We start from the raw sequence: 271,142 nt of genomic DNA on the forward strand, positions 1-271,142 counted from the left end.
CCCCCCCCTCATTTCCTCCCAATTAACACATTGGAGCTGTAATCTCTTTCTGAAAGAAACCCTTAGGCGTCAACCCCTGCTTACTGCACGGTAGAAAAAAGAAAATCCATCTGAATATCACGGCAGTGCAACGGGGTGCCAAATCATCACAATCATCATGACGGTCATCCTCCCCCTTATCATCAACACCACCATCATCATCATCACCATCTTCATCCTTTTCACCATCATCACCAACAAAATCATACTCATCCTCATCATCATAATCATCTCCATCATCATCATCATCCTTATCATCACCTTCATCACAATCATCATTACCACCATCAAAATCATTCCCATCTTTCCATTGGTCAATACTCATAAAAACAAGGAAACATCTGGAAATCTTGTATAAACACAAAACGTCAAAAAGACTATTCTTCATCAGTGATTGGTGGGTTTTTATTCATTTGCTGAATACGGATCACGACACAACTAAAAGAATTTAAAAGCGAAACTTATCAATATAACAATATCACCAAAAAAATCTGATAATTTTACCATAAATAACATTAACAGTGCTTTGACTGACTTTTTATCATCTGTTATGTAAAATTGAATTCAAACCCATCAAAATATTAAATCAGGTTAAGCTTAATTAAAATACCACAAAAATATGCAGAATTCAAATAAAAAATGCCTGAAATGTAACATTGACATTTAAATATTCACATTGAAAATTTGGTGAAAAGTTAATGCCTAACCCATACCTTTATCAATAATTTGAGTATAATATTTTGGTGTTCCTGTGTTATTTAGTATGCCCCCTCCCCCTTCACTTGTGCACCTTGAGCATCTCTAATGCCTTATTATGGTGCCTTATAAATTGTGTATATTATTATTAAATTTGCGGACATCTTGTTGAGACGAGTTAAACAATTTTGGAATGTTTACACTATTTAACACAACTACAGAGAATAAAATAAGTAATATCGAAATATGACAGTAGAGAATATAATAGGAAAAGAGTAGATGAATATGATTAATGTAAATAATAAGATAGCCATTAGCATACACTACAAAGAGATCAGAGTTTCATTTTGTGTGTTTGTTGGGCAAACTTTTTTAATTAATTCATTGGTAAGTTTATGCTCACTAATTGAGAAAATTCCATTTGACCAACTTTCTTTAGAAATGTTGACGAGTTTGTCACAATATTTGGCCAACTGGTTTGTAATGTCAATATAGAGCATCAAAAAAAATCATTCTTTTAAGCTGTATAGATATTTGGTACATTTTCTCACCATATTAGGAAAAACAGCAATGTTTTCTTTTTTTGTTCAAGAACTTACAACATAAATCATTCCTTATTCAATATAACAACTTGCAGAATGTTGCACACACTACATTACATAAATTTCCATGGAATATCATAACTGGAAAACTGGAAACTTTGATTTCATTGGAAGAGGGTGGTGCCACATGCACACATTAAATGACTCCGTTTATATCATCCTATACGTTCAGTTCCAGGAGCAGAAATTCAATAGGCTTATTTCAGCTTTATAATCAAATGGCAGAAGTCTTGCAAATTACAATATGATATCAGAGCAGTGTGGAACACATTTCAACCTTACAAATGCTAATTTCACACACACAATTCATTCATGATAGTACAATTCCTAAATAGTATAATATTTGGTCATATCAACTTTCTATTTTTTATATTCATTTTGCAAAAACTCTATTCTCCACATGACCCAGTACTGATAATTCACCACAAACCATATTCACTCTTTTTTTTATTATTCCTAGAAGCAAATTTTTTGTACTTTCTTTTACATGGCGATATATATAATTTTTTTAATCTTGAAGTGAAAAAACACATCATTGTTGCTTTAACAAGTCAAATCATGAATCCATATTTGAAATGAGAAGACAATTTATTTTGCCTTAGTAATATAACTGATATGCCACATAACTGATTTTACTTCAAGTTCAGAGTCCAGTGATATCTTAGCGATTGACCTTAAGGCTGATTTTCATGTTCAATTAGATTACATTCATCATTTTGTGCAATCAACCGTATAAATCCACTATTAGATTGTTAACTAAGATTTGTAATACAAGACCCAGATTAAACAATTCTTGCATAAAGATGATGGATACATCACAATTATTGAAGTAAATATTCAGGTTTGGAGGGGTAATTATTAGCCAACAATACATTGCCTCTATATAGAAAAGTTGTGGCACATATGCAGATTTGGCTCTCTGTGATTTACCCGGTTACACTTCGTAATTCCGAACGTTCTTAATTCTGAAACACGCAAATTGCCTATACCTCGATGTTCGTTAATCCAAAAACGTAAAAGGGTTTGTTAATCCAAACATTTGTGGCTTTATTCCAAAGGTTCGTTTTTCCGAAGGTTCGATAATCCGAAAACGAAATAAGGTTTGATGTTCCAAAGGTTCCTTAGTCCGAAAACGAAATTAGGTTCGTTAATAATTTCGTTTTCGGACTAACCAAACCTTCGGAATTATAAACCTCATTTCGTTTTCGGATTTACGAACCTTCGGAATTACGAACCTCATTTTTTTGGGGGGGACTAATTAATCTTTGGATATACGAACCTTCGGAATAACGAAGCTTAGGAATTACGAATGTATGCGGATTTACCCATCTTTTTAAAAATAAACTGTATCAATTGTGTATCCCATACATTTAAAACTTGTTAATAGCACATAAACAGAATTGTTTATAAATCTACATTTTTAAACCTGTCTATATTTCCTGTAGAACTCTAAAAACTATGACTTCCATCACAGAGTTATTCATAAATTGTAACTAAATACACAGTATATGTTCTTTCATTCAAAATAAATGAAATGATGGTATTCAAATGATGGTTAACACAAGTAAAAAGCAAATTAATAAAACAAAACATGCATGTGATTGTACTTACTAATCAAAATTGTAATTTTAGAGAAAAAAATTATGCATATTACTGCTGGTATAAAGATGCAATCACATTTTCTTACTTTCTTTCTAAAAATTTTATTTCTTCATTTTTTAACAATATATTTCATATCTCCAATAGCTCAAAATGGATAAAAAAATTATAGTTTGATTGTACTACATTTCAGAAAGCTGAAAAAATCCTTTCCAATCATGTACATGAATATGATTTTTAAATCTTCATTTCGTATTTTTAATGCAACGTTTGCTTTGGACATACACATGAATATTACACATGAAAGCAAATACATACTGTTCATCTAATATAACTATACACATAGTAAAACTTTGGCAATCTTACGCACATAGTACCATATTTATTCATGATCATAAAGGCAATGAATACATATGACACAATAATTTTTGCAGATGATTCTATTCAAAGCTAAAGGGGGATATCATTTCTAATCATGTTTTAATCCCAATTCTAAATATTGTTTTTCTCTACTTTGTATCACAAATTTTATATCACTGGGATGATTATGGTCATTCTACTCTCTCCTCCAAATTAATTTGAGATTTTCTGTGTATTTACTTTTTTTCTTTCAACCAATACTTATTTAATTAGTTCAATGTTTGAGGGTTGTGTGTACAGATGAATGAATTACAATGAGAAGAGGTAGATTAACTATATTCATTCAAACAATACAAACTTGGGTTACTATCAAGTAGTAGTACATGCACTGCAAAAACTCTGGTGTTGATTTAACACCAGCCTGGAATCTTTATAAGTCCACACCAGAGAAGTATTAAACAACATCGGTTTTGTTTTGGTCTAACACCAGATAGGTGTTTATACAACACCAATTAGTATTAAAACAGCATCAGTTTGATTCCAAGCTGGTGTTGTTTCAATACTTCTCTGGTGTGGACATATATAGATTCCGGGCTGGTGTTAAATCAACACTGGAGTTTTTGCAGTGTGTAAGTTTGGATAGAATATAGGGAGCAGAACAGGATGAGGGAAGACTTGTCTTGCCCCCTTTTTAAGGTAAAGGCTGCAGAAAAAGGGGAAAATAACGCCATTTCAAACTGGCCATACTTTCAGACCATCAAAAGGCCGCATTTGTAGGACTCTAGGGTTATGCCTGCACATGTTGATAGTGCTGTATCACCTCCATCTAGTATGGCTTGTTGTGTTGTGGGTTATACTCATACATGTTGATAGCTCCTCCACCGCTGCTCCTGGGTGGAGGAGAGCTCAGGTCCACCCTAAGGGGCACGTCTTCATAGAACCCAGAGGACGGGCGTGGCTGACTCTGACCCCCGTAGTAGTACCCTCTGGCATTTCCAGATGTCTCGATGGGTGGAAGATTGGGCGGAGCTCCCTTGGGATAACCTGCAAAAAAAAACAAAGAAAAAAAAGGTTGAGGAGACAGTAAGTCAAGAGGGAAAAGAGAAGATGATTCTTGTTTGGACGACAAGACTTTGTGGAGAAATGCTTTTTAAACATTTTAATGCTTCAAGATATTCCAAAAACTAGCTCTGGGACTTGGGACTATATCTGAGCAGTGACATATAGTTTTTTTTTATTTCAATTTCATACAGACTATTTTGTTTGTCATTATACAAGCAACTCTTATTTTAACAATGTATAGTTCCCATTGTGTTATAAAAAAAATCAATAAATTTCGTATTTGGTGAGAACTTTTAAAGGTTTTCCAACAAAAAATATTGATACATCATATAAACCATAGTTTAGCCTTATCATGGATAAGCTACAATAACTAAACTGTAGATAAATAAGAATTGAAATCAATTCAATTCACTTTATCATATTCAAAGTGATTTCAATCATCCCATTGTTTCATAATTTCAAGTTTTCATGTTGGTAATCATTCCTTCATAATTCTATACAATGAAATAAAATAATTGAAAGGAAAAAAGAAAAGGTTAGGTCTTCTTTCTACAAGCATACCTGGTTGTCACTTTCTAATGAGAAGCTCAAGCAATTGATATACAGGCATCGACAGGATGATGTGCGGATGAAGCAAGGAATGGATTGCATGGTATCGTCCGATGGATGGATGAAAGGAAGAGGAGGGGAGGGGGGCGGGCATTGCTAAAGCGGTTCTGAGCAGCCGAGGGATCATGCACCTACAGTGTACCTACAGCAGCACATAGTTGTTATTGCATTTAGTGAGGGAAGGGAAAGGGGCAGTCAGTAAAAACAAGGGGCTAAAAAGAATGAGTAGAAAGGTAAGAATGTATCATATGAAGAGATATAAAGGGAAAGGACAACTTGGTTTGTGTTTTTAGAATGTTACTTGGTATTGAAACGGTTTACTTACTTCTTGCCACTGAAAATTCAACTGATTACCTCAAAATTTAAAATTACCATATCCAGTCAAAATGAGAAACTGAATTTGAATTACATTTCAAGTAAGAACAGAAATTAGATGATTGACAGGGTTTTTATCATTTCAATATGAAAATCCTTTTTATCATGCCAGGGTATTTGTTTTACCGAGAATGAACTATCTGTTAATTTCTTGTAAATCATTTTGATATTATGATTATCATGATAATTGCAATGGTAAGATTGATTCAGCTGTGATTTCACAAAAAGGAAACGGTTAATAATGAAAATTTCCAAAAAAATCCCATGTAAACAGTAGGAAAATATCAATATATTTTGCTAAAAATTCATTTTTTTTTTTTACTCTTTTGAAAAACCAACAAGGGAGAAAAAAATGATAGTCATAAATCAACATTAACAGAGAGTCTGGGAGGGTGTTTAGGCCATAAACAGGAAAGTCTCAATAATGAAAATTTCGTTGTTTTTCCAATATAAACTCATAACATTAGCTAAAGATCAATATATTTTGCTAAAAATTGATTTTTTAAATACTTTTTTGAAAAACCAACAAGGGAGATAAAAATTAGTGACAATCATTAATCAACATTAACAGAGAGTCTGGGAGGGGGTATAGGTCTCGGTCTTGGGAGGGGAGAACTTGCAATGAGAGGGGGTGATGGGGGAGGGGAAGGGGGTGGGGGAGGCAGGGGTGGGGATCGACTGGACGACGGGGAAGATGTATCGCTCATGGGAGGCTCTGGAGGGTAATCGGGAGGGGGAGGGATGATGCGTATTGGCAAAGTCGGGGAAGCCGAAGTCCTGTATTGCCTGACCAAGCGACGGCCGGACGGCCTGAATTGCTGGGGAGGGGATAGGAGGTTGTTGGGGACTGAGTAGATGGGGATGATTGGGGGTGGGGGAGGAGGGGGTGGGGATGGCTCCTGGGGGTAGTACCCTGAGGAGTGCTGGTGTATGGCTGCACAGAGGAGGGAGGGCGGGGGAGGGGGGAGGTTAGAAAAAGGGTCGGAGGGCATGCGATACATCATGGGACTTAATCTCCCACTAGCTGAGAATACTTGATAAAGCAAAAAGCAAAGAAAAAAAAGGCATGTTAAGTATAACTGTCAGCATGATATAAAAGTAATGTAGAAAGAATGCCTTGCTTAAGGTTTATGTTATGTCAGGAAATGAAATAAAATGGGTTTCACTATTCTAATGATCTGATTGCATGAACTGAAATCATATTAGCAAGGAGGACATATGGAAAAAAGATATCATGAAGAGGAAACTTTATACCACAAAAAAGTTTTTTTAAAATTAGTTATGTGCCACTCGCAGTAGGCCAAGCTGGTTGGGTTATAAACAATACCATTTCGGGGGCCCATGTTGTGATGGGCTCCTCCAAAGTATCGTGCCACTCCTGAGAGTGATCAAGCATACACATTATTTCTTTGTAAAAAAAATCTACAAGTATAGACTTCATTATTAAATTGAAAATACAGTTATTTGTTTGCAAGATTACAAATAAATGAAATACAGAAAGTTACTGACAAGCAGGGAGGCAACTGGGCTAGCTCAGAATGTCTCCCCCCAAAAAAATCACATTAAATATATGAAATGCTTTTTATTTATAATAAAATGTAACTGTAAGTCTATGGACATCCTTGTACAAAGTTGCATGAAGTTTAAACATCAATCATACACTATTATGTTAAAAGGCCTGTATCTTAACGAGTTTGATACCCTACATAAAATCGTCTTTAAAATGAAATAGACCAGTCTACTTGTGTACTTGGGGGTTTCTTACCATCTTCGAATGAGGAGTCTCTACTACGGTGTGACAGGCCTGTATCTGGGCTCAAATGGTCTTCATCTTTTTTTTTTAAAGTTTTCAGATGTTATTCCATGTGAAGCATGAGGTGTAAGGCAGGCATGGTATGTTAAATGAAATGTTATGACATGTGAAATAGGCTACAAATATGAATAAGAAGACATTAAGACTAATTGCTCCAACTACTGCCAGTGACTATTTCATGCCATAAGCCAAAGTTCACTTTCCACATACATGTATACAAAAAAGAATGATCATAATAAAATAAATCAGTTCAGTTAAGGACACCAAAAAGATTCGCTTTTTCAATGTGAACAGGCCAGAAGCATTAAAAACAATTAAAATATCAACGGTTTATCATCTGGTCCAGTTCGGGTAGATCCAAAGGCATATCAATGCACACCGGTAATGTATCATGTGAGGTGGTGCTAAAAATTGAATGAATCCCACCAGAAAATGAACATATTTAAAGTGTTACAAGTTCTGCCATGGGTGAGATATTTAATTGTGAAGTCTGGTGACAACATGTTACATTCAAATAAAGTTTGTTTCTCTGGGCTTGCCGAGCATTGTAGTATTGTTGTCTACATTCAACACACAGCATAAGGGAATGCATTTTGTGAAGGGGTTCACTAAACTTTTGAGCACAACTGTATTGCACTTGGACGTATATCAACGCGGTTCTCCTTGCCCCATGTTGGTGCAGGTACATACATGTAGGTAATATTCACAGTGAAACTATTATCTAGCCAGCTTGGCTTTGATTGGTCTCGATCTCCAAACATGGCATAAGCTTCTAATTACCCATGCCTTACATAGCAGTGATCCAAGGTTACAAGATGACTTAAAAAAGAAATAAAACCAAGAAATAGAAGAGGGCTCTGTTACCAGAGTATTAAAGGTCTAATCCCGAGTTGAAATGAATTGAATGATATGGATATATCATCTTGTAACAACATGCAGAAGAAACAACCATGAACAAAAAAAATAACCAAAATATACACAGAATAAAACATACATATCAGCACAAATGTTACTATGCAAGTATACATATTACTTATAAATGAAAGATCAATCTTCCCAAAATAAGAAAGAAATGTACATGTTGCACATACCAGTTACAACTAGAACCATCTTCACACAAAACTGGGTCAATTTCATTTCTTAATTAAAAACATGTATATTAAAACCATACAAATTTGGCCAGACTTTTTATTTGTCAGTGGCTCTGTTTAAATCACACCCAATGTGATGTAAAAGTTTGTGGGATTGAAACCTTAAAGTTAATTGTAATGTGCTCCTGTTGCTTTTAAGGAGACTCCACATTAACTCCTGCGATAATAACTTATGCCATGATTTTTCTGAAGATATTGGGTAATAGTGTTATGGCTGTAATTTGACTTTTGCATTGGAATGCTACAATTAGTTGAATAAGAGTTAGGGTAAGGATAAAGGTTATATTAGATGTTTGAATTTAAGGGCAAATTTTCTATTGGTGCAACTGCTGCCTGATCATAATGTCATGGATTTTTTTAAACCAAGGATAAACCTGTTGATATGAAAACATTACAATTATTTTTTAAGAATTAAGTAGCGATGTGAAAGGAAGAGGGAAACATACTATGGAAAACCACACAACATTAATAAAAAGGAGAACACTTAATACCAGCAAGCCACTAAGTCCCCGTATTTCACTCCTGCAACAGTTGCTCTTGCTTTTTATAAAACAGCAGCAACACCAAAAAAGTTATAGTCTGTCTTTATACAGTATCTTTCTTCATTTTGATACAATGATCTTTCCCTTATTTATTTGTGTTTTCCCCCTTCTTTTAATCCAAGCCAAGGAGTAATTTCCTTCAGCAAGAAATTGATCCACAATGTGCTGCACTCAACTCAGGTCAGGTAAATGTGTTTTGGTTCTGAGCAAGTAATTCCTCAAAAGGCTGAGACAACCAAAATCTGTAGACTAGCCTGGCCAGGGTGATATAGGAGCACCTTGAGTACCTAACAAGTTGGATATGTGCTGTACAAATACCCTATATTATTATTAACATCATTCATGTTAGTAACTTACAAAACAGCTATATAGCTATTTGACTCCGCCTTCATTTAGTGTCTCTGTGCCGAGTGTGTTAAATGAATATCATTCACATTTTGGGCTTTATTTACAATGAATAAAGATAATTGCCCTTAACATAGGGATTCATCCTATCTTTGTTTGTACTTGTTTTTTATTCATTTTTTTCAGAGCAATTGTTGCAGGAGACCAAATCAGTGGGTCAACACTGAACATTTTCTTTCTAGTTTCTACCTATAGCTTGCTGCCTTCCCCATAGCCAACCTCTGTCTATACTGGATTGCTGACGGGCTAGAAAGGGGGACCAAGACGAGGAACAAAGTTTTCAACCAAGAATTAGTCCGTAATAAATCAACAGGTGGTCATTTCAAAAAGAGTTACAACTAAGGTAACTTTGACATTATAACTACTATGGTAACAAGGATCAGCAGCCAATCAAAATCCAAGTTTCATGTTATTTACTGTAATGGCAAAGTAACAAAAGTTGCATGTTTTTTAAAAAGGGTCCATGATGTTCATGAGACAATAACTGACAAGGTACATTATTAGGTTGATCTATTGTCCGTAAAAATACTAAATTGTTTTGTTTTCAAAGCTTTGAAATCATTGGAATTGTATATAAGAGAAGTGATGACTGATTAGTAAGACCAATCATTGATGTTTAAAAAGAAATGTGAAAAGGTATTTAAATGACATTTCCTGGTCTATCAATCTAAATTAATTTTATATGCAAAAATCTCGATTTTTCTGAAGGATATTGAACAGTAAAAAGGGAAGATCTTCCTCTACTTTTGATTAAACATATCTGTTTTCTGTTCCTTTGTTCTCTTTTTCATAAAATACAAGTATTTGACAAAATAAATACTATACAAAATGTGCAGCCAATCGCATCATTTGAATTGAGCATTCTTATGTACCATGCATGCAAGTGCAATTATTTTAAGTTTTGAAAATAAAAAGTGCATCCAACATGTCCACGTGCAAGCATTTCAGGCCATTAGCATTAGTTAATGGAATAAAATCTACAACTTATGTCCAGCTCTTATTATACGACTATACACTTACACCAGGATTTGCGGTCGTCGAAAGACGGTTGCCTACTGCTTATGGACCGCTGCAGTGCACTAGCCATATTAGAAGTGTTCTGGAATTGATACCATTCTCCTGGTATGAAGAGGAGGGGGTAATAAAGAGGTGGATGGGTGTGGTGGTGGTGGTTGGCGGTTGGGGGAGAGTGGAATGTTGATATCGGTGGTAGTAATGAAGATGGTGGGGATGTTGTTGTTTTTTGTTGGTGGTGGTGGTCATGGTGGATGTGATAATGATGATTATGATAATATGAGGGTGATGACAATGATGATAATGATGGTGGTGGGAGTGGTGATGGTGGTTGTGATGATGATGGTGGTGGTGGTGATGATGATGGTGATGATGATGATAATGATGATGGTGATGACATTAATGATAATGATGATGGTGGTGGGAGTGGTGATGGTGGTTGTGATGACGATGATGATGATGATGGTGGTGGTGATGGTGATGGTGATGATGATGATGATGGTGATGACATTGATGATAATGATGATGGTGTGGGAGTGGTGATGGTGGTTGAGGTGATGATGGTGATGATGATGATGATGATGATGATGGTGATGATGATGATGATGATGATGGTGATGGTGATGGTGATGATGATGATGATGATGATGGCATGATGATTGTGGTGGTTTGTAGTGGTGGTGTTGGGTGTCATTTGTGGTATTGATGTTGGTTTCAATGATAGCATTGGTCATATTGGTAAGGAAGGTAATAGTGGTAATAATGATCACAATAATATTGATGATTATGATAACAAATATAATGATAATCAGTGTTCAGAGTTATTTCAATAATGGCGATTGTGCTCAATGGTAGCAATAATTTGATTTTTTTTTTGAGAGAGAGAGATCGATTTAGGAGTGAAAAGAACCAGGTGGATCATTGAAAGAAAATCAAAATAGTATATTACAAATGAGGGACATCCATGAATATCTCAAATTAATACAAGATTTTGAGTGATTTTGACGATGTTTACAAATTAAATGTAGGTCAAATGCAAGGTGAGGCAGTAGCTTAGAAGGGTAATTATCAAAGATGGGGTCAATAGAAGGGTCAACGTTGGTGAAGGGAAGAGGAAAGGGGGTTCAAGTGGAACAATGAATTCATCAGAGAGCATGAAAGGGGGAAAAGGCCACACAAAACATAAAATGAGTAAATGTTTACTTTCAGAGAAAGATGGAAACTGTTAAACTCTACTATTAACCAAAACTACAAATTCTTAGTGCAAAAATGTGAAGGCAAATCCTTACAACATACTCAGGAACCAAGCTGTTTTATAATTACATCTCAATAAAGTCAAACACAAGTTCTAAGTGTGTGCATCTAATATGTTGATAATCAAGTTGCATTTGATATTCAGAGTTGCAATTTATAGCAACTTTTTCTGCAACAGTGTGCTGGTCTACTGCTTTCAGAAAAAGATGAGACTTTTTCTTCATTATGATATAAGATTTACTTTGCAAAATATCAAATGTGTACTTAATTCACATATTTTCTGCTCTAATACATTTCTAACAGGCAAACATAAAAAATGATACTTTTGAATGAAATTTGTCTCGTGGATATTAACCCTCAATACCTAATTGCCAGAGGAACAAAAATGCATATGACCAAAAATAATAAATAAACAAATAAACATCAAACAATATTATTCCAATCTCATCAAAAGGTTTGTTCTTAATCTCATCCATACCCTCTTCAAATGACATCTGTCTGTCTCCAAACGTTCCAAACAGGACTCCGTTGCGACTGGCCCCACCTGCCGTCGATGTGCTTGGGCCTGCGAAAGCTTGTCAGGTGAAAAATATATACAGTGTGTCCCACAAAAAAAGGAAAGTGTGGTACTCAGTACTCTCAATTGGGTCAAGATGTATTTAGGATCTGGCAGTTTTGTGCGAGAAAGAGATTGCTCACTCACATTTTATATCAAAATATATTGACGGTGATATATCTATTAATCAGAAAATTAGTTTCTTTTTATGGGACACACTATATATCTTTGCAGAATCGTGCTTCAGCATGGCTTGTATCATGCATGAACCGAAGCTGTCTTACAAGTTTAAGTTATCATTCTGAGCAGGATCTGAGCAGGATCTGAGCTGGGCAATGAATTTCAAACATATTATATAAAGAACAAATGGCAATCCAAAAAGTGTTGCCTATGTGTGGTCTATTATGCAAGACTGTTCCATCTGTGCAGATGGGATTTTTTTGCTATGTCTTAAGAAGCAAATAAGCCCCACAGTTTTGCCAAAATTTTGAGCATCACACAGACAAAAAAACCGCCTTAAGTCAGGTTATGTACAATTTGGTTACCTCACATTAGTATGAATTTATTTCGGATACCATTACACTTTTACCAATTTCACTTTTACTAAATTAAATTTTACTACCTTTTCTACATGTTTTTATGGTTTGCATTTGAATTTTTTTAGAAAAAAGGAAAATGGTTATGAAAACTATACCCAGGCCATGATAGCCAAAGTAAGAGGTGGCCAATGGGCCAAAATTCTCATTTCTTAAAATATATTCTTTTCCTATAATTTCCATCTTAAGCATATCATCTCAAACTTCTTTCACTCTCACTAAAAAGGGACTTTCACAGTTGGCTATCTGACTACATGTACCTGCAACTCTTGCAATCACAAGCAAAATATTTGAAACCAAACAGTCGTACGACCAAGCGTGAAAGCCCCTTTTTTCAGCTATGCAATATCATCATGTCATTCACATCAACTTTGGAATCTGAATTTCAAAAAGTATATCACATTATTACAAAACATCCATAAAACCATTTGAAATGAAATTTTGATAGCTTGCCTACCATTTTCCTCCTGGTCTTTCAACATTTCCTTGAAAACAGCCAACTTATTCCTTGCTATTTTTGATCGACCTGCACTTTATAATTAGTGTCAACGTCCATTTATATATTTATTGGCATGCACACGGTTCAACAGGTAGTGACAGAGGATTCAGGAACCAATTACATGTAAATATGACATTGTGTAAATTAATTAAAACATAAAAAGGATGCACCGTAACAAGAAAAGGACATAGGACAGAAAGAGGGGGAGGGAGAGGAAAGAACAGAGACAGACAAGTCAACAGACAAGTAAAAAGGCAATGTGTATGTGAGAAGTGAGAAAAAAATACAGACATATAGAGAAACAGAAATTTTTTTAAGCACAATAATGAAAAGGAAGGATACATTTTTAAAGAATTACAAAGAAAGTTAGAAGAAATATAGGGGGAAATCACACATTGTAAAAATAGAGCATTAAAACAAAGAACAGAAATCAAATAGACACATTGGCACAAGAAATTAAATAGAATCAATGGGGGACAAATATCAAAGGAAAATAGGCAATAAAAGGAAACAAGTATTCCCTAAAAATAGATTCAAAATTTGAAGGCCAGAAACAAAGAGGAATATTAATCAAACAAGAGAAAAGGTTGGGTAACAACATGACAATCAGGAACAGAAAACAATAAACAAATTAAAATAAGAAAATACAATACCCAGATCAGAACAAGTATGTAGGAAGATTGGTTAGTAAGAATTTTCATACTTATACACCGTAAAATACAATGTATAAATACAAGCAAGGAAATATAAGAATATTTTTCACAAATTCAAAAAATGACCAATATAAACAAAGCAATTAGAATTTAATTTAGTTCACGAATATAACAATTTGGAAAAATGAATATGAAAGGAGAAAAAAGAAAATATGACACATTAGTTATGAAAAAAATTATAACATATTATAAAGATAAACATGTGGAAATATGCCTTCATACTTAAGATCATAATTTCCAATTCACTTATTATATTTCAATAACTTAAGGTGAATTTCCATAATCATCTAGGATTTCCTTTTTTATCATGTAAGATTTTGTAAATATATTTTTAAAATCTTATATTTCCTTGCTGATACAGTTCCTATGTATTGAGTACACAACAGACAAACAAGAATCCAATTTCAAGATTTTTTTTAGAAAAAGATGTAGCACTTTTAATCTGTGTAACAAAATAAGCCCCATTTCACATTCAAATACTAACCTCAGTGCACAATATATAAAAACAAGTTCGTTGCGCCATCAAAAATTCCATTGTATAAGTGAATGCGTACATGTATAAATCATCAATCAATCACGACTGGGCCCTGGCACATAGAACATACAATTGATTGTAATTAATATAACAATCAATTATAAATAATAATTAATGTAAAAGGGCCCAGTGTAATTAAGTAGTCAACAATATATCAGTTATAACAGTGTTCCTCATTTAAAAAAAAATACAAAAAATCATTTGTAAAGAATACTTAACACAATAAATATATAGTTTAATTGTTTCCTAGAAATTAGAGGATTTCATATTTAGGAAAGGTATCATTAAACAACTGAACTGCTGCATTGATTGAATAAACAAACAAATGAAAAAAGGGAAAAAAAATAAGTGTCCTGTTTTGCAAAATGCAAAACAAGTCTGGATATGTTTTGATCTTATATATGTATATCTACAATATGAAAACAACTTGAGCCTTAAGTCCAAGTTCGATTTGAATTAAATCACTCGTTGTGACCAAATGAAACGAATTATTGTGAGCACAATACAAGCACTGCCTTGCCAACACTCTAAAAAAATCTGGTTTCATATTTCATCTAACTTGCAAAAGCTGGATTATACATCCTACAAGATTAACAATTAGCAAATAACAGTTAATTAAGTCCTGTGATATTTTCTAGCAATCATTAGTTTGTTCCAAACTATCCTCCTTGAGAATATATAGCTTATTATAGTCCTTAATGTTTGCTACATGTTATTCTTCCAAATGTTGATTGATGTAATTCTTCCAGATTTTAATAATTCAAAACTCCTCCTTTCCTATCCTTTTCCATAAAATTCCCATCAATAATGTCATTAAGATACCTTTACATAAATGTTCAAAGTTGTGCAATGTAAGAACATTCTGGCGGCTTTCCTTTTCAGTTTTCCCAAAACATTTTGTACATTTACAATGTATAGAGATGTATGTGTTGGAGGTTTGAACTAGTACTAGTTTGAACAAAGGAAAGCTTAATGGAAATCACCAAAAAAAAAACAGTTTATCACAGCTCAGACTTATGTTAAGGTACCCTGATGTAAAATAGTAATAATTCCAATGCAGATATTGGTCTTTTATCGAATATTTCTAATAACACTTTATAGTAGGCTGATGACTGATATTTATCAAAATGTCAAATAAATCACTTAAATTAATTCACAGGGGCTTTATTTAACCTACGGTTAAAAACTGGAAATAAAAGATACACAAAAGTGTCTGCAGTCAATTCCCAAAATCTCAATTTGAATAAAAATCACAACCTTATGGAATTAATATATTGTCTACTGAAAACTGTAAATTCCCGTTAGGAGATATTCCATTCGAGTGGGTATCAAATTATATCGAATGTACCATAAATGAGGCGTATATACACACAAAAAAAATCATCAACAATGATTTCTTGTTTGGAATGATCATAAATGACATCTCAAGAAAGTCCAATTCATAGAATCTTGAAATTGCTACTTGTCAATCTAAAAGCCATAGGTCTATCTTGATGGAATGCCTACTGATAAGTGTCTAGATAATCTGGAAATGTGTGATTAGCCTACATATTCCTGCCATGAGGTTAGACTAATTCCTGCATACATAAAAGTCTGAATTCCATATTTTACAAGCTCTCAAAAGTAATGTTTGCTTGGCTTCAACATTTTTCTTCGTTGCAGCTCTACCTTTACGAATAATAAAAATAAAAGAGCAGTGATTCATTCTTTTCTCCAATTAAAAGACTTGACCACATGATCAGCACTTGACTCACAAATTATAACAATCAGAGTTTGCCTGGGATGTCAAACATTCAAAATATTGGATATGTTTTTATGAAGGCTCTTTGCATCATGCCCCGCATACATCATAGAAAGAATGGAATAGTGTATTACGTGAAGGAAGTTTTTAATTGTATATTCAGGAAAAAATCTTTCGCTTGATTTATCTTCTTTGATGAGAATGAGATCAAAACTTCATGAAATTGTTCATCAAAGTTCACCCAATCCGTACATGACTAATTGATTTACAATACTAGAAGGTTAAAGTTAGTTTCATGATGTTGGCTATCCTGGAATCTATGTGAAATGTATGATCTTCACTCCTCTAAATTAATAAAAGGGAATTAATAATCCGGGGAGCGTTTCACGAAAGGACTTGTCAGACGCTTTATCCAACAAGTCCCAATTTATCTGACAGTTACCATAGTAACAGTGCCTCTCAGCCAATCAGAATCAATGAAAATTGTCAGATCTGACAACTTGTCAGGCAAAATTGTTGATGAAACGCTCGCCAGATTAACTGTTGTTAGTAAAAGTCAAACCCTGGATTTAATTTGATTAATCAAGACTCATCTTTAAATATCAAATCATGCTGCATTCAAAACTAACATTTTTCAAATTTTGATTTTCTCTTTAAAAATGAAAATTTATGGTTTAATTTCCAGTCAAATGTTTGGCTGGATTAAATTGAAATCCATGAAATTTAGAGTTTACTGTGCTTAAGTTTTACAGCATCAATACTTGTAAGGAGATGATTTTGCAGTACTATGAAATACTGCATTTATAATGAAAGATCATACTGCAGTTAAAGTTAAAACTGTTAAAATGTTAATCTGAGTGCGTCACACTGCAATCATTTTCCTGACGAGGCAAGTTACTCACACACCAAAATAAGAAATATTTAGCATATTGAAGTATGTTCATGGAGATTAGCCCACTTTAGGGCAATTCCATTAAATATGTACGTCCGAACCAACGTAAGTGAGACCTTCGTGAAATTTTTTGTCTCTGATTTCTGGTTCCTATGACGGTATGTAATGCTGTCAGATGGCCATGACTTGGGGCATTTATGAACTGAAGCAAGAATTGAGAAAGACGGGGTCGGACGTATAAAATGGTTGAAAATCTTTATGGAATTGCCCTTTAAGTACTTGTGTTTAATAGAATGCTGTAAATAATCAAGACTTTAAGGTAGCTGAAGTGATCATGAAAGTGAGTTGTTATTCTGAGACAAATGGGTAGAGAATAAAGCTGATTAATCTGTGCTGCATATGTAATTATGTATTGTAGAGCACTTAAAAACTTCTGAATAGTATTTGTTAAGCGCTATAGAATATAATAACTTATTACTTTTACAAGAACAATGAAACATTAAAATCAGAGTCTTTGATGTTATCAGTACTATGACTATTCTCATCTATTGTGTAATCGATGTAAAAGAGATATTAATGCCTTGATGTTGACAGATTGCAGAATTTAGTAACATATTGAGAATTGGCAATTTTTGCAAAAATGAATAATCTGACATCAAATTGTGAAAGTGACTTGACTTGATTATTAATTTAATTGACTTCAATAATCAGGGAAGCACACTTAACAAGGAATGGATCCTCTCACTTCAAGACACACAGGGCAAACAAAACAGTGTAGTGGTGAAACCAATGGCACAATAAAGGAATTAATAAGTGCACATTAAGACTTGGTCGTAAAATTAGGAAGAAATTGGCACTTATTTTTAATCATCCTTTCAGAATAAAGGACCCCTATTAAATAAATGTTAGAAGTTAAAGATATTGACAAACATCTAAATGGCTCTAAATCAGACTGAGTTTAAAAAATTATTTTTTATAAAACAAATCAGCATTATAAATCGCATGGTAATCCATTTTAGAAAATTGAAAAAAAAATACACACACATCCATTCTTACTCTTATTTTATCAATGTTCATGTATTAATTTTATAGGGTCTATATGTACTTTTCTAATAGTAATCGTTTTCAACTGAAAAAAGGCCAGTTATTTATGAAATCTGAAAGGATCTAGAACCACCCTAAGGAGAAAAATAATAATTGTTAGCTTAAATCATAAACCAATGTCAACGCATCAATTCACTGCACTTCAAAAAGAATACAGAATGAAGGATCTTTTTTATGAAGGGAGATACTCGAAACAAATTCAGAGAAAATCCCATTGAAAAATATAAATACTTTTACTTAAAATATTATGGTGTGACGAGTTTCAAATTGAAACAGGAAAAATGGGAAAAAATGGATAAAGGCAAGATGAAATTCATGGTAAAGTTAAAGACTAAATGACAGTCTAAACATGTTAAGGGTCATTTTGGATTTGAAATTGTGATATTAGTTGTTGGAGAAAGAGCTAAACCTCAAGTATATTTTTAGGTATTCCTGTATCTAGGCAAACCTCGGAATGCATGTAATTCTTTAGAGGACAAAGGGTGAAAGAAAGAGAACAAAATAAAACATTTAATTTCTGAGCAAAAGTCAAAACAACAATAAAACAAAAACAAAAATTGCTTGCAAAGTATCTGGTGCAGGATATTTGGACTAAGAACTTTTCATTGCAAATTGGCAAGAAATGTATCCATGGACTTGGATTTATTCGATAACAACAACAAAACAATATACTGTACTGTGCCTCATACATATCCAATACCCAGTTTCCTTCATTTTGAAGGAAAAAACATCAATCAGATGCAAGATTTTCAAAAACATCTACATAAAGAGAAGATATATGTTGAGTGAAAAAGAAGTCAACTCTGTACAAAAAGATGGCAAATATGGAAAAATATTACAACTATGAACAATACAGGTGCAAACATTTACAACATGATATACAAAGGGTATATTTACACACACACACAAATACATACAGGAGTATAAAACACTATGACATAGATTGTTATCTATGAACATTTTTTTAAGACACTGTCAAGACTTTTCTTGTACTAGTAAGCTGCTTTAAATACTGTTTGCAGAAAAAAAAATCCAGTCCTATGAAATCGAGTTTTGTCTGTGCTTTTTATAAGTGTGTTGAAATAATCTACCGGGTGTGACACAAACATGAAAGAGAGAAATTTCATTTGCCATGATTCTGAAACTGATTTCCTATCCAATTCTTTCAATTTCTTTGAATATTCTAGATCTAAAGTACAGATCATAGCACTGTCATTCTATTCTTTGAGAGCTAACTCTGGTTATTTCCATGCCACATCAAAAAGGCATAGAACTTCATGTCCATGAAAAAGGTGAATTTATATCAATCAAATAACGTTCAAATAATTTCAACCACAATACATCACATTTGTAATCGTTAAGGCAAAATAGTACTCATTATTTTTCTCGCTTTGTGTTATCATTGCAGAGTTGAATTTTAAAATGCAGTATGTTTAACAACATAAACACCTAGAAGACAGAAATTATTTATCTTGGGGGTATTTCATGAAAGTTGTCAGCTCAGACAGTTACCACAGTAACAGTCAGATCTCAGTGATTCTCAGCCAATGAAAACCATGGATTTCACAAAGATTGTCGGTGTTGACAACTGCCACGAAACACTCACATGAGAAAAACTTATTTACATCTCATAATGTGCAATGACATTAACAATTCTAGAGTTGTTAGCATAAGTACAGGGACCAAATAGATTTAAATGATTAAATGCAAAAGATATTTGAGACATTGCAAGCTGCAATTTATAATAATAATTTCATCAGCATGTGGATTTTATGTTCTATATTTTATTCGGCTAAATGTATATTTCATGCAAATTATGCATTAATGAATAAAAGTGAATGTGAATATCTCCTCAAACAATATTACCTTTTTCACATCTACATGTAATACAATGTTGATTTGAATGCAAAGTCTATGTCATCAAATTACCAGAGGGCAATATTTTCTGGATCAAAACATTCTAATTGTTATAAAACTTCTGACTAGAAAAAAATTACCTAAAGCTTTAAATATGTTTGATATATTTTAACATTTAATTTTTTCCTAATAAAAAGAACCATTAAATACATAAATTCCACATACATCTATCCAACAAAAAGTCTGTTTTCTACGGGACAATTGGCAAACTGGTGAAGTTAGTGGCAATTAATTGCTTTCATTCCATAAATGCTGCAAAGTATTATTAGTTTGCATAATTTAAAGTTTTCAAACCGTTAACCCTCCAGCACGAGCAAGTTACGATTCATATTCTGGAGAAGAAAACAATTGTAGGCGGAGGTTGGCATGAGCACACTATGATTTCATAGTACAAAAAAATAATAATAATTCATCACTAAAAACATAATTCTTGAACCAGCAAGAATATTACATCCTTGTAAAAAAATGTCTTGAAATTGGAATATACTTCAGTTTTGAAGAGAAGAGGTTATAGGAAAATATATGTGACATAAGCCTTTATTTTCTATATTAGATTGAATGGCTACATTTGAATTGTACCACTGAGTATGCACCATGTACAATATGTGTATGTAATTCCCACTTACATTGTACTTGTTAACGTATGTATGCCTTTCAACCCACGGGGGAACTGGCAATGTACTGCTATGAGGGTTTAGTCATAAGGTCAACAGTCCAACATATTCTCTTCAATTGCCATAGAAGCAAAGGTTACACTTCGTAATTCCGCAGGTTCGTAATTCCGCAGGTTCTTTATTCCGAAGGTTCGTAATTCCGAAAAACGTAAATCGCCTATACTTTGATGTTCGTTACTCCGAAAATGGAAAATGGTTCTTTAATCCGAACATTTGTGGCGTTATTCCGAAGGTTTGATAATCCGAAAACGACAAGAGGTTTGATGTTCCGAAGGTTCGTTAATTCGAAAACGAAATAAGGTTCGTTGTTCCGAAAGTTCGTTAGTCCGAAAACGAAAAAAGATTTGTTAATCATTACATTTTCCGACTAACGAATTACAACCCTTATTTTGTTTTCGGATTGACAAACCTTCGGAGTTACGAACATTCGGAAATACGAACCTTCAAAATAACGAACCTCCGGAATAAAGAAGCTTCGGAATTACAAATGTATGCGGAAGCAAAGTCAAATAAAATAAAATCTGCGTAAAGTAGCTTTTAGAATTATTTAAAGAGGAACCAACACATCAAGGGCCTGTTGCAGAAAGAGTTGCATGTAAACGCAAGTAAATATATCAAGCGCTAAGTCCCGATTACAGGTGCTTCATTGGCTGAAAATCAAGTATCGCAAGATTTTTTTAGTTTCGTTTGATCGCAACTCTTTAAGCAACGGGCCCCAGGAGTGAAAAAAAACAGTGATCTCTTTTGATCAAATATTCCGGATTTTTAACAACTTAAAAATGAACTTTCAAGCAAAAATTATCCCTCATGATGGGAATTTTCTTAAGGTCTGTATCCTAACAAGGTAATAAACCTGTGTAAAAAGAACACATGATTTCCAGTTTATTTGGTTCCTTCTTTCACATTATGGAATTGTCTTTTTACACAATTTTATTTTCAGAAGCCACCCCAATCACCTCGTGTGGAATCCCCAAGTGCTGTAAGTACATGCGTAAATCCAAGTATTTGGCAAAGAAGCATTCCATTACTTCCATCCCTCCTCGTTGCTTGAAAGGTGGGACCATTTATATACAATAGGAAATGAATAGGCCTTAAAATCGCAGAAGCATATAACTCAAACTATTGTGAAAGAAAGATGACTTCATATGCTGCTAGTGCATCAACTTTTAAAGGAGACAAGTACATGTACAGATATTACAAAGATGGGTTCTTAAGTTAGCAACGGACAAAATGAATTGACTCGTTCCAATCTGATTTGCACCAAATAGCTTGTTTTATGAACATTACCATATTGCATAATAAATAAATAATGATTTTGATCATAAAATGCAAGCTGTCTGGAGTTGATGATAAAAATGATTAAAACCACAAGCTATACACAGAGGGCAAATGGTACAAGTGAGTATAAACAGGGCAGAGAATACAGAGAAGTAAACTACAGCTCATTGTGATGATAATGTAATAATAATATTAGGAATATTAAAGAAAAGGCTGATTGGATGTACAGGTAGATCAGAAGTAGTAATCGTGAGGAGGTATATTAAAAGGCTCACCGGGGTTGTAGGCTGGTGGAGGAGCCATGGGGCGACCTAGGTCATTATATGCCATGATGGGCTCATCTGTAGAGAGAGAGAGATGGAAATATTATATAATGGATGAATGAATAATGGAAGAAATGTGAAGGATGGAGGGAAGAGATAAGGAAAGGAATGGGGAAATGGGGATGACAGCAAAGCGGAGAGAGAGAAGAATTGAATGGATAATTGTAGACATACAGACAAAGAATGTAAACGAGTGAAAAAATGTTAATGGGGAAATCAGAAATGAGAGAGAATAAAAAAGCAGAGAGAGATATGATAGAGGCGGAGTGATAAGAAGTGAGTGAAGAGGGGTGGGAGGAGAATACAAGTGAAACCTCAGATAGGATGGAATGGAAGAGGGGGGTGAGAGAAGGATAAAGGGGAGAAGAAAGGATACAAGTGTAAAAGAAGAGTGGATGGAAGAGGGGGATGAAAGAAGGATAAAGGGGAGAAGAAAGGTTATAAGTGTAGAAGATTCAGGAAGGGTGGATGGAAGAGAGGGATGAGAAAGGATAAAGGGGAGAAGAAAGGATACAAGTGTAGAAGAAGAGTGGATGGAAGAGGGGGATGAAAGAAGGATAAAGGGGAGAAGAAAGGATACAAGTGTAGAAGACTCAGACAGGGTAGATGGAAAAGGGGGATGAGGAAAGAATAAAGGGGAGAAGAGAGGATACAAGAGAAGAAGACTCAGATAGGGTGGATGGAAGAGGAGGATGAGAGAAGGATTAAGGGGAGAAGAGAGGATACAAGAAAAGAATATAAACAGATGGATAAGGAGATGAGAGAAGGATAAAGGGGAGAAGAGAGGATACAAGAAAAGAAGATACATGCATGGATAGGAGGGAGATAAGGGAAATACAAGAAAGATGAAAAGAAGGACAGACGGGGTGAAACAGAAACAGACCAAAAGAGAAAATAAGTTGGAAGACAGAGAGAAACATAAGGAACAAGAGACAAATGGGACATGGAAAGAAAAAAAGATGATGGAATTGGCCAAGGCCCTGTAACATAAAGTTAATAAATTGATTGTAGGGGTAATATTTGTGATTGATAATACACAATAATCAATGCAAGCAGTTACGGAAATTAGAACAGGATCAATTGCGAAGCTTAATGTTACTAGGCCTTGGAAGCAGTAAGCATACTCGTAAAGCTTACAAAATGATTTTTTATAAGTATTTCAAAAAAGAATGAGATATCATATCATTCTTCAAGCAATAAATTGTGGCAATGGTTCAAAAGATTCACTCATTTCATTTATTATGTGCTTATAATAAGAATATATAACAGAATGATCTTGGTGGTAAAAATTGTTTCAAAATAACAAGTTTCCGTTACCTTGCACATAATGCGGGTTTTGCTGAGGCATCATACTCGTCGGCCGCCCATTGTCTACCAAACGTATGTTGTCTGGTCCTGTAAGACAATCAAAGAAGAATAAAAACATCACATATACAGGAACCAACTGTGGGGAACTGAGCATGAAATAGTACAAGGAATTTAAAGAATTATGAAAATATTACTTAATCATCTTTCCTTTTGTAAAAATAATTATTTCCTGATTTATATCACTACTTCTCCATTGGCATCAAACTGCAGCATAAGAACTTACTACATTAAATTGCAATTATGGTAACTACCATGGACACCTTGATTTTGATTGGCTGCAGAGCCCTCTGCATTGTTACCAAATACCAGGATATAATTACCATTACTATAAAAAGTTAATATAACAGTTAATTTTTAAGTAACAGCATGCATTACACAGTGTCACACCTCTCATCACAGGAGTAACACAAATTCTGCTTTTAGCAAAATTAATTGAATGTCGCATCTTCAGCATGAATTCAAGAATACTCCATCATCATCATGAGACAGTTACTAAAGTTACTTAAGAAAAGCGGACAGAGTTTATTTCATTTTTTTCAGTTAATTCCAAACTTATGCACCGGATGATAAATACAATGCTATTGTTTAAGAAACCAATAAACATTGACATTTCAGCATTTATATCTTATCTACATAGTGCTTCTTAGAGATGTAAAGCACTATAAAGAAAGAGGAACATTTCACAATATCATCATCATCATATAAAACAATTAATTGACAATATCCCCATATATACACAATGTTAGAGATTTCTACACCACCGTACTTCAAAGAGAGCAATTGATTGCTTGATTTTGCCCCCCTCTGAGCTGGGCATGCACATAGAGGAAATGTCAGGCAAGGCTTTCCCAGCAAACAGAAACAAATAGGAAATAATGCTAAAACTTTTTAATATACTTAAATCAAAATGTTAAATACTTTTAAAAATATCATGAATTAGGAAAGAGACACCACAAAGAATGTATACTATTTACCACACAATATATGTTATTACAAGGAATCAAGGCAGACGGCGGTAAACATACAAATGTGAATATCAATATTTGTCAAAAAGAAAAGAGAGAGCATAAAATAAAACTGTACAATTTATATATTTTAACACATATTCATATAGATATAAAGGATAGGGTTATTCAATAATACAAAATGTTTTCGACATAGATACAAATATGTGAATAATTATTCTTTTTTAAAAGACAGATACATTCTTTTTTTAGTTTGGGATGAAGAGATCCAGATGTTGACAATGTGAAATCAGCCTTATTTTCTTCCCTTACTTCAACTGTTGTTGCTGCAACTTCCCCCTCCCCCCCAAAAAAAAATGAATTGGACAATGATACAAGAACAACAAACACATGATTTATTTTTACATTAGACCTTTTAGGACATTTTAGTTAGATATCAAATACGCCTGTACTGTTATCCAACACATATGTTTGAAGGTTGTTAGCTCTGTTACAAGTAAAGAAGAGTTCCAGAAACGAACAGAAATACAAGAGAAGATGTTGCCAGACTATAACCCATGAGTTGTAAATACAATATAAAGGGAATATCATGATATTCTCTATTAATCAAAGGAGCAGGCAAAATGAAGGATGCTACAAAAAAATATAGGAGAAAGCAAGAATTGTATACTATTTTTATTAAAAATATATAATAGTAAGAGTACTAGAGGCAATTACACAATCAAATCTTTGCCAACTGTATGTTTTATGATAGATGGCACCACAAACTGCACCATTATTGAGAATATAAGGATTCTGGTGGATATGGTTTGCTTAGTTGCATCATTTTATGTTGACATAATTCAACCAGATGGATTCTTTCATACTGTGTTCAGTCAAAATTTATGCCTCCACCATTTTCAAATTTTCAAATGAAGCCCTTGAGTATTGACCTTGCAACCCCAAAAACTCATCAGGGATCAATTTCATAAAGATTTATGCTTATGATAGTTACATGTACCTCCCAAGTGTTTAACACATTGCTTATATAAGTGAAGCACAAGATATCATATATTTCCACCAATTTTGTTAAAAGCTGAAATATTCAATTACTGGGATATCATGCATAAAGCATAAAGTATGATGCATATAGGAGTATGTGAAAAGGAAAATTGAAGAGCAGCAGTGGGGACATTATTAATTATTAACCGTATCAGACATCTGAGCAGGGCAACTTTGAAACATTGTTGCCTGCTTAAGACTGGGATCGAATAGCCAGTCAATAAAATTCCGATCGTTTATCCACGGGCCCAATTTATTGCCCCCTCAGGTAAGTCAATAAGAAAAAGCGTGGAAATGTAGTGGGCAATAATGGCAGCACTAATATCCGGGTATTCTACGTGTTTTTGTACACGTCCTTGAACCGCACAGTGCTATATGTCATAATGGTAATCAAGTTGAGACAACGCTGGATACTGCGTCCTAGGCAGGGACGCGTCATTTCAGTTACGTCACAATGGTAAAGCTCAGAGGCCCAGTCGATCTGCTCAACATGAGAAACTATATTCTCATTCTAAAAATTCAAAATCTCTAAATTTTAACGATTTTTGCTCTAGATGTCTGATTTGGTTAATAATTGCAATATTGACTGGCCTGGGGGCGAAAGGACATCACCCTCATCGTCTAGTTTGGGCGATATATGTTGTATCGCCCCGAGGCCAGTCTTGATTGCTTTATTATTAAACTATAGGATAAGACACAGAATGTTAGTAACAATTGTTCAGACTTTATGCATGTTAACAGAATGACATGGGCATGCGTACATTTGCCAAAACAGTGTAGAATTAACTTTTTTGCATGAAAAGCATAAAACATGCAATTCATGCCATGTCTGCCATGCACCAAAAAGAGGAAATAACTAGGCAATTCAAGTCTGTTGGCTTTTAACTTCGTGAATTGCCTGGGTTTTGTTATATTTTTTTTATACTTGCTTTTGTATTTTCTAAAACACACAAGCAAAAATAAAGGGTTAGGAAAAAAGGGTGTACGGACCTACCACTTGTTGGTGTCTATTATTGCCATGCATGGGAGCAACATATCCTGCAATGGGGGAGGTAAGGGAACATGCGTGGTATGGAGGAACGGTTAAAGGGGGACATCAGGAAAAGGATGTATGGTAACAAATGGGGCTGCATGATATTTGCTTAATTATTTTGGGTATTCTCGCCAGATTTATTCAACAATATGGCAATAAATGTACATCTTCCCCAATGTATAAATAGGAAAAAAAATGTCAAGTAATATTCATGTACCACTTTTTTTGGCTTGGGCTATTACATGAGATGGGGGAGGGATATAATGGCATAAATGGGATGATATTCAAAGGCCTGGTCACACCGCCCGAGCGTTGTTGGAGCGGCCGTGGAGCGGAAGGGAGGGTCGAATTTCGGCCACAAAATTGGGGGGGAAAAATCAAGAAAAAAAAAACAATCGAAATCAAAAATGGTGAAAGGTAGCGAGCGGTGATGATTTTTTTCTCTCCGCTCCAATAACGCTTGGGCGGTGTGAACATGCCTTTACAAACTTCCTGGCAAGTTTGATTTGAGTATTTATGGGAATAATGTTTGTGTTTCATATCATTTACAGGCGTTTTTCTTCATGGACTTGATACTGTCTATTCATGTACTTTCAATGTTACAATATTTCAATTATATTGACATTTCATGCAGCCCTGGTTAAACAAAAGTTATATCTCGATTTTTTTGTCTACAACAAAGTAACTGGAGGCTGTAACAAAGAGGTCTGCTACTGATTGCAATTCTGTAAGTTCAATGTAATTGGTTAAATATCAGTTTTCTTGACAATATTTGTATACAACAGCGATTTTGATTGGACAGGGGATCGCAAAACCTGGTGTTATGGGACTGAGTCCAATCAACAAGCACAAATAAACACTAAACAACTGCAACAAAAACAGCAACAGAAATCAACTTTCACTGTATTAACATGATAACAACACATTCAGCAAATTTACAAATCACTTGTTTGTGCATGCATCAAGATGTATAGTGAGTGCCATACGATTGCATTAATTCTGAGGTACGTGTATCCAGATGCTTTTTATTTACTGAGCATATATTCAATGTTTCGGGCATCATTCAAAACACTAATTTTTTACGTCTTCAACACCAATGACTCCTTGTTGCACTAAGTCTGACCGAGACTTAATAAGGTTTGCATAGAACTTTAAAATGTAAACGGAATGCATGCGTCAAAGATCAACAAAAAGGAATAAATTTTTGATACGTACCAGTTCCATGATCCATATCATCCATAGGCATTTCTTCATCAGAATCTCGTCGCTGTTGCTTCTTCTTCTTCTTGGATTTCTTTGGGGCGCGGTAGGGTGCGTCTTCATCCATGATGCGGTAGTACTTGGCCAATTTGACCGCAGCGATGATGGATGGGACGTAGAAGAAGACACACCAGCCAACCGTGAACCAAAATGTGTTCTGGGAAAGAATTTTTCAACTCTTGTTTTAAACTTCAAACAGCGTGAAAAGTTGACATAAGTAGCAGATGGTACAAGTTTAGTTGCAAATTTCAATGATTAAATACTGTTAACTTTACATTATTTTTTTTTACAGTGGTCAACAACAATAATACTGATTGCACTTATACGTAATTTAAAGTTTTGATGCTGTAACTGAAAAATATACATACTATAATGAACTTTTTTTTTGGAAGTGACAGAATAAAAAATAAGAGTTGGTACATGTGATCATGCATACTTAAAGATGAATAAAGTTTTCACTTTATCTGCCATCGCATATTGTCACTCCAAGTACAAAGATAAATTTATTTGGATATTCTTAAAGAGTGTATGGTAAACAGTATGTGGTATGCAGGAAGTTGATAGAAATAAGTAACTGAAAAGTTTCAATCTCTCTCAAGAGTTAAAAACTATATTGACTTAGAACTTAGACTCAAGCATAGACCAAATTTAAATTAAACCCGACTACAGAATACAAGAGTCTGAGAGTAATGAACATAATAAGTCTCACCAATGAAGCTATAGGGTAGTCACATGTAAACTCAATAGAGCTGTCATAAAGAGATGAAATAAGCTTGCACTTGGCAAATTCATTTTCAACCTGCAGGAAATAAAAAAATCACCAATTTATATTAACTTTTTTTTAAATGTAAAAAGATTTCATTAGAATAATGATTCAAAGCAAATATCTATTCTCTTTTCTTCTCTTGTTACTCATTTGTGAGCATATTATATCAACTTGTAATTTGTAATCAGTCAAAATAAATCTACTTTCTTGGCTTCTACCACTAATACAATTTTCACTAAAAAAAAATTCTAGAGCACTGCCAATGTTCTCTTTTGGTAGACATGTAAATGAGAAGTACTACATATCTGCTATAAGCAGTGCAGATATAAATATGAACATTCCTTTCTTTTTTTTACCATATTGGGTTGGCAGAATATTCCATATTTCTAAAATTCTCAAAAGCAAACAAAAAGTAATGAATACAAAGCATTGAAATATCTCGACTTATTATTTTAATGTGGAAAGATCTATTTATGCCCTTAATGTAGTGGCAATCATTCCTCAATTCAATGAAATAATGGGCGACAATTTTCAATTAAAAAAAAATATATATATTATTCTCATACTATATTGATTTGTTTTTGTTTTTTGCATAATCTACTTTTATATTGACTTATCATGCACAATATTTTAATGTTTTGCTGTTAAAAAAAAAAAAAAAAACATGGCATGGCATGGTATACCTATCATAGTGCTTTAGTGCTTTTCATTGATTTTGTCTTCCCCTTCACATCATATATAGAAAGAAAGGAGCTCTTGTATAATTGATGTTGTATTATAACTCGTAACACTTGCATACTGATTTCAATTCTATTGATTTCAGAGTTGATATATATTGTATGTTCATTAGAGAATATAAGGATGAAATCCTAAAATAAGCCTTCCCAATAAAAAATACAAGTCATTCAGTGAATAAAAATAACATTAGTAAATCAAAGTACATATAATAAAATACATAAGAAATAGTGTGTGACATCAATGCTCCATCACTTACATCGCCCAGGAAATTTCATGAATGTAAGCAATACTTGAAAATGCCAAATGTTCTTAATTTACATGCTACGGTTGTTTGATTTTCTCTATTCATTCAAAGCAAGTAGTTACTGGGGTGGACTCGGCCTTTAAAAATAACAAATATTACATTTCAGCCGGTATGCACACCTGATTCTCAATCTGTTCAGAGTACTGGGTCCCATAGCCAAGCAGTCTGTTGGCATACTCCTCACTGATGTCAATGATCGCTTCCGAGGTAGCGTTGCTATCTATCGCAGCCTCCGCATCTGTGATGGCAATGTTGGTCTGGATGATCTGTTCGTCCAACTGGTTCTCTAAATCTTGTATGGTCATCAGTTGGCTCGATATCGCGGCCTGGCGATGAGGAAAACAAAGTGGTAATATCATATATAGTGTACGTACAGAAAAATATCACGAACGATTGCATAAAATCGTCAAACTTTTGCAGACCCAACCCCCATTTTTGGTCCAATTTTTCTTTCAATTCATGCATCACCCAGGTCAAGAACATTTGAGAGCATGGTGAATTTTCATGATAAGTAGAAAGCAGAGACTAATCATTTCAGAACGGTCCCCAATACAGGAGGTTGGATGTTAAGGACGTACATATTTAATGTTACTGCCCAGATGAAGTCTAAGCACTGGAGCTCGTCATATTTTGATGTGCATACAGGATGAGTGGAATGGTGAGTGGAGATCGTGTCTCGTCTTTAATTCAAAATCTCACATAACCTTGGGTATTTTTTTTATAAATTATCAGAGCATTAGAGTTAGATCCTGTATGATGTTCCAGATGTCATGCTAGTCCAGGCCTGGGGAGCGATTCACAAAAGGACTTGCCAGACGGTTTATCCAACAAGTCCTGTTTTATCCGGCAGTTACCGTAGTAACAGTTTCTCTCAGCCAATCAAAATCAAGGAAAATTGTCAGATCTGACATATTGTCAGATGAAAAAGGTGATGAAATGCTTCCCTGATGTTACATGTTGATTTAAGAGGTGAGTAAGATCTAAGAATTTTAAATTCTTTTTCAAATGTCGAGACTTCAATCTAACATTCAAAATCAGGGATTAGGGGTATATTGCCAATCCATCTTATAATAATGCATTATTTTGCTGTGGATTAGGGCAGTTCCCATTCATCAAGTTTTTAGTCAGTGTGAAAGAGATAATGCACTAAACCTGCTGGCATAGGCACTTCTACTATCTCTGGCAAAATATCATAAACTGGCCATACGCTGTGACACTCGTTCCAGTGCATAATTTGCAACATTATTGCACTCTTCTATGATTCATGCAATTTCAGTTCTGACTCGTGGAATATTTCTTGTACCCATTCTGAGCCATCCAATAAAATATCATCCTATTCTGTTGGATAACTTACTGCATTTGCCTCCATGGGTTCAACAATGGTCACTTGGATATTCATGATGGCATCTGCTGCTGCTGTAATATTGGGACCCTGTCAGGGAAAAATTCAATTCAATTTCATTTATTCACCACATAAAATATTCAAATACAATGAAAAATAACATAAAAATATAAATGCATACATGAAGCAAAATATAAATACAACAAATAAATACAATTTATAAATTCACATGTACCGGTTATACATCACCATATGGTAAGAGTCAACCAAAAAGATTAAAATCTTGCACTTGTAGGCGAGTATTATTTCCACATTGCTACCATTTCAAACAGATAAAAAAAGTAACACATGTACATAGAAATAAGAAACATATTAGTGGTCTATTATTTCTTTGTATCTCTAAGTGTAGACATTTCTAGGAGAGCTCAGAAGGAAATGCATTTTAGATGTCTGAAAACAATCTCTCCCAATTCATGTGACGATAACTGTCTAGACAAAAGATTAATTAGAAATGTAAAAAAAATGCTTAAGAATCAAAATCAAAATCAGAATACAGGGTTGAAATTAAATTCAGAATATCTATATCAGTATTCCCAGCATTTTAACCTTTGAACCCTGAATTATTAGGGGTGGCGGTGACCCATACTTTGAATTATTTGCACGTATCACCCACATTCACAAACTCCCATGATTCAAGCCCTAACAGCACCTTCCCCCCGCTTGTACCCAGACTGGGCCAGCTGAAGTTGTTTACCTTCTCGTAGACCTAGTCTACAAACAGAAAATATCAACTTAAGTGTCTGTTTTGGGCTCAAAATCACTGTTATGACTTAAAGTCAGATTTATTAATAGCTTCCACATAGTCAGTACGTGACTCGCCGCGTATTACACCGTGTACCGCACATGCCACACAAGCAACCGCAGAAGAGTGGCATATTTTGGCCATTTTTTATGCTTGAACGCCAACGCAATCCAATGGATGTTATTTTGATATGCCAAAAAATATTACAGAGTCTGACTTCCTACTTTGGATTTTGGGAACAATCAAAATTCCTTGACTTTTCCCGATTTAAGGCATTTTTATAAAATTAGTTTTTACCCGACTGTAAAAATAATTCAATAAATTTCCCTTACGGACCAGAGATAAATAAAGTACACAATTATGTAGATAAAATGAAATAAACAATAAGCACATAGGATGATTAGATAAATTTACTACTGAATTTTCTCAAGGAAAAAAAAAATTACACTTACCAGAGTTGGATGATTTGCAGCTAAGTCTGTTAGATTATTTGCATATACAGTTAGATTGATACCAGTGATATCTTCATTCAGCTTTAGTGAGAGAATGAGAGAGAAGGAGAGAACATGATAGAAATTGATGTTATGAACAATTTCATGGCACAGCCTTACAGGTAGTCTCCTGCATTCCATTATGCATATATTTTGAATTCAGAAAACCAATCGTAACCCTTAAAAAGAAAAGGTGAAAAACAAATTAAATACATATGCTTTCGGCCATCTCTCGGCAAAGTCACTTTGTGGAACACCCACCTTGCTATTAACTCAAAATCCAACAATATATCAAATCCAGGGGCCACAAAGTTAGAAATTCCTGTTAAAAGGAAACACCTGGGGACCAATTCATAAAGACTCACCACATCTATGGCAAATCTGGGGTCCAATTCATCAAGACTTATGACAACTTTGCCAATATTGTTACTACCATGTTAACCTTGATTGTGATTGGCTGCTGAGGCTTATTACGCTAGAAGTTGCCATAATGACAAAGTTCTGTTCTAACTCTTTGATGAAAAGGGCCTACATAGTGGGGAAAGATGAAAAAATAAACTTTCTAGTTAAATTTTCATATTTTAGAGAAGGTAAAAGGAAAAAGGTCCACTTCATTATGATTCTCAGTCGCACTCACATTCAACCTATATGACCCCAAATAGCTCAAATATCTAGGCCGAACATCTGGGTATAGTCCTACCTATTCCTTTCTGTGTGCTGTGCATGTGATTCTTATTAGACCGGTGTCAGTTGCTTAAACATGTACTTTTAATGATACTCATATTCTAACAAAAAAAACTCATTCTTTTGTAGGTAATAAGCAATAAATTTTCAATCAGTTGAAGGCAGTTTCTTCCATAATTCTGTCTTTGGACCACCAGAGTCCTATTGCATAAATTTTACTATCCTGGTAACTTTGCAATTCAACGGCAACTACCATGTCACAATACTCTACAGCCAATCAAAATCAAGGATTCAATTAGAGTTACCACTGAATGGCAAAGCTACCAAACAGTAACTTTCCTGAAATAGGCCCCAGAATGATTTTTTATTGGCCAACAAGTGGCCAAATTTGCCTGATCTGTACACATGTGTATCTCACCAGTGCATCGTACTGAGTGTAGTTGATTGAACCCAAGTCTGTAGTATTTTTCAGTTTATCGAGATCATCTGTGAAGTCTGCAAACTGGAAGTCATAGTTGAGATCATTGGGGTTGACACTATTGATGATCTTGTCGAATTCATCCTCAAGAGAATCCAGTTGCTAAAGTAACCAAACAGAAACATGGATAATTATTAGTATATACCCGAATGATTAAATTCTCTGTAAGATGGAAAGACTAAACTTAATGACTGTACCTCTTACACGTATGTTACAAGGCACGGGAGTCAAAGGTGAAAGGTTACATTAATGCTGTCAAAACCATTAAGGTCATTCATTAAGCTTTGGAATTGTATCTGCATACAGCAATACAACGGGTCCATTACACAATTATGAAAGAGCTCTGGATGGACCATCTACAGATTCCCCAGATCAAATCTCAATAGGTACCTGTTTGATATTGTCAAAACCATAAAGGTCAATAAGCTTTGGTATTCAGTAATGGAAAAGTCCTTAATTTAGAAATGGCCACATGAAAGAACTCTGCAATGTCCAATCTACAGATTCCTGAGGTCAAAGGTAAAAGGGTACCTGTGTAAGGTTGCCAAAGTCATACAGAGTATCAAGCTTGAAGGCAGTGTATGCTGTAGAACCGTTGCCACATTCTGTCAAGATCCCTGAAGCAGTCAGTGGGATGGATGAATCCTGGTATACCAGGTCTCCCAGATAGTAACCTTCAGATATCGTGTTGGGCTCATCAATAGTCTGGAATATGACAAATAATACACAGCATTGAGGGCACTGGTAAGAATTATACGCACCAGGTGGGTGTTTCATAAAGCTGTTCGAGCGAATTTAAGAACAAATTTTTACAAAATGTGCCAGGACCCTTATGACTCTGTGTGCGATTTCCAATAGCTAGGCAACAAAATATGAGAGACTTTAAAGAAATAAGGGAAAAAAACACTAAGCAGTGCTGTTGAAGAGCAATCGCACACTTGCTTTCCCTGAAAGCCAAGAAATACTATTCCTGATTACTAAGAAATTCCCAGAAATAGGAATATTCTAAAAAATTTCCTCTCCAGCAGTACAGAAATAAAAATTCAGACATAGAAACATACAGGTTAAAATGGCAGTATCTCTTCCCCCAAATAGGGGGAATTTCTATAGAATAGGAACAGTTGGCAGGTATTTCCTTCAAGAGGTTTCACATTGCCCACCCCATGATTGGTTGAGGTTTAATATCAACTTGCACTCACCTTTCTAAGAAGATCATAGGACAACAGAGGATCACAGCTTAGAGTTGTCACAGACATGACACCGAAGGCAACACATGTTATCAACATCAGGATTGGGGCAAAGAAGAAAGTGAAGAACACACCACTGAAGTAGAAAAGAAAGAAAATTTTATAAATGTCATACTTACTGTGTCTGCAAAAAAGATAGACCATGTTAATATCCCTTAGGTGGTGTACAAGATAAAGAATTTAAAGGCCTTTGGACCGTTTCCTCAACATTTTTGTATGACAAGTTGTCAGATCTGACATCTTTCCTTGATTCTGATTGGCTGAGAGGCACTGTTACTATAGTAACTGTCGGATAAAATGGGACTTGTCGGATAAAACGTCTGACAAGTCCTTTCATAAAATGCTCCCCAGAAATAAGATGTCAGGACCTGGAATTAGAATGCCGAAAACTGGCATCTCTGCTACTAAAGAAAATTTGTTTTTTTTTTAATAATGGAAGAAATGACAATCAGCGAAGAGTTAGAGGTTTCCACTGACAGTTGTGTCATGGAGGGTTTTGTTGGTCAGAATCTGTCTTTGATTTCACCCAAATCTGCTTCCTGCGGTGACAGATTGACAATAGGAAGTCTTAGAAAGAGACACAGGCTGGCGGATATTAGATGCACATCCCCACATACCCTCTGGAAAACATATCTGCCACGTGATACTATGTGACCGCTGTCAGTGATCATGGACCAAAACAGGAATTGAAACAAAAGGAAAGATTGCTGATGTATTTCTATAGTATCTTCCGGGGGGAATAAACGAAAAGCAGCGTTGATGCCGGGATTTGGATAATACAATTTATTTCCAAAACACGATATTCATTTGTTTTTAACCAAATCACTTATGATATTATGAGTCACTATCCGAAAAGATTTACTGTCTACCAAAGAAAAATGAATCATTTGTCATTTGTTATTCTTCACCCCCCCCCCTTCCCCTTCCAAATTGAATACAAGATACATGTACGGTACATGTTTACACCATGCTTGCCTTTTAACACAAGACTGCATATGAATGGTGACAGCTACTGGAACATTACATTTCTTGCACAGGTTGATAAACAAATAATAATGTCAATTACAAACAGCTACAACAATACAGAAAATTCACAGACCCACTTGAATTGAATTGAAATGAATTGAAAATGTTCTTTCAAACATTGCATGTGGAAAACAAATGATGGAATTAAAGTGATTGGTTAACATTGGTATGACTTTTAAAAATCTGAGCTAGAAGGTCACACTTGACACCTGTGTCTGTGATATGTTACAAAAATGAAGCCCAGAAAACATTGTGTTCAAAAGTAATTATTTAGTGCTTCAAAAATTGAAATATAAAGTGACCGGAAACACCATCTTAATTTCATCCCATACACTTATGTGTACTATTTAGGCGTCTATAAGACGCCTATTTACAAAATCGGGGTTTGCCTTGTAGTTTTAGCATTTCGTTCTCAATAATGGTTGTTTTCAGGGTTCATTAGTTCTAATACATGCACTTGTACATATGTTTCATCTTGGTTTGAGAATTTTTTAAATCGGCTGCTCACAAAGTAAACAATACCTTATCAATACAATTCACAAACTTTATTGCATATTACATGTATGGTTCAAATAGGTACAGAATATGATGCACAACACAACACCAAAAAATCCTCTTTTTATTCATTTTATTTGAGTGAAATATACCTTTTAACAAATGACGGCAGGGCATTAGTGTGATAATTTTCTTACTTATGCAGCAAATAGAAAGTATATCCTGCTTGGAGAGTGTATGAGCATTTTGGGATTAACATTCTTATTGCAAGAATGTTTAGAAGGATGTTTTTATTATTTAATGTCAGAACATTCCAGTGACACCAGCTTTTCAAAATAGATGCACAATAAATTCAGCATGGAAGTACAGTGAGCATGTATAGGAAATATGGATAATTGCAAAGCCAGAATTAAGAAGAGTTTCCAAAGTAAATTGCTGCAACTAATTAAATCAAAATTCCTAAAATGGTTTGTAGGAGACCGAACAAAGAGTAGACGAAGTGGCAATTTACTACAATGGCCGGACATTTGTGAAAAAAAATTTAAAAAATAAAATATTGTGAAGAAAAAAATCTTACATGTAACCTAATTTCAAAAATTGCAATCTATTTCATGACTCCGGTTTTTCTATTTCAAAGTTCAATAACCTCAAAAATCAAAACAATGTACTATGCATACAAAATTGATCCAATCAAGCAAAAGCAATATAAACAAAAATTGCCAGCCCAGATATGCCCTAGAAAACCATAAATCCCACTGAGTCATCAATACGGCAAGAGGTCGTAATAGGAGACCAACAGGCTGAGTGAGTGGCTTATCCTATCAGATCGTACTGACAGACATCTTTTGTGGTGATTCTATGCTTCATGTCTTGTGAGCTCCTGCACCTGTACTTGTTGTTCAGAGCAGCATTCCATGAGAGTTTTGTCAGTTTTTTCTCCTGACTAATTTATTCTCAGCAAATCAGATGCAATGATTTCAGTAGCTTGTAACAGCTGTTGGTAAAAAACACTGGATGTTTGTTTCATGAAATGTCCTCCAGGTGTGAACACATCTGATTAGAGGTGCAGGTTGTTTTGTAATGTGATTAGGCAGAGATCATTAGAGAGGAATACAGGTGTATGATCGAGTAGAGGCAGGATTCATCACTGCAGTGGAATATTGCCAACTGGTCTACAACCGCTACTTCCCGTTCTGTCTCAACCAACATGGTCTAATCTTAGTTTGCCTACAACCAGTTTGTCAACTAACCATTTGGTCTTACTGCCATTTAGCCCATATGCCATCTGTACTAATTTCCAGATAGGCTATATCTATTTCATCAATTATCAACTTGGTTTTACACCAGTTGATCTACAATGGTGCTCAAAAGTTAAAGAACTCCACCAAACAATGAACATATTTAGAGTGTTAAAAGTTTTGCTATGTTTTAGATCTATAATTGTGAAGTCAGGTGATAAAATATTACATTCAATTAGGTTTGTTTCTCTGGGCTTGCCAAGTATTGAAGTGTTGTTGTCTACATTCAACACTCAGAATGAAGGAGTGCATTATGTGATGGGGTTCACTAATTTTAGAGCACAACTGTACATGGATAGGTGAACTGTTTATGAACCACAATTTTTATTTGACAAAGTAAAATTTAATAAGCAGATAAAATGAAAAAAGACCAATCAATAAAAGGGGTGATAATTGCTAGTGCATGGATTCAGCTAGTCTTCATAGCAGTACTGTATCGGGAACACTTGCTATGAAACGTAATGGATGGCACCCTCTGCAGTTCCAAGAAATAATTTCCCCCTGAATGACAGACCACAGCAACTGCATGAGATGGTCACAGGAAACATTAGCCAATGGTCAATTGTCCAAGGACACATTACAGACACTTACTTCTCTTGCATCTCTTCTGTATGATACTGATAAGGAAATGCTCATGGACAAAATCAGGAAGCTCTTTCACAAAACTTAAAATTCAATGGTAATGAACAGGCTACAGAAATGATGCCTGGTGATTGGATAAGAGTTGATATACCATTGAATACAGCATTTGTAATTATCGGGTTAAGTTTTGTGAAACCAGGCCGAGGATGCTCTGCATTCTGGTAAATCAGAACATGACAGTGAAGGTGTCGCATTTGAGAGAAGGGAATAATTATCTTTGGCAATGAAGAGACATTTCTACAGAGCAGGATCCCTAGGGGTGCTAAGGAAACTGCCAATTAATCTCCTGACAGCAGGAGTTCAGCATTCCATACACCTCATATATATTAAGGCACTGGTTCACGAAACTGAATATTTAATGGTAAGTTGCAGGCTATTGTCACAAGCGACCGAAATGGTGCCAAATGATTAGTTGGGAGTTGATTTGTCAATGAATTTTAACATTTGTGATTGAAAGTTCTGTGAAACCGGGCCTTGGATGCTTCACATAATAGTACCCTAACGGGGTGTCCATTTGAATATACGTCAACAGGATCTTAGGTCATTTCACACTTTGTCTACAACTGAGAAATGGAGATGTTGGACAGTATTGTTGAGGGTACAATGATTTATCTCAAATAAAATCTGTTCCGTAAGTTATTCTTCACATCTTGGGACAGGCATGATAAATCAGACCCGACTGTCTATTATCCTCACCCAAGGCATTATTTTAAGAATCCATGTCATTGTTACAAACAGTTGATATGTCAAGCACCAATAGCTGAGTTTAGGTATGCTCAATGTTTTGCGTTGCTTACTGTACATACTTATTATACCATAAACACATAGGAGGCTTTTATAACATAATATACACATTAGTCCAATTGTGATGTGTAAAAGTTGAAAAGGCCAAACTGAAATGAAATGTCCCACGTTCAGGATATCAACTTGCAAAGTGGCCATAATACAAGTCAGTGATTCATAAGTAATTGTTACAGATGATTCACATATTAAACAGGAGTGTTTGATGAAACAATCGATCAGTGATTTTCACTAATTTAATATGAGCCAATCGGATGCAAGGATTTTGGCAGCTTGTAACTGTTATCAGTGAAATTCACCGACTATTCATTTCATGAAATGCTTGCTCTCCAGGCCAGGGTCAATTAGCAGGTATAGAAGCAACAATGTTGTAATACTTACGCCATGAGGACATTGCCACCAGCATTGGACATCCTGGACCTTTCCATAGGATGGACATTCTTGTAGGAGAAGGTGCCCATGGTAAGACCGATTAGGTTGAACATAATGATCAACAGGACTGTACAAGTCACACCTATCAGGGCATAGTATCTGTAAAGCAAAAGAATAAATGAAATCTTTATAACACATCATCTGGGAAAGGTCACAACTACCATGGGCCTCTTCATAGAATGGACATTCTTGTAACAGAAGGTACCCATGGTAAGACTGATCAAGTTCAACTTGATTGATGATCAGCATGACTGTTAGGGTCACACCTATCAAGGCACAATATCTTTAAGGCAAAACATTGTGTAAAATATTAAATCTTCTGAGAAAGGTCACAACTACAATGAACCTCTCCATACAATTGATATTCTTGTAGAAGATGCCCATGTGAAGACTGACCAGGTTAAATACGATGGTCTGCAAGATCACATAGGGAAGCATTTCATAAATCAAATACTGGTAATCAATCATTTTTCACTAACAATAATCACTCTGAGCCAATCAGATCCAAGGATTTCAGTAGTCTATTACAAACAGTAAAAAATCAATGTCTACTTGTTTCATGACATGTTTCCCAAGGCTCATCTATCAAGGAATATTGCCTTTAAACCAAAACATTCAATCAAACCTTCAGGTCACATCATCCGACTGAGGTCAAATCTAAAGTGGACCTCTCCAAAGGATGATTATGATCGTTACCACAGCAAATATAACTTAATTTAAATGCTATACTTACACATATTGCTGGTAAACCTCGACATCTCCCCAAGAGTCATCCAACGTTCCTTTTGCATCTGAAAGTGTTCCAACAACCTAATTTATATGTTAAGAGAAAAAAAGAGAAAGCTAATTAAATTAATGAACAAATCAATGCACAGTTAAAGCGACCTCTCATTGACAAATCGTGGGGAAATCGAGGCTTATCTCGAACAGAGAAGGGATTCAAGTATTTCACTCGGCTGCATGCCTGGGGTGTTATGTAATAGACGCCGGCATGTCTGGGAGGTCTTGAGAGCAATTATAGACTAACCAACCAGATGTAAACTGTGTGTTTTCACTTTGAATCATGTAACTTCACAGTAGTTATCTTTTTTGGTTTAGCAATCAAGAGACCTGCCATGAGTCTAGAATTGGGATTGTTGGAAACTGGAACTGCGATGATCCGAAGTAAATAACCATCACGAGTTCGGTCAAATTCGTGCTTTCCGAACTTTTATTGCATTAGTCCGACGGGCGCTCATGACGGACGGATTATATCATGCAAGTCAATTGGCCTTTTGCAAATTTCGTATTTCCCCATGATTTGTCAGTTGCTGGGCCCTTTAAGGGTATAAACAAAGATATGGCACTTGAGAGACCTCTTGAAGCCAATTCACACATCGAAACCCATACATGTAGATTCTCCATTCCCTTTTGGAATTGTTAATATTGTTTTCATTTTGATGACCATAAACATGAGTGCTTTAACCTGATGGAGATTGAGCCCACATTTATAAGCAGGGCTCTATAACACAATAGTTTGCAATCAATAGCTAAACACCAATTACCAATCAAGATCATTGTTGCACGCGCACTCTGTTTAAAATACTCACTGGGAACCAATCAGAGCGGTTCTTTCATATTTGCAATTCATTGCTAACATTTGTGTTATGGAGCCCATGTCTCTGTCTAAGAAAATTATGTGTTATAGCATAATCAGTCAGTTTCCAACAGGTTTACATAGGCAATGGGAGGACTGAGAGTTTCACATTCAAAATGGGGTTTCTAACCTTCTGTGGGGCACTTACTTCTCTACCTTATTCCAAATTCAGGAGAGATTGATCAACATATGCATTTGACAAGTTCTCATATCAGACATCCTGCCTTGATTTTAACTGCTGAGAAGCATAAGTGTCTCTCTGTTACTACACTAAACACTCCCCTATCAACTAGATTATGAGACCATTCCCTAAAGCTGTTCGTAAGTTACAAGTGACTTCATGAATGACTGGTGATCCTTTCTTGTGGTTAATTATACACACCAGATTTTCAATGGTTTGATGAAGTTCCCAAGAAAGGATCATCAGTTCTTGACTTACAAACAGTATTATGAAACATCCTCCATGGTGGCATTTCATAAAGTAGTGTGTAAAGTTAAGCATAACTTTAGGTACGACTTTATGCGTGACTGGAAGGTGGTCTTGGGGCTAAGTCAGCAACATGGGGATAATGTATATCATGTAGCACATGTACGGATCACCAGCCGTGCGTACAGTCATTTGTGATTTACAAACATCTTTATGAGACACGAACCAAATGTTTTATTCACAACTTCTTTGTGAAACAGTCTCTTATTTGTGTAATCAAACTGAAAAAGCTGGCTATTCCTGTGAGTCAAAGCAACAGAAATAACACTTAAGAGCAAAAGTAGTGTGTTACTTACATCTGAAATTGTAACGTTGATGTCATCGAAGCTGCCTCTGACTTCTTTCTCTGCATCCTCAAGTTGGTCCAGTGCTGCCTGGACCTCATCCTGTGTCATGGTGTCGATTTGGTTTGGTATGTCACCAAGGACAGCATTGATCTATTTATCAAAACAATAAGAAATGAAAACAAAGACATGTTGAATGTGAATAAGAATGAACATGCACATGTCTACATATATAGAGAGTATGGTTGATAGCTTAAAGATGGAATGAACGATATACTGCGGTATTGACATCGCAAAAAAAAATAACAACACACAATGATAATACAATTGTGATAAAGATGTCTTTCATTGCCGAGGAAAAAACAATGATTGGAAAGACTTGATGGTATTTCTAGTTCATTTTGCCAATAGTATTCTTCATGTAAAACAAACTGAAATTTTCCATAAAGGTCACTTGGATTTTACAACACCAGAAAAATAACCGCACGCGATAATTCAATAATTTTTATCCTTAAATATGGATTTCATAGATAAATCCAATGCAGTCGCTGAATTATTTCCTCCATTTCCAACCACTGAATAATATCAGGTCCGTCTTGCGATGTGGCTTTAATAAAATGGGATCAATCTCAACCCCACAGCTTCCTTATTGTTTGTACCTTAACTCTGGGGATTCAAATTCAGTTTCGCTCATGAATAATTCACTTTGTTCGCTGCTCCCACTGGCATTGACAGTGAACATAGAAAATAAATATGAATGGAATCAGCATGACCTTTCAATGCACACTCATAGACATGCATCATAAGGTCTCTATTATCTAATCATCAAAGACACAAAAAGAATGTGACACAATTATTTCAACTGAACAATATGTTTTAATGCTATATGTCAAAATATATGAATCTTCTAATTATATTGTTTGGTGAGATACACCCAGATAGAAAATTGTAAAAATATACCTTTAATAGTGATTTCATATACTGGATAATATAGTGTAAATTCATAATGCAGTTTAAAAATCAAAGACAATGTAGGATAATGGGGTTAAAAGAGGTGGAGTGGATACATGCTTTTTATTTTTAAGTGACTTTCTCTGCTTATGATATTAGTACCCGTACATGTAATTGCATGGGGTCTGACTTAATAAAGTAATAAAAAAAGTGCTCAATTGCAGATATACATGTATACATCTGTACATGAGGCAGAATGCTTCTTCACTGATTAGGCTTTCGTATGGTATTTGTAACAAACTAATGATTATATTATTAATATTATTAATATTAAATTATCAATCATCTACATCATTACAGAAAACACCATGTTTTATTTAGCATGTCTGGTAGATTACAGGGGTGTATAAATACATGTCCTGAAATTTTTTTGTGAAATTGAATTAAAATTTAGTGATGGTTATAAGAATAGGAGGGGCAATTTAAACAGTATGACAGTAATCTCTTTTTAATAATGTTCTCTCATTTTATGTTGGGGAGTCTGGTTTGACAGGTCAATGGCTTTTTTCAACTGGATGTATGCACTACATTTTCACGACGTATGTTTTTTCCTTTGCTATTTCTTTTTTTGTCTTTCATTTTTATTAAGGTTCCACAATGTATACATTCTCTATTGATTAATATTGTACAGTTTTTATGGATGCCAAATAAATGCAATTAAAATGAAATTAACCAGAAGTGTCCTGGGATCAAGGTTACAGAACCGGGATTGCCGATGACTCAACGGAGAAGAAATTATGACACAACAGGGATGGAAAGGATTCAAAGAGCTGGAGATGTGGTCCAGGGCGGTAGGCAGGAAAGTAGGGTGCAAACTGGTTCCTGATGGGGTAATAGAGAGGGACCACTATCACACCCCAGAGGAGAGGGGAGAGAAGGGGGTGGTGAGATGGTTAGAAAAGGGGGATAGAGCGAGAATGGTGCTGAAGAGGTGGTGCACAGGTGTAAACAGGAAAGGAGGGTGCAAAATGGTTCCTGTCAGAAAGGTTCCTGATAGAGTGATGAATAATGAGGGGAGGGGAGAAGGGGATGGATAATGGAGTGGTCTGAAAGAGGGGCTAGATCAAGGATGGTGTTTATAGAGAGGTGGTCAAGAGGAGTATGGAGAGGCGATAGGGGGGTACAAAAAGGTTTTGGAAAGGGTAAGAGACAGGAACTACTGTCACACCCCTGAGGGGAGAGAAGAGGGTAGTGGAATGATTCAAAAGAGATGGATAGATCGATTATGGTACTAGAGGTGTGGTCCAGAGGGAGAGAATGGTTCCTGCCAGGGTAAGTAAGATGAACCACTATCACACCCCAGAGGGGAGGGGCGAAAGGGGGTGGGTGATGGAGTGGTGTGAAAAGGGGGTATAGATCTAGTAGGGTAATGTGGATATGGTCCAGATGGGTACCCCGGCAAGAAAGGTGTAAAATGGTTCCTCCTGTTCAATTTGTTTAAGGGTAAATTGCTGCTTGGTCTCCACCTGCAAAGTCTTATTACCACCATTTGATCTCATCCTTCATGGTCTAATCCCTGTTCAGTTACTAGATCATCTACTTACCATTTGGTCTTGCCATTTAGCCCATAAACCATTTTCTCAATTTCCAGTTTGGCTATATCCATTCCATGCAATACCATCCACTTGGTCTAACACCACTATAGAGTCTACATTTTTAGATGAACCGTTTGTGTACGCAATATTTAATTTGACAAAGTTCTCTGTTTGTCATTTTGCCTCCGAAGAAGATTCTGCTAGTATCGAAAGCTTAGGCCCCTCTTGACTCTCTAAAGTTCATGATAGTAAGAAAATCAAGTGGAAATTAGACCATTCGGACATTACCATACATGCATTTACACAAGCATTGGACCAAGTGTAATGTAAACCAAACAACAATCAGATCAAATCGATTGTAAGGTTCTGTTGCAGGCAAAAATTTGTGGCATCATAAATTAAAGGGGAAGTTCACCCTGAAGAAAACTTTGTTGTAAAAATAGCAGAAAAAATAGTAAAAAATATTGGTGAAGGTTTGAGGAAAATCCGTTAAAGAGTAAGAAAGTTATTAGAGTTCAAAATTTTGGATTTGTGACGTCATGAACGAGCAGCTGCCCCATGTGTTATGTAATATAAAATGTATGAATTTCAAATTTTGTATGGTTCCTGATGACTTTATTTTGTTTTCTTTTCATGATCGGGTGTGAAACGATTTGTCTGTTGATATACAAAAGTTACAGTGAAAACCATTTTCAATTTTCTGAGAAAATGACATTTCATTGATTTTTTACCATTCGCTATGTAGGAATGCTGCTCGCATATGACGTCACAAATCAAATACTTGAAATTCTAATAACTTTTTAATTATTTGATGAATTTTTCTCAAACCTTCGGCAATATTTTTTATTACTTTTCTGCTATTTTTACAATAAACTTTTTGTCAGGGTGAACTTCCCCTTTAAATCACACAGAGCCATCAAAAATAGAATGAACAGTAAACATCTATCAGAACCAATGTCTTGTGTGACTTGGTATATTGGGAGAAAAATTACGGAAGAGAATATAGAGCAAAAGAATTTGGTCAGCACACTATCAAAGATCCCATCTCAGATAAGACTAAGCAGCGTATCTCCTGCTCTTTGTTCTTATTTTCCGTTTCTTTTTTTTTCTCCTGGAAACGGGAATTTCTGCACTCAGAGATAAAAAGAAGTTGTACAATCCAAAAGAATACTCTCAGAAAATCTCGGTCCATATCACCTGAATTAATTAGTGCTTGTCACCATCACTTTCCACTGTTCCATTCAAAAGGAAAGCCATGAATTCCCAAAGAATACAGAATCTCTATCTTGCACACAAAAAATGACTGACAGGTTATTAAATCAAAAGCAATTATTAAATGCAGTCTTCTTTCATAAGAGTCTATCATGGAACATATTTGGCACTATCACACAAAGCGTTAATGAGAGATCATAAGATTGATTTTCACCACTGATTGTACACTGTGGTCCATCAAACTCTGTTCTACGTTTAATCGCTAAGCTTTCAGTCATGAAAACCAATTGTGAGGACAATAGTTAAAGATAAATACCAGTTGTGGTAACGATCTCAAAAGGAATTCGAACAGAATCCAATGAAATTACCACCACAGTATTTGTATATATAAATAATAAATATGTGCAAAATAGCTCTGGAAGAAAATGCGTGATTGCTGAGAATTGAGCAAAATAAGCACGGAATTCCATCAAAAGTCAGGTATTTTTTGACGCAATATTAAAACAATTTCCTACATATGCTTTTCTGTGTTAGTGATCATCAGAATTATCTACTTCAAGCAAAGATATTCATGATTTTACAAAGATAAATTTACATTAATGTACCAGCTCTAGATGTATAATATTTTGTCAAATAACCTTGACTTGAAATACTTAAATGGTTTAATCAAGCCCATTCAACTATTCACATTGCATATATTCAAGTAATGTTACAAAACCCACACAACTATTTATTTACTTGAAAGAAGGGGGAAACCCTGGTGAAGTGGTCAACCTGCACACCTCTAATTAAATGTAATTTAATAATTCTTCTAATCGATAGTGTAAAGCACTTACAGATCTCAATATAAAGCACTATATAAATACAAATTATCATTATTAATTGTATCAGGAGGGAGCCATGGTTCAATGTTTCAGTTCTCTTTTATCCTCCCAGGCAAAGGTGATGCCAACCAAAAAAAAATCATGTTAAGAAAGACATTTGACTTAAAGACACCTTTAAAGAAAGGAATTTCATATTTTTGTTTCCATATTTTCATTGGGAAAGCAGTTCCAAAGTGAAGATAAAAGCAGGAAACAGCAAACTAACTTTAACCAGAAATAGGAAAATGAGGTGGAAAAGAGGGATAAGAAAAACTGGATACCTAGGGATTGTGTTGATGAAACAGGAAAGAAGACAATAAATCAAATATTGCTGAAACCACAATTCTTTGGGGTTGCCTTTGAAATGAAATTCTGAATATGTGACAAAAGCTATGTTCACACAGGACTATGGCATATTTCAAATTAAGCTGGAATGTCAAAATATTACTCCTTTCAAACCAAGTTATGAAGGTAAAATTAGTGTTATATGTACATGGAAATGTCTGGTCTGAGAAGGGAAGAGTTCCCGGGGGGGGGGAATGCTTTTAGATGTAATAAAATCTTGTTCTGATAACATGAAAATTGTATGAACCTTGAGTTGTAGATTAAGAATAATAACCTGAAAGTCTTATATGCAAAACAGTAAAAATCTGAACCATTACCGGAAAAGGATATCACTCTGATAACTTTTTGTTCTTGCAATGGTTGTTTTGATTTATCTATTAGATTTGAAGAAAAAAATCAGAGCAGCGTATCGTGTGAACTGAACCAATGGATTCCTGAAATAATCAAATTTTCTCAAGGGACATATGACACTCACATAAATGACTCATTTCAGAAAAAAAGACCATTATGATAGTAATGGCTATGAATGTACCATCATGAGGTTTCTAAATCCAAACAATCATCTTTAGCCTTAAGCATTTTCTATCTCAGATAATCCTACAAACCATCTCTGTAGTTTCCTTTGTAGGGTGGGTAGGCAATGGGGAGAAAGGAGCAAACAGAGGACAAAACAACTGTAATGGGCCCCCATTACACAAAAGTTTGCAATGGATTGCACAGATAAAAGAACAACTCTGATTGGTTCCTGCTCTGTATGTTGAACAGAATGCAAATGAAACAACAATCTTGATTGGCTATTGCCGTTTAGCGAATGATTGTGAACCTTTGTGTTATGGAGCCCAGGTAAAGAAATCAATATTGTTTTAATATTAAGGTTTTCTAAAAAAAATTAGAGTGATATTAGAATGATAGATGTTTCATGGTTATAATGCTTATGATATAATGTCATGATATGTAGGGGAAGGCGGGGTAAGTTGAGCATAGGGGCAAGTTGAGCCACCAGCCCCAGGCCAATAATGAATGAGTCAGACATTGTGGTGGTGTCATGTATTGATGACCCATAGCATAACCCCTAACCCCATTACATTGTTTCCAACTTTGAAACAAAAAGTATTTTTTTAGAGGGAAAAATATGAATTTCAGCCAAAAAAGTAAAAAAGAGTGTGAAATAGATAAGTGCTTTATAAACACACACGTCTTTAAATATAATAAAGACATGATAACAATATTATTAGTCCAGGTATGGATCTTCATTCTTGTCATAGTCTTTTATATGATGGATGCATAATAAATGTGTGGATACAAAATTATCGCACTGAGTTCGGACTGGGGTAAGTTGAGCCAAACAGCATGGGGCAAGTTGAGCCATGGTAATTCCTATGGTAATGTATCTTAAAAAACAAACAAACCATAAAAATAGATTGAAATGCAGGCTGAAAGGAGCAAATTTACATGACTGCTCTTTTCCTTTTACAGGATGTTAGTATTTATATAGAGAATTAGCAAGTGAAAAGACTTTAAACTAAAAATTGACATGCTGGTTCTCCCCCCATACATTTTGTACATAGTTTTTGTGGCTCAACTTACCCCAGAAGGTGGCTCAAACTTACCCCATATATGGGGCAAGTTGAGCCATTTGACATCGTTTTTTTCAAAGGTCACGATGACTTTCAGTGTTGGGGTAGAAAGTTATATATAGGTGGAAAATATTTCAGAAGAATGAAATTTCAAGGCAAGGTACTTATTTCGACAAGATTATTAATCATATCAATTCTAACATGCAAAAAGCAAAAACTGTCACAACTTACCCCGCCTTCCCCTACATGTAATGTTTTGTTTATGAGATACTACATGCATACGCAAGCAACTAGCCCCTAAAGAGTCTACATGTCATGTTTGTCATGTAAAATTAATTCAATAAGTTTCTGTTTTCATGATCCAGGCATGACGATCAAGAATATTTTTTCCCAGAGAAGGTAGTATCACTTTATTTATAAAAAGCACTTTATGAAATTTTAGTCATATATAATTTGAAAATGAAAAACTTCAGAACTCTGTTATTTGAAGATGATTTTTTGACAAACATTTAACAATGTTTCATATAATTATTTTTTTTCTATCAAATCAATTTGAATTACATAAGTGTGTATCTCGCAGCATTTAAGTTTTTTTAAGTAGAGCTGAACAAATGATGAATAGGAAAAGATATCAAAATGTCTGGATGCATAACACTAATAAATCATCATCCATCAATGACTCATGTCAAAGAAGACTAAAATACTTGCAACGATCATGAGGCCTCTCAATTAGGAAAACCTTTATTTGAAAATCTGAATTTGTGAATAAGACTTACATATTACCTCGAGTCTCCATCGAAGCTATTGGTGCGTTGTTGTTTTAGTTTTGATTGCTTTCACTTTGTTCCTTATTTGCAAATGTGAAGTTTCATTGTTTTTTGTTTTGCTTTTGCTTTGGTATTCTTACTTTTGTAACAAGTTATTTTTAGGTTTCATTTCTGAGTAACTATTCAGGCAACAGGTTGATTCAATACATAACAAAAACATACATGTTACTACACATGTCAATGATGGAAACATAAAGACAAAAACATGACAAATATATTGAAATTTGATTTGTATCATTGTAAACTTTATTTAATTCTGCCTTTTGGCTGCAAAGAGCAGGTTTTTATTTTTGCTGAGCCATTCAATCGAATCAATCCAGGCAAATTTGAATGAGGAAATCAAATTTTCTCGCAAAAAAATATTCAGCTTGAAAATCATCCAAAATAGGTATAAGAATCAATTGAGATTGGACAATTGCCAATAAGGCAATAGTTACATGTAAGACCTACCAGTTTATTCTGCTATTCTTACCTCTTGAGTGATATTTTTAGTCAAATTATTGGCCTCTTCAACTCCTTCTATTTGTGGCTGTACCGATGGCAACTGAAAAAAATGAAATGAAATAAATTGTGAGTATAATGTGACCCTCAGCATCATATGTACGTGGATGTGTTCAGACAAATTTCCATGGCTGAAATCAAGAACAAGAATCATAAAGATGTAAATCAAAACAAAAAACAAGAAACATGGCAGTTTCAGGAAAAAGTTCCATTGTAAGTTTTGCCACTCATTTCCAAGCCCATCCACCACCAGGTATCACACATCAGTGAGATTGACTTAGGATGTACAGGTCAACCTTGGAGTGTACCTTTGAGCTCTCTTCCACTCATTTCCAAGCCCACCTACCACCAGGTATCACAGATCAGTGAGATTGACCTAGGATGTACAGGTCAACCTTGGAGTGTACCTGTGAGCTCTCTTCCACTCATTTCCAAGCCCACCCACCACCAGGTATCACAGATCAATGAGATTGACCTAGGATGTACAGGTCAACCTTGGAGTGTACCTGTGAGCTCTCTTCCACTCATTTCCAAGCCCACCCACCACCAGGTATCACAGATCAGTGAGATTGACTTAGGATGTACAGGTCAACCTTGGAGTGTACCTGTGAGCTCTCTTCCACTCATTTCCAAGCCCACCCACCACCAGGTATCACAGATCAATGAGATTGACCTAGGATGTACAGGTCAACCTTGGAGTGTACCTTTGAGCTCTCTTCCACTCATTTCCAAGCCCACCTACCACCAGGTATCACAGATCAATGAGATTGACCTAGGATGTACAGGTCAACCTTGGAGTGTACCTGTGAGCTCTCTTCCACTCATTTCCAAGCCCACCCACCACCAGGTATCACAGATCAATGAGATTGACCTAGGATGTACAGGTCAACCTTGGAGTGTACCTGTGAGCTCTCTTCCACTCTTTTCTAAGCCCACCTACCATCATGTATTGCAAGAAGTTCAACCTTGGAGTGCACATGCAATACCTGTTCAAACCCATAAAAGATTGTTTATTTTCAACTTATTAAGTATTGATCGATTGTATATAAATTTGGTTTGAAGTAAAATGACTTTCAAAAACATGTCTTACAAAAGTGTCGCATGAACACGCTCACATACAACATGCATGTGTATCTTTGAAGCTCAAAACCCATAAATGGACCAAAATGACCGTTAATTTTTTGTTGTTGAAACTAAGGAAAAAATATAATCTAACCCTGCAAAAAGGCAATTAAGTGAAGATTGCCATTTTCCATGGCCTCATTATCCATATGAGTCTAAATATGTTTTCAATCTTGGAATATATCATTATTTGTACAAAAATTCTCTCATGAAAACTTTCTTCATTAAAAGCTGAACATTTAAAAATGAAATTAACAGGAAAGTGTGAAAGACATTAATTGCTTTTTGGCACATGAAACACTGGCATACACTCTATAGCCACTCTCAATTGGGAAGTCTGAGCATTATCACTGAAAATCTGGTTGTGGAATAAACCTTTTCATCAACAAGAAGTTACTTGTAAAACATAACAGGAACAGACACAGTATCCTGTCTGAAAATGTCCCCCTGCATTTAACACTTTCGACAAGTTATCTTGAAAACATCACAGATATTCACCCACGGATAATATTTAGGCATATTTCCCCCTTCGCTGGCAATCGTGTATGTACACTGTACTGAGCAGACGGTTTGGATAGGAATCAAACTTTACATATCTTGAGGGATTAAAAGATTTAAACATCAATTAAACTAATCCCTTCCTGCCAATCAACGCTACAAGTATTGGCTGGCCTAATCCTGTGCCGTTGCTACTGTGCTCGAAACCCATGATCCAATTGGACAAGCATCTGATTATTTACAAATTTGTATTTCACCAAAGCTTGCTTTTACAATTTTGAGAACTGATTTCATATGTACATATTCGAGAATAGAGTGGATTAATAGTAGAAAATAACCTACATGCAGTTCATGGTGGACTTGTACAGTTCAGATGATTCTTGAATTATCAACAGAACTAATTCTTCAAAATTGAGAATTAGAATGTTATTATAAAAATATTTCTTACTGAGTTGCTGACTTTGCATTGTAGTTTTCTAATTTTGTTAACTTTAAATCATTCTAATGTTTTTATTAATACTACAGCTGATGTCAAGATTTTTAAGAATAATGGCTCTTATTGGCAATGGTCAATTTTGACTTGTTGCGATTAACAAAGAAAAGAAGAAATGTATCGCATATTGTGAAAACTTTTTCTTTTTTTTTTTACATTCACTTCTGTGATTTGTATTATTTTCAAATCCCCCTTTCAAGGAAGAAGGTTCTTCTGTTTTTTGCTGTTTTTGTGAAAATATATTATCAGCTTATGAAATCACAACTAGAAGAAAATTATCCTAAAAGATTGCTTAGAAAACAGGTATGTACATGTACCAAAGAAAAATGATTTTTGGTTCGGTCAAATCTATTATCTTTTCTTGTTATTCTCCAGTCACACATCAATGAAACGCATGAAAATGACACAATCGTCTAGCCAAGAAGTCATAAAAACCCACTACACTATTCAAACATCAAATGTTGCTTTCCGTTGCATTAACAGTTATATAGGATGACAGTCCATCTTAATTTTCAGGAGCATTTCATGGAACAATTGGTGAGTGATTTTCAAGAATGGTTTTGCTCTGAGCCAATCAGATGCAGTGATTCCAGTAGCTTGTAACAAATCGTCAGGAATGATGTCTTTCATGGAATGCTCCCCCCTTTTGTGAAAAATGACACTAGCCAGAAGACGAGGAAAGGGAACATTTAATTGTAGGCATGTGAAAAGTGCAGTCATAGCAGAATCAGGGATTACTACATTGAATTACCACTGGCATGGCTAAACTCTGAGGAGTGATATGCATTTTGTATTCTGTGGGCCTAAGCTGTTGCCATCAATTAGTATCAAGTTTTGTTTGGGCAGACAGACAATCGTACAAATATCGTTCTTGGTATGGATACAATCCTTCCCTGAGTCTCCTTCAGGAAGGGAAAAATATCATGTTCAAAATCCAAGCAAATGCGATGAGTAACAAGTGCCTATTTTCATGACAGACCCTTGCTGAGAGAGTGGATCATTCCACTTGTATTGGCCTTCAAGTAAAACAACTATTTTCTTGACAAATATCTATTCAATACATTTATAAAAGAAAATCGTGCATTTTATAAATAAACTGTAAAAATTAGCTACCAAACTGTGAAAGTTAAGGAAATTACCTAAATATGCAGGGTTGCCCTACATTATGACCTAAATTCACAAAGTAGGTTCAAATCAAAGATAATCAGGTGGGTGTTTAATAAAGTTTAATTAAGTTAAGAACGACTGGTGAACCTTTCTTACTCGCTGAATAATCACCAATGAACATTAATGGTGAATATCATTTACCACAAGAAAGGATCACCAGTTGTTCTTAAAGTCGCTCTTAACTTACAAACAGCTTTATGAAACGGCCCCCAGGTCTGCGTGGCTTTTTCACCAAACCTTGAATCGATGTGTTTCTCTACCTATGTTGGTGTTTTTTTACTACCAACCTGATATCAAGGTGAACTTCCCTTTAAGGGAAATAAAATATCTACCAGGTAATCCCTATCAAATGATTGCAAAGAAAAAAAAACATATTGTATCATTCATGGAAGTCACTGTTACTTGACCTTTGGATTGAATGGTGCTTATGAAATAACCAGAAGCTACAGAACTTCTTAAAGAGTATTAAGGCATTTCCTACACTGTAGCCTTTAGATCGCCATTGTTTTGGTATCCTGAAATCACCATAACCGATGAATTTATGGAGATGATGCATGAAGACATCATCATCGGTAACAATAGCTCTACACTAATAAGTACTTGTAGCTTATCATTGCATTGTGTGGTATGTTCCTTCATGGTTTTTTTTATTGCAAAGCATGATGGGACAGAATTTATAGTATGCCAAGAAGCGCATGGAATTGAATGTGCAGTCCGATTATAAATTGTCTCATTAATGCTCTCTTAATATCGTTCATAATCGTTCAAGGGAAAAAAATCCACAAATATTTATCATTTGAATGATATAAACATGGATCAAATATACACTGTTTTATATAACAATCTATCGATGATCATTGCATGGCGTAGTTTCCTTCAGCAAGGAATTCATCCAGTGTGATGCACTCGACCCAGGTGAGGTAAATGGGTATCGGAAGGAAGTAATTCCTCAAAAAGCTGTGTGTGAATAGGTAGCCTAGCTTAGCCGGGTAATAATAGTAGCAGGGCCCGTTTGGAGAACAGTTTTCGGAACTGAAGTGGCTACCCTGGGTAAAAATACCATTATTGTTATTATTATTATTATTATTATTATTAATACAGTTCCATCACACGATGCATTGCCATCTAACCATCTAATCCCCCTCCCAACTCTTCCAAATTAAGACCCCAAAAAACATTTCTCAAACACTGCACTCTTATTGTTTAAATGCAACTTATGACCAAAAAAGTACCTCATAAAATCACCCAAAATTGAATAATTTCCTGCAGGAAAAAGAAAATAGGTTAATCTATTTTGATAAAATTTCAACGAATTCGGTAGCTCTACATGTAGGTATGTGGTTAGCAGTAAACTTCCTGAAGATATCTATCCTTCATGTATATGAGCCAGTGTATTTGGCATGGGTTTTAAGGAAGATCCATATTTGGATAATCTGACATTCTAATGTTACATAAAGCTCCCTAGTCATTGCAAACCCAAGTTAAGATAAAATGAAATCTATATTTGAGAATAACATTTAAAGATAATAAAAAGACTTTTTTAATATTTGCGTGGGAGATGCCCTAGAAACAAATACCACAACATTGTTTGTGCTATCAAAATGAGGATAAATATCAAATTGCAAGGCTTAGCAGAAGCTTTAAAAATTTAACAGTTTAGGTATCAGATTGGATAAACAGAATAAGTATATCTCTTGTTTTGGTATTTTTGTGCCAGCTTCCCTAGAAACGCATTTAATATGGTTATTTTTAGCAAAGTCAACAAAACAAAACCGAAATATCAGTTAATTACTTCCTTTCGAAAGGGAAAGTTACATGTATCTTTGCTCAGAATCATAACCCTGTTACACTGGTACATTTAAATGGTACGGGTGACTACCAGTAATACAAAACCAGTATGTTGACATTCTGAGAAGCAGAATTTCAATGTATTCATATCTGATTAATGCTACATATTTCACATTCAACTCTGTCTAAAAAGTGATAATTCCTTCTCTTTTTTTTTACTTTTAAATCTTTCCTTTATATACATGTCCATTTGACTATCTTTTTCTTGATTTTAAATTAATTTTCTTTTCTCTTACTTTTTTCTTTTCATTCTCTTTTAAGTTTTGTTTTTGAAAGAGATACAATGTAGACCTCTTGCCTGTAACATGATATTTATTTATTTGCAGTTTGTTAAATAATGAAGCATTTAAATGTGTACATCCGAGATACGTGCATATTGACAATTTGTTTTAATTATTCATCACAGGCCTGTTTATCATACTTGTTTATTTCATATTCTTCCTACATCAGATGTATTTAATTATCAAACCATTTTTTCAATTTTTCATGGCAATGAAAGGAATCTACATGTATGTAAACAAAATCAACAGTGATCAAAATAAACATTTTCAAAAAGGACCTCATAATTCAAATTCCATTTACAGTTTATTGCAACTACTTCCTAGATTTTTGATCATGTACAAATGGTTACAACTGGAATATCAAGATTACAGTAAAAAAAAAATTATATTGTACTTAAGTGGCTTCCAAATTTGGTTGAGTGATTGTTTGTGAATGCCACTGAATAAGGAAAACCGTATATTGTTTCACTGTATTCATATTTATTCAAGTTTATGCTTTGCTGTTCTTGTTTGAAAAATAGAGATCTAAATGTAGATGTATGTTAACACATCAGAGTTTGTGACATCTCAGAAAGAGTTATATTACATTAAAAATCTTCCATAATACATTATCTGTGCTCTACTTGTCAATATCTTTCATGGTTTGGTTCTAAACGAGAGGCGAAGGCGAAGCATTCACACTGGAAAGCTTTTATTTTCCTGTCACTAAATTTGCAGGAAAAAGATGCAATTCATGGACAGGTCACTGTACAATTTTCACAAGACATTCTGAATTTTTGCCAAAAGACAAGTTAATATATGACTCTATTTTTGAGATATTTCGGGGCCAAGTTGTAATATTTCAGTGGGCTCAACATAGCCTCTCATGATTCATTTCTGCACTTTTGTTCCGACTAGGACCTAGAGTTAATCTATACTCATAATAACTCATGATAATAACAATACTTAGGGTTATCATGATGAAGCAAAGAATGTATGATATTGGATTGGTAAGAATGAGATACAAGAGATATTCCACAAGTTGGGGCCAATATTGCATGAATCATAGATGAGTGCAGTATTGGCCCTAAAGTGTGGAATATTTCTGGTATTCCAAGATAAAAACCCATCCGATAAAATAATTATCATATACACGTATCCATCCCTCCCCAAGAGAATTATTATTATCATAATTGCAATATGAGCCAATACCACTGGCTCATAATCGTAAAATGATTTTCATGGGGGAAAGAAATATGGAGCAGAGTTGGTAGTTATTATGGTAGGCCTATAACAATATACTGGTATGAACTACTCAAGCCTTGATTTTTATATAAATTTCAAATTGGTCTAGCTGTCACACTGCCCTAATTTGATGAAAAGGAGCATATAATGAAAGTGGAATTTCATGTTAAAATAAGCAAAATATATACATGTGATTTACATACACCCCAATTCATTAGCATGGTGGTTTACCAGTACATATCGTGCAGGATCGGCGTTTTACAATGAAATGTGGAATGGAGATAATAATCAAGTTGATAACTGTTTTTTTTTATTCAAAACTCAATTTCTGTTAACATCTCACTTGCTTCTATTTGTCAAAGCCGGACTGCATAGTTGCATGTTTTTTTTTAAAGAAAAAAATCAGCAAATTCTGATTAGATCAAAAGAGGAGACTTTTTAAGGCCTAAACCTGTTCTGGGAAGGCCGACTCACCTCAGTATAGTTCACATTAATTACAAGTTGGTCTATGCCTGTTATACAATTGCTACAGGCTAAATTGATCGCATCCAGATCTGAAGCCACCTGGTTCAGTTCATTCTCCAACTCGCTGGACTGGTCGATCAGCTCTGAACGAAGACTTTCAATCTCATTCAGTGCCTCCTCCATGTCATCAAAAGCTGTAATTAGTAAACATAAGAGTGAATTAGAGAGAATGAATATGAATACTGGTAACTTTGCCTTTGTCAAATCAAACGGGAACACAGAAATATGTTCAGCTTAGGAGAAATTTGACTTTGAAGTGGTATATATAACACATGTTTTGCAAAGACTGGTCTAAAAGTGTATTGGACTTTATGGGCAAATATTCTACTTGTAAAAGGTTGAAGTATTTGAGGAATTTCTGAATAGCTAGTGTTGTAGTCAAGGCCCTAACCCTCAAGGACCAGGCCAAGGCTTCAGTACCCAAGGCCAAGGCTAAGGCTTGGAAACCCAAGGCCAAGGCTTGATAGCCTTAAGGCCAAGGCATTCAAATTTCACGATGTACAAAATGTAGATGAACACCTTGCCAAAGGACGCAAGCGCTGCGGTGGGATTTGTATCCCGGACCTGCATCTTTCTGAAGCATTCAAACGGAAGAAAGGTACATTCTATCACTACTAGTTGATTGCACTTACTGGAAGAAACATTCGAAACAGAATCGATCACTTCCTGAAGGCCAGCTTCATCAAGCAAATACTCCTCTATGGGATCACCAATCTCTGTTCCAATATCTGAAGACAGAAAAAAAAGAATACATAGAAAGCATAAAGTTACATGAGTTAACACATTCACCAAACGTTCATTATCATCTTCACAAGAGACCAACTGTTTCTTGTGAATCTACTTTTTTTGTTAAGAAAGCATGTGCTGCAATTAGGAATTAAAAAATAAGAAATAATTAACAGAATCCCAAGCACAGGAAAAAAATAAGGATTAATCAGAAAAACTAAAACAGAGGTCCCAAGAAAATAGTGAGGTTTAAAATCATGTTGAAAGAAAAACAAGGTGATTGATCTACAAGGTGTTGAGTATGTGGTTGTTGACCAATATTTCAAGATTAATATGAATGAGTGACGTCACAATAAAAAATAGTAAATTTTATTTACAAATCGAATTTAACCAAGAGAAGAAAAAAGACATCTTGTTGGAAATTGCAAATTGTATTGCTCCAGTCAAAAGCTCTGCAGAGTCAATGTTTACAATTTATTAAACAATCTAAAAGTAATACCATAAAATCTGCAACCTGTAGTAAAAATTACAACTGACAATCTTCACACCCACCTTGCAATCTTCCAAACAAAGGAGAAAATAATAAAATAAGTTGTTTTCTGGATTCAAATGATAGAAAGCAATTATTTCAGGAATGTTTAAATACGATCATGTATTAAATCATAATACAAAATTATTCTGTGATTCATTTTGTATCATTGTAAGGAGGGTTCTGTCACATTGGAATACATCTAATCACAAAATTTAATTCTATTGATTACACGTTTGTTCTTATAATCAATGTAATTAATTAATAATCAGAAAATTGAGTGCTTAGAAACATCCATATTAAGCACGTTGTAAATATTATTATTTTTTATAATACAATGTGAAAGAATGTGAGAGAACCTCCATTCAAATGTAATTTTCTGTTCAACTTTGATTAAAAAGAATCACAGAATTTCTATGATGGTTAAGTAGACAGTGAACAGGGGTGTCTGCCTACACGTACTTGCAGAACTCTATCTCCTTTTTCAGTTATTGCACCTCAATCTGAACTTATTATGCTTTTTGAGAGTTGCCATCTGTTATAAATAGTATTCTTTCCTTTTTTAACAGGTTTCCATTCATTTTCAAGTTTATTATGCAATGAGCACTTTTTCATGATGGATACTGGACAATACAAATGTCTATGCTATTATTATTGTTTGTTCAATAACCATCAAAAGTACAAGCACCATTCTATTCAGTAGGCAAACATTATTTCTCTCTTCATTACCCCCCCCACTGTTTTGAAGAATCACACCTGCTAGATGATGAATTTGATATTTGAATTTTAAGGCTTAACTTCTGTTCGTCTCGCCAACAGCCACTGTATAACTAACATCTCACATCTTTTATGACAATACCCCACACTGTGTTTTCAGGCTTACGGGGCTTGCGTGGATGGCATCACCACGAAAGATTTGATTTCCGGTGTGAAAAGGGCATGAATCAGATGTCCTCGGTGGAAATGGACTAAAAGAAGTGAATATGACATTTGTCAGGAGGGCTCCGGGCAGCCTAGGAAGTTAGTCAAGAGGGTGACATCATGGCCCGACATGATACACGTGATGCGTGTTTATCATCGCCAGAGAACAATGAAATACCACTCTGCGCCCCTCCGGGCAGTCACTTCCGCTCCTCTGTCACCGGTGTGTGCACGCTACGGCAGAGAAACCCCCGCGGTCTTGAAGATGAGATAAGATATTAACGTTGTTGCCAGATTAGCATCTGGATGACATACCGTACACATTGAATTTCAATGGAAACAAGGGGATTACGTTTCACCAGAATTTCAGCAAGGATTACCGAGGATGCCTTATCTAACAAATCTCAAAGTCCAACTGATCCTTTTGTCTTTCATGTATCTATAAGATTTTGCCAAATTTCTCCTATACATGCACCTGGATATCTTTTTTTTCTCTGTCTTGCCCAGAAAATGTTACCTTTTTTCCCACCTACACACTTGTCAATCACCAACCCAATCCAGTTTGCCATTATCCTTTCAGCTTTCTTGATCTCCCACTGGTCTACCTCTTGCTTTAATCTCTCTCTTTCTCTCTCTTCATATTCTTCCTATTCTCCCTCCCCCTTATTTTTCTCTCTGTCTCCCAAGTTTTTTTCCAAACCAAAACATGATTTCTTTAATAACACATTCAGAATAATTATTGAAGCCCTGTTAGATCAACCTTCCTTCTTCGAATTGGCAATTGATTTCTTTCAGTATTACGTTTACATTCTTTTATTTCATTTTATTGTAACATATTTATTCCGGATAAAGATCAGCCGAGGCTGTTTTACATCACGGTACTGACAAGAATTAAGAATCAAAATTACACTTGTATCTTAAGGAACTACCAAGAGAGACAAGGAAAGTGGTCTTTGTAAGCAGGTGTAACATGAACAGGTTCATTTAGTACACATTTCAATGTGAAAAAGTATTAAAGGGAAGCCAAACTTGTTCTTAACCCATTAGAGACTAAGCTCCACGTATATGCAGACTGGAGTCTATGGATGTGTTACAACGAAATCATTCAATTTCCTATGGGTTCATTGAGGAGTGGTCCTTTGGCTTCTACATGTACACAGGTAGTCACTTTAAGCTAGCTTGTCTGTATTAGAAATAACTATAGATTTACAGTCAGGAAATTCAGAGTGATTCAAACAATTGCAATGACCTAAGCAAGCAGGATAACAAATCAACCTGTGCCTTGATTCAAGAGCTGATAGATACCTTAAAACAGGTGATCTACAGTATGAACTACAGATGAGTTGATTACTGCAGGTACAGGTAGATCTGGTTGCAATGGTAGTGCTCATCCTAGTTCTGCGCTTCTTTGTTGTACAAAAAACAGCTCACTTACTCAAAGTAGTCTAATGCTTATTTGAACAATAGTCAAGTTCTATGTACATATTGTAATTCCCATGTGCCTTGTGAAAATCAGACTAGAATTTGTGCTATGGTGAATGTAACTGTCTAGATGTTAAGAATCATTTCGTAATAGCAGAATGCCATAAAAATGAAATCATAGACTTTACAAGAAAACAGAGCATACATGTAGCTATCAAAAACAAAAGGCAGAGTCACACTCTTCGTAGTGCCCTTGGCATGACAAAAAAAGGGAATTCAATGTCTAGAAGATAGCTAATCTCCTTCATGTGGTGTGACCACTTTCTAGTCTAGACTTTCTAACCTAATCAGCTAAAGGTTCATCACTATTTCAAAGAGAATTATTCAATTATGTTTCAGAAAGTGTTACCAGTCACAACGCTGTTCATTTTAACATTCAGAACAGAATTCCTTCCAGAATTCAGATTATTTCAGTATTAACTGCATGGACTCACAAGAGTTGTGTAATGGCTTTCCTATCTGTTTAATAAGCAAATATAACGTGGATAGAACTCAGCCTTGAGGCAATTTATTTTTCGTTTTCAAAACACCTTTAAGGAAAACAAAGATACATGTAGGGAAGGTAGCTTTCATGTCATCAATACTATATTTGCCATAAAAACATACACATACACTCGCCAAAGTAATAAATAAAGCATTAGTGCATTGTTGTTCAGCATGCCTTCTACAGAATGCCATTCAAAACAAATTTTTATCTATTTACAATAGTAACAAATTTGGTGTCAGACATTGCATGGAACAAAGAGATGAGGAGTTTCCTTCCAAAACAGAAACCAAAATCCAACACAACGAAGCTGTCATAATAAAAAAAAGATTTATATTCGTTTCAGATAGGTCACTGAAGCTCCTAAACCATTATGTTCTTCCATAAGTAGACAGAAATACACTATCTTGTCACGCAATGGGTACTACTGCATTAATATAAGGGCATGTTGTGCTTTTCTCATGCATTAAGGTACATGTATAAATCATATGCATACATACATGTTCTGCATATTTGGACTAAGGCTTGATTTGGAACTGAACATAAGCTTCCCCTGCTAAAAATTATCAAGCTGCTCATTAGTGCAATGTATACTGGATATCTCTGTGTCAATATCAGTGTTTTATTTCTATCATTACACAAACAGACAAATATACCCACCTTCTAAATTTGTGGTCAATAATGTGTCAACGTATGCATATTCTGTGTCCACCATGTATTCAATTTGCTGTTGATAAAATAGAAAGAGGATATTAAAAAGAGGAAGATAAATACAAATACAAAAGAAACATATTCATCCACATCATCAACTAGAACTATCACTGAAGGTGATTAATACCCCTGCCATATGCCATAACCATTGCAACAGTTTCCAACACATGGAAAAAACATGTATTTCCTATTTTTACCACAAGACCAATGTGTGAGCTATTGGTTGAAAATTTATATTCAAACTGAAAGAATTTTACACACTTATCATTTTAAAATATGCCGTTACCATGGCAACATAATTTCTGACACACACAAAATATGTGTCTTACACATCTTTACTTCAAAACCAATGTGTGTGCCAAGTTTCATGGGGATTGGTTAGAAACTGAAGAAGTAGTTCGAACTGTAAGATTTTTAAATTTTGGCCATAATATACTGTTACCATGGCAATGCCATTTCTAACACACACAAAATATGTATCTCACACATTTTTACCTGGAAACCTATGTGTGAGCCTAATTGTATGTTATGCAGACAGGGCCATTGTGGAAAGCAATAAATGACAATGCTACCCTGTGTGAATAGAACTACATGTACTAATAAATGAATAATATGATGAATAAATAACAGTATACAAAGTGTTTTTCTTTACAACAAAGATAGATGAACTCCATGTATCTACTGCAAACAAGCTCTTCATTTATTACCATAAACAAAGATTTGGTTTCTTGTTGATACATGTAGCAATAAAAGGTCTGTAGTTCAAAGACATTAAGGGAATAAATTACCTCGTTTACTGCCATGAAGTAGGACTCTAGGTCTCCCAGAGCGCTGTCAGCTGTGACTTTAAAGACGTCTACCGATGTCTTGATAAATTCATTGGAAACATTTGTGAAAGCCATGCCAGCACTGAAAGTAAAAGAAAGAAAAGGGTACATGTATCTAGTATTTCATGAGGAATATGTACATGATTTATTTATCAATTGCTATTTGGAATTGAAGATTTATTCATTTAAAAAAATTGTTTATTTGATAAAAAGAACCTCTTGATTGAATGATAATAAATCATATTTATTGATATTCCACATGTTCAATTCTTGTTTAAACCATGTTCTCCAAAATTTTTTGGGGAAAATTAAATATTTCTAATTAATGCAAAAACAATACAATAAGTGGATGAAATCATTGGTTCTATCATTTTCATACTGTTCATATTGTGGGACATATTTTGTGAAAATAAGCAAATCCTTAAAATACAATACTCACTTTTATTATTCAAAATCCAATGATAATGAAAATTTATGGCTTATTGCGTAGTACCAATATATTATTTTTTTCTTTTTTTTCTAATCAATTTCTTTTTTAGTAGATTTGGCATTCAAAGTCTTGGATTTATTTTCAAATTGTCTTATACATACATGTACAACTATGTATAATCAAAAGGGCATAGGAACCTCTTGTTCATGAACAAAACAAACATACTGTTGTTTATGAACAAAACAACATACCCGTTCACACCCACAGTATGTTATCTGCAGAATGAACTTCACAATAACTTGTAATACAATCTCTATTTGGCTGAACTATGCCAAGTAAAGCTGCTACAAGCATATTAAGACAGGTAATTATATTAGAACTGGTATGCCACTAATAAGGAAAGACTAAAGGGGTTTAATAGATGTCAATCATTCGTTCATTACCAACAAAGTGTAAGGAGTATGGTGAAGCCAAAATACCATAATCCGATATGACTCAGTGCCAGACAATGCGGGAATGCGTAGTTAACCGTTTATAGAAGCCAAGGCATGTTCGGGTTCAGCAAATGTGTATGTTCATATGAACGTGTTGGAACATACCAGTATTCAATAAAAGATTTTGTTTATGAATATAGATTATTCATTTTACCATGCTGGTGATAATAAATGATTGATCCTCAATAATGAAATGTAGACCCCTCTCCAGGATGCGACATAACTTTTTAGAAGCACTTGCCCAGTCAGGCAAGTAAAAAAAGTTTTAACCTCTCCAAAAGAGAGTTTCGCGGTTTTATAAACCATTGACCTTTTTCTCTCTTTTGACATGAATTAATCTACATGTACTTTGTTGTTGCATTTCTTTTTCCAAAGTGATTTTATCTTGCCTGCCATGACCAAAATAAGGGTCAATATATCATATATCGACCCTAATTTTGGTCATTCTACTGTGAGAATTTTGCTTGCCCAATTCGGGCAAGTGGTTTTGGTCTTTACTTCAAAACACTTGCCCAACTCTAACTTTTACTTGCCCTAGGCAATCAGGCAAGTGCTTTCTTTATGTAGCACCATGACCCTATCACATTCATAGTACTCATTTAAAACGATATTGAAGATGATTTCATTATTGCTTAAAATAATGACCAGTTGTGTAATATTCAATCTTTGGGGAAAAAAACAGAAATAGTAAAATAATTAATATCAATTAATAATTAATTTGATTAAAATAACCTTAATCCTTTCTAATACATCCCTCTATGGTATTCAATTGAAGGTCTATAATAAAATTGCACAAAGTTTCAACTTTCATTATGTACATCTTCAGCCCTACAAGATATATTATGATTTAAACAAAATGTTAATTTTTTAATTCAGTCAATATATGCACGTCATACTTGCAAACATTCACTTCTATACTTGTCTGTGCACATGCATACGTGTGCGTGTGTGCTCGGCAGACTGTACTAATTTGTACAAGGAGATGAAGTGGTGATACCATGGCAACTATTTTCTAGCCATATGGACTGTCATTAATTGGGTGGGGGTGACCCATCCATGAATGCTAACATTTCCTAGGTAAGCCGATTTAATTTACCGGTGATATTCATCTCAGCTTTTGCAAGGCCTAATGAGTGTAACTACTCTCTGATATTGACAGTTATGTAATTTTACTAGGATCTTTTCTTTTATTATTATTTTTGGGGAAGAACTGGATTTCAATAACGTTTGTTGCCTGACAAGCTGTCAGATCTGACAAATTTCCTTGATTTTTATTCACCGAGTCTGACTGGTACTACAGTGACTGTCAGATAAAACAGACTTTGTTGAATAAAACCTCCAACAAATATTTTCATGAAATGCTCCCTCAGTTCTTTTTGTAATATAAGTTATTCACACAAGTTTTAAGCTACTGGGGAGAGTTTCATCAACATTTTTGTTCAACAAGTTAATATCAGATCTGACAACTTTCCTTGATGTTGGCTAAGAAGCAGTGTTTCTACTAACTTTCTACATGGTAACTGTCAGATAAAATGGGACTTGTCAGGTAAAACGTCCCAACAACCATTTCTTGAAACACTCCCATGAACTCCATGAATTTGATTGATCAAACGCTAATTAGGACAGAATCCGAGCATTGTATTGTATTGCTACATAAACAAATTAAGCATAGGCAAAAAAATGACAATTACGGAAAATAATTGTTGTTTTGCATTGCTTTCTATTCTAACACATCCTTACTTGAAAATAATAGATTGATTTTTTTAAAAAACACTAAATGTAGACCAATATTAATTCTTGAAGATTGATAAAAAAATTTGATGTTCATCAGAGAGTAGAAACCAGGGGCGGTATTCTGAACATTGTCTTATCTCCATATTTTATCTTATCTCAGAGATATGACAAAATCGGTATTCTGGTGGATGTCATAACTTTTGTCACAAAAATTGTCATAAATTTTGTCTTATCTCTTTGGCGCGCACCAAAAATACGCGGCTTTAATGCGCGTAATCCTTTTATACAAGCAAAAGATATGACAAAAGTTATGACAGGGGGTAGCAGTCATAAATTTTGTCATATCTTTTAGTACCAAATATCCCGATACCCTGCCGACTGAATGTCAAGCATATAACGATATCATTTAGATTAGATTGTGGTATTAGTTTCACTCATCATCCACGACAATTTTTAAAATTATTTTTTCATGCTACAATTAGTTAGGCCCTACATATTAATTTCTCTTTTTTTCTCTGTTTTCCTTATTTTTCTACTTCTCCTCTAAAATCCTTCACAGCTCCCTGTCTCTCTTTGTAATTAAGCGCATCAATATTCGCGTAGTTGCGCGATGCCACCAACAGAATTGGGAATACCCCTACCTGTCACGGGGCATTCCTATTGGCTAGAAGGGCTCCCACTGGGAACTAACGATGATTTTGATTGGATTGCTTCCGAAAAGATGGGCGGGAACTTTGAGAGATATGACAGGGAAAAGACAATGTTCAGAATACCGATTTGTGACAATCATAGCGGTGTCACATCTCGGAGAGAAATGACAAAATTTATGACAAAAGTTATGACAGAGTTACAGAATACCACCCCTGGATACAAGGCTGGTTTAATCCGTCAACTCAAGCCAAGCACTTGAGCGACAGGATCGCTTTGTCAGCCCATAATTACCCATAATGAGCCACATAATTTGATTTGTCTTTTTGACAATACCATATGATTGATGGGCAAGGTAACAAGACTGTGGGCTCGGAAACTCTTCTCCTAAACAATCAAGTTCTTTGAACTTTCAGCACGAGGGGGGAAACTCTTCGTGGAGGAAGTGCACTCTCAAAGTGAACCGAGACTCTCGCTTTGTCCACCAGGGGTCTTCACAATGTGTTTCCTTGCAATATTTTGTCCCTTCTAGGGAAGTAATCCATATCCTGTATGAGCTGACTTTCAAATTCTAAGTTTTACAGCTGTGCAATTGCAAAGAAAAGTCAATAAATCTGGAGTAAAATACCGGTATCTCATATCAACACAAATGCATATCAAAGATTTATGGGTCGTTTAAAAAAAAGGGGTTTTGCAAGGACCTTTCTTATATCACCAATTAATATACAATGAATTCCAGACTGGGGTCACTGTTTACTTCATCCTCAACCCAATGATATGGTTAATATCATTTATTGAATTTTTTTTAGAATGAATTGGAAGTTTAAATAATCATGATTTCTCAAACACTGGTTTACACAATATATCATAAATCATTGATGCAAAAGATAATCCTTTCAAGGACCGTTTCATGAAAATCAGATTTTTTTTTCATTTATAGGCCTAGCATCTTTGTGCTTTTATTTGGGTCTGCATGTAACACTGTATGTTGACCCAGGAGATGAGGTCAGGATGGGGCACAAACTTTTTGAAGAGTATTGTGGTATGTATTGTGAACTAAATCAAACCAGAAACTCATCTGCAGTGACTTTTTAGAATTGCTGATGAATCTTATGCTTTCCGAAACTCATAGAATTTTGTTTACCAGCCCATAAGTTGGTTAAAATATGAACCTAATTCAATTTGGATTCAATTTCACATCAGTTTTTGTGTTTGCCTATATTGTTTGGCTAAAAATGTTCAGAGGGTGCATAAACCAGCTCTTTTCTGAGAAACATTGATCACACATATACACCCCTTTGTGAGCTCACAATCAGAGTAAAAGAAAAAGGATGCAACCATGTTTTGAATTATACACAGATAAACAAAAGTTTGATCTTTGGCCTAAACACAACCAGGAGAGATCCAAACTTGCTGATGAAAACAACTGGAAGAACTCATTGAAAGTAGGAAGGGTGGATACTGTTCTCTGAGGCTGAGGATACTGCTGATTGATGCTCATGAACAATCCAAACTAATCAATTTCCATCTCATGACAATAATATTGAAACAAGATTTGTTTGAAATTATTACTTACATGTAAATGTAGAAATGAATAAACATTGAATCAAATGGCCCTAGGAGCTTGGATATTGTTAATCAAACTTTCAAACCCTTTCAAGAAGATTATTTCTACAGGGGAAAAAAATCTCCCAAATCACAATAAATACAAGGATACATATAGGTTACAATTCATGAGAGCCTGGTTTGATCTTGTTCTCCTTTATTTCAATATGTGAAGAAATATATTGCAGAAATTTCTAAAACTTTTTAGATTTTCTAGTGCTCACTGTTTTGCAATTCATAACACAGAGTTTTCAAGAAGGTTATTGTGAAATTACAAGAAATATTTTCAAAGTTAAAACTTCGCAAAGCTTCACATTCATTGGGTTTTTTATTAGTAATTTTAATATGTAGTATGAAATAGTATGAAAATTAGATTTAAGTTTTAGAATACCAATCTGAAAGTCTGATATCTATTAACATATATTTTTATTTTGAAAATTCTGAGCAAACATTTTCAAAAACATAATTCAGCAAAAGTTCTGCTTCTTGTAATGGCTGCTTCTATATTATATTATTCTATATCTATAGTATTATAGACAATTAAATAATAATTATCATGTTTAAAGAAATAAATACAAATGTCTTTAATTGTATTCTCTAGGCCCATTTCGGGTACACGTGTACACGTGTACACGCACGGTCAAGTCAGTGCACGTGTACTAAATTCCATCACCGTGTACACGGTAGCATCTGCATAAACAAGCTCACAGCCTCACATTAAATCTTAGTTCTCAGACACTGCACATGTTTTAATTACTAATATGTCAACATATTTCAATTAATCCAGAGTGAGTTCACTTCCAAAATCGCCAATTTAATCCACATTCTTTCTGGAGACTCACGTTTTTGTACCACGAAATCGGCACGAAATGGGTCTGCTCCGGTTTCAAAAGCTCGAAAGCATTGCTCAATCACACTCAGAGTCAATTTGAGAATCACCAATTGCGATAGCGATCATCACTACAACTTACGTGTTATACGCTCGCACACAAGCCTACAAACAAACGCTCTTCAAATTGGCAACATAATAATGAAAATTAATCGATAACTTCAGTTACACTTATTCTGCAGCGATCTGTGCCACTGATCTCTCCCCTAACTGGATATGCGGGGAGGGTCCTTTGTTTGAAGCCCGCGAGTTCTATTGTCCGCCATACCAGTTCCCCCAAAAGGAACGCGATCGCTCCATTAGCATGTGCATTGTGAGCGATACGCTAGCTGTCTGCACACTGAAGCACTCATTGCTTTTTATACAAAACTTCATATATTTAAGGTGCTAGAATTCGCAATTTTCTTGAAACCATGGTACTTTCCCAGTATACAATTCGGAAACATAATTTTGAAGGGGTTGGTGTTTTTCTCACCTACGGAAGAATGGATGAAATCCTTGACTTGTCTAGGGGTATTTTGGAGGTTTTCCAAATAACCATCTTAGGATCGATTTGGCGAGGACTTTCTAGGTTATGAAGGCTTATAACACTGAGCTTGAACCCCCCCCCCCTTTAATTTAAGTCTACCCCACCCCCCACCCCCGAAAAAAAAATCAAACAAGTGTAACACCGAAAAATTCATCGTTTTCAAACGTTGAAAATATAACTTTCATATTTTATTTCTGATTTTGATTAAATTTTGAGCATTATTGTGTGTTTTTCTCTCTATTCAAATAATCATTTTCATGAGGTGGACTCGCCCTTTAAAGAACAAGTCCACCCAACAAAAACTTGAATTGGAATAAAAAGAAAAAAAATCAACAAGCATAAGGCCCTGAAAATTTTATCAAAATCGGATGTAATATGAAAGTTATGGCAGTTTAAAGTTTCGCTTCATTTCACAAAACAGTTATATGCACATCTAGGTTGGTATTCCATTATTTTAACATTTTGTGCTTCCGGCAAGGAGGTCCTAAACGTCAAATTCGTAAAAATTGAAATATTGTATAATTCAAATTATAAAACACAAAAGAAATAGTGAGTAAAATCATTGACTCTCTCATTTTGATGTAACTGGCTCATTCATATCACTATTTTTTTATAAGCGAAACTTTGAAATGTCATAACTTTTTATTTTACATCAGATTTTAATGAAATTTTCAGCATTGTGCTTGTCTGATTTTTCTCTATTGATTCAAATCAACATTTTTCTGAGGTGGACTTGACCTTCTCCCTCTCTCTTTCCTTCTGTCACATCGATCGACCCTCTTCAATTATCCTCTACCCAGTTTGTTCATATACACTGTAGGAAGCGGGGGGGGGGTCCTGTACCCCTAAATTTTAGGTGGGGGACAGACCCCCCAAAATTTATGTTGACAACTTTTTTTTGGTTCTTTTTGCTTGTAAATTTTTTTCCTGCATCCCCCCTAAATTCAGGTGGACCCCCCTAAAATCGTTGTGGTCCGCCCTGAAATTCTGGTTGATAACCCTTTGTTGATGCTTGTCAGATTATTTCTTTTGTTTTGCATCCCTTCCTAAATTTGGGTTGATAACCCTTTTTTGCTTGTCAGATTATTTTTATTGCGTCATCCCCATAAATTTCTGGTTGATAACCCCCCCCCCTTTTTTTGCTCCACCGAGACATTTGAAGACATTCGGCATCTCAAAATAAGTTCTGTGAAATTTCTGAACTGGTCTGTAAATCCGTCTCTGTAGCTTAATGTATTTTTTACGTAGGCCTACTTAAAAAAAAAGAGTTCTTGGAAAAAATAATTCGATCTATTGTTGACAGAGAAATATCACAAATTCACATGCAACAAGTTACATAAGCCCCCTAAAGTCCTAGTCCTATACCGTACATGTACCTATAGCTTGTAAATTTTATTGTCCTTTCACAAATAAAAGATAAACAATTTTCAGAATACCTTGTAGATCCAGTCCTTGTCCCAAAAATCAGTCTATTTCGGTCAGGATCTATGCTTGCAAAAAAAATTTTTTTTAAACTCCTCCGAAACGGCAGATTTTCAGTCTTAACTTTCTCAGTCGTGATATTCTTCTGTCCAAACATGATTGATAAACTCATAAAACTTGGTGACATTTGTGAATATTAATAAACTGTATATTTATTTGAATCATGGTTTGAATTCATCACTCTTCCAGAGAAATCACAACAATCGATACCCCCCCCCCCCCCCGAGTTTTAAAGTTTTGGAAACTTGCTCTGGTAATTTAGAATTACCACACATGTATTTGAGCACATGGGACTACATAAAGTCTACAACTATGCAGTTCACCAGCTTGTCTTATCTGTGAAAAGTAATCCCATTTCCTCTGTTTCCACGGTCGTCACAATAAGTGCAATTATACGTGGCACAGGACGACATCTTAAAATTTGTATCAGGTATAAATTCACATTGAAAAGTGCTGTTGTAAGAGTTGATTTGGAAAGTATAATTAATAATTGACACTATTGCCGTGTACCAGACTCTACTCCGATTTTGACTTTTTTGGGGGAACTCGGCGTGCGGAGGTACCAACTTCCGGTGCTTCAACACGGAATAGGCCAATCAGCGTTATTGTTCCTATCCAGGTAGGGGAGAGATCAGTGATCTGTGCATGCATGTACGGTACAGCAAGGCTCGACATTAGCGGTGGCCCGGGGCCACCAAAAATTCATCTCGGGCAACCATTATTGAAAAAATGTTAAGTTTTGGTGGCCCGAATCGGGCAACCAATAATTTTCAAAGTAGCGCAATTTTTCTCCCGATTTTGCATGCATTTATCAACCTTCTACAGTTAAAATTGCAAGCCAATTCGTCATGCGCCTTTTTTGTTAATCTACACACAAATACACACACACAAAGAGTGCATAGTCATGACAGTATGTAGGCCTACCGCTAGCATACAGTACCTATTATTCAGCCGGCCGCGCCGGCTGTCTGGCTGAGCTTTGCATGCATGAAACCAATGCAGCTAGCTGTGCACGAGCAGACTATTCAGACCCAGGGAGCTGCGATACGAAATGTTACTGCTAAGAAATCTTCCCCAGAACTTTGGAAATCTACGTCAAAGTCACATTTTACACCAATGAAATGCCCTTCTTCAGTCCATATTACTGAAACCTGATTAATTGCAAGCATTAAAAGGAGGAATTATGACCTCTCTTTTGACTCAAAAAGACCGATTTCCAAATGCATTAATACACATAGGTGAGTACATCACAGTCCCATATGTGCATTTGTATGTATGTTGATATTTGGTTTATTTCAAAGCTGTGTCTCTTTGAGCCAAAAATAAATAGGCCGCTCTTTCTTTCTTGCTTACAAATGACTTCTTAAACCACTCTTAAGGAAGTAAATACTTTGGGAAGGCATTTCATTGATGTGACATGTGAATTTTTTTCCATCATTTTGTCAAATATAGGGAAGGAATTGTCTCACTGTTTTTTCCAGATAACTTTTGCCATTTTATTTTTTTCTTTCATTTTTTTCAGTGATTAAACCATTTATACCCCTTCCCATTGAAAATACCTGATTAAAGAAGATGTTTCTACTGAATAATAATAATTTTCCCCATTTTTTGATAATTTTGTTTTATTTATTTTTCTTAAATTTTCTTTTGTTTTTCTCAAATTTTTTTTATGACCTGTTCTTTGTTTTTTTCTTTCTTCATTTTTTCTTTTGTTTTATGCAAAGTAAAATAACAGCAAGCACAATTTATATACAAGATGTACAAAGAATAGTGGTACGTGTTAGTGATTGCAGAATATTTCAGTTTGTTTTATTCATTTTTAATTAATGTTTTTCTTTATATTTTTCGGGCCACCAAACTTTATTAGTGGGCCACCAAAAAAAATTATTTGAAGGTTTTGGTGGCCCGAACGGGCCACCACCAAAAAAAGTTAATGTGGAGCCTTGGGTACAGTATACAAAATGCGCATCCACCGAGCGTCGGCGATAAATAGGGCCCTGCACTGATTTTCTTTTGCATTCTTTATTAATTTAATGCGCTGCTAAGCCGAGTAAACTTTTAATTTGCACCAATTTTTGTGGATTGATACTTCAAACTTCTCAGGTAAGCTTTAAAACCGTGACTTAGGCTATATAGACCCCTTTTTATGACATATTGATGCAGGTCCGTGTCGACATGAAAACAGAACTCGCTCTCACAGTGTTTACAACGTGTACACGTGTACACGACCGAAAAACATGCCGTGTACACGTGCATCAAAAATGGACTTTCAAAACGGGCCTAGTATTCTCCATACAAGATATTTTGCAAGGTAAAATGTGAGCTGATGTCTGAAAATGAAATACAAGTAAAAAAGTAAGTCTTCTTTTTTTATTCAGATATAGTTATACACAAATTGTGGGATGTTTATAAAGCATTAAAGCTGTGATATGCCAGAAAAACTGCATAATTTATGACATTTTATCTCAAGATAATTGGTTTCCAACTGTAATTAGTTTTATACATGGGGTGACAGATGACATCAACAAAATTTTCCTGATTGAAACTGAAATCATAGCACTTTGGCCAAAAATATTTTATGACTTTCCTTAAAGAACAAGTCCACCCCCCCCCCAAAAAAAAAAAAATGATTTTAATGAAATAAAAAAAAGAGAAAATCCAATTAAAGTATCACACTGAAAAATTCATCAAAATCTAATGTAAAATATGAAAGTTATTACATTATAAAGGTTTGCTTAATTTCACATAACAGTTACTGTATGCACATTCTGCCTGGTCGGTATGCAAATAAGAAGACTGATGACTTCATCCACAATTTCTTTTGTATTTCATTTCATGAAATATTAAATATTCTAATTTTCTCCTCATTGTCAAGAAAAAAATGATTAATTCCTCCCTGAACATGTTTAATACTATATGGTTCAGTCAAGTTGGTCCTTATTATCAAATCTGCAAAAATGAAATACTAGTATTGTACAATTCAAACCAAATAAATAGTCAGTGAGGGACATCATGGTCTGTCTCATTTGCATGTCACTGATTTGTGCACATCACTGCTTTGTGAAAATTAAGTGAAACTATTAAATAAAATGTCATAACTTTCTTATTTTACATGTACATCCAAATTTGATCAAATTTTCAGTGTTATGCTAGTTTGATATTTGTCTAATTATTAAAATCAGCATTTTCTGGGGTGGACTTGACCTTTAATATTACCAGTATAGTGACAACAGGGATATGAAATATTTATTACAAGTTAACAAGAAATAATTTCCCCTTCTTTCGTTGTATTTCCTCATTATTAAACCAAAGTTAAAACTTACAATATTAAATTCTACATCTTGCCAATAAAAATATATTGTATGCAGATTTAATATTATGCAAACATCCTGTCAAAGAATGGATGTGGTGATTACCTCCAGGTATACAACACGCAAAGTACAGGCTTTATCTTATCAAATTGCACTATATTTCCTTGTATTGGTTAATGATTTCTAGATAAACAATGGACATATCTCTCTGAATCACACCTTATGGGGCTCTCAAAAAAGTTAATAGGGGAAGTCCATCCCGACGTGCTGTTGGTTCGATGAACCAAGAAAATTAAAGGTACAACAGCGGCAACAGCCCCTTCCCCCCCCCCCCCCCCCCCCATTTCATAAAACTTGTTATAAAAACAAATTTGCAATAACAGTTAAAAGCTACTGAAATTCTTCAATCTGATTGGCTGATATTAAATATGCTATTGTTTATCATAACAAGTCTTTATGAAACAAGACCCAGGTCAACAAAGGTTTGGTGAACATCCTACCATAAATCAACAGAGTTACAATTTTTTTGTAAAAGACATTATAAATAAATAAATAAATAAATAAATAACTAAATAAATAAATAAATAAATAAATAAATGAATAAATGAATAAATAAATAAATAAATAAATAAATAAGAGTTGCGATCTGTGTAATATCAAGTTTGCAAACTCCATCATGCAATATGTGTATGTGTATGCTGTGTATCATAAATTCCATGAAAAAGTTCACCCTCAAAAAGATAACAAAATAAAACAAGTAAATCAATTATTTATTTTTGAAAGCAGATTTTCGTACGTCTCAAATAATCTCTCCAACTTGAATATGAAAAAGATTTGGATTAGGAGAACTTTATTGACAAGTACTGTATGTTAGAAGCAAATGCCTAGATTGATAATTGAATCAATGAATTGTGGACTGTACCAAAAAAGGTCACACAGAACCAAAGTCAGGCAAAACAATCTTCAGAGAGGCTCAACATCATACTAAAAAATAAAAATGACACAAATTACCATAGTCAGAATGACTATTGAATATGGCAAAAGTAGCTAGAATCTTTAACTTTTTAATTGTGTGAAACTTTTCACTTTATCAGTACTGATATGAAATCTGTGATAAGTCAAATACATAGTCATAGGCCCTATACCATTTGTTTTAAAATATTACTGTCTGTCTTTATGCAGTACATGTAGGCCTACACCTACATGTATGTTAAGAAATGTTTTGTAAAAAAAGCTAGATTTTACATTTATAATGTGGGTACTCTGAAAAATAGGTATTACAGCTACAATCATTTTCAATCACTTTCCTCAAAGTAAATGTAGGGCTAGATGAATGCAGATGAAAGTTTAAAGTTTCATACAAAAATGAGTATGTACAAGCAATGCAAATGTCACTTTCATATGCATGTACAGTACATGTAGCTGTCTATGTACTTTGACATTCAAAAGAAGGAAGCAGAATCTTCAATTCATTCTCAAACTCTTGCCCATGGCTAAACCTGTCTAGACACTAATTAGGCCAAAGGTCAAGGGGTCATTATCTTTCATGAACTGGTCAGTCAAGTCAAGCCAAGAAGGCAGTCCAAGTTATATCAAATTGACCATGACACATGTGTTCAATCTGTCTGCATCCTGCACTCATACCTGGACACAAATTGCTTGACCAATCTGGGGACAGCAAAGAAGACAAAAACAAGTGTTTTAGGTCAAGTCCTGAAAGCTGAGGCCACTGAAATTTAGGGTCAGAGAGTTCACTCAATAATACAGTATACATAAGGCCTGCAAAAGGGAATCTAATACCCCTTTCACAAACCCATCCTCCAATTATCCGAGTGATGCGGATAATTCAATAAAAATTGCATTCACAAACTCCAAAAATAATACGCACTATTTTTTACGAGCGCCCAACCTGAAAAAGGGGGATGATTGTCATGGCAACTGCACACATCCCCTCCGATGGGGTTGTGTTGGAAAAGGGTGACCTTGTGACCGCACCATGGCAATTATTCGCATTACTTTGGAAATGTGTTCACAAAGTCAAAATCTGGTCCCGGTGCCACTATTATGCGGATAATTGCAGCATCAAAATAATGCGGATAACTCTGGTCCCACTCCCATTTTATTATCCGCATAATTGGGTTTATGAAGGGGGTATATGGTACTTGACTAAACGGTTTCATGACATCTGCTGCAGCACTGCTCCGATGCAAAATCTGCACGTTAAGCCAAACATTAAACTTAACCTCCAACACTGCATAAACCCTAATCCTCATCTTCACATTATTCTGAAACAAAAACTCTTATTACAATCCTAACTCTAACCCTGTAGGCCTACCTTCTGAGATATCAAGAGTGGAGCAAATGGTGCAGGAGCGAATGTCCTGTCACCATTTTCAACGACCAAACAGGGTTTCACTCAGGAAACTATAACAGCAAAATAAGATTAATGCTCAGAGCTCTGAGGAAATCCTGAACTGAAATCCTGTATCAAATTTTGGTAATTAAAAACGATTATTTACTTTTAAAAGTTAGAAAACATATACATGAAGGCCTTTAATCAAACACATATAAAGATGTGATCTGAAATCCAGTATCTAGTACAGGCACGACATTCCTTCAATTATCAATATTCAAGTATTTACATCTTAGTCTGTACGTAGGCTACAAGATGTTCATAGGTTTAAAAATATTATGCAAATTGATGTCGATGCCAAACAATTTTCTGACAATTACAATTCAGCAATAAGAAAAATGAAATTTGTTTCCTCAAGATGAATAAGTTTTTATTGAGAGGCATAATCATAATATAGAGGAATTCGTAGGGCACAGATGTAATAATGAAGACAAAGTTAAAGAAGAGGCATACAACATTACAAATGATGGAATTCGGTTGTTTTTGTTGTTAATAATAATAGTGCTTTGAGAATCTACAAGTTTGTGTCACGTGTGGATACCATGCGCGACCATGGGGTCTCGAAAAGCACCCTAAACACGTAATTTCCATATTCTGAAAATGCACCCCTTAACAAGTATTGGCGTGTGAAACCCTACCCTTAACAAGTATTGGAAACAAAACGATACTCTTGGCAAATATTCCCTGAAATGAACCCCTAAACAAGTACAGGAATGTATTATTGTTACGGGGCCTTCGGTCGTCGGCTTTACCTTATTTGGTTTAGTACGACCCCACCTTCTACACCTCGCGCAAATAGGACTCTTAAGACGTAGTGTTGGGGCAAAAAGGACATCCTTTACAAAACATTTTAATTTTGTTTTATCATCCCCGACCCTAAACACGTAATTTTCCTAGCGAAATAGATACCCCTTTTTCATTATTTTTGTGTTTTTGACACCCTTATCACGTTACGTACGTTACGTGCCCTATCGTGAAAAGGACATCCTTTTTACGTATTTTTGGTCGCGCATGGTATCCACTCGTCAATGTAACTGGCCCCCCCCAGGTTCAGAGATCTAAGCTGCTAATGATTCAAATCTGTGAAAAGAAGCCTCTATTTATTACTGGTTATTTAAAATCTACCAAACTTTTTTGGATTCTACTCAAAGCCAACAATGCCAATGTAAGCCTGTACGAAAGAATTTAGACTAGTAATAAATTCACGCCAGACAGAATCAAAACTATGCAGGTTTATGATCTCATCTTGACCCTTTCTTACTATCACTCCTGTCAGCCCTGCCTTGATGAGCTCTCGTCTCTTACGGTCCAGTTAACCAGTAGCTAGGGAATTCCCCTAGAGATAGGAGGGGGCTAATATTTTGACAGCCATTCCTGCCAGTTTGTACAGGACTAATCTTCATCTATCTCACATCCCCCTCCTTGCCCTCCCAGACGTACATGTATCGCTGTGAATCTGACCCGAAGCCCTCGATCTGTCGGATCGCCAGCGCACCAACTGTCTAGGTCAATCAACATCAGTGACATGATTTCCCTCGCCGCTTGCTTCCCAGGTTTGCCCATTCAGTCACTACAAATGACTAGACCTACCCCCTGTTCTCTCCTGCATTGGTAATTAGGTAATGGCTATCATCAGTGAAGATAACAGACGTCAATCTACTGGAAATGGATCATAACTGGCACATGTAGGTATAGAACTATGGAACCAAGTTCACCTGAAATGGGAAATATTCCGGCATTTTTTTTTAAATAAAGGACGAATCAGATCGTGTGCATAAAATATGATTCAATACTGACCACGTTCTGTAGATGTACTAAATGTACAAGAAGTAAATGTCATTCAAAATAATTACTTTGCATCTTTTGGTATTTTCAAAAGGTACATGTAATCAAAGTAGGACTACTCAATGTGGATATGAAATATTTCCCTTCACTGTGCAAGCAGTAGGCCTACTTCTTTTTCTCGCAAACTATAGACTATAGATGCAAAAGTACAACACCTCCATATTCTAAATTCGAGATGCACAAACTGATGCCTTTGCTTTCCACAGTTGATGATAAACTGAATGAGATTTCCCTAAAGGTTATCAAGCCAATCTACAACTTCACCCTTCGGCCCACCAGAATGCACTGTCTCAATCAATTCGTGTTGACAAGACTCTCTCTCCTCCCTCTTTCCTGCCGTTACACGATTCTCTTCCTCTGCCGTAATTTAAACAGTAGGGGGAATGACGGAAAAACCGGGGGAAAGGTCGTTGGATCACGGCTAATTAAAATCAAGGATTACCGCTCCTCCTTCTACAAGAAGCCATCGTTTGAGCCAATATTCCATAATATTTTACAGAACTCTTGGAATATTTCTTGTATTCCATTCTGAGCCATCCATTATAATATACACTGTAATTGTCCAATGCATAAACAAGACATCTTTAATATGCCATGACAGCAACCATTCATGTACTAGGACAACACTAAATTTTACTGCTTTTAATTAAACTGAAAAAAAAACAGTGTATTATTGTGAATTAATAATTTTTGTGCTGCAAATATGTCTTGATGGTCACTCGATGCCACAATTTACAATTCACATTAAATGTACAGGTGAAGTATGGAATACCATACTGATAACCTTTTGGTAACATGTGTGCATTCCTTTAGACAAGTGGAATGCCTCTGGCCGTCTCACCTGCATCACGCGGTTCAATATAGCAGCAGTGCTGACTTTGAATACTACTCTAACTCGCACAAGATGTTCAGTGATACATGGTTACTCTTATGTCCACTTTTTATGAACTAGACCAATAAACTTACAGAGATATAATGGTTATTCAACAAAAAACCCCAACATGGCCAAAGTTCATTGACCTTACATGACCTTTGACCTTGATCATGTGACCTGAAACTCGAACAGGATATTCAGTGATACTTGATTACTCTTATGTACAAGTTTCATGAATCAGATCCATAAACTTTCAAAGTTATGATGGTAATTCAACAGATACACCCAATTCGGCCAAAGTTCATTGACCTTTGACCTTGGTCATGTGACCTGAAACGCGCACAGGATGTTCAGTGATACTTGATTACTCTAATGTCCAAGTTTAATGAACTAGACCAATAAACTTTCAAAGTTATGATGGTAATTCAACAGATACCCCCAATTCGGCCAAAGTTCATTGACCTTACATGACCTTTGACCTTGATCATGTGACCTGAAACTCGAACAGGATATTCAGTGATACTTGATTACTCTTATGTACAAGTTTCATGAATCAGATCCATAAACTTTCAAAGTTATGATGGTAATTCAACAGATACACCCAATTCGGCCAAAGTTCATTGACCTTTGACCTTGGTCATGTGACCTGAAACGCGCACAGGATGTTCAGTGATACTTGATTACTCTAATGTCCAAGTTTAATGAACTAGACCAATAAACTTTCAAAGTTATGATGGTAATTCAACAGATACCCCCAATTCGGCCAAAGTTCATTGACCTTACATGACCTTTGACCTTGATCATGTGACCTGAAACTCGAACAGGATATTCAGTGATACTTGATTACTCTTATGTACAAGTTTCATGAATCAGATCCATAAACTTTCAAAGTTATGATGGTAATTCAACAGATACACCCAATTCGGCCAAAGTTCATTGACCTTTGACCTTGGTCATGTGACCTGAAACGCGCACAGGATGTTCAGTGATACTTGATTACTCTAATGTCCAAGTTTAATGAACTAGACCAATAAACTTTCAAAGTTATGATGGGAATTCAACAGATATCCCCAATTCGGCCAAAGTTCATTGACCCTAAATGACCTTTGACCTTGGTCATGTGACGTGAAACTCACGCAGGATGTTCAGTGATACTTGATTAACCTTATGTCCAAGTTTCATGAACTAGGTCCATATATTTTCTAAGTTATGATGACATTTCAAAAACTTAACCTCAGGTTAAGATTTTGATGTTGATTCCTCCAACATGGTCTAAGTTCATTGACCCTAAATGACCTTTGACCTTGGTCATGTGACATGAAACTCTAATAGGATGTTCAGTAATACTTGATTAACCTTATGGCCAAGTTTTATTAACTAGGTCCATATACTTTCTAAGTTATGACGTCATTTCAAAAACTTAACCTCAGGTTAAGATTTGATGTTGACGCCGCCGCCGCCGTCGCCGTCGGAAAAGCGGCGCCTATAGTCTCACTTTGCTTCGCAGGTGAGACAAAAAATTACGAGAGGTTTGCATTTTGTCATTGTGATAAAGCAATCTTTTATCATCGTCTAGTGTTATCATTGGTATAAATTCCAATCCTTAATAGGGGCAACTTCAAACAAAAGTGGAAAGACAAATTTCCAGTTGGAGGTTATTAGTACAGAGAAGTTAGATTTGGGCAAAGAGGACCCAGCAATCTTTTATTGTCAAACAAAACAAAGCAGTTCAAAACTAATATTAGAGAGCTATTTTGTTCAAAGTGAAATGCTTTAGCCTGTTTTTAACCATCAACTGAGCATGTCAGGCCTTTGTATATTGTAAAGAATACCAATGTAGGCCCATACTACATGTATCTCTCAAAAAGTTAATTCAGCAGTGACTGAACAATGTTTATCAAAACTGTCAAAACAAAGGCCCTATCGTGAAGAATTTGCTTCATGATGTAAATTTTGCACATTTATCTGAACTTCTATCCTCTATCAGAAATTCCACTGCATGACACACACCTTGAACCCAAATAACCTCACTCCCATGCCATGAAAACATTTCTTCTCATTTTTTAAATTATCTTCCAATATTTCAAAACTATAATTTATCCAGGTTTTTTTCATATCAACCCACAATTTCTGCACAATACAATTATGATTATACATGTACATACTGGTAGATAAAAAATACATTTTTTTGTCAATAGCAAGAAAATATAAGTACACCAGTTACACTTTATTTGACAGTGAATAAAAAAAGTACTTCATTATTAAGAATAATATTAAAAGAAATCAACAATCTCATAGTATGAAATAAGACTAGTAATGCCTTGTTTCCATTCATATCTGAATGACACGCACCTCGAAATTCAAGATAACAACAACAACCAACATTCCTTATTGTATGTGTACCAAAGTAAAAAATATGAGATTTTGCATTTCCTAGTGCGTGCCATGTTTTATCAAAAGATAATACAATAAGGCACTGTACTTCACAAGATTTAAAGGGATAACAAAGTTATTTCCTGTAATTGTAGCAGTGGATCTCCGCCGAATAAACAGTAAATAGGATGAATCACTGTAACTATAGACCAGGAAAATTGGCAACGCCCAAACATAGCAGTATGTACTGGTATCTACTGGTACCAAATAAAGGCTAATTGGAAATGGTGCAAGCTCGGCCTACAGTCAACATTCTTTGAAAATTGTGCCATCACATCATGGGGATATGTCCCAATTAAATGGTTTCATGAAGGAAATGGTCAGCATTCACTGTTCTACATGTTGTCATGTATGAAAAGGGTCTTGCTTTTCAAGAATCATGATTCTCCTCAAAATAGAATATCAAGGGATACTGGTATTGAAAATGTGTCCATATTATATCAAGCCTGCCTGAATCTAATGTTAAAGGTCTGAAAATGAATATTAATAGATTTTACCACAATTTAATACAGGTGTCATACCAGGAGAGAATATAGTGGCAGTCTGTCACATGTGTTTCTCAGCCAATCAAAATCAGAAAAGTTTTGATCCTAAAATATTTTGTTTTCCATAAAATGTTGTACTTTCTCCCTTTTTCTGTATCGCCAAAATCTAGGGACTATATCAAAATAAAAATGATTGTTGGGTTTGCTGGCATACATTCTAGAAATGAAACTCAATTTAAACAAATATGTAATTTTTACCAGATGATACCAGTGAAAAAAAAATAATAATCTGTAGTTCAATTTTTTGGTCATGAAAAATTCTGTTTTCTAAGAAATCCTGTGTTCTTCTGAATCCTGAATATATATAAAGTTTATATCACAGAAAACTATAGACTCTACTGTAAACTGAAAATGATTATTTGGTGCAGGGATTGCTGACAAATATACATCCTAGAATTAAAACTAAATTATATTTCAAAGAATTAAGAGAGGTAGATACTTACCAGATGAAACAAATGAAAGAGAATAAGTAATTTGTAATTCAATTGTTTGGTCCTGAAAATGTTTGTTTTCCCTGAAATCTTGCGTTCTCCTAAATTTTGCGTTTAGTTTATATCACAGATGATATTGATGTTGGGCCTGCTAGCATACATTCTAGAACTAAAACTACAATTTAAAGAAATAAGAGAGGTATTGATACTTACCAGATGATACCAGTGAATGAGAAGAAGAAGAGGCTGAGAGTGACCCTCTTGCATCCCATGTGCTTGGTCTCTCGCTGTACCCTCTTTCCTCCACATCGATCACAGCATCGACAGCAGCTGAAGATGAACCCCGTGATGGGCACGATGATGAAGTAGAGAATGCCGAACAACACGCACACGATGATGCCCACGAACAGACCCATAATCTAAAAACAGGGATAGAGATAGAGATAGTGTAAGCAAAAACTCCATGGTATAAGAGAAGATGATAAGGATGTGCCCATACTAAGCCTGTTCCCAGGCTTTACAGAACAAGTCCACCCCAACAAAAAGTTGATTTGTATAAAAAGAGAAAAATCCCACAAACATAATGTCACCGAAAATTTCATCAAAATCGGGTCTGATTTAACGATCATGCCTGCCCCAAGATGTGAAGAATAACTGATACAGAATAGATTTTATTTAAAGGACAAGTTCAGCCCAACAAAAAGTTGATTTTAATAAAAAGAGAAAAATCCAACAAGCATAACACTGAAAATTTCATCAAAATCACATGTAAATTAAGAAAGTTATGACATTTCTAAGTTTTGCTTAATTTCACAAAATAGTTATATGCACATCCCAGGCAGGATGCAAATGAGGGAACTGATGACATCACTATTTGTTTTTTATTTTTTGTATTAAATATGAAATATTCTTATTTTTTTCCTCATTGTCCTGTGAAACAAAGTTTTATTTCTTCCTGAACATGTGGAATTTCATTTTATGGTTCAGTCAAGTTGTTCCTTCATTGTCAAATCTGTAAAAATTGAAATATTGTACAATTCAAACAAGAAAAAACAAAAGAAATAGTGAAAGGGGGACATCATTGATTCTCTCATTTGCATGCGACTACATATAACTATTTTGTAAAAAATAAGCAAAATGTTAAAATGTCATAACTTTCTCAATTTCCATCTGATTTTAATGAAATTTTAAGCATTATACTAGTCAGATTTTTCTCTACTGATTCAAACCAACACTTTTCTGAGGTGGACTTGACCTTAATAAATTAATGCACTGCTACCAAAGCCATAGCAATGACAGTGGACGCCCTACTGATTGGCCTCAATGCCCCTCTCAATGACATTAGACATTTTTCATTCCTTTTCTTTTCCAATGCTGTAATGTAGCAGTATGCCCTGTTGAAAAAAAAAACCTTGCCCAAACTTTATATTGAAAACCCAAAGACTTCCCATTCCTCTGCCCAAATCACTAAATGATTTTTCTTCCAATAATAATACCATTTTGCTACTTAAATCAGCGTAAAGCATCCCACAGCGGACCACAGGTGCTTTTCTACTCACAAAAATACCTGGGGCCAATTGCAAGAAAGGGTCTTTCAAGGACCTTCTTTGTGTCGCCGATTCATTACGTGCTGTATGAGGCTCCTTTCACAAATTGATTATAGCTCACTTTAAAATTGATTTTTATGTAAAGACATAAAATATGACATCAGTAATAAACAATGTCATTTGTTCATATAAACGGATAAAAACATGTTTTCAAACTATTAAAAAGGCGTTTCATACAGCACGTCATAATAAATCAGCGACACGAAAGACATTCCTTGCAAAGACTCTTTCCTGCAATCGGCCCCTGCAATTATGGTTAGCATGAAAATACCAGGTAATACTTTTAACACAATCACTCCTGCCTGAACCAGGTATGGCTACTAATATATCAGAAATAAGAAACATTTTTCTTTTTTCTTCTTTTTTTGTAATGAAATAACATTTCTTTATGATTACCATTTTCGCTTTTCAGTCTTCCATTTATAACAGTTATATCTTTAAATGTTACCATGTTTTATATTTCTATATCAAAATCCCAAAATAAATTTCCTTTATGGACTTTCATAAATTTAATTAGATTGAATTGTTTCATGATCTCCTTGTCAGATCTTTACTTCAAACTTGCAATTATTGAATACAACTCCATATTTGTTTTTAAAATTGCTTTCAATAAATTAAATAATGAACAATTGTTCATTGAAATTGTAATCATTTTTTTAGGTTTCCCAAAAATGGAAATGAGGGGGGGAGGTTTGTTTAAAAAAAACTGTTACATGCAGGCCCTTTATCAGTTTCTTTGTAAAGTTCACATGGAGGTAGAAGTATCAAAGATTTATGTCATTTCAGAAAATTTTCAAGATTTCCTGTCTCACCTTCCACATTTCTGTCTGCCAATTATCCTCATAGTATGAAGTATTATTATAGACAGTTGTTTCTAGAGCAAACTGGATGTAATCTGAGGGAAAGGGGAAATGAAAGAGGAAAGGGCAGAAGTTAATGACAAATTTCAAGAAAACCTTTATTAGTATTATAAAATGATGCAGAATAACATGCAAATATCCACAATTCAACTACATGTACACCCTAGGCTATAGGCCTGTAAATGTACAACATGCATATTGCACATGTCACAGTACCATCCAAAATATAGGGCCTACATTGTACCATTATGTGGCCAAGTGACATCATAATTAAAGATGATATTTACTTTTAAACTGTGCCTAATATATATCCTACTTGTTACTTATTTCTAATATTTTTGTGACTATTTAGTTTACACTTGAAGAGTACATGTATAACAAGAACTTTAAGTCACGCACTCAAGAGATATTGTGGCACATATTTACTAGGGATTTATTGATGCAATCCAGAATTATATATCTCCAGTTATTCTATTTTTTTTATAAATCAAAGAATTCAAAGTGCTATGCTACTTATCTAAGAATTTGCTGAACTTATATTCAACTTTAATACTAAAATGATAGCTGCTTTGTTTTCACCTCATTGAATAACATATCAATAAAAAATTCATGCAATACTTTGTACTATTGCACTCATGTCTCATTATTTGTATCTATTCTATACACTACTCTATCCTAATGTACAAGTATGTTATGGCCACTGTGTAGCTGTACGTACATGTAACACTGTTTGGTATTTATATATTACTCATTCACTGTACATAAAGATTATGCAAGTAATTTACACAATGGGCCTGGTAAAAAGGAAGGGAAAATCCCTCTCCTTTATTTCCAGAATTCAAATTTACCAGTACGGTATAAAATGGATGCAACATTAGTTGTCGCAATAGTTGTTTGTTATTGATTACTTCAGATTACTACACTTGAAAATCAAAATCAATGACCAGGAAACATTCCATTACATGTTCATTGTATAACAAAAAGTGCATGCAATTCCATCAGTTGGTAATTCTGTTCACAAACATGTAAATATCTATTGAAGCAGGGAATAATTTTGTTTCACAAATTTTACTAGCATATTTGGCCCAGAAGACTTGAAGCAAATTGGATTGTGATACCAGAAAAATCATGAAAACACTTTGAAGTGCATCTCTATTCAAGATCTATTCAAAATACTTTACTTCAATAATGCATTCCCAATGGTTTATACTTCTGTCACGTGTAAAATAAATTTCCAAGAATGGATGATTATTAAATTCAAAAGCTGATTAATATCATTATTGAATAAGCAATTTTGGATGGAAAATTCATAAACTCCTGATATTCAGAAAAGTGCCTATGTAATTGTTCACACAGTACAAGTCAACCTACATGTACATGTACAATGTACAGATCTATAGATGCACATACATGTACATGTGCATGGTATACAAAAATGTTTAGCAAAAAGGAAGGATGATTTGACAGAAGTGCGACAGCTTAAACACAGGAGCAGGTCATTGCTCCCAAAACAAATTAACCAAAGAGGAAATTCAAAGTGAGAGATGAAAAGGAAACAGGTGGCAATACTTCTGCAATTGTATTGAATTAATTTGAGATGGACGTTGCAAAAGAAGTGATGCTTCTGCAAATATCACAATCATTTCCTTGCCAGCCACTGTTTTGCATTTATTGGAAAAGATACTTCCATTGCATAAATAATTAAAGTTGACTCATCAAACACGATATTTTCCACAATATTGCTTCCACTTCCTTTCTACGCTACTCATCTACATGGATATACAGGTACATTTAAACAAAAATAATCATGATTATCCTTCTGAAATATAATCTGCTTTACACGCTGTACCTTGTAACCATAGCAACAATACATCATATAAACGTAATGCTCAATAAATCCATTATTTATATGAATACGATAATCTAACTTCATTTTGAATTTTAAAGCAAGGACTACTGTACATTTACATGCACAGTAATGGTGGAAAAAATTACATGTAGATTATCATATTGGATTGTGATTTAAATGATTTTTGAAGACAGATCTGTAAAAAGAATCAAGATATAATAAAACTCTTTTCCAATCGTCGTGTAAAGCCTTTAGGCAAGCCAAAATGCTATTTTAGATTTTAAAAATATGTCAAGAAACAGGTAGCCTAAAGTGTTGTAATCGTTTCAAACAAACATTTGATTTAAAAAGGCTGCTAATTAGCTGATGATATAGCTTTTTTGGGGGCAACAAATCCAAGATTCATTCCAGAGGACGCTTGTAGAGGGCTATACATGTAAATAGAACCTACATGTACATACTTGGGAATATTAAAGTACATGTAGGCCTACATGTATATTGTACAGTATCTTTCCTAGTATATTTTCTGAATTTGTCCAAGGTCACATACATGTACATGTAACTTGACCATGATGGACAGAATTCATAGAAATGGGGTCCCCTGACTTTTTATCATGTTACAACTATTCATCATTTCAAAACTTGGTGATCAGTTGAAATTTCATGGTTAAATGCACAGACAAGCATTCAGAGGAATCATTCAACCCTTTGCACGCATATATTGCAAAATTACTCACAATTAAAATCAACAATTGTGTAATAATTGCAGTTTTCTTGTTCATCTTTGTAACATTGAAGCTTGATGATAAATGTAGCTATCATTCTTCAATATTTATAAGGAAGGATGATTCAAATAAAATGTGAAAAAATAGTATTCATTTTCCACTCAGAATTAATTAAACAGGGTAAAAATCTTTCACCACACATTGTTTTCATGGAAACAGGGGATGCCAAAAAAAAAATTTAAGGCTACTTACCCAGAGGCAAGCCATTTGGCTGAACGACGTCCACGAACCCTTCTGCCATAACGGCAAGCGTACTGGGTCTGGATCCTGATGGGGTAACGTTGGTAGCCATGGGGACCGGGGGCAGCTCACCCCATCGGATAATACTATTATTCTTGGGATCCAAACTAGGATCCTGCGCTCCTGTGAAGTCCGTCACACAGGACAGGATTACCAGAAATGTGAAAAGCTTCACTGCTAAAACGCAGTTTCTAGTCCGTAAAAATAAAGCCATCTTGTAGACCTGTTTCTTTGACTGTCTTTGGATAGACCTACATGTATAGGTCTCCTTGAAAAGTTGGAAAATGATCCTCACACCTCTTATCAATGTCTTTGCATTGTTGAGGAACTCTGGGTCTGCAATCGAGATGATTCTTCTGATGTAAGGTGTCCCAACAGGTATATTCAATAATGGCGTCACTCAATCACTTTGAGTTGTTACTGCTCCTATTGAAAGAGAGAAAAGATTTGTAAAGATAAAAATAACAACAAATATACGCACAAGATTCCTATATCATCAAAATCAATTATCAAAACTGTATGAGAGCAGTGTCAATTTTTTCCTCCAATAATAATGTACTACAGGTAAAGGTACATGTCACTGCTATAAAATTCAAATTTCTTGAGACCACAGGACTTTGAAAACTTTGATGAAATTCAACTGTCAAAGTAAATAACACAAGCTTTGCAAAATCTCTTAAATTTGTGTCGACTTTGGTGATTGATCAAATTATAGAAGGCTGTCTACACATACGTGTACTGTATGCAGAGCTACTTGCATTTTATAGAGTTTAATGTCAAAGCAGAAAATAAGAAAATTTAAAACTGCAAGATACAAAAACATCACCAAAATGACATTTATCACAGTTGAATTTCACCCTATTAATCAGAGAAACAAAGGTGCATAGTACCTGTGTCATCATAGCTCGACAAATACTAAAGTATCCAATGCATGTATACTGTATATGTAGTAAGGAATCTCAAACAGCAGAAAGATAACAAACTCAAGTGCCATCACATGCAATTATGATGCGCGGAACAAAATTCAGTAAATGACGTCATTTTTTTCAGTAGAGTGCAGGCTACGGTATCTTATCAGGGCCGACTGAAGTGAACTTCTCATTGTTGCTATACACACAAGTTCTACTGGCGTTGGCTAATCAGTGAGGCTGCCTTCTATTTGTAGGTTTCTATTGACTTAAAGGCGGATCAGATGTGACAAGAGTCCTCCTTTTATCAGGCAGGGCAATCGGTTATTTCATTAGAATAAAAGAGATGCAGTGATAAAGGTTGAACCGTTGAAGAACTTTATGATCATACCATATTCACACTTTTAACACCTGGGTCCCCATTTCACAAAGCTATATAGCGATTGATCATGGAGCTGATTTCTATGACTGATTGCATTGATTATTGTGTATGATCAGTCGGAAAAATCAGCCAATTAGGTCAGTGTTACAGGGCCTTGATAAAAAAATAGAATTACAGGTGTACTACAAATTAGATAAAACATGTACATGTTCAGATTTGAATAAGTTTTGTGATTTGTAATATTTTGTTCAATTCAAGCCTAAAAATAATCTGGCTTCCCCTCATACCTACATGTACTGTATGTACGTACATCTACTGTACCATATGTACTCTGTAGAATCCATAATGAATTTATTAGAGCACACAACAAAAAGTTTTTTTGTAACACATGGGGAAGCTGCTCGTTTATGACGTCACAAATCAAAAACTTGAATTCTAAAACTTTCTACATATGAATAATGGATTTTTCTTGAGCACTCCACCAATACTTCTTATTATTTTTTATATTTTTACAACCAATTTTTTGTCAGGGTGAACTTCCTCTTTAAAATACTCATATACCCTTTTTAGACAGGCTAAAATTTCCTTAACCCCGTACTATTGGTGGGGCTAAATGGCAAATTAGCCCCACCTATAGTACGGGGTTAAGCTTAGCCCACTTTCGTTTTACACAGCGTTTTTGCAAAGTGGGCTAACCCCACCTATAGTACGGGATTATTTGGCCCTGCAAAAAAGCAGGGTTATCCTACCAATTGCTGTGCTAAGAGCAATAGTACGTGGTTAAGATCGCATGTGTAAAACGAAAGTGGGCTAAGCTTAACCCCGTACTATAAGTGGGGCTAAATGGCAATTTGGCCCCACCTATAGTACGGGGTTAAGGAAATTGTAGCGTGTGTAAAAAGTGTACGAGTGAAGCACTTGTACTACATGTACGAATGATCGACAAAAACCACTAGTCCGGGGTTAGCAAGTTTTGTGTGTAAAAAGCAAGCATTCCTTATCCGGGGTTAGCAATACCAATTTGGCATGTGTGAAAAGGAGAAAAAAATAGTACGGGGTTAAGGATAGTACGGGGCTAGCGATAGTCCGGGGTAAGAAAATCCTGTGTAAAAAGGGCAATAGACATGTAATAATCAGAGATCATTGGTGTTAATGTATAAACACTGTCTGTGTTTGTATTTTTTTATATGCACACCTTCCACTGAACCAGGGAGTTGGGAGTTGAACCATGGTCATGTAATAGTCAATTATTAGGAGACATGTACATGTACACTCAGCTCTCAGCAATGTAAATACATGGAGCTAGCAGAGACTAAGTTAGTAAATACAGTACAGTTGTACTAGTTAGCTCCATTGTTGTACAGTACATCTGAAATTTACACATCACATTCTACAGTAAGAGATAAGAATCAGTGTTCGGAACATACATTACCAAAATATAAAAACACTGTACAAAGGTCTGAACATTTCTTCTCATGCTAGCACTTTACATGTAATATCATGTAACTTTCTAGCTCATCTTTGTACAAATAAATTGTTTACTGTACATATACAGATGTAGGCTATTTTTTAAAGGATTATTTATGTAAAAAGAAAAAAAAGGTGTACTTGTTCTTGGCACAGCAGGGGATTTATTGATTCCAGAACAATATTGCATTTTAATATTTACATAGACTGAGCCGATCATAAATGAGCAAACTAACTCATTTTATTGCTTGTAATTTGAACAATGGAAGTTCTTATTTTACTTGTTTGCTATCAAGTAAAATTGCAGCAATTTCTCTCTAAATATTATCATTCCTTCACTGTTGATCAAGACATGTTTATCAACTTCAATATTTTTATAATTACTAAAAGTGACAAATTTATATACATCCCATTGTTTCCCCCTACCATTTTGTCTGGAAGTATCTATAAGCCAGGAGTGTGAGTGGTCACAAATAAAAAGATCTGAAAAAAGCTGAAGAGTATTGAAAAAGTCTGAAATATGAAGACCTCCCATATTTTTGTACAGAGGAAAACCCCAAAAAGCGGAAATTAACCTGAAAATCAAAACAAAAAATCTGAACACTCACACCCCTGCTATATAGGCTTAAAAATGAATTGACACATCGCTGTTTCAAAGTAGAATGCAAACAATTAGTAAATTTCATACATGTTTGTGTATCTGTACTAAATGCTATTTCTTCGATCAACTTGAACTCACTTAAAGCAGACATGGAAATTATAAATTATGAAGTTTCTGATGATTAAAATTTCTAAATCTCTGAACAAGCTTTCCAAGGTTCTTGTCAAGACCACCATGACATCAAAGATTAGTAAGCATGCGAACATAATGTAAGACCACAACAAGTGCCATATTAACATTTCGAACAGGGGGTAAAAGACAGGGATACAGTTCATGAGATTCATCACACCATTAATCACCTAAAACCACAGCTTTTATTCATGGCACATTGACTCCTGTGACAAGTTCTGCAGTTCATCTGAAAACATCGTTCGAACTGTTCTCAAAGAACTCTTCTGAAGGCTATTTCATCATGGACCTATTACAAATGTAAATTCAACGAGAGCATTTATGGCCACCACCAGTTTCCAGCTGTCAAAATTGCTGTCACACACTTAACTTTCTCTTTGCACTTTTTTACGACGAGCGCCTGGGCAATAATTTACTCAATCCTTTCTTGGACCATAACAGTCACCGCTCGATCTCTGGCCCTCTTTCGACCAGATGAGGTCACGTAAGCTCGATCGCTGCGATCAGGGAAAGTCCCTGCATTATCTATAATGCAATGCGCAATTTATTTCCGGAATTCAATACATTATTTCATGCTGTCGATATTGTGCAATTGTCGTCTGATCATCAGAAAAAAATCCTATCAAATTTCGCCAATCCTCTGGAATTTTATGCCCAAATGAAAATCAAATCAAAGGAGGGGATTCGTTGAATGTCCAGTTGTAATACATGTAGGTCCATGGTTTCATAAAACCATTCAAAAGCTTTCTATCATAAAAAAAGAATATTAAAGGTTAAATTGAATATTCTTAAAGAAATACTTGTAAATGTAAACAGAGCTCTATTTGGTAATTTCCACAGAACACCTATCCTATGGAAGCATTTCAGAAAGCTGTCTCTTTATTAAAGTATACACACGAAAAAATTCACGAAAGTGATGATTATAGACAAATTATATATGGATGGAAAGGTATTGTCTTTTTATACACAAATATGTTACTAAAAAGTCTTATAGATGTCGTGGAAATGCAAGAAATGAAATTATTAGACACCCTTCTCAGCCCCCCAGACTGACAATCACGCAGCCGAAAACGGTCGAGAATAATGACGTCACACAATCGACGAGCTCATCATCTCTCTGTGCATCATGCACTGAATCACCTTACTGACCTGTTCAATATCTTCCGAATTTACCGTTTTCTTCATGTAATGTGATATTCAATTTCTGTTTTCGACAACTTCAGACCAAACGTGAATCAGAACTGTGTTCCTTTGCCCGTTTTTATTGAATTGTGGACTGTAAAGACCGATTTTGTCCACTGCAGTCGTCATTGTGTTGCTCCACTCCAGTCAGTGAGTGAGTCGCTGCCCAAATAATATACATGTAAGTAGAGAATCTAATCAAGAACTTGAAAATCAAAAGCAGCAATTAAGAAGTAAGATTTAATAAATACAGGACTGAATAGAATCTCACATGAAAATAAAAAGAGAAAAAAGAGCTGGTAGGAACGGGGAAGGAATATAATAAAAAAAAAAAATCCCGAACCCCCCAAAAAATCAACGAGTTTCGAACCAGGATCCCCGCACTAATAAAAAAACCTACGTACATGTACGTACAGATTTGTCCATAGACCATGTCTCTATCTCTGCCGGGTTCATAATGATATATAAACCAAGGCTCGACATTAGCGGTGGCCCGGGGCCACCAAAAATTCATCTCGGGCAACCATTATTGAAAAAATGTTAAGTTTTGGTGGCCCGAATCGGGCAACCAATAATTTTCAAAGTAGCGCAATTTTTCTCCCGATTTTGCATGCATTTATCAACTTTCTACAGTTCAAATTGCAAGTCAATTCGTCATGCGCCTTTTTTGTTAATCTACACACAAATACACACACACAAAGATTGCACAGTCATGACAGTATGTAGGCCTACCGCTAGCATACAGTAACTATTATTCAGCCGGCCGTGCCGGCTGTCTGGCTGAGCTTTGCATGCGTGAAACCACTGCAGCTGGCTGTGCGCTAGCAGACTATTCAGACTCAGGGAGCTGCGATGCGAAATGTTACTGCTAAGAAATCTTCCCCAGAACTTTGAAAATCTACATCAAAGTCACATTTTACACCAATGAAATGCCCTTCTACAGTCCATATTACTGAAACCTGATAATTTGCAAGCATTAAAAGGAGGAATTATGACCTCTCTTTTGACTCAAAAAGACCGATTTCCAAATGCATTAATACACATAAAACACATAGGTGAGTACATCACAGTCCCACATGTGCATTTGTATGTATGTTGATATTTGGTTTATTTTCGAAGCTGTCTTGAATAGACAGCTTCTTTCTTCTTTCTTTCTTGTTTATAAATGACTTCTTAAACCACTCTTAAGGAAGTAAATATTTTGGGAAGGCATTTTATTGATATGAAATGTGAATTTTTTCCCTTCATTTTGTCAAATATAGGGAAGGAATTTTCTCACTGTTTTTTCCAGATAACTTGCCGTTTTCTTATTTTTTGTCCGTCATTTTTTTTACAGTGATAAAAACATTTATACCCCTTCCCATTGAATATGCCTGATTAAAGAACATGTTTCTACTGAATAATAATAATAATAATTTCCCCCATTTTTCTGATAATTTTGTCTTTTCATTTTCTTACATTTTCTTTAGTTTTTTTCTCAATTTTTTTCCTGTTCTTTGTTTTTTTCTTCATTTTTTATTTGTCTTATTTCACTTATTCATTTTTACAATTTTTTTTTAAATATACTATTCTAAAACTTATTTTTGTTTATTTCCCCCTTTTATACATTGTTCTAATTCTGTAGCATATTTTCTGTGATTTTCTCCTGCTATAAAATGCTGGAAAAGAGAAAATAAACTGGATTTGGGGCCTGCATAATCTAGGTTTTATGATCAAAAAGGAAGGAAATATCATTGTTTTGTAAATCAATCTGAGTTTGCTTTATGCACTATTTATTTACTTTACCATTATGAGTGTGTCTATACGGAGATTAAAAGTCCACACAACCTGGGAGCAATACAATTCTTTAATTCTCTTTCAATCATTTCATATTCACAATGATAGAACAATTAATATATTACCACAAAATAAGCAAAGTAAAATAACAGCAAGCACGATTTACAAACAAGATGTACAAAGAATAGTGGTACGCAGGGTTGGCGATTTTTTTGATTTTTTAAAAAAAATCAAAAAAATCGGATTTATTTGATTTAAATCAGATTTTTTTTATTTAAATCAGATTTTTTTGATTTTTTTAAAGTTCCTTCGAAAAAAAGGGTAATTATCCCCCCCCCCCCTTACTCTTACAATGACATCAATATTGATGTTATACATTTCACCCCTAATATTGTTCTTAACCACATATTTTGTAATTAAAATCCAGTAAAAAAGGACAATTAAAAATAAATTTGAGGAATCATGTATCTGAACTTAATTCTATCATACATAGGCCTATGAAGGAATATTCCATAGGGAATTCCCAGTGAGTAGAGAAAATTCCCCTCTGGGATTTTTCATTCAAATATTTTAAAAAATCCAAGAGAAAAAATCCCTTATCAAAACTGCCAACAAACCCTTTGCCAATTACTAGCATTCATGTATATTGTAAGAGAAATATTTCTCATCAATGATTTTTTTTCAATTAGTCACAGCTTTACAATAGGTCATTTTCAAACGTGAGTGACACGACAATCGGAGAGGTTTAAGGGCTCATATCTTCAAACTTAAAGGTTATGAATCAATCATGACTACTATATTATATACAATGTAGGACTGGCATGGGCCACTGTGAGTTTGATTTGAATTTAACAATTCGTTTAGTAGATATGATTAAAAAACGATGCGTGAGTGACACGACAAATTTTGGACATGGGTTTCTGACCACTAACACATATGGTTGGATTCGTGCCCAAGTAGTTGTCATGGAGTACTGTGAGTACCAGTAAATGGACATAAATAGTGTACCTATCTAACACATATAGTCAAAATCAATCAAACCTTCTCTATGGAAAATGGTACCCTCCTATATACCGTGAGTGACACGACATCCAAAACGTGAGTGACACGACAAGTGCAAAAATACAACATTTATCTCAACATTGAAAGTATTTTTTGCATGATCTAGAAGAGTAAAATACCATTAACCAAAAAACAAGCTTAATTACATAATAACTGCTTTCTTTAAAGTTCATAATATGTCATCCTGATGTTTTATTCTTGGTTTATGGTCATATTTGCCCATCAACTCACATTCCCTATACCATACCACATTGTCACACTAGGGCTTCTACCACTCTCCTCTTTAGAGGAGGAGGGGGCACTTGAAGGAGGTGTTATGAGGTCTTGGCATTGACATCAACTCCAACATTCTTTTTGTGGCCTGATATCATTCAAAACTTTAACTCTTTCTCCCTATCTGTATATGAAAGTTTACAGGTTCATACAATTCAGCATCCACAACGGATGGAATAATTTTTCCTTGTAAGAAAGGTATTCTCAATAGTCACTAACATCATCTGGCATGGTCTGGTAGCCAATGATGTCATGTATGACTCCTTTTTCTTGAAATATTGGATTACAATATTATCCTCCTTTAATAATTTAAGCATTGTCCAAATAGGACATGGCAGTTTCAATGTCTTTTTTGGTACCAAACCCCAATCACATATATGTAGGCACTGTACCAAAATTCAGAGCTATGCTTTTAGCTGGAATCTTGTAAGCACCTTTTCATTGCTAATTATTTGATCATATACCATACCACGGGAATCCAGGGAAAGCCACAAGGTGAAAGACGCAGTCAGTACCTGATTCTTGCAGTCTGCTACTATTACATAACAACTACAAGTCATTAGCCTTTCCTTTTCTAAGCCCTTGGATGTCACACTAAAATCCGATTCAGCATCCCAACCAGGCTCCCTTTATACCTCAATAGCTTTTCCCCTCGAGGTCCAGCTCTGTTCTTATCAGGGTACCCCCCCAAAAAAAAAAATTGATCTACTGGTACATGGCAACCCTATCCAAATCAAAAATCAAAATGCGGTCTCGGTTGGGACTTGTTGGGACCTACATGAACATGCATCATTTTGTTGTAATGAATATGTGTAAATGCAAATCTGCTCTGAACACACATCGGCCCGCTTACGGTAGTTTACTGTTCAGACCCTACATGTAGTTAATCACTAGCGGTATGAATGGTGGCCGAACAAATACATGTAATGATTTTGAACTTGGCATGTAGCTGCTTCAAGCAATATCCAAAATGTTCTATCAAATCTCAGTACATTCTCACCTGAAATGTTTATGTTTTCTTGCAAATTTGTTTATTTCATGTCCTGGAATACAAGCTTTATGGCAAATGAAAAGGTTGATTTAATCAATCAGAAGGAAAAGAAAAATATTTTCTTTTCCGAATTTGAAAAAATGTTTGGTGTTCATGGTGATCTCTTATATCTCATGTACACTACTTTACCACTAAATTTCTGCAAATTTCAAAAAAGGATCCCTGACTTTTCTAAAGCTGTATGAGTATAACAAAGAAATAACATTGCTCAAAAAAAGGTGAACTTTCTGCTCATTTCTGTAAATGGAGACAGAGAATGTTAGAGTAATACCTAGGTATGACCATCACCAACCCTTTAGACTCCCTTTATGCATTGTAAATATGTCCATTGCTAAAGTATAGTGGTTTTTCTCTTGATAAATTCATAATTTTGTGTTGATTGATTATGTTGTTATATTCTTAATCACAGTACATTCACCAAAATATGAATTAGGATCCGAGTCTTCACACCAATGGAAAATTGTCAGGATTTTTTAAACCAAGGCAACCACGGAGAGGAGAGAAAATAGATGAACTCAATGTCAAATTCAATATTTCCATAAAAAGGAGTAAAATTAGGAAGATGGAGGAAATTATTGGCCTAAAATAGGCCTACATGATGTCAGGAACAACATTTTGACTGTATCCCTGGTAAAACGCTTCAAAAATTACTGGATGTCCTTTTTTATACACAATATAATACCGTGAGTGACACGACATTTCGTGAGTGACACGACATTGTGAGTGACACGACACAACTTTAACAGTTAATTTTAGCTTTACCTTAACACATTGGACCAAGTTACTTTATATACAATAAGGTACAGATAAACTGTATTTGCTCCAGTACTGGGATAAATTAATTTTCAGAATACACAGCTCTAGAAAACTTTTTGCATTTAAAACGTGAGTGACACGACAACCAGTTTTGAAAACTTCGAAACCCAATTTTTTTCAGAAAAACACCTCAAAGAATTTTTTTTTGCTATTTAGGAGTTAGATACAATACACAGCTTGTATCTTGCCAACAAATGTGCTTCTAATACAAATTTTATATTGTGATAGGCAATATGTGAATTTTAATGCAAAAATCAACATTTTGTAACATTTAATTTCCCTTGCATAAAATTCACTGTATCTCAAGACATAATTAATACTTTTATGTAAATGAAATGGAAAAATATACTTTACATGTCTAGTTTCAAAAAACATTGATGCCTAATGATTTCTAGCAAGTTTTAATTTTCACCCCCATGTCCACTTTTGTTTGAAAATGACCAATAGTCAAAGAGAGACTACAACTGTATATGTTAAGGATCTTTTTGATAAAAAGCTCTTCTCTTGCTACAGATATAGATGCAAAACTCTCAGTTTTGGAGAACAATATAGGAGATAGCTTAGTCAAAGGGTGACTATACTACATTCTGTTACTGTGATTTTTTTACATTAATCTACAATTTTTATTCCCATATTCTCTACAAAAAAATCTGTTTGATCCATGAAGTATGAAAAAATCTACTTACTTTTAACTTAGAGGATAAAAACTGCAAAACTGCTTAAATTACAACATATGTATTACAAAAAGAAGTATTTTATTTTAAATGAGACACAGCTTACAACTGCCAATGATTGTAACTGAAGTACCTGCATCTTAACGTTAAAATACAGTGTTAAATGTTTATTCTGAGTTTTGCAAATTGTTGTTATAGAGCTCTTTCCATTATTACATGCAGATACAAAACTTCCATTATTTGTAGCACTGAACATAAAATGGGCTGCAGTGACTTAAAAGGTTTATAAGAGAAAGCTTTTCTCAACAGTCAAATTATGACTGTACTACATTATGTTAATGTGATTTTTATAATTATGTTATTCAAAACATCAAATGTATGATAAATGTAACAATACGAAATAAGAGGCATGTTAAATATGTTGATTACATGCAGGTATCATTTTTTATTTTACATGACAGAAGTAGTTATGTGTAGGCGAAGGATCAAAACTGGAAAACTGCCAACAAACCTTTTCTCATCGACTTTTATATATTTTATATTTTTTTTTACAAACTGCTCTCTGAAAAGTCTTTGGATTATGTGAAAACTTTACGTTAAGAAAGAAATTGACTAATAATAACTGACAAAGAATGTAAAATTTCAGAAGAAAAACTCGACATAATTTACAAAAAATGAGTACCTACATGTATTGACAACATACATCTGTAGTTTTTAAGGAATTACCTGATTTTATTAATTTGATTTTAATTTGTTTTAAGTAGATATGAAGACTTTGTTGATCTTTTATTGATATAAAGTTAATTCAAACTTTTTCAGTTGACTTGAAGAATTAAAACTGCATTGAACAAATACTTTGTCCATGATTTGTACATGTTTCAATGGAAGTGATTTAAATCAATGATTTTTTAAAAAAAATCATGGTGATTTAAATCGCGATTTAAATCACGATTTAAATCAATGTGATTTAAATCCGCCAACCCTGGTGGTACGTGGTAGTGACTGCAGAATATTTCAGTTTATTTTATTCATTTTTAATTAATGTTTTTCTTTATATTTTTCGGGCCACCAAACTTTACTAATGGGCCACCAAAAAAAATTATTTGAAGGTTTTGGTGGCCCGAACAGGCCACCACCAAAAAAAGTTAATGTGGAGCCTTGTATAAACAAAGTGCGTTCGCTGCTGTTCCAACTGCAATTCCAATCATTTCGCGATGGATATTGCCGTGTTTTTTTGTGGTTCCTGAACTTGCTACGTAATTAAATTTCATAATTTTTATTCAGTCGTGAAGACGAATGTCTATGCTTTATATTGATAATAATATCAATGTGGTGCAAGCATGATTTCTAAGTGAAAATATGCTTTGTTTTTTCACGTATATTTCTTGAAAACAAATAATTTTTTCTAAGCTAAATATCGGTATCCAAAAATATGTTAAATGTGCATTTCATTTTTACTGTTCATAAAAATTCAAACTTTTATCTATGTAATAAGACCAATCTTGAGAGGAATAAACAATTCTAAGAGCAAAAAAGGCTGATTGGAAAGATCGTCTTCAATGGGCTGCTGTCAGCTCAGCTGCTCACTGCTCTTGGTGTGACGTCACTCAGCTGGAGCTCACCAGAGGACGGACGAAGGCAGAAATATGCCATGAAAATAAGTCATTTTTGAGAGCTGATTTCTGCAAACTCTAATCACTATTTTAAAAAGTGAAGTTATATAGGCCTAGCCTATCTGATTAGTAATACTTCCCCTTTACAATGATGACCACAAAAAGTCATTATAAAATACTTTTGATTCTTCGGTTGTGTACTTTAAAGCAATTATGTCTGCACAACAGGTGAGTGGTGACCACATCTTTTGCTAGATCCAATACATGAAGATTTTTCCGTTTTACCGTAATGGGAGTGACCTTTCTTCTATTGTATTCCGATCTTGACAATGACATAATATCTCTCCATTCTGCAGATTGTTAACAACCGCAATTTTAATCCAAAAAGATCAGATTTCAAATCATTAAAAATCTCACCAAGAGCATAAGAAAGTGTCACCAGTCGTGTGTGAAGTTGTGCGCAACTTCTGACAGCTTTACATGTATGAAACACCACTCTGGTTATCCTTCATACATGTACCGGTAGTTCTCTATAGAAAAGGGAACATTCCAAACCACAGAATAATTCTTCAGGTATACAGGCAGCGCCATGCACAGTTATGCAGTTGTGACTCACACAGCTTTCCAAACATTAAGAAAACTAAATACATCCATACCACCAAGGTCACATTTGTTAAATACATGTAGGATTTCTTTGACATTTAGCCTATAGTCATACACCCTCAGGCATTTTTTCCCCTATTCTTCTTTCAGAGCTGCTCCTCAACACACCCTCCAGTGCTGCCTGAACTGGAAGCTACATGTAATATTGTATTTCCATTGGCCAATATGCATGCATCATACATGTAGAAATAGTGGCCAACATTTTGGGAAGTAAACTATACAGCTCGAAAGTCATCTCTCGATTCAATTTCATAAGTTTGGTGTTGCCTGATAAATGTACAGTACATGTAGGCTACATGTTAGATGTCGGCCTCAAGGCCTACTACATTTACATGCAAGGACTACAAGGATGTAGGCTCATCATGATTGTATCATAAGTAGATTTATCGAATGGACATCAGTTTATAATAGAACTAGGAGTGGTACTAAGTACATGTACTTGTACATGTAGGGTAGTTTTATGGCATGTATTATATATATAATTCAACAGGTTTTCACAATAACCAATAAATTCCAAAAAGTTCCATTCCATTTGGTACCAGTAGTTCAATCACGGGCCCAGTCCATTTGAAGAACGGTCCTTTGTTCAATCAAAACATACTTTGAACATTGTATGAACACAACTGTAGACAGGTAATATTTCGAATCCTGCCTTAATCCTGTTGATTAAAGGTCTTAACAGGACATGTCAATTAGAGTTGCCAAACACCTGATAATCACACCTGCTGAGCCACTTTTACTTGTGCAGGTTCTCTATCATCCAGAGGGTGCTTATCTCCAGATTCTAGGCCAATTAACACAAAAATTCTTTGTGTAGCAGATTTTAAACAGAACAGTACAGAACTACATGTACATGTATTTTACGCTTTTCACACAAATCGTTGGAAATGGTACAAAGGCGGGCTGCCCAACTTGTGATGAAGAACTACAGTAGAGAATCCAGAGTTACAGATATGTTGGAGACACTGGGCTGAAACTCCTTTTTAGAGGACAGAAGAAGAAATCTTCGCCTCATTAGCTTCTTTTAAAGAAGATACATGCAGAAGTACTCCACCTCCATGTACATGTACACTGTAGATCTACAAAATATGCCTCAAAGAAGGAAACACAATTGAGACGCTCTCACGATGAACAATTCAAGGTCAAGTCAGCCTTCATATCAACAACACAATTTATTAGCGAACTCCTTCCCCGAAACGATCATCCATTGGAACAATCTCATTAAAGAAACTGTCACCCCAAGAAACTCTGAATCTTCAAAAACAAACTACAAAGACCCCCCTGTACATACAGTACATCTACTACATGTAATTTTTTCCTTATCTCACAGGTCAAATTTTCTGACTTTACCCAAGCTGAAAAAAATACTTCCTTTTCTCACACAATATTCAGTAATTCCTGACTAGTGGTAGCCATTCATGGGAGCTTATCTCTGATTGGGCAACAGCACTGGCTCCGTTGCCCTAGCACCTTCCTTAATAGCTGAGCTGACTCGTGTCCCCAGACTTTCATACTTGACACTGCTCGGCTACATGTAACTGCTATTTCGCAGGGCCAAACTGTGGGGTTAGCCCACTTCGCAAAAATGCTTTCAGAAAAAAGAGAGGTGTTATCCCATTCTTACCATTAAATCCCACTGATAGTACGGGTTTGATAACAATTTTTGCATGTGACAAAAGCGTGGCAGTCAAGATTTTTTCTCTTACAGTGAATGACAAAAAATGCTAATTAAATAAGCAATATTATTCCCTAATAAATGTTTTAAACATTTTCATGTGAATGTACATGTATACACCAAGATTATGGATTCAGGATAGTCCGGCAGAGTATAATATAATACATGTCTCCTGTAATTACTGGCATAGAAATTACTTCAAAGGCATGCTTGGCACATTCTCGAGAAATTTCTGCCAAATTCCGAGCACCTGCAAGAATGCTTCCTAATAGTTGCTTCTACATTTCAATATAATTAATGGATCAACCAGTATGAGTATAAAGGCAAGGTACTTGTTATTTTAGCCCATTAAGTTTTTTGTTATAATTGGTTCTCACAAATTAATAACATATACATGTGATAAACAAGAGGAAAAACTCCTTGCACAATGCACATACAGTACATGTGATGTTGGAGCCTATCCTATGAAACTCTAATTGACTATCAAAACAAAAATTAATCTTAAAGGGATGGTCGAGGCTGGAGATATTTATATAAACAGTGCGTCCCAGAATAAACGAAACCGAGATTTAGCGATCATTTATCATAACTTAATCATACATAAAATAGACAAATGACCTACCAATTTAAAGCTCAGAATCTCCTCTTTCATCTAATATTACTTAGATTATTTCTTATTCACGCATGAGTGAGCAAAAACAATTTGAAGAAAGGATACCAAAAACTCATTTGGCGGGGGGTATCTGGGTTTCAAAAAGAAAATCACATTTCTGAAAAGTTCAATATCCGCTCTTTAATTTGGTACCTAAATTACAGAAAATGGTCAAGAAATAAAAAAAGTTCTTGCCATTTGAAATAAGGCTTGTATTTCCATAATTTCATGAGATAAACGTGTTTTCACCGGTTTCCCACAGAAGCTTTCGCATGGTGAACAAAAGATTTAATGCATGGCTGATCGTCAACAAAACAGAGTGTCGAGTGAGTTTGAAAGCCAGCCTGGAGAACCTCTTCATTTTATGAAATTATTGAAATTCAAGCCTTATTTCAAATGACCAGAACTTTGTTATTTCATGACCGTTTTCTGTAATTTAGGTATCAAATTAAAGAGGAGATATTGAACTTGTCAAAAATGTGGTTTTCTTTTTGAAACCCAGATACCCCCCGAAAAATGAGTTTTTGATATCCTTTCTTCAAATTGTATTTGCTCACTCATGCGTGAATGAAAAATAATCTAAGTAATATCAGATGAAAGAGGAGATTCTAAGCTTTAAATTGGTAGGTCATTTGTCTATTTTATGTATGATTAAGTAATGATAAATGATCGCTAAATCTCGGTTTCGTTTTTTCTGGGATGCACTGTATAAATAGAGCAAAATTCACAAAGCAAAATGCTGAAAATTTGATTTAAAAAATCAGATAACAAATAACAATGTTATTGAATTTTTAAGATTTGAATTATTCTGGTGAATGAGTTCTAGGCATTTATTCATGAATATTCATTAGGTGGGCTGATGATGTCATATCCCCACTTGTTCTTTTGTATTTTATTAAATGAAATTAGGTTTATTTGAAAATTTTGTACCAAGAACTAAAACAATCGGATTGACAACTGATAAAGTGCATTAGTTATTTATTGCTGCAACTTTAATATTTCATCACATCATTTTAATATACATTGTACATGTATGAAAAAATGAAACAATTATGATTTCATGTAATATAGGGACAGTGATTTTCCACGATCACGGAAAACCGACGGAATTCCCGGAAAGGGCCTTTTGAAACGGAAAGTGGAATTTCAAATGGAAAATCATGGAAAACATATTTTTCTTCAAAATACACAGAACAGCAACAGAAATTACTAAAAAATATGAATATTAAATGGCCACAAATTCCCAGAAAACATGATCTTACTTCGCTACAATCATGACAATTTACACATCTTGACTGGATTAGACTTCATCACACACTCGATTGTACCCTCCTCGCGCCAATGTTCCCTGCCTTGGACGGGCGTGGGGCCAGGCGGAGTTGAGCTTATCGAAAACATTCACGCACACATCGTCTGATTTCAACAACACGGTTGTGAGTTGCTGCCCTCTACATTCGAATATGTAACAGCACGATATCACAGTCTTGAAATCCAAAATGGCGGATAGGCGAAAATCGTTGACTGCTGAAAACTATGTCCAAAAATTATCAATAAAATTTCATTTAAACGTAAAATAATGCTAATAATGTGAAAGGTGAGGAGCTATTGATGTTAAATGTTCGTCAAAATATTTTGTGTACCCGCATACATGTACATGTAGATCCCATTAGAACGGATTCTACTGCGTTGTTGGTACAGTGGCAGATACAAATTTTGACCAGCGTGAGTGTTGTGATATTGCTATTCAATGGGTAAACAGGATTGTCATTTTCTGACATGCTGAAACAGGATTTAAGATTTTCTGAAAACGGAAAAGGCATTTTTTTTAAACGGAAAATCACAGTCTCTAATAACATAAGAAAAAGGAAAGTGGGGATGACATCATCAGCCCACCTAATGAATATTCATGATGATGTGCATATAACTGTTTTCACAAAATATTGATAAACTTTAAAATTCAATAACAGTAACTTCATTATTTGTTATTCGATTTTGATGAAATTTTCAGCATTTTGCTTTGTGAATTTTACTGTGTGTATTTATTCAGATATAAATATTTTCAGCCCAGACCATCCCTTTAAGAAAACAAAGTACCATAAGTAACGGTGTATTAATATTAACCACACCTTTTTCTCGGCAGGGTAGAAGCAAAAGTCGGGGGTGCGGTTTATACACGGTGATGGGTCTGAGCCAGCCCGCCATAACCCCTCCCGTACATGTATGATGTCTGCCAGTTTACAACACATCGAGTGGCCGGGCGTAGCTGCCCAGGCAATGTCGCTTAGAGGGGTATGAGCACTATGAGCACTATGAGCCGCGGGTAATGGGAAGCGATTATTGCAATATTAATTAAATGTTGTCCATAACAAACGCACCCACCTTCATGACACTGATGTTGACTTTATTCTCGATTCAAAGTAGTGAAGTTCCCTGGCTAATTTAAAAGAGACGCCAAGCATACTCGGTAATATTTTGTCACCGCTGAGCGAGAGTTGAGTGAGCTTAGAGATTGCGTTGTAATGTGGTTACAGTGCGGCGCTATTCAAAGTCGAGTCCCGTTTCGCGCCAGCTTGTTTTTTTCCTTCCTGTTTGCTTTTCATAAGATACCATGTAAACCACGCACGAGAGAGACGGCACGAAGCCGTAAAAAACAACTGGAAAAAATGCCAATTTCTTTGTTTCTTGAACCTTCCTATAATCCCGTATCCAAAATTCATGCTAAGACATCAAATTTCTGAAAGTGATTGTGAGATTGTGATGCAAGAAATGTGAATGTTTCTTCCTCCTACGCTGGGAAAGACACAGATCATAATTTGTTAAGATGTACTGGCATGACTGGTACATGTACTATATCAAGGCTCGACATTAGCGGTGGCCCGGTGGCCCGGGGCCACCAAAAATTCATCTCGGGCAACCATTATTGAAAAAATGTTAAGTTTTGGTGGCCCGAATCGGGCAACCAATAATTTTCAAAGTAGCGCAATTTTTCTCCCGATTTTGCATGCATTTATCAACTTTCTACAGTTCAAATTGCAAGTCAATTCGTCATGCGCCTTTTTTGTTAATCTACACACAAATACACACACACAAAGATTGCACAGTCATGACAGTATGTAGGCCTATGTCTGGCTGAGCTTTGCATGCGTGAAACCAGTGCAGCTGGCTGTGCGCTAGCAGACTATTCAGACTCAGGGAGCTGCGATGCGAAATGTTACTGCTAAGAAATCTTCCCCAGAACTTTGAAAATCTACGTCAAAGTCACATTTTACACCAATGAAATGCCCTTCTACAGTCCATATTACTGAAACCTGATAATTTGCAAGCATTAAAAGGAGGAATTATGACCTCTCTTTTGACTCAAAAAGACCGATTTCCAAATGCATTAATACACATAGGTGAGTACATCACAGTCCCACATGTGCATTTGTATGTATGTTGATATTTGGTTTATTTTCGAAGCTGTCTTGAATAGACAGCTTCTTTCTTTCTTGTTTATAAATGACTTCTTAAACCACTCTTAAGGAAGTAAATACTTTGGGAAGGCATTTTATTGATATGAAATGTGAATTTTTCCATCATTTTGTCAAATATAGGGAAGGAATTTTCTCACTGTTTTTTCCAGATAACTTGCCGTTTTCTTATTTTTTTCTGTCATTTTTTTTTAGTGATAAAACAATTTATACCCCTTCCCATTGAATATGCCTGATTAAAGAACATGTTTCTACTGAATAATAATAATTTCCCCCATTTTTTCTGATAATTTTGTCTTATTCATTTTTCTTACATTTTCTTTTGTTTTTTTTTCTCAATTTTTTTTTCTGTTTGTTTTTTCTTACTTCATTTTTTATTTGTATATTTCACTTATTCATTTTTACAAATTTTTTTTTTCAATATACTATTCTAAAAATTATTTTTGTTTATTTCCCCCTTTTATACATTGTTCTAATTCTGCAGCATATTTTCTGTGATTTTCTCCTGCTATAATATGCTGGAAAAGAGAAAATAAACTGGATTTGGGGCCTGCATAATCTAGGTTTTACGATCAAAAAGGAAGGAAAAATCATTGTTTTGTAAATCAATCTGAGTTTGCTTTATGCACTATTTATTTACTTTACCATTATGAGTGTGTGTCTATACGGAGATTAAAAGTCCACACATCCTGGGAGCAATACAATTCTTTTATTCTCTTTCAATCATTTCATATTCACAATGATAGTTCTAACAATTTATATATTACCACAAAATAAGCAAAGTAAAATAACAGCAAGCACGATTTACATACAAGATGTACAAAGAATAGTGGTACGTGGTAGTGACTGCAGAATATTTCAGTTTGTTTTATTCATTTTTAATTAATGTTTTTCTTTATATTTTTCGGGCCACCAAACTTTACTAATGGGCCACCAAAAAAAATTATTTGAAGGTTTTGGTGGCCCGAACGGGCCACCACCAAAAAAAGTTAATGTGGAGCCTTGACTATATCGTAGTTTGCAATGTAACGGCAGTGCTGTGTGTGTACACTGTGACTGTGAGGTGAGCGAGTGTGTAAGTTGCCAATATTGTCGGAACCGTTCTTTCTTTCTAACTTTTGTAGATGAATTGATCAAGAACAGCATATTTCTGCATACCAGTAATCTCTTTGGATACTTTGAAATCTTAAAAGCTTAGATTTTGTTTCTTCGTACCTCAAATATGCATGTAAATGTGAGATTTTTTTTTTTTTAGTCCAAAGTTGGGGGTGCGGTTAATACACGGGTGCGGTTAATACACCGTTACTTACGGTACATGTATACAGTCATGTTATGTGTATGAAATTATTTTTCCTTTACAAAGAACTCATTCACGCATAAAACACAATGAATGTCAGATGCTCACAATTTATTAGTCACACAATGAAGCACCTCCGAAGAACCACACAATTGAAATCATCATTCAAAAAGTGAATAAACACATTCCGTCTAGCCTGAACAATAACAAAATATACTCCCACATATTACCAGTCATGATAATTCATCTTACTGTAATTTCATTCATCATCCATGAAAAGATGACGGACTACATGTACCGGTACATAGAAAGAGGTACATGTCGTGGAATTTATGCTTGTACAGTGTACAGTAGCACACACTCAAACTATTAAATTCAAGATAGATCTACTCTCTAAGGGAGATCGGGGTTAGTTGGAACATTAGGTGGTTTCAAACCGCCTCGATCACAAGAAACCCCGTTAAATTACAGGAACTGTTTTTGGCTAAAAAATACCCATTAATTATTCCTGCATTCACACCGCCCCGAAACATACCCTTCGGGATAAGTTCCTGAAGTTACGAGCATGCACATAGTATGGTCTGATAAGCAGGCAAGGCGCGAGATTCGAAATCACTAGCCCAGCAGCCACCCACGGCGCCGCAGCCAGCGGCACGCTGGGCTAAAAGTTCCTGTAATTTGCTTTCACATCGCCAAAATACCTGCGACCTTGGAAAAATCCCCGCGAAAGTTCTCGTAATTTCGCCAAGTACTACTATTTAGCAGGTATTTTCCTTCCGGGAAATAACGCGTAGTTTGCTTTCACATTGTACCAAAATACCTGGTATTTTCTGATCGGGGTCAATTTCGCGATCAGAGAATACCTGGAACTGACGAACTTCGAGGCAGTCTGAAACCACCTATTGTAATTTTCTTTAACGCCTGTGAAATAGATTTATGCAATACTGCCCTCAATTTATTGCTATTGAGAATACAACACTATAATAGCAATAAATTGAGGGCAGTATTGCATAAATTTATTTTACAGTCGTTAAAGAAAATTAAAATGTTTCAACGTACCCCACGTTCCAACTAACCCCGATCTGCGCTACATGTACATGTTATGCATGCAGGGCCTCCATGTAGAATTTTGCTATGCATTTAAAGAGGAAAATACAATAGACCTACATAAGCCTACACATTTAATGGTGGTGGTTGTGTGCATACATGTACACCACTACTCATGAGATTATCCATCTATAATCTTGCCTTATTTCTCATTTATTTTTGATAAATATTTTTTAATTTCAGATTGTTATTTTGTTAAATTGTTATATTACATGTTCCTTCACTTTTGGCTTTAACTTTAACAAACCACTATTAAAACTCAGCCTTAAAAAAATTGTAATGCCATGAAATCGCAACCACCACTAAAAGTGGGTCTACATTTGTACTATTAGAACACTGGTGTACATGTAGGCATACATTATCTTTTACATGCATCACAGAATGAATGCTTAAACAATATATACATTGTAGGCCTATAGTTAGAACAATACAGTTCTTCATCTGTATTTAGCACAACCAAGAAATAGATTTTGACAACATACATTGTACATGTATAAATCTGTTTAGACCATTAGTGAATGGGGATTGGATTAGCTCATTGAGCTGGTAGTAGAGCTTTCTATACCAGAGTTGGGAGCAGATGGTCTCTGGTCACTGTATTGATTACATCCTCTATATAGAATCAATATTTCTAACCTGTGAAAATGTGATGCGTGTATGAAATAATGCATACATGTACTTAATCGTTTGCCTGCAGTGGGACTCTTGTGCAATTAGGCCTACAGTATACTTCAGTATACAGTGTACATGCAGGTATCTCCATGTACAAGAAGAACTATAAAAGATGAAGTAGAACTCACACGTTACACCTACAAATGGACATGTAGTAGTGCTCACAAGTCACACGTATGCCTGCTGTACTGACATTACTGCCTACTGTGCAATGTGAAGTAAAATCATTCTTTCAGCAGATCCGAATGGTAACTTTTCTCAAGTTTCTTTCGAGTGAAATCTTCAATTTCTTTTAATTTAATGAAGGAAGGAGATTTACAGTGTAAGCTCTTATTACAGTGTAGCTGCATTAAAGAAATAAAAAAACATTCTAAGAAAAACCTCTCTATGATAAACATTTTCCAATTTCTTATGAAGTTTAATAAAAATACACTTATATTGGAGAAGTGGGTCTACATACACATACCTATCATTCGCATTTTCAGGGAGGTGTACATGTGTAATTTTTAAGCAAATCCTAGATTTTGCAGCAAATTAGCTGTAAAATTTCACTAGCACAAAAATTTCCACCTTAAAGTAAATGTACCTGCCATTCGCATCCACATACTGCAACATAAAATTATCATGTCAAAAAAGAATTGACATATAGAGAAACTATAAACTATTGGCTTGCATTGTTGTTTTGTTTAATTTTTTAATCAAGTTTTTGTTAAGAATATCAAACAACATAACATAAAATTACAAGAAAATCAAGCAAATTAGGACCATAGATACATGTACACTGTCGTTTTATATGAACATATTTGCAGTACATAAAGAGAATGTTAAAAAATCAAACCTCTATTTATGAAAATGAATCTATAGAAAGTTTACCTTTCTTTTTAGCCATGTTGTATTCAATTTCTTTATTACTCATTAGATTAGGAAAGGTTTAAAACAAGCAAAGTCAGGGGTCTTATTTTGAAATTTGCAGAGATGAATAAATTATTTAAGCGATATAAAAATATATGAGATAAGAGAGTCTCCCTGAAGTGAACATTGTTAAAATTCCTTTTTGTCTGGTAATGTATTGGTAAGTACTAGGTACTACGGGTTCACTCTGCATATAATGCACATGTACAGTACATAGTATTTTGGATCGTAATGCGCAAACCCCAGGTTAGTCAAAATGGTCTGAATTTTATACAGATGATTATTGAAAACGAGCTATATTGTAACTGTGGCTTGTGAGCACGGAGAGCTCTCAGTTTATCAAAATGATATCAAACAAAAGTTGGAACTTTTACTTGACCTGTCTCATCAACAACAGTACAACACCCACTTGATCGAGATTGGAGTAGTACCAATTAGAGTCTGAACACGCAGACTACTATACAGTACAATAGGTACACCAGGAAACAATAGACCCAAACAAATTACAGTCTGTAACATTTCACCCATTAAAAACATTTGTTTACACAGCTTAAACCAGCATCTATTGTGTGAAATAGAACCAATACAACCAGTTATCCATAGAAGACACAATAGACTTAACCTTCTAACCATAAATGAACAAAGGATTTCTACAAGTGACACCTGTAGTAATACAAAAGGGCTGTGAACAAATGTAAGATGGCCCCTGGTACATACTTGTACATGTTCATGTACAGTTTGAAATAACATAATGACATAAATTGAAAATTTATCTTTTGAACAGTGTATTCACAAACATTGCTCAACATTTCTAGGAATGCAGAAATTTGGTACACATTTTTAAGTACATGTAGTGTGAAAGCCTTTGTACACGCTACAACAGACAATAAAATTGCACCTACATGTACATGTACGTGTAATCTACATGTATTAATTCAAGGATAAATGTGGTAGGATTGGAAACCTTTGGTACTATATTTACGCATACCTGACAATGCACCAAATTCAAGAATTGTCATTGTCATACCACAGAAATTGTCTTTCTGTTCATGCCAACAATCAAAGTAAAAATTATTATTGTACAGGTACAAACAGTCATGTATGGCAGTTTGCGAGGGGCAAGCAGTTGCAATTCACTGGCTGAAAACTAGATATATTCTTTTAATAAAAATAGGGTTTTCAGTTTAACCTGTATAAATTTAAAGGACAAGCAACTCCCTACATTATAATTAATCTTTATTAATGTACGTATTCATAAATTGTTCATGTGAAAACAGGTTCATAAGATCCTATATAAAGAGCGTACATGTACTGTTTTGCATCTTGGTCCTGGTATTAAAGTGGAATATAAAAAAAATGATAGCAAAATATTTTAAAACACAGATCCACACTTCATTATTAAAGGTCAAGTGCACGGTGCACCCAAGAAAAAAGTAGATTTGAATAAACAGAGAAAAATCAAACTAGCATAGAAGTTATAGAACGCTGAAAATTTCATCGAAATCAGATGTAAAATAAGAAAGTTATAACATTTTGAAGTTTCGCTTACAATGTAATTTTCACAAAACAGTGATATGCACAACTCGACTACATGCAAATGAGACAGTCCATGATGTCCCTCACTCACTATTTCTTTTGTTTTTTATTGTTTGAATTATACAATATTTCATTGTATAATTCAAAATTTCAAAACATCGCGTGTGCAATGGTCCGAGCACGGACCAGACCTGGTACCTCGCGCATATCGCATCCGCATGCGATGTTTTGAAATCGGCAGCAAATTATTTATATGTGTGACGAACTTCATGTTGGCTCTAAATCACCAATTTTGAGACTGAACTTGTGATAGCAGCATGGAAAAGAAGTGAAACTTAGTGTAAAGTAAGAATATCAGTTTCATTGTTTTTAAAGATTGTGATGGTGCATGAATTTTATATTTTCCCCCATAAAATCCCACCTTTGTCACTCGGAATATCGGATCGAGTTCACGGTCTCGAAGTTCGGGTAGGTGGAGCGTAGTGTAGCGGTAGTGAAATGGAGTCAGTGGAGCCTGCACGAACTTCGCTCGAGGTACATGAACATGTACATGAACGTCCTGGAGACAAACACAGCTCGGCCTCGGATATGGCACTTTGTCTTGACTTGGGCCCTAAGTTATATCTGTAATAATCTGTATATGGGAAAATGTATGCATCTGTTCTTGTCAGCAATGAATTGCTAGCAAGTGTACAGTCATTAGATTTAGAATCGATCACCAATATGTCCCATGCCATGGCCATGCACATGAACAGTACGCGATTGTATTGTAGTAGGGCCGCCGAGCTGAAAGGTTGTGGTGTCTGCATAGCAAACGACGAAGCCAGGCCGAGAGGGGTGGGAGCTCGTGGCAATCCGCAAGGCGCAAAAGGCCAGTGACGGCCAGTGCTTTCATTCTCACAAATATTCACACGTAAAACACAGCCATTTCAACAGATATTCAGGACAATCATTGGTTTCTAGAATACCATTGACAGATATAACACATGCTTATAAGAACATCATCTTACCATTAAACGTGAATCTTTCGAGTAGACTCCGGGAGTGGGTTTGTGTTCAAGGCAAAGTATTCAAATCGGAGATAGGTTAGGATAAGCACTGCGGAGATAGGTTACTGTTGGCGCTGCGCTTGCATGCACAGCTACGTACACACACGCATCATATGTAAAAATACGCGAGCTGGATCAGAAAATGCAATTTTTTTTTTTTTTTAAACAAACACAGAATAGAATGAATAAGGAGTCAAGAACATGGGGGTTTTGCCTGCAAAGATTTTTCAACGATTTTTATTATCATTAGTAAAATGCTACTATGCGTGCCGCTTTCTTGATGATTTTTTTTTCCTGTCAATTAAGGGATGGGGGGAGAGCCATGGTGGAGGGGTGAAGGTGATGGGTGTGGCCGGGGTGTGGTCGTTAATTCGTCATGTGGAAGGAGAGAGGGTGAAACTATAGGTGGTGCAAGATAGAATATGATTAGCATAATTGTGTTTGTAGTGTCATCGTATTGGTGGCGGTGGTGCCTTGGTGGTGCATGGTGCCATTTGGTGGTGGTGCCGTGATGGTGGTGGTTGTGGCAGTGGTGGAGGCAGCGGTGGTGGTGGTGGCGGCAGTGGTGGTGGTGGTTGTATAAGATAGCATATGATTAGCATAGTTGTGTTTGTAGTGTCGTCGTATTGGGGCTAGTGAACGCGGTGCGCATGATTCGGTGGTGGTGGTGGTTGCTGGGGTGGGTCATGGTGGTGGGGGTCGTACATGTTTTAATTGTGGGTGGTGGTGGTGGTGTATGATGATGGCCCGGTGCTAGAGAGCCATGGTTGGAAAATTGAGATCCAATGAAAAGCTGTATGCATGAATGATGATGATGATGATGACGATGACATATAGTGGTGACCTTTCTAAAATTCTATTAAAAAAAAACAAAAAAACATGGACAAGTGACCTGAGGCGCGATAATTCAGTAATTGGTAGAGCGGGGATGTCAGATTCCGGTGACCGGGGCGATCCAATTCCACGGTGCGCTAGTGCCCTTTGGTAAGGCATTTATCCTCATTACAAGGTCCCTTGGAGAGGACCTTAAGCCGTTGGTCCCCTGGTTGCTTGCTCACAGGCATTCGTGCTTTCTTAGCAGTCAGCTAAAAACCTCGGTACAACCTCGGTATATAACAAAAAGTCTTAATAACAACTATATAATTTACATGTTAAATTCCAAGATCGTAATCTCGTGTACCCCCCCCCCCCTCCCCCACCCTCTCTCTCTCTCTCTCTCTCTCTCTCACACACCATGCAGCTTCCTCTATAGGAAATAATCATTTTCAAGCCATAACGAGTAAAGCCCCAGTCACATATAGAGCCCGGACCACCCCGGACCATCCCGGATCTGATCCGGGTGGTCCGGGGAGAGATCCGTGTTGGCGCCTTGGGCATCCTTGGAGGTCCGGGGTGGTCCGTGTTGGTCCTTGAACGTCCGGCAGGCCAACACGGCAGTTTTTGACTGTCAAAAACATCCGGCGTCATCCGTGGACTGCCGGGTTGGCAAAGCCATCCGGGATGGTCCGTGTAGGTCCGTGTGGCTGCCGTGTAGGTCCGTGTAGCTGCCGTGTAGGTCCGTGTAGCTGCCGTGTAGGTCCGTGTGGCTGCCTGGAGTATCCTTGGCAGTCCGTGTTCTTTTTTCCCCATCAAAATCATTACAGCGCTATTTACTTTATGATTTTTTCAGTAGTTGTTAAACAGTTGACACACACATGCTTAATTTATTCAAGTGGATGATTAAATGATTCAGGCTATTTTCTTACGCTTTGGAGATTGGCCCCAACCTAATATTTGAAAACTTAGTGCATGTATGAATATTTTTTTTCTCTTTTTTTCCCTAATATTTACCCACTACTTTGTCTGTTATTATAATTTCACATTTCATTAAAAAAAATATTTTATATGTATATGTTATGTACCTGTTACATCGAATTTGTACATTAAGTTTTATACTACTGCCCTACATCGACAGTAATATGCGTCATAACCTGGGCCTATCTTAATTGTTATTATGTTTTGTATAGACTTTGTAAATATCTTTCCTTTATTGTGATTTCAATGAAGTGATATCAAATCAAATCGAAATTACATTTGTCGTTCAAGATTTAAAGTACTTAACATTTAACAACTATACTGTTAAAACAGTAAACTGTGTTGTATAAAAAAAACTGCGTTTTTACTGGTTAAGGAAGTTTTGATATATTTTTAAACACAAGATAATTTTGCGACAAGGATGAGAAAAATTAACAAATAGATAAATAAATTGATAATTAGATAAATATCAGCTCATTGTTATGAACAGATTTTCATTTGCCGTACTGGTCAATATAGCTGCCGTGTTGGTCCTTGAGCTGACGTGTTGGTCCGTGTAGCTGACATGTTGGTCCTTGTAGCTGACGTGTTGGTCCGTGTTGCTGACGTGTTGGTCCGTGTAGCTGACGTGTTGGTCCGTGTAGCTGACGTGTTGGTCCGTGTAGCTGACGTGTTGGTCCGTGTAGCTGACGTGTTGGTCCGTGTAGCTGACGTGTTGGTCCGTGTAGCTGAAGTGTTGGTCCGTGTTGCTGACGTGTTGGTCCGTGTTGCTGACGTGTTGGTCCGTGTAGCTGACGGGTTGGTCCGTGTCGCTGACGTGTTGGTCCGTGTTGACGACGTGCTATGCCGGCATGGTCCGTGTAGATCCGTGTGAAGCTGCCGTGTTGATGCCGTGTTTACAGTCATCCGGGGCAAAACTATCCCGGACCTCCCCGGATCATGCCGGCATTGCCGTGTTGATCCGTGAGGATCCGTGTCTATATGTGACTGGGGATTAAGAAATCAAGACCTCTCCAAAAGATGAATTAATTCAATGATGGAAAGCGACTGATATCCTGCCAAGCATTTCGTGAGATCGCTATCATGGAAAAAAAATAGAAATTTAGGATTCACGCAGAGCCTGCGCTGTGTCATATTTTTAGTCATTACTGATGAGCATTACCTTTATTTGGAAGCCAGTAATACATTGCAAATCAGTAAAGGATGGAGCGTCTTAAACTAGAATAGATTGTTAAACTAACATTTTGTTTAAGCTATCAAATTTGATAAATGAGTTTTGAGATGTGACAGCATTCACATACAGTAGTAGGTCTATAGATATCATGTACATGCATATTTCTGATGATTCTCACTCTTTCGTATTAATTCTGCATTCTTTAATGTAAAACAATGTGTATAAACTTGTTGCTTCATATCCATTCTAATCATTTCATAGAAAATTCATAGCAGTGAGGGAAAAAACCCTTACGATCAGGGGTCCGTAATTCCGTATCACAGAGCTTTGCAATGATCGTAGAACATTTTTCTACGATTGATTCCATCGACTATACAATGTATATACAATCAATCGTGAAAATCAAGCGTATGATTGATCACCAACCTTTGTGGTACGAGCCCCTTTGTCGTCTGGGACTGGGAGATTATCATTTCTCAATATGTATAAACTTCAGCATAATTTGATAAAACATTTGGGATGTCAGATCCATTGATTTCGATGCACTCTTTAGAATATTAGTCAAAGTAACCAAGCTGTTAGGGAATATGTGTCGACCGATGCAAAATGGTAAATATCAACCATGATTCTGGTAGATTTTGAACAAGAATGGGTAGATGTTGACCATTATAGTAATTCGGACACATTTCACAAACGCACGGTTATTTTTACCATTAATATTTTTTAAGAGTTAAGGCCTATGCACATGAAGCGTTATTCGCGATGCAGGTGTTCGATTATCCACATTGGCTCATCTGAAAATTACAATTCAGTATTTTTTCAATGAAACATTTTTATTATAACATAACTACGATTCACAGTTACAGGACTTTGGATAATACATGGTGATGAAAATGCTTGAACATTTAGTGATGATGCCAAGTAGTCCATGATATTTATTGAAAGAGCGCCAGCTACCGGTTGTCTAAAAATTCGATGGACGAAAAGTGAAATCACCTTGACACCATGCACAGTCTGTCTCATAAAAAAGGATGGGCACCTGCCCTGGGGAACTGGCCCATCAAAACTACCAAGCACCACGATAAGGGGGGGGGAGGAATGTTATGTCAAAAACCCTTTGGTGATGGACGAAATCAATCACAACATTGCATTTTTATTTTGAAGACGTCAAAATTTTCGCTTGCTCGCGAGATATTTTGACATTTTTATCCATACCAATGTTCAGCCCTCTCATTTTTTTCTGACTTTACACATCCGTGGGATGTGATGGGGTGTATGGGGGTGTAGCCCTCGTGTCACGTGTGAGCATGCGTGCTGGGTCCAAGTAGTGGTTTAATGTTACAATGTTTATGTATTACAAAAATATGATTTTTTTTCTGTGTAATTGGACAAAATAATGGATGATAAAATTGTATTTTGTTGATTCATTGTTGTTGTTTTTATATACAGTGTATTCGATATTGAACTCACATTATTATTCTCCGGACTTTTTGATGAGTATTTTGTAATAAAACCGAATTGAATTCGAATTTGTAAATGAAATGAGTCTAATTGCATGGCGTTTTATACATTACTGTTGTTTAGCTATGGCCAACTAGTAGTATACGGCATAAAATTTGAATCAAGACAGATATAAAAAAAGACGGACTGCAATCAGAGAGGAGTAACAAAGATGAGCATGTTTGTGTTTTTATCGCGTGGGTTTGGGCCCCTGCATGATTCAGAATTTGTCTTCTATTATTGTCATCAATTTTGTACGAAATTTTTTTTTAATTCGTCATCTTTTTTTCATGAAGGCATGATAAGCCCACGGGGACCCACGGTCATGGGCGGAAATCCCAGGGGGACAGGGGGGCACAATATCAAATATCCCCCTACTATTTGTGGTCTTTTATGATGGAAATAAAAAGATGGTTCGTGCCGTTGGGGCCCCTTTGAGAGTAAATTGCCAATTCGTCCACTGCCAACTCGTCCACTCACCACATGGTCTTCCTTTATTTAGTCTAATGCCATTCCGTCCATCAACATTTCGCCCCCACCCACCCTTGGAAAATACTGGATCTGCCCTTGGTCCCCCTACCTTTGGGGAAAGATTTCCGCCCATGCCCACGGCGCTTGTGTCTACCCAAAACGATCCTCGAAATTGTTAGGCCTAATAAGGACTGGAGCTGCACACATTATCTAAAAAAAAAATCTTTAACTTTTAGGGAGAGAGAGGGACAAAGGGTTGAAAAGCCAAGAAAGGGGAGCAAAAAGAGGAAATCGACAAGCATGGGTGTCGATCGGTATTCTTGGTTGGGGGGATGATTGACACAAATTTTCTTGTGGATGGGGATCTTTCAACATTACCCCCACTAAAATCACAAGTTAGGACATTTGGGAGTGGGTGATATGCATGGTGTTCTTGGAAATTCCTTCATTGTTGTAGTGTACTTTACTTTTATAATTTTTTTGAAAATTTAATTTGTGTTACAAGTAAGCCTATTCTAAACTCATGCGAAAGAAAAAAAATGACAAAAATTGTCTGGACCATGTACAATTGTACATAGTGATCTGTTTATTGAGCATGATGTATACACAGGGGCGTCGATCCATTTTTCAGATGGGGGGGGGGGGCAAAATCATGAATCAACGTTCCAAAGGCGCTCTATCACACAAAACGAACAAACTCACCCACACACATATAGGCCTATATATATATAAATATATATATGACTCATGAGAAAGAGACACATATCTCCCCCTCACCAACAATGCGAGCGCGAAGCGCGAGCTGAAATTTTTTAGTATGACATGAAAACAGGAAAAATGTACCTGTTTAGGTTTGTTTGTAGTAACTCATGAGGAGGATAGATACATGTATCTGACTAGAGAACGAGCTGAAATTTCTTTATATTCTGACCTGAAAGCTTGATATTCTATGCATTTTTGGTACCAATGATTAAGATGTTTGTCTAGAAGAACAATTAATGCGAGCGCAAAGCGCGAGCTGAACATTTTGATATTTCGATCTGGAAAAAAATGACAGATTATTGGACGCTTTTAATAAAGAAGAAGATATATATCCAACAAAAGATTATTACAAATCGAAGCAGGAGTTCTTTTGAGGTTTAGAACTGAAAACGGGACATTCTATTCACTTATTTCATCAGGAAAAGTATGGGTTTTTGGTACAGAAATGATGCGAGCGCGAAGCGCGAGCTGAAAATTTTTATATTCCAATCTGAAAAGCAGACATTTTGAGCACAATTTTATGAATCAAAATCGAGTTGGTATCTCAATCTCGCTTTCTGATTTCAGTGTAACATTACAATCTTATTTAATTTTTTAGTGGCACATGCAGAATTATTGAGGATCAACGCCTTTGTGTATACAACCCGACTGGCAGTATCTTTTTTCTTAATGCGCGATGATAAAATGCAGATTCGGACCAATTAAGACTAGCACAAATTTCAAACTGTATGGCTTCTCGTGCACCATCGGGCTTACCGCTTAGACGATTTATCTTGCCACCCTTTTACTCCTGTTTATTTTTCCACCCTTTTGAATTAATTGATTTATCAAAATTAATTTATTCGCCACTGGTGGGATGGAACACCCTATCAACAAAAGTTGTTTTTCGTTGGGGTCCTTTTATGCCATGTGTTAAAAAATATCATATACATAAACATTTCATTCTTTTTCATCTTGAACCTCCACCCATCTGTTTAATAGTCCTGAAAAAGAATGTTTTTATTTAATAACAATATACACAAATTGTGAGGGAAACAAACTGATTGATGGCATACTATAATCATCATGATCAAACTTTACATTTTTTCATCATCATTATTATAATTTTTCTACCCTAAATTATTGGGGATGATAATACAGGCCACCCCCCCCCCCCCACGTGAAATATTGGGGGAATATATCCCCCCGTGATCGACACCCATGTCGACAAGGAATGAAAACAGTGGCGCATGGATTGGGGCATAGGAGCGCTCCCTAAAAAAAAAAATCAAGACCAAAGGGGAAAAAAGAGGATAGAGAGAAGAATAAAATGTGATTTATCTTCTGAAAATTATGTCAAAATCTATCACAATTTTTAGAATGGGGAGGGGTTTTTTTAAACAAATTTTGCCCGACACGCCTAAATCTGGCCCCTCAAAACTTTTGGCTCATTACCCCACTAAATGAAAATACTGAGACCTGTTATATGAAAGCACATGCATGAATAAACGTCGGGAGAAGATGATGGAGAAGATCACCACACTTATCTATATCGCATTTGACAAACTTCCTAAAAGTAGCCGGGTGTTAAAAAAATTATTTGCTCTCATTTATGTATTTCCAGAGACATTTTCCACCACTTTCCGGGTTGCTATCTTGATTTTGGTAGAGTGACGTCCGCGTTTCAAAACACCCTTAACTTTCACCAGTTAAGAAAGCGGTTTATTTGGCACGTTTGGCCGTTTATTGACAAAAGATTTTAACGCGGCGCAATCATGCTCAGCAATGAGATTACACTGTACGCCACTAATGCAGGTGCGGTATAAAGGTGAATATGCCCCGCAACCCTATTTCAATTTACATCTAATTACGTCCAATTATTAAACGCACCCCCTGGGCTGAATACAATGGTAGCGTTCTAACGATACCGTTATCTTCCAAATAATTAGATTGCAGCGGTATTTGACAGGATTTGAATCATATCTAGATAAGAGAAAGGGGAGATACCGTAGCTTGTTGGTTATATGCCTTGATCCCATGGCTGGTATTATTTAATCGCATTCTTTGCGGAAGCAAGAGTTATCTCTTTAAAAAAAATCAGTAAATTTTGAGAGGCTGAAACAGACATACAAACAAACTGGGGTAATATAGAGTGGGGGCACAGGATGGGGGGACTTAATAGGATGAAAGTGTAAACATTAATAAGAAAAGCCAGAGAAGTGAAAATGTTTTTTAATCGTTAAACAGTGGAGTTAAATTAATAAAGGTAAAGTCCAACCCAGCAAAATGTTGATTTGAATAAATAGAGAAAATCAAACGTGCAAAACACTGAAAATTTCATCAAAAACGGATGTAAAGTAAGAAAGTTATGGCATTTTAAAGTTTCGCTTATTTTTCACAAAACAGTGATATGCACAACTCATCGACATGCAATTGCAATCAGTCGATGGTGTCCATCACTCACCTTTTTTTATTGTTTGAATTGTACAATATTTCCTTTTTTTACAGATTTGAAAATAGGGACCGACTTGACTGGACCATATAGTATTAAACAATGCTAACTCCATATGTTGAAGGAGGAGTTAATCACTGTTTCACTTGACAATTAGGAGAAAATGAGAATATTTCATATTTCATATAATAAAATACAAAAGAAATAGCGAGTTGATGACGTCATCAGTCTCCTCATTTGCATACCGACCAGGCTTGGAATTAAGCGAAACTTTAAAATGTCATACTTTCTTATTTTACATCCGATTTTGATGAAATTTTCAGTGTTACGCTTGTTGGATTTTCTCTTTTTATTCCAATCAATTTTTTTAGTTAGGGTGGACTTGTCCTTTAAAAATAAATTGGAGAAAATTTGAAATATAAAAAGCAGGTATACCTTTCAAGACAAAAATTAAATACGTAAACCGGAGAAATTTGGAGGAAAGGATGTGTTATATTTTGATTAAGTATAAGCCTTTGAAAATGAAACAAATATTGCAACCATGCATGTCTGATAAAATGCATATTTTTTTGTCATCGCCAACCCTTTCCTCTTCTTTTTCTCTTTCCTTACTTTTTCCCCTTTTTTTATATCTTTTCGTTTTTTTTCTTCCTCTTCCTTTTCTTCAACTTCTTTGGGTTTTTTTCTCTCTCTCCTTCTTCTTCTTCTCTTTATCTTTTCTCTTTTTCCTCCCCTTCATCTTCTTCCTAAAGTCTTCTTCTCCATTCTTAATTTTCCTTCTCTAAAATAATGATATTTAACTGACAAAGGAGTATAGTAGAAATAAAATACATGAAATAAAATACACGGTTAAAATGCGATAGTGTTATGTCCTGGCACTATCTCCGTTTAATATCCTTCAAGTAATAAGAAAACCATCGATAACATGGCATTATTTATTTATTTTGCATTAGTTTTTACTAATGAGTGAACTAAATGCATTATTTACTAATCGTAGGCAAGAAAATGAAGTTATGATGCGAGACGCGAACAGCAGTTCTTACACTGCCTCGAGATAAATAAGAGGATAGCATCAGATTATTGAGTTAAATGCTATCGAGAGGGGACGAGTACTTTTTCCAAATCTTAGCTTGTCATACATATGCAATGTTTCGATGATACTTTATCACAGGTAAAGGTCTCTGTATCTAAAGTTCGAATTCAAATTTTGTGGCTGTTATTTTCTTCATTTTTATCAAACAAATTTCGAATGTTCGTCCTGCTACCATTGACGTATTACACGAGAGATTACCAAGTATACCCGTGTGACACCGGTTCCATAAATCTTTTTCTGATGACAAATTTACAAGTTTCTGAAATCATTCAATTTGATTGGGTAATTTATCACTCCTTAATAATCAACACCCTGATGTATATTTGTTTTGTTTAAAACAAAATATGGGTAATAATATTTTTTCACCAAATGCACATGCCTTCATTTAATGTAACATTATCATTCTTTCTTCATTATTGGCTAATTATCAGATAATTATACATGTATATAAAACTACAGTATACTGTAGTTATATACTATAACTGATGTGTGTAAAGATTACGTATTGTTTTTTCTGTTGGAAATGAATGAATATGATTTCTGAAATGAATACATGACACATGAGTTTGAATACAAATTTCAATTAAGTATTTGCTTTTAATTGTGATTTGATAGCTTGAAATCAACATTATCTACTATTTGAACTCGTTAAACTGAAGAAAATTAAATTATAAATTACCAGATTACAACATTATTCTCGGAGCCGATATTTCAGAGTCTTTGTGTCCGAAATCGTACTCTCTCTGAAACATTGTGTATTATAGGTTTTAATGAACCGGGAGAAAAAAAAGAATACCTTACGTTTCGTGCACTGTAAAAAATATTGGGTAAAATTTTAAACAGCGCGAGGGTAATTCGTCACTAATCTTTTATCCTCTTAATTTTTATTTCTTTTTCTATAATAATTCATCTACACTCTAAACAATATTGGGGAAAATGCTCCATGAGGGTAATTATGTGTCCAACCAATTTTAGGCAGTATTTTACCCAATGCGAGAAGCATATTGTCCAGTAAGGTTTAAAAAAATAAGCAGCAATTATTTTAGAATGGGCAAAATTTTCATCACACTGGATAAATAAAAATGGCCAAAAGAAATGCCCAATGTTGGTTGGACACATAATTACCCCCATTTAGCATTTTTATCCAGTATCTTTTAGAGTGCATATGAATTATTATAGAAAAGAGAAATAAAAATTAAGAGGATAAAGGATGGCCATCGAAGAAAGAAGAAAAGAAGCGCAAGAAAGAAATAAAAATCATGTCTTAATAAAACGAAAACAATGATACAGAGAGAGGAGGAAAGAAAAGGGAGACACAAACACGATGAAGATGAATAACAGAATAAGATGATTTGTGATGGTATTTTTTTTTCTTGTTATCACAGTTTTCTCGAAAGTAAAACATCGACCCGTCATAACTCTGTGCATTGGCATACAGATGGGGGGAGGTGGCTTTGGGCCATGGACCCCTCCCTGAAAATTTAATGACTGATAACATTAGGAAGAATAGAATGAATATGAAATAAAAAGGGGTGGATGAAATATGATATCATACTCTGAATATTAAGTTTTAAAAAATCTATCACAAATTACATTTTTCTTATCAAATATAGGTCAAAATTTTTGCTTGCACGCTTTGCTAACTCGCAGCTTTGTAAAAATTTTGGCCCATACGCCATGTCTGCCTCCTAAAAAGGTTTTGGTCGTTACACACTTGTAACGACCAAATGGTCAAATCTTTGACAAAACGGTGCCCTACCCCCCCCCCCCCCTCAATTCTTCGGGCTCGTATAATGAATAGGACGGAAAATTGAATTTTCAGGACTGGGATTCACAGCATGAAACATCAGCATATTCCTATCGTATCATAGGGTAAAATGGGTGTAAGTGGGACACTTAAAGGAAATGGATAAAAAAAAATCAGTAATGCGAAACTCGGGAGTCGGGAAAACCAAGAAAATTGCCATCTCTATTGGCATACAGAATTAAAACCATTAGGGACAAAGGACTGACAATTAGAAAGAAAGATAGATACTGAAAATTGGGACTTGCATCATTTGTATTACAGAGCGCGCAACCTCTGGAACTACCATCCATCTCCCCCTTTGCCCTCACACTACATTAATTTTTAGCAATGAGATTGAAAGGCGAGATAATCCAGTGCCCCCTCCCTCCTTTACCGATCGATACCCCTCCTCGCCATCCTCCGCCTATACCTTTGTAGCTTTCCATTTTGGAGTAATGAATGTATGTAGCGTTTTGTAGCCATTCGGCATAAAACCGTTATGTCTATTGCACAGGTAACTACAAAACTGACAAAATCCTTTTGGTTTATTTGCAATTTGTTCAAATACCTCTTGGGATGAAGGAGGAGTTTGTGGAAGAGGGCGAAAAAGGGGTTACACCAGAATGGTGATGCGTATAAAGAGGATGAAGAAGGAAACGATGGAGAAGTAGGAGTGATTAGAAAAGGATGATGACGATATTTATTTTGTCGTTGTTGATGATGATGTTGAAAATTTCGATGATTATGATGGTGGTGATGTAAAAGGTGATGATGATTATGACGGCGATGGTGATGTTGAAAATTTAAATGATGATGATGACGACGGTGGAAATGATGATAATAATGTTGATTGCAACAATGAAAGCTCTGATGATGCTTCTGATGCTGACTTTGATGAGATTGTTGATCAATGCGAGAATTTATAATTGGTAATGGAAATGAATGCGACGGCTATATCAGCAGGCAGGCATCACTACCACCTTTCTAATATAAAATGTATAGAACACAAATCCTCATAATCTCGGCGACTATACCGGTAAATCTTTCTGCGACAAAGCGTCGCGCTGCATGTCAATCATTATCACTCTTGCGCCTCATTGGCTGGAAGAAAGAAGAAAGGGCGTGGCCTTGGAGTCCTTTCCCCAACTTTTGATCTCTCATATTTGCTCTGCGTCTACCAACTTCTCCCTTTGCAACCACACTCTTTGTTACATAACATCATCCATCTTTCGCATCGCATCCCGTTACTGGAGGACATCTTGCACCTCGTCGAAACTTCAACCCGGCTCAGTTGTGGAAGGCAAAACGAGTAGGCCTACTGGTCGCAAGGAAATTAATTCTGCTTAGTTCTAACGCTGAAGACAGAGGATCCGCCGCCGCCAAGGTCAGCAGGCGACAAACACTTCTTCATTGCTGTGTCATCCAGGGTAGATAGCTCAAACCATCAGTTGTAATTGTTTGCAGAAAGTGTTAAGTTGATCTTTAAAGTGAGTATATAATACATTTTGTCATTATTCAATACAGTTTTCATGATTTTTTTATTTATCCTTTATTATTGGTATAATGTTTTTTTCCGAAAAGTTCTGTTAGATGACTGTAACTCGTGTCATGTCAGCACCATCATGATCAATAACAATTATTATAAACTCTCCAGAATTCCTTTCAGCTGGAAAGAATGGTGTAAAGATGCTCTGCTAACAAAGTTGAGCATGTTCTTTAAAAAGTCTTGATTAGATAAACATTTAAACTTTTATCCTCATATTACAGCAACTAGGCCTATATGATAAGTTTGAGGCAGAACTGTGTGGTCCGAAAATCTGGCGCCAAAATGACGTCAACTCAGTGCATGCGATAAATTTGACTTTAGAAATGAAATGCACGTTGATGGACATGGGTGAAAAAAGAAGAGACAATGAATAGTGTTTACCGTTTATATTTCAAAATAAAGCAGTTTAGAAATGATAAATGCAGTGTTTCGATGGTAAGAGGAGACAAAGGATTCTTGATAAGATGATCTAACTGTCGCACGCAGGTGAGGCCAATCACAAGGACTAGACCGGTGAGTTGAGGGCATCTATTCCACCGATGACCTACCGCTTATACCAAATAAACCAGTCGGCCTTGGCGCGTTCCACTATCGCGTGCCTCTAATTCGACTTTTATCTCCCATCTTATCTTACTGTCATCATGGGTGAGCTATGAGCTCCTCGTCTGTTTGGTAATTAGGAAATTGCTATATAGTTTAGAGAGTTACACCCTTTAAAGCTATTGGTTAATTAACACTGATTTGAATTTCTTTAAAGTCTGAACTGCAAAGTCCTTATGTCACCCGTGCCTGTGATATATTGCAAAAATGAAGCCCTGAAAAATGCACCCTAAAAAAGAGACCAGTAACATTTTCCTAATTTCATGACATAATACTACAACATGTTACTATTGATCTCCACAAGATATTAATTATTTTTTTTTCAGTTAACAGATATCTCAAAAGTGTGTGCTATTTTTTATTCTTCTTCTCCTCCTCCTCCTTCTTCTCTTCCTCCTCCTTCATCTTCTTCCTCTTCTCCTACTCCTCCCTCTCCTTTTTTCCTTCTTCTTCTTCTTCTTCTTCTCCTTCTCGTTCGTACTTTTTCTTCTCCTCCTACTACTTCTTCTTCTTTTTCTTATTCCGTTTTTTTTTAAATCGATCTGAACAACGATTATTTTTAGTAGGAACCATGATCAGGGGCCTATAACACAAACCTTAACCATCATCGTAGAAGAATATCTTTACGATTGATTGTAATGTCGTGAAAATCAAGCTTACGATCAATCTCTAAACTCTGTGTAACGGGACCCTATAGAATATTACTGTGAAGTCAATTACAATAACTACATTATCAAAATCAAATTTTATGCAAATGAGAGTTCCAATTACGTGATTGTTTTTCATTTTGAAATAATAATGGTTTCACTATATTTCTCATATAGATATTGGCCCAAAAATATATTCATACAGATTTTTATCCATATATTGTATAGAAATTATATTTCATACTCCTTTAAGTTGTGCTATTCTGTGCGCACCAATTTGAAAATATATAATTGTTATTATTTCATGTGGCTGAAAGAAGAAAAAAAACGCCCTAAAATATTTTCCGGAAAAAAGAAATTTCAATATTCAAATGACTGCAAACTTTTTCTTTCATCGTTCAGCCCCCTTTTCTTGGTTTTGTAGAAAGAGTCAAATAAAACTCTTATAAACTAACTGAAGTTGTCTTGTTGAAGGGGGTGGGGTGGTGAAACAAATGGCAAAACAATGCCTGTGTTTACAGACTACAGTAAATGAAATCGAATTCTTTTTACACAATTAAGCGCTAGATTACGCAATATACGTTATCGGTTCAAATAACAAACCGAAGGAGGATAACCGATAATGGAAACTCTATCTGATGTCGAGCTCCCAATGTGAAATAAACAAAATAAATTGGTTGGGTGGGATAGGTAATTCGAGTCCGAATTCTCGCAAGCTGAATTAGTACATGGAGGTGTTTGATTAAAGGGCGGCACATATAATTACTCCATGTTTTAATTGGTCACCTGAACGTGGGGGGGGGGGGCACAAAAGGGAATGGGGTACAATCACGGGGTGTGATGGGCATGGCCCCACGCCCATTGAGGCTACGGCTCATGCATGCCATGGGCACTCGCTTACAACATTAAAGCTCAATCGGTAGAGCGGGGGGATTTGTATTCGTATGACCCGGGTTTGATTCCCACTTAGTGCGCTAGTGCCCTTTGGTAAGGCATTAATCCTTAGTACAAGGCCCTTCGGAGAGGAATTTAAGCCGTCGGTCCTCTGGTTGGTAACTTACAAGCATTCATGCTTTCTTAGCAATCAGGTAAAAAAAATCACCACCAAATGCACTTTTCTCGATATGATTTCGAATCGATGTAAAAATCAGATAGTTCCCACTCCTTAACTCTGATTGTTTATGCCCGGGCCATCAACCGTAATTATCTACATTTCTGAAAAAATAAATACTCCATACCCCCCCCCCCACCCACGAACGTTATAAACACAGGTGCGGTGTGCCGGGGCTTTTGGATAGAGGCATGTGTGAGGATAAAAAAAACTGGGAAAAATTTATTGGCTCATAAGCTACAGCCTTTTCATTCCATTTCCACCTCTTTCCCCTCTCGATATTCTCATGTTTACTTATAACCAATAATGGGGGGGGGGGGGAATCACAGCGACGGCCGTCCTGCGCCATCCCAACCCCCTCCTGATTGAGGGGCTCAAATATTATGATTTCAATGTTCTCTATAGACTACTTTTTAAGAGCCTGATCAACATTTTAGGCTTTGATATCCTTTCCTTTATGTATAATATGTTTTTTTTTTTAATTATTGGGTGGAGGGACGCGGGGTATCGCGTTTATCAGTCGGGCTATTTCCATCCCTATATATTCTTCTTAACAGTTGAATAGTGTACGCCCTACGTTGAATAAAGCGTGTTATCAGGTAACATACACCATGAAATTAAAATAAATATCATATGTCAACGTTATACAAAGAGTTAAATTCACAAAAAAGAACAAAATATTGAATATCGGATCAATAGTATGGAAGAGACAGCAAGAAAACAAGCCTTTTCTGATCCTTTATTCTATAATACGATGTAAGTTGAAACAAGAAGAATCATAAAAAAATGTAAAAAGTTATACCTAAAAATCAAAACAAAAAATCTTATTTCAATAATCAATTACATTCGAACCACTCAACTTTTCAGCTACCTGCCGACTGAAAGAACAAGACTGTGCATAAAAAAAAGAGCTTGAAAAAGTAAACTTTCTCGTTGGCGAAACAATATAAATGAAAGAAAAAAAAAATTCAGACGCAGATTGATGTTCGTTATATCGACTTGCGCAATTTTTAAAACAAAATAGTGCAGTGACTTTGAAGCAGGCCTCAAGGGCTAGCAGACATCGCTCGCAAAAATATGATTTTGACCGCGGGCATTGTAGGGCATTTTCGTCATCTAATCGCCGTATAATTTGACGAGGTGATGCGCGCTCTCTTTTTCAAGTTTGGGAGATTGACTGGCGATGCATCCTCGCTTGCCTCGTATCTTTTCGAATTTCCCTCCGAGCTAAAAATCAAGGTCAGGGAGCAGAAAAAAGGGGATATTAAAATGAAAAGGAATATATCAAGGGAAAGAATAAAAAGTACATGCTAGGTTTGCGTTATTCGAATATATCAATTTAGTGGAAGGCGGATGGGGTGGATACTTTCTGATAGGGTGGGAGTAATGGACTGATTCAGAAATGAAAAATCGCTGGAGGAGCTATAGTAGTAGAAAGTCATGGTAACTATTTCCTTTGCCGTTTGCAGTACGGTTTCTTCACGTAAGTGGCTTGAGGAATTTCGATTATTTTGTTGTATTTGTTTTTGTGTGTGTGTTATTTTGGATCCATATAGACACTCGACAGATTATGTGTCGTACATGTTGTCTTTATAAAATAGAAATAGAGAAGTTTAGAGAGGGGGTGGGGAGAGGGGATGGAAGGGGTTGTAGGGGACCCCCAACACCATCATAATACACCGAGAAATATCTGAAAACATTTGTGATTTAAAACTAATTTCAATTCAGCCTCATCTTCTTTGGGGTGACCAAAAAATATCATTATGTGATGTAATTAAGAGAGTTATTAATTCTAGTATCATTGCTGATGTTCATTCCAATCATATCCCAACAGGTTGATCAAGCTATATGATTACCATGGAGGAGACAATGTTGCTAAAGCAGGAGCAAGAAGATGATGATGCTGCCTTACAGCAAAGTCCTCTGGCCGAAGATCAGCTGAATGGCATTTCGGAGACTGAATGTCCCGCAACCCCTGGAGTCAACTCACAACTCTGCCCTTCAGGCGATACAAGCCCTCCGCAACCACGGCACCAACAACAGCAGCAACACCATCAACAACAGTTTTCCAATCACCATTTCCACCACCATCACCATCAACAGATGCAATACGAGAACTGCCAAGGGTATCAACAGCAGCAGCAACAGCAGCAACATCGCCACCACCGGCAACTCAGCCCGTCGTCAGCCGCGTCTATCGGGCAGCATCACGATCTTCAACATCAACCCTACTCCCGCGGCGGCATCGTCACCCTCCACGACTCAATGGCGGGAAATACAGGCCATAATATTTCGGAGATGCTCACCTCATCGTCTGCTAATGGAGGCATCTCATCGGGCGGCGAGCATAACGAGACCGGGTGCATTCCCGTCGGTAGTCCGGACGAGTTCGCGTCAGAAGAGGAAAAGACAAGGGAATTGCTCCAGAGGAAGACTGCCAGCGACAGAGAAAGGTATTTGATATAACTTACATTCATACCTTTATGAGGATAAAATCTCCCCACTAAAAGGCGCTTTCAGTCTAGCATCATATCATATTTATCATCAATAAGTACTCTATTTAAATAGTAATATTTAAACTTTTTTTTCATTATTCATGTGAATTCTACCGAATTGTATGAATTTCTTGGATGATATTAAACTATTTGAAATTTGCAAAATATATCCAAGATAAACGAGGTGGACAAGACAAATTCAAAACGGTAGCCGAAAATCTAATTTAGTTTTAGCATTATATGAATTCTTGTCAATACATTTTCCCATTTCTCCGGAATATTGGCTTATCGTTAAAAAAAACACAGAGATTATCCATAACGGTTCATTTTCATGTCAAAGCTCTTTCATATTTGAAGATTGATACTTTAAACATAGACAGTCGCCTGCTAGCCCCTCTCCACTAATCTACTATCCGTGCCTTGTATCTTGTCACTTTGGTCCATATCAGCAAATCTTTTAATGGAAGCGTTTTGATGTTATCTCGAAGCTATTCAGTAGACACCAATTTGAAACTCGCGCCTAATTAGTTGGGAGCCCCTTCATGCGATCTTAATCGTTTTAATCAACAAGGATGTCGTAATTCAACGAGACTATCCATAATTTGACTTGCAATGTGGACTAAGTCACCATGGTTGTTTTGCCATAAATTGTAATAAATGACCAAAAAAACACATTCAGCCCCCCTTCAAAAACTAAAACTATATAGCGAGAGTATACGCTATATAGAACTTTTTTTATTCAAATGAAATTGATGTCAAATATCATTAACATTTTGGTAGCGGAATGACTGATCATAAATATTATTGAATGGAGACGTGCTTTACAAATTGATATTTTTTATTCAAGAGACCAATCATATGGAGATAATACTCATTTCGTCTCTCACTCGATCACTTCATTTTAGTAAAAATAAATTAGTTTTTTATTACAAATGTGACAAAATGCAAGAGTAGATATTGCCAATTTGTCTATTACCATTTCGTCAACTCATCTACATTCATTTAATCTAATGCCATTCTGTCCATCAACATTTCGTGTAACAACCATTTGGTTCAATCTTACATTGTCTAATCACCAGTTCGTCTATGACATTTCGTCTCATAACCATTAGTCTAATGTCCATTTCATTTTCATTCATTTCGCCCATAATGCAATTGACACTTGGTCCAGTTAGACCAAATGGTATGTGGACTTAATGTCTATTAGACCGACTGTTTATTAGACGAAATGGTGAGTGGACGAAATGGCAATTAGACCATGTGGATAGTGGACGAACTGATGGTAGACTAAATGATAGAAGAGTTGGTAATTGGACGAATTGGCACTAGACATATTGACAATAAACCTTTGGCAGATAGGGTGAATAAAAACATTTTACCAGATATCTTTGGCCTAAAGTGTAGTTTGATCATGAAATTGCACTTTTTTTATACATTTATTTATTTATTCATTTAATTCCCTCGCTTGCTACGCTCGCTCGTAAGGATATAATATTAAGACAATCAACCCTTTTATAGCGCTTACCACATCGGAGTGACGTCTCTTAATGCCTTACATATATTTATGAGGTTTAAGAACGGACTTTTGTAAGAAAAAAATGATAAAAATGTGATAACGATACAAAAATTCATTAATTTTTATCTGGAACAAAAGTGATACCATTGTATTTTCTGTTTCTGATATTGATTGCACCGATCCAGATCACGCATGCGCGACATGAACAACGCTTTCGAGACGCTCCGTGTCAAGTTAGCCCATCGCAAGCAACCGGGAAAGAAGATGTCGAAGATCCAGGCTCTTCGCTTCGCCATCGAGTATATCAACGACCTCGAAGAGACGCTGACGATGACGACACGGTTGCCGACGGCTGGAGGGGCGTACTATCACTGGGCTAGGGCCAGGGGATTCATCTGGGCACGCGAAAAGGTATTATACATTTTATTTACACGTTCATTTATAGAACTTTAAGAATAAGCTAGTCAAAATTACTAGATTAGTAGTCAGATGGTGCAGTTCTTATCTTTAGACATAATTTTTATTTCATTCAATTTTCTTCAAAAAGATGTCTGAGTTTTAGTCAAAGTCCACTAGGAAATAGTCAGAATTCACCAAAAGCAAACTGACAATAAGAATACATATCTGACTTTTTTATCAAGTCATTTTGACTAATTTGTTTGAGAGTATAACATGGTATGATTTATTTCTATGGGAATTGGAGTATGAGTCGGATACTCATTTTACATTCGGCATCTGATGCCCAATTTATCGAGTCACATTCTAAGAAAAAAACTTAACATATTTTTTTGGAGTTTATCAAGTCATGTAATTACTTGGGCCTCGCTGCATACAATAAACTTCTCAAATCATTTTGCCATACAATGGCAACTTAACCATGATAACGATGCTCAGTAGCCAATCAAAATGCAAGAAGCGTTCAAATCACTATCTATAAAACTGGGCCCTGAAGTGGTCTTAGACGCAGTCTCTGAAGTTGCTTTCTGCCCGCAAACGCCAAAAAAGATTGTCGTCGATGTCGTCATGCATGACTGACGAGATTCTTTGCGTCTTGTTTCCAGGTATCATCCGTGATCGGCATGGGCGGAAATCCCAGGGGGGACGTGTCCCCCCTACTCAAAATAGTAGGGGGACACAATATCAAATACTACTCTTTTTGGTCTTTTATGATGGTAAGAATTACATCATTCAAAATTGAAATAAAAGATTATTTTGGGACCAGATGACCTAACTTTTGGGATGATAACCTTTTTTTGCTTGTCAAATCTATTTTCGTCGAAATGACCTTAAATTTTGGGTGACAACCCTTTTTTTGCTTGTCGAATTTTCCAGCCCCTTGCCCCCCTTACCATTTGCGAGAGATTTCCGCCCCTGGTGATCTGCCGTCGTCATTCGTTAATTTTGGCGCAGCATATCTTTCTTGATTTTCTTATGTTTTATATGAAAAAATGAAATATATCAGGATCAGTTTTCTTACGTTTTCGATGTGTCAAGGGTCGATCTATCAGAGTGTCGTTACGATCCCGGTGTCACCAGTGTACTCAATGCTGCAACAGCACACTCTCTCAACTATTATTGCGTCTTACCCCCTTCTAATGCCGGCGACCACGATGCCCGGCTTGTGGCAAATTCATGAAGATATCACAGACAAGTCTTGATTTTCAGTGACAACCCAACTTGTTTTCATCCATTCGGGTCTTGACGCTCAGTTCCACGGCTATCTGTCTTTTGTCATTCCTGATTATCCTTTGTAACTTCTCGCTGATGTAAATAAGAACTTGAGGACAAAAAGGATTCACTAGACGCTTACACAGCAAAAACTGTGTGTGCATGTATTTGAGTTTTGTCATACGTATATCAATCAGATATGATTATTTACATCTGGGACCGACCTTTAACGTCACCATCCGAAAGACGTGACCAGGGCTCGAACTTCGAACCTCTGCATCAATTTGTAACTTCCCCACAGCTTGGATTACAGGCGCACGCCACAACGCCCAGTTGTTACCCAGTTAACACCGGTTAACTGTGATGTTAACCGGTGTACATATAGAACCACACCAGTTATTTTACACCGGTGTTAAATTGGTGGTGTTAGTTTTACACCTATAGGTGTTATTACAACACCTATGGTTGTTACATTTACACTCTTTGGTGTTATGTTCAATCTCTAGGGTGATATTTTAACACCTCGGGGTGTGGTCCTCTATGAACACCAATTGGTGTCAGTTTTAACACCACAGTTTTTACAGTGTATTCGGTGCACAATGGTGATTTATTCTTGTATACTTGAATGAACATGAACCTATCACGCCCATGCATGTTGTCCTTTTGGGAGGCCTCCGGAGCTTTAAGAGTTCTTTAAGAGCCGAACATGTCACAGATTTGAATCATTGAATTTTGAGCGAGCAAATGTCTAAGAGGACGGAACCCTGAGCTTTGAATAAGGAAATAAATAATCTTTCATAACAGAACCATCAACACAATCTTAGGCGTTGAGCGTTGATTATCGTTTTCGGTGAGCAAACTGGAGATAAGTTAACATGGATCCATATGGATACGCCATATGCTCTCATCTGATCCGAAGTTTCCTCGACTTCTCCAATGGATCCGACCAGACATAGGGTGAAGTATACGGTAGAAGAGCTTCTCCAGTGGAAGGACTGTACATTAAGATTACATTTGGAACTGTTTCATGAGATTGTGTCATTGGGTATCAACGGCAAAAGGAAAACACGTAGAGGAACGCGTGGCGGCAGAAGAAAAATGGTGCGAGTGATATATCTGTTTGTTTGTTGTTGTTGTTTTGGGGGGTTGTTTTCAGGTGTTTATTTGCTTGCAGGTCTAGAATGGCCTTGCAGTTCGTAAGGAAATAGTCAAATAGTTCAAAATTTATGGTGGTTGAGATTTGCCAATGGGTATAGAAGATCAGTATGATTTGAGGGTGCATGATGGTTCTATTTTTTGTAAGACTTTCCTCTGCGACTTGGAAGAAACCATGCTGCCTTCGAAAACGACTATGCTTTTTTTTCGTCACCACTTGCGTGCCACTTTTCGTAATGATACTCTTGACAGCACCGTTGGGTTATTAGTTCTGGTGGAAGTTTACCCGAAAGTTGTGGCAATAAACCTTCCTGAAGTTTCTGTTTCTGTTGAGGTAACTCCCGTAGGAACTCGGCAAAGCAGCTTTATGCTGCATCAACGCAAAACTGACATAATGAAGCATTTTTACGTCTGTAGTGGCTGACCGTTATAGACGACAGAAATTACTCTCCGGCCTTTTTGGTTAAAGTGGAGATAATGGCAGAGCTGGGATTTGAACTCACAACCTTCCGATCGTGAATCAAATGTTCTGACCACTAGACCACATGACCCTGTAAAATATATGGAAAACTGACAAAAAGGAATTGGCTGTGCAAAGACCGATCAAGACAAGCATTGCGTACATTAACAGTGATGTGTTAGAAATAATCATCAATTTCTAATTTTGTCTTTTCCCTCTCTTTCTCTCCTTTTCACCACAGGCAAAAATGCACGATTACAGTGGCGTTCACCAGCCCGGGATGGAGATGACCCACGAACCGGCGACCAACGGCGGGATGGTCAGCTCCGGCTCCATCGACTCCTATACAACGACCTTGCAACCTCTACAACCCCACCACCAGTCGCAACAACACGTGCTTCAGCAGCAACAGCAGCAGCAGCAACAACAGTCGACACCTACTCCGGATCTCATGTTGGACTATATGCACCAGAGCACTACACAGTATCAGTCCAACACGCCACAGTGATGTGGGTGGCATGATTTTGGAACTTTTATTGCAAAGAAATCACAATAGTCTTGCTTGCCGTTGTAAAGACTTGATCGTGACAAAATCCATATCTTTTAAATGCTTCTTTTCTTCGACAACGATTAACCCTTGTATACACCCATACAGTTGACGATCTTCATCTATCTCGATCTGATATACTCCCAGCTGCTGACCCAGTTCTGACATTAGATAAAAGAGTTTGAAAAAAATACTTTAAGCACATATTCGGCAATGACTTTGTTCTTAACACGATCCTCAATATTTCTTAATAAAAAACTCTGAAAAGCGTTGAAAAAAATCCTTCCTTCAATGTTTTTTATTCAAGACTTTTTACGTATTCGGCAATGATTGTCCTTAACATTATTGTACTTTTTCGTACTCGCAGTTGCAAAGCAGAAATTTAATGTACATAATTATAAAAAAACCTTTATATCACTATAAATATGGATGGAATAATTTTAATCCATCCTTTTGAAATGTGCTATCAATTTAATAAGACCTACATCACGAAACGATATTCCCACTGAAATAAAAATCGTCATCCCGCACCGAACAAGCTAGATTCTTTGTCAAACCAATCTGATGTTTGTATACACAATTGAGATATTGTCGAGTAGGATTGTAAAAATTCGAATTGATCTCTTTTTCTCGTTCCCAAAACTGAAAAAGATGCGTATACGGTGAACAGAAGACACTTGAGTAATGCAATGTCTGAAACAAAATACTCCAAAAAGAGTGAACATGACGCTGTTTTTCTTTGTGGGCTTATGTATTTTTCCATCAAGATATGCATGGATACAGTGACGTTTGTATATATTAAATATGAGTATTGTAAATAATATTTATTTGAGAGTAAGACGGATTGTGTTAAGTAAGATGTATTTTCGAGTACTATATATTATGGAATCACATTTACCAGGACCCATGAGGCTAGTCCAGATGATAATGTTGTGGTAATGAGAAAGGCTTTCGAAAGGTATCGTAAATATTGATATCAAAAGATTGTGACCGTATCACTGGATATCACTTGGGTAATATGGGAATTATTATGGGTGCATATATTGGTTGGATCTTCTGTGTGGTTTATAACAGATAACATTATTGTACTTTTTCGTACTCGCAGTTGCAAAGCAGAAATTTAATGTACATAATTATAAAAAACCTTTATATCACTATAAATATGGATGGAATAATTTTAATCCATCCTTTTGAAATGTGCTATCAATTTAATAAGACCTACATCACGAAACGATATTCCCACTGAAATAAAAATCGTCATCCCGCACCGAACAAGCTAGATTCTTTGTCAAACCAATCTGATGTTTGTATACACAATTGAGATATTGTCGAGTAGGATTGTAAAAATTCGAATTGATCTCTTTTTCTCGTTCCCAAAACTGAAAAAGATGCGTATACGGTGAACAGAAGACACTTGAGTAATGCAATGTCTGAAACAAAATACTCCAAAAAGAGTGAACATGACGCTGTTTTTCTTTGTGGGCTTATGTATTTTTCCATCAAGATATGCATGGATACAGTGACGTTTGTATATATTAAATATGAGTATTGTAAATAATATTTATTTGAGAGTAAGACGGATTGTGTTAAGTAAGATGTATTTTCGAGTACTATATATTATGGAATCACATTTACCAGGACCCATGAGGCTAGTCCAGATGATAATGTTGTGGTAATGAGAAAGGCTTTCGAAAGGTATCGTAAATATTGATATCAAAAGATTGTGACCGTATCACTGGATATCACTTGGGTAATATGGGAATTATTATGGGTGCATATATTGGTTGGATCTTCTGTGTGGTTTATAACAGATTGGTTTGAAAATCGATTCTGGCAATTAATTTAACGGTACATTTTCTGACAATAGCTTTTCCAGACAATAATTATAAGGCTGTTATTATGGGGGAAAACCCTGTGTTAAAAAGGAATGACCGTCTTTTCAAGAACATTGTTCATATTGATACAATTATTGGTACTATTGGGACAATACACTTTGTCGGGTTTTAAAAAAATTGCCAATTGGACCAACTTTATTTATTGACTATCTAGAGGTGCTAGAGTTATAGTAATTCTTACTAGATGATGTCCCAACTAGGGGGTTCAAATTTGCCCCCCAAAATGTTTTAACGTGTGTATTCAGTCGTATGCATGGAAGCATGTCCTACTTTGACATTATGGGAACAAGCTCTTATCATAGTCTAAAATATGAATGAATTAAATAGACGTTAATTTAACGGTTGATAGCCGTGTCGATATTTTGTTATCATAGATTGGTGTTATCTTATATATTCTTTCACATAAGTCGATGTATGACAAATGAAATCATCAAATCCTCGATTAACAGTGATATTTCTTGTCAAAGTAGGCCCTACGTAAAATTGTTTTCGGAACATAGTAACATTGCTTAGCATGAACTTAGAAAATGGACTTGCTATACATGGAAACACACACACATAAAATACCATACCTTACACTCTAAATTACAGGGATTTAAAATAAGTCCAGATGGACTGTAGTTAGGGACCAATCGATTTCTGGATTTAGTTTTAATCCTAAAGACTTAAATTTAAATCTCAAATGATTTAAATTTAAATCTTTCGAGATTTAAAAATGAATCTTAAGGATTCAAACTAAATCCGGAATTCAATTGGTCCCTTACTACAGTCCATGTGGATTTATTTTAAATCCCTGTAATTTAGAGTGTACCACATCGTTATTTTGCAAATATCAATAGGCATATGTATAATGTGTGTGCTGTAAGCAGTATTAATACTACGGAATCGGAATATACATGTATATGAATCCCATCATATTCTTTCACAGTTTGCTTTTTTGATTGCCGTGTTAAGTATCCTCTGTTTTGTGAGAGGAAAATGCATGACGTCAATAAAAGAGTAATAAATTTTATGTCTTATCAGGAATTCTGAAGAATTGTGCTTAATGAACTAGGGTCCTAATGACTCGTATATTCAATCCACAATTTAACTTTACTTAGTATGTAATCCTACATAGTAGGTTAAAGTTGTGGCATTTGTGGCACAATTCCGAAGGTTCGTTAATCCGAAAAGGAAATGAGAGTCGTAATTCCGAAGGTTAATTCGAAGGTTAATTCGTTAGTCCGAAAACGTAATGAGGTTCGTAATTCCGAAGGTTCGTAATCCCAAAACGAAATGAGGTTCGTAATTCCGAAGGTTCGTTAGTCCGAAAACGAAATGAACAACGAACCTCATTTCGTTTTCGGATAAACGAACCTTCGGAACAACGAACCTTATTTCGTTTTCGGATTAGCGAACCTTCTGAACAACGAACCTCATTTCGTTTTCGGATTGTCGAACCTTTGGAACAACGAACCTTATTTCGCTTTCGGATTAACGAACCTTCGGAATAACGAAGCTTCGGAATTACGAATGTATACGGTTCAGATGAGAGTTTAAACAAATGGTTAAATTCTCAACAAAAATGTTGAACTTTCAAAGAAAAAAATATTTGAAAAATGAAAATCGCTGTTGAGGGTTGGGTTCAATTACAAGGTAAATGTTTAATTACGGAATTAATTACATTTTCAAATATAATTTTTGCATAATGTCTCTTCTAAACATCAATCAAAATTGTTTAAGATTACAGTTGCTGAAAACTAAGAGGAATAGCTTAGCGTTGAGGTAGATGGTTAGAAACTAGTCTCTTTTTTAGGTAATGGGTTCGGGACAAGTTGGGGAGAAAGTTATGGGCGGCCATAAGTGCCAAAATTACCGATTTGAGAAATATATATGTACCGTTGAAAATAAACTAAAATGCAGAAATATATCTAAAAATAAAGAAATTTTTAAAATAATTAAGATAACAAAAAAATAGAAATTCACAGAATCAAACATTAGTGCAGAAATAAGGACAAACACAAAAACAAGACAATCGCAAAGAATAATAAATGATAAAAAAATACGTAGATAACCATATAATTGAACACAATCACAGAAATATAGGTTCATGCAGGAATAGAGAAAGACTGAGAAATGTAAAGACATTCATAGAATTAAATACAACTTCAGAAATATAGACAACCGCAGAATTGAAGAGAACTACAGGAATAATAGAGACCACAGAAATAAAGACATTTTCAAAAATATAGACAGCCAGAGAATTGTAGACAACCTAATAAATATAGACAATCTCAGAATTTAAGAAAACTTCAGAAACATAAACAACAGAAATGTAGACAACCTCAGAACACAAAAACTTCAGAAACATAAACAACAACAGAAATAGAGGCAACCTCAGAAATACAGACAACCGCAAAATTAAACAAAACGACTGAATTATAGTCCATCGCAAATAGCGCTACCTCGTCGAAAATAGAGACTGCAGAAATTCTGGAGAGCACAGAAATTCTGTAGAGCTGAGAAATAAAAGTACAGCACGTCAAACATACTGGAAATGAGAGGGCAATAGAGGGCGTACTACCACCACGCACGTGTATGATGCATGCATGCGACGAGTGCGATCGAGCATGTGCTATGGTTTTCATCGTTACCGGTATTTTGTATTACATTATCCCACTTGTTTTGGGATTTAATTTCAACCTCTATGGTTGATTACGTTTGTTGGGCCTGAACTTGGTAAAGAGGACTTCGTGAAACAGCGGACAAGTAGCTCACTATCTCCGATTCAGTCAAGAAGTTAGACTTATAACGGTGTTGAGAAACGGGCCCCATGATGTCTAATCTACGATGACCGGCGTGAAGTTGGTTGGATATTCGATATTCAAACTGTGAAGTTGGTTGGATATTCAGGTTCGATATTCAAACGCGTGTGAAGTTGGACAGATATTCAATATTCGATATTAAAAAATTAGGGGTTTTGAAAGCTAGCTAGGGGGTTTAAAAGGTGGAACACGTCTCGGGCAACCATAAAATAGCTGGCTTGCCCTAATACGAGGATTTTTTAGGGGACAAAAGTCAGTGAATAAAAGGGTTGGAAATTTCTAATTTAATTTTTTTTTTCAAGGGGCCCCCAGGGATATCCCGACGGCCTAGCCAGGGTAACCACCTATCCTAACTTGTAGAACTCGATTCGGGTAACAAGATAAACACCTGCTTGACCCGGCGCATGCACATTTAGGGGCAACTCGGTAAAGCATCTCATCAGCAGATTTTATTCATTAATGACACTCAGTCCTAATTCCTCCGCCACTAACATAGTTCCGAAAACCGAGTGATACATGTATTTTGTTTTATTCGCACAAAGTTTGTTGAGTTGTTAACCATATTTTTCTTCTCGAATCAGTCTAATCATTATACATACTTACTTTTTTGTAATCAGATTACAAAGTAAGAAAAATGAGAATGGGTTGGGTCGAATGATTATCTTTAGCCTTTTGTTGTACATCGGCTGTCTCTGCATGCTCTTGCAGAAAATAGGCATACCGAAAAAATATGGGGCCGTATATCGATACAAAACGTCTTGTTGAAAATATGAGTTTAACGTTCTTCTAATCTTCAAATAATTCTCAGGAAACATTTTCTATGGCACGTGTAGCCTTCAATTCAATTAATCAACAAGGACGGAGTTATACCCCTAAAAAATAATTGTATTATGAATTAACATGTCTCTTTTATACGATATCGCGTGACTAATTATTGATTGATTGATCGGCTAAATTGCCAATGCGACCATCACATAATTTGAATTTATATTTAAAATCTTTTTAAAAGGCCAAGATTTTCTAGCTCGCTTCGCTCGCTGGTGACTTATACAAATTTTCCACTTTTGCTATGTTTTGCTGCTTTAATATATTTCGTTTATTATCCGCACTGAACTGCTTTGAACTTAAAGGGATAGTCCGGGGTGAAAATATTCATATTTTGATACATAGAGTGGTATTCACTGAGCAAAATGCCAAAAATTTCATTAAAATCGGAAAACAAATACTAAAGTATTTGTTATTAATTTACCCAAGCCAAATTCTAACAATTGTAAAAGGACATTTTTCTATCGGGGATATCAATTTATAATCGATTGCTCAATGAAATTCATAATGTACCAACTTTAAGTTGCTTTCATACTCTATTATGATTATTTAGATTGAGCATTTGTATTTTTACTTCTTTCTTTTTGTTTTCATAGTTTTAGTAAGTTTTTTTTGAACACTTTTCTGTCAATGTACTTTACTTTGAAATGTTTTTCTTTTAGTATTTTCATTGGTGTATATTACTTTGTTTGGTAAATGTAGGACCCCAAGGAAGAACAGCAGTATTTTGCAAATACAGCTGAATTGGGCGATCCTCCGTTATTGTATCTATATTGTTATGAAATAAAACAAACAAACAAGTTTAAAGTTTAGCAATATTTTGTGAAAACAATCATCATGAATATTTATTAGATGGGCTGTGGATGTTACATCTCAACTTTCATTTTTCTTAACGTGTTAATACATAATTTTTTTCCCCGTTATTTCATACTTGTGTGAATAATGTCTCCCTTATAGTGAAATAAGTTGCAGCAATAAAATAATATCAATGCAATAAATCAATGGACAATCCAATTTTTCTAGCTCTTGGAGGAAAAAAATTTGAATAGACCTAATTTCATATAGTAAAATACAAAAGAACAAGTGGAGATGTGACATCATCAGCCCACCTAATGAATATCATGACCATACTGTTTTCACAAAACATTGCTAAAATTTAAACTTCTTAATTTGTTATCCGATTTTGATGAAATTTTTGGCATTTTGCTAAGTGAATTTTACTCTATTTATTAAGCTATAATACTTTCAGCCCGGACCATCCCTTTAATATAATATGTGGTGTATATACCCGCGATATGATAAAAAAATGTTGGCCATCTGCAAAGTTTTAAAATATCACAAGGTTCCGGGGGCTCCGCCCCAGACCAGTGGTGGCACCAAAGGATGAGGCCCAGTGAGTTGCCCAACCCCCCGAAATTTTGAAGAAAAAAATGTTTAGTAAGCATTGTCATAATTCTCCAAGACTTTTTTTTTTTGTTCTTAAAATTTTGAAAATTTTCTCATCCATTCACCGTTAGCATTTAGCTCCCGACAATTTTGGTCACTAACATAGATCTTTCAGGTCATTATATAAAATTCACGATGTCGCTCGCGCTACGCGCTCGCAGTAACTAATAATTGAAATAAGTAAATTATCTATTTACATGGGTCTTAAAAATCCAATGTCATTAGAGTTTTCATTATTTGTTTTAGCGAGATACATATCCTGCGTGTCCACAATTTTCATAACTGAAATATTTTCAGCGAATTAGATACCCATTCAGTTCATGATGACAAAAAAGGTGCTTAGAACGTCCAGGTATCATCCCTTCGCGCTCACACTATTTATTTGGTGAGATATCATCTTCATGACCCAATTAATGCAAACAGCTAGTCCTTAACAGGTCGCTTTTCAAGTCAGGAGGGACACCATTATTTTTTAAATAAAATTAGCTCGCACTTCTCGCTCGATTTAAAAAAATTGTGTGTCACCCCCCCCCCCCCCACCGAGAATGTTATTTTGCCTCCTTATAGGATAAAAACCCTTGTGCCATTATTGTTCCGGACCCCATCCGATAACACTGCCCCAAGCCCCCCAAAAAGTTCTGAAACTGGGAACAAAAAAGAAATGACAAAAAGGAAAGGAAAGGAAGATGAAAGATATATGATGTTCATTTTCTGCACACCATGCATGTCTAAAACAATCTCAAAGTTGCTCGGGGCACAATCCTAAAGTATCCTGTTCATACTATTATGACCTCTCCGTTCTCCCTATTTTTCTTTATATTCCCCCCTCCTTTTCTTTGCTCTCTCTCCGAGTCCCTTTCCCTTCTCTCTCTTCTATTTTTTTATCTTTTAAAGTTTTTATTGTTTTTTCATAATTTTGTATAAAAAATCAAATATAATTAATACAATATAAAAGAGTAGAATAAATGATATCTTCTATTTCATTTTCTCCCTTTTCTTATTGGTTTTTTTTTCTACTCTTCCCATTGCCGGCACTAAGAGATAGGGAGGAAGTCGGGGCAGTAGTTCCCAATGCTCTAAATGGCCCTTTATTCCCTTTAATTTTGTTAATTTGAGCCCCCTTAATGTGCATGCGCCGGGTCAAGCAGGTGTTTATCTTGTTACCCGAATCGAGTTCTACAAGTTAGGATAGGTGGTTACCCTGGCTAGGCCGTCGGGATATCCCTGGGGGCCCCTTGAAAAAATACTTTTTTTAATTAAAAAATGGTCTAAATAGCCCTTTATTCCCTTTAATTTTGTTAATTTGAGCCCCTTAATGTACATGCGCCGGGTCAAGCAGGTGTTTATCTTGTTACCCGAATCGAGTTCTACAAGTTAGGATAGGTGGTTACCCTGGCTAGGCCGTCGGGATATCCCTGGGGGCCCCTTGAAAAAAAAAATTAAATTATAAATTTCCAACCCTTTTATTCACTGACTTTTGTCCCCTAAAAAATCCTCGTATTAGGGCAAGCCAGCTATTTTATGGTTGCCCGAGACGTGTTCCACCTTTTAAACCCCCTAGCTAGCTTTCAAAACCCCTAATTTTTTAATATCGAATATTGAATATCTGTCCAACTTCACACGCGTTTGAATATCGAACCTGAATATCCAACCAACTTCACAGTTTGAATATCGAATATCCAACCAACTTCACGCCGGTCATCGTAGATTAGACATCATGGGGCCCGTTTCTCAACACCGTTATAAGTCTAACTTCTTGACTGAATCGGAGATAGTGAGCTACTTGTCCGCTGTTTCACGAAGTCCTCTTTACCAAGTTCAGGCCCAACAAACGTAATCAACCATAGAGGTTGAAATTAAATCCCAAAACAAGTGGGATAATGTAATACAAAATACCGGTAACGATGAAAACCATAGCACATGCTCGATCGCACTCGTCGCATGCATGCATCATACACGTGCGTGGTGGTAGTACGCCCTCTATTGCCCTCTCATTTCCAGTATGTTTGACGTGCTGTACTTTTATTTCTCAGCTCTACAGAATTTCTGTGCTCTCCAGAATTTCTGCAGTCTCTATTTTCGACGAGGTAGCGCTATTTGCGATGGACTATAATTCAGTCGTTTTGTTTAATTTTGCGGTTGTCTGTATTTCTGAGGTTGCCTCTATTTCTGTTGTTGTTTATGTTTCTGAAGTTTTTGTGTTCTGAGGTTGTCTACATTTCTGTTGTTTATGTTTCTGAAGTTTTCTTAAATTCTGAGATTGTCTATATTTATTAGGTTGTCTACAATTCTCTGGCTGTCTATATTTTTGAAAATGTCTTTATTTCTGTGGTCTCTATTATTCCTGTAGTTCTCTTCAATTCTGCGGTTGTCTATATTTCTGAAGTTGTATTTAATTCTATGAATGTCTTTACATTTCTCAGTCTTTCTCTATTCCTGCATGAACCTATATTTCTGTGATTGTGTTCAATTATATGGTTATCTACGTATTTTTTTATCATTTATTATTCTTTGCGATTGTCTTGTTTTTGTGTTTGTCCTTATTTCTGCACTAATGTTTGATTCTGTGAATTTCTATTTTTTTGTTATCTTAATTATTTTAAAAATTTCTTTATTTTTAGATATATTTCTGCATTTTAGTTTATTTTCAACGGTACATATATATTTCTCAAATCGGTAATTTTGGCACATATGGCCGCCCAGAGAAAGTCGCCTGGTCCTTTAAACTTTGATTTAAACAAAATCATTCATGTTTGAGATCTATCGTGTATCGATCATTTAGCACTGAAGACATACCTGTCGCCTGAGAATGCTTATCTTTAAGGTAGAAACCTACAGCAATCTGACCGCAAATAAATACTCGACTCCATTACTCCTCTTCAATGCCCAGCGGAGGAAATATCGGAGGGGTATGGACCTCGAATGAATCCATCGAAATGGCGGACATCTTTAACAAGCCTTTGAAAGTGAAATCGATTTTGAGCTTTTTGGTAAGATGAAACATGGGGGTGTGATATAGAGGGATGGGTGAAGAAGTTATGGGAAGGGAAATAAAAGAGAGGAGAGAGATATAAAAAAAAATGCAATAGGAAAGGAATAGAAGGTTAGAGAAAGGGGGGGAGAGAGAGAGATAGGGGGTAGACAGTGTGGTGATGAATATAAAGTTGAAATCAAGGGAATGAATAGAGTGCGAAAGGGATTTCATTTTAACGTGAGAAAATCTGAAAGTAGGAGGCTGAAGAAATGAAAAAAAAGGGGAAGTAAGGGGGGGCAAGAGAAGAAAATGTGTTCGAGTTTGTGTGTGAAAGCGAGAGAGAGAGAGGAGGGGGAGGGGGGGGAAATGATTTCGAATTTCAGACTGATAAAGAGAAGTGTAAAGGTGACCGCACACCTACGATTGGTCTGCGACTCAATTTTAGAATAAAACGTAGTAGAATTTGATGCTTATACTGAGACTTGGAATATCTTACTACGTAATGTTCGAAATCATCGTACGATTACCTATGTTCAAATTTGTGACTATGCTATCATCCTTAGAGTAAAAGCAAAATTGATATCTAGTTATAATGACGTCATATCAGTCGTACGATTGGCTACGATTTGAAACTAATTTGGCCTTTACTCCAAAATAAAAGGCTTGCAATCTATCAAAATGGTTATATTAGTATTCTTTCAATTAATTTTAGCCTCAAACAAAATGACATATTCCATTCACATTTTCATAAAATGGACAAAATGCGATTATTCCAAAATTGGATCGCTAACCGTCGTAAGGTGGGCGGTGGCCGTAACAAATTTCGAAACCGTTGTAGATTTGAACGTTCAGATTCGAGAGTAGATATTGTACTAGTACCCGTCATCAATTTAAAAGCATATAGGCCTTTACTTTAAACTTCTAAATCGTGATACCAAACTTAGGGCCTACATCACTTTGAATTTTAGATTAATAAGAATAAAAGGGGAAGAAAATAAATGGGCAAATTGAAAGCAGAAGATAGCAGTAGCATGGAAGAATAAAAAGGAAACGGGAATAATCAGGAGAATCAAATAGACTAAATGAATGAGTGAATCCCCCATTTCCACAGATACTTTTCTTTCCAAACTATAATTTTTTCTATAAGATATTTTGTATTTTTTTATATGTTATTATCATTAATGTATTGTAAATATTTGTTAAAATGTATGAAAATGATTTGTATATTTGCTATTTCTGTTGGAAATAAAATCTGAATCTGAATCTGAATCTGAAATGAAAGAAAGGGAAACAGGAAGAAAAAAAAAGAAACAAAGAAAGATAGAAACTGAAATAAGGAAATGATTAAAAGGAAGAAAGAAAGCAAAACAAAAAACAAAAAAAAGGAAAGAAAATGAGAAGAACGAGGATTCTTGAAAATTTATACAAACCTCTGGGGGCAAAAGTTCTGACAGGGAATCATTGACACGACCTAAATGCTAAAGATCTTTGCCAAATCGATAGCAACCCAATAATATAACTGGAAGCCCTTGGTAAACCACGTGCAAATGGGAAAACACTCGAATGTCTAATCCGGCATCCACGCGTTTTGCGGGCATACGCATTGGTATCCGCGGGCGCAAGAGGGATGCCCAGTCACTATCTGGAGGCATCCCTTTTGTCTCGCTTGGCGGATACTTCTACTTTTCGACCAATCAAATGGTATTTTGCTCATCTTCTTGTTCGATTTTATATATTTTCATTTTGTAATCCACCGCTTAAATCACCTTTTCCTTACCCCCTCTCTCTCTGTTTCTACATCTACCCTATCCCATTCTCACTCCTCTCTCTGCCCTTGAAGGAAATAGATTTATATTCTCTAAGACGAGTGGATCAGTCATATCCTCTTGCTTTTGTCTCTCTCTCAACACAGCTTTTCTTTTCTTTCTTTCTTTCTTTTTTTTTTTGGGGGGGGGGCGTCTGGTTATGTCTTTATTTCTTTAATGCTCTTACATTTTAAGACTCCCTCACCCCTCCCCATCATCCACGATCTTCCGAACCACGTCATTAATCCTTTTGTTCTCGTTCTTTATCTCATTTATCAGTTCCACTGCTCTCTTTCCTTTACCAGTCTCTCTCCTCTTGGATGTTTATTTCATTCTCTCTTCCTTCATTCCAGTATCCCTCTTTCTCCCAAAAGGGCGACCATAAAAGAACAATTCACTTACATCCTGCAAACTAACCACACAATGATGAATGCACAGTAGTGCAAAAAGTAAAAAGTGAACCCCACCAGAAAATGAACATAGTTAAAGTGTTCAGTCTGCCATCTGTTCGATATTCAATTGTGAAGTCCGTGATAAAATATTACATTAAAGGGGAATCCAGCCTTGGCCATAAAATGTTGTGTTGGGAAGGAGAAAAATAAACTTAACAGAATAGTAAAAGTTTGAAAGAAATCGGACAAGAAATAAGTTATAGCTGCTTTAAAATTGAGATCACTAATAGTATGTAGATTTCAAATTGGCAACTGGGTAAGTAAATTATGACAAGGGGCAAGGACAACTTTCCAATAGGCCATGTACTTTATTATCAGGGATTTGTGGTTTTCTCCTAATTACCCATTCCCCCGGGGCGCGCGTTTCCGTTTTACACCCTGGCGAAGGCATTTTCCGGAAAAGTAGCCAAAAAGCGACTAGTGAAGAGTCTACGTCTACGTTTGTTTACGCGCGATCCAAAGTCCGCACCGAAGTTATCCGCAGAACATACCGTACTTGCAAATGAAACTGAGCTTTTACTTTCCAGGTTCAATACGAATGTTTGCCTTGATCATTTGCCTTGCCGATTTGCTGATGTCTGTCTTTCTCTCTATCTGTCTATATATCTATCTCTCAAATTTTATCTCTATCTAATAATCTTCTCTGTCTCTCTCATTCTTTATCTAACATCTATCAGTCTTCTATCTCAAATTCTCTATCTATCCATCCATCTGTCTGTCTTTCTCTATTTCTCTCTCTCTACCCTGTCTCTACCTAAGTAACTACAGTATCTATCTGTTAATTAGTCGCTCTTCTCTCTCATTCTTGATCTATCTGACATCTATCTATCTCTCAAATTCTCCAGCTCTCTCTCTATCCATCTGTCTGTTTTTCTGCTATCTATATATCTATCTATCTATGAAACTACAGTATCGATTAATTTGTCTATCTTCTCTGTTTCTCTCATTCTTTATCCATCTAACATCTATTCATCTCTCAAATTCTCTATCTCTCTCCCTCCCTCTATCTATCCACCTGTCTGCCTTTTTCTCTATTTCTCTTTTTCCGTCCATATATCTATAACACATCTCCATCTCTCAAGTTCTCTCCCCCATCCATCTATCTATCTTCTATCTATTTTTCTAACTACAGTATCTATCTATCTGTTGATAATCTTCCGTCTCATTCTTAACATCTATCTATCTCTCAAATTCTCTCTACCTCTCCCTATCTATCTATCCATCTGTCTGTCTTTCTCTATTTCTCTCTATCTATTTATCTATCTATTTTTTTAACTATCTATCTGTTAATTTGTTAATAATCTTCTCTGTCTCTCTCATTCTTTATCTATTTAATATCTATCTCTCTCTCTCTCTCTCTCTATCTATCTATCCATCTGTCTGTCTTTCTCTCATTCTCTCTATCTATCTATCTATTTTTTTAACTAGAGTATCTGTTAATTTGTTAATATTCTTTGTCTCTCTCCCTCTTTATCTATCTAACATCTATCTATCTATTACCAAAGTAATTAATTAGTTGTATATTTTTAGTACTATCTAAGCACGCTATTTTTGATTTTTTGATTTTATTGTTTACTTCTGCAATTACATCTGAGTCACACTCTCGTTGATCCACGTTTGTACTCTCGGTCTTGCCCCCCCCCCCTTTATCTCTCTCTTTTTCTGACCCTCTCTCTCCATATAATCTGTGTCTGTCTGCCTGTCTGTGTGTGTGTATGTGCATCCATCTCTCTCCCTCCCCCTCCCTACTTATCTTTGCCCTTTCTCTCTCCATCTCGCTCCCTTTCAGTACTTTATTCCTTGTCTCTTCCCTCTATTCTTTATCATGTCTGTTTTCTTTTTAGTTTTTAGTATCGTCCTGTATCTCTGTCATCTTTTTATCATTTCTCGCTATCACCACCATCTTGTTATTATTTCCAATACTCTATTTTAACTTATTGTATTTACTCCTGCGAATGAGTCCCATTTCTCAAATGTTTGATATACTTTCTTAGGGGATCCACGCTCTACAAGCAATGCTTTTTAGTGGATCCCCTCATTTCTATATCAGATTCTGTTAAAACTATTTTACAAATATTTTGTAACTTGTAATTGATTTGTAATCATTGTTATCACATTTCATTTGTTTTTGTCTATATTTATAATGTATGTTTGATTTGTATTTGCTTGTAATGTTGATAATGGAAATGGAAAATAAACTTGAACTTGAACTATCTCTCATCTATCTATCTCTCAAATCCTCTATCTATCCAACTGTCTGTCTTTCTCTATTTCTCTCTATCTATATATCTATCTATGTATCTATCTATCTGTTAATTTGTCTATCTTCTCTGTCTCTCTCATTCTTTATCTTTCTATCTATCTATCTGTCTCTCAAATTCTCTATCTCTCTCCCTCTCTACTATCTGTCTGTCTTTTTTCTCTCCCTCTCTTTGTCCGTCCATATTTCTATCTATAATCTCTCTCTCTTTTTCTCTCTCCCCCTCTCCCTCTATATATCGACCTCTCGGTCTCTCCCCCTCTCTCTATTTAGCTATCTATCCATCCATCTCTCCCTCTTTCTCTCTCTTTCTATCTATCTATCTGTCCACCTCTCTCTCCCTCTCTCTCTCTATTTCTGTCTATCTATCTGTCTATCTTGTCTCTATCTATTTATCAGTCTTCTATCTATCTTTCGGCAGCTTCTAAGTGTATCAATCCATCAAACTTCAATTTGTCTTTCCATTATTAGTATCTGTTTATTTTGATTTTGGCTGTCATTCTATTCATTTAGTTAATAATTTATTTAAAAAAAAAAAACTATCATAAACAACGCGACTGCAAAAGCATGTTTGGATTTCACTCCTGACTGCCGCTCTCTCTGTACATGAAGTACCGAGGAACTCTGTGCTCTGATCAGTAACTGTGCAAATTGCATGCGGTGCTGGACCACTGATCTCTCCCTTAGGGGAGAGATCAGTGTGGTGGACTCGCCTGTGTCGCACGCTGCATGCAACCAGCGACGTGTGTAGACTCTTCACTAGTCGCTTTTTGGCTACTTTTCCGGAAAATGCCTTCGCCAGGGTGTAAAACGGAAACGCGCCCCCGGGGCAGTGATCTAAATATAACCCAGGTAGTATATTGTTTAATGTCCTCATGAAAGAAAAACATAATTTGAAATAAAACTTTTGGGAAAAATTACATTTTAGCCATAATATGTATTGGAGTACATGAAAGAGTAGTCCTTGCCTGACATCACTAAGACATCCCATATGTGACCAATTTGAAGTCTCTATGGGTATAGTGATTACCAATATTTACAACTTTTGAAAATTCATAACTTTCTTCTTGTTTGTCCAATATTATTCAAACTTTCACCTCTCAACTTGTCTGATTTTTCTTTTTCTTCTAAAAACAAGCTTTTATTTGGGTTGGATTCCCCTTTAAATATAGCTTGCTTCTCGGGGCTTGCTGGACATTGTAGTTTGTTGTCTACGTTCAACACTTAACATCAAGGAGTGCTTTTTCTGGCGGGGTTCACTAACCTTTCAGCACCACTGTATTAGGTTCTAAAGAACAACACATTACAAAATAATTTATGGAAGTCTATGTACAAACTATACATTTCATTTTAATAAACATTCAAATATACATCAATCAAGTCATTTATTTTGAGAACACTTCTTCACATACAACACACTGTACAAAATATATATGGACAGGGATTTAAAGGCCATCCCTGTTTCATCTCAGAAATATCATGGATATTACAAAATAAAACAAACACTATACATAATCATAATACTAATATAATGTTTTTATATTGTGCCATCTTGGAGGCAAGTAAACAGAATGGGGACAGGATGTGTACATGTAGTCATTTTTTGACTCTCTAGAAAAGAATAAAATTATGATAAAGGCATCTTGGATTCTGGAAATATCTTTCTTTTTAGCAAATTATTTATAACATGATTAAAGATAAGTAAAAAGAAAAAAAATACCGGTATAGAGGAGTTCAGCTGAAGGATTAGGCATAATTTCAAATCAGTAAAGGTAAATAAAGAGGCATGGTACAAGATAGGCAAACTCAGAGGTTGGTTTATAATATAATTGACTTGCCTTGATATCAAACCTACAGACTGTATGCCTACAAACACATCCTTTATCTCTCTTTGAATTTCATCTCAGCTGTTCCTCACTATCCATTCTCATTCCAACCGTCTACCCTTTCTTAGTATCAACCACATGTTGAACAGAGCCCTGTAAAATAGAGCTTCACGATTGATCACAGAATTGATTTCTACAATTGATCACACACAATAATCAATGCAATCAATCATAGAAAACAGAACCACAATTAATCGCTAAGCTTTATGTAACAGGGTCCAGGAAACCCTATCCTGACATCGGGAACATTTCACAAAAGGACTTGTCGGATGTTTTATATGACAAGTCCCAATTTGTCCAACAGTTACCATAGTAACTGCTTCTCAGCCAATCAAATTCAAGGGAAAATGTCAAATATGACATCTTGTCAGATGAAAATGATGTAATGCTCCCAAGAACCATCATGCAATATGCTAAATAAAAACAGTTCCATATTTATAAAATTGTGTTTTCCCCCTATTAGCTCATCATGAATAGGTTTGATTACAATGGTACAAAAACTGAATTATTTAGATTAAAAAAAATCATCACATCCTCATATTTATGTAGGCCTATTCTTTTAGGTATTATTGAGCAAACAGTGATCCACTAAAGAATATTAGCCTCATCAACAATGAGTATTCTACTTTATATACTGGAAGTATAAATAATAAAGCTACTTTTTGAAAGCAGTATGTGGTATTTTCCTAAAAACAAAATTTCATGAATATCCCTAATTTCAGAATTTTGATAATACAAATCAAGTTCAAACTGTTATATTCAAACAAGAACTTGAACATTATCATTGTTTTCAGTGCGATTTCAAAATCTTCAGTTCTGGGGAACAATTCAGAGATTTCATGAAATGTGTAGAGGCACGAACCTTAGAAAATCTGAAACAGAAACAGATATTATGTCCGTTTTGAAGGCTATTTTACAGATATTTTTGCTATTCAGGAGTCAAAATGGCAGGTAAATGCGATAAATAAATTCAAAGCAATCTATAATGAACACAGCAGATGATTAAAAAAAGGAATATGGAATATAAACTCATAGAACATAACCAGCTCCAAATACAAAAAGACTGAATTTGCACAGAGCATTTCATGCAGTGCCTGTCAATGATCTCCATTTCTATTTGTGATAAGCAACTAGAAATCTGGAATCGTTTCATCTGTTTGAGATCAAATTTCTAAGAGAAAATATTTAACATCATGCTTCATGAGTCACTGTCAAGAACTCTGCTTAAGAAGTTGAATGAAAATGACCAATCAGAAGCCATCTTTCAGATGACAGCTTTAAGTCACACATATTAACTATTGGCGATGCAGAGAGAGCACATCATTTTGATTGGTCAATTGGTGCAAGTTTGTGCATCAGACCAGCGTGATAACATATCATGTATTCTCTGCATTATATAAATAGTAATAATGAGCATTTACCCCATTGACAAGATTCAACAGACAACTCTCTGGACAACTTGTAGGTATGGAGTCTTTATAACACATTCTTTGTAAATTTTATTGGTGAAAAACACAATTATGTCTGTGGAGCATCATCAAAAATATTAAATGTGCAGCAGTAGCTGGACAATGTTCTTGCAATGGGATACCAGTCTTTGTAATCTTGGATCAACTGTGCACCAGAAGTAGCTGGAAAATGTTCTTACAATGGGATACCAGTCTTTGTAATCTTGGGTCAACTGTGCACCAGAAGTAGCAGGAAATGTTCTTACAATGGATACCAGTCTTTGTAATCTTGGGTCAACTGTGCACCAGAAGTAGCTGGAAAATGTTCTTACAATGGGATACCAGTCTTTGTAATCTTGGGTCAACTGCACACCAGAAGTAGCAGGAAAATGTTCTTGCTATGGGATAGCAGTCTTTGCAATCTTGGGTCAACTGCGCACCAGAAGTAGCTGGAAAATGTTCTTACAATGGATACCAGTCTTTGTAATCTTGGGTCAACTGCGCACCAGAAGTAGCTGGAAAATGTTCCTGCAATGGGACACCAGTCTTTGTAATCTCAGGTCAACTGTGCAGCAGAAGTAACTAGAAATTGTTCATGTAATGAAACGCCAGTCTTTGTAATCCTGTGATTACTGTGCAGCATTGGCAGAAGAAGCAGCAGGACGGGTGGCATTCTGGAGACGGTTCTTGCGCTCGGCCTCCATCCTCTTCGCCCTCTCCCAGATCTGCATTGTCAAAGATGGCTGACCTAACGACAAACTCAGTAATCTGAATGACATGAAAAGAATAAAGAAATGATTGTTTGAATTAGATGTTTGGTTTCAAAGAAGTGATGGACAAGGTGGTGAAGGCAATCGGGTATGTTGGTATGGGCATGTGCTGAGAAGGGATGGCAAGCATGTTTTAAGAAGGGCTTTAGGATTGAAGTGGGTGGTTCAATGAGGCAGTAAATGCCACAAGAAAGATGAGAGAAGTGTAGGAGTTGGGTTGAGGTTGGAGAATGTGCCGAATCATGTAAAGTGGAGGAAGAGTGTACGGCCATTGCCATAAGTGTGATGTGAATCCAAAATAGAATGAAGCGTTGGATTATTGACTGAATGACAGCTTACAAGTATATGATGTGATTGCACATATCTTATATGATGTTAGTAATTGCTGGATGCATAATGGGGAAACGGTAAAAGAAAATCAAAATTTGAACATATTACTGTAAAATACTGGGAATATATCACTACTTCGGTGGAAAATAAAAAAACAGATTATGATATGAGAAAGCTGTTAGGGCCAATGATCCCTCAAATATCAGGTCAGATTGTCTTTTTTGTGTGTGTGTGTGTGTGTGGTAATTTTTGGCTTGGCTGAAAGCAATTAACAATGACTGATCCTGACATATTGCAAATTCAATAAAATGAAATTAGTGTTATTATAACTAGAGATGCTAGATATGAAAGAGACAGGACTTAAAAATCTACTGACCTTGTGATCACAAGAAGATGCTGGAAGTCCTCTGGGGTCATTTTGTTTGGGTCACTCTTCCTTGCCTCCACAAAGTCTTGTTCAACAAACTGTCAAGATAAAACAAAAGCAACCATTAAAATTCTATAAAAAAATATTAATTTGCAGGACTACCTTGAAATGGTTTTACATTGTTTTTTACATGTAGTTTAAATGAAAGACTGTAATGATCTCAAATTCAGCAAACTAGTAAGACTGGAGAAAATGGTTATTTCATGGAATTGCCTTATCGTATAATTTGAAATATGTGGTGAAATCTATCAAGCAACGCACTACAAATATGCAACAAAATAAGTTTACTTGAGATCTTGATTGATCAAGGCACAACAAGTTCATTTAAATTCTGTTTTCTGTACATGTTTAATATTATATGTAATGTATTACATGCATTTTGCACATGATTATATGATCTGTGGAGAAATATTGAAGAAAAAGACAAGTAGCTGATGGTTCTACATGAAAAATTCTGCATGAAAATTTGTACATTATAAATCATTAAAGATTACGACTATAACAATCATAATGGTCCAATAAAATGCAAAATTAGTGTCCAGTTTTGGTGTTCAATTATTAGTTAAAATAACCACCTAAAAATGTAGAGTGATGAAAACCTGTGGAATGGCCCACCTTTTGAACATCTTCAGACATGGTGTATTCCAGAAGCGGTAAGACTTCAAGGAAGGTCCTGATCTTATCCAGGTCGATGGTCCCAGACCTAAGAGCCTGCTGGACCGAGGCTTGGACGTCAGCCATGTTGACCTGGTCCCTCTTAGGCTGCAGATGGACTCGGCAATCGGTCTACACAGGAGAAAAAAAAAACATTACTTTTCCGTTTCCTCTTTCAAAGGTCATTTGTGTTTATATAATTATAGCAGAACAATCTGTTTAAGGTAGGTTGATGATGATTAGCCATGGTGGGGTTGGAACTTAAATGAAGTGCTATTGCTTTTCAATTTGGATGCAACTTCCTACAGCTCAGCACATGCTAATGTCGATGGAATTCCATGCTTTCATGAAATACCACTTTCCTTTCTGTTTCTGGTGATGCCGCAGCATTGAATCTTTTGTTTTGAGACTGTTAGCATGTGGTCAGATATAGCTATATACCACTGTCCCTTTGTTAGCTCACTTACAATTGGCTGATGGTTGACAGATGATGTCATGAAGAGAATGAGATCTGAGCTCTCTATTATGATGGGCAGAGCTTAGCAAATTAAAAATTTTCTTTTAAAAGTTCATAATCTTTAAAACCAATTTGTTTACTAAAATGACAGCATACGAGTTGTATTTAGCTATGTGCATTCGTAGGAATCAACTGGAATATGGATTGCAGGGGTCATTTATTACATAACCATACATAAAACACTTTAACACTCACCTGGAGAATGGACTTTCCATCCGATAGGACCAGGACCCCGATGTTGGTGGGGAACTCTGTCTTTTGATAGTGAAAGTCATAATCAACCTTCTGCCACGAGATGACGTTTCCGAGGGCAGCCAGATTCATCAAACCTAAATACCAACATGTCAAGTGATATGGATTGTGATCAAAATGTTTTATCATAGAATTTGAAGGACATCTGGGCTCCGTAACACAAAGGTTTGCGATGAGTTGCAAATACGAAAGAACCGCACTGATTGGTCCATGGTCAGTATTTTAAACCTAATGCGCGTGTTACATTGATATTGATTGGTCAGTTCATTTAGCGATTGATCGCTAATCAAGTATTACGGAGCCCTAGTCCTTAATTGTACGAGGGACCATATCGTGAAAGTTGTTATTGATTGACCTAACAAACGGGCCATTTATATCATTGCCATAGTAACAGTCAGAGCTTCTCAGCCAATCAACTATCTTGAATTTAGTCAGCAACAACAGTTTGGTGTACATGTTACGCATGACTTTACACAAAAATGTACACACAAGTTTAAACACAACTGCTGATTCTTTAAATGTGATGCCGTATTACCGTACCCCAAATTTTGCCCATTCTATAAAATAAATGGGAGTGAATGCTCTATAATATCACATTTTACATTCATAAAAGTTGGCTTTAGATCTTGGTACAATGTTTGTAAAATATGAATCCAATAATGCTTCTATGGGTCTCTTGAAGTACCAATGCTCAGAATTGAAATGTAAAAATTTGTTTTATAGTAGCTCACCATGAGAATCCAACTTGCCGGGCTGCATGGCAGTTTCATCCAAAATAAGGTGGGTTCGTTCAGTGAGCTGAAGTAAGCCACTGGTTAACCTGTTTGCCGTGTAGTCCTTTTTGGGTATTAACTTCATTTTGTTCATGTTAGCCAACGTCAGAGGCATGAGGTGGGACTGTGGGATGAAGAAGGCAGAAAACTATCAGTTCAACTCTATACATGATTTATTTCAGGCTTGTTTATGTTTTGCCCCAACATCAGACAAATGGTTGACACATAAGAATATCACTTTCCATTAGCTTTGTAATAATCCATCACGTGAAAATAAAATAATTTCAGGAATATTATCAAATTAGTTACATCCCAGAGGGTGAATGCTTCAGTGAACTACAAAGTCATAAATTGATTGTAAGGGCTGAAGAATGATGAGAGTACCTTAAAATGATTACTACAAAATAAAAATCACAAATGATGGAATGTTCACCTTCAGACCAAAAAATACCCCATTTGAATATATTATAGATAAATAGATGACGGATAAGTTTGATAAAATACCAAATGCTCTAAAAAAAATCTGGACCTTCCCTATATAAGCCTATTAAAATCCACTAAACAGAAGTAACATTCTATCTTTTGATAAGATCAATTGATCTCTTTAATGCTGATGCTCTGGACACTGCTAGTTACTGAGTATGACTTACTTTTGAGACAAGCTGTTCTATCAACGAGTAGAGGGTCGTCACAAACTCTGGGTCTTGTGGGATGCCTGTGAGATTTAAACTCAGCTTCCCTATAGCACAAACCTCTCTCCTTGCATACCTACAAGATGAGAACAAAAGAAAGAGAGGATGAAAATCAGTTCTGATCAGATGATTTATATTATATAAAAGATACTTTCTACAAAGTTACAGAGAATATTCCATTGTATATATATATATATATAATTGTAGGCGTCATGTGTGAAACTTTCTGGTTAGATGATTGTGAACAATTAGTAATTCAATTCACAAAGATCCAGGGCTCATATCATAGAATTCGTTATAATAACAAATTTGCAATAAGAGTTTTTTTAAGCTACTGAAATCATTCAATTTGATTGGCTGATAGTAAAATTTTTATAGAAATTGTTCACTTGTTCACTATGGGCCCTGTCATACAAAGAGTTATGATTGATCCAATCAATTGTAACTCTATGGAAATCCATCAGAGTCATAATTTTTTCTACAGGAAATTAGCAAAATGTCCTTTGTAAACAAAGAAGAACACATCGAACTGTCAAGAAATCAATGAATTTATGGATATACATTCATATCTCGAATTTTTTTAGCAAACATGCATTTTATATGTTGACTTTGCTGGCCTTCCATAGTTGCATTCGATTGGATATATCGCAAGTCTTTGAAAAACGTGGCCCAGATTTTGCATCGAGAAAGGTTCACCAGACATGTGTAGAGTTGTGCACAGCTTCTAGATAAGGTTGCGAACTGTCAAGAAACTTACACTGATGATAAAAGATGAAGGATGAGATAATCCGCTGTTAGGGCATCGCATAAAAGAACTTGACTAAGGAGCCATCTTAGCTGGTCTCTGATGACACCTGCCTCCTTCAGTACATTCTCTACCACTGAGGGATTAGGAAAAATTCATATCAAATGGATTAGGGAAAATTCATATCAAATGGATTAGGGAGAATTCATATCAAATGGATTAGGGAGAATTCATATCAAATGGATTAGGGAGAATTCATATTAAATGGATTAGGGAGAATTCATATCAAAGGGATTAGGGAAAATAAATATCATGGGGATTAGGGAAAATAAATATCAAAGGGATTAGGGAAAATAAATATCAAAGGGATTAGGGAAAATAAATATCAAAGGGATTAGGGAAAATAAATATCAAAGGGATTAGGGAAAATAAATATCAAAGGGATTAGGGAAAATTCATATCAAAGAGATTAGGGAAAATTCATATTAGTGAAAGAGATAAGGGAGAATTTATATTAGCGAAAGAGATTGGGGAGAATTTACATCATTAATATGGATTAGAATGAATTAACAAAAATTAAATCTAACCATGCAGATGCTATACATGTCATGTTAGGAATACCTACATGATTTTCCCATGATGGAGTTGATATCATGCGGTATGTGAGGGTTGATGTGAGAGAGCTTCCGTGATGCGATCACGTGTAACCTGGGAATCAGTGATGGGGGCGGAGAATGAGCGTTCTGCTCCTCTATACATTCCATTGATTCGACTGCATCTCCTAAACTTGACCTATTAGCAAAAAAAAGTAATGAACAAACTAATAATGCAGATGTAAATATCATTTATCAGATATACATGTGGAATACAACAAACAAACAATCTTCTGTTGATTTAACCTAGTATCTTTTCTTAGTAATATTTCTGAAAGAAGGATTGATTGATTGATTGAGAGTTATTGACACTACCAACACAATGTGTCATATAAGTGCACACCTGTATATTAATCTGTAAAGTTTAGTATGTTAAATGGTATGATTTGTTTTTTCATAGCGTTATTTACATTATCTATGGATTGAATTTACAAATTTAATGAAGTAAATAAAAAATGTTGACTACTTCACTGAGAAAAAAGTCATCACTCTTTTCAAACAGAAAAGTAGGTTCTTTAACATGCAAATGGCGTAACTCTTTCTTATATGGAGTGGGAGGGGGAAGAGGAAGTGAGGGAGGGGTATGATAGAGGGGGGAGGGAGGGGGGGTTAGGGAAGGAAATAGTATTTAAAACAGAGATAGATAAACTTACTCTTCTTCTGAATCAGCGAAATGTGCCAATGACGGATCTACTGAGAGAACACCTACAAACTCTACCATATCTGTTACTTTGAACACATCCATCTGATCGTAAACCTTCACAAGGAAAAAAAAATCAAAACCAAAACAAATATATTTCATCTTGCCCAATACAATCATTTGTACAACTTTCATTCTTCAAATTAACAGCAACAGTGTCTTTCTTTATTTCTTCATTTTCCTCTTGGGATTTAATTTATTCGAAACATAAATACAGATTGATTAAGAATGTCTTATCAAAATGAGGCTTTATCAATATAAAAAAATTAAAAAAATCATATAATGGAAAAATAAATGAGGATGGAATGACGAAGCTTTAACAGGAATATCAAGGAGCCATGGGATTACTATTCAGGTCAAAGTGTTTGAGATATGAATTTTCAATTTGCATTTTACAAATGAGTACATCATAACATAGTAACATCAATTACCATGGTAGTTACTGCGCAGTGTCCATATTCAATCTCTTGTTATGTGTTTAACAATGGTGACATCACAGCGTGTACTAAACTCATCAATCAAAATGCCTTATCTGTGACTGTGTACCATGTTAGTGTCTTACTCAGAACTTCACAGCAACATCATGTTTCATTTGTCATTAGAAGGCAGAGTTACTATAATGACATCTTTTACATGTAGGCAATAAGCCCCATGTTGGGTATATTGAATAAAATCTTACTTTAACAAGACAAGCAGTCCCTGTTTCCCCTGGAATGGGGAAGTTAAGATCCACAGTGGTATTGGTGCCTCCTCCTGCCGCTCCACCATCCGACGTTCTGCTCCTCTTCTCCGCATCTCCTTCATCCCCGCCATTCTCCATGGCTACCGCATCACCATTCTGCTGAGGGGTCACTGAGGAATCTTGGGATGTTGAGGGTGTGGTCTCGTCAATATCAAGAGCTCTCTTGACCCTGGATGTAGAACTAGAGCTGGGGTCAAGTTGGGAACCTGTCATCTTTTGGCTCGTTTCCTCATAGCCGTTAACATCCAGTTAAGGTAAATTACATTATGGTACTAATTAGATTGTCTTAATAAAAGACAATAAAAGCACTATGATTTCATCATGGAGTCTCTCTTGAATAAAGAAAAAAAGGAGTATGCTTCATGAACATTTGAATTATTTTATTTCAGAAATAACTAAAAAAGAATAAAAGGGAGAGAGATAGCAGTGTGTTTCATTCTGACTTTTATTATCATATTGCAATCCACTTAACATTGTGAGTTTTTATTTTTATGTTTTGTATTGAACAACAAGCCCCCAAAACCATGTAGTGGAGAGATCCTTTATTCTGTCAAACATCAAGATCAAACAAGACATACCTTTATATAATTCATTATATTCTTCTAGTTATTTCTTCAGTAATTATTTGTATGTCACGTCACGTGCATGCCTTGCATATTTGACTGAAAATCATATTATCTATTTACTTATTTATTATCATTATCTTCATCATCACCTTCATTATCAATATCATTACCACTACTACTACTACTATTTCTACTACTACTACTACTACTACTACTACTACTACTACTACTACTACTACTACTACTACTACTACTACTACTACTACTACTACTACCACTACCACTATTACCACTACTTCTACAACTACTACTGCTACTACTACTACTACTACTACTACTACTACTACTACTACTACTGCTACTACTACTACATGTACTACTACTACTACTACTACTACTACTACTACTACTACTACTACTTCTACCACTATTACTACTTCCACTATTACTTCCACTATTACTACTACTAATACTACTTCTTCTACTAGTACTACTACAACTACTTCTATATTACAACAGAAAAGGATATTTGTTTGATCCAGTTGTTTTCTCCTGGTACTGGAACACAATATAATGTCTGACGATCACAAGTGACATTCCTTCTTGATTCTAAGTTGACTTCTAGATCACGAGTGTTCTCTGCTATATCCTGATACTTCCCAGTTCTTAGGAACTTCAGAAAAGAGAAAGTAAAAATGACACCAATTTCACGTAACTGCATCTGTTCATTGATTAATCTATTTCGTTAAAAAAAAATAGGTTGGCTCGATGAACGTAGTTTAATTAGCTATGTTTTCAAGGGGACCCTGTATACAAATAATCCATTTCAACAATTTTTTTTTCTTAATACAGAATTAGAAAATAAAACCAAGACAGAACACATCATAAAACCAATATTATTGCAAATCTCCATGGGGAATTCAATACCAATTCCATCCAGTCACTTATTCAACCGAGGGAGGAAAAAGTTTGAAGAAAAATTAACATGTAACACTGTATATTCCACACAAATCCTAAATTTGGGGTAATTTTCAAGGAAGGTGTTAGCCTCCTGGCATTAGTATTGTATCGAAATTTACATTTATAATACCTCAGTCACATTTGCTCTATGGCTGCTTCATTTTATTAAAACCACTGATACGTAGCTTTTACAAAAATGCGATGATTTTTTTTCGATTTGACGTACGACCGCCAGAGCAAATGTGACTGAGGTATAACTGGCCTGAAGCCAGTGTGTAGGTATAATCTGAGTATAAGCAGGTCATTTGAACTAAAATGAAAAAAAAAAAAACTCTTAGATGACCTCCCGACATAGCAACACTAAAATCAGGCAAATGGGTATTCCAAACATCAACCATCATTGATTATAAAAGGTAGGTTAATTAATAGAAAAGAGCTCTTGTTCATATAATTAATGGTGCATTCTTTGATATCTAAACCGAGGTATTAATTCATCAAAGTGGAATTAAAAGCTATTCTTGGGACACCCATGTTAATTGTGTCTGATCGAAATGCACAAAGACTCCTCTAGGGTCTTAAATATATGTGGGATCTAGTGATTTAGGATAGTGACTTTGTAAGTACGAACTGGTCTATTGCCTCTCAAACCAGGTTTAATATTTTGCACCCCAAACCCACCCCCATCCCAGTTTGCTCTTGGTAGACTGGGTCAACCTCTATTCATAACATGCATCCAAGCCTAATTTCATCTTCGAGCCCTTTGAAGATTACAGCAGATGATTCACTTACTGTGGTATTATTGGCTTTATCTTGGACCTCGTAGACCCCAAGGTAGTACTCTGGATCAAACATATCCTGCACCATACATCGGTACCGTACCAGTGAGTTGGGCTTCAAGGTGTGGAGCGGTGTGTGGTTAAGAGACGGAATCTTAAATAAAACCCCCAAAATACATGAATTGTATATTAATAAAGCACAGAACTATTCAACAACATATATTCTACATGTCCCATACATCGATGGTAATTATTACAGTAATTCTTTCGTTTGAAATGAAGAACAGAGATGGATATTACAAACAATGAGAATTTTGTCTTGGATGTAGCACCAAAATCTTCAAAGAAGAGTGAAATAGAAGTATGTACATGTCAAAAGAAATATATGAAATCAAATAAGAGCCTACTGACAGATTTGGCATGTAAACTGATAAAAAACATAGACGAGGTATAATTAGGTATTCTTTTTTCTTTTAAACAAAACAATTACAATTAACAGGGAATAACTGGGATTTTGGGAATTATGGCTGAAAATAAAAGGCCACAAGATATACAGTAAGGTTTACTCTTCAGTAATAAAGCAGTTCCCACTTTGTCCAATAATCTAATTCAAATGGTCCTTGTCTTAAATAGAAAGGTGTCAAGAAAGGACTAGGCTAAAAAGTGAGAATGTTGAAATCAACGCCAAAAGCTCAAGTCTTTTCTTCCTAAAGAAAGGCTGTGTATCAACAGAAAAAAAATTACCCTCTGCCATGCTGTGAAATCACTCAGACGATTTTTGAAGTACCCGTCGACATTGTTACTCCATTCTTTATTTTCAGCATCTGCACATGAATTGAATGACAACAAAAGTAAAGAAATAGAAGAATGTTTCAAGTCTCTTCAATTTAGAAATTAACCTAAAAAAGTTAAACCAGACAATCTAAGTTAAGTTGTCTGGTCAAGCTACAAGTTGTAGAACCCGCTCATCCAGTTCTATTAAAGGTTAAGGTTTTAAATTTTAAGTTCTCATACCTTAAAGGGGATATTGTTCTAGATTTAAATACTTTTTGTCTGTCTTAGCAGGCCAAGAAGGATTCCAGTTTTAAAGTGTTTCTTAATTTCATAAACTAATAATGTGCCAATAATACATGCACTTGATGCACAACACAGACACATGAAGAAGACCAAGACTATTCATTCCAATTATTCTTTGTTGTCTTCTTTACTTTAGCTCTCAATCCTCCTCATTTTATCTTCTTTTTCTCCATCCCATCCTTCTTCTTCCTCTTAATTGTTAGAGGCCTAGACAATCCTCTTTTAATATTCCTCTAGGCTCTATTTACTTCTTCTCTTCCCATCTTTCTTCATCCCCTTCTTCTCCAGGGAATAATTTTGCTAATCAAAGTCAAGGTCAAAAAAGCATTTTTGGTCACAAGAGAAAAACTTGCAACCAAGTTCTTTAGATAAACTCCTAAAAAATGTGGAAATAATCTGCTACACAAAAGAATTTTGGTGTATTCTAGATCTAGCAGTCTTTCAAAAATGCAGGCCTAGATCCATCCATGGTTTCAAATCATCTCGTGTGTGAAGGATTCATATGCACCTGGTACACGCAAATCTTTCACACCTTTTTAGCTCAAATAACTATGACTTTACATCATAGCTACGAATTCTAATTGTGCTATGACACTTACCAAACCATATGGATCGTTTGTTGACTTCTCTTTGCTGTTTTTTTAATAAAATAAAAGCATTTTTTCGTGATCTTCACGTAGATGCCTCTGGATCAGCGTGGATATCAATTTTTGCCTAAAGAGGGCGCGCGATACTATTCACAAGCCGGTTTGTTTACGGTTCTGCAGCTTGTATTGCTAGCTGCATTCTAGGCGATCAGCATTATTTTCTTGCTCGTTCAATCCACTTTCATCATCATCTTGTCAAAAGATGGCGTACTTTACCTATAAGTATATACATGAGATGCAACCTGTTGATTTTTGGTACAATTTCCTATTATGCGCCGACGACTTGAATCGAGAATGTTCGATAGGCAAAATTGAATTCCGATTGTTGTTTGCGTAATTTCCACCGCAGTATTAAGGATAACTAAGGACGGATTGAACGGTTGATATTTGGAGGTAAGCGATAAAAACAGTTTTATAAATAATTCCTTTTTAAAATGAAGTTAAAATACGAATGTACAATTACAAGAGTCATAGTGGAGAAATATTGAAAGGTTTGGCGTGTTTTATTCCCTCACATTCGTGTGATGAATGAAAACGTCAAAAGTCCACTATGAAATCACATGCGTTGTGCGAGGTCAGTATTACTAACCTCGCATGTTGTGTGAGTGGCCTAGATCTAGAGCAAATTTTAACACGATACCAGGAAAATCATCCACTTGCTCCATAATTCTTTTTTCTTCTTCCTCTTCTTGATTCTTGTTCTTTCTTTCTTTTTCAAACTCTTTCTTCGTCCCCCTTCCCCTCTTCCTTTTCCTCTTCATTCTATTATCTCCTTCTTCTTTTCCTTCCCCTTCCTCATCCAAACCATGAATTCGTTACTCACCAAATAAACTCTGTACAATATCAAGAGGTGAATTCACCCAGTCATCTATTCCCGGCATGATTGAAATTAAAGTCTGACTTGACTTCACTGAACTTCACTTCGGCTCACCTCACTTCAATTCAGTGGAAAATGATGTAAAAAAAAACAACAACGTAAAATCGACTCAGATATTCAAAGAGAAAACGAGAATTTTGTTCCTAGCTCTCACAGAAAAGTCGGACCTTCCAATGGGTCGGCCGTATTCATCAACACAGCAAATTTAAATGTCCCACTAGGCCTATATACCTACTAGACAATGCTTTGCACACATGATTCATTCATCGCGCGAAATTTGCATTGTGGCGCGGGAAAGTCCGGACATTTAAATTGACCTTTGACCTCATTTGTATGCGGATATATGACGTGTACACATCGAATAGAACAGAACCGGTGAATATGGCAGACCAAAAAGGGAACAGCCCACCTCCTTTATTATTATGTTCGACTAATGATAGTATAACACCTGGAATTTTTCGACCCGTGCCTGCAACAGCATCGTTATTTCCTACAGGTTAGTATTCCAAGATGTTTTATTTGGTGGATATTTCATACATTATGTTGTCCCCACTTTTTCATTTAGTCCCATTTGTTTATATTTTTGTCATGTTACTGTTAGTCAGACTCAGAATCTATCGATTAATATTTTTTCAATCGATCTGCTGTTTCGTTTAGAAGACAAAATTTTGGTAGGGAATAGGTGTTTGGGTTGTTTCTTTTATTCTTTTGAAAAGTAAGTCTCCTGCTGAGTATCGTCGTAAAAGTGCCCAAAATATCGGACACTTAAATTGGACCCCCCAAAAAATACAAATCATTTTTTTGAATCAAATATAAAAAATCATTTGTATTTCCGTGGTATGATTGATGCACTCATCGTACGAACGAGGTTATAATGAAAATTTTAAAAAGGTAACAAAAATTGCCAATGTTTTGCCAATATTTTCACTAATTGAGACCTTACCTTCAAGGAAAATAGTAAATACCATACTTTGACAATTTTGGATCACTCTTCTGTTGGTGATATCAGTTTTTCAATAGATCTATATTATTAATTAGATCTAGATATCGAGATATTCGACTGTGCGCAAAATTAGGTAACACGCGAATTAAGGTGACACAACCATACAAATGTTGAATATTAATGTCATAAAAAATAGAAATGAAAAAAAATTATTTGCTTACTACCAGAAGCTTGTTTTTTTTTGCTAAATATCTGATGCAGTTTCCAAATATCGGGCAAGTTAAGTTGTGCACCGCGATCAATTTTGGCAATTTAAATTTCACTCTAAACACCAAAATATTTCATTTATTTCAAATTCTCATTAAAAAACATACAACATACAAATCAAAGAATACACTACATGTATATACAGATAAGGATACAAAAATAGAATAACAACAGAATAAATGAGAATATGAGGGAGCCAGCATAGGCCAAAGGCCTTTCTAAGGCTGGGCTCCCGAGACCATAATAAAATCATAATAATCGTAGATGGGAGAGAGAGAGAGAGAGAGAATGTAAAGTGTGTGGGAGTAAATGAGGCAATTATGACCTATAACTATAACTTTCAGATTTATATATAGGCATCAATAAGGAATTTTTTAAAGCTGTTTTTGAAGGAGGCAAGAGATGGGCATCTTTTTATTTCTTTGGGTATTTTGTTCCATAACATAACTCCAGCATATTTAACAGAATTTCGAGAAGATTCATAATTTAACAAAGGTAAATATTAATCACTGGATTGTCTTGTTGAGTATGAATGGACATTTGCAGTTAATTTAAAATATTTTGTAAATATGGGAGGAAGCAACTGGTGCTCAAACATATACATAAAAGATGCTATTTGTAAATTATAAATATCAAAAATCTTAAGTACTTTAAACTTATAGAACAAAGGTCCAGATGGTGTTCTAGGGTTGGAGTTATTAATTGCTCGTAATGCTCTCTTCTGTAAGATAAAGACTCTATTTAAATGTGTTTGAGCACAGCTACCCCATGTCATTGTGCAGTAAGATAAATGTGGTAAAATTGTTGCATTATAAATATATAACAGAATTTGACGTGGTATGAAATGTCTTAATCTAAATATAACACCAATGGCACAAGATATTTTTTGTAAAATTACATTTACATGAGGAGACCATGACAGGTTTTCATCTAGAGTGATTCCAAGAAAATTAAATGTAGAAACTTGTAATATGCTTTTATTGTTCATGAAGATATCACTGAGATTGTCAAGAAGTTTCTTATTTTTTGTTTTGAATATCATATAATTTGTCTTAGAAGAGTTAATTACCAACTTATTTACAAGGAACCACTCTTCGATCCTAGGTATTTCTACATTCAGGATAGAATTTAAATCAACAATACTTTTACCTGACAAAAAAAAACTTGTATCATCCGCAAAAATAATAGGGCACGCCTGTGTCTATTTGCAGTAATTGTGAATTTATACCATTGATGGATACAAACTGTTGTCTGTTACTCAAATTACTCTTAAACCATTCTAAAAAAGTACCTCTTATACCATAATGATGAAGTTTATATAACAGAATTTTGTGATTTATTGAGTCAAAAAATAATTGCTTGATTGTTGAGAAAATTATTACTATTAATAATTTTGATATAGAAATCGGTAAATAATAACTATTTACTTAACAAATGGACCTCTTTCGGCTCTAAACGTTGGACGTCTTCGCTCAGCTGCATGCAACTTCGTTCTGATAACAGCAAATCCATTTCAGTCAGCCGATATGTCTGATGCTTGGGTTAGTGCCATATTTGGAAGGGTGTTGAATTTCCTGCCGTGGTGAACCCCTGCGATGGTCATTATAGATTTTCTTGCGATAGATCGAACACGTGCGATCTCGGCAGTGATATTTCCGGCAGAAATCACTTCGTTATGATATTTTTGGGGGGGCCATTGGTCTTTTGGTGTCTATAATTATCAAGGGTCATAAGAATCTTTGGAAGTCAAAATCATGGGTTTAACCGAGTCTTGAGGACTCCATGATGATTTTTTTTTTTTTTACATTTCTTCATCATGGATTCTTGAATCCCAAGCCATATGTATAAGAGACACATGTACACAAAGATGGATTTCTCTAGGAAATCCAGAGTTAGAGGGTGAAATTGGTTTGTATGGTCGAATTTTATTTATCTATATGAACCTTCAGGCGCCTAATGTGTATAATGGGATAAAAATTATCACTATAAATGGTAAAAATGAGGTTTCTTACCAGACCCGATCTCCCGTAGATCCCTCGATTCGTTTGTCAACAAAGCAAAGACAATTGGCCTGACCCTTGAACTGCTTTGTGATGATGTACATCCAAGAAGCAATGCCGTTTTGAAGAACAATTTATAGATAAAAATTAGTATTTTTAATTATTTTGTTTAAATTTTTAATATGTTATTAGTGTCATTAAAGTATGATCTGGGGATCTAAAACATTCTAGATCATTAACCAAGAAGAAAATACCATTTGTGACTTTGGATTCAGAAACCAATTGATGTACGGGCTATAGCCCCTCTATGATTGACCCAACATCTTAATTATTGACATGTGCTTAGTAAATTTATTGAAGCTATCTGAACCGACCTGTATGAAAGATGGCGGCTTATGTTCATTGTTGGAAAATGTAAGGTGGTTCATATGGGAAAGAAAAATCTCCATAATAATTACATTATGAATAGAGAGGAGTTGAAGCCTGACAAGAGTAAAAAAGGCATTGGAGTAATTATTGTTGGGGAATTAAATTGCCACCATCATGTGGCAAAGAAAGCAAATCAAATTTTTGGAATGATTAAGATAACATTTCAGAAATTCAGAGAATATCAAAGGAAATGCTTTCCATTTTGTTCACCACACTTGTACATGTACGACATCATCTTGAATATAGTAACATTCTGTGGAATTTGCAGTGTAAGATGGACTCGGATGAAGTTGAAAGGGTTCACGGTAGAGCAACAAATTGCAGAAACAATGACATGTCCCTTGAATACGAGTAACTCTCTACATGTACAACCAGCTGTGAAAAAACTAAAAACTAAGATGTATGAAATATCTTTCTTTGTATTTTCAGATGAAGATGGTGAAGCGGATAGCTTCTTGGGGCAGAATGATCCTCCAGATCTCCAAGTAGGGGCTCCACCCCCACCCTCAAACCAACAAGCCACACCCTCAACATTCTCCTACTTCCAGCAACAGCAGCAGACCTCAGGCTCTGCCCCATCAGACCCATTTGCAGGAATATCCTCACAGGGTCAGACATCCTTTGCCTCACCCTTGCCTCAACCTGCCCCACTGACAGGTCCTGCAGCTGTGCCAACTTATGCACCAACAAACCAGTTTGGGTCACCGCCTTCAGTGCAGGCCCCACCCCAGGCAGTGCCGTTCACATCAGCTCAGAATATACCCCCTCAGCCTCGTGGAGTACACTTTCAAGATGAGCCCCCTCCAGGTATGCCCTCATATTTCCCCATCTATTCAAAGAGCTTAAAACTATATTTTTATATGCATAAAGGAAATGTGGCCTCCTTTTGAAATCTGTCGCCTCTCTTCTCTTAGGCGTGCTCACTTTGTGTACAAAGACAATAGGAGTGATGTCACAAGGGCAGTAGAAGGACATCACCAACACTGACAAAATAAATGGCAGTGAATGGGCGGGTGACCTACTTCGTGATAATGCCAAAAAATTGATTATTTGCATCCTCTTGCATTAAATTTCTCTGTGTCACATGTTGAATACAGTAGAACCTTACTTGATGTTAAATGTACAAAGATAAGAATAGATGTATTCATAAGCAAGTGGCCATTATGGGCAGATTTCCTAGTAAATTTATGTTTCATTGCTTGACCTTTCTCAAATGATTGAATGAGATCAGTAGTAAATAGGACTATGACTTTCAATAGATGATTTTCTAACTGTGTAATAAACTTGTATTATAAAAGGGATACCGTTGAACTCATTTAATTTGCTCAAACCACAAAAGTAACTTCCAACACTAAATACTATGTAAGTATTGTTGAAAAATTTACCTTTAGCTATTCAAAAGAGTATGAAAAAAAATCTCCTTTTGTGTTCACAAACATTGTAGAAATTATTGAACAACATAATTTTTTTTTACTGGATTCAATTTTCATGTAGAATTTTATTTTATCAATGTAATATTTTTCTTAATGCACTTTTTCAAACACGCAGGCCCACCTCCTCAAGTCACCAGCTATTCCCCTAGTGCTCCTCCTCCAACTGGTGTTCTTCCACCAAGTGCCACCCCTCCCTCTGGACAACCTGGTGCAAGGTTTGGTATTAAAGGGTACCAACACAAGCCCATGGCACACCCAATAGGGGGTGTGACTCCAGCAAGTGGGCCCTTACCCCCGGGCATTTTGGCGCCGCCTCCAAAATTACAACAGGTACGGGTTATTTCAAGAATTTGTTTACATTAATTTTTTTTCTTTTAACGTGTCATGGTGTTTTGTAGTTTTAGTAATTTTGATTCAATGTTTTGTTTGCTCATGTTATTACACTATTTATTTAAATCAACTTGTTGATGAACTTGGCCTTTGATGAATTATTATTTTAAAAAGGCTTTTCTTAAATTTTATGTACAAGAAAATGTTACAGCAACCAACTGACTAAATGATGGTTAGAAATAATAATGATATAAAGAATAGCTGAAGTTATGAAGCACTTTTTGCCTGAGGATACAAAGCGCTGCTATTATCCCGGCTTTAGCCTGACTGCTAAGAAAGCATGGATGCTTGTTAAGAAGTAAACAGAGGTTCAACAGATTATTACGTGCCCTTTCCAAGGGAGCTGGTAATGAAGATAAATGATTTTACCAAATGGCACAAGGATTATGAGACCACCAATCTACTGACTGAGTTGTCATTCTTCTTAAATATTTCCTTCCCAGTATGATGCAAGCAAACCACCTCCCACATCAGCAGAGGTCCAGCAGCAGACACAATCCACCCTGGGAGGATCCCCTAGGTCCGGGGCTGCTTACCAGACCATCCAACCCCATTGGTTCTACTGTAAGGAGATGGAGAAAAGAAACATCTGGGTACCATTCAGCATCATTGATTCTATCAAACTGGAAGAGGCCATGCTTAGAGGTATGCAGTCGAAGGGTATATGCCGAAGGACGGCACTTGCAACATGATCCATTTGTAATCTGTTTGCGATCTATTGACAATTTGAATGTGGGGAAAAAATTGTTGAAGCATTTGTTATGAACATTCAAACCCTTTGAAATGTTAATGATCAAAGTTCCTGATAGAGGTATGAATATTAGAATTGTAATTCCAAGCTGTTGTGAGTCTCCCTGTCATATTGCAGTCTTCTCTGTGATTTTATGCTGTATTGGAATCTACTACCACAAGGCACGCACTAAAGCAGAATTTTGATTTTTTTTTTTATTGCCGTCCTTAATCTGGACATTAAATGAGATCATTTTACTTTTCAAACTGTTTGAGTTCAAAATGTGATTTATTCAAAGATCGATCGTACTTGTATAATGTGTAGTAGACTTTACATGTAGTCTTATTTTTTGGCATGGGTAGAAGAGTTTGAAACTTGTCTGAGAATTAATACTAGCAAAAAAGGATGTGACGTCTAATTTCTTATGATTTTTTTTCAAATATTTGGAGACATATCACACAAAGTATGTAAACAAACATGCATGATATGCTTTAAGTCTTTAAAAAGGGTCCATGACGCATTGTTAGAAATCCTCATTTTGTACATTTCAGTGTTATGCTAGCTTAATTTTCCTTGTACTTTCCGAATTAGTGGAAGTTTTAGCGAAAATTATTTAAGGTTGACTTGGTACATGATATAAGATTTGAATTCTGGCAAAAATTATTATTTACCTTAAAAATGTATGTTTCCAATATGTATTGTGACCAGCATCTTCACATTTTAACTAATTTTAACATTTAATCATAACTAGTACACTGCATTTATCATGTTTTCATCATTTGTCCTTGTTCTTTTTATCCTCTAGCACAAACTTCATCAGAAAGCAACATAATCATCTCCACGAATGGAGGGCGCTATGACGTGAGTCTGTCTGAGCGATTGCGGTTTGCCATCTACTGGGATGAGAAGCCTTCACAGGTCAGGAGATGTACATGGTTCTACAAGAGCGACAGTGAAAACAGATTCATTCCATATGAAGAACAGATGGCTAATATGCTTGAGGTAAGCATTTGATTTCATTGGTTTATGCTACAGTCACTACAATAAAACCGACTCCAAACCGACCAATGGTATGTCAATGTAATATCTTTTGTTGATCTGGAGTTGTTTTCATCGGTGTGACAGGGCATTAAAGGTAAGGAAAAGTTTTGCGAAAATGGAAATAATCATTGTAATCTATCAAACGCTTTCCTTGATAAGTAGGAAGAATGTCATGAATTAGTCTTAAGGCCAAAAAAATAGTTTCAATTTATTTTCCTGTAATTTTATGTTCAGCCATGGGTCATTCATGTTATGATTTGTTTTTTTCTTTTTGACTATTACAATATTGTAGATACAGGTTTTAGGGATATCTTGGGATATGACTATCAAATTAGAGGCATATGGCCTTCAGATGGACAGAAATGTGTCAATGTTCACTCTTTATTTTACATATAAATGATATTGATTTTGTATCAAAGAAAACTTTGAATAATTTCTGAATACCCATCTAATTTCAGGAAGAATACCGGACCGCAACACTTCAGAACCAATGGCACCGGAGACTGGAGCTCTCCGATGGTGAGACCATCATCATGCACAACGCCAACGTCATTGTCCACTTCCGACCCTCGGCCAGGCCGGACGAGTGGGGTGCATCACCGGACACTCAGATGAGACCCAGGGTGGTCAAGAGAGGTGTTGATGATATCGACAGCATCCAACAGGGTCAGTTTTATTACCTTTCTTTCCAGAAGAGTCTGTATGTATTGCATTTTATCCCTTTGATGTGATAATAAAATTTCTTAATAAAAGTACACTTTACACCAAACATGGTGTAAAGTTCATAATTAGCAGTTTGCCAGTTTATAATTAGCAGATATGTTGGAGGGAGGGTTAATGTGTTTGTGTGTCAGTAATCTAATCAATTAGTTTTTACAGATGTGTATCAATATACATATATTTATATATGTGACCTTTTACGTCAACATCTGAACGAAGTGACCAGGGGGGCATTTCCCAAAGATTTAAGTATGACTTGAAGTCGCCCTTAAAAGCCTCGTTGGGTAAGGTATAAAAGGCATGACCGCATTGATCAGATCATGCGAAGAGAACGCGCACAATAAGATTGCGTGTTGCATATCTTGTACGCGTCGTTATTTAAGTGCGACCTAACTAGTCATGCTTAAATCTTTGTGAAACACCCCCCAGGGATAAAAAAAACTTCCCACATAAACCTTGTATTACTGGACATGCTGCAGCAGCCACTTTGAATACATCAACCTTGTTTGCCTCAGGAATAGTTCACTCTTTTGTATCCTATTAGTGGTGTATATGCTAATCCCTACTTTATTTTTTCTTACTTTCCTTTAAATGAGTGGTATTGAAAAACAAAACATATACTTTAATTCTTAAAATTTTTCATATTTACTCATAGGAGAGCCAAGTCAAGTGGACCATCTAGTCTTTGTAATCCATGGCATTGGACCAGTGTGTGATCTAAGATTTAGAACCATCACAGAATGTGGTAAGTCCTGAATCAGGTTTGAATTTATCCTTAACCTGTTGGAAACAGGCTTATTATTCTCCATTTATAGCACACATTTTCCATGTAAACACCTGCCCGCAAATTTCAGTCTCCATCTCCAATGTGTTTAATTGATTTTGAAACCTAGTCACTGATAGTCAGTTGGTAAAGCATAGGTCAAATTGTTTCTTTTTCCGTGATCAAAACCAAGTCAATTGAGGTGTTTCCTGTAATGCAATAATCCTAATTACTTATTTCTCAGATAGGATGTCAAGACATTCAGTCTTTGGATTTATCAATAAAAAGGTGATTGATTTTATTTAAAAGAGAAATTATTTTTATTGGAATCAAAATGTGAAATATAAAACTCCTTTCTCTATATTTGTATTTCTGTTTGATATAGTTGATGATTTCAGATCACTATCACTTGGTTTGATGAGTTCTCATTTTAAGTCAGCCCAGGAGGAAGGAAGAGCAGGGCGTGTTGAATTCCTACCAGTATACTGGTATGCAGCGCTCCATGGGGACGCCACAGGTGTCGATAGGCAAGTATTTTATCATTCTATTCAGCCATGGAACAAAATACAATTAGAAATGGAGATTGATAATTGTAATTAATTAAATTATAATCAATTACTTTATGAATTTACTCAATCAATTTACTTTTATGAAATTCCATAAAGTGTAACTCTCCAGTGCTCTAGGCAGTGGACTCTCCGTAAATTTTTTTTTTTCATAGTTCATATGAAAATGTTGTAATGTTTTCAAATTTGAGACTGCTTGAGCAATAAGTAATATTCACAGTGAAAAAAAGTCAATTGACTTTGTATATACTAATAGGTTGACCATTATAAGCAGTTGCCCTATCGGGTAATTGTGCTAATTTATGACAATATCCCAATTTTACTTTTTGGTAAATACTGTCACATCTAATTTCTTTTTCTTTTCACCCACAGCATGCTTGTAAGACCACAACCGTGGGCATCACTTGTGTAATAGCAATTTGCTTTTTTAATTTCTCAACACTTTATCTGTAAAATACATACCTATTCAGGAAAAGTAATTTTGCTACTTCTTTTGTTTGTCAAAAAATAAGAAATAGGACTTAAATACTCTCCTAAAAGCCAGCATCATTTTGAAAACGAAATTGAATTTTGGCCTTCAAGACATAGTGTTTAAATGTTTTTTATATGATTTTGATCTTTTCATGAACAGGCGACTAAAGCGCATCACTCTTCCGAGCATCAACCGTTTACGAAACTTCACCAACGAGACACTCTTAGACATTCTTTTCTATACCAGTCCTATTTATGCCCAGCAAATTGCTGAGGTGGTGTGCTCTGAGATCAATAAATTGTATGCCAAATTTCAAGAGAGAAACCCTGATTTCTGTGGCCAGGTCTCCCTTATTGGACATAGTTTAGGTGAGTTAGTTTAATACCTTAAAATTGTCATATATAGAAATGTGTATTGTAGCACCCCCAGTTTTGTGCAATGTGGAAAACAGAAAGAAATCATGGATAACAGGACAAGAACACAGAATTTCACTGAAAATGCTATTATTATAATATTATTATAATTATCACCATCATCATCAATATTATCATCATTACAACCATCATCATTGTCATCATCACCATCATCATTATTATTATCATTATTAATTCTCTTTCAGGTTCCCTCATTGCTTTCGACCTCCTCAAGCACCAGAAGGACGGTGAGGAGGTGGAGTCGGAAGAGAACCTCATCAAGTCTGAGATCTACGCTGACAAACCCCCGACTCCTGCGCCCTCTGCGGAGTCCCTGACACCGTCCAGCAGCAGTGCGTCCCTTCTCAGCGGGGCCACGTTGGACGAAGGTCCCGCAGTCATCACCCTTGAGGAATCCCTGGAATCTATGGGGCTTCTGGACCTGCTACCCAAGTTTGAGCAGGAAAGAATCGACATGGAAAGTCTGGTATGAACCATTTTATTTATCTTTTGATGATGGTAATAGTGATGAAAATTTGATGATAATAATGGTAATTAACCTTTTTTTTTTATATGGGGCATGTCACATAATATGACTATTTTTCGATGGGCTTCAGAAAGAAAAAAAGGAGGAGAAAATGTGTTGTTGAGTGTAATTTTGAATTTAATCTGCTAACCTTGCTAAATTGTAGTCTTGAAGGAATGATGTTGCTTGCCATGCATGAAATAATTCAGACTCTGACTGATTTAGGACAAAAATGCATGTTCAAATCTGCAGTTTTTTCCAATATACATGTACATGTAGAATTCAGGAAAATTTTACAGCTTTTTAGCTAGAATGTGGTCTTTCTAATTTCTTTGGTGCTAAGTAAGTGCTCTAAATTGGAGTGATGAACAATAATAAATTGATTTTAATTCTGCTCATAAGTGTCTGTGTTAGACCAGCACAATTAGAATTTTCTTTTTAATTTCAAAACGCAGGTTTAACTCTCTTACTAACCAAAATATACTTCTCATTTCTATGGACTGGTAGGTGTCATCTTCTTTTTTGGTGGTTATCTTTTTCAGTATTCTTAAAATAGATGATATACATGTAGCAAGGAATTCATCGAAATTTGTTGTATTCCATCATCTCATACTATCTTTTTCAATTGATGACCATTAGTATAAAGAACTGATTTTCCTAAGAATTGTAGAAAAGAGATCCTCATTTTTAGACCTCAGTTCAATATCAGTAATGTTGTATAACACTGATGTTAATAAGCATTTGCACTGCACTGAAATTACCGTAGAATTCCTCTTCTTAATCTTATCATTAATACTAGCTCATGTGCAGTGATGCAGATCTAAAAGAGATGGGAATTCCCCTTGGTCCCAGGAAGAAACTTGGGGGCTTCCTTCGAGATCAAGCAGCAAAAGAGGTAAATTTTTATGAAAATATGACAGATATGATTTAAAACTGATCAATAAAGTAATTTGCAGAAAATAATGAAGGATTGTAGGATACTAGTTCTCTGTAGATTATGATTTTGTTGTCAAAAGCTTATATTCATTGATTTATCATTAGTCTGAAACACTGTAAGTGATATTTGAAGGCCATTGTATTATATGTTTAACATATAATTTTAGATAAATCTTAATTTGTATTTTATTACATTTTAATGTGCCTTACAAGTGATGTGCTATTGTGTCATAGAATGCCTTTTAAACTTGGCCTAGATAGAAATTAACATGTAATTAGCTTGATTGTGTTAACACGTAATGAGTATATAACCTGACTGCAAATAACAAACCCAAATTATGATATTAACTAAATTCTTGTAATCAAGCTAGCCAGCTTAATCTTAACAATAGTTTAGGGGCTGTTCAGAGGCTTTCAGCCCTCCTCTGCAATTATTTTGCGATAAATCAATAACATGAAAAGCTTGCATCTTATTGTTTCGTGAATCTTTAAAAGATCTTGCTTACAATTGAGACCAAGTTACCTAGTTATGTGGTTCAGAAATTATTTTTTCTTGGTGCATGTAACATCCAAAAATTACATTTCTATCCAAAAGTCATAAATGTATCTATCATTGTTTTTTACTTCTACTTATAAGATTCAATTAATTCCATGATGTTATTGATCTGAATAGTTTTGGTCATGATATTGATTGAAAAAAAACAAGAAAAACAATTAAATAATTTATAAGCTATTACAATTTACAAATAAGAATGAAATACACAAGAAAAAATATTCTGATAGCAAATTTCTTTTATTATTATATTATTATTTGTTTGGTGTCACCTGTGCCGGGGAGGCGAAAAGCGAACTTAGTCACTGTTACCCGCAGGTCTTTCCTCCTGATCTGATTGGGGATTCTTTAAAGTACACTTGATCAGAAACAACCAGAGTCTTTAAATGATGAACACAAGAGGGCTTCACTGTATGTCTGGGCTGAAAGTATCACTGACATTATTATTTTATGTTTTGCATTTCAGGCGAAGCGAAAGGAATCCCTGATGCAACAAGAACAGGCCAAGGCTGAACAGAAAGCTGTGCAGGAGGAGGAGAGGCGGAAACAGGAAGAGTTGGCAGTTTCAACGGTAGTACAATCCTCCTCCAGGAATGCTCTTCATGCTGCAATGTCTGTTCATGTTGACTATGAACCAGGGCTAGAGGGTAGGTAACAGACTTTGGAATGTCTTGTGTATTACATGTTTTGTCAAACACACTAGATATCTCACAGATGCCTTGAGATGTTATTCTGATGTTTTACGTATAATATTATTGATGTTGTTATTTTCATATTGTGCTTTCTTGTGGTGCATTCCCAAAGTGCATACAGGAAGAATTTAAAAAAAAAATCAGATTCTGATCACTTGATTGTAATAAAAAACTTTGAAGGTTTTGTAAGTTTATGAAACAAGAGAATATCTTTAATCCTTAAATTTGATTAGCTGTTTGGTCATTGAGAATATACATGTACTGCACTCAAGTTCTGTAATAAGAATAACAATTGAAATGTATTGGCATGTAATACCAGGGATTTATTCTGCATGGGTGTTTCATAAAGCTGTTAGTAAGTGCCAATGTGTTTATGTACAACATGTGACCTGTTATTGTGCTAAATGAGATACCAAAATTTGTTCTGTTTTAATGAATTGGGAATGAAGTGGGAATGAATTTGCTATAATTCTAATCCAAACAAATACATAAATTTGACATAAAAATACATGTTTTCAACAAGAATTTCAATCTTCAATGCTCCGATTTTAATCTGAACTCATACTAGTGATTTAGGATTAGAATGTGGCACCTTGGCACCTAAAGGCCACCGCACACCTTACGACCCGACTGGTCTGCTACTGGCTTGAGACTGAGTGAGGGGAGATGAATGGCAAGGTAGTCATAATCCTCGACACCGCACACCTTGCGATCTAATCTGCGACTCACGCATGCGCTTTTTGCCATAGCAACTGAGAAAGTGTGCTTACTACTGCATATGCGCGTTGTTTATCATATACGCGTCGTACAACTCTGCTGTCTGATTGGCTGGAAGTTGGATTGAGCTTGCGATCCAGTCATAAGGATTTGACATGTCAAATCCTTCCAATGTTCCTTACAACTTGTCTCTGACCGGTCTGCGACGCTCAAGCTGACAAGAGCTGTGACGTCACATCTCCCCTCACTCAGTCGCAAGCCAGTCGCAGACCAGTCGGGTCGTAAGGTAGTTCCAGGTAAGTGATGCTTAATTTATGAACATCTTTAGGAAATACAACTTTGGCAAGACATACAGATGTACTTGTATTTCCATGTGTTTTTTTCTTTTCATACAGGTGTTGGGCAGCCATTTGTAAACTATCCTCAGCTAGACTTCAATCCAGCCTGTTTCTTTGCCTTGGGTTCTCCTATTGGTATGTTTCTCACGATAAGAGGTGTAGGGAGAGTGGGTGAGAACTATCGACTGCCAACCTGCCCTTTCATGTTCAACGTGTTTCACCCTGTAAGTAGCACTTCAATGTATAAATCAATTCACCCCTATTTTTATTTTAATTCTTTTATTCAGGTATCGAATAGAATAATGGTACAAGTAATGTAATTGTATGATAGCCTTGGCATTGGGAAAAATTTCTTATATTTTTGTTTAATGTAAATTCCGACCTGGGCTCTGTGGGTGTTGCAAGAAAATATTTGCGATCAACTGCAAATATTCTGTTGCATTTTCACAACTGATAGATCAATGGTAGCTGTAGCAAATCAGACTAAACTTCTTGTTTCAAGGAGCAGATTAGCAATCATTCACTAATTTGTAATTAACTACAAGACATGTGATTGATTTAGAGACCAAAAATAGACTTGCAATTGATCGCAAGTTTCTTGCATTTCCCCATAAAAGTCAAACCATCATTCATAAGCACAAGTCAATGATGGTTTGAGTGTAGAATCACAAATTCATGTCATAGAAATGCATCTATTAAGGTCATAGGTATCAAAACCATAGGGCTTATTCTTATATCAAGAAATGTACATAAGAAACATTTGGTAGTTACGTTATCTTCTAAGAAAACTCAGTGAAATTTGCTGTCAGTATGTTTTACAAATTTTCAGATTAAGGTTTCAGTCCCTGTTTTTTAAACTACATGCCGTATCATGATGCAAATGAATAATAAAACCCAATTCTTATTTATTTGTTGTTGTTGTTGTTAGTTTGACCCTGTGGCATACCGTATAGAGCCCCTGATTCATCCAACCTTAGCAGATATCAAACCTGTTCTAATGCCTCATCATAAGGGAAGAAAACGACTTCATCTAGGTGAGTAAATAAATACTATCTCCTTTCGATCAGGGTACTGTAAAACAAAGCTTTGGGATTGATTGCATGATCGATTTTAAGGTTTGAGTGTACATTTGGAGTTTTTTGCAATTGTAAAAGTGATCCTGTGATCATAGCTTCATTGCATGACCAGTACACAAACTTTTGTATGATATAAGCATTTTATGAAAAAAAAGTTTTTGCACTCCTCAGGAAAATCAGGATCTCAGCATCCATCAGTGTCCATGTTAATTACACATTCCTGCTTGTTTACAAAGTCATGGCAATAAATTCCTCTGTTGTTGGTTTCATGTACATTTCTTCCTGCCTGTAATATACAATAGTCGATTTCAGTTCCTGTCCACCTGTTTAGCGTCAGTTTCACTCTGGAATTTCCTGTGTAATATACATCATGTCAAGCAATATCCAAATGCACCTGTTAAATTATGTGACCTACCCCCCCCCCCCCCCACCTCCCCTTCCTCTCTCACTCTCTTTCTTTCTAACCAGTTTAAACCAGTTCAGGCATAATGACATCATGAACAAAACAAAGAAGAAAGGGAAATACAATATATCATTCAAAATCTTTATATCTTTTTTATTCATATTGAATGTGATAAAATAATGATATTGCTGAAGTTCATTAATGCACAGTCTGTGGAGAATAGATTGCCAGTTTCTTGTAAGAAATTCTGAAGAATAAGGTATTTCTTGAAGCAGTTCCCAACGCTGAAAGCCCTGGTATAATGCCCATTTTTATCTCTCTCTCGTTTGTGATTAATTTTCCATTTTATCATCCTTAAATTATTATTACAATAAATCCATGATTTCTTATACAGAGCTTAGAGAAAGCCTCTCCCACTTTGGGTCCGATCTCAAGCGCAGCCTCATAGAGTCAATGAAAAAGACATGGAACACCTTACATCAATTTGCGCTTGCCCATCGGACAGAAGAGGAACAGGAAGAAACGGATCCCAACACCGTCACAGATGAGCAGATGGAAGCGGTTGCCGAGCAACTGAGTAAACAGCAGCTAGCCAATCAGCAAACTGAAGCAGACGGGCAGTCAAGAGAGCAAGGTAGTTTTAAGTCAGATATTTTTTTTTATTTTAGGGGGGAATCATATACATGCTTTCTGTTTGATGATCCACTTTTTGAAAGTAATGATTATGATGATATTGTTAATAGTCAATTATATATTGCTCAGAGCAACTGTTTCAAAGTGTTTTTATATAACCTTGGCAAAGAAATTTTCAATTTTGTTTTGATGATTATACTGATTTCAGTTATCCAGGAAAATATATGACCCTAAAAAGTGCTTCTCGGCCTATTAAAACCATGGAAATTGTAAGAGAACGATATCTTATAATTGATGCCAACCTTTATGAAACAGTGCCTTAAAAGACAAGTTTTACAGCAGTAATAATGATTATCATATTTCGCTTTTGTTAAGTGCTTATTGGATCAGAATTTGTATTTTGTCTTTTTTTTTTACAGAAGAGAACCTAAGACTTGGTCAGTTGAACGGAGGGAAGCGAATTGATTACGTCCTACAGGAAGCACCCCTAGAAAGCTTTAATGAATATCTCTTCGCTATGAGCAGTCATGCGTGTTATTGGTAAGAAGTTACTTTTTAGATTATCTGACATCTTAAGGCAACATTTTAATCTTATCCCCTCTATCTCTCTTCCCTCCTTTTCTCTTCTCTCTTCCTTTCTCTTCTGTCTTTCTTTCTTTCCTTTTTTTTCTGTTCTTTTTTTCTCTTCTTTTAATTTTCTCTTCCCCTTCTCACTCTTCTTTTCTCCTCTCCTCTCTTTTCTTCTCTTCTTTTATCTTCTCTTTTCTTTAAATTTTGGTATATTTTTTCCTCTTTACTATTTTTATCTGTGTTAATTTTTCTCTAAAATTGTTTATTTTTATTTTCTCTTTCGTTCCTCTTTCCTTTCTTCTCTCCTTTATATCCCTTCTTCTCTTATCTTTTCTATTTATTCCCTCTCCTCTCCCCTCCTTATCTTTTTAATTTTTTTTACTTTGATTTACTCATATTTTCATCTATTGTGCAGGGAATCTGAGGACACAGTATTAATGGTGCTAAAGGAAGTGTATGGAGTCTTAGGAATCTACCCTCAACTATCAGGACCAAGATCCGATTCAACACCTAGTACCCCTCTCAGATACTAGTCTGGTCTCATTGAGCATTGCTAGAATCTTGCAATCAATTCCAAGTCAATTTGGGGTCTGAAAATCGTTCACAAGTCTTCAAGTTAATTGCAAATAAAATTGCAAATTTGCACTCAATTGCTGGTCTGCTTATTTAAAAATGGAAAGTTCTATTTGCTCTATCAGTTGTGAATTGGCAACCGAAATTTGCAATTGATTGCAAGTATTTTCTGTCAACGCCCCCATGAGACTGTTTAGATTGGTATATGAAGCAATGTAGACATTTTCACGTTCATGGACCCAGTTACTAATAGGCCCGTATTCTGAACTCGGGTTTAGATTAAACCCTGGTTTAAAGTTGTGGTTTAACTATGGAGAGCCAGTTGGGGCACAAATATATATTAGTACAATTTCAATTTATTAATTCACATGACACTGAAATCATTCATAAATGCTGGGAATGATAACTGAAGTATTTTTCTTCATTGTGCAAGCAAATGGAAACAAAATAGTAGACATAAATATATACAATGTTACCAGATTTTTTTATTTTTTGGATCCCCATAATTTTAGCACAGAGTTAGACCGGAGTCTATGTTAAACCTGGGGAGCGTTTCATCAATATTTTCATCCGACAAGTTGTCAGATCTGACATCTTTCCATGATTTTGATTGGCTAAGAGGCACTGTTCCTATGGTAACTGTCAGATAACATGGGACTTGTCGGATAAAACGTCCGACAAGTCCTTTCATGAAACGCCCCCCTGACCTCAGAATATGGGCCATTGAATTTGACTTTAATAGTAACTGCCATAAATGAACCAATAAGGTTTCCATTGCAGCTATCTTCAATGGCAAAGTTACCATTTTTCGCAAGTTTCATGCAACAGGATGCTATTTCAGGTCCTGTTCTTGAAAGAGACTAGTTACCGAGGAATAATACTGATCTATCTCTGTTCCATGTAATGTGTCATCTCTTTGGTTTGGGCCCAAACATAAATTCAGGCCATCCTATTTCACATGTATGATTTGATCACTTAAGAATCCAACCTTATACGAACGCTTCAAAGACCTTTTGATAATGTTGTGTTAGATTCATAGACGTAGGTTGTTGTTTAATAATTAATATTGTACTTCAAAACTCAAGGCCTAATTAACCTTCAGTAATGCCACATACATCTGTCATTTTGTTTTCCCTGAACTCTCACTACATTTGTTTTGACATCTGTTTTATAAGGTTAGGATCCTATCTGATTGTTAATGACTAAGGATAATACATGGTATTTCAGTCTCCTCTGATTTGCAATATCAAACCTGTTTAGGTTTAGAATCTGGAAGTTTAGAGGTACCAGGTGTCTAGAAAAATTATATATAAAATTTAAGATGCCATGAATTCATGAAATGTTTCCATTTTAAGATATATGATTTCCAACTCAAGGTATGTAATGTCCAAAAATTTTAATAAAGGAACAGGATTTTTATGTATTATGCTCTTGTGATATTCATGGACCATTGAATAGTGGTTGTTAAAAGGAGAACGAGAAAGGGGATGCATAAAAAGACATTTATTCAAACTAAACATTGTTTTGAAGATGCCGCAGATTTATGCTTTAGAAGTAAAATTGTATGCTCATACCAATTCAACCAGATATTCTCAGCCATATCCCCTGCAATAATACACTGTTCAGTCTAGTGTATGCCAAAATTATTATTTTTTTTTATTTAAGTCTGGATATTTGTCATGTCCTGAAGGAAAAAAAGTTAAAGAACATTTCCAAGAAATTATATAAAGGTACTCTATGGAGAGTACGTACAAAGTAGAACAGTAAATTATACTATAACATTTATTTATTTGCACGTTATTATATTGTATCAAAGACCTGGATGTTTGATATGAACATTTAAAGAAATAGTATACTATGTATGGGAACATTCCGAGTGGGGGTGGGCCACATGCACAGATTGGTACCAATAATACCTGTGGCATTTCCATTCATTATAATATAGGCTTAAAGAGGACTATCAATTTAATGCCATGGAAGCTTAAAAGTGCCACCGAGATGTTGAGATAATTATCTCGGGAAGTCGACATCTTGATAGCAAAAGATAAGATGACGAGATCCTGGATCTCATCATGTCGACATCTTTTAGAAGAGATGATGAGATGACAAGATCCCGGATCTCATCATGTCAACATCTTTTAGAAGAGATGTTGAGATGACAAGATCCCGGATCTCATCATGTTGACATCTTTTAGAAGAGATGATGAGATGACAAGATCCTGGATCTCATCATGTTGACATCTTTTGGAAGAGATGATGAGATGACAAGATCCCGGATCTCATCATGTTGACATCTTGTAGAAGAGATGATGAGATGACAAGATCCTGAATCTCATCATGTTGACATCTTGTAGAAGAGATGATGAGATGACAAGATCCTGGATCTCATCATGTCAACATCTTAAGAAGAGATGTTGAGATGACAAGATCATCTCATCATCTCATCATCTTTTCTACAAGATGTCAACATGATGAGATCCGGGATCTTGTCATCTCAACATCTCTTCTAAAAGATGTTGACATGATGAGATCCGGGATCTTGTCATCTCATCATCTGTTCTAAAAGATGTTGACATGATGAGATCCAGGATCTTGTCATCTCATCATCTCTTCTAAAAGATGTCGACATGATGAGATCCAGGATCTCGTCATCTCAACATCTCTTCTAAAAGATGTTGACATGATGAGATCCAGGATCTCGTCATCTCAACATCTCTTCTAAAAGATGTTGACATGATGAGATCCAGGATCTCGTCATCTCATCATCTCTTCTAAAAGATGTCAACATGATGAGATCCAGGATCTCGTCATCTTATATTTTGCTATCAAGATGTCGACTTCCCGAGATAATTATCTCAACATCTCGGTGGCACTTTTAAGCTTCCATCAATTTAATGCCTTGCTTAAGGGTATAAGTGTCGTGGCACTGTGGCAGGGGGTTGAACTGAAGATTTTCATGCATCTAGTCGGGCACCCTAGACCACTCTGCCACAGAACCTCAAATGAAGTTGCAGGAAGTCCTGAAAAAAAATGCTCTTTTACTATGGTGCTTGTTTAATTCAAGTTAGTCAAGGAGGGGGGGGGGTAATTAATTGATTTCCAATTCTTGCTGTTAACTGATTGTCAATTGCCCTATTTTCTTTGCATAGCATCTATGTTAAACATTGTATGTAGATATATATTATATTTATTCTCTTGAACAATTATTTAGTTGCCAATAGATTTTTTTTTCATTGTGATCGTTATTTTAATTGTTAAATTTAGCACCTTCTTTGCATTGATATGCAGACTACATAAGGACATCCTATCTTTGAATTTAAAGTAATGCCAGAAACTGTGTTTATCCTAGTTTGACCAACACTGCTAAAATTTATCTATGGCATTGTGCACATTCATAATGATTTCCAAGGATTCTCCCAGGCATGACTGAGGTTAAAACTTGCTGAAAACACGGTTTTAAAAATTCTAAAGCAGAAAGAATGCCAAAATTCTATAATTTGCAACATCAAAGAAAGTATAGTATGCCCATTAGTTGTATAATGTGATGTGGCAATATTGAATGTACATGAAAACAGTGGAGTTCACTTTAGAATAAGTGTTATAAGAAACTCTTATGTGTTCTTATAGGTTATATACTATTCCATCACTTAAATGCTTTTTTGTTTTCACTCTTCATAATCCATAGTATTGTAACAGATTCAAAGTTTTGACCCTGATGAATTTGTGACAAGGTTCCATGTATGTCATGTTATTCTTCGTTTATTTTCATATGGGTTGCTCACTATAGCCCATTTTGCCATATTTTACTTTCTAAAGCCTTGTTCAAATGATATTGCATTATTTTTGTGTTAAACTCTTGTAACTCGTTTATGATGAAATAATTTTCAGAAGTATATACTGTAATAAGAACAAGATTATTCTTGTATTTACTGTTCTCGGAGTGTATTAAATGCACAAACCTTTTTAAATAATGGAGGTTGCATGACAGAACAATTTGGTTGTTCGGGTATGTGAGAATTGTTGAAAGAAATTTGAACAGAGTGATACTGGGATCAATATAAATATGAATCCTTGATCGTATTTACTGTTCCTAATAATTGTTGATTCAGAGAATGCAGCTATTAAAGAATACATATTAAAATCTAATGTTAAAAGTTCATTTTTGCTTTGTAGTGTAGTGTCTTGATTTATTGTTGAACTGTACACCCTCCTCTCTCTCCTTCACCCCACAATAAGATTATGCTCTTTTTTGCCCTCATTGTGACATCACTCTGATTAGATCTCATATTACTACCTTCTATCTTGAATGGCACTGCTTGTTCTATTGATCAATCCTTATTTCTTTCTTTGTGGGGGTCACCTTTTTAGTTAAACATTTCTTTAATTTTTCAATTCTGATTCTGATTTCCTAGGATACTCCCCGGCATAACTGAGGGTAATACTTACAGTTAACATGGGTTAACCTAGACATACCATACTATATGGCAGGGGGTTCTCAATCTACGGCCCGCAGGCCGGATCCGGCCCGCGAGACTGCTGGGGGGTTTTTTAATCACTTTTTAAGTCACAATATGAAACATATCTCAATATAATTTAATGGTGTATCCATGTAGACCTAATCGTAATAAAATGGCAGTAAAAAAATTTGACTTTTAAACAAAGTTCAGTGGAGTCTGTCTGTTTTATCTTCTTTCTTATATGTCTGTTTGATCTACTGTTCTCACCATGTTTGGATCTACATACAGGTGCAAAAGAGCATTTTCCACAATGAACATTTTGAAGAATTAACTCATACCGAAATACCTTGTATTGTCTTTTGACCAGTGAACATTTGCACCAGTGCCTTCATCTGGTAATTACACCGTTTGTGCCAAGGTTCAAACAACTTGTTGCTGACATAAACAGACAGTGTCACTTTTCCAATTGAAAGTGATAGGAGACTGACACCCTTATTAGAGTCCACAACAGACATGCTCTATTATTCATTCTACTTTGGCTCCAAAAATATTGATTCTTCAAGACATTATCTGTCTCCCCAGTACCAAGTATGTATAGGTACAATTTAGATTCTTTTTAACAAAGTACTACAATTTTGTTATTAATATTGACTCTCGTATTTCGATTTTTTTTCTAATTTTGCCTGCGTTCCACATGAAACTATTATAGATTTGTTAGATTAAATGCTCCCAAAATAAGGGCCAGATTGCACAAGAGAGCATCTAGGACCCCCGATTGCAAGGGTCTATGCGCTTCACGCACTTTTTTTTTCTAAGTATCCACTTCACCCTGGCCCTTTCAGGTTTACTTTGAGTCTCATCTGGCCCTTCAAAGAAAAGTTTGAGAACCCCTGCTATATGGTATGTCTAGGTGAAACTTAGCAGACCAATAAGCCACTGATGGTAAAGAATGATAATGGCGCATGTATTATAAAATACACAAATCATGTTGCCATACAACCATGCGATAGAGATGGTGGTGATTGCACCTACATTACAACACTTCTCCTTTCACAAATCAAAGATTCGTCTTTAGTTTTTCTTGGTAGCATCCATCACTCGTACTTTTTATCAAAAATTCAGTGTTCTTACCCTTGGACCCAATGGACAAAGTCACATTCATACAAATCCAGCTCAAGTCCAAAATGCATGCTACTGATTTGGTTTTAACGGCATGAAGTGATCATTTTGCGGGAATTTCATTTAATTGCAGCTCTTTGTGAAGAGAATCCAAATCTATGTAGAATCAACAACAACAATAATAATAATAGAACAAAAATACTCTTTTTGTGTATATATTCATATAGCTCTTTTATTTAAAATAATAAGTGCATCTCATCACAACTATACATAAAATATCATTCGGATGCAAACAAATGGCAACCATCCCAATCTGGTTCAAAGTTACTCTTTCATATTATGACAGAGTGAATGTCCAAATTATATATTTCAAAAAGGTATGGAGGTCTGTGTTTAAAATGACAGCCTGGTAGCATTTTTTTATGTAGAAGACAACAGAACAAAACATCAAAGTCAGCTTTGAGCTGGTAAGGGTCAAGCACACTACTTTCTTGAATGTTACCCTTAAAGACAAGTACAGAAATATGAGTATTGAATTTCAAGTTTAGTTCACAATTTATTTTACTTCTTATTTCACCATAGAGATTGGATTCTGTTTTCTAATGAATGTAAGAATTTCCATGAATGCAATTGCCACATGAGTTGGGGGGGGGGTCCAATCACTATACACATATATAACATTTTATGAAATATGATCATTAAATAGATCAATATAAAAATATTGCAATCAGACCTTTATTAATGAAATACGATAACAATGTATTTCAGTTAGTGGTACATTCTTGTACTGAAGGAATACCTACATTAAATCATTTTCCAGTTATACTGGTTTGGGAATTACACAATTAAATTCATGTAAGGGATCAATGGCATTGAAATGTTTCTGCCTGCATTTTTTTTTCAGATTCAGATTTCAGATTCGGGGAACCGATTATCACTTCAACTACTGCATGGTTGCCATGACAATCTAGCATTTGAAGGAACCAATTCATACCATTTACTTCACATGGGTTAATGTAGTACCAAAGGATCACTATAGTGGGGGAAATGAACCTAATGCTTTTGATTCTCTAACTGGAGACTGTCCAATAAACCAAACATCACCTCTACATGTACACAACATAGCTAGAGGGTAACAAACCCATTCATCGACACTGCATTAGTTAGCTAAAAAGCACACATACAAAACAACATGTCACTCCTGAACCTAATTCTTGTTGATTTCTAACTCCCACAAAGAAACTGAAATGCAAGGTATTCAATATTACGCCACTCAAATGCAAATGAAAACATTCGTTTGTGTTGAAAAAATGTGCTATTTGAAATCATCATCAGATGAAAAACTGGCAAATTCGGGCTAATTGAAAAAAGTTGGATACTAACAAAAATCTTACTTTCCAAAAAACCCTGTTGTTCTTTAAAAGATATTTGCCATAATTTCATCAATAGAATTCTCTCACTTAAACCAACTTCCAGTTAGACTTTACCTTAAACTGTTACATGGTAGTTCGCACAATTTTCATTGTCAGCTTACTGTATATTGATTATAAATTTGTTTCAATATATAAACATTTGCATATCATCAGCCTTTTATTATTACCTTTCATATAGTACCACTTTAATAACTACCAAAAACGAAGTCTCTATTTGCAAAATGCATGCATCACCCATCATTCTAGCTAGGCAAAATCATTCCAGAATCATAGATCAAAGAACAGGAGTTTGGGATAACTTCTTGCAAACATAACTTTAAAAAGGTAGTAAGATGAGAGAATTTGTGCTGGCATTTAAATGGGTGTTTTTTTTACCATTTCTTTTTTTTTTTGGGGGGTATAAAGTAGAATTTTACTTTGTAGAATTGGTCACAAGGGACCATTTTGGGGCCGGGAAACATAAAGACAAAGCCGTTCATCATCCGTGTATGTAAAGGTCACCACTGATTATAGTAATAGGGGGCTTCAGATTTGTGACGGAACTTCTGTGACATGCATACATCGCAAAACGTGTTACTTTGCCTCAGAGCATTGCAACTGCTCTTAATCCTTCCCCTAAATCTCTCAAAACGCTGCTGACCCAACCCGTCATCCTCTCAAATCTATTCCAAGACATCTGTCAGTTGACAAATGGAACTGATTGGTTTAGCACCCTACGGACGACATATTACCAGTGAATGAAAATTTCTAGATAAAAGTGTACCCGTGGTGTTGTTGGATTCACTGCATTTAAACCTATATAAGACCTATACGAGTGAAAATCCTGCCATTTCCGGGGGGATGTCAGTATCCATTAAACTGAGTACCGTTGGTGCTACGTCCTGGAGAGATGGATTGTGGGTAAAACTAGACTTGAACTTCCTCCCAGAGTTGTTCATGATGAAAGGTACTGCAAAAGGGAAGGACAAAACGTGATTGATGATCATAAATAATGATGGTGAAGTTGATGGGTAAACTATAACTTTCTAGGTAAGCTGGACGTAGCTATCTTTCCAAAGCAACACAGAGGAAAGTTGCCGAGTACATCTAGCTTGCCAAGAGAGTGATAATTTGTTTTGTCACCTGAAATCAAGAGGTGATTATAAGCTTTATATTCCACATTACACAATGCTATAAAAGAAGAAAACCAATATTCATACTTCTCTTTGAGTCCTAAATTTTGACTGAAAAAATAACGGTTTCTTTTTCTAAACAGAAACGCACTCAAGTTGACAATTGTTTTACTGCTAGCACATATATACACTGTCCTGAAGTGCTCAGCGAAACACACAAGTTCCATCACTGTGAGTGATGATTGATAGAGAAACAATAAAAATGATAAGCATTCATTTACATAGAGCAGCTTTTATATGGATATATTCAGCTGCGCTTGTTCAGAGATCTTTTTACTTATGTAAAACACTTTATCCCATGATTGACTTATGACCAATCCTATAGCAAAGGCCTGTATGTGGAATATAATCACAAATTAACATTTCTTGTTGAATATTTTGTCAAACAGAGATGATTCATATATAGTGTCTATAAAAATCACCCATCACATTCAAGAAAATTTGTAAGATACAAAATGCATTTTGTATCTTACAAAGAGGCACTGCATAAATGTAATTTATTATTATTTTTACTATAATTTCAGGCAATCTTAGTCCAATATAATCTGGGCCATTTTGAAACTGCATTGCATTGCCAAGGAGAAGTTCACACCTAGTTACCAATAATGCATATAGCACTTCCATTTATTTGAGTGTAGGATAAAAGAGCATTGTCGATTAAAAGCGTTGCTCACGGGGATAGGTGTCGAGGCCCGGGATCGGACCACAGACTTTCGATGTATAGCCAGACGCCTTAGGCCACTTGGCCACAGCACCGATAGGGATGAGGGGGCACATGGCTAACTCCCCCCCCCCCCCCCCCGATCTCGTCTCTTCATCAGGCAATCGCAACGAAAACTAGCACATATGTCGGTTGCGACATAATCTACAAGAATGGATTATTTTTTATCATTAATTTTACAAAAAGTATTTTTATAACTAATTAACCTTTTAATTTGACTCTTACCTCTCATTGTAGTATGCTTTGTGCTCGGGCTACCATCGGGGGCAAGCATGATCTCTGCATTACCATGATCAGCAGTGACAAGGAAGGCATAACCACTCTCTGCACATGCTTGCCTCATCGTATCAATAGCAACATCTGTCATCGAGGAATAAAACAGATTTAGGAATTTTTCTTTTTTGAAGTATGAATGAAGATAAGTTTGCATTTTCATATATTATGAGATGAATACTAAAAAACAAAAAAACATGAAATGCATTGAAGCAAAATAAAACACTGAGGGTGGTCCCTTATCGACTTTGTGTTACAAATAGCTAGTGTTAAAATTTACTTCTTGAGATAACTACTAACACAGAGAAACTGAAATGTATTAAGAGGAAAAATTCTTATTTAGCTTCTTGGTAACATAAATCATAAAAATGTGAATGTATTGAGTGGTGAGTATAAAGTGTATTTTATTCAAGTAGACCTATATTAGGGAATTAGTAATTCAAAGATTATATAGCATTATCATGTTTAGTAAGCTATGATTTGGAAATATTTTTTGCTGTCTCAAATATGCAGGTTCAAGGTCAGAAGAAGTGGGTCATGTGTGTGACTTCACACAAAAGCATGATTCTGAAAGTTTAATCAGTTATAAATCAATAAAATTTGTATGATTTATGACCATGAAAGTGATGATTGGTCATAATTTCCATCACACACGTGACCAAGAATGGCCCATTGCAAGACTACACTGATCAAAATATTGCATTGTGGGTAAGGAACCTGGTCATATTTGAGTATTAGCAGACTTGAGGTGGTGCTATACAAGGTAGCTGGAAGCACTTCCTTTAAAGACAATCAGTGGTATTCTGATAACTAAGCTAGGTTAAACCCTCGTCTAAACTAGAATTTAAAACCACACTACAATGGAATGCTGTCTTCATAATGTTCCTTCCATTTTCATGGAAATTATAATGTATCAATACATTCCTTTAAAATCATATATTTGTTTTATTTTATTCTCCCCATTTCATGTCTCAAGTTTCTGACATCTTTTTGCAGCAGGGTAAGAATAAGTTTTGATTGGTGAATGAGTTGACAACTGGCACTCCATAAGAGTGTGGTCTAAATTAAGCCAGGTTTAACTAAACCGTTGCTATCGGAATACCACCCACTGAGAATGGTATACCTGTGGCTTCACAAGCCTTGACAGTGGCTTCATACACTCCTGTATGACCAACCATGTCAGGAGGGGCGAGGTTACACATCACAAACGGGAAACGGTTTGATTTTACTACTGATGCTACCTGAGATCGATGGAAAAAGAGAGGGATAGGGAGAGAAAGAGGGAGAGAAAACCAGAAACAGAGGGAGAATGAGAAAGATTGAGGGAGAAGATTGAAGATAGAGAGATAATAAGTGAGAAATATCTAGGCATGATAAAATTTGAGCATGACATAAACGCAGTTACCCACTTCTTGCATTACAGTTGAAGCAAAAGCTAGACTGCCCTAAATGTAATATACTTAGCATGCATTACATTATTAATTCACACTGAAAAGTGAGCAAACAGATAAGCATATATGGGACTGTGAACTACTGCTTGAGAGAAAAAAAAGGATCATTTTGAAATCATTGTCACAGCTGAATTTACATTTCAAATAAAGTTTCCCCACCTACTAGGTCCCCAATTCACAAAGAACAGTTTCATACCATCAATTTATGTTGACATTACACTCACCTCATCTGCAACACCTTGCACACTCATCTCTGGTTTAAGGTCGTAGGTCGCGACCTTGGGCGAGGGAACCAACTTCCTTTCTTCCCCATCAAACTGTTTCTCGACACCACCATTGAAGAAGAAAGTAACATGAGCATACTTCTCTGTCTCTAGAATGGCAGAAGAGATAAGTACATATACACCATAAAGAATGCTCTAATATGATCTCATAGGAACTTCACATCACAACTTAACATACATGAAAGCATAGAAAATACTAATATCCTTTTTAAGGTCTATATACTTTTATAAGTTATGACAATTCAAAAACTTAACCCTGGTTAAGATTTCAAAGTAAACGCCACCGTCACAGTCGGAAAAGCAGCGCCGTCAGAAAATCAGCGTCGACAAGTATAGTCTTGCTCTACTGTGCAGGCAAGACAAAAATTACATCTTCCAGGTATTTTCATATTCATTTATCTACACAGAAAGTCATCATTGTGGTCTGAAATTTTAGAAATCTTTCTTGAGCTTTATTATCTTGTAACAACTATTGACAGTTTACATAAACATGAACATAAAAAAAAGATAAATTGAACAATGATTCAAAATCATTTTGTATCGGTCAATACCTGCACAATGATACTGTGGTATTCTTTTTGTTGCTAACCACTCTGCTAAGACGTTCTTTGGGGTTTCCGGAGGAAAGATAACTGGAAGGTTGAAACTTGCTTTGTATTCAGTCATACAGGTCACACTCTGATAAGAACAAAAACATTAAAGTAACTGAATTATTAATAAGAAATATGTTACTAATAAAATGTTGAGAACTCTAGAATGAAATAAAATATTTTGATATTTGTAAAATACTCAACAGAGATAAAATATTTTGTGTCTACAAGAAGACTCTTCCACAATGTGGGGCATGCATGAGTAAATGATAAAAACAATGATGTTGTCATTTGTGCGGGTACCCACTGCTCTACCAGCGGGCCCTGCATAACATAGTACATGAATGTTATAATTCTTTTCCTTGTAATGCTGAGCTCCTAGCTTAAAATTAAAGATATTAATTGTAATTCATTGTTGAAACATTTACAAGCATAGTAAACATGGGATAGCTTATCTGCTTTTAGCTTTGAATGGAAGTTTGATTCATTGGCAATTCCACAAATTATGATTAATAATGATAGTAACCTGCAACATTTATACAGCGCTTTTACAATGTTGCCCTGCGCTGCATACTACCACCCTAGCTTTAGCATGGCTATCTTGATTGGATGATCGAGCAAGCAAGAAATATCTTTCTATCGGGTACACAATAATACCTGGGTGGAGAGTGGCTAACACAGATTAACGCCTTGCCAAAGGACGTGAGTGCTGCGGCGAGATTCAAACACAAAAATTTGTGGTTCAAAGTCAGGAGATATCCTATCAGCCACAACACCTCTACCTCTGATAGTACGTCCCAACCTCTACAAGTGGACCCCATTGGGCCAAATAAATGACAGGACACATGCTCAAGCACCCAGTCACGTGATGATCCATTTCATCATCTTATAGTTGCCCACACTTCAACACTTTCACTTACAATATTCTGGGGGACAACACTCGTTTCAAAGTTGCGGTTGATGGCAAACGCCTCGACGATCTGCCTCATTCGATCAGCCCTGAAGTCTATAAACATCAATGTGTCACCGTCTCGAATGCATCCTGACTTATCAACGATGATGGGCGTCAAGAACTCATCCGTTTGTCTTTCGCTACCTTGCTTGTCATATCGAGATTGCACCAACTGGGGAAAAGATGGAGAAATATGGTATAGAACATGTTCATGTATAAAGTGGTTCAAAAGAAAAATGTAACAAATTTCAAGAGCTACTTTTTGAGCTTGCCGGTCAAAATTTATTACATTGCATTACAATTTAGAATGGTCCCTCTGGGAATTTCCAGTGCTCTTCTCTTGTTTTTTTCAGGGCTCCTGTGAGCATTTCAGGGGAAAATTTGCCCTGCATCTCTGTGTAATTTTTCCCCGAAGTCGCATAACAGGTGGATAAATTTTCTACGCCATTGAAGTTTAACATTCTCCTTTATCAGAAATCTATCAATAATATCATCTGTAAAGAAATCAAATGCCAAACCCTATGGCTACCTTCAAGGGAACATTATCTCTAGTCATAATAGATTTCTGATGACAAAATAAAATCAATTATAAACCAACGACAACAACCTTATACTCCATGCCAAAATGAGTAGTTTTAAGGTAACGTTCACATACCTGAATTACATTTTCCTTGGTTGTAGCCTCGCCAATACCCTGTACTAAGCCCTCAAATGCAACCTTTATCCTTTCATCTCGTTTATCTCGATCCATTGCATAGTAACGACCCATGACGGTTGCTAGGGAGCCATATTGAAGTTCAGCAAGCTTATCTTGAGTTTGCTTCAAGTATTTCACTAGATATTTCAAAATACATTGAGAGCATTATATCAATAATCATTTCTAGTTATATTTCTATAAAGATTTCTTTATTTGCAAGGAAAGAAGAGACTGACTTTTGTAATATTGTGTAATAGTAATGATAAAAATATTCTAATGTGAAAGCATCTTCTAGAGTCTTGGGAAAACTGGGTTTATCATTCTGTATAAATGATGTATGTTACTTATCCATGCATACTAACACTTTTGTCAGTACATTTTTTAGAATTATATTCCTCTGTTATGTGTCCAGCATACATATACTGATGGGACTTACAAATCACACTGTCAATATCTGAATATTAAACGATATCTACCAGTTATAATTCAGAAACCAGCATTTCAAAAGTGGACAGTACAATTATGATTGTCATGCTCCTACAAAATGAAGAAATACTCGGCAACTTTGACATAATTCACTGGTGTGTTGGCTATGTCAGTAGTGCGTATATCTCACAACCGGAAGGTTAGAAGTTCAAGCTCCAGCCGCATCAGACCAAAAGACTTTAAAACATGGGAGCTGCTGCTACTCTGTTTGATGTTCAACGATTTCAAAGGGATAGAGCTACATCGATCTGACGCTGCTCAGAGGCTGCCAGGCCCACTATTGATTGGACAAAATTGATTTCAATAGGATATCTATTTCTGAATTCTGTTTTGAACAATAAAATATGGATTTTCATTGTTTCACTTACCACCGCTGGTAGGGCTTGTGTCTCTACCATCAGCAAAGAAATGAACAAATGTCTGTGGTACACCAGCTTCTTTCATACCACCAAGCAGAGCAAAGAGATGATTGATGTGGGAATGCACTCCACCATCACTTACCTAGCATGTATGAACACAACTCAAGTTACAGGAAAATATCAACTTCTCAAGATCACAAGAATTATTGCTTTCATTTTGCTACTATATCTCTCTCTCTTTCTATTTTAAATGAACCATCTCAGAGCTGCCACGAAGGGCGATTTTCCTTGATTACATATAAATTACAACTCACTATTATCAGATATGTACACTATGGAAGACTCTTGAGTAATCACGACAAAAGGGGCCTTTTTTTTGCTACCAAACTCGTGAGCAACCTGACAAAAGCCATTCTGTAGCTTCTATCTATTTCAATTGGCAGTCGAAATCACACACTGTTTTACTTGTAAAATGCCTTGAAATATTAGAGCATAGTATGGTGTCAAAATGCAGGGCCATGTTACATAAAACCTAGATAAATGTTATGACTAATTGTGCCAGAAATTTTGGGAAAACTACAAAGAGTTATGATCAATTGGATTGTAAATATTGATCGTATTGCTTATGTTACAGGCTCTGAAGAACAGTGCCATCCAGATTGTTACCAGTGCTTTTCACCAACATAATATAAGCTACTGGAAATCCTTGCATCTAATTGGACGTGAACAAATAAGTTGGTGAAAATTCATCATGAAATGCTCCCCTAGACCCTATCTTACACAGAGATACGATGGTCTGATCAATCATTACAATGGACGGCCAGCAACATTTTCTATGATGTATATTCATGTATTCACTGTTTTCTTGAACATTCACTGTGCCTCTCTTTGTTTACAAAGGACATTGTGCAAATTTCCTGTAGAAAAAATTACAACACTGATGGATTTCCATAGTGTTTTGATTGATTGGATCAATCTTAACTCTTTGTAAGACAGGGCACTGATCAGAAGCTTACCAGACCCAGAAGATGCATCCTGCCGTTGCCTGCTTTAGCCCTTTGGCAAGCATCCACGTAAGCCTTCTGACTGAACAGGGTCTTTTGCTTGATCGCCAAATCGATCTTCACGATACTCTGGTACATGGCACGGCCAGCACCGATGGTCAGGTGACCGACCTCACTGTTACCCATCAGGCCTTCCGGGAGTCCGACGGCAAGGCCAGAGGCATCCAGAGACACAAACTCACCAGACTGCTCAGATAGGCCATCCATGACTGGGGTCTTAGCATTCAGGATAGCATTGCCTAAATAGTGGGGGGGGGGGCAGGAGATCATTAAATTCAAGATTCAATTATTTTTTTTATTTCATTTGTTAAAAAAGATATCCATATACAATGTAATAATCGAAGACAAAAACACAAAACGAAAATCAAAGACACCACTGCAAGTTATCAAACAAAATATATCTCTTTGATTTTACATATAAAGAAAAGTAATCAATGGAATTTGGGTCACTGCAAATATTCCCAAACAGACTCAAACTTGTCAGTGAGTTGTATTGTGAAAATTAAATCTAGATCAAACATCAGAATACAATTAGTTCACACTTCTATGGAATGCTACGTTTCAATGTCATCATTCAATATTCCTAACAAATATAATGAACCACGAATAAATTATTTTCTTAGAACTCAGACTTTCCATTTGTTCTCACTCTGTAACAAAATTAGATTTTAAGTTAATAAGACTCAGAAGTACAAAAAGACCTGGGCATTGTTGTTTATTTGAAAGAACAGAGAAACAAAAACAGGTTTGCACTTTATTTTTCATAAAACCTGAAATTACTTTACAAACAGCTATAGACCTTTTCTTGGGAACAACATGTGAGTCAAATTCTCAATCATTATGAATCCCTTTGGCTAAAGCTAAAATCTGAAATTTTAGATTAATATCCTGTACTTTCACAAAATATCTTGTTTTCAAATGTAAATATGCATGATTTGAAATGAAAATTCATTAAAATTCAATACCTCTATAATCCTCTGAGATACCCCAGCCATCGATAACAACCAAGCAGACTTTCATTATCCCTTGGTATCAATCAACCACCCTGCAAATAAAGAGAATTAAAATCCAGTCAAACAGAGATTTTGATTTCAAAAATATTAAATTGGAATTCATATTTAAATACACCAATACATACAACATATCCATAACAGTTCGATAAAATATACTTTATTGGATGATAAGACTTGTTGAATAAGTCAAACCTGTCTTAGAAGCTACAAATGTACCTGTCTATAGTGAAAAACTTTCTCAAGTGGCCATAAAAAAAAGTGTAAAAGGATAAGTAATATAAAGGCCATCTGTATTCAGTTCTGGGCAGTTCCATGGTTATGAAGTGACATTCAGAAACATTTTTTTTGCATTCAAATAAAGATATCACCCATATTTGAATAGTTATTTGCAAAGAAATGGTACCTGACAGAAGTTGCTGACACCGATTTTTCAAAATAACATTTATGTTGATCCACTGAATTAATGAGATATGAATATTCATAAACATGGTCACAAAGTGACGCAAAATGGACATGCATTTTTGAGGAAGAAACTTATTGCTCAAACTCTGTGAATTTTAAATTGATATCATAATTTTGATTTGATTGGATTCTATGTTGTTCTACCTTTAATATGCTGCATTACATTAAAAAATTGTTGTATCATTTCATTAATTACGAATTAAAACGTTAACCCATACCTGCTTACAGAGTGACTGTTACAGAGAGACATCAGAAATATCCACTCGCTGGCAACATAAAATGAACTTATATTTTAACATTTTTGTTTAACATGATGTAAAATGATGACCTTCAGATTATCCACCTATGGATTCACCTATAAGGAGATGCGTAAGCAGGGCTCTCGCAAAGTAAGGAATTACGCGTGGCGCATTTTCCAGAATCGATAATACTTTCCAACACCCAAATTAAGCCCCAGGCCGCGCCGTTGTGCGGGCGTGCGCATTATGTGCGCCCACGATACACGCGCGCGTGCACACTGCTTAAACGGACGATCGGGAACATTTTAAAATTGATTTGAGGCGCTAATTAATTAAAAAAAATACATGTACTCTATATACCCTCCGATATGAACTCCCGTTCTCCAAAAAGAACGGAGGAAAGGAAAATAAAACAGAATACAAATAAGAAGTCCTAAATATCTCAGATTACTAAACGGACAACCAGGAACATTATAAATTTGTTCTGAGGTGCTAACAAGTAAAAATATAGTTTATATACCTTCCGTTATGAACTCTCGTCCTCCAAAAGGAACGGCGGAAAGGAAAATAAAACAGAATAGAAATAAGAAGTCCTAAATATCTCAGATTACTAAACGGACAACCAGGAACATTTTACATTGTGCTGAGGTGATAAAACAAAAAAATATATTTTATATACCTTCCGTTATAAACTCCCGTCCTCCAAAAGGAACCGCAGAAAGGAAAATAAAACAGAATAGAAATAAGAAGTCCTAAATATCTCAGATTACTAAACGGACAATCAGGAACGTTTTAAATTGTTCTGAGGTGCTAACAAGTAAAAATATATTTTATATACCTTCCGTTATAAACTCCCGTCCTCCAAAAGGAACGGCGGAAAGGAAAATAAAACAGAATAGAAATAAGAAGTCTTAAATATCTCAGATTACTTAACGGATAATGAGGAACATTTTAAAATTGATTTGAGGTGCTAACAAGTAAAAATATATTTTATATTTTAATCAATTTAAGTCATTAAAAAAATAAAAATGAAAATAAAATATCAGGTCTATTATAACAGACAGGCGCAGATCCAGGGGTGGGGTGTGTGCATACATGTACCCAAAATAATTTTGGAATTGATGACTTTGTTTTATTTGCTTGTCATTTTTCAGGGGGGGGGGGCAAAATTCCTTTATGAATGATGGCATTTTTTATTTTTTTTATAGTAGAGAGAGGTCGTCTAATTTAGGAGACACAACCATCCCCTCAAAATTTTAGAACAGCGCCAATCTATTGGCCCATATGATTAAGAAAAAACACAAACATCCTGTAGTTGTGAAACTTGACAAAGATGAAAAAGGTAGGTCGGAAAATAAGGGTAAACAAAATCATACATATAACATTTGATGGAGTTAATTCTTTATCAAGTCACTCAAAACAATCATCAAAAATTAATTTTGAAATACTCGATCATGCAGACTTCGAGAATACTGAATTCATAGCAATACATTCTTTCTCAGTCACTGATTGTGTGTGTACATGTACCTCTGTTAGAAAATGTGTAGCTCTCTGGCTATACCAGCTCACCATGCAGGCAAATAACGTAAACACGCTCACTAAAACCGCCATGCCTACACTGTCAGGGCGGTGTGCTGGAGTCAGTCAGTGCCGTGGTGAGCAGGGTGCAGCGTGCTAGCGCTGGCATCCCCGGGTTGGGATGCATGGTAGCGGTCAGCCAGGCGCTTGCTTCAAGCATGGAGGTAGAAAATGCTTCGAGCAATTCAGGCGTGGCGCTTGCAGAATTTGGCGTAGCGCTTCATCGATGGAATTATTTACGCATGGCGCTAAATCTCCAAACTTGAATTACGCGTGGCTCTTGCGCCACACGTACTCAATGGCAGCGAGGGCCTTGTGCGTAAGAAAAAAGTAATGTGGCTAATTATGTTCCCCTTTTGAAATAGAGCCAATATAAATTTTTGGAAAATGTCCACTTTTACTTTGAATTGCCCCACTTTTTCTGTTTCCCTTTGGTGGCTTAACAAGGCAAGTTTGAACTACATATCCTGGACAGTACCAAAATGTTAGAACCAATGATGTCTTCCACAATTTCTTTTGTAATGTATTTAATTTTATGAACTTTAAATCACCAGTAGGGCCTATTCTGATTTTTTTTCATTAAAATATGTAAAAAATATTTGACTTCACATTAAACATACATGTGGAAACTGGAATTGCAATCGTTGTAAATTATTGGGATTCAATAGAGTTTACGTATCAAATCTGAAAAAATCTAAATAGTATTTAATCAATTTAGAGGGATTGTGTAGCCTGGAGATAATCATATCTCAATACATAGAGTAAAATTCACAGAGAAAAATGCTGAAAATTTGATCAAAATTGGCTAATAAATAACAAAGTTATTGAATTTTAAAGATTTGCATTATTTTGGTGAAAGAGTTCTAGGCATGTCTTCATGAATATTCATTAGTAGGGCGGCCCCCGGGGGGCACTCAGTATATAATGCATAGTAGGTATGTGCCGCAGAGGGGACCCCCATTTATTCACTCAAATTTCCATAATTTTTTGCCAAGGCATAGCATTTTTGTCTTAATATTGAGAAAAAGAACAAAGAAAGCAGCTCCAAGGCATAGCATTTTCTTCTTATTGAGAAAAAAGGAGAAATAAATCCGCTCCAAAGCTTCGAATATTTTTCGTTACGCCATTCCAGTCGCATTGATCTGCTAGTGCTACAAGGAGCTGCAATTTTGGTGAAAAGCTCTAAGTTCTAACTAAGGCCCTTAGTTAGAACTTAGAGCTTTTCACCAAAATGCACCCATGGGTTCATATCATCTCGCGTGCAAAGGAATATCAGTCATACGCACGCGACACACATGACACTTCCAAAATACAGTGGGCTTTTGCCCACATAAAACATCATGTATGATTTGGTATTCCACATCCTGCTATGACACTTACCGAATCATTTAGATCCTTCCGTGACTTCTCCTTGAAGTTTCTTTCTAAAAATATGTATATTTTCTTGATCTTTAGTGAAGATTTCACGGAGATAGAAATCAATCAGCGTGGATATTAATTTTCTCCTGAAGAGGGCGCGCGATTTATATTCGTATCAAAGACACAAGGGAAGGAATAGGCACCTACACTATTTTACACGCATATCAACGCAAGGCATTACGCAAAGTCTGTGAAGTGTCCAATCTTTTCATTGTATAGACTTTGGTATACCGTATACGTATTATTGACGTTCATCAAAGCTTGTACTGCTGGTTTCTTTCCAGGCACGTATATTATTTTCATTTTTTTTTTATCAGTCATCTTTTTAAATTAATTGCAAATAAGTGTTATCATCACCAATAATAATCTTTAATTATGTTTTCGAAGGTATTTCATTCATTGGTGCCCATAAGTAGTATATTAATCATAAGGATTGCGCATTCAAAGAATTTAGATAGTTATAAAATTACCGAGGAGCTGAATCAAGGTTGTGAAATTATTAGCGCCACCAACGGGCTTCCTTGTAATTCTGTGGAAGAGACAAGCGAAGTCACTTTCGAGGCCGAGGTAAGCGAAATTTCCTTTTTTTTAATGATTATTATTTTATTATTATTTTCATATAATAAACTATTGCTACTTACCGGCAAGAGCCCCGGTGCATAGCGAGGAGTTTCGGAGAATATTACTTCAGCAATGAAGCGATGTTTGCCGACTACTTCGAAATCCAGGGTCAAACACGGTCAATTGTACATACTAAGCTTGTACAATGTGTGAGTGACCAAAATGCAGCTCCTTATTAACTTTGGTCTATTATTAATGGACCACTACGTTACTTAGACTTAGTTCTAATACCGGTACTAATGTTAAATATGAAGGGAATTCCCTTCTGGACTAGTATCTTCTCCACACTCAGATAGGATGCCTTGTCAAGACTCCGTGAGGAAAAATGACAATATCAAAATCATAAGAAATATGCTCAGCGCTCACGGAGTCCTCAAGACTAGGTTAACCCCCAACATGCCCAACTTAAGCGTTTTGCCAGATTTGTTGTCCCCGCTACGACCCCGGGAAACAACTACCAATTTCCGTCGCTGCATGTCTGATGCCAGCAACGCGACAACTCAACATTTCTACCACTATTAAATATGAAAATATTTCAATGATCAGACAAAAAGAGATACAGTACGCACTACACTTACAACGACTGCATCTTTAAAACAATTAAAATTAAACATCTTACCTTTATTTTTTACTTAGCTCAAGTACGAAAAGGGGCACGACACAGGACTTTCCCCAGGCCAGGTCAATTCGCATATACGGTACCGGTATTGATTTTGCACACTGCACCAAGCTAGCTACACACGTACACCACGATGACATAGCGTGATAATGAACATAGCAGTTTCAGACTGTTTCTAGGTTTTTCATAATTACAATATATTAAGTTTCAAGTATAAGAAATAATCGAAACAAAAAAAAATCAACATTCGTAATCAAAATTAAAACAATTTGGTAAAATCAAAGTTTTTATTGCTCATTCTTAGCCATTCAAGTTAAAACAAATGTCAGAGATTGATGTAAGTCTGATATAAACGTCTAGACACAAATATTGGAAGACCCTACACGCACGCGCAATGCAATGTTGTAAATAAACTTTGGACCCCGGCTTTGGACCGGGTCGGGGTTTAGACCCGAGTCACCTAATAAACAAATAAAACAACATAAGAAATGAAATATCAGGAATGCTTCATTAATACCAAATTATGATAATGATTGATAAATAGTGGACAACGACGATCGATGAAGCGGGCGATGATGATGACGACGACGACGACGACGATGATGATGATGATGATGATGGTATTGGTGGTGGTGGTGATGATGATGTTGAAGACGATGATGTGCCGCGGTTAGGCCTACATATTTTATTCCAAAATCTGGCGTTCCATCTGATGAACCTGTTGCCGGGCCTGTTGCTAGAGAGGGAAAATGTATAAATCGGGAGAATTAAAGAGGTCAGGGGCCCGTTGCAGAAAGAGTTGCGTTTAAACGCAAGCCAAAAAAACAATCGCAACTCCCAAATGCGCGCTGTTGATTGGTTGAAAATCAAGTTGCGCGTGATTTTTAGAGTTGCGATTGATTGCAACTCTTTCTGCAACGGGCCCCTGGTATACTGGGTAGATTTAGAGACAGATGGGGTCATCATGGGGGTCTGGTGACAAAGGGAGGAGGGGAGAAAAAAAACAAGAGGGACCTGCATCATACTCTTCACCATCATACATGTATATCATAATCATCTTCTCAGAAAGTTTTTTTTAGGGGGACACGAGAAAAAAAAAATAAAAAAATGAAAGCGAGGGAAATGACTGCAGCTTGTCATTTGGGACTTTTGCAGTTTGTGAAGCGAAATTGAAGGATTTCTTGCATATTGAAATTTGTGAAAATTTTCAGTAAAAACATAGAATTGGTAAAAATTTCTGGGGGCAAATGCACCCTGGCCCCCACTGCGTATGGACATATGCTCCTCGTCATCACGATCATTAATCATAATCTCCTTTCGCCCATTATCGTCATCTCTCTTAATTGCTACCAGTCATCGTCCCAATCCTTATCACCACCATCTCTTTCACAATCATCATCATCATCACAGCCATTATCACAATCATCATCATCACCACCATCATAATCATCATCACCATCAACATCATCACCATCATCATCACTATCAACATCATCATCATCACCACCACCACCACCACCACCACCACTGTCACCATCATATCAACACCATTCCCATCATCATTATCAATAATGTAGGCATACCAATATAATACCATGAAATCTCTACATCATTATTCGGGTATATATACACATTGTATATACTGTATCATGTATTTATTGCAGTACTGACATTCAACATTGAATATGATAAAGATCCAATAGGACTATACTAATACCATATGGGCTAAACCAAATTGGTTTTTATCAATTTGGTCTAATTGCCATTTGGTCTAATACCCACTTAGTCTAATTTCATTTGGTCTAATGCCCAGAAGTCTAATTTCCAGTTGTCTAATAATTCTTTTGTACCAATTCAAATGAAAGTATTAGTCATAATCATTTCATCCAACCATGTTAGACTAAATTAAATTGACCAAGTGGATATTTGCCTACCATGACTAGAAATATGACCAAATGCCCTAAATGTCAATCTGACCGAGTGGTAGACGAATTTATTGTAGACAAACTCGGATTAGACCATGTGGGATGAGACCAAATGGAAAAAAAAGAAAAAGAATAAGAAAGACAGAAGAAAAAAAAAGAAGAGGAAAATAAGAGGAGGAAGACGAGTGAATGAAATAATGTGATGTGAAGACTTGCCAAAAAACCCAAATCTTTTATGTTACTATATAACATTTTTGCTTGCGCTTCGCGCCAGAATTGCCTGTTCGATGAGATTCATATCTTGCTCAATAGGCTGATATGGAGCAAGTTTTGAAGTCAATATACAAAACATATTTTAGCTCGGACATCGAGCTTTCATTGTTTTTTTTTCATTTACAAATTTAAGTGCTCTGTAATTTATATAAGCTCACGCTGCGTGGTCACTTCGTTTGATTTGCCAAGTTCCTATATTGTCTACGTGTATTCCATAATGTTCCATTAAACAAATGTATTCAGAATGCCCAGATTCTAAGTCTAAATTTATTATTGAATATATACCGACTTCGTGGGTAACTGCAAGCAGTCCCTTTCCGATAAGGCTATAGAACAGTTGATAAAAACTTCTGCTCGCGCTTGGCGTTCGCAGTAACCATCTAGTTACATACGAATCTTGTTCAGGATCACATCTAACATTGCCTAGCCCTATAGAATATTAAATTTTCAGGACAAAATACTTGAAAGTTAAAAAAAATCGCTAGCGCTTCTCGCTCGCACTTTTTATAAGGCTTATGAGATTATTTCATGTTTATGTTGTTTTACAAGAATAAAACTATAGAAGTGACCGATCGGGAAAATCAGGCGCGGATCCAGGAGGGGGCCGAGCCGGCCCCGGCCCCCCCCCCCCTCCCCTATTTTTTGACAACCTGCAGAAAAAAGTGTACTTTTTACCTTGATAGAAACTACGAAAAACAGAAAGAAAAGTAAGAAAGAGGTATTTTACCCATGATGTGTAATTTACAGCCTCGTAACGACCGGCCCGACCCCGAAAGGATACCAAAAAAAAGGTGAGGGGAAGAATTGGAAAATAGACTTTATATAAAAATTTTCGCTCGCGCTCGCATTGCCTGTGTAATGAATCCCATTCAAGAGGGTTAAATGGCACTAATATATAACCAATATATATACAATATATTTATTTATTTATTTATTTATTTATTTATTGATATATTCATATTCCACAATCATCAAAGTACATTTCGTAATCATGTTTACAATGAAAAAATGCATAACATATGCAGGATTGAAACGTAGCAATGAAATGAAAAAAGTGGAGGGGCCTACTAAAAAGCAGAGCTTGTAAAATGTAGACCCCCTATCAAAACTTTATACAAGGGTAATATGATACAAACAGTGTAAAATAATCAGCAAAATTCTATAAAATTATATAGGTATAAACACTGTAACACAAATGTATTTACACTATATACAAAATTAAATATCGACTTAAAAAAATATTCAATACTACCGTGGATAAGTATGAAGTTCACGAATATTAGATTGAATCAATAAGAATTCAGGAGAAATTTTTTGATGAGTAATTTAAATCGTATAAGATTAGCTGCCTCTTTCATTTCTCTGTCCAGAGAATTCCAGAGTTTTGGTCCTGTGAAAAATACAGTTTTGCTAGAAAATACTGTTTTACTTTTAGGTAAGTGATAGTCATTTGATTGTCTCGTATTATATGAATGTAAAGTATTGTTTCTCATAAATTTCTTTTGTAGGACATTAGGTACACTATTTCTATCTAGCTGATACATAAATTGGAATAGTTGCAAGCGGTACAGGTCATTGATTTTAAGGATACGTTTTTGACGAAACAATTCATCCGTATGAGCTCTAAAGGACATATTGCATATTATTCTCAGTACTTTTTTCTGAAGTAGTAAGACTTTATTTAGTCTCGTTTGAGTGGCATTACCCCATGCCAGAATTCCATAATTAAGATATGGTAGAATTAATGCACAATACAACATGGATAGCGCCTGTGCTGGTAGAACGTATTTAAGCTTATTGATGACTCCAATATTTCTTGACACAGTTTTGCAAGTATTGTTGATATGAGCATTCCACGTAAGCTTGTTATCAATAGTAAGACCTAACAATTTTATTGTTTGCACTTCTTTGATTTCAGTATTATCTAAAAGTATGTGATGCGGTAGATGTTTCAATGAATGACTAAAAAGCATATAATTAGTTTTTTGCAGATTCAGTGACAATTTGTTGGCTTTAATCCAGTTTGTTACTTTTTTGAATTCTGAATTCATAGTGCTCACAAGTACATGTGGATCATGGTGTGTATAGAAAATATTGGAATCATCAGCAAAGAGAATAAATGAGAGAACATGAGATGAATTTTTCATATCATTAACATAAAGTATAAATAACAAGGGGCCAAGAATACTACCTTGTGGAATTCCACAGGAAACTGGCCTTGTTGGAGATTCTGATTCATTTACTGTAACAAACTGAATTCTATCAGTAAGATAACTCCTAAACCATTGTAAAGCTGTCCCTCTGATACCGTAATTTGATAGCTTACATAACAGTATTTCATGATCTATTGTGTCAAACGGTTTTGAGAAGTCAAGGAATAATCCTACAGTATGATCAGAATTATCAAAAGAAGTAGATATTTTATTTATTAATGTCAATATAGCATGAGTTGTATTATGTTTTTCTCTAAAACCAAATTGATTATCACATATAATACTATATTTCTTAAGGAAAGCAACTGTCCTTTTATAAATGATCCTTTCAAGAATTTTTGAGAACGAAGTTAACAAAGATATTGGGCGATAATTACTAGTAATTAATTGGTCCCCCTTCTTGAAAATAGGTATAGCTTTAGCTATTTTCATCTTCTTTGGGCTCTGGCCAAGCTGCAATGATAAATTAAATATATGAAGCAGGGGATCAGCAAGAGAATGTATAATGTTTTTCAATACTTTATTTGTAATTCAGTTCTGATATCAATTTGCACACAATTTTTTAGCTCGCACATCAAGCTTTCATTATTTTGTTTGATTTACACAAATTGTTAATGTGTATCAAAATGTTCAGCTCGCGGCATTGTTTGATTTGTGAGAAACCTTTATGCTCTTTGGAAATTCTTACCAAAATTTGTCAAAATGCTCCTTTATCATGTCAGTATATCAAAAAATTAAGCTCATGCTTCGCGCTCGCATTTAATTGTTTGAGACACACGGCTTGTTTATTTAAATAACAACGCGCTTAGACTGTTGGAATAATTTCCAAGTTGAAATTTATTTTACCACACAAAATTTTATTTCTATCGTATAATTCGTTAATACTCCCGTATATAACATATTGTAACGTTGTTTGGGCTAATTGTGGTTCTACAAAACTTACTTCTATTTCTAAATTACAAAAAAGAGCAATTCGCATTTGTACAGGATCACATTATTTGGCTCACACTGATCCTTTATTTTTTAAACTGAAAACATTAAAAATTGCCGACTTATATACTATTCAAATAACTATAATTATGTTTAAATAAATTAACAATCTGCTCCCTTCGTCCTTTGATAACATGTTCAAATTTAATAGTTCTGTCCATCTTACCCAACGCGCATATCCGGAAACTTTCATCTCTCTAACCCCAGACTGTTAATTGCCTCTAAATCAATACGACACCAGGGTCCTGACATTTGGAATGGTCTTCCAAACAATATTAAACCGTGTTCAACCGTATACTCATTAAAAGCCACTCTAAAGAAAACTATCATTCAATCTTAGCAACCCCACCCTCCAAATTAAAACATTCACTCAAATATTCACATTCGCTATTTAATATTCTGATTTTACTCAACTGATATACACAGCACCAGCACCTGCACTTGCAATGCACTCACTTGGTCAGTAAATATCAATCTTAGTCACGAATCTTTTATGAGGCCACCATCAATTCAAGCATAACCGCTCACGATGGCGGTCTCCTGCGTTCATTTATTACATTATATGCATATGTTTACATTTATAAAAGATTAATTTATACTCACATCCTTATTTGTATTATGTAATATGACCACATTGTTTATATTATGAATTATTTTGTATTTTGTAATTATAAATAATTTTGTATTGTGTTTTTGAACGCAGAAATAAATGCAAACAAACAAACAAACTGTTCATTTTTTTCAGGTCGGAATATCAGAAATTTTGAACTCGCGCTTCGCACTCTCATTATTTAATTGGTGATACTTGCATCCTCTTCATTAATCATTAAGAACAGTCCTAATGGAGTCACTTTGAGTCATTGAGTCACCAAATATTATTGCAAATCGAAGCGGGTTTTTTTTTGTTAGGTTTACCTGAAAACGGGACATTCTATTCACCCATTTAATCATGAAAAGTATGGGTTTATTGCTAAAGAAGTGATGCGAGCGCGAAACGCGAGCTGAAATTTTTATATTCCACGGACATTTTGAGCACGATTTTGAATAAAGAACGAGTTGTGCATCTCAATTTTGCTTGCCGATTTCTGTCTAACATTAAAATCTTATTTTATTTTCACACATCCGGAATTATTGGGGGGGAACGATATGTTTACCCCCCCCCCCCAGGATCGACGCCTCTGATCGTAAGTTTATACTGTAAGTAGCAGAAACACCCCCTCCCTGCACCACACCCCCCTAGAGAGACGTTTCGTGCGCGCAGTACGTGTTTCGCACCACCGCTAGGGCGGTGGTGAGCAGGCAATATGTTGGTGAGATATGTGTCTCTTTCTCATGAGTCATGAAATCCTAGCAACGCCACTGATTCTATTTAGTTACCGGGAATTATTTGGCACCCCCCCCCCCCGTTAACATGCACCTGTTACGCCACTGCAACGAGGGGTCTTAAACCACTCGACCGCGGCAACCGATGAAGGGGAAAAGTCGGTCTCGCGGACCCTCGGCCTCGCGGACCTTCGGTCAAGTGGCCGGACCCCGTTTAAAACTTCAGTCTTTAGTCAGGACTACCCCCTGAACCCCCCCCCCTCAAAAAAAGCCAGATTGTAGCGGCCAATCGAGAAGAATGTTGATCAAAATATTTTTCGCCCCCCCCCCTATTGGCGAAAGCTGGATCCTCCCCTGAAAATAAAGAAGAAGATAATTTTGGGCCCCACATACACCGGAAAAAATGGTGCCCCCCACTGAATAAGCAAGGACCCCCGGTGGCCCCCAAGAAAAAAATCCTAGCTACGCCACTGCATATCAAAAATCGGGGGTTTGTTTTTATTATACTATTACTGAAATATCTGTATCCACAACATGTCACATTATTTATTTCATATTGGCTGAAAAGGCTTTACAAAAATTAATTCAGGCAGACTGATTGAATCCAGTGCGTCATTATAATACTGAAGGAGGATACACCTCTGTTTTTTATCCAACATTGAATGCTCTTTCGTGTCAATTCCATGAGTCTATTGAAAACATCTTTATGTACATTTATTTCAGAGGCATTTTTTATGTGATGTAAGTGATATGGCAATTTTTTTATCGCAATTCAAAATCAGTTGATAGACTAAAAGTGATATTTTCAGACTTTGAAAGACTTTCTGGACGACAAAACTAATTAAGTTAGGTTAATGTCAATATTTGGAGTTTTTCGTTCGGCGAAATAGTTTAGGAGCCTTTTTTACCCTTGATGAACAGAACATAAGGCCGGGGGGGACAGATGTATTGCTGTATAATTCCAAACACCCCCTACGAACGAGCTTTTCTCCGGGTGCAAAATAACCACATGAACAAGTTTTTTTTGCGGGCTTCATTTGCACAGTTTGGCCCCTAAACAACTTTTGTCTCGGGCCCGAACACTTTTCAGAAACGAGGAGTAAAAAGCCCCGGTGAACTTGACAAGCTTGGGGGAAACATACCCTAAACACGTGTGGCTAGCTTAAGAAACGGAAGCGGGGGGGATGGGGTCCTGTCCCCCCCCCCTCTGAATTTGAGGTAGGGGACGGACCACCCCCTCCCTATAATTTCTTTTGATAACCTTTTTTTTCTTTTTTTTGCTTGTAAGTGCATGCGTTGCCCCTTAAAAAAAATTGGTCCCCCCTAAAAGTTTGGTTGAAACTTTTTTTTATGCTTGTCAAATTTTTTACCTGTGTGCATCCCTAAATTTTAGGTAGACCCCCCCCTAATTTTTTGGCTTCCGCCGCCATTGGTGGCTAGTCTTTAATAAAAAGTGCACTAAATACGTTTGGCCCCGAGATTGACCACTGACCAGTCTTCCAATTCCAAATTTTATACGGACTTCTTTAAGACACATTAGAAGAGTTAATGATAATTTATCCGATACAAAGGGAGTTGTATATTTATGATAAGAATATTATTTGTATGGAAAAAGGGTTTACAATTTGAATCAGCATATCTTGGAAAATAATGCTAGGGCCTACCTACATCAAATATTTTCTCAATTTGAATTTAGAAGCAAATTACATTGAAAAGTTTAAGCATATCTGTTTACCCGTTGCTGGAAGAATTATATTAAAAAATTAGTTGTTTTCTTACCCAACACGAGAGTAATGCACTCCAGAGTTATGCTTTTCTCCATTTTAATTTAAAATGGAGAAAAGCATAACTCTGAAATGGAAAACAACTAATTTAACGTTTTAAAAAAAATCTTGACAAATACACGAACAGCTGTAAAAAAAATAAAGATTAATTTAATTCTCTGTTTTTAAAGTTAGAATTAATATTATGATTTTCGTAATAAGTAATAGAAAACAAGTATTTAAGACTCAGATATAGCACACTAAATAGTTGGCAAGGGGGGGGGGTCCGTATGAGTTTTTATACAAAATGATATACACAAACCAGCACCTATTCCATTTTGGCCTTGTCTCGACAAGTTTATGCTAACTTTGTGGAAAGGAAATAGAAACATATGAATATTTATTTTATATAGGCCTACTTGTGAATTTTCAAAAGGTTTGGGATACTAAATGAGTGTGCAAGACTTTTATATTTTTAAATACATAACTTTAGTTAGTTGGCAGGAAATTTATTTCGGGAAGTAGAAGACAATTAAAGCTAAATATCGAGTAATAAATCTTGTTTTAATTCTAGTTAAATATCTTCTATACAATTACAGATAATTGAAATATATGAATTAAAAAAATACGGGATCAAGAAGACAACATATTGGCAGCAAAGAAGAAAGGGAACTCTTACATTCCATATTCTAAATGGTAAAAACCTAAATATTGCACCAACGATATAGGAACCAAGAGCCAATCGTCCACCGGATAGAGATGGGGAATTTTGAGGGAGGGTCGGGGTCGTTTCTTTTTTCTTTTCTTTTTTAGTGAGGGTTGGGGCCGAGGCTAGCGAGGAGGCCGAGGTGAAGGGTTTTTTTTTATTTTTTTCTTGCTATTTGGAAAATCTCTTTTTTTATTGTATTGGAAACAAAGTGTGATATTGAGTTTTTATTGTAATACACAATGATACTGTGTTAATGCATACGTCATATACAAAATGAGAAGCAAGTTAAAGGGGAAAAAATAATATAATGTCAGTGTTTTCAAAAGAAAGAACAAAAATTGCATAGTATGTTAGTTGTCAATGTATATCTGTAAAGAGATGTTATTCATTTGTTAGATGTATTTTCTTCTGTATAATTATGACGAGAATTGAAATTATTAATAAAAAAAACCCCTGTAATATGAGAAGAAGAAAAAAGAAGTCTGATAGTCGCGATTTATTACGATTTATTTGTCACGTGATGTATGGCGAAACTTTTGAGTCACGTGATAATCTCCAATTGTAGGTGTAGGCTATACCATGCAGACTCGACTCTTGAGGTGCTAGGTGGGATCCCAGCTTTGGATCCCAGAGTGCGAAGCGCGCTGCTTGAGCTGGTTTGCTCCGCAAACCAGTGTGAAAAAGCGAGCAAAGCGAGCCATGCAGCCGCAGTAGATGTTTCCACAGCAGTGTATGTACAGATGTACAGTCACTGCAGATGTGGGTCTACACAGTTCGTAGACTATTTTTTTTAACGGTTAGCTCTGGCTGGCGCGAAAATTCACTCACGTACGTGTACCGGTACGCGGTAGCTAGAGCTCAAAGTCAAAGACGTTATGTATAATTACTACCGCTGGTGCATATTGACAATACCAGTGGCAGTAATAATACATAAGGTCTTTGTATAGTGCCAGCAATTATCAAGTACCAATGTTCATAATTCATTCAGTGCATGCAATCATGACAAACGCGTGTACCCGGCGCGTGTACCACCTGATCTGAAGAATGGTGATTTCAAACCTAGAAGTAGGGAAACCCTAACAAAGGGCATTCTAGCTTAAACAAGTTGGTGCCAGTAGTATAGATCTAATATTAAGTAACGTTAGCAGTAGCAGCAACTCACTGTTTAGACTACACACAAAGTCACAACTTATATTCACGATTGTCATCATGTCAACGAGGGCAGCGGTGGCTGCTGCAAATGTTGGTCGCACATCGTCATCGTTTAGTACTGGTGATGTCACTAAAAACCCTCTTACTAGGTCTGCAGGAGCTGATGTGAATAAGGTTGATAATAAGGGTTGGACTCCATTACATCATGCTGCTAGAAAAGGCGATATTGATATCGCAAAACAATTAATCTGCCTTGGAGCTGATGTTAATGAAACAAGAAGAAAAGATGGTAGCACTGCATTGCACTATGCTGCTAAGAATGGTCATCTGGAAGTCACCAAGATTCTGGTCAGTGAAGAAGCGAATGTACAGTGGCTACAGAAGGGAGATGATAATGGTTTGACTGCATTGCAATATGCTTCTAAGAATGGTCATCTAGAAGTCACCAAGTTTCTGGTCATTAAAGGAGCTGATGTACATAAGGGGAACAGTAACGGTTTGACTGCATTACACCATGCTTCTAAGAATGGTCATCTGGAAGTCACCAAGTTTCTGGTCAGTGAAGATGCCAATGTACATAAGGGGGATGACAACGGTTTATCTGCATTGCACTATGCTGCTAAGAATGGTCATCTTAATGTCACTAAGTTTCTGGTCTGCAAAGGAGCCGATCTAGATATGGGGGATGATAATGGTTTGACTACATTGCACTACGCTGCTAAGAATGGTAATTTTAGAGTCACAAAGTTTCTGATCAGTAAAGGAGCCGATGTTCATAAGGGAGATAACAACGGTTTATCTGCATTGCAGTATGCTGCTTGGAGTGACAATGTTAATGTCACCAAACATCTTGTCAGTAAAGGAGCCGAAGTGAATAAGGGAGATATTGATGGTCGGACTGCATTGCACATTGCTGCTAAGAATGGTCATATTAATGTCACCAAGTTCCTGATCAGTAAAGGAGCTGATGTACATAAGGGGGATAACAACGGTGTGACTTCATTGCACTCTGCTGCTAAGAATGGTCATCTTAATGTCACTAAGTTTCTGGTCTGCAAAGGAGCCAATCTAGATATGGGGGATGATAATGGTTTGACTACATTGCACTACGCTGCTAAGAATGGTAATTTTAGAGTCACAAAGTTTCTGATCAGTAAAGGAGCCGATGTACATAAGGGGGATAACAACGGTTTGTCTGCATTGCACTATGCTGCTTGGAGTGACAATGTTAATGTCACCAAACATCTTGTCAGTAAAGGAGCCGAAGTGAATAAGGGAGATATTGATGGTCGGACTGCATTGCACATTGCTGCTAAGAATGGTCATATTAATGTCACCAAGTTCCTGATCAGTAAAGGAGCTGATGTACATAAGGAGGATACTAACGGTGTGACTTCATTGCACTCTGCTGCTAAGAATGGTCATCTTTAATGTCACTAAGTTTCTGATCAGTAAAGGAGCCGATGTGCATAAGGGGGATAACAACGGTTTGTCTGCATTGCACTATGCTGCTTGGAGTGACAATGTTGATGTCACCAAACATCTTGTCAGTAAAGGAGTCGAAGTGAATGAGCGAGATATTGATGGTTGGACTGCATTGCACGTTGCTGCTAAGAATGGTCATCTCGACGTCACCAAACATCTGATTGATCAAGGAGCGAAAATCAATGAGATAAATACATATGGATATTCTGCTTTGCACCATGCTGTTACCACAGGCCACCTTCATGTCGTAAAATATCTAATCTCTCAAAGAGCTGATGTAAATCAATGCCGAAAGGATGGTTGTACAGCTTTGCACATATATTCTCAAGATGAGGCATGTCTCGATATCACCAAGTATCTTGTTAGTCAAGGAGCGGAAGTAAATTTGAAATGTACTGACGATTTTACTGCGTTACATATTGCTGTCCAGCTTGGTACCATTGAAGTTGTCAAGTTCCTACTCTCAAAAGGAGCACACATCGATACAAAAAACATTCGTGGTCAGACACCTTTAAGCCAGGCCTTTGCCCTCAAACACAAAGACATAACAGATCTACTCATTGGAGACTGGGATTCTAAGCATGTATTCAATTTCATTTATTTTATTTTTTCGTGATGAATATCAATATCATTGTTGCCACCATCAACATTATTTTTTATCATTAGTGTCATTACTATTTCATTTATTTGTTATTTCTTTATATTGCAACTCCATCTACAATATCTATCAACAACATTGTCATCATCATATAATAACTATTCCTATTTAGTAATATTCCTAAGGGTGGTAATACTAGTTTAGTATTAAAGGGGAAGTTGTTGCTGTTGGTACACCCGGCCCCCTCACTCTGGGTTCGGAAGGACCGCGTGCGTGTTCCCAAAATGTCCAGTAAAGGGGTATTAGTAGTAGTACATGTAGTTAGTTGGTAGAAGTATTATAGAGCAGTACTAGTTGTGGAAGTTGGCTAGTGGTAGAAGTATTAGATTAGTATTGTCAGTGGCGGACTGTGACCCGGAGGAGCAAAGTATTAGAGGGGCCATATTGTTCCATATTGTTCACAAACAATATTGCGCCCCTCAAGTCATTGACTCCTCTGGGTCACAGTCCACCACTGAGTATGTCATGTAGAAATTATGTAAATGTGATAAAATTTCAGTTCATCCATGATAAATTAAAAATTGAGAGTAAGTTAAATGGAACCAGAAACACATGTATGAAAACTATTCAGATGGACTAGCTAATTTGGTAAATTTTTAGAAGCTTTTCATCTGTGATCTGCAATAACGAGGTCGGTGATGGCTACGGCCCAATTTGGTAATTAAAATGTCTTATTGTACACATTTTTTTTCTTCATTCATTTTATAGATTGATCAACCCATTCTCCATCATGCTTTACAAGAAGGTGATGTGTCCCTCCTTGTCAAGTTAGTTTCTCACGGATGTGATCTCAATGTTCAGTCCTCTGATGGTCAGACATGTCTTCACAAAGCGATTAACTTGTGCTACAGGGCATTTAGGATGGTTACGATTCCAGATGTACTGAGAAAGGTAATGTGCATAAATTACTGATAGTATCCTGCAATTAGTAGCCATCTGGAATAAAATGATTAGAAATGTTTTTTCAACTGATTTGAGTAGGTACATGTATGGGTGTCAACGTTTACCAAAAAAACGTTAGGAGGAATACGGGTTGGGGAAAGTGGGTTTTGTTGAAGGTCATAGGTCAATGACCTTTTCATATATACTGTAATAATCTCTGAGATAAAAAGGTGCAGGATGGCGGTCTTGGTGTCAAAATGCACAGATTATTTCAAGAAGATAAAATAGAATAAAATTAATTCCCTATATTGCACATACACCCATAAAATTCAAGGTCAAAGCCTTCCAAAGGTCAATGACCTTTTTACATTATATACCATACTGTATGGTATAATGGAATCACTGAGATGGAAAAGTTCAGGTTGGTGATCTTGGTGCCAAAATGCACAAATTCTTACTAGAAAATAAAATAAAATTAAGTACCTAGAATGCACATACACACATAAATCTCAAGGTCAAATCCTTTCAAAGGTCAATGACTTTTTTAAATTATGTACCATAAGTACTGTAAAATAGAATCTCTGAGATGGAAATGTGCAGGTTGGTGATCTTGGTATCAAAATGCACAGATTCTTGCAAGAAGAGAAAATTACCTAGAATGCATATACGACAAAATTCAAGGTCAAAGGTCAATGACCTTTCTTACATTATATACCACACGATATAATGGTATCTCTGAGATGAAAAGGAGCAGGTTGGTGATCTTGGTGTCAAAATGCAAAGGCTTTGCAGGAAGATCAAATTAAATGAATTAGAATTAAGCACCTAGAATGCATAATTAATTATTCACCCATAAATTCATGGTCAAAGCCTTTAAAGTTCAATGACCTTTTTACTTAATGACATACTGTATAGTAATATCTGAGATTAATGGACACAGGTTGGTGATCGTTGTGTCAAAATGCACAGATTCTTATACAGGAAGATCAAATAAGATAGAATAAATCACCTAGAATGCATATTAATTTATGAAGTTCAAGGTCAAAGGTCAATGACCTTTTCACATGGATATATCGTATAATGGTATCTCTGAGATAAACCGCTGCAATTTGGTGATCTTTGTGTCAAAAAGCAGTTTTTGTAAGAAGAAAAAAAGGCACGAAATACTCATAAAGAATAATTATTCACCTTTGAAATTCAAAGACCAAGGTCAAAAGTTACTAAATATCAATATGTATCCATGCATGATTCCGCTGAAAAGAAATTTATCCCTTATATTCGCATTTTATTTGTGAATAATAGAAACAAAGATGGTTATTTGTAATGAAAACCTGGATGTTTAATATTTTAGATCAAAATTCTCTTCTTAATATAAGAATACATTGCCAAAAGTGAAAAAAAATCATGTGTATATAGTTCTAAATGGTGAAGTTTTCTTAAGCAGAAGCATTTAGATGTGTATTTCATAAATCTAAATCTAGGTTCATGTACTCATTTGTTTTCTCTGTAGCTATAGGTTATAAACCTCAAATGTTACAATGAATATAAACAACTAAATCTGTAAATAGAGAGGGTAGGCCTAACCCTCATGTCACAGCAAGCATCATCCGAGAAAATTTTCAAATAGCCAGGGACAGTGAATAATTGAAATAAGGCAATCATTATAGCTACAGCTTTGTCATTGTAAATGAAGAGAAGTGTAAGGTTACTTTGATCTGGCCCATTCCATGAAAGCCTAACGTTTTGTCAAGGGTTATCAAACCAGGATCTACATGTATGTTATCACTCTTATGTTGCTCAGCTTGATTCTCAAGAACTGGAAGTGGTGCTGTAGGAATTTTGATAGTTAGGTCTATGTATGTGTACTTGCAAGCTATTATCTCCTTTTGAATTTCTTTTCCCTGTTTCTAATTTGTGCATGATAACAATCAATTGTTCTGAACACGGCTACCTTGATTTAGAATTTATGTTTGAATACTGCTACTAGAGATAAAATCATATCAAATTACATAGGTCTGATTTTTTTTTCATTTCTTTTGGCGATATGATATACATGTATAAAGAAGTGTGATTTGATCTGAATTTCACCATGAACTTGTATTTTGATGGCATTATTGATCAAGGATTCAACTTTTAATTTTGTGCTTAATTTTCCATGCAGTTCTGTTCTTTTTCCACCTGAATCACTAAACTTCCATGCTACAATCAGGTCATCAACCTTTTTTTTACTAAATGTCCACTGATGTTTTGGAAAGAGTTCATTGACCTCTGACCCCATAAATACATTCTTTATGCTTATTTTTGTTGTTTAATGTTCTTTTACAAGTGCATTTTGGCACCAAGATCACCAACCTTCGGTGTTTTATTTTAAATAGAGATACCAGTATTGAGAACATATTGTAAACAAAGTTCATTGACCTTTGACCTTGAATTTTAGTGGTGAATGTGCATTCTCGATGCTTAATTTTAATTTATTTAATCTTCCTGTAAGAATCTGTATATTTTGACACCAAGACCACCAACCGGTGCCGTTTTATTTTAGAGATATCATTATATAGTATGGTATATGATATATTAAAGGTTGTTGACCTTTGACCTTACATTTTAAGGGTCAATGTAGTATATTCTGTGTACTTGATTTTATTTTATTTGATCTTCTTGTAAGAATCTGTGCGTTTTGACACCAAGATCACCATCCTCCACATTTCCATCTCAGATATACCATTATGCAATATGGTATATAATGTAAAAAGGTCATTGACCTTTGAAAGGCTTTGAACTTGAATGTTATGGGTGTGTGTGGAATATAGGTAATTAATTAGGTGATCTGTCAATCGACAGATCAACTTTTAATTTCGTACTAATTTTCTTTTTTATTTATTTGTTTATTTATTTATTAGGTGATCTGTCAATCGACAGATCAACTTTTATTTTCGTACGAATTTTCTTTTTTATTTATTTTTATTTTCCGCCCTTTTCTTGTTAGCACAAAATCTCCAATTCTACATCATCAATTATCTTCAAAATATCATCAGATATTGGGACTTATCATGTTATGTGTATAAAGCAAGTTCAAGGTCAAAAGGTCATCATGACATCATCTAGGCGCCATTTTGTAAAATCACATTAGCAATCATATTTTCATTATGAATTATCAAAAATCAACAACATTTACATCACAACAACTTCAGGGAAAGGGTCAACTGTCCATGTCATCAAAGGTCATGTAAAGGTCACAACGCGCGCGTCAAAATTTTAAAATGCTCAAAATCACTTTTTGACCAAAACAGTACGAATTGAGTCATTTTAAGCATTTCAAAAATTTGCGCGCGTTCTCGCGCGTAATGGCACTATAGAGCATAGGATCGCCATTTTTTATATCAATGCATTCATAATACAATTCTGGGTAATTTGATACCTTGATCAACCTTCTACGACAAGTAATAACGGAATTAGCCTCCATCAAAGTTTACAGCACGCGCGCACTTAGCATAGGCAATATGTGCAAAAACATAAAACATAATAAAAAATTTATTATATTACAATTCATTCAGGTAGTCCGTTGACCCCCAATTTTTTTCATATTCGAATAGAGTATAGATGGGGGATATGATTTCTTGTCACATTTGACCCGAAATTTTATCATGACGTCATCAAAATGGCGTCGGAACTCAAAATTCCCACTTTGCTACTTATGACGTCATCATAATTATGCAAATTTGACTCTTAACTCCGTAAATATTGGTAAATTTTCGCTAGGTTTTTTATATGTTGTAGCTGAGGACATACTCTATCTAATGTGATGGCTATATTGTCATTTCGCTGATATTATTATTTTTTTTTCGTCATATATAGAGTCAATCATAGAGACGGCATACTAAGCTTTTCAATGTCATATGGTCATGATGACGTCATCTACGCACCATTTTGTAAAATTCTTAATTTGATCATATCTTCATTATCAATCATTAAAAATTAACAATATTTATATCACATTAACTTCAGGTCAGGTGTCAATGTCATCAAAGGTCATGTAAAGGTCATGACGCATGCGTCAAAGGTACAAAAATCCTCCAAATGGCCTATAAAAATTGGGTACGTTTCGGGTCATTCTAAGCATTTCAAAAATTTGCGCGCCCACATACACCTTAACGCAACGCAGAAACACCGTTTTTTACATCTATAGATTGATAATATAATTCTAAGCAATTTGATACACAATTTAGCTTTCTACGACCAATAATAAGGAAATTATCCTCTGTTTAAATTTGTAGCAATAAGTGCGCGTGCGCGCTCTCCATATTCTTTATATGGCAAAACATGCCTTTTCAAAATTCAGTATAGGCTATAGCTTTTTAAAAAGTCCATTAACCCCCAATTTTTTTTCCATATATCGATAGAATATGAGTTTTAGATATGATTTCATGTCACCATTGTCCCTAAATTATATCATGACGTCATCAAAATGGCGCATAAACTAAAAATTTCATTTTTTCAAAAATGACGTAATCAAATTTATGCAAATTTGGTTGTAACTTCTCGAATATAGATCGTTTTTCGCCCAGATTGGAATATGATGTAGACTAGAATGTACTCTTTCTCCTCAGTTTACATGAATTTTCGTTTTGAGAAATGCATCATTGCGTAAAACAGCGATGAAAAGAGGCATGTCATTTTTCCTTATTTTGTGTGTAATGTCTAGGGGAAATGACTTTTTTTCAAAACTGAATTCTGCATTCCTCTTTTTCGTGAGCCATATCTCCATTGTTTCTTGTCAGTTTTCCCTGAGCTTTTAGTATGTTGTAGCTGAGATTGTAAGCTTTCGCCAATATTCCCTCCATTTTTTGAACAGATGCCGGGATCATGCCTGTTTTTCACTTGCAAATTTGGAATTGTAATTCTCAAAATTGCTTACGTGTAATCTCTATGGGGAATATCGTGGCTCAATGGATAACGCATTTGACTTGCGTTCTCGGGGGCGCAGGTTCGAGTCCTGGGGTAAACAAGATGATTTTTTTTCCATTTTTTTTTCTTTTACCACCTCTTACATGATCCTTTATGACAATTAAAAGGTATAAAAGTTAAAATTTAGCAAGATAAAACAGATTATAATTGCTTTTTTTCAAATCACATGTATTTTGCGTGTAATCTCTATGGGACATGACTTTTTCTCAAAACTAGATTCGACATTCCTCTATTTGTGAGCCATATCTCATTTTTTTCATGTCAGTTTTCCCTGAGCTTTTAGTATGTTGTAGCTGAGATTCGAAGCTTTCGTATATGTTCCCTCCATTTTTTTATCAGATGCCGGGATCATGCCCGTATTTCACTTGCAAAATTGGAATTGTAATTCTCAAATTTGCTTACGTGTTATCTCTATGGGGAATATCGTTGCTCAGTGGATAACGCACTTGACTTGCGTTCTCGGGGGCGCAGGTTCGAGTCCGGGGTTAAACAAGATAATTTTTTTTTCATCTTTTTTTCTTTTTACCACCTCGTACATGATCCAGGTTTAAGTTAAAATTTAGCAAGATGAAACAGATTATAACTACTTTTTTCATATCACATGTATTTTCATATGTCAAAGAGACCCTTTTACAGCGCTTTATCATCTCCCGTCTTTCACAAGTATTCCATCCATAATGAACATTCCGTTGTCATGAAGATCATATTGATCTGCATGAACATGGTAATAGTGATCATGATGGCGAGAACAAGGACAGACCAGCTAATTCGTCCGCATGACGAATTAAAATCTAGTTGTCTTTGTGATCATGAAATTAGAGACAGCTCACCTAATTCGTCCTCGTGATGAATTCAAATTCTAGTTTCATTTCATTTTCTATAAGAATCTGTGCATTTTGAAACCAAGATCACCAACCTGCGCCTTTTAATCTCATTATGCAGTAGGCTATGATATGAAAAGGTCATTGATCTTTGACCTTCAAAAGAACACTTTCCCTAACCCGTATCCCTCCCAACTTTTTTTGGTAAATGTTGACATCCATACCTTTTTAAATCAGTTGAAAAAAAAAACATTTCCAATAATTTTATTCCAGATTGGCTATTTCAGGTCTAATTTAGGGATACTATGGGCCATTAGGGAATTTTCACATTTGCAGCAGGGATGGATTCTCCAGTGTCAATAAAAGAAAAATTTACAACTCATGTGAAAAATTTGTAGGAATATAAAGCAATTTTGTTTGTTTTAGATATCCGATGAGTATTACCAAGGTGAGTTATCTCCGAAGAAGGCCTTGGTGTTCTATCTTCTCCAGTGTGGAGCTAAAATAGATGTCAAAGATTTAGTAGGAAAGCAACCAATCGACTATGCAAGGAATGATGAGATCAAGCAGATGATACTTTCTCGGTAAGAACATAGTTTTGCATGGCTTTTTTTACATGGTTAGATGAGATAAAACTATTCTATTTTGCTTTTTTGTCATGATCATGCACGCTTATTAATATTATATTGTGATCTCAATATTGTTACGATAACTTACCTGGGGGAAATATAAGTATAATAATTTGATCGTAGTTGTAGATAAAAGCAATTGACCATTTTGGTTTAAATAGATATTGGTTTGGTTATGTAAAGTTTGCACGAGCTACTTTTGCAATTATTTGTTTTTCCTTCCCCGTAGTTCAGCCCATCAACCAAAAATCACCATTATTGTATTTTCTTTTCTTTGAAAAAGGCATTTAAAGAAACACAGTACCACCAGGATTGTACTTCCCAACTTCCCAATACCACCAGGGGCCGTGATCCTTGGGGCAGGGGGTACTCCTTCCATTTTTTAAGCACTAAAAAGTGCCCTTTAACGGTTTACCCAAGAAAAAGGTGCCTCTTTACAAACATGCTCAGTTCCCCTTTCATCTTAATAGAAGGACCCGTTTTATGTGTTAACAGGTATCCCTTTGCCTCTTTATAACCAGACTTTCTCATATCATTAAGTTGCCTTTCTTTAACCCCCCCCCCCCCACGAAAATACATTATGAATTCATTTAGAGCGGGGTACTTTTTGTCTCACCTGCATAGCAGAGTGAGACTATAGGCGCCGCTTTTCCGGCGGCGGCTTCAACATCAAATCTTAACCTGAGGTTAAGTTTTTGAAATGACATCATTACTTAGAAAGTATATGGAGGTAGTTCATAAAACTTGGCCATAAGGTTAATCAAGTATTACTGAACATCCTATTAGAGTTTCATGTCACATGACCAAGGTCAATGGTCATTTAGGGTCAATGAACTTTGGCCGAATTGGGGGTATCTGTTGAATTCCCATCATAACTTTGAAAGTTTATGGATCTGATTCATGAAACTTGGACATAATAGTAATCAAGCATCACTGAACATTTTGTGCAAGTTTCAGGTCTCATGATTAAGGTCAAAGGTCATTTAGGGTCAATGAACTTTGGCCGATTCGGGGGTATCTGTTGAATTACCATCATAACTTTGAAAGCTTATGGATCTGATTCATGAATCTTGTACATAAGAGTAATCAAGTATCACTGAACATCCTGTGCGAGTTTCAAGTCACATGATCAAGGTCAAAGGTCATGTAAGGCCAATGAACTTTGGCCATGTTGGGTGTATCTGTTGAATTACCATCATAACTTTGAAAGCTTATGGATCTGATTCATGAATCATGTACATAAGAGTAATCAAGTATCGCTGAACATCCTGTGCGAGTTTCAAGTCACATGATCAAGGTCAAAGGTCATGTAAGGCCAATGAACTTTGGCCATGTTGGGTTTTTTTGTTGAATAACCATCATATCTCTGTAAGTTTATTGGTCTATAGTTCATAAAAAGTGGACATAAGAGTAACCATGTGTCACTGAACATCTTGTGCGAGTTAGAGTAGTTTTCAAAGTCAGCACTGCTGCTATATTGAACCGTGTGACGCAGGTGAGACGGCCAGAGGCATATTCCACTTGTTTTTAAGATCGTGCACTTTTCAAAAGAGGAAATGCCCTTTTCCCTGTGTCGCGCCACCCTCCTCCACTTTCAACTTAACCCCGATGTCCATGAGTACTACCATTAACTTTCCAGGTGCCCGTAACACAAAACATGGCAATCATCATAGAACATTTTTCATGATTGATTGCATCAACTACAAATGTGAGAACCAAGTGTATGATTAGTCACTTACTTTTGTGTTTATTTAACCTATATATTCACAGAACTAACTTCTTAAGAATTCACATGTCCGCGCGGAAAAGGGAAGTATACTACTTCTTAAAGAACAAGTTGTATATAATTATTACCACTTTACAAAGTCATTTAGTAATCATGCTTTTGTATTGTTATTTTCAAATCATTATCTAAACATTGGAAGCAGTTCGAAAATGAATAGGCAAGCAAGTTCTTCCAATGTCACAGGAGTGACTGGGCAGAAACAGAAGAGACGATCTATCAATGAAAATGAGAATGTTTTTGAAAAGAGACCCAGGCAGAGGTAATTCTATTATGTAAAAAAAAATCTGACATTTAATTTGTTATGATGACGATTTACAGGGGCGCGGATCCAGCTTTTACCTTAGATAGGGTTGGTGGCGGAAAAATATCTTCATCAAAAATTACCCCGAGTGACTTCTAAAGAGCTTGATTTGGGGGTAAACCTAAAGACTGAAGTTCCATGTATTTTTTTAATTCATTCTTACAAACTAGATTATAAAGTATCTCTTAAGGCCTAAATAAATAATGTAAGTGGGAGTTGAAATATTTCATGTATTAAGACCTGAAAATTAAAAATTTGAAGCATTTCTTGCTTTTTTTATAATCATGAACAAGATGGCAATATGAGCACCAGTGCAAGCTATTTTTGATGTACTGACTAAGAGATATTTGAAAATCTTAAGAATTCATGAAGAGGATATCTCATTAAGTCTGATAAGACTATGCGGATGCGAGTTTATCATGTTATGGCAGTTCTGAAGAGAAACGTTTTAAGCAACAAATGAAACTTTATGAAAGATGGAACCACAAGAATTTTTTTTTGTAAATGACATAATAACAGGATATTTCAGACACCATTTAATCATCAAACAGAATATGCAGAGAATAATTTTCCTGGTATCTCATTGCGATTTTCCCCACATTTTTTAAAGACTGCCATGCATAAAGTCTTGTGTAGCATATTTTTACATAGGACTGTACATTACTTAGTTGAAATCTTTTCTCTTATGACCAAAAATTCAAATTTGTAAAGCAAAATTATTCCCTGATATATATGCACTTGCACAATATGGTTTCCGCAGTGGCATGGTTCGATCATGCTAATTTGTTATCATAATGGGGCACGAATGGTGTGTGACATAGCGACCTTGTTCACGTCATATTCACATAATGGTCACTCAGTTGCTCATTTGCAAATAATTATATAGATTGACAAATTATCATATCATTCATTTGGGGCATGAAAGTTGATTCCATGATGATTTGTAAATTGCCATGTGGTCTATGCTGATACTACACTTGCATGATCTGGGGACCAATTAGTGATTCCGCGCTTGCGCATCGAAATGTGCAACGTCTTGCTTGAGTCCAGTGCTTGAAGTGTTGTCCCAAACTTTAAGAATTTTTGATATTTTTGAATGACAAATTTCGTGGATAATTGTGAACGATTCGTAATTTCTGCACATCCTTGCCATGGCAAGAGTGGGACGCAATTCGCAACCAGTTCACAACTGTTTTGACTAGTTCATATCTAGTTTACGACTTCACAAATAGCTCACTAATAGGTTACACATAATTCATGCAAGTATCAGAATTGTTTGCCTAAGAGGCATATACGCATGTGTAGTTTGACTTCAGGGTAGGAAATGATTTTTGTCTCGCCATATAGACTATAGGCGCTGCTTTCCAACGGCGGCGGCATCGTCATTATTGAAATAATGTTAAGTAGTATCCCTAAATTAGACCCCAAAGTAGCCAATCTGGAATAAAATTATTGGAAATGGTTTTTTGACTGATTTGAGTAGGTATGGGTGTCAACATTTACCCCCAAAAAAGTTAGGATGAATACGGGTTGGGGAAAGTGCCTTTTTTCAAGGTCAAAGGTCAATGACCTTTTTATATACCATATAAAGATATCTCTGAGATGGAAAGGTGCAGGTTGGTGAAAATGGTGTCAAAATGCACAAATTCTTACCAGAATATCAAATAAAATAAAATTAAGTACCCAGAATGCACATTCACCGATAAAATTCAAGGTCAAAGCCTTTCAAAGGTCATTGACCCTTTTTACATTATATACCATACTGCATAATGGTATCTCTGAGATGATAAGGTACAGGCTGGCGATCATGGTGTCAAAATGTACAGATTCTTAGAAGAAGATAAAATAGAATGAATTCAAGTACTTAGAATTGACATTCACCAATGAAATTTAAGGTCAAAGGTTTTAAAAGGTCAATGACCTTTTTACATTATATATACCATACTGTATAATGGTATCTCTGGGATGAAAAGGCACAGGTTGGTGATCATGGTGTCAAAATACACAGAATTCTGACCAGAAGACCAAATGAAAAAAAATTAAGTACCTAGAATACACATTCACCCTTAACATTTAAGGCCAAAGGTCAATGACCTTTTAAACATTAATACCATATTATATAATGGTATCTCTCAGATGAAACGACGAAGGTTGGTGTTCTTGGTGTCAAAATGCACAGATTCTTACAGGAAGATTAAATAAAATAAAATTAAGCATCAAGATCTTACATTCACCTTTAAAATTCAAGGACAAAGGTCAATGTCCTTTTAAACATAAGATAATGATAATGGTATCTCTGAGATAAAACATCACAGGTTCGTAATCTTGGTGCCAAAATGCAAAGATTTGTACCAGTAGATTAAACAACACCAAAATCAGTATACAGAATATTGTTTCACCCTTGAATTCCAAGTTCAGATGAAATAATATATACATATATATACATATATATATATATACATGTATATATACACACATATATATATATATACATACATATATATGTTTTTGTGTATAATCTGTATGAAATTTGGAACAACTTTCCAAACAACGTTAAGTCATGTTCAACAATATACTCATTTAAAGCCACTATTAAAAGAAAAACCATTGAATCATATGCATCCCCCTCTTCAAGTTAATTATTCAACTGCCCTTTACTGCACCCGCACCTGCACCTGCATTGCACCCACTTGATCAATGAAAGAAATTTATGTACCATTTTACGAGGCCGCCATCATCTTCAAGCTTAACCGCTCACGATGGCGGTCTCCTGCATTCGTTTAAACTGTTATTTTATTTTCATTGAATATTGCTACTTTTTTATATTAATTTTTCATTGCTTTGTTATGACTATTTCTTAACTTGTTTTGTAAAACTCAATTGTATCACCTAGATGATATGTTGAATATTTATGCTGAGTGCAGAAATAAATTCAAATCAAATCAAATAAAAAAAACAAAAAAATATCCTATGTGTTCATATTTGTGATAATGTAAATAAAGATGGCTAATTTGTAATGAAAACATGGAGGTTTCATAATTTCAGTCTGAAGTAAGGTCATGGAGAATGTATTTAGGGTTCAGAGGTCAATAACTCTTTCCAAAATATCAGTGGAAATTGTTTAAAAAGGGTGATAACCAAATAACACTTCTTCATTTTACTGCGATGCATTTCCAAAAGCAATGAAAAAAATGAAATGGATTATACAATTAGAAATTTGATGCATCATAATATCTAAATCAAGGTTGTCGTGTCTTTTTCTCTCCAGCGATAGTCCATTCATCCCATTAGCTTAATCTTCTGAAAATGATGGGATAGGTCTAAATCCCATGTCACAGCTTGCATCATCTTAGAGCATTTCCAAACAGCAGAGGGATGACGATGAAGATGAAATGAAGGCCATCATTAGAGCTGCAGCTTTTGTCATAGTAAATGGCATGTATCTCAACTTTAACAAAGATGAATTCCTGTATTATTATTAATTAACTCTCATTGCGAGCTGCCAGAATCTCTTGAGATGCTAATGCTGCATGACAAAACTTCATATCTGCTCTCTAGCTGCCGTAGGTCACCCATGATGCTATTTCTACTCGGTATCAGTTTGTACAAGGATCATGTACATGTATTTGGTCCCGAACAACTGATTGTTATCATGCATAGTAATGAAATTCAAAAGGAGATAATGGCTTAGTACACATCCATTGACCTAACAAAACTCCTACAGCACCACTTCCAGTTCTTGAGGATCAAGCTGTGCAACGTATCAGTAATAATATAGATCCTGGTATGTTATCCCTTGACAGAACATTAGGCTTTCATTGAATGGGCCAGATCAAAGTCCTGAAAATGTCAGAAGGTTTCCAAGAGTTTGATTACTCTTTGCTGAAGTTGAGACACTTAACTTCATTTACTATGACCATAGAGCTATTGTAATAGCTCCATGCTATGACAAAACCTGCCGCTCTAATGATTGCCTTATTTAAAAATTCTTCATCATTGTCCCTGGCTATATGAAAATGTTCTTGGATGATGCCTATCTTTTCCATTTACAGATTAAGTTATAGTATATAGTATTGATTGTAGCATTTGAGGTTAGTGAAATATCGCTACAGAGAAATTAGTACCTTGATTTAGATTTATAAAATGCATATCTAAATGCTGCTACTTTAGACAACTTCACCATTTCAAATTATTTCATACATGATTTTTTTTACACTTTTGGCAATGCATTACTACAGCATATATTAAAGAGTGCTATTTGATTTCAATTCCACCTCGAACTTGTATTTTGACATCATCATTGATCAAGGAATTAACTATTGAATTTCTGTTCATTTTCCACGCAGGTGAGTCTTTTTCCCATCAATATCACTATATACTTACAATGTACATGCCACAATCAAGTTATCGACAAATTTACTTAAATTTACAGCAGTTTTTGACATAGTTCATTGACCTCTAACCCCTAAATATATTTTTCATGGCCATTATTTATCCTTATTTCAAAGTGAAATTATTAAACATCCAAGTTTTCATTACAAATAGCCATCTTTCTTTCTATTATTCACAAAAATGTGAATATAATGGATTAATTTCTTTTTGGGGAATCATAAATGGATATATCAATATTTATTAACTTTTGACCTTTGACATTGGATATCAAAGGTGAAGGATAATTCTTTAATATTATTTTGTGCCTTTTTATCTTCTTGCAAAAATTGCTTTTTGACACCAAAATCACCAACATGCAGCGTTGTATCTCAGAGATACCATTATACGATATATAACCTTTGGAAAAGGTCATTGACCTTTGACCTTGAACTTTATGGATTAATATGCATTCTGGGTACTTAATTTCATTTTATTTTATCTTCCTGTAAGAAACTCTGCATTTTGACACCAAGATCACTAACCTGCGCCTTTTCATCTCAGAGATACCATTATACCGTATATAATGTAAAAAGGTCATTGACCTTTGAAAGGTTTTGACCTTGAATTTCATTGGCGAATGAGCATTGTATGTACTTGATTTGATTTAATTTGATCTTCTTGTAAGAATCCGTGCATTTTGATACCAAGATCATCAACCTGCGCCTTTTCATCTCAGAGATACCATTATATCGTATATGGTTTGTAATGTAAAAAAGGTCAATGACCTTTGAAAGGCTTTGACCTTGAAATTTTTCGTTTAATCTGCATTCTGGGTATCTAATTTCATTTTATTTGATATTGTGGTAAGAATTTGTGCATTTTGACACCATTATCACCAACCTGCGCCTTTCCATCTCAGAGATACCATTATACAGTATATATGAAAAGGTCATTGACCTTTGACCTTGAAAAAAAGCACTTTCCCCAACCCGTATTCCTCCTAACTTTTTTTTGGTAAATGTTGACACCCATACCTACTCAAATCAGTCAAAAAAACATTTCCAATAATTTTATTCCAGATGGTTACTAATTACGGGATACTAAAGGTTTTGAAATGTCATCAGACCTAGTTCATGAAACTAGGACATATAATGGGTAATCAAGTATTACTGAAGATCCTGCCTGATCGAGTTTCAGGTCACATCGGACCAAGGTCAAAGGTAACTTAGGCTTAACGAACCTTTTTCCATGTTGGGGGTATTTGTGGAATAATCATCATAACTTATAAATTTTATGGTTTTAAGTTCACGAAACTTGGACATATTAAGAGCAATCAAGCATCCCTGAACATCTTTTGCAAGATTCAGGTCACATGACCAAGGTCAAAGGTCATTTAGGGTCAACAAACTTTGGTAATGCTAGGTGTATTTGTGGAATTGCTATCATAGCTTTTAAAGTTTATGGATAGGCTATAGTTAATGAAACTTGGACATAAGAGCAACCATGTATCCCTGAATATTCTAATAGTGTTTTAGTTGGCAATTGCAGAATTTCGGGGTTATTTCTTTCATTTTAATGGCTACTTTTTAGGGGCAACAAACAATTATGCAGTAAAAGAAAATCATATTATTCTGCCATAGTTAGAATATTTAAATTTTCAATAGTCTTGAATATTGTTTGCAACAGATCTTGGGGCAACTCTACAATAGTCACCCCAAGCCCCAGAAGCATGCATTTTAGGGGCAATTTAGGCTGTCGTATGGGCGAAATCGCCCGTCACCCTCATGTTTTTTCTATGCTGTTTGGCTATATCGAACAGAGCTCTATTCCTAGATCATCACATAGTTTAATTTTATGCCCAAATTCATGATAATGGAGTGACCTGAGAGTCTGTCAACTTGTCTTAATACTGCATGATCATGTCGTGCCCATGCATAAACCTTTTGTGAGTATGGCATGAACTATAATAGTCACAGCCGGACCATGAACCATTGACGCAGAGTCATGCCAGTGCGGGAACCAAAAATCATGCAAGTAGCCTATCATGCAGGAATTATGTAACCTATTCTTGACTATTTGTGGCGTGAACTAGTATGTTTTGAAGTAGTCGTGAACTTGCCGTGAAATGGCACGCCTGGATACACAAAGTTGCGCACAGTTTCACGATCGATCGTCTCTAAAATTTGTCACGCAAATTTTTTTTTTTTTTTGAAGATCTACAATTTTGGAATGACACTGAATGCATTGTTCAGCGTTGGCCTGCATAATTCATGAATTAATCATGTCATTGCTGATGATTGTATATTTTAATTCCTTGCAGACTAGAATACTCAAATTCAGATGTCCTTCATGATACAACTAATGCTAAGCAATCCAATGGTCAGTTGGAGGATACAGCAAGTAAAATGATTACCCAAACAGATCAGTTGAAAGGATCAATGATGAAAGGATCTATGGATTCAGGTACGCGCGCCTTAATGCTTTTACTAGCGCCTCCAAGAAATAAATAAAATAGTACATATAAGCGCATACAGAGAAATGACAAATGTTTCCTTATTTTATAACATAATATTGTCAATATCCTGGGGTTTACCGTGGGCATGCTGTAAAATTTATTCAAATTGCTAAAAGGAACATTCTAAAAATACTAATTTAATCCTCTTCGCACTTGGCAGTACATAAGGCCTTTTCAGCTGAACGCCAGTTTCTTCTGTTCTGGGCGAGTATCCCCAGCCCATTCCAAGTTTGATATATTGGTTTGATTTCTTGTTCTATGGTTCTCCTCCATGTCCCTTTTGGTCTGCCCTCTTTCTTTGCTCGTATGGTGTCCAGTGTAGGGATTTCTTTGTATGTCTAGTACTGTCCATGTGCAGTATGTGTCCCGTCCATCTCCATCTTCTTTTAGTTATTTATATTGTTTATGTCATTGATACCTTTTTATTTTTTTTAACTTGTTTGTTATTATTTGTGGCAATCTTATATTTAAAATCCTGCGCAGACATCTCCCCTCAAATCCCCCCAGCTTTGACACTATTGTTTAAAATAGTTGGGTGAATAAATGTCCAATTTCAAACAAACAATCGTTAACACACTGCCCATACAACTATTGGTTAAAATTTGTTAGATAATCAATTTGAAATGTGGTTGCCCATCGGGGGCCCGTTGCATAAAACTTTTTACCTGAGAAAACTCATTTTGTTTTTACCAAAGTTTTTGCCCTGTGTTAAAGTCAATGGCAGAAATCGGACTAACCTTAGTTTTCAGTTTTTACTAGTGCTTTCTCAAAGTTTTGTGCAACAGGCCCCAGGTGGCAAACCATCAGATTTTACCTGACTTTACAATATCCGAACAGTTGGTTAAAATTTCAAATTATTTCACAATTCTTATAGCAACCAACTGTTAGGCAATATACTATAGCTGGTAGTTCCAACTAAATCTGGGTATCTCATGTAACTTGCCTTTAACTTATTTGCATAAGGGTTGAACTACTAGTCACACGGTACACTGTAAATCATAGTGACCATGCCGTAGCCACCAGCTAACCATGGGTACCAACCTAAGAATGTGTTGTATTTGGTGCTACTTAGTACATTTAAAGTAACATTTCTTTGATGTTTAGAAAGATTATGATAAGCATTCTTCATGTATCATTTGCGTAAATAACTTTGTATTTAAAAGGAAATATTTTCCAGATATTACACCAAGCCATATACCGTAGAATGCATGGGACTGTCTTCAATCCGCTTTTTCGTATACATGTACCTTATCTTAAGCAAAATTTAAAACCTCTGCAATTACTTATATTTGAAAATATTCTGTTGATTCATATTAACCCCAAAGTATTTATGATAGATTTTTTATGCTTTGTGTATTTTTATAATTCTATTTTGATACTATTATGTTTAATGCTGTTTTTTATGTAAAAGTTCTGTACAATTCAGCTCTTGCTGCGAACAGCCTTGAATAAAATACTATTATTATTATTATCATTCATGAGCGAAAAGTACCAGGGTCGAATTGACCCGCAGCACGGTTTGTTGGTGTCACACGTATGCACCTTGTTCCCGGTAAAAAATGATCCGGAAAAAGTTCTGATAAGATGTAGAAAAGATCAGATTTTAACCAAAAAAAAATTCTTCAGAAATAGTACATCAGACATATCGAGCCAAAAACTAATCTGTTTATTAGTGCCAAACCTCTTACAGGTGAAGAAAAATGACCTGGGCTCTGTCTTACAAAGAGTTACGATTGATCCAATCAATCGTAACTTTATGGAAATCCATCAGTGTCATAATTTTTTCTATAGGAAATTTGCACAATGCCCTTTGTAAACAAAGAGAATATACATGAATACACATCATCGTTAGAAAATATATTGAACAATACATGTTGACATTGCTGGCCGTCGATAGTTGCCATTGATCGGATCAATCGTAACTCTTTGTAAGACGGGGCCCTGGAATTAGAACGCACATGCAACATCATAACTGTATTACCCCTGAACAGTGAACGGGGGAAAAAGTAAAAAATTCTACTAATCACTCTCTTTAGCAGCCCCTTCAAGTCGAGCCAGCGGTGGGTTTACACGGAGGGCTCAACATAAGCAATCGAGTAACAGTAACTGTGCAACATCTAGTGCAACTCACCAAAAGCCAGCGGTTGATCTTTATGATGTCTACCTGTATTTCAGTCAAGAGACAGATCATGTTCAAAAGGTCAAAGAAATCATCCTCACAAATAAATTTACAATGTGGACTGATGCAGATGCCGATCTTGGAGATCCAAAATTAACCAGCATGGAGGATGCTGTGAAGGACTGTCGTTGTGTGGTTATCATTATTACAAAGGAGGATTGTCAGAAGGATGTCAACTGCAATATGGTGATGGGGATGGCTCATCAATTGCAGGTGGAAGGGAGGGAGTGTCCAGTGATAAGAATTCGATGCTGCGAGGAAGAATGTCTTCCTCTGAATTGTAGGACCTTTGTAAATGCACATATCAGTGACTGTAATCTGGAAAAGAGGTTAAAGGAAAAAATCTTGGCTGCTCGATCACTAGATCTCTGCTGAACTTGCAAGGCAAAGATCTGTCAAAATCAATAAATCCATCAATTAGCATACGTCCCCAGGCCTGATGGTTGATCATACAGCGAATGATTCATACCTAGATTTTTAGACTATGTAGTACCAAACATTGTCCATAGATTTTTCTAATGTATATGTCTATAAGGGTTCATATTGCAAACTGCAAGAGTTAGAAACAAAAAAAATAATTTGAAAAGACCTGTCATCTGTAATTTGTGTCATTTCATATAAATTCATTTCATATAAACTTTAGTTTTCTTCCTTTCCATAAATTTCTCTGTTTTTGCAAATATGAATTAATACAAAATCAATTTGTCATAAAGAATGTAAAGGTATACAAGTTCTCTTTATATAAGAAGGCAGAAGTCCCTGAAAGCAAAAGCATAGACATACATGTATAAAGACAAAATTTCTTGTAATGTTGATTGCGAGAGTGAATCAGCAACAGCGCAAAACATTTTGCACTTTTAGAATCAATTTTGACAACAATCTTGTCCAATAATTTTTGACAACGATTTGTACAATAATTTGAAAGTATTATAAGATTGAATAAATGTGTGAGAGGTTTCTTTTAGATATTAAAAATTATATGAAATGAATAACATGTTTCCAAGTCAAGGTTAAAGGTTATTTTAGGACAATTTGGGGGTTTTATGATCAAACAAATTATTTTCATCTGATAATGAAAAATAGTTTTCATGGGAATTTTTTTCTTCATATTTCATGAAGCCTGTTAAGAATATCAAGCATCAGCCATTATAACGTGAGTATAAATTTCAGGTAATTCGTTCAAGGACAAACATCTATTCGGGATAAAAATTTAGACTAAAAAATTGAGAATTGTCATAGTTAAATAAGTAGGCATATTATGATATACATGTTTTATAAAGTATATGTCTGTAAAAAATTTTGCTGCATACATGTGTTTATATAAATATAAAATTAGATTTGAATTTTTTTAACGCCATTTCACTATTAAATAGATTATTTTTGCCAACCAACCAGGCATCCACAACCATGACAACACTGCCCTTTCATGATCTTGGATTATTATATTATTTATTTAGAGAATGAATGAAAAGGAGAAAATGTATGATATATCAAAGTCACAAAGTTGCTCCTTCTGTATTGAATTATGTAATGCACTGAGGTGGCTGCAACTGCTAGGGGCGTTCCTGTTTATTTTTGAAAATATAGGCGAGTGCAATTTATGCATCAAAAAATGCCTAGAAAAATGCACTGTCGGTGAAACATTACAAAACAATGATGCATTTCTTTTCACGTGTTTAGCGAAAACTGAATAATCAGGACAGAATGATCTTTTATTTTATTTTTTTGTACATATTTCATCAAAAGAATAAGTCTATTGCATGTATATCTCACTACGTCTTCATTTAATTTCCACAAAGGTATATGATACTCTATTTCTACCTTGCCTGCAGCAGAAGCGAGAAATGGGCCCTGCTTCTCCAACGGCAGCATTGTCCTTAAACATTGAAATCGATTGCAAGGTTAACTTTTTGTCACCATAACTTTGAAAGTATATGGACCTGTTTCATGAAACTTGCACATAAGGATAGTCAAGTGCCACTGATAAAATTTCATGAGTTTCAGGTCACACAATCTAGCTTAAAGGTCATTGTAGAGTGAGTAAACTTTGACCATGTGGTATAAACATTGAAATCTTAACAAAGGCTATATAGTTTTGAAAGTATATATGGATCTATATTCCTGAAATTTTGTCATAATGGTATTCAAGTACCGTTGATTATCTTCCATGAGTTTCAAGACACATGAAAAGGTCAGAGGTTATTTAGAGTCAATGAACTGTGACCATGTTGTGATATTAAAATTTTAATCTTGACTAAGGTTGTGATTTTGAATTTTCAATATATTGAAAGTTAAGTCTCTATCACACCAAATTTACACATAATCGTTATTATTGGCAAATAGATAAATGAAAATCCAGGTCAGAATATTGAAGGTCAAAGGTTATTTGATGCCAACAAACTTGGTATTTATTATCAAATAAATTATTTGAAGTTGAATAGTCTCTGGACTTCGAAATAGAGGGTCGAGGGCCTGAATCTCCATTGTGCTGCACTCAACCCAGGTGAGGTAAATGAATACCTAGCAGGAATTTATTCCTTGAAATGCAGTGCACGAACAGTTGCTCTGCTAATACCAGGGTAATTAAGCTGCATAATCATGAGTGCATAGAGTCTTCTAATAAAATAAGTGTTATTTGATAAGCAAGTTTTAATTATTACTGTGACAATCTATTCATTTTTGTCATTTTCAAAGTCAGCACTGCTGCTATATTGAATCATGTTATGCAGATGAGACTGCCAGAAGTCTTCCACTTGTTTAGCTCGACCAAATCGCTTTTTATTTGTTGATAATTCTGTTTTTCTATCTTTGTAATTGTTAGCCTTATTCATTTTATACCAAATGGCCTTTACTACAATGTTATTTTTGTCTCTGCTTGTCATTGCGAAAAAATAAAGTCATTGATTTCAAAATTATTGCCAAATAAAGTACTTTGATTTGTCCTTTTTTTTGCATTCAATGTCTATATACCGTCATAATCAATATACAATCTGTGGCAGCGCCAGATGTTCAAAGGGGAAAATATTTGGGCAAGGGTGGACTAGAAAAAAAGAAGCTTTAAAGAGTGAAAATGGTCTTTCACAGCAATTACCACTTAAATATGATGCCTGTAAGAGCATATCCCCAACATATACAATTCATTTCTTTTTCTAATTGCTGGGGCCCCATCCCCCCCCCCCCCCTTGTACTGCCATTGTATAATGCAACTGATCTTCATCATATTTTTGCCATTTGCCTGAAAAAATACAGTCTACCTGAATTTCCAAAACATGTAAGTCAGTAGATATGAAGAAATTAAAATATTTATCATGCGGAATTGGAGTTTTGTCTTGATTGATCAATAAAATGAGGGAAATTTTTTTTCACTTATATTGCATAACAAATTTCTTGCAGTTATACATACATGTAATGTAAAGTATTGTATATATGAACATGTTTATATAGGAACATGTATCAGCTGAATTGGTGTACTTTTAATTTTGTCATCGTTAAATTTACCCTCATAATCTTATTGACTCCATCATGGCCAACGTAATCATAATATTCACATCACCTCCATCATAATCAACATCATCCCTACCACTGCAACTACCATCATCATCACCACTGTTGTCTTCAATTATCAACACCATTCCTATCAATAATGCAATCATTCCAATATAATTTCATAAATGCTGTAACACCATGAAATCTCTACAGGTGTATAATTATTCGGGTAATATACATTGTATATATCATATATTTATTGCAGTACTGACATTCAACATTGAATATGATAAAGATCCAATGAAACTACTAATACCATATGGGCTACACCCACACGGCCTACTCTCAATTTGGTCTAATTGTTTGTTTTACACTACACTGGGTCTAATAAAAGTCTAATTCTCATTCAGTCTAATGCCCACATGGTGTTAACTATTAGTAGAGGAACGGTTACACTTCGTAATTCCGAAACACGTAAATTGCCTATACCTCGATGTTAATCCGAACATTTGTGGCGTTATTCAGAAGGTTCGATAATCTGAAAACGAAATAAGGTTCGTTGTTCCGAAGGTACGTTAGTCCAAAAACGAAATAAGGTTCGTTAATCATTTCGTTTTTGAACCTTCGGAATTACGAAACTCATTTCGTTTTCGGATTAACAAACCTTCAGAATTACAAACCTCACTTTGTTTTCGGACTAACGAACCTTCAGAATTACGAATGTATGTGTAGAGGAACACCATGTGAGATGAGACCAAACATTGTAAGCTATGTGAGTGTAGACCTCAAATATGATGGAACTGTGATGATCTCTCAATTAAAATCAATCAAGTCTTTTATTTGGTAACAAACGCAAACAACAAGTCCACATCTGACTCAAATATTTGGTAGTCTCATTAGGTTTGACAATTTAGAACATCAATACATAATTCATTTTTATATAATATCTATGAACCATATCATTTGAACATCTATATGTACACAGTTTCAATAGTCTCTTTAACATGTATCCATATGCATGCTAATGCAATAAGACGCGTACTTCAAAAATCATCATATATGTAAAACTAGAATATTAAAGGGGGCTTTTTCTACCATATTACTGAAATATTTCTCACCACTAGACGTCACAATTTATTTCATAATACCCGACAACAGTTTTCCAACATAAACATTTTCAAAATTTGGTCGGGCAGATTGATTGAATCCAGTGTGTCACTATAGTGTTAAGGAGGATACAGCTCTGTTTATTTTTCAACATAAGATGCTCTTTCATGTCAATTCAATATATCTATTGAAAACATCTTTATATACATCTATTTCAGAGGCATAGACAATACATATTTTCATGCTGTAGCACTTTCAATGCACAAATAATTGGTTGCTTATTTTCACTACTCGTTCAAAATTCTTGGCTTTTACCAGTGGACATCCAGTTGTTTCATTACTGTATTCAATTAAACAATTCTCCTCTGCAAGTTACAATCTGAAAGCACTGAGGCAAAGAGCTATTTGGACATAAATTGCATGAAACAGATTTTGTTTTAATACCATTTGGCAATTAACAACTCATCAGAAAGAAATCAAGAGCCAGAGACAGCATGTTACATATGCATCCATCTTCAACCAATTAAAAAAAATCAAAGTTCTTGAAATACAGAGCAAGTGCAATATGCCATGGAAGGTATCTCAGAGTGATAACACTAACCATTTTAGAAACTTTGCACAGGTGCAATAGTAAGCATGTAATAGTGGGTCAAGAGTCATAGGTAAAAAATAACCACTCTTGAAACATCTCACAGTGCAATAGTAACATTAGATGGAGAGTAAAGAGTGATTAGCAAAAAATAGCCAACTAAGAAACTTCACACAGATGTAATAGTTGGCATGTAAATCTAGGGTAAAAAGTGATTAGTAAAAAATAATAACCACTTTTGAAACATTGCACAGGTGCAATAGTAACATAAGATGGAGAGTAAAGAGTGATTAGCAAAAAATAATCACTTTGCTCAAAGCACCATTTTTCCACATTCCCTTGCACTTATTACACCAAAAATGCTTTAGAAAGGCTACTATCAGAATCAGGCCGATATCATCTTAATTACAAGTTAATTGCGCATGACTTCCACCTTTAAAAAGTGAAATTAGTTATTTGAGCTATTGTCTCTTTCTACGTAGCTTATTCGTGAGCATTATTTCATTTAGTGTCAGTGGAATGTGCTTTTTGCCAATGGAATATGATAACAGACACTACGAAACAAAGACATTGGATACTTTCAAACATATTTTACCTCTCAAATATTTTTAACAGTTGAGACTAAACTGAAATAATACTTTCATGTGCATATAATTAAAATGTTTGTTTATATGTTCTATTAACACTTCCATTCAACTTAAGGTGACAACTGTTCACTATTATGAAAGGCAGAATTACTACATATCATATGACAGATACATTAATTATGCTTCAATGCCTATCATTAAGATGCAAAGAAAATAGATTAAAGACCTGTCTATCACAATCTGAGTCATTTCATGTGACACTAAGTTTTCAACTTAAATATAATTTCACATTAATGCATAAACATAACATGGTCTACTTCCTGCAGAAGGAATTTTCTCTTTTATACTAAATTGAAACATATTATTCTTACAAAATTTTTATACTATACAGTAAATAATCAGTCTTGTGGCAATAATTATGAGGAGGTTTAAGGTCTTTTTCTGTTGATTCTACCTGACCATATACTAGCATAACAATAATTCAACACGTAACATAAATACTTTTAAGTCTAAGACGCACATCATGCCGAAAATGAACACATGTAGGATACATATCCTCACAATAGCACAAATTTGCACAAAATAAATACCATAATCACAAACTATTGTATCCTGTGAAAAGTGACAAACATTTTCAGAGGATCAAGAAGGAGTGTCACATATTCTTACTGAACTATGTCCAATGTATAATCAATACCACAAATGCAGAAAAACATGATTTGAGAATGAGTTGGTTTTAATTTTATATCAAGGGAACTGTTGGATCAATAATATAATGCTGCAATACATAGGAAATTAACCCAATGTCAATTAGAAATGTGTGGTTAATGTAAAAATTCTATGGAAAATTAGGCTATTTACCAGTCAATTGATTAACACTGAATCTACAGGAACATTGTTTATCTTCATCCTCCCACATCATGTGACTTCTATGGAAATACTAGAGCACTTTGCCCAATCGATTAATGAATTCAAATGTGACAACATAGCATTATAAGACAAAAAAATAGTTTTCAAATCCATGTGCATTTCAAAGATGGCTTTTATTTAAATTTCAGTTTGATCCGATTCCTTCTGGAAATCTTTCCTTGCCGAGATTTTTTTCAAACCCATTTTACAGACCCACACACACAATGGGATATTGAGATCATTATTTGTCATACAAATATCTACTGAGGTTGGGAGAGGATTGCAGAGAATTCTAATTCTATAGAATTCTAAGAACATGCCCACCTTTTGAACAGACATCCAAACACAACGTACAATATTAGATGGGGTCGAGGGTCATAAAGGATACAAAACTAACACAATACAAAACCCACTAATACCAACAGTTAGTTATTGCCCAGCAAAAAGAGAAAGAATAAGATATACAGCAGGCTGAAAACAAGAAAGGGATAAAATAGAGATCTGATTAGCAGTGAGAGAAGGGTTAACGTCTTGAGTCTCGAGGATAATACTCTGCTAAGATGTTCTGTGGGATTCTCTTCAACATCTCCTTTGGGAAGATACGTAGAAGTTTCCAACCGATGTCCAGCGATTCAAATACGGTACGGTTCTCATAATTACCTGCAAAGGTGAAACAGAATAAGAAATATGCACAGGTTGCAGGTTCACTGACTTGGTGCTATTTATTGTTTATAGAGTAATTGATTATCAAGAACGAAATACAAAAACATGAAAAGGTAGGCATTACAGAAAATTATTTATACACTTTTGAGGCATGGTTTAGGGAATATTGTTTCTATGGGGGGGGGGTATGACTGTCCATGAGCAACCCGAGTTGTGGTCTTTATAGAGAGATGGTACATTCTACTACATCATGGAAGTCCCAAAGAATTAATATGAAAGCCTGGAAAATCTGGTTTTGGTTCTGTATTTTTAAGGGTTGGGAGTGGTTTTGTTCATACCAATTTTATTTTCATCATTACAACTAAACAAAAACAATTTAAGAGAAGGCCTTAAACAACCGAATAATTATTGCAATTATCACAAGCCTGAACTTCGAATGGTTGTGCTACCATGTTGTTGTCTTGTATTTGCATTCCCACTATTTTTATGGTTGGAATAAAATTATATAAGTCGCCTACCCTGGGTAATGAAATTCTTCTCAAATTTCTGCAGGAACTCGAGGTAGAGGAGATCGTCAGGTGTTAGAGCTTCCTCTCCTACAACGGCCTTCATGGCCTGGACGTCTTTACCAATGGCATAGTTGGCGTACTGACGGCAGAATGGGAAAGGAATATTTAACTGTTTTTAACATATATCATTTAATACCAGTGTTTTGTACAAGATGGGGAAAATGGGAAAAGAAAATGTCCTTTTCTTCAATTTCAACCCAATCACTAATTATACCATGGAAAATGGGCTAGAAAAATTCCCTTTTCGTTAATTTCAACCCAACCACCAATTATACCATCTAGTAATGCTTGCAGGTATTAACAACACTTTTGATCAAACAAGTCAACAAGGGTTCTCCACTTCATCAGTCCTCCCAATGTATACTCACATCTTCTTAACATGCCTGTCTTAAATATAGAGACAATCTTCAATGTTATTTCACATACTGGTTCATAAGATTCTATAAAAATTGCTTTTCAAAGTGTCAAAAGTTATCTTCATATCATGAAACTTGCATATAAAGACCAACCATGGGAGACAAGAAAAGCAGTCTTTATGAGCAGGGCTCCGTAACACAAAGGTTTCCGATGAATAGCAAATATGAAAGAACACTTCTCATTGGTTCCTGGTCAGTATTTCGCGACAAATGCGCGTGTAACATTGATCTTTATTGGTCAGTTCATTTAGCGATTGATCGCTAATCTTTGTGTTACGGAGCCCAGGTTGTCTTTATAGACAGGTTCTTTAGTACAGGATTCAATGGCCTGTATTCTGGAAGTTGGGTTTAACTTGAACCATGGTCTAACTCTGTGCTAAAATTATGGGAAGCCAAACATGTCAAAATTCTTTACATTGAATTCTTCTCGTATTTCCTGTGCTCTTTCCTCATTCTTAAATGGCGACGACATCTATCCTGTTTATCCTTCTCAGACAGTTAGGAATTAATTGAGAGTCAAATGAGCTGATACATTCAATCTCTTCGGTCAGAGATTTATGTCACGACTGGCTTTCCATAGTTAAACCACAGACCAGAGTTTAAATAATTTAAACCCGACATCAGAATATAGGCCAATGTCTTCATGGGCAGTTGACCCTCCTAAACATGTGGTCACTCCAGCAAATATGACTGTATAAACAATCAAATTTACAAGCATGCTGTAACGTACCAGCTGGTTTGACACATCAGCGTGATCTTTCCTCGTCATATTCTCTCCAATAGCAGACTTCATAAGACGAGACAGTGAGGGCAGCACATTAATAGGTGGATAAATCTGAAAGTGGAATGAGAACAATATACTTACATGTATGTATCAAAAGTAATTTCTAACTTCAGTATCGGTAATATTTTCATATTTTGATAAATTCCCATGTATTATGTTTTGAAAATGTCAATGTTGCATCGAAGAATTGTTGCTAATTTGAATGTTGGTAAGTGATATAAGCTTATCAAGGTGGCTTATCAATGAATTTGAAATTAAGGTTAATATTAATTTCAGTCAATAAACACATCCCTTGAATATGTAGAACAGGGCCCCTTCTTACAATGAGATAAGATGATCCAATCAATCACAACTATGGATGGCCAGCAACATCAAGATCTAAGATGGATGCCTATTCAAATTATTTTCTAGATATGTATATTAATACATTCATTGTGTTCTTGACAATAATTCAGTGTGATTTTCTTTGTTCCCAAAGTACATTGTGCAAATTTCCTGAAGAAAAAATATGATATTGATGGAATTCCGTACCCTGTTTACTGTCTAACTGCCTGTCAATGTAGATCTGTCCCTCAATGTTATTCCACTTACATCCCAAATAAAATTTAAATAATGATTTAATTCCTACTCAGGATGTCATAAATCTTAGAATTGTAAAATCAATCCTGTGAAAACACCCCCAAGTATCTCTTAGATCTGTACTTGATCATATTCTGCTTAGAATTTTAGAATTCTAAAATCAATTCTGTGAAAACACCCCATAGTGTCTACTACCTGTCTACTGTCAGACAGTCTACATAGATTTGTCCAGAGCTGCCAACCTGAACAAGAACATTTCAGTATTTATAAAGCTGAAAATCAGTATTTTGGCGAGGAAATCAGTATTTTCAAAGAAATACCATAGGACAATACATAAAACTGAAACTTGAGAAATCAGTATTTTGCATGAAACCATCAGTATTCTTCTCTTTTTTCAGTCCCAAATACAGAAATTCCGTACTACTTGGCAGCTCTGTTTGTCCCTTGATCATATCCTATTTCTCAATTACTTTAAATAACTGTTTAATTCTTATTCAGGGTCTCGTTAAAGGTCAAGTCCACCCCAGAAAAATGTTGATTCGAATCAATAAAGGAAATAAAACAAGCATAATGCTTAAAATTTGATCGAAATCGGATGTAAAATCAATTCTGTGAAAACACCCCAGTCTCTGTTACCTGTCTACTGTCTAACTGCCTGTCAACATAGATCTGTCCCTCTGTGATGTACCCTGTCAGATCAGGAATGGGATGGGTGATGTCTGGCAAAAAAAATATGACAGGAATAAAAAAGTATATTAAATGAGAATTCATCATTGGTATATTTCACTTTCAAAAACATTCTATAAGCATTCTGGATTATTTTTAAACAGCAAAATAAATAACAAGGTTTAAATGAGAATTATCCTTGGCATATCTGATTTTCAAAGGCGACAAAAAGTATATTAAGACAAACCTCTAAACTTGGAAAGTAAGTTTTAATCTTGATACGAGACTAATACCCAATACTGTGTAATTTAAACCCCCTTGGCTCTGTATAGTCACTGAAAATGCTTTGTCAACATTGTGTCTATAAATAATTATTTTCATGCTTTTCTTCCATAATTGAAATTTCTTGGTATGCCTTTAAACAAAACAATTTTGGATAAAGACAATATGATACAGGAAAAGGTACTGATTTTTTTTCATTTTAATGTGACTTGAGCCTACATGTAATTGACTAAGCCTAAATATACATGAAGTATAATTTACATTTCTGTGATACATCCGGTTAATGACAACCAGGGGAGTGTTTCACAAAGCATCTTGCCAGTGATTTTCATAGAAAAATTTGCTCTGAGCCAATCAGATTAAAGGATTTTAATAGGTTGTAACAAATAATGAATATCCCAAAATTTTTAGTTCATGAAATGCTCCCAAGATATCAAACTTGTTATGATGGAGACATTGTGTTAAAAAAGAAAATATATGAATTTTGATTTACATTTTTGTGATACATCAGGGGTGGGGTACGGTGCATATCATGTATGCGTCGGCATTAAAGTGCAGTAAGTCTTACTTGATTCTTTGTGAAACACCCCCCCTGATGTATCACAAAAATATAAATCCAATTTCATACATTTTATAAGGAAACCAGATTTTCATTTTCAAATTTGCTCGTAGCCAATCAGATGCAAGGATTTCACTAGCTTATAACATACCATCATTAGGCATAGTAAGAATGGGAATCTGAGTGATGGATCCATTGCGACCTTCGACCCGACCTGCCCTCTCGTAGATGGTTGCCAAGTCAGTGTACATGTAACCAGGGAAACCACGGCGACCCGGGACCTCTTCACGAGCAGCAGACACCTAGAGTTAAATCAACAAAGATCATTCATGCTTTGATGAGATCAAAATTCCAAACTGGGGTGTTAAACAAAATAATACACTTAATAATAGTCATGTTTTCTACAGGAATTAGTACACATTTTTTTTAGAACTGAAGGCATATACATGTAGGGCCCTAGAATGACAACCAAATAGATGTCAAGCTTACCTCTCTCAAAGCTTCTGCATATGAGCTCATATCAGTGAGGATAACAAGAACGTGCTTCTCACACTGGTAGGCCAGGAATTCGGCAGCAGTCAGGGCTAGACGAGGGGTGATGATACGCTCAATCCTGATTTAAAAAAAATCAAATTCAGTCAACATACTGACATGCTCTGGTAGTCCTTATTCATTGTATTCTTTATCTATATAAAAAGGTACAACTGCAAAAAGTAATTGATTAAACTGTTATTCCTTTTCATGGCTACATGTAACTCAAGGCAGTTTTATACATCTGTAACTGTCCACCCAGGTGAACTATATGGGTGCTTGGAAATTTCTTGAATGCTCCATTCCCTTACTGCGATAGCCATGCTAAAGCCTGGGTAGTAATTACTATTATCATTATCATCATCATCATCAATCATTGTCATCATCATCAATCATTGTCATCATCATCATTTATCATCATCATCATCGTCAACATCATTGTCATCATCGTCATTGTCATTATCATCGTCATTATCGTCAATCATAGTCATCATCATCATCATTATAATGGTAACGATTACCATTATCATCATCATCATATTTATTATATCATTATGATACTTACGTAGGATCATTTGCCAGGTTTAGGAAAAGACACACATTGTCCATAGAACCATTCTCTTCAAAGTCTTGTTTGAAGAACCTGGCAGCTTCCATATTCACCTGAAATAAAAATTGAAAAATAAATGATAAGAGTAATAATAAGAATATAAGAATTAGAATAGTGTTTTTTTCGTGGATGTACATTGCATTAAATTTTACTTTGGTCTGGATAACAGCTAAAATACAAAAAATATGAATGTTGTCACATAAAGCCACTTCTCAAGTCTTTTTGAGTGGAAAATTTCAGAAAATAATCTTTATTTCAAGCTTCCTGATATCAACTCATATATACATGTACATATAAATTAAATAAATATTCAAATAGCCTTTTCAAAAAAAAAAATTCCAAATGTGAAATTCAATTATCACAAAATATCAGACAAAACAAGTTTTTAAATACTACACTTTTGCCAGATTGGAATATATCCAATGGGAGAACTTACACCCATAGCAGCAAAGATGATGGCAAAATTATCTTCATGTCCGTCCAAGACACCCTTGTCCGGGAGTTTGACCAGACCAGCTTGACGACAGATCTGGGCAGCAATCTACATGGCGAGAGATAACAGGGTTAATGCATTGAAATAAAGGAAATTAAATTTTGGAATGATCAACATGAATCTTCTGGTTGAATTACAAATTGGACGAATCCATCTCCATCCTACTCTCATTCGGCCTAATCCTTTAGGCTGTAGTCACATTGGCAAGACCAACTCAAGGGTACCATCACACAAAGGTTAGCGATTAATCACTAAATGAAATCACCAATCAAGATCCTCATTGTATGCGCATATGAACCGACTATGAACCAATCAGAATTGTTCTTTGAAATTAGCGATTACTCGCTAACCTTTGTGTTACGGTGCCCTGAACGACCAAATTTTTCTACTATTTAACTTTCAATGCCATACCATCAATCAGTATGGAGTCAATTCTATTGGTATGACTGCGAAAGTCATTCATTTATACCTGTATGTCCAACATCGTCCATGAGTTAGACCACAGAAAGTTAGCCTGAAAAGCAGCGTAGGCAATTACCCTGGGCTATGGGTGAGTTTGCCACTATTGCAGCCAATATGGCCCCTCAATATTCTCAAAAGCTTACTCTTTGGGGCAAGAACTTTCTTCAACACAAAAATAATTTTGTGTTGAGTAATGAATTGGACAGATAAAACATGCTTTTAAGTTTCTGCTCCAGAATGCCTCCCTCACTCAGGGGATAATTATATGGTATTGTACGGCTCATAATGGGATACCAGATAATGATCTTTAATATATTGTAAATAAAGCACTATTAAAATTCCATGAAATAAAGCCCCAGTAATGTCCTTGAGCACATAACGTCACTTATCACACACAGGAATAATAGGAGCCCACTTCATAAAATAAACTTGATCATAGAAAAGCGACTTAATGTTCTGCAGCTCTTTATGGCTTAAATTGCCCAGTGCATCGCATTGCTTACTTCACGCAATTTATATTTCATGCATTTGCACATTCACAGAGACCAGGCAATACATACTGTAGAGCAATTTTTTTTGTACAAAAGCCAGTAGGGAATCAATCAGAATTTAGCGCACTGCACAAAATGCTCTCATATTGTAGAGACAAATCATATGAATATCTTTAATGCACAGCTGAAAATACCCTAATTGTAATAATATTCATTTATTGGTGGTGGCAGTGACTTTTTTTCCTGATTGCTAATAAAGCATGAATGCTTGTAAGCGAGCAACCAGAGGATCAAAGGCTCAAGGTCCTCTATGAGGGACTGGGGGTGGGTGTTTCGAAAGATTTCAGTAGGAGTCGCACTTAAATGCCTTGTTGCGTACTTTACAAAAGGAATGACTGCATTGGTAAGATCATGCCAAGAGGACGTGCACTACTGCATCATACTGTGAAACAAACAACAGGTTATGAGGATAAATGCCTTTAGCAGAGGGAACCAAGGGGCATTACTCACTTCGTTATGAGGGAGACCAGCAGCAGAAAAGATAGGGATCTTCTGTCCTCTAGCGATGCTGTTCATCACATCAATAGCTGAGATACCCGTTTGGATCATCTCTTCGGGGTAGATACGAGATTGTGGATTGATGGGTTGACCTGCAATGCACACCAATGATGATAATAAAAATCTCCTTCTTTATTAGGGAAAGGGTAAAATTTAGAGACCCCAATTTTTGTTTTCTAAATTGCTAATTCTGTGTTCTTTGGTGTTCTACATACCACATTCCATGTTCTTTGGATACATGTAGAAAAGGAAATGATAAAGCAAATGTAAATGGTGAAAATCTTACAAAAATGTAAGTTTCCATGCTGATACAGCTTGGCAAACATATGCCCAACAATGCAAATAGTTAAGATGGTCAGATTTTTATAGAGCACAATTTTTATCAGATGTTTCCATTAAAATCATGACCCCAAATCCTGAAATTTCTAGTGTGAAAATTACAGTGTAGTCGGATCCAAAAATTTATATGTGCAGTGCACGTGACTCAAAGCAAAAGAGTTAATTCTGAAGATAATTCGGCATGCAATAATGCTTGTAATAGTTTGCTTAAGTCTATGTGCAACAGGCCTATTATGTCAAAAGGAAACTTAGATATATAGCATATGGTTCACGAGCTTTCTCTGCCTCAGCACCTTCTCTCTGGAATAATTTGCAGTTGAATTTAAGAATTATACCATCACTGGAGATCTTCAAATCTAAACTGAAGTCTTATCTTTTCTAGCAGTTATTAGTTATTGGCACTTTGACACTCATCCAAACTTTCTCACTCTTTCTTTTCTTGTGCGCCTCGGAATATAATATTTCTAGATAGATGGCACTACATGAATGCCTATTATTATTATAAAGTGGATAAAGTGTGCTTTAATAGTTGCACTTAGCCAGAATCCTCCCCAGGGAGTGGGCAATGTTTATCAATTACAAATGAAAAGCAACTTCCTTACCTTGGATATCCAAAAAGTCTTCTGCTAGTACAGAAGGCCCTTTGTCAATGGCTTTGCCAGATCCATTGAATACTCTTCCTGTTCGGACAAAAACATTAGGTCAAAAGTATTATTCTTACAATTTTTTATATCATCAATTGAAAGAAAAGAATAATGCATTACAGTTATTCACCATTAAACCTAGCTAGCCTGAGCTATTTTGAAACTGCATAGCCCAGAGGGTGATCATTTTTTATCACTCGATCACAAAGAACAAGATGCCAAATTCAAAAGGCTGAAAAAATATCTTACTGAAATTCCAATGGCTGAAAACACATCAAATGACTGCATTTAGATGATCTTTACATTTAATTCACATTACTCACTTTAACCAAAGCTTTATGCAGATTCAGATGAGAAGACAGTCTTACCTAACATGTCTTCTGAGACAGGCATCCTTAGGATATCTCCTGTGAATTCACATGTTGTGTTCTTAGCATCGATACCCGATGTACCCTCAAAAACCTGGTACGACAATTAAATAAAAACAAATAGATTAATATGGTAATTTGAAAGGTGTTTCACAAACATTGTCCAACATCATCTAATGTCTCATTTCATACCTGGCTAGGCCATTATAGAACATTTTTACCTTTCATATTTATCTCAGTGTTTTCTTTCAAACTCATTCACGTTTAGGGGGAACCCATCCATATTGTTAATAGCAAAAAACATGCACCTGAACTATTTTCAAAAGGTCCAGTACATGCTTCAACTGCACAGCATAGAGCAGGATAATCTGATTTATGTTATTTTGACAATATGTCATACTTACATTTCCAGGAAAATTTATTATCAAAAATATCAGGCAACAAAATAATCAACCAACTAGCACCAATTGAATATTATATGAAGTTTAATTTCAATGTTCTTCAAATTCATTTTGTAAATGGGAATTAACAGAGAAAACACTCCTTTGCAACTGTGTATTTTGTCTCCCAGACACACAAATTTGAACACAACAAAAAGAATTAAGAATTGGGAAGAAGAAAACTGGAGCTTCTTAGCTTCATTGTAGTCTGCAAACTATTTTCCAAGACTATTTTAGGATTGTCCCTTGACCTTTGACCTCTTACCTGTACTACAGCTGTTGACCCACTGACTTCCAGCACCTGACCACTCCTCTTTGACCCATCATTAAGGGTCAGTGTGACAATCTCAGCATACTTGGGGAACTGTAGCAAAAGAATGGACAGTTTAATTTTTAATTATTAAATAAACATCTTGAGTCAAATTATCAAGGTTGTGGAAGTGTACATGTAACTCAATTATCGATAACATTGGATTCACAGAACCAAGCTGATACATTAATTCTGCCATTCAAGAAACATTAATCCTGTATCACCTGGTCCGTTGGATAGGAATAAAATTGTTAGTCCTGTTGTTGCTTACTTATACCCTTCATTCTCTAAATGTACCCATTTACCTCACCTGGGTTGAGTGCAGCACAATGTGGGCAAATTTTTTGCTGCAGGAAAAGACGCCATGGCTGGGAATCGAACCCACGTCCCTAAGATTGAAAGACGAGTCTTAACCACTAGACCATGACATGCCTGATAGCGTAAGTATTGTACCAGTTCGGTATACAGTCTATCAGGGTGTCACAAGAAGCTTGCAATTGATCGCAAGTCAATTTTAGATCCCAAAATATCAATTGAAAGTCCTTTTTTTATTGCAAAATCATACTTAATTGATGGTAGGCTTCTTGCATCAACAAGTATGGATTCCTTTCCTTCAGTAATTTGATTTTTCTTTCACTTATAAATTTACAATTGATGGCAAACATACTTTACTCAAACTATACTTTCAATTGAATACCAGCCCTGATGATGTACATACCTTCACATTGTCCAAAATGACCAATGGTCCATTGACTCCACATACGGTTCTGTATGCTAATGTGGAAAAAGTCAGAGAAAATTGGGAAATTACATACCAGTATACTTCTTGCAAGTTCTAACGATCATAGATTGTAATGAAAAAAATTGGACTGTCAAGATGTCTGCTTGCTTGCAGACATTAATCAATTAATCTTGGTCTTGTATGGCGCTATTTTTTTTTTTCATTATGCCTCAAAATGATTAATATTTATCAATTAATTAATCAAAGATTAAGAAATTATTAGGATTCTTTACATTTAATATGTGTAATTATAAATACCAAACACAAATTAAGATAATAATAAAAATCTGCTTTTAATAGTGCTTAATACATTGAAACGTCTCTAAGCACTTTACAGATATATTAAAATTCACCCGGTCATCGGATCCTGGTATAACCGCATACAACGTATGCTCTTCTCCACTCCCTGGGGATCATTCCAACAAGAGTTCAAAGACTCAATTGCTAGGCATACTACATACATGTAGGCTTTCACATCCTAGCGGGTACCCTGGATGAAGAGTGGCAAATTGTCAAAGGACGATAGGCCGTGGTGGGATTTGAACATGAGACCTTCTTTACTACAAAGTGAGAGTCTTGATTATCATAGTGAGGAATAAAATGTCAAAGCAATCATGGAAGAAAGAGAGCAGGTTGCAAATAGTATGATTGATAATAAGAAGATCACTAGATATACATGCATTTTACCTTAAAATACTAAGACTAAAATAACAATTTGCCACTCTACATCAATGTAAACAAAAAAAATGTACACAAGGGGAGAGTCAATTAACTTTCAGTTTGTAAGTATTTTAAAACAAAAGCATAGATGGATAATTTCAATGAAGATAATTATATGAAATTTGAAACAAACAACAAATAAACATGGATGATGCCAGATTGGGAGTCAATTCTAGAGTTGAGACAGGAAGCATGTAGGATGTTACTTCATGCTCCTGATTTGACTATCTCCTATCTCACTTCCTTTGATGATCAGGGGGGGTTCACATAAGGTCGATTCCAGCGTAACGGACATGACGTTCAGACAAATTTTTGTAATTCAAATGTTTATACAGTAGAACTAGCAGTCTTTTGATAATTGTTACTGAGCTTATCAGACACATTTAAGTATCAGTTATATACACATAAAATTTCAAATCGTTTCATTGAACAGTTGCGGAGAAATTGCACTCTTTGTGAGCGTAACGGACATGACACGAAATGGACGAAGCATTTTTACCTCCTATTGCTTATCAAAATTCCTGTGAATTCTTAGATTGCGTGTACCTGACATTGGTGTTAATTTAACCTTAAGATCATGCTCTATCCATAAAATGGTGTTTAACAACAGTTTTGCAGTGCATTCTGTATTCCTAGCTCAAAATGTAGCGTAACGGACATGACACACGAAGCGTAACGGACATGACAGTTTTGTCCACTTTTTGTAAGCGAATATAATTATTTTATTACAAGATATGGTACAAGTCTAATTGTTTACATGTTAAGGCTAGAGGTTAGAGACACATATCATAACTGGTAATCTGTAATATCTCCTATTATTTTGCAATTTGAGAGGGGGTCTTTTTGTACAATATTTATAAAACAAAAAATATTTAGAAAAAATTATTTTACACCGGTTAACAACAGTTAATGAGTATTTTCCAGTTTCTACCATCCACCACACCTAATTAAAGGAGAAAAAGTTGATAGAAAAAATTATTTTTATTCATGCCCTAATATTTGATAATATACTAGCGTAACGGACATGACACCCTTACGAAGTGAACTTCATCAGCACTTCTTAGTTTGAAAATGAAAGAAATATCAATAATGAATGTAATTATGTAACAGCAAAGTACCTTTACTAACACTCTAATGAAAAATATGTAGATATTATTAGCAGGTATCATTAAATTAATAGCTATAGCCTAAGTGATAATTTTATATTGAATACAACGTTTATCGTACCACTACGATCGACACACTGAGAAGACCAAATCTCATTTTTTGTGAGAAGAAAACAAAATTTACCAGACCTGTATAAATCCAATAAGAACATATTATGGAATGTATTGTATGATAAAGAACATGTACTAGTATTAATGTCAGTTTTAAGATTACAAAAAATGGTATTAAAATTTAATAGCAGTACCTGGAAACCGGTCTTTCATTATCGATTATGTATGAGTTTAAAGGTAATCGGAATGCTTGTAAATAGCTTCTGAGATTTTTTTTTCATTCAAAATAACTATCATCCTGAGTATAATCATCCTTTCATCAAATCTTGGATGTTCTAAATCTTACAATCTTGCTTGCTGACAAATGTGGCTGTATCTAATTTCGTTGTATTGTCCGCGCTGCTTGTGTACAATTGAAGATACATCACTCAAATCGTGATTATGGCTGACCAAAATACTATGATGACATAATTTATTGATCGCGCCACATTCTTTCCCTTTGCTTTGTGATACTGCAAAGAAGTGCCACTGTAGATTCATGGATTCATAGAGCTACATGTACATCATGAAACACAGATATCCGAATACAAACTTGCTTTTAAATGTGATCCCATGCCATCACTGAAGAAGTACGTGTAGAGGTTGGTGAAAGTCAGATACTTTGAAGTAATATCATCAATGATCATTAATCACAGTTGGAGTTTTATCATGCTCCAAACTGTCAGTGCAAGAACCTAAGATAATCAAATGTTTGTTTAAACACGAGTGATGCAGATTGTGATCTGAGTATGTTGCCAGATCTAGCTGCATCTTATCCTAATATTATGTAACATACCATTAATTCTCAGAAAAATCTACCAGAACAAGAGCTGAACTTTCATCATTCACCAACTTCTAAAAATAGCTTGAATGACATGCAGATTCTAGGAAATATTACATTCAGCTATCCTCAAACAATTGAGACTAACCTCAGTCTGTGACACTGAGCCTAATATTTTGTTTTTGTAAATGCTGCCATTTGCCATATATAAGGCGTCATGTCCGTTACGCGAATTGTCATGTCCGTTACGCCATTTTTATGAAAATGAGAAGTGGTAAGGAAAAATGATTGCTACACATGGTAGGGGGTTTAATTCTAACATAGAATCTGAATCTGCAGTACCTTTAGACAAATTTCCTGTAAGCTGTGAAAACTTTAAGTGAAAAACGTAACGGACATGACACTGATAATGGTAAAGAAATCACACAAATCTGAAGACAGATTTCTGTAAAATTGATGAATGGCATAAAATTTAAAGATTATTTTCTGTTGATTTAAACATTAATCAACTATTCAAAAGTTAAAAGAGACCTCTGGGACCTTGTTTGCTTTTAGTAGAGACAGGAAAGATGAATTGTTCAAAAATAGCCACATTTTTCAAATTTTGCAATATACTATTCTATTTTTTTGATGATGGAAAAAACTACAAAATTTTATCAATATTGCGATTTTTCTATTGGAAATTGAGACTTTATAGATTACTTTTTAAGAAAATTTGACTGCTTGAGTGAAATCTGAAACTTCATTTTTTCTCTAAAGTGAACATTTTCCATGGAATTGCCCATAAGGTTTCAGTGTGACTAAAAACCACACGTTACATTGCATAAAGCGCATCATCACATCAGTTGGATGATACTTAAAGGATATTAGTGTTGCTGTGTTTTAAATTAACAGCAAGGGAGGCAGGGGCAGTTGTCTGCCCCTCCCCCCCCCCCCCACCGAAATTGTGAAAATTTACTTATTTTCTGAAAATTTTCACAAAATTCACAGAATTTGTGCACAAAATCCACAGAATTTGTGCACAAAATCCTTCAATCACACTTGAGAAAACACAAATGCTCCCCAATGACAAGTTAGTCACTTCACTGCCTTGCTTTTGAGTTTCTTAAAAAAAATCTTACTCGTCTCTCCCCCCCCCCCCCCCCCCCCCCCCGGAAAATATATATTTTTGCCTTAAGGTCAAGAATAAGATTATGCATTAACTACCACGTGTGGTTTGCCATGGAAGCATGACTTTTAGTCAGACTTAACTATTTGTGAAACACCCCCTCACCAGGTGTTCAAAGTCCTACCAGCATAATTAACAAACAGAGCTCAATCATCATCAAAACATTAAATCAATCATCTTGTAGACATGATCCATGTATGTGAATGAAAGGTCAAAACTCAATCTGAGATGAGCTTATTTGTTCAGATAAGGGATGACAATTGGCAAACTATCCCAAAAGGAGGCAATTTAAGTACAAACACATGCAGCGTAATATCATTTTCTGAATGGAGTGGAATCCCCTCATTTACAATGTTTTGTTCAAGGATAGAAAATTAAATCTCTCTTCTTGGGCATCTAATCAAGGGTCAAAATGACCAGAATTTTGCTGATTTATTTGAATTTGTCTTGAGTCTTGTTCTTTATTTATTTACCAATATACTGATCATTTTCCCTTTTCGTACTACCGTAATACATGTACACATATTAATGTAAAGTGTTTACAGTTATGTATTATTCACTCTATGGTGCCATTTGGTCTGAATGAATTAATAAATAAATAAAATTGAATCCAACATTATTTATTAGTTTATGATTGACAAATACAGTGGAGCACAAAATTAAGTAAACACCACCAGGAGATGAACATAAAGAACATGAATTCTGAAGTCAGGTGATAAAATATATTCAATTAAGTTTGATTCTCTGAGCTTTCAGAACATTGTAGAGTTATTTAAGCCTGAATTTAACAGGGGCCGTAGAATTTTTTTTAAAGTGGGAGGGGGCCAAGCAAAAAGTGGGGGGTTAACCATGCAAAAAATCACAATCAGGGGCCCGTAACACAAAACTTAGCAATGATCATAGAACATTTTTCTATGATTGATTCCATTGACTACAGTGTACAGTCAATCATCTAATGGGTCCTGAAGGGAAGGGTGACTTCCATGCATGTGATGCACCAACTTACATTCTATGGCACTGTAGTGTGCATACAACATAGAACAAGATCGCCCCTTCCAAAAAATACTCTAAATCAAACCTGGGGCACTCAGTATTAAATGCATAGTGGGTATGTGCCGCGGAGGGGACCACCATTTTTACACTCAAATTTCCGTTCCAAGGCATAGCAATTTTGACTTACTGAGAAAAAGCCGCTCCAAAGCATAGCATTTTCTTCTTTAATATCGAGAAAAAAAAAGAAAGAAATCCGCTCCAAAGCTTTGCACATTTTTAGTTACGCCGTTCCGGCTGCATTAGTCTGCTACAATGATCCTCAATTTTGATGAAAAGCAACCGCAAAGTGCTGTCTGACCATCACCTCTGCGCTAGCGCACCCATGCCGCCGGGCTAGCTGCACGCACGTTCCATAGGGATGCATACGCACTCACACGCAGGCGACCCGTTCCAAGGACCCCCGATTTCACAAACATTTGTAGTTCCGAAGCTCATTCCGGATAGTCTAAAAGCTTCGGTCTCTGTTAGTTTGGTTGTTCAGCTGAACTCCGTTGGCTTCACTCACCAAATACAGAGACTGAAGTTCTAGTGCGATCTGTACAGGGGACTCAATGGCCATATGTTTATGTACTAATTTCGGATAAAACAGGGAAGTGAAGGTGCGCAACAGCCTTTGTTCCTTTTAACTTGATTTTTCCCCGCTTTTTGGCAATTTATGCCAAGATGGAATATTAATTTGCATTTTGGTCGCATTAATTTTTAATTAAAAGTTTGATGCATTAAAGACAAAAATTTAAGAGCCCGACAGGGGGATTTTGCATTGTAAGTCCCCTAATGGTGGCTGCACAAATAGGGAGCGAGCCGTCTGTGTCCGAGGAGAAATTTAAAACTCGAAACAGACGGCTGCCAGCTGTCTAGTTCTGAGGACCCTCCTATTTGCAATAAACCTGCTCCAAGGCCCCCATTTTTTGTCTCGCCCGCGGCATGTGCCACATATCTAACTTAAAGTCTTAATACTAATTTTTCCTCACCATTCAATAAATTTAATTTAGCTTAGGCCTATCTCCTCACAGTCACAATATGAAAAGTAAAATGGTTCGATCATTTTTCCTAGTTTATTTTTTTTAAAGTGAGGTTGAAATGAAAAACAGTCAATTTTATATTATCAATTTTTTATCAGGAGCTCCAGTCCAGACACAGTCTCACATTCACAAGCACATTACACTTTTCACTAACAATAACACTTAACAGTAACAAGACACACATCACCGCCGGCTGCAGCTGCCCCGCCTACACTTCCCCGTGTACTTTAGGAGCAATTCGATGGTAATCAGCTGCAGCTAGTCACAAAAACTACTTGCAATTTCGCAAGAGAAATTTACTTACTTAATCTGGGCTGTGTGATATAATCTCTTGTTACAGCTGCCGTATGCTCTTTGGCTGCTTCCATCTGACCTCTCTGCATTCCATACGACATCTTGACTTCTGGAAAAATGTAAAATTTGTGTCGATTTTCAGAGCGGAATAATCATTGGATGTGGATCAGTCAGCTCTCACGTGATATTTCATGCTGCCCTCTCTCGCCCTAATTATTACACGAATTAACTCGAGAAGTCGAGATTCCGAAGGCATACTAGTATGTTTTTTTATTACAGTATTTCATTTCATTTATTGGGGCCATGGGGGTAGTTGTCTTTTTTTATCCTTGCTTCTTATCGAGTCATATCAATTACACTGACGCAAACCCGGATGGGCCAGTTGTGGGGGCATTGGGTGCTTTGTTTACATTCGCGATACATATAGGCCTATTCATTAATCCTTATAGTTTCAACCTGCTTAATTCTCTTGTCATTCTTTCTATTTCAGATGTGTTCATTGGGCTCATTCTCACTCTTTTGTTCAACGTCCTTATAATGTGTATTGTAACTTATTTATGACTTATACCTGTTCATTAATATATGCATGTATTATAGTGCCAGCGAAGGGGAGTTTGTCCTGCCACTGCATGGTAAAAGACCTGGGTGAATTGTACCTTCTCTGTTTGATTATGCATGAATCATGTTTCTGTACTTTATTTTTATCATTGGTTATTGTTATGATCTGAGTTCAAGTGTGGCAAAGAAGCGATTTCGATAAAGTCGCGCATTACCAGACACCTTTGATTTTGTTCCAATTATTCCTGTCTCCATGCATGCAGAGCTTGTTCTCCGTTTTTTAGGTTCTGTTATTTATTTCCCCCATCATTCAGCTCAAATTAATAACTTGTTTATTTTTACACACCAAACAACAGTTTTTGTCTCACCTGCGAAGCAGAGTGAGACTATAGGCGCCGCTTTTCCGACGGCGGCGGCGACGGCGGCGGCGGCGGCGGCGTCAACATCAAATCTTAACCTGAGGTTAAGTTTTGGAAATGACATCATAACTTAGAAAGTATATGGACCTAGTTCATGAAACTTGGCCATAAGGTTAATCAAGTATTACTGAACATCCTATTAAAGTTTCATGTCACATGACCAAGGTCAAAGGTCATTTAGGGTCAATGAACTTAGACCATGTTGGAGGAATCAACATCGAAATCTTAACCTGAGGTTAAGTTTTTGAAATGTCATCATAACTTAGAAAATATATGGACCTAGTTCATGAAACTTACACATAAGGTTAATCAAGTATCACTGAACATCCTGCATGAGTTTCACGTCACATGACCAAGGTCAAAGGTCATTTAGGGTCAATGAACTTTGGCCGAATTGGGGATATCTGTTGAATTCCCATCATAACTTTAAAAGTTTATGGATCTGATTCATGAAACTTGGACATAATAGTAATCAAGCATCACTGAAAATTTTGTGCAAGTTTCAGGTCTCATGATTAAGGTCAAAGGTCATTTAGGGTCAATGAACTTTGGCCGAATCGGGGGTATCTGTTGAATTACCATCATAACTTTGAAAGTTTATTAGTCTTGTTCACTAAACTTGGACATATGAGTAATCAAATATCACTGAACATCCTGTGCGCGTTTCAGGTCACATGACCAAGGTCAAAGGTCAATGAAATTTGGCCGAATTGGGTGTATCTGTTGAATTACCATCAAAACTTTGAAAGTTTATGGATCTGATTCATGAAACTTGTACATAAGAGTAATCAAGTATCACTGAACATCCTGTGCGAGTTTCAGGTCACATGATCAAGGTCAAAGGTCATGTAAGGTCAATGGACTTTGGCCATGTTGAGGTTTTTTGTTGAATAACCATCATATCTCTGTAAGTTTATTGGTCTCGTTCATAAAAAGTGGACATAAGAGTAACCATGTATCACTGAAAATCTTGTGCGAGTTAGAGTAGTATTCAAAGTCAGCACTGCTGCTATATTGAACCGCGTGATGCAGGTGAGACGGCCAGAGGCATTCCACTTGTTTGTTTTTTTTGGGGGGGGGCAGCAAACAGTTTCAAAATCAACGTCACTGAATTATAAATGCTCAGGCTACACCCCCCCTCCCCCATCCAATAAAAAGAACAGGAAGCCAAAATGTGCATTCAACGAAACTAATGAGGTTCACATAATGACGAATTTCGATGGGAAATTAAAAGATATTTCATCAGTTGCTATCCTCTCCTTTAAAATTTTCCACCAATCCGACTTCATAACTGTAACAACATTGACACCTTCAAATCTGAACTTAAAGGTCAAGTCCATCTCAGAAAAATGTTGATTTCAATCAATAGAGAAAAATCAGACAAGCACAATGCTGAAAATTTCATCAAAATAGGATGTAAAATAAGAAAATTATGACATTTCAGAGTTTCGCTTGTTTTTAACAAAATAGTTATATGGACGAGCCAGTTTACATCCAAATGGGAGAGTCGATGCTGTCACTCACTCACTAAATTTCTTTTGTTTTTTATTGTTTGAATTATACAATATTTCAATTTGTACGAATTTGACGATTAGGACCTCCTTGCCTGAAGCACAAACTGTTAAAATAATGGAATTCCACGTGTTCAGGGAGGAATGAAACTTCATTTCACATGACAATGACGAGAAAATAAAAATCATATTTCATAATAATAAAATACAAAAGAAATAGTGAGTGAGTGATGTCATCAGTTCCTCATTTGCATACCGACCGAGATGTGCATATAACTGTTTTGTGAAATGAAGCGAAACTTTAAAATTTCATAACTTTCTTATTTTACATCCGATTTTTATGAAATTTTCAGTGTTATACTTGTTGGACTTTTCTCTTTTTATTCAAATCAAGTTTTTGTTGGGGTGGACTTGTCCTTTAAGACCCATTTTCAGTGGCAAATCCGGCATTCGCCGCTCAAAGTTGATTTCTGTTTGTTTCTTTGAACGGGTAGTCCTAATAGTCACTTCTTAGCTATATTCATATAAAACAACATAAATATACGAAAATCTCATATAATTTTTGGGGGACATTTTTTTCGTGTATTTAGTCCTGAAAATTGAATATTCTGGGAAACTTTGTGATCCTGAACAAGATGCGTATTGAAATTTTTAATATAGGCTTTTGGCCTGATCGAAAGGGACTGTTATGGACTGTTTGCAGTTAGCCATGAACATGATGAAGACGATGCATATTTGAACAATTAAATAATGCGAGTGCGAAGCGCGAGCTGATTTTTTTTTTGACGTTCGACCTAAAGAAAGGGCATTCTAAGCACTTTTGGCAATCTTAAACAGGATAGGTATATAACTAAACAATGTGAGCCCGAAAAATGAGATTTAGACCTAAAACGGGCCACTCTATTCATGTTTTATGAATCATGAAAAGGATGCGTTAAATGAATATTAATCTTCCCTCATTAATAATGCCAGTGCAAAGCGCGAGCGGGATAATTTTTGATATCTTTATCTGAAACTGGGTAATTTAAGCACATTTTGAATAAAGAAACAGCTGCGTATCTCTTCTCATAAACATGCGTTTGCGTATTGTAGATTTAGACCTAGAATCTGAGCATTTTAAACACATTTTTATCATGAAAATATTTGATATATACGATATTTCTTTCTGAAAATGAAAAAGTGACAATTCAATTAATGATGAATTAATGAAAATGTTATTATCTTATTCACTCATCTATAATAAGCCCAAAGCGCGAAATCTGATGACATTAAGACCTCAAAACTGGATATTTTAAGCACTTTTGTAATTATGAACATGATGCATGGTAATATATTTTTAATATTAATGCGAGCGCAAATCGCTAGCCGTTTTGACAACCAAATCCGAAAAGGGTTATTTTTTAGAACAAAGGAATACACGAAGAGAATAGGCAGGGGCCGCGGAAGCGGCGGGGCTGGGGGGGGGGGCTTCAGCTTCAGCCCCCCCCCACTTTTTCCAAAACCGTGTACAAAAAACGTAAAAATTACCATATGAATTTGATTTTTTGCATGGTCAGCCCCCCCCCCCCCCTTAAAACCGTTACGCGGCCCCAGATAGGTACTAAATAGTGCTAGCGCACAGCGCAAGATGAAAAAGTTGATACTCAGACAATAAAACGAAATAAGGTTCGTTGTTAATCCGAAGGTTCGTTAATCCGAAAACGAAATAAGGTTCGTTGTTAATCCGAAGGTTCGTTAATCCGAAAACGAAATAAGGTTCGTTATTAATCCGAAAAAAAACAAGGTTCGTTAATCCGAAAAATGAAAACCGGGAAAGTAGAGGCAGAGGCAAGGGGGGCGGGGGACAATGCCGTTAATTGTTATGAGGATGGGAAGGCAAGGGCGGCCGAACGAATTTTCGTTTGGGGGGTAAAGCCAAAAAATGAAACTCATACGTCAAAATGGACACTCTGGTGATATTTTCGCCTTAAGATTATCATCTGCTTGAAGTCATTTACCCTTTTTAGACAGGCTAAAATTTCCTTAACCCCGTACTATTGGTGGGGCTAAATGGCAATTTAGCCCCACCTATAGTACGGGGTTAAGCTTAGCCCACTTTCGTTTTACACAGCGTTTTTGCAAAGTGGGCTAACCCCACCTATTGTACGGGATTATTTGGCCCTGCAAAAAAGCAGGGTTATCCCACTAATTGCGGTGCTAAGAGCAATAGTACGGGGTTAAGATCGCATGTGTAAAACGAAAGTGGGCTAAGCGCTCCCATTCATGCCCCGCAACAGACCCGGCCCTGTTGTCCAATCAGAGGTAAGTATAATGAATATTCATGAACAGCGATCACGGCGATGAAAAAAAAAGCGCGCACCAGAAGTCGGCGATTTTGGATATGACCCGAATCAGGGCGCGACAAACCCGCTTGCCCGATTGCCCGGGGCAAGTGAAAATGACGTGCGGGCAAGCACCTCTCAAAGTCAATTGCCCGATCGGGCAAGTGGTTGCTGCGTCTTTTTTTTCTGTACCGTACCTCGTTTTTCCATAAATCATCCAAAATCCACACTCAAAATCATGAATAAGCCTTAAAAAATAGGAGTAGCGCCGTTTCAAATTCCGGAATTGCGTTATTTTTTCTGTACCACGTATTTCCATACATGGTACGGTGTGGTACCAGTTATGAAAAAAATCAACGCAATGGCCGGGAAACAGTTGAATGTAGTATAGGGGTCCATTATGACTACCACCATGTGCAATTTCTAATGCACATTTTCCACCTTCCGATATCACAATTCTGTGATAAAATAATTAGAACTACACAGGAAATAAATCACAGAGTCTAGTAACTTCGCATTGGTGAGTTGTCATGTCATTCGGCTTTGCTTTTCAAAACGGCCTATTAACATCCAAAATAACTTGCCGTATTTGTTAATTATAACTTAAAATTCATTTGTTTCCCTTTTTGAGGGGATGAGGTAAATATCGATCAGACAATAAATCATCAAACAAAGCTCCATCTATTTTACAAGGCCGGCGGGAGGCTCACAAACGTGCGCATACTAGCTAGCCAGTCTGAGCTCTGTCTCTCTGCCAGAGCTCTGGGGGACAATTCGCTCAGTAAAGGCCACAATGATGGTGATTTTCTGTTTCAGACAGAGTTTACATTTCGGGTATATTATTCAAAACTTCCAATAAAGTTTGATGATTTCTTCATTGTCATGTATATTTAAGTTATTAATGAATACATTCTCACCAAATTTAGACTCCCCCATAGAGAAATGCAATTTTCGTGGAAGTCTGCGTTTTCAAAGAACTTCAGGAAAAGTTAGGGTATGTGGGCCTTTATTACACGGCCGAGTACAGGTTATTGTACTGGAATAGGCGAAGTAGAAATTACCGGTAGATATTGAATTCATTTATATCAAAGTTCAACTCACAGTCACACCCACACAAACACACCCTCGCACACACACACACACACACCCAAGATTCTAAGCATAGTGAAAAAAAATACTTAAAACTCATACAATATTAAACAATGTTACTAATAATTCATTAATAAGTGAACAGGTATTATTTAAAAAATCGGGCAAGCAGTTTTTTCTATCGGGCAAGCAAATTTTTTCATCACTTGCCCAACAGGGCAAGTGATGAAAAAAAATTTTGTAGAGGCCTGCCGAATGACCACTCAGTGCGCTCGTGAATATTCATGAGCTACCAATAGTCCGGGGTTAGCGAGTTTCGTGTGTAAAAAGCAAGCATTCCTTATCCGGGGTTAGCAAAAACAATTTGGCATGTGTGAAAAGGAAAATAAATAGTACGGGGTTAAGGATAGTACGGGGTTAGCGATAGTCCGGGGTTAAGAAAATCCTGTGTAAAAAGCCTAATTGTGTGTTTGATAGTGATTAAGTAGAGAAAACCTTCTTTGAAGTGATTTCTTATTATGGCAAAACGTATATTTAGGCTTTATTTTTCTGGAGAGTATAATAATAATAATAATAGGTCCATTTAAATAGCGCAGCTACTATGTGCATATACTCTACTGCGCTTTGATAATTGGTATATTATTGCGCCGGTGGCGCGTTTCCGTTTTACACCCTGGCGAAGGCATTTTCCGGAAAAGTAGCCAAAAAGCGACTAGTGAAGAGTCTACGTCTACGTTTGTTTACATTATCAGCTGGGCGCGCGATCCAAAGTCCGCACCGAAGTTATCCGCAGCTGAGCTTATACTTTCCAGGTTCAATACTGCAGTATCTATCTAATAGTCTCTCTCATTCTTTATCTAACATCTATCTATCTCAAATTCTCTATCTCTATCTATCCATCCATCTGTCTGTCTTTCTGTATTTCTCTCTCTCTACCTACCTATGTAACTACAGTATCTATCTGTTAATTTGTCGCTCTACTCTCTCATTCTTGATCTATCTGACATATATCTATCTCTCAAATTCTCTATCTCTCTATCCATCTATCTATCCATCTGTCTGTCTTTCTCTATTTATCTATTTTTTAACTAGAGTATCTATCTATCTGTTAATTTGTTAATAATCTTCTCTGTCTCTCTCATTCTTTAATTATCTATTTAATATCTCTATCTATCTATCCATCTGTCTGTCTTTCTCTTATTCTCTCTATCTATTTATTTATCTATTTTTTAACTTATCTATCTGTTAATATTCTTTGTCTCTCTCCCTCTTTATCTATCTAACATCTATCTATCTCTCATCTATCTATCTCTATCTATCCATCTGTCTGTCTTTCTCTATTTCTCTCTATCTATATATCTATCTATGTATCTATCTATCTGTTAATTACTTAATTTGTCTATATTCTCTGTCTCTCTCATTCTTTATCTTTCTATCTATCTATCTGTCTCTCAAATTCTCTATCTCTCTCCTTCTCTAGCATCTGTCTGTCTTTTTTCTCTTTGTCCGTCCATATTTCTATCTACAACATCTCTCCTTCTCTCTATCTATCTATCCTTCTCTCTCTCATTCTCTCTCTCCCCCTCTCCCTCTATATATCGACCTCTCTGTCTCTCCCCCTCTCTCCCTCTATCCATCCATCTCTTTCTCTCTCTTTCTATCTATCCACCTCTCTCTCTCTCTCTTTCTCTATTTCTATCTATCTGTCTATCTTGTCTCTATCTATTTCAGTCTTCTATATCTATCTTTCGGCAGCTGCTATAGTGTATCAATCCATCAAACTTAAATTTGTCTTTCCATTATAAGTATCTGTTTATTTTGATTTTGTCTGTCATTCTATTCATTTAGTTAATAATTCATTTTTAGAAAAAAAACTATCATAAACAACGCGACTGCAAAAGCATGTTCGGATTTCACTCCTGACTGCCGCTCTCTCTGTACATGAAGTGCATGCCGAGGAAATCTGTGCTCTGATCAGTAACTGTGCAAATTGCATGCGGTGGTGGACTCGCCTGTGTCGCACGCTGCATGCAACCAGCGACGTGTGTAGACTCTTCACTAGTCGCTTTTGGGCTACTTTTCCGGAAAATGCCTTCGCCAGGGTGTAAAACGGAAACGCGCACCCCGGCTGTAGCTGAGCCGCCATATTAATAAGCGTTCAAGGAAAAATCCTACCGGGTACCCATTCACCTCACCTGGGTCGATTGCAGCACAATGTGGATAAATTTCTTGCTGAAGGAAATTACGCCATGGCTGGGATTCGAACCCACGACCCTTTATTTCAAAGTCCGCTCAAAGTATAATGAGCGAACGGCTTGGTAAAACAAATTCAAAGGTGAAGTTGTAAAACGTTTTTTGGGGTCAATTATTCTTAAAATGGCATTATTGCGAGGTGTTGCGAGCGTGAATCACAAGCTAAAACTTTAGGGTATTTCAATAAAAAATGAAAATAAGTTTTTTTAAATCCGAGCAAAATTTCTGCTGTCATTAAAAAGATGTGCATCTAACTAAAGAATTAATACGAGCGCAAAACGCGAGCTTAAATATACTGACCAGAAAAGGAACCTGTTAAAGAAAGCATTTAGTGACCTCTTTAGGATGCATATTTCACCAATCGAATGAGAGTGCGAAGCGTAAGCTGAAAATTTGCAATATTCCAGCCTGAAAACTTAACTTGTATACTTTAAAAAGAGTATTTTATTTCGAAAAAACATGAAAAACGGCATATTTATTTTTGAAAAGGAACTTTCCCATGTTTGAAAATATTAATTTCAAATAAGGGGGGGCAATTTTTTTTTTCAGCCATATTTTCCTCGATCGGCAGCTTAAAGTTGATTTTTGTTTGTTTCTTTGAAAGGGTAGTCCTAACAGTCAATAATTAGCTTTATACTTATGAAATAAAGTAAATATGTAATAACATGATAAACCCTTTTTAAATAATGCGAGCGCGAGCTATATTTTTTTGATATAATGTTTGTGATCTTCAAAACGAGATGCCTATGTAACTAAATTTAGATAACTGCGAGCAAGAAGCGAAAATCAGAAATTTTAAATTATAAGCTCTGACCTGATCTAAAGGGGACATTTTAAGAACTTTTTGCAGTTAGCCATGAAGACGATGCGTGTTTCAACCAGTGGCGGCGGAACGTATTTTCCTGGGGGGGGGGCAAAGCCCAAAAAGGGGCCAATAGGGGCAATTTGGTGCAAACGTATATTTTCACCATGAGATTATCATCTGTGTAAAGAGGTTGTGTGTTTTATAGTAATTGAATTGAGCAAAAAATTTTAAGTGATCACTGATTGATAAATTATATATTTACGTTTCATTTCTGCGAGCGTAGCGAGCAAGCGGTTTGGGTGGAAAAAATCAAATCTGAAGATGTAAAATTCGCCTTTTTGGTCAATTACTGTTAAAAGGGCATCCTTGTGAGATGTTGCGAGCGAATCACGTGCTCAAACTTTTGGAAATGTCATGTAGGCCTAGAATGATAATAATGATATAGATATTATTTACCCAGGGAAGCCACTTCAGTTCTGAAAACTGTTCTCCCAGCTATTATTATTTTTTTACAAGAATGCTTAGAATATCCAGTTTTCAGGTTGGAAAATCGAAAAATTTTGACTCACGTTTCTCGCTCGCATCAAGTATTGTTTATTGAGGAACTCATTCTATTCCTGGTTACAAAAAAGTATAAAATGTCCAGTTTTCAGGTGGAATATCACAAATTTTAAGCTTGCGGTTCGCGCTCTCATTATTTAGTTCGTGGGATATATATTCTATTCATGAGTCACTAAATGTAGTCCTTAAAAGATTACTTAGAAGCCTGTTGAATGTAAATTTTTACCTGAGAAAACTCCGGTAAAAACTGAAAACTAAGGTTAGTCTGATTTCCGCCATTGACTTTAGCACAGGCCAAAAACTCCGGTAAAAACATATCAATTTGTTGTGTACAAAAAACGCTCCTTTTTTTAGGCATAGAAATGGGACGTTTAACGCACAGTCACTAATACGCGCCACTGTCTTCGCATCGAGAAGGCAGTCTACGTGTATAGTGGCGGGCTGCTACATTGCGGTGCAGGGGTGTTCAAATTACATATCGTGAGCGCACTCAGCTGCGTGTTTTCACTTCTTCTCCTTTCTCTCCTTTTCTTGTCATTTTTCCTCGCATTACTTGTTTTCATAAATATCCCTCTCACTTTCCTTGTTTTCTCACTCCCTTCAGTTTTGTAACTCTTCTTGATCACTTGCATTCATTGGCACACCCCCCGGTCAAAAATGGTACGGTCCTATCCAACATACACTCAAGTCGTCGCTGTACGAATAATGAAAACGTGCAAAATTCTTCACGCGCTGCGTTGCCTAGCTATGCGTGTGTACTGTGTACACACAATGCCATCGGCTGAACCCGCCAAACTATAGTGACCAATTATTGCAAAAGCTTTTGCAAATGTGAAAAGTGACAGAGGTTTTTTTTATCCAATCAAAATAATTCTTAGGTACTCGCAATCTACAGCATTTTCTGCAAAATGTCTTTTTTTGATAGGGTCTATTGTGACGTATATATTTTTTTACAGCAATGTGAAGTCGCACCAAACGTTTCGTTTCCCGCACTTGCCCATTGGCTCATGTACAAATGGATTTCCAAAATCATCAAGAAAGGTTCCAAAAACCTCAAAAGTGACAGAACTTAATTTGACTAAAATTAAATGAAAATCATATCATGTTCAAGGTGAGAATCTGCTCTATTCTATTCTGTTTTGATAGATCACCTTGTTGACGCGTTTGGGAGATATCTTAGCAAATCCGTCAAAAACGGCGTATTTTCTATTATTCTCCATAGGGAAATAATTTAACACGCTACGCACTGCAAAAAAGGAGCGCAAACAAATTGATATGCAACCTGAGTTTTCTCAGGTGAAAAGTTTTATGCAACGGGCCCAAGGTTAGTATATAAACAAATTACAGCTCGCCCTCGAGTTAATTCTTTAGAAAGATACACATCTTTCTCACGATTACAAAAAAATGCTCAAAATGTTTAAGTTCACGTCTTGTTACATGAAATGTCTACTAGTTTGAGCTTGCGATTCGCGCTTTCAACATCTCACAAGGATCATTATTAGTATTAATTTTATTTTTATTACCAGCAGAAGCTGTTATTATAAATGACATCCCATCCAATACAAATCCTATTATCTAGAGGTTACTCGCACGTGACCAACACACTTGATCCCCTGCATCTTTAAACCATTTGCTTAGGCAGCAATTGCTCAGATAAAATCGAAATTAGCTTATATAATTATGCTTGATCAGGGCGCCTATTTTTGATGAAATACATGCTTTTGGCCACAACACGCATGTATCATCGATCGTTATTACTATCATTGCATAATATCGTGTAATCTTGTAATGACAACACCGTTTTTGTTACCAAAATGAGTAATTTTCATTTTCGAAAATATGAACCTTATTTAATTTTCGGATTAACGAACTTTATTTCGTTTTCGGATTAACGAACCTTATTTCGTTTTCGGATTGACGAACCTTCGGAATTACGAACCTTATTTCGTTTCCGGATTAACGAACCTTCGGAATTACGAACCTTATTTCGTTTTCGGATTGACGAACCTTCGGAATTACGAACCTTATTTCGTTTTCGGATTGACGAACCTTCGGAATTACGAACCTTATTTCGTTTTCGGATTGACGAACCTTCGGAATTACGAACTTTCGGAAATACGAACCTTCGGAATAACCGAACCTTCGGAATTACGAATGTATGCGGACATATGTTTTACATATTGACTTCAAAACTTGATATTTTAAAGTCCATACCAGCGTATTGAAGTGGATATGTAGGGTAAGGCGGGGTAAGTTGTGACACTTTTTTGCATTTGGCATGTTAGAATTGATATGACTAGTAATATTGTAGAAATAAGTACCTTGCCTTTAAATTTAATTCTTGGGAAATGTTTTTCACCTATATATAACTTTCTACCCCAACACTGAAAGTCATCATGACCTTTGAAAAACCGATGTCAAATGGCTAACTTGCCCAATATATGGGGTACGTTGTGCCATTGTCTGGGGTAAGTTGAGCCACAAAAACAGTACTATGTACAAAATGTATGCGGGAAGAACCAGGATGTCAATTTTTCATTTACTAGTAAAGTATAGTCTTTTCACTTGCTAATTCTCTATAAATACTAACATCTTCTAAAAGTAAAAGAACTGTCATGTGAATTTGCTCATTTCTGCCTGCATAACAATGGCTTTTTACGTTTTTTAATTTTTGTTATTATACATCACCATAAGAATTAACATGGCTCAACTTGCCCCATGTTGATTTGGCTTAAATTACCCCAGTCTGAACTTATTGCGGTATTGTCACATCCACACATTTCTTCTGCATTCATCATGTAAAAAACTATGAAAAGAATGAGAATCCATGCCTTGACTAACAATATTGTTCGTATTTCTATGATAATTTATATTTAAAGACGTGTGTGGATAAAAGGCACTTATCTATTTCACACCCTTTTTTACTTTTTTGCTGAAATTTGTATTTTCCCTCTAAAAAAGTACTTTTTGTTCAAAGTTGGAAATAAAGTGGTTGGGTTAAGGATTATGCAATGGGTCATCAATACATGACACCACCACAATGTCTGACTCATTCATTATTAGCCTAGGGGTGGTGGCTCAACTTGCCCCTATGCTCAACACTTACTTACCCCGCCTTCCCCTATACCGTCTCATTGAGCATGAAATGCCAGCGCGAAGCGGCTCGGAGCGAATATTAATATAGTGACATGAAAGATTTTTTTTTTCAATTGTCAAAGTCTTCTCCTCACATTATTTTATTTACTCGTCTTCCTCCTCTTTTTTTCCTTTCTTTTCCCTTCTTTCTCTTTTCTTTTTCTTTCTTTCCCCCTTTTTTCTTTTTTTTTGCTCCGCAAATGCGTCATTCCAGCAACTTTGTAATATTTGGGAGCCGGCGCCTTTGAATTTTTTTTGCAGATAAATGGCGCTATATATACAAATGCTTTCAAACATCATCATCATCAAATTAATATTTCACTGGATATTTTTTGTACAGCAAACTGTGAAAGCGCCACTAAATCATGTTTGGTAGAAAGATAAAGTGAGATATGAAATTTTACCTTGTCAGACACTTAGTA

The 271,142-nt window shown here is 35.7% G+C and overlaps 8 protein-coding genes across 12 annotated transcripts; 4 read left to right on the forward strand and 4 right to left on the reverse strand.

Moving 5' to 3' along the window:
- Positions 1-4,101: 4,101 nt before the first annotated feature.
- Positions 4,102-112,763, reverse strand: LOC121424800 (prominin-1-A-like). Of its 4 annotated transcripts, none has more exons than XM_041620581.1 (29): positions 112,671-112,763; positions 87,635-88,108; positions 84,761-84,843; positions 82,555-82,760; positions 62,640-62,760; positions 61,801-61,867; positions 57,631-57,726; positions 56,948-57,132; positions 49,812-49,883; positions 41,982-42,122; positions 40,296-40,372; positions 39,512-39,661; positions 34,821-34,944; positions 34,153-34,326; positions 33,562-33,723; positions 32,421-32,501; positions 31,179-31,256; positions 29,944-30,150; positions 28,726-28,815; positions 27,972-28,173; positions 26,714-26,761; positions 23,667-23,744; positions 22,302-22,367; positions 13,131-13,199; positions 12,000-12,095; positions 10,274-10,372; positions 9,443-9,499; positions 7,108-7,173; positions 5,882-6,375 (listed from the first exon to the last, which is right to left on the reverse strand). In XM_041620581.1, the coding sequence occupies exons 2-29, from the start codon at positions 87,894-87,896 to the stop codon at positions 5,897-5,899; spliced, it is 3,636 nt and encodes a 1,211-aa protein (XP_041476515.1). In that variant the 5' UTR covers positions 87,897-88,108; positions 112,671-112,763; the 3' UTR covers positions 5,882-5,896. The 4 variants fall into 4 exon arrangements, with proteins under 4 accessions (XP_041476518.1, XP_041476515.1, XP_041476516.1 ...); XM_041620582.1 differs by lacking the exon at positions 112,671-112,763 and adding an exon at positions 88,573-88,676; XM_041620583.1 differs by lacking the exon at positions 26,714-26,761.
- Positions 112,764-124,904: 12,141 nt separating this feature from the next.
- On the forward strand, positions 124,905-136,530 carry LOC121425240 (hybrid signal transduction histidine kinase L-like). Of its 2 annotated transcripts, none has more exons than XM_041621258.1 (4): positions 124,905-125,207; positions 129,459-130,077; positions 131,821-132,046; positions 135,160-136,530. In XM_041621258.1, exons 2-4 carry the CDS (start codon positions 129,473-129,475, stop codon positions 135,424-135,426), a joined length of 1,098 nt encoding a protein of 365 aa, XP_041477192.1. In that variant the 5' UTR covers positions 124,905-125,207; positions 129,459-129,472; the 3' UTR covers positions 135,427-136,530. The 2 variants fall into 2 exon arrangements, with proteins under 2 accessions (XP_041477192.1, XP_041477193.1); XM_041621259.1 differs by lacking the exon at positions 124,905-125,207 and adding an exon at positions 129,006-129,107.
- A 15,346-nt stretch (positions 136,531-151,876) lies between these two features.
- On the reverse strand, positions 151,877-165,655 carry LOC121424738 (mini-chromosome maintenance complex-binding protein-like). Its single transcript, XM_041620499.1, has 14 exons — positions 165,365-165,655; positions 163,562-163,641; positions 162,831-162,971; positions 161,611-161,754; positions 160,453-160,752; positions 159,727-159,830; positions 159,046-159,212; positions 158,433-158,556; positions 157,634-157,751; positions 156,942-157,107; positions 156,154-156,287; positions 155,403-155,573; positions 154,737-154,825; positions 151,877-154,028 (listed from the first exon to the last, which is right to left on the reverse strand). The coding sequence occupies exons 1-14, from the start codon at positions 165,420-165,422 to the stop codon at positions 153,890-153,892; spliced, it is 1,935 nt and encodes a 644-aa protein (XP_041476433.1). The 5' UTR covers positions 165,423-165,655; the 3' UTR covers positions 151,877-153,889.
- An 88-nt stretch (positions 165,656-165,743) lies between these two features.
- Positions 165,744-183,018, forward strand: LOC121424737 (phospholipase DDHD2-like). Its single transcript, XM_041620498.1, has 17 exons — positions 165,744-165,914; positions 169,487-169,864; positions 170,606-170,820; positions 171,324-171,525; positions 172,416-172,612; positions 173,110-173,317; positions 174,027-174,116; positions 174,520-174,661; positions 175,332-175,540; positions 175,792-176,072; positions 176,911-177,006; positions 178,067-178,247; positions 179,405-179,571; positions 180,276-180,381; positions 181,221-181,460; positions 181,879-181,999; positions 182,445-183,018. Exons 1-17 carry the CDS (start codon positions 165,752-165,754, stop codon positions 182,560-182,562), a joined length of 3,114 nt encoding a protein of 1,037 aa, XP_041476432.1. The 5' UTR covers positions 165,744-165,751; the 3' UTR covers positions 182,563-183,018.
- Positions 183,019-189,083: 6,065 nt separating this feature from the next.
- On the reverse strand, positions 189,084-203,716 carry LOC121424952 (2,3-bisphosphoglycerate-independent phosphoglycerate mutase-like). The gene is made up of 11 exons (XM_041620853.1): positions 203,612-203,716; positions 198,626-198,705; positions 197,613-197,899; positions 196,606-196,738; positions 195,710-195,888; positions 195,023-195,226; positions 194,064-194,190; positions 193,453-193,601; positions 192,901-193,018; positions 191,730-191,864; positions 189,084-190,560 (listed from the first exon to the last, which is right to left on the reverse strand). The coding sequence occupies exons 2-11, from the start codon at positions 198,678-198,680 to the stop codon at positions 190,418-190,420; spliced, it is 1,530 nt and encodes a 509-aa protein (XP_041476787.1). The 5' UTR covers positions 198,681-198,705; positions 203,612-203,716; the 3' UTR covers positions 189,084-190,417.
- A 10,267-nt stretch (positions 203,717-213,983) lies between these two features.
- On the forward strand, positions 213,984-216,019 carry LOC121425482 (putative ankyrin repeat protein RF_0381). The gene has a single exon (XM_041621551.1). The coding sequence runs from the start codon at positions 214,017-214,019 to the stop codon at positions 215,388-215,390; it is 1,374 nt and encodes a 457-aa protein (XP_041477485.1). The 5' UTR covers positions 213,984-214,016; the 3' UTR covers positions 215,391-216,019.
- Positions 216,020-216,326: 307 nt separating this feature from the next.
- LOC121425310 lies at positions 216,327-233,044 on the forward strand. Its single transcript, XM_041621338.1, has 5 exons — positions 216,327-216,341; positions 216,811-216,993; positions 223,197-223,354; positions 225,328-225,444; positions 232,178-233,044. The coding sequence occupies exons 1-5, from the start codon at positions 216,327-216,329 to the stop codon at positions 232,365-232,367; spliced, it is 663 nt and encodes a 220-aa protein (XP_041477272.1). The 3' UTR covers positions 232,368-233,044.
- A 5,213-nt stretch (positions 233,045-238,257) lies between these two features.
- Positions 238,258-258,280, reverse strand: LOC121424750 (V-type proton ATPase subunit B). Its single transcript, XM_041620515.1, has 14 exons — positions 258,079-258,280; positions 251,712-251,767; positions 250,949-251,047; positions 250,244-250,337; positions 249,834-249,911; positions 248,845-248,984; positions 247,325-247,429; positions 246,844-246,941; positions 246,237-246,360; positions 245,899-246,049; positions 244,877-244,959; positions 243,608-243,712; positions 242,411-242,540; positions 238,258-241,889 (listed from the first exon to the last, which is right to left on the reverse strand). The coding sequence occupies exons 1-14, from the start codon at positions 258,167-258,169 to the stop codon at positions 241,753-241,755; spliced, it is 1,491 nt and encodes a 496-aa protein (XP_041476449.1). The 5' UTR covers positions 258,170-258,280; the 3' UTR covers positions 238,258-241,752.
- Positions 258,281-271,142: the final 12,862 nt, after the last annotated feature.

The sequence above is a fragment of the Lytechinus variegatus genome, chromosome 12, assembly GCF_018143015.1.
Source record: "Lytechinus variegatus isolate NC3 chromosome 12, Lvar_3.0, whole genome shotgun sequence".
Lineage (NCBI taxonomy): Eukaryota > Metazoa > Echinodermata > Echinoidea > Temnopleuroida > Toxopneustidae > Lytechinus > Lytechinus variegatus.

What these genes read in the sequence shown, in the direction of transcription:
- LOC121424952 (XM_041620853.1), bottom strand. Translation starts at nt 198,680, where the DNA reads ATGAAAGTCTGCTTGGTTGTTATCGATGGCTGGGGTATCTCAGAGGAT. An exon ending in GTGTTGTCCCCCAGAATATT is followed by an intron (nt 194,191 to 195,022) that starts GTAAGTGAAAGT and finishes TGTTCTTATCAG; the next exon opens with AGTGTGACCTGTATGACTGA. An exon ending in TGCAAGGTGTTGCAGATGAG is followed by an intron (nt 193,019 to 193,452) that starts GTGAGTGTAATG and finishes CATCGATCTCAG; the next exon opens with GTAGCATCAGTAGTAAAATC.
- LOC121424737 (XM_041620498.1), top strand. Translation starts at nt 165,752, where the DNA reads ATGCGGATATATGACGTGTACACATCGAATAGAACAGAACCGGTGAAT. An exon ending in CGCCTCCAAAATTACAACAG is followed by an intron (nt 170,821 to 171,323) that starts GTACGGGTTATT and finishes TTTCCTTCCCAG; the next exon opens with TATGATGCAAGCAAACCACC. An exon ending in AAGAAAACGACTTCATCTAG is followed by an intron (nt 180,382 to 181,220) that starts GTGAGTAAATAA and finishes TTTCTTATACAG; the next exon opens with AGCTTAGAGAAAGCCTCTCC.
- LOC121425240 (XM_041621258.1), top strand. Translation starts at nt 129,473, where the DNA reads ATGATTACCATGGAGGAGACAATGTTGCTAAAGCAGGAGCAAGAAGAT. An exon ending in ACTGCCAGCGACAGAGAAAG is followed by an intron (nt 130,078 to 131,820) that starts GTATTTGATATA and finishes GCACCGATCCAG; the next exon opens with ATCACGCATGCGCGACATGA. An exon ending in TCATCTGGGCACGCGAAAAG is followed by an intron (nt 132,047 to 135,159) that starts GTATTATACATT and finishes TTTTCACCACAG; the next exon opens with GCAAAAATGCACGATTACAG.
- LOC121424800 (XM_041620581.1), bottom strand. Translation starts at nt 87,896, where the DNA reads ATGGCTTTATTTTTACGGACTAGAAACTGCGTTTTAGCAGTGAAGCTT. An exon ending in GCCAAATGGCTTGCCTCTGG is followed by an intron (nt 84,844 to 87,634) that starts GTAAGTAGCCTT and finishes CCTTTCCCTCAG; the next exon opens with ATTACATCCAGTTTGCTCTA. An exon ending in AAACCCGCATTATGTGCAAG is followed by an intron (nt 22,368 to 23,666) that starts GTAACGGAAACT and finishes CTCTCTCTACAG; the next exon opens with ATGAGCCCATCATGGCATAT.
- LOC121425482 (XM_041621551.1), top strand. Translation starts at nt 214,017, where the DNA reads ATGTCAACGAGGGCAGCGGTGGCTGCTGCAAATGTTGGTCGCACATCG.
- LOC121424738 (XM_041620499.1), bottom strand. Translation starts at nt 165,422, where the DNA reads ATGCCGGGAATAGATGACTGGGTGAATTCACCTCTTGATATTGTACAG. An exon ending in ATTTCACAGCATGGCAGAGG is followed by an intron (nt 162,972 to 163,561) that starts GTAATTTTTTTT and finishes GTTTTATTTAAG; the next exon opens with ATTCCGTCTCTTAACCACAC. An exon ending in CTCCATCATGGGAAAATCAT is followed by an intron (nt 158,557 to 159,045) that starts GTAGGTATTCCT and finishes CTAATCCCTCAG; the next exon opens with TGGTAGAGAATGTACTGAAG.
- LOC121425310 (XM_041621338.1), top strand. An exon ending in AAGCAGATGATACTTTCTCG is followed by an intron (nt 223,355 to 225,327) that starts GTAAGAACATAG and finishes CATTGGAAGCAG; the next exon opens with TTCGAAAATGAATAGGCAAG. An exon ending in GAAAAGAGACCCAGGCAGAG is followed by an intron (nt 225,445 to 232,177) that starts GTAATTCTATTA and finishes AATTCCTTGCAG; the next exon opens with ACTAGAATACTCAAATTCAG.
- LOC121424750 (XM_041620515.1), bottom strand. Translation starts at nt 258,169, where the DNA reads ATGTCGTATGGAATGCAGAGAGGTCAGATGGAAGCAGCCAAAGAGCAT. An exon ending in TCATTTTGGACAATGTGAAG is followed by an intron (nt 251,048 to 251,711) that starts GTATGTACATCA and finishes CTTTTGCTACAG; the next exon opens with TTCCCCAAGTATGCTGAGAT. An exon ending in AGACTTTTTGGATATCCAAG is followed by an intron (nt 248,985 to 249,833) that starts GTAAGGAAGTTG and finishes TGTGCATTGCAG; the next exon opens with GTCAACCCATCAATCCACAA.